Source organism: Lynx canadensis, chromosome D1 (genome assembly GCF_007474595.2).
Source record: "Lynx canadensis isolate LIC74 chromosome D1, mLynCan4.pri.v2, whole genome shotgun sequence".
NCBI lineage: Eukaryota > Metazoa > Chordata > Mammalia > Carnivora > Felidae > Lynx > Lynx canadensis.
The window spans coordinates 70988955-71274224 of record NC_044312.2 but is presented as its reverse complement, the minus strand read 5'-3'; the positions used below and the strand labels follow the sequence as shown (position 1 = coordinate 71274224).

The following is a 285270-nucleotide window of genomic DNA, read 5'->3' as shown; positions in this document are numbered from 1 at the left end:
CATCCGTGGACTGTGTTTTGCTGATGAGAGAACCAGCCATAACTTCCTCCAGTGCAGTGGTGACGAATGGCTAAGATATGACTACTGTAGTGGCCAACTTCATGGCTACCTCACTTTGCAGGCTCAGGACTTTCCCTCTGGCTGCCATGTGTGCCCTGAGCCCTCAAAGCCAATGTTCATTCCTCACTCGGAAATCTTTCGTGGTTACAAACCACAGGCCGGTAGTGTGTGACAAGAATCAGGGTCTGTACCCAGAAGGTGCTAGAGTGGCTTCCAGCCATTTCAAGTTTTACTTTAAAGGTCAGTCTGTCTGCAAATAGATGAATTTAACAGAGTAGAGAGCCCAGAAATAAACCCACGATTATAGGGTTAATTAATCTATGACGAAGCAAGTATATGCAATGGGAAAAAATCGTCTCTTCAACAAAAGGTTTTGGGAAAACTGGACAGCTGCATGCAGAAGAATGATCCTGGAGCACTTTCTTACACCATACACAAAAATAAACTCAAAATGGAATAAAGACCTACATGTGAGACCTGAAACCATAAAAATTCTTCAAGGGAGCACAGGTAGTAGTTTCTCTGACATCAGCCATAGAAACAGTTTTCTAGATATGACTCCTCAGGCAAGGGAAACCAAAACAAAAACAAACTATTAGGACTACATCAAAGGAAAAAGCTCTGCACAGTGAAGGAAACAATCCACTAAGACAACCTAGTAAATGGGAGAAGATATTTGCAGATGATACATCCATTAAAGGATTAGTATCCAAAATATAGAAAGAACTTATACAGCTCACCACCAAAAAGCAAAGAATGCAATTAAAAAATGAGCCAAAGACATGAAAAGAGAGGTCTCCCAAGAAGACATATACATGACAAACAGACACATGAAAATATGCCCAACATCACTAATCACCAGTGAAATACAAATCAAAACCACACTGAGATACCACCTCACACCTGTCATTATGGCTAAAATCACAAACCCAAGAAACAAGAGATTTGTTAGTGATATTGTCGCAAAAAAGGAACCCTCATGCTCTGTTGGTGGGAATGCAAAATGTCACTGTGGAAAACAGTATGGAGGGTCTTCAAAACATCCAAAAATATAATTACCTTATGATCGAGTAATTCCCCTACTCAGTATTTATCCAAGGAATGCGAAGCATTAATTTGAAAAGACAAGTTCACCCCTGTTTATTGCAGCATTATTACAATAGCCAAATATAGAGGCAACCCAGTGTCCACTGATAGATGAATGGATAAAGAAGATGTGGTATAGGGGCACCTGGGTGGCTCAGTTGGTTGAGTGTCCGACTTTGGCTCAGGTCACGATCTCGCAGTTCATGGGTTCGAGCCCCGCATTGGGCTGTGTGCTGACAGCTCAGAGCCTGGAGCCTGCCTCAGATTTTGTGTCTCCCTCTCTCTCTGCCCCTCCCCTGCTCATGTTTTTTCTGTTTCAGTCTCTCAAAAATAAATAAATGTTAAAAAAGAGTTTAAAAAAAAAAGATGTGGTATATAGATACAGTGGAATATGACTCAGCCATAAAAAAGAATGAAATCTTGCCATTTACAACATGAATGGATCTAGATGGTATAATGCTAAATGGAAAAAAATCCTTCAGAGAAAGATAAATACCATACACTTTCACTCATGTGTGTAATTTAAGAATCAAAGCAAACAAAGAAAAAGGGGCAAACCAAAACATAGACTCTAAAATATAGAGAACAAACTCGTGCTTGCCAGAGGGGAGGTGGGTGGAGAGATGAGTGAATAGGTTCTTACTGTGATGAGTAATGAATAGAGTTGTTGAATCACGATAGATAGATAGATAGATAGATAGATAGATAGATAGATAGATGTATATGTATATCCCTGAAACTAATATGTAATATGTAAACTGTATGTTAATTATACTAGAATTTAAAAAATAATACAGTTGGTTTAAAATAAAATAAAATAAAATAGCCATTTGTCCATTTGACCTTTGATATCATGATCTTATTTCATAGCTTTATACCTGGAAATCAGGGTACATTAGAAACAATCTAGTTTGGAAAAACAATTTTACAGCAAGCTGATAAACTCTACCTGTAACATTTATTTCCATTCTTCTGAATCAGATTCCTGCACTTTGTTATTTAAAGTGTTTTAAAAAATCATTTATCAGGGTGTGCCAGAGTCTTGTACCTGGTTGAAAATTCTTATGTGAGTTTTCATGCATTTAAAAGGATTACACCGAATGGGTTGCTCCTTTAATTCTACACAGCTTGGGTATGATACAGACTCAGCAATGACACCAAAACCACAACAACAACGGCAGGAGCAGTAGCAACAACACCACAAATTCATTCTCTTTAACCTGGGGAAAAGTCAGAGCTGTCAAATTTCCTGGAGAATCTCCACTGAAAATGGATTGCACTGGGTTCTCCAAGGAGGGAGCATGGAAGTAGCCGCTCTGTCCTAACAATAAGTGAAAAGCTGAAGAGACTGAGGGGAAAAGAACAACCCCTGCAGGATGCTTAAGAGAGGTGAACACATAGCAAACCTTTGCCCTCAAGATTGGAGAGGCAGATTGAATGCAGGGAGTAATGTCTTACCAGAGCAAACGCTCAACAAGGGCAAATCTCAGTGCTTGGAGCTAGTGCTGGGGTAGGTCACCAGCAAGCTTCTGGAGGCTCAGTGTGGGCAACTCTGAGAGTTAAAAACTCCAGGGACAGACACTCATTCATAGGAAACTCCCACAAATGTGCATTTTACCCCTAGGAACTTGACCAGGTTCTCAACAGTACATGTGAGAGAAAAATCCACTGGTGGGATTTACCTCCTGGAGCTGTACCAGTTCTCAAAATGAATAACAGAAAAATCACCTAGTGTTGTTCCTAGAGAGGGAGGGGAAAGGAACCAACCACTTTTTTAACATACCAGAGCTGCTTCTTCAGAAGGCCTGCCCTCAGGAGAAACCAGTTAACCAGAGACTAATGTGCTGAAATATCATCATCCCTAACTGACCAGGGGGAAGGGAAATACCCAGCTCTAATCAGCTCTAGCCTTCCAACAGCCAGAAGAGCCTAAGGGATGACATCAGTGGATTTTAGAATACACAGGGAATGAGAGAGACATTTATGGCAGAATGAAGGAATGGGATGTTGTGTTCATGCGATCTTCCTGGACTCTCACAGTGGGAAAATAAGAAAACCCAGCTGACTTTGCTGCAGAGTGGAGTCAACTTGCACCAAGGGCTGCTCTCCCAACCCTAAGGCACCTTCTTTGCTCTGGGCACCAGGGGAGGTTCCTTCCAGGTTCCAGAGACCACGTTTAGGGTGTCCTCAGCTGCCAGGGAAAGAACTGAGTGTGGTGGAGGAGGACCAGGTCACTCTGAGAGGTGGATGGACTCAGCTGGTGACGTCAAGAAATTATTCTGGCCGGGTTCTTCTTCGCTCATTAAAATTCTCCCTTGGCTCAGACTCACACGATACAGAATGGCTCTCCTCTCCCTGGCTGAAAACACTGTTCCATGGAGAAGAGGGATAGAAATAGGAACCTTTCCACTGTACCAGAAAGCTCCTTGCAGAGGTGACTCCTTTAGGGCACTGTTCAGGAACCATAAGGTGCAGTTAAGTGAATTTCCTTTCTAACCAGAGTTGTCTGGGGTTGGTAAGAGCGTGGCTTTGGAATCTTATTGCAACTGGGGTTGAGTCTTGGCTCTGTCACTCCCTGTTGTCCTTGAGCAGGTGATACTCCCCTGGAACCAGTGTTTCTCACCACATTAAATGGGAATATGTAATAACTACCTAGCAGGAGTAAAGATAAAGATAAAAATAAAGATAAAGATAAAGATAAATGTTAAAGACCAGGCACGTTGCTTGGCACAGAGCAGATACTTAAAAGTTGTGGCTATTGCTGTTTTGTTGTTGTTGTTGTTGTTGTTGTTGTTGTTGCTAAAGCTTATCTAACTGCATCAGCTCAATATGTTAAATTAAAGGAAATCAGTACATACTCTGCCTTCTTAAGAGGAAGTCACTGTATCTTTAATTCTCAAAATAAAACCACTGCCAAAGCCACAGTAGAAGGAATCTGCTTTCCGGAAACCTGTCAGATGCATGCCTGGCCATGTTGCAGGCTCACTGTCCAGCAGGATTAATGACCATTTACCTTAAACACCTGGCACATTGCCTGGCATGGGAGAGGCACTCAAGAGTAGGGGCTGTTATTATCATTATAACAAAAACTTACCCTTGGAAGTGACAAATTGTACCAACTTGAATCGAAAACTAGGTAAAATGCATTGCACACTCCTCTCCCTTCTTAAATACAGTAAAGGGAACGTAATTTAAATCCTTTCTTGAGGATTCACTGATACCATCGTAAAAAACGTCACTTAATGTGTTGACCTGAATACAGTGCTGTCCTCAAGGGAATAACACATGTAGGGCTGATAACCCCAAACTAGATATCATGCTGTTGGTTCTTTTTGATGTCTAACAACTATATACTTTTATGTTTATTTTATTTTATTTCTTCCCATCGGGTTGTCAAGGATCTCTTCTAGCTGATGTCATTGTAACTGTCTTTAGCAACATTCTCTCCACTTGCCTTTTCATTGGGTATGTGGTGAAACAAACAACAAAACAGAAACTATAAAAGCCAAGGTTGGTATAATGGTATAGAAACAAACAGCCAATAGGCATTAACTGAAACCCTGGAAATCCCAGTCAAGAACTATAAAAGGGGTCTTTGTGGTCAACTACTCAATTAATCTGTACTCAAGAGAACAGAAACAAAACTTGTTGGAATTATGTGTAAATACAGAGCAAAGAGATCCTGAGTAAGCACTTAAGAAATCATGGTCAGAAAGTCATGTTTTGTGTTGTTTTTGTTTTTTTTTACATTTTGGCAGGTGTTTTCTTCCCACAATTCTGTGTGTGTATGTGTGTGTGTGTTAAAACACACATAAAATAAAATTTACCACATTAACCATTTTGAAGTGTACAGGTCGGTGGTGAATACATTCATGATATTGTGCTACCATCACCCCCATCCATCTCCATAACTCCTTTTCATCCTGTATAACTGAAACTCTGTACCTATGAAAGAATAACTCTCCATGAGCCCTTCCCCCCAGTCCTAGCAATTACCATTCTACTTTCTGTCTCTATTTCTTATAGTATTTTTAGCACCTCATCTAAATAGAATCATACAGTATTTGTGGGTTTTTTTACTGGCTCCTTTCACTTAGCATAATGTCTTCAAGTTTCATCCATGTTGTAGCACGTGTCAATTTCCTTCCTTTTTAAGGCCGAATAATGTTTCACTATATGGATATACAACATTTTGCTTCTTTCATTAATCAGTGGACACTTGAGTTGTATCCATTTTTTTCAATCTATTATGAATACTACTACTATATGTATGAATGTAAATATCTCTTTGAGACCCTGTTTTTAGTTTTTTGGGGTATATACCCAGAAGCAGAATTGCTGGATCATGTGGTAATTCTATTTCTAAATTTTTTGAGGAACTATCACATTATTTTCCACAATGGCTATACCTTTTTACATTCTGGCTATATAGTGGCTATATAGCGGCTGTGCAGTCATTTACGGTTCATGTCGTGCACAAAAAGTGCACAAGAGTTCCAATTGCTCCACATTCTTGCCAACATTTATTATTTATTTATGTATTTTTTTTAGTATCCATTGTAATAGGTGAGAGGTGGTATCTCATTGTGTTTTTGATTTGTATTTCCTCAGTGGTTAACTATGTTGAGCATCTTTTCATGTGCTTACTGGCCGTTTGTGTATCTTCTTTCGAGAAATGTCTTTTCAAGTTCTTTGACCACATTGGAATCAGGATATTTGTGTTTTGTTTTTTCTTTTAGAATTCTCTATAATTTCTGCATTTAATTCTTTATCAGATATATGATTTATAAATATTTTATTCCATTATATAAATTGCCATTTTGCTGTGTTGGTAGTTTCTATTGATGTACAAATTTAAAATTTTTTCATCACGTTAAACTTGGCCATTTTGAATTTTTACCTATGTCATTTGTGTCATATTAAAAAAATAGTGGCTGAATCCAATGTCATGAAGTTTTTGTTTTCTTATAAGAATTTGTTGTCTTATGGAGATATATTGCTTTATGTGTTACTCTTATGCCTTTGATCCATTTTAAGTTAGTTTTTGTATATAATATTAGGTAAAGGTCCAATTTAATTCTTTTTCATATGGGCATCCAGTTTTCCCAGAACCATTTGTTGAGAAGACTGTCCTTTCCCCCACTGAATGGTCGTTACACCCTTATCAGAAATCATTTGATCATACATACACAAGGGTATATTTCAGGGCTCTCTGTTCTAAATCATTGATCTATATGTTTGTCCATATGCTAGCACCAAAGATTTGATTACAGTAGCTTTGTAGAAATGTTTTTAAGTGATTTTTATTGATGTATAACTGACATATCATTAGTTTCAGGTGTACAACATAAAGATTTAAATATTTGTATATATTGCAAAATGATTACAATGAGTCTAGCTAACATCTATCACAATACATAGTTACAAATATTTTTCTTGTGACAAGAACTTTTGATATCTACTCTCTCAGCAACTTTTGAACATGCAGTACAGTATTATTAACTATAGTCACGATGCTGTATATTATATCCATGTGACTGATTTATTTCATAACTGGAAGCTTGTACTTTTTGACTCCCTCACCCATTCTGCCCCCTCCATCTCCATTTCTGGCACCCACCAATATGTTCTCTGTATCTATGAGCTGTCTTATTTCACTTAGCATAATGACCACAAGAATCTTCCGTATTGTCACAGATGGCAGTATTTCATTTCATTTTATGACTGAAATATATATAAATATGCATATATATACATATGCAAATATATATGCCATTTTTACCTTATTCATTCATTGATCAACAGACATTAAAGTTGTTTCCATATACTTATTGGCTATGCTGTAATAAACATAGGGATGTAGATATCTTTTCAAGCTAGTGTTTTCATTTCCTTTGTACTCAGAAGTGGAATTACTGGATCATACAGTATTTCTATTTTTAATTTTTTGAAGAACCTCTATACTATTTCCCATAGTGGCTGCACAAATTTACATTCCCACCACAGTGCACAGGGGTTCCCTTTCTCCACATCTTCACCAACACTTGTTATTTCCTGCCTTTTTGATACTAGACATTCTGATTGGTTTGAGGTGATATCTCCTTATGGTTTTGATTTGCATTTTTCTGATGATGAGTGATATTGAACCTCTTTTATGTACCTGTTGGTCATCTGTATGTCTTCTTTAGGAAAATGTCTATTCAGATCTTCTGCCTATTTTTTAATCGAATTGTTCTTTTATGTGTTGTATGAGTTCTTTATATATTTTAGATATTAGCCCCTTAGATATTTTCTCCCATTCAGTAGGCTGCCTTAACATTTTGGAGATAGTGTCCTGTGCTGTGCAGATGCTTTTTATTTTGATATGGTCGCACACTGATTTTTGCTTTTGTTGCCTGTGCTTTCGGTATTGGATCCAAAAAGTAATCACCAAGACTGATGTCAAGGAGTCTACTACTGCCTGTATTTTCTTCTAGAAGTGTTATGGTTTCCAGGCATTACATTCAAGTATTCCCATTTTGAGTTAATTTTTGTGTAAGGTATAAGACAGTGGTCCAGTTTCATTCTTCTGCATGTAAACAGCCAGTTTTTCTAACAATATTTATTAAAGAGACCATACTTTCTCCATTGTATATTTTTGGCTCCTTAGTCATAAACTAATTGAACATATATGCATGGATTTATTTCTGAGCTTTCTATTCTGTTCCATTGATCTATGTGTCTGTTTTGATACCAATACCTTAGTGTTTTCATTACTATAGCTTTGTGGCATAGTTGGATATCAGGGAACATGATGCCTCCAGTTTTGTTCTTGCTCAAAATTACTTCGGCTATTTGGAGTCTTTCATGGTTCCATACAAATTTTAGAATTGTTTGTTCTATTTCTGTGGAAAAATGACACTGGAATTTTGATAAGAATTGCATATAATCCACAGCTTCCTTTGGATAATATGGACATTTTAACAATATTAATTTTTCCAGGCCATAGGCATGGAATATGTTTCTATTTATTTGTACCTTCTTCAATTTATTTCATTAGCATCCTATAGTTTTTAGAGTACAGATCTTTCACCTCCTTGGTTAAATTTGTTCCTACGTGTTTTATTCTTTTGGATGCAATTATAAACATTGTTTTATTAATTTCTCTTTTTGAGAAATTATTACTGTTATTAGTGTAGAGAAATGCAACAGATTTTTGTATATAGATTTTGCATCCAGCAACTTTACTGAATTCATTTATTAGTTCTAAAAAATTTTTGGTGGAGTCCTTAGCATTTTCTATATTTAATAATATCCAGTCACCTGCAGATGGTCAGTTTTAGTTTTTTCTTTCCAATATAGATGCTTTTTATTTCTTTTTGTTGTCTGAGTGCTCTGGCTAGAACTTCCAATACTATGTTGAATAAAAGTGGTAAGAGTGGGCATCCTACTCTTAGAGGAAAAGCTTTTAGCTTCTCACCATTGAGTATAACGTTAGCTATGGTCTTGTCATATATGGCCTTTATTATTTAGAGAAATATTCTCTCTGTACCCACTTTGTTGAGAGTTTTTATCATAAATTGATGTTGAATTTTGTAAAATGATTTTTCTGCATATATTAGGCTGATCATATTATCTTTATCTTTCGTTTTGTTAATGTGGTATATCAAAGCGATTGATTTGCTGAACCATCCTTGCATCTCTGGAATAAAGCTTACTTGATCATGATATGTGATTCTTTTAATGTATTGTTGAATTTGGCTTGCTAATACTTCATTGAGCATTTTTACATCTATGTTCATCAGGAATATTGGCCTGTAATTTTTTTTTTCTTGTAGTACCCTTCTCTGGTTTTGGTATCCGGGTAAAACTAGGCCTCATAAAGTGAGTTTGGAAGTATTCCCTCAGCTTCAATTTTTTTGGAAAAGTTTGAGATGGACTGGTGTTGATTATTTTTTGAATATTTGGTAGAATGCAATTGCCAGTGTAGCTGTCTAGTCCTGGGCTTCTGTTTGTTGGGAGATTTTCGATTATTGATCCAATCTCCTTTTCACCAATTAATCTGTTCAGATTTTCTGCTTCTTCCTCATTCAGTCTTCGTAGGTTGTAATTTTCTAGGAATTTGTCCATTTCTTCTAGGTTGTCCTATTTTGGTATAAAATTGTTCATGGTAGTCTCCCTACGGTCCTTTGTATTTCTGTGATATCAGTTGTAATATCATCAATTTCATTTCAGATTTTATTTACTTGAGTTCTCTTTCTCCTTGGTGGATCTAGCTACAAGTTTGTTGATTTTGTTTGTCTTTTCAAAGAACCTGCTCTTAGTTTTATTCATCTTTTTACTTGTTTTTTGTTTTGTTTTGTTTTGTTTTGTTTTTAGGCCCTCTTTCATTTATTTCTACTCTGATCTCTGCTATGTCCTTCCTTCTACTAACTTTGGGCTTTGTTTGTTCTTTTTCTAGTTTCATGAGGTGTAATGACAATTTACTTGAGTTTTTCTTGTTTCTTGATTCAGGCATTTATCACTATGACCTTCCTTCTTAGAACTGCTTTTGCTGCATCCCATACATTTTGATATGTTGTGTTGTGATATTCATTTGTATTAATGTATTTTATGATTTCTCTTTGGATTTTTGCCTTTGACCCATTGGTTGTTCAGTAGCATGTTGTTTAATCACCACATATTTGTGAATATTTCAGTTTTCTTCTGGTAATTGATTTCTAGTTTCGTACCATTGTGTTCAGAAAAGATACTGATATGATTAGAATTATGGTTAGAATCTTCTTACATTTGTTAAGACTTATACTGTGACCTAACATAGGACTCATCCTAGAGAATGTTCCATGTGCACTTGAGAAGAATGTGTATTCCATTGCTTCTGTTGCTTTCACATGGAATGTTCTGTATATATCTGTCAAATCCATTTGGTCCATGTTACTTAAGGCCTATGTTTCCTTACTGATTTTCTGTGTGGTTTATATACTCATTGATATAAGTGGGACATTAAAGGGATATTGGTCTATAGTGGGGTTTTTTTGTTTGTTTTATGTTATGTGTTTTGTTTTTGTCTTGTTTTTGTTTTTTGTTTTTTGTAGTATCTTTGCCTGGCTTTGGTATCAGGGTCCTTCCTCTTCAATTTTCTGGAAAAATTTTGATAAAGATTGGTTTTTGTTTCCTTTAATTGTTTGGTCATATTCACCAGTGAAACAGTCAGATACAGGGTTTTTCTTTGGGGGAGATTTTTGATTACTGATTCAAATTCTTACTAGTTGTAGATATATTCAAATTTTCTATGTTTTCATGATTTAGTCTTAGTAGGCTTTGTATTTCTAGGAATTGTCCATTTCACCATTGGTTATTCAATTTGTTAGTGTATAATTATTCATAGTACTCCCTTATTGTCCTTTTTTATTTATCCAGAATTTGTAGTAATATCCCCACTTATGTTCCTACTTTAGGAATTTGAGGCTTGTTGTTGTTATAGTTGTTGTTGTAGTCCATCTACCTAAAACATTGTCGATTCTGTTGATGTTTTAGTAGAGCCAGTTTTGGTCTCATTTATTTTCTCTATTGTGTATATCCTCCATGTCACTTATCTCTGCTCTAACATGTATTCTTCTTCCTTCTGCTAACTTTGAGTTTACCTTGTTCTTCTTTTTCTGGTTTCTTACATTGTAAAGGTAGGTTGTTGATTTGAGGTCCTTCTTGATTTTTATTTTATTTACTTATTTATTTATTGGGGGGGGTGAGTAGGGGAGGGACAGAGAGAGAAAGAAAGAGAATCCCAAGCAGGCTCCACACTGACAGCACAGAGCCTGACACAGGGCTCAAACCCACTAACTGTGAGATCATGACCTGAGCTGAAGTTGGACACTCAACCAACTGAGCCACCCAGGTGCCCTCTTCCTGATTTTTAATATAAGCATTTAAGACTATAAATTTCCCCTTAACACCTCCTTAATACTACATACCATAAGCTTCAGTATGTTGAGTTTTCAATTTCGTTCATGTGTAAGTATTTTCTAATTTTCCTTGTGATTTCTTTTTTAATTTATTGGTTGTTTAAAAATGTGCTTAATTTGTACACATTCTGAATTTTCCCAATTTTCTTGCTGTTACTGATTTCTAACTTCATCCTGTTTGAACTGAAGAAGATACTTTTTATTAGATCTATCTTTTAAAATCTATTGAGACTTAATTGGTGGCCTAACATACGGTCTATCCTGGAAAATGTTGCATGTACACTTGAGAAGAATGTCTATATTGTTGTTCTTGCATAGAATGTTCTGTAGATGTTTGTTAGATCAGGCTGGTTTATTATGTTGTTAAATTCTCTATTTCCTTACTTATGTTTTGTCCGGTTTTCTATCCATTCTTCTCAGTGGGGAATTGAAGTCTCCAACAATTATCATGGAACTGTCTATTTCTACCATTAATTCTGTCAGGTTTTGCTTCTATATTTTGCAAGTCTAATATTATGTGTATAAATAATTATTATATCTTCTTGCTGCACTAAGCCTTTTATTACCATATAATGTCTTTCTTTGTCTGATAACTTTTTAACTTTAAAGTCTATTTTATCTGATAATAGCGTACCCACCCCTGCTCCCTCTTGGCTAGTATTTGCATGGAATATCTTTTTCTGTCCTTTCACTTTTAACACATTTGTGTCTTTGGTCTAAAGTGAGTCTCCTGGGGGCACCTGGGTGGCTCAGTCAGGTAAGCCTCTGACTTTGGCTCGGGTCATGATCTCACAGTTCATGAGTTCGATCCCAACATTGGACTCTGTGCTGACAGTTCAGAGCCTAGAACCTGCTTTGGATTCTGTGTCTCACTCTCTTTCTGCCCCTCCCTGACTCATGCACTGTCTCTCTCTCTCTCTCTCTCTCTGTCTCTCTTTCTCTCTCTCTCTCTCTCTTTCTCAAAAATAAATAAACATTTAAAGAATTTTAATATTTAAAAAAAATTTAAATTAAAAAAAAATTAAGTGAGTCCTATAGCTAGCATATCGATTAATCATATGTTTTTATCCATTCTGCTAATCTCAGCTTTTCATTGGAGAATTCAGTTCATTTACATTTAATATATAAGTATGATAAGAACAGACTTACATCTGTTATTTTGCTATTTGTTTTCTATATGCCTTATAGCTTTTCTCTCCCTCATTTCCTGCATTACTGTCTTCTTTTGTGTGTAGTTGATTTTTGTTATATATATTTAAATACCTTTCTCATTTCCTTTTTTTTATTCTGTAGCTATTTTCTCTGTGATTACTATAGGAATTATATTTAATATCCTAAAGTTGTAATACCCTAATTTGAATTCATACAAGTTAAACCAATAACATACCAAAACTCAGCTCCTTTACATTTCCACCCCACCTCTTGTAGTTGTTGCTGTCACAAAATTTTATCTTTATACACTGAGCATCCCAAAATATGAACTAATAATTCTTTTAAATGCATTATTCTCTTAAATTATATAGAAAATAAAATAGGGAATTACAAACCAAATGTATTAGCTTTTAGGCTAATCATTTTTAATTTATTAATCTCACAATATATAGCAAACAAAAAGTCCATTACAAACCACTATTATAATAAAACTAGCTTTTAGAATTGCTCATGTATTTATCTTCATTGAGATCTTATTTCTCCTTGTACTTTCTAGACTGTCTGGTGTCCTTGTATTTCACCTTGTTGGAAATCCTTGACCTTTTCTTATCAGGCAGATCTAGTGGTAACAGATTCCCTCAGCTTTTGTGTATCTAGGAATGTCTTAATATAAACCTTATTTTTTAACAAGACTTTTTCCAGAAATAGGATTCTTTTTTTAAATTTTTTTTTAATGTTTATTTTTGAAGGAGAGAGAGACAGAGTGTGAGTGGGGGAGGGGCAGAGAGCGAGGGAGGCACAATCTGAAGCAGGCTCCAGGCTCTGAGCTGTCAGCACAGAGCCCAACTCGGGGCTCGAACTCACAAACCACGAGATCATGACCTGAGCCGAAGTCAGACTCTTAACCGACTGAGCCACCCAGGTGCCCCAGATATAGGATTCTTGATTGACAATTGTTTTCTTTTATTATTTTTTGTATATTGCCCCACTGCCTTCTGATAAGAAATATGCTATCTTATCCAGGACTCCTTGTTTACAGTAATTTGCTTCCCTCTTGTTACTTTCTAGATTCTTCCTGGTCTTTGGCTTTTTAAAGTTTGATTATGATGTGTTAGGTGTAGGTTTCTTTGAGTTCACCTTGCTTGGATTTGCCGAATTTCTTAGCTATTTATATTTATGTCTTTCATCAAATTTAGGTGGCTTTGGCTATTATTTCTTCCAATATTCTGCCTTTTTTTCTCTTTCTTCTTCTGGGATTCCCAAAATGTATATGTTGGTCCATTTGATGGTTTCCAACAGGTCCTTTAGGCTCTGTTTCTCAGATTAATAATTTCCATTGTCTTATTTTCAACTTCACTGATTTTGTTTTCTTCTGTCTGATCAAATCTTTTTATCACACTAGCAAATTTTTCATTTCAATTATTATACTTCTCAGTTCCAGAATCACTTTTTTTGTTTGTTTCTTTTTAGGTTTTCTCTTTATTGGTATTTCCATTTTGCTTACACATCATTTTCTTATCTTTTCCCACATATTCCTTTCATGTTTTTTGAGCATATTTAAGATAGTGGTTTTGGGGCGCCTGGGTGGCGCAGTCGGTTAAGCGTCCGACTTCAGCCAGGTCACGATCTCGCGGTCCGTGAGTTCGAGCCCCGCGTCAGGCTCCGGGCTGATGGCTCGGAGCCTGGAGCCTGTTTCCGATTCTGTGTCTCCCTCTCACTCTGCCCCTCCCCCGTTCATGCTCTGTCTCTCTCTGTCCCAAAAATAAATAAACATTGAAAAAAAAAAATTAAAAAAAAAAAAAGATAGTGGTTTTAAATCTTTGACTACTATATCTGCCATTCAAATATTTTTTCTTGGAGAATTTCTATTTATTTAATCTTTTTCCTTGAAATGGACCATACTTTTCTGTTTCTTTGTTATTCTCCTCGGTTTTTTTTTTTTCTTCTTTTGTAACATTGGAATTTGAATCTAATGTTTTGATAACTCTGAAAAATCAGATTCTTCTCCTTCCTTAGGGTTTGCTGGGGTTGTTTAAACAATATTTGTTTTGGTCGTTACTGTTCTTATAGGCTATTGCTATGCTGTGGATCAATCTGAGGTGTAAACATAAGGTCTTCTAAGAACCTTTTCCTTTACGTACATGGTCACCTTCTAATTTCCCCTATAAATGCAGTTGTTTTTGAATGTCCTGGTGTTTGATAAGTTTTTTTCCCCATGAGAAAGAGAAAAATGAATGAGGAAGAAAATGGGTTCTGGCCCTTTAAGTCCCCTAGTAGTCACTTTCCGCAAATGGGGAGGGGCTTACAACAATGGAAGGAGGTGCAACAACAAAGCCCCAGACCTCCTCCTTATCTGAACCTCTGTGATTCTTTCATGAGGCACAGTCATGGCAAAGACCAAGTTCATGACATGGGAAGGGCTCAGAAATCCAGGCCGCAATTCTTATGAGGAGTGTGTCCCTGGATAATTGGCCTCCAAGTACATGAATAAAAATTGTGTTTCTATTTCCAGGCAAATATCCTTGTAGCTGCTGTGCGATCAATCAACTTTCAGATATTAGATCTTGTATTGACTTCTCTAATACCGAGTCAGCTTTTGGCATCAAGGACCCAGAAGACCATAAAAGTCCTTTGGAAGCCCCTCAGCCCTAGGCCAGTTGTCCTCAGCACCCCATTAAGCAGTAGTTAAACACATGTAAGCAATCAATGCCAAACTTCTCTTCAGTACCAATAAGCACCATCCACGGAAATTTCCAGTTAAAATGAAAATGTGAAAAATAGGCTCCCCAAGGAGTCATGGGATGACTAGGCTCCCCAAGGGATGAGTAGAGATCGTGGGCTAGAGTGGTTTCTCCCTTTCATTGCTTTACCTGTGGCATACCTAGGAATTACTTGTTTTTGTTTGTTTGTTTTGTTTTTTGCCTTACAACTTCAGGAGTTTTCACTGGCCAAAATACTGCCATGAAATCCTTTCTGTTTTTGTCTTTTGTTTTGTTTTGTTTTGTTTTGTTTTGTTTTGTTTTGTTTTGTAGGAATAGGGATACCAGGTTCCTGAAGGAGATGAGGCAGAATAGGGAGAGGTTGTTGAGAAAATTTATTCCTACTTCTGTCATGTATGTTTAGCATTAAATGTTTAGATTAGCCCTCTTCCATTTTATTTTTATTCTCTGAAGTCCTACTAGGTGTGGGGTAAAAGTAGATCATATCTAGTCAGTAGATCAAGTATAGATCATATTAGTAAAGTCGTTCTACTGATTTAGCCTCTTTATATGTTTAGAAAGTAGTAACATATAGCTAAAATGGCTGTGAGGCTCATTCCAGCCTTACATTTTAACTTATTAAAATGGGGAGAGGGATGAAGGAGGTGGATATAGAAGAATAGGGGTGCCTGGGCGGCTCAGTCAGTTAAGCGTCCAACTCCTGATTTCAGCTCATGTCATGATCTCATGGGTCATGAGTTCCAGCACTGCATCAGGCTCAACACTCACAGGGAGGAGCCTTCTTGGGATTACCTCTCTCCCTCTCTGCCCCTACCCAGTGCTCTCTCTCTCTCTCTCTCTCTCTCTCTCTCTCAAAATAAATAAATAAACTTTTAAAAAATTTTAGAACAAATAACAAATAAGGACAAGTAACAAATAAGGACGTTGTGTGATGGCAATGAGATTTACTTGGAGTTTAGTTGAAAGACGCTGATGATTATTATTTTATTTTATTTTTGCAGAGAAGTCTAGCCTAATTTCCTAATAAGTTCTTCCAGAAAAACCAGTTGGTTTTTTAATGTTTATTTATTTTGAGGGAGAGAGAGAGAGGGAGAGAGAATTCCAAGCATGCTCCACACTGTCAGCACAGAGTCGACTCCGGGCTTGATCTCACGAACCATGACATCATGACCTGAGCTGAAATCAAGAGTTGGACACTTAACCAAGTGAGCCACACAGGCGCCCCCAGAAGAGCCAAGTGTTAAAGAAGCCATCTTTCAGTCAAATATTAATGGGACTTGTTTTCTTGTGAGTCTTGTTTTCTCCCTATGTTCGTGAGAAATTATATTCCTTCACATTGCTTCATCCATTCTCCCAGTAGGCATTCTTATTCACATCTGTGACAGTCCCTGGTCAGTTTTAGAAATAAAAGCTCCTGTAGGTATTTTAAATAGAATGGAGTTTCACACAGGGAACTAAAGTATTAAAAATTATGTTTGTGGGGCGCCTGAGTGGCTCGGTTGAGTGTCCGACTTCGGTTCAGGTCATGATCTCACGGATCATGAGTTCAAGCCCCGTGTCCGACTCTGTGCTGACAGCTCAGAGCCGGGAGACTGCTTCAGATTCTGTGTCTCCCTCTCTCTCTGCTCCTCTCCTGCTCACATTCTGTCTCTCTGTCTCAAAAATAAATAAACCTTTTTTAAAAATTTAAATAATGTTTGTATTTCTGCCTTCCAATTGCACATAAGACATCTAACTGGGCAAAATTTGCCTTTAGACAGCAGCTTTAAAAAAGTGTGGGAACAGTTATGACTTAGTTTTCCAAATAACTAGGAGGGTTGAAGGGATCCTGAGTGTGCTGATACCATTTCTATCTTAACTTCCAAGTGCTTTGAATATTTCCAGTGTGCCAAAGCTAAGACTTAAACCAAAGAATGAATGTCTAATAATGGAACTTCATCTATCAGTAAGAGAAATTATTTTTTCTCTTAGCATTGGGAGAGCTCTTCAGGTATTAACACATAAATGATTTCTACAAATTTTACATTTGGCCTGCAGTTACTTTATGGTTATGATTATCCAGTAGAAGGCAAAGCCCTCATTTAACCTTTCATTTCTTACTGCCTAGGAATGCAGTATATTCTCCTGTATAATTTTACCTCTGAGATTATGAATTAGGCTGTCCCATCTCAGACCCTCAGTCTCCTTCATTCTGATAAAACACACTCATAAGTGCACATACTGGAATGTACAAAGGGCCCAAATGAGTGCTGACTGCCTCACTCAGTGCGGGAAGAGCATTGTGGGGTGGGCACCCAGGGCTAGGGCCACAGCTGCCCAAGAACTGGCAGGAGGCCATGACACATTCACCTGCTGTTACCCCTCAGGATGAATCCTGAAGCATGTTTGTTTCATAGCTAGCTGAAAGGGACTCTTAAAATTTTTGTTATTGAATCTTTATTTTTAATTCATTTTTCTTTTTCTTCAGTTCCAGTTATTTTACCAGAATAAAGTCAAGTCAGGCACTCTGAGTTGATTTTCCAGAGTATGCAGCGTCTTCTTTCAATATGTGACTTCAAGTTGCCTTTTATTTCACAATGGTTCTCTTCAATGATTATTTTGTAGCATTCAGTCTGTTCTGTTCAGTAGCTTTGGTTTTCTTCTCAGGAATTTACGCGCAAATGCACACACACACACGCACACACACACACAGACACTTTGCTGAGGTTCTGTGTCACTTTCTCCGAAATCCTTTTTCATTTCTTTCATACTTTTAATTTAAAATTTTCCTCCTTTCTATCTTCTGTTTCTCTTTATGCAATGCCCATGGTATTTATTAGTTAATATATTGCTTCTAGTTTAGTTTCCATTTCTATGATGTTGTTTCTTTTATTTCTAACACTTTCCTTGGTTTTCTAAGCTCCATTTCAAATCTTCATGTTTTCTTTTCTCTGATAATTTTTTATTCCAATTTATTTTGATTCCAATTTAAGCTGTTCTTTTATAACTGCTATTATTTTCTTAATTTCCTTTAGCTTGTTTATTTAAAATATTAGAATACAGTTTTCATTCACTTTATCCTGTCTTTCTGGTATGTTTGCTTGAAAGAATGTTATTCTGCTTCTAATTTTCCTTTTTTCTGATAGTAGTTTTTTTTAAGATTTTGTTTTTAAGTAATCTCTACCCCCAATGTGGGGCTTGCACTCAGCCCCGAGATCCAGAGGGTGCACACTCTACCAACTGAGCCAGTCAGGTACCCCTTTTTTATTTGTCCTGGTTCCCACTGATAATTTTTGATGAGTTTGACTGCTTTTCTTTCCTATTGCTCATATTTCAGTGAGACCAGTTATTTGTACTAGAAGGGAGCCAGTGTAATTTTCCTGGCTTCAAGATTCTAGAGCTCCCTCTTCTGGCACTTATTTGAATTGTTTAAAAATACTGTACTTTGTGAGCTGTGCTGTCCCCTTTACTCGTTTCTTTGCCCCTATTGTTCCTGCTCAATATGGGGATTCTGTCCGAGAAGTGATAGGGTCCAAAATCAAGATCACCCCAGTACTCTCTGACTTAATGAGGTCCCCTTGCACTCACTTACAAACTGTAGTCTACACAGCTCCTCCTTTTGGTTTGGACTGATATTCTCTGGGGGACTATATCTGAAATGCATATAGAGACAAAAGATTTCTAGTAATATCCAAATCATACATAATGAAAAGAAATTCACCCAATAGAAAATGTTCAAGGGTTACAAACAGCCAATATATAGAGAAGAAAACCTGAATGTCAACTAAATATACGAAAAGGTGCTTTATCTCACTAGTTATTAGAAATGCTAATTAAAACATGAAAATGGGGACTTTCAACTGATTCAGCATTAAGAACATTTACAAGTTAATATAATAACTACCAAAAAAAGAATCAAATTGTGGCTCCTGTTAGAGAACAACCATCACCTCATAGGTATTCTGAGAAAAGAAAGAGAAAAAAATGTGATAAAAGAATATTACATCCCTAGTTCTTACTCTGTGATCTCTGGGTATTTGCTTACACTTCCCACATCCTAGAATATTCTCTATCTACTTCTTTATCTAACTAGTTCCTACTCATTTCTCAGGTCTTACCCTAATTGTCATCTTTCAGGAAAACATCTGATTCCCCTTTAGCCTAAGATAAATGTTCCTGTTGTGTCTGTCCTTGGTATTTTATACTTTCTCTGACATAGCATTTTCCAGTCATTGCTGTGATACTGTTTTATGTGCACCTTGGCTAGGTTATAGTGCTGAGTTATTCAATCAAACTTTAATTGACGTATTACTATAAAGGTAGTTTATAGATGGGGTTAGCATCTACAGTCAGTTGACCTTATGTAAAGATTATCTCCCACAGTCATGGTGGGTCTGTTCCAAGTAGTTGAAAGGCCTTAAGAGCAGAAACAAACCTTTCCTGTGGCATAAGAAATTCCATCTGTGAAATGCATTGTCACCTCCTGCTTGAGAGATTCCAGCCTTTCTCTGCTAACTGCCTACCCTAGGAAATTTGAACTTGACTAGCCAGCCCCACATTTTCATATGCCAATTCTTTGCACTAAATTCCTCAATTGCTCTCTTGAAATATATGTATATGTATATACACATAAATACATATTTACATATGTACATATACAGACATATACACATTTTCAGATATATATCTCTTCTGCTTCTATTTCTCTGGTGGAACACTGCCTGATAAAATTATTCTACCAGATTATATAATGATCCGTTTTCTTTCACATCAAACTGTAAGCACCATTAGAGCAGGAATGGTGTCTGTTTTGTTTGCCTTTGTATATCTAGGGCCTAGAATATAGTATATGCTCAAAAAACTATTGAATTAATGAATTTCCTCCTGAGATTGAGGCCCAATATAAAAATCCTCAAACAGCTGTAGGGAAACATCCTCAGTGCACTTTTTGATTAGAGAAGGAAGGGGCTAAGAGACTTCTAGATGCATTTAGGAAATACTGATGAATGCCAAATAATAATAATTCACTACTTGGAGAGACCCTTTTGGTAAATCACTGGAGTATTTATCCAATTTTCAAAGTTGTAGCAAACATTGAAAGAAAGAAAGATGATTCTAGACGGCAGTCATTTCTGTACTAAAAAAGAAGGTGCAGCCAAACACTACTAGTATAATTCACTGGCAATAAACTTTGAGATTTAAAGGAAATTTAACTACTAATATAGCTAGTAGCCCATAATCATATAGTCTAAGAGTTTTATTCCATTTTTAATTCAAAGGAAACAAGAAAATAGACTTTCATCTGATTCAGCACAAGAGATACAAGAATAACTTAATATGATAGCAGCAAAAATGGATCAGAATCTTGGCTTCTATTAAAGAACAGACATTCCCTTGTACATACTCCCACAAAAGAAAGCTAGAAAGAAAACCTGATGATACGAGAGAATGACATCAAAACTTTTTTAAAATGCTAAAGATTGAAATTTAAATTAAAAAAAAAAAACTTTTGACTGCATCCTAAACCTTTGTCTTCAAAAAAACAAAACAAAACAAAACAAAACAAAACACACAAAAACAAAAAAAGTCTGAAGGCTTATGACACTAGCATCATCCATGCATTGATAAAGACATGCATTCCCAGGCCCTACCCTATGCCAACTGAATCTGAATCTCCAGTGTTCAGACCTGAGCATTGAATAGTTACTATCCTCCTCAGACGATTCTGATGCACTCTGACTTTAAACTGTCAGTCTTCACAATAGATCTTCCCTTTCCTTCACCTCACTGATCAAGATCAGCTTCTTTCTGGAAGCATTCTGTAATTCATTTTATATTAACAAAATTTCTGTGCCTCCTTTTATCTCCTAACTCCTTATTTATTATGACATTTAATCAATGCATTACAGAATCATGAAATTGAATTGGTAGAATAATTGAGAAGGAATATTTTAGTTTTCTCCGTACCGTATCTTTAGATCTTGCTTTGTTATATTAGTGTAAGTATTCTCTTACACAGAACAGACATAGTAATATTCATGTGCAAATCTGTATGTAGCCCACATCCCTGGCATGAAAGATCCAAGGACACATATTTTTGGAGAGTGTCACAGCTCACTTGGATCGAATCATGACTAAGTATTTTCCTACCAATAAACTCGACACCTAATTCTTGACCCAAAGCTTGACACAGATTTTAATGAACAGTAAAAAGGTAAGAACAACGATCTAGGTTCAATCCCATCTGTAACGCTGAAGTGATTTTAGAAAAGTTTTTCCATCTTCCTAGATTGACTCATCGGTGAAGATACAGTATCTCTTATGCAAAAATAGTAAAAAGAATAACTAATAATAAATGGATGCTGTGCTAAATGGAAGGTAAAAGGTAAAACAAAATAAATTGCTTCTCATTCATTAAAGAAATGTTGATGATCATACAAGCACAACAGATTTTAGCCACAATGGGGACCTGCCGTAAGCATTACACCTGCACACTTATGGTTCTAGTAAAAACATATTCAAAGTTAGACCCCAGGAAAAACAAGAAAATACGGATATCCGTGATTAAAAAATCAATAATACCATTATATTATGAACTAAGAATTGGGAAATAGGAGCATATATTCCTTTTCTACATTCCCTGAACTTTTAAATTTCTTACTTTGAGTTTAGGCCTTATAATATACTTTCAAAATGCAGCTAAAGAGTACAGATTCATTATGAAAAATCAGAATTACTTCCCAAGTTTTTTTTCAAAACAGTATTATTTACCTGAGGGGCACTAGTAAGCATCTGAAGTGTGTTTGTCCTCCCTGGATGATCATGTTGGTGCACAACAGCTGTCACAGACGGAGCCACCGATTCCAGTGAGTTTAAGGACAGGCAGCCAGGGCTTCCATCTGGAACAGTAAAACTCTTGAAGAAAATGTAAGCCATGTGACCAAGTTTGATTCCACCATAAGAATCTGAAGAACCATAAATACAAGAATAAAACAGCTTTAATTTCCCACAATAATGCTAAGTGTTCCCACAGCCAACATGATTACTTACCTCATTTTTCAACTGGCCTCAGAAATAAAATACATTAGCATAAACTACACACATTAATAGAGGGAACTGTGTTAGTTATGACCCCCACAGTCGTTTACTTTACCTGACATTACAGGATTCTCACACTAGTCTACTGGTGTATTACTTGGGCTAAGGATAAAATCACTCTGATTTTCTAGACACGTATCAGCTAGGAGTTAGGTTAGGTGACCAGGGTACAGATAGGTGGTGGGAAAAGGGAGCAATAAAGAATGAAATTTCTCCCATATTATCTGTGACTCAGATGGATATAGGTAATTAGGAACTTAACTTTATCAAGACAAGCATCTCAGTATAGATTTGATGTTTTCATGTTACAGTGTGCTTCATGATAGGAAAGTTTTTTGTTTAAAAATGTGATTAACAATGACTTTGAAGCAATTTTCATGAAATAAAACAGAAAACATACTAACTATACTCCCAAACATATGTCAACCAAATATAAGGAAGGTAAGCCACTGTCCTCAATGAGCTTATACTAAATCCTAAGAGATTCGATTTACAGTGCATCCAAGGCTCCTGCTTTGTCTTCTGAGCTCCCAGAGCATGCATTCATTTGGTAGAAAGTCCATGCTGAAGTCCTCCATGACACATATTTTGCCTGACATTAAGGGCAGAGAGCTGAAGGATGCTGTCTTTGCCCTCTAACAGTCTGGGCTTATGTCACTAATGTGGTTCATACCATCATGTTATGGCTGCTTATAATTGTGTCTTAAGCACCCAGGCCTTATTTACATTTGTTCACTGGCTAGCACGGTATTCAATTTTAATTGGAGCAAAAAGTTGAAAAGGTAATTTCTTAACCAAAATATAGTCAGGGGAATAAAGAGAAAAGCAAGATCAGATGAAAGAGAATCAGAATTGTTGAATTAAATGATTTCCTGACTGCCTGTCATGTGTCAAACATCCTTCCAGGGAATTTATATGTGTTCCTTTGTTTAATCCTCACCCCAATCCTGTGAGGCAGGAAGGAATCTAACCTTACTAAGCCTTACAGAGGTTGATGCCTTTCTCCTTGTCAACCCATCCTCCCCTCTGCAGCCAGGTGACCCAGTCTGGTTACTCACTGGCTCAACAGCCTTCCATGCTCTCCATTGCCCTTGGAATTATGTCCAAAACCCTCAAATGACTTTAAGGAGCTACAAGACCTGGTGCATTCCCATGTCTCTAGCCTCATTTCTTGCCACTCTTTCTCCTGCTCTCTCCTGCTCTCTCAGTTTTGTTATAATAAGTTTCCTTCAGTTCCTTGAGCACACACCATGCTCTTTTTCATATCCTGGCCTTCCCATAGGCTGTTCTTTCCACCTAGAATGCTTTTTCTTCCTCTATTCTCAAAAAAAAATGTTGAATGGATGAATGGATGAAGGGATATTAAAGTGTAAGATCTTGCTCAGGGAAAAGATTAGGAGTAGGGAAGGGATTAGGGAATTAATCACAAAACAATGATAATAGATGAGTTGTTTGAGGTTTAAGCCAATCACAAGATGTAGCACAAACCCAGATCTTGGTTCCCTCTCTTCCTCATTTCTTGCTCTTCCTTAAAGCCTCAGCATTAGTGCCACTTTCTCTAGGAAGCTTTTTAACCCCAAAGGTACTTAAATCCTCTTATTATCTGCCCTGTAGCTCCATGCACGTCCTTTCTATAATGCTTGTCACACCTGACTGAAGCACCTTGAGAGCAAAACCCCATCCCTTTCTTGGTTTCTTCTCCATCCCCAGCACATAGCATTGTAACCAGCACACTCTGTAAATGTTTACATAACATTACCAATAAAACAAAGCAAGAATCCTTGGGAAATTAGCTGATTCCAGGGCAGGTGAAGGAAAAATACAAGATGGGTCTGGAACATATTTATTGTAGTGCCAGAAAGTAAGGAAGCACTCAAGTATCCAAACTGTGGGGTGGACATAGTGACCATCACCTAACAAACAGAGTAGAGAAAGGGAAAAATAAAAACTTTAGTAACAGGAGAAACCTGACAGACACTGCCTTCATCAATCAAGATTAACATTGCTAGTAATACATCTTGACATCATGAACTCCCTGACTGGATCAACGAGATAGGCACCTCTCATCTGGGATATTCTTTCCCAAGATCCATAACCTGTAACCTTGAGAAAACATCAGATAACCTAAATCGGGGGGCAGTTTAAGAAATATATGATCACTGCATTCAAAAATGTCAAAGTCATGAAAAAGCTAGGAAAGACTAAGAATCCGTTAAAAGAATCAGAGGAGACCATGGTGATGCGATAACTAAAAGCAATATGGGAGTAATGTCAGCAATATGGTGGCCTAAGCCATTTTTCCTCTTTATCCTCCTTTTTAATCAATGAATTAGTCATCCATATATGAACAGATTTGCCTTGATTGGTCTTTTGGGTCTGAGAACCTTACTCCAAGGGGCCTGGGAGGAATCTCACCCACCAGTGCACTTGGTAAGAGACAGACAAGCCTCCATAACAAGCTGCAGAACAGGTAGAGCCAGCGAAAGTGCCTAGACCCCCTTAGCTGCCCTCAGTCAAAAACCAGGTAAGTGCTGACAGGACAGTCACTCACACCTGAGTGACAACTTATAGAAGTCCAGATTATGTGCAGGAGACTCAAGCATACCGTTGGAAAAAGAAGAAAAGAAAAAATATGAACTTGGTTGCAATGGAGGCAGTAAGAGACAATTTCCTGTCACTTTTCCTCTTCCCTAAGGAAACACTGAACAAAGTTAATTTATCTGGCAATGGTGACCTGCCCACAGGGAAAAGGAAAGTGCCAAGTGAGTCCCTGGCTGCCCCAGCTGGGCAGAATGTGGCTGGAAAAACCCATTTTGTCTCCGTCAGCACTGGGAGTACTAAAATGGGAGCTCTAAGACTTAGGAAGGAGAGTTATTGGGAAAGAGGCAGATACGAAGTTCAAACCACCTCGAAGGGATTGTGCTCAACAAGAAGTCCATCCACTATCCTCTGGGAGTACCACCACCAAGGATCTCCCCGATAGGCTACTAGGCACCCCTCAATGCACTACCACTAAATTCACACCTCTGGGCACTCTGATGCAGGCGCCCTGTTAATGCTTTCAGGTGTGCTTGCCAGAGCTCTCTAGAGACAAAAAGCACCCTCAGAAAATAGTGGTTGGCAGGCAGGGAAGAAACACAAACTTGAGCAATAGCACCACCTTCTGGACAACAAAAGAAGTTTCCAGTAACCAGCCTGGTGAATTTTAAGAACCAGAGAAAATATAAGAAGCTTAAAAATTCTGCCAGACTACTGGTGGGAATGCAAACTGGTGCTGCTACTCTGGAGAACAGTATGGAGGTTCCTCAAAAAATTAAAAATAGAGCTACCCTGTAACCCAGCAATATGTCTATACAATGGATTTACAATGGAATATTACTCAGCAATCAGAAAGAATGAAATCTTGCCTTTTGCAATGTGGATGGAACTAGAATGTATTATGCCAAGCAAAGTAAGTCAGTCAAAGAAAGGCAAATACCATATGACTTCACTCATATGTAGAATTTAAGAAACACAACACATGAACATAGGGGAAGGGAAGGAAAAATAATAACAGAGAGGGAGGCAAACCATAAGAGACTCTTAAATACAGAGAGTAAACTGAGGGTTGCTGGAGGGATGTTGGGTGGAGAGATGGGCTAAATGGGTGATAGACGTTAAGGAAAGCACCTGTTGGGATGGGTGCTGTGTGTTATATGTAAGTGATGAATTACTAAATTCTACTCCTGAAATCATTATTACACTATATGTTAACTAACTTGGATTTAAATAAAATTTTAAAAATAAACAAATAAACATTTAAAAAATTCTGCTGTAGAACAGAGCAAAAAGAGTGCAGCAGGTTCAGCTTCACAAGCACAGAGGAAAAACCCAGATAATACCAATGCCATAGAATGTAATACCCCATCTGCTGAAGGCATTGAGCACAGAGTTAAGCAGATCTCCTTTACTTCAAATAAGGAATATGAAAAAATCAAGGAAATATGTCAACACAAAAAGAAAATGACAAGTCTCTGGCAACTGAGCTCAAAGGCACGGGATATTGTGATATAATTGATAAGGAACCTAAATAGCAGTTGTGAAGATTCAGTGAGTTGTAGGAAAACTGAGAAAGGCAAGTCAATAACATCAGGAATAAAATGAACAAAATGAGTTATTTTCCAAAAAGATTGAAATCATAGAAAAGCACCAAACAGAAATTCTGGAGCTGAAGAAGTCAATGAATGAGATGAAGAATGCAATAGAGAGCCTCTGTAGCAGGGCAGACCAGATGGTAGAACAAATATGTGCCTTGGAGGATAGGAATTTTGAAATAACACAGTGAAAAAAAATGAAATAACAGAGATTTTAAAAGGGAAGGAAAACCTATATGTAGAACTATGGGAATCCATCAAAAGACAAATATCAGAATAACCGAGGTTCCAGAGGGAGATAGATGGGGGAAGAGAATTTATTGAAAGAAAGAACAGACAGTTTCCCAAATGTGGGGAAAGGCTTGAACATCAAGTCCAGAAAGCTAATAAATCACCCTATTATCATAATGAAAAAATACCTCCTCCAAGACACATTATACTGAAACTGTCAAAAATCAAAGAAAGAATCCTAAATGCAGCTGGGGGCTGGAGGAAGGGGGAGGGTGGGCAGGGAACAATGTAACTTACAAAGAAACCCCCATTAGGCAATCAGTGGATTTCTCAGCAGAAACTCTATAGGCAGAGAGAGTGGAATGACATATTCAAAGTGTAGAAGGATAAAATTTGCCAGTCAAGAATATATTATCTGACAAAGTTATTCTTCAGATATGAAGGAGAAATAAAGGCTTTCCAAGACGAACAAAAGCTGAGGGAGTTCATCACCAGTGCTTGCAAGAAATGCTGAAAGGAGTTCTCAAAGCTGAAATGAGAAGATAGTAATCAACATGAAAACACAGGAAAGTACACACCACACTAATATAGATAAAAATGTATTTTAACCACTCAACTGTAGTATAAAGTTTAAAGGAAAACAGTAGTAAAAATAACTATAGTGCTATAAATTTTTAATGAATAAACAACATAAAAAGAGGTAAATTGTGACATCAGTAATATAAAAGGGAAAAAGTAAAGGTTGGGCCCTTTATGGGTGACCAAAGAATAGTTGCCATCAGCCTAAAATGAACTGTGTTATCTATATAAGGTGTGTTACATAAGCCCCATGGTAAACACAAAGCAAAAACCTAGAGCAGATTCACAAAAGACAAAGAAGGGGGAAACAGACCATACCAACATGGAAAATAACCACTTTACAAAGGTGGGCAGAAACAGAGAGAAAAAGCAACAATGGAAATAAAAAAAAAACCCAGAAACTAATTAATTAGATGGTAGTCCTTAATATCAATAATTACTCTAAATGTATATGGATTAAATTCAGCAACCAAAGGCACAGAGTAGATGATGGATTAAAAAAACAACAACTATCGGCTGCCTACAAGAGACTTGCTTGGACCTTAAGGACACATATAGAATCAAAGTCAAGGGATGGAAAAAGGTATTCCATGCAAATGAAAACCAAAAGGAAGAAGTGTTAGCTGTACTGATATCACACAAAATAGACCTTAAGTCAAAAATGGTAACAAGCAACAAGGAAGGTCATTATATAATGATAAACAGATCAGTCCATTAAGAAGATAAAACAGTCATAAAAATATATACACCTAAAATCAGAGCATATAAATATACTAAGCAAATACTAATAGATATGAAAGGAGAAATAGACAATACAATAATAGTAGAGGACTTCAATACCCCAGCTTCAACAGTGGATAGATCATCCAAGCAGATCATCAACAAGGAAGAGATAGACTTGAACAAACATTAGACCAAATGGACCTAACAGACATCTATAGAACATTCCATCTAACAGCAGCAGAATACAGGGCTCATAATTAAACCCCTGCATATATGGTCAGCTAATATTTGATAAGGGAGCCAAGAACATCCAATGGGGAAAAGATAGTCTCTTGAACAAAAGGTGTTGAGAAAACTGGGTAACCACATGCAGAAAAATGATACTGGACCCCTCTCTTACACCACTAACAAACATTAACTCCAAATGGAAAAAAGACTTAAACATAAGACCTGGTCATAAAACTCCTAGGAAAAAACAGGGAAGAAGCTCCTCCACGTTAGTCTTGGCAAGGTATGTCACTAAAGCACAAACAACAAAAACAAAAATCAACAAATAGGATTGCATCAAATTAAAAACCTTCTATACTGTAAAAAAACAATTAACAACAACAAAAAAGCCCTACAGAATGAGAGACAATGTTTACAAGTCATGTATCAGATAAGGGGTTAATGTACCAGGGTGCCAGGGTGGCTCATTTGGGTGAGCGTCCGACTTCAGCTCAGGTCGTAATCTTGCAGTTTGTGAGTTCAAGCCCCACAATGGGCTCACTACTGTCACCACAGAGCCTGCTCTGCATCCTCTGTCCCCCTCTTTCTGTCCTTCCCCTGCTTGCACTCTCTCAAAAAAAATAAATTAAAAAAATAAAATAAATGCACAAAGAACTCAGACAATGCAATAACAACAAAAAATGCAATTAAAAAATGGACAGAGAATTAAATAGACACTTTTCAAAAAAAAGACATTCACATGGCCAACGTGTATATGAGAAGGTGCTCGACATCACTAATCATAAGGGAAATAAATGCATTAAGACCACAATCATCTTTCACCACACACCTGTAAGAATAGTTATCATAAAGAAGACAAGAGGTAACAAGTGTTGGTGAAGATGTGGAGAAAAGGGAGCCCTTGTGTACTGTCAGTGGAAATGTAAACTGGTCCAGCCACTGTGGAATACAGCCTGAAGGTCCTTCAAAAAGTTAAAAATAGCATTACCATATAATCTAGCATTCTGGGTATACAGCCAAAAGAAATGAAAACCTGTTATCGAAGAGATATGTGCATTTCCATGTTTATTGTGGTGCTGTTTACAATAGCCAAGATATGGACACAACCTAGGTTCCCATCAATGAGATGAATGGATAAAGAAACTGCAGTATATATATATACTGCAGAATACTATGCACCTGTGAGAAAAAAGGAAATTCTGCAGTTTTTGATAACATGGAATGATCTTGAAGATGTTGTGCTAAGAGAGATGAGTCACACAGAGAAAGACAAATCCTGTATGATATCCTTTTCATGTGGAATATAAAATAAAATAAAATAAAATAAAATAAAATAAAATAAAATTAAATTAAAAAGTTGGAATGGTGGTTGCCAAAGGCTGGGGAATAGAGGAATGGGAGAGACATTGATTAAGGGTACATGCTTGAGACTAGTAGATAAATAAGTCCTGGAGACCTAATACACAGCACAGAGGTTACAAACAACAAAATAGTATTATCAACCTTAAACTTACCAAGAGACTCAATCTTAATTGTTTTCACCACTAGAAGGAATGATAATAATATAATAGGATAGAAGTGTTAGCTAACAGTGCAATGGCAATCATATTGCAATATAAATGGATCAAACCAATGGGCTGTACACCTTAAACTTATACTGTATTATGTGTCATTTATATCTCAATTTTTAAGTAAATGAATGAATAAATGGATGAATGCAACCTGGTATCCCAGAACAGAAAAAAAGGATATTAGTGGAAAAACTAGTAAAGTTTGAGTAAATGCTATAGTTTAGTTAATTTTAGTATATCAATATTTTATTAATTTAATTTAAAAATATTTTAATGTTTTTGTTTATTTTTGAGAGAGAGAGAGCACAAGCAGGAGAGGGCAGAGAGAGAGGGAGACATAGAATCAGAAGCAGGCTCCAGACTCTGAGCTGTCAGCACAGAGCCCACTGTGGGACTCGAACTCGTGAACTGCGAGATCATGACATGAGCCGAAGTCAGACTCCTCTTCATAACCAACTGAGCCACCCAGGCACCCCTATTTCTTAACTTTAATAAATGGATAGTGGTTTTGAAGCATGTTAATGCCAGAACAAGCTGGGATAGGGTAGATAGGAACTCTCTGTACTATCTCTGTAACTCTTGTAAAACTAAATTTATTTCAAGATAAAAAGTTAAAAAACAAAAATCCAGACTTGACAGCAGTGCCCATTTAGGGGGAGTCTAGTGGGAGGAGCAAAGAGGCTTGCCTGATTTGGGGTTCATGAAATCTTGGCTTTCTAGCAGTGCATATATAATGCTAATGTCTTCTGCGTGGAATTTTCGATTTTGTGAAAGGATTTCAGATCCTTAAACTCATCTAACCTTCTCCATCAAGAGGAAGGATAGACAAGGAAGGTTCTTACTATGTAGGGGACTGAAATGAGCTTCTCCCAGAACTTTAAGATAAAATGAGTAATCTCACATTTAATGCTTGGGATTCAGCATCTGTAGGGACCAAGGTGTGGACTCTGATGGAAACTGATCTGGAAGAAGACTCTGACATCATTAATTAACACACCACGGAAAGAATCTGACAGAACTGGTAGCCAAGTCTAGAAAATGAATACCAAAATACTATGAATTTGTCAGCATGTTTTCAGGAGGATTCAGGAGAATGGAGGCCCTTAGCTGTTTGCAAGCCCAAATGGTAGGTACAGAGGAATTATCTCTCAGCCCTGCCGGGCTCTTGAACCCTCATACCTATGGGGACTCCTAGCAAAAACTGATGCACTCTTCTTGGGGATTGTATTACAGAGCACTCATTGCTTAAAGGCAGCAAATCCCACTTGCCTCTTGAAGACAATAAGCTCTATAGTGAAAAGACCAGAGGGTGACTCCTTGATATCCATTTCCCCTTCTCTTGGTAATCGCCCTAAGTAGGAAAACCCACTTTTCTATTTAATATATAATATCCTCTAACAAAGTATCAGGTTACATAATTTTTCTTTATTTTTTTATTGAAGTAAAATTAACATACAATGTTATATTAGTTTCAGATGTACATCATAATGATTTGACTTGGGTACATAATTTTATTTCATCCAACATGTACTGAACATCTACCAGTACATGCCAGGCGCAAGCTAGGTGCAAGTGACAATACAACCACCAGGATCACACATAGTCCAATGTGGAAATAGCACATCATACAGATTTAATCTGATACAAGTGTTGATAGTGTTTTATTTGAGATATGAACAAGTGCTTTAAGATACAGAAGAGAGAGGGATTCCTTCTTTTGGAGGGAGAAGTGGAAAGAGTTGAAGGCTCATTCAATCTGAGCCTTAAAATCTAAGAGAGAAGATGAAGAAGGACATTTTGGGGAAAGTTTCCGTATGTGAAATGGCACAGAAATAAAAACAGAGTGGGCCTGCCTTAGTTGTAACTCACAGTTCCAGGAAATGGGAAGCCAGTGATGTCTTGTTCCCAATTTTAGGGGAGCTTTTCTGCTCTGAGATTCAATCTTAAGGTGCTCCAAAAAAACATCTCTGAGTTCTACTCACATACCCTCCTCTTGGATTATTCCCCCAGTGTGCACATACGCTGCTAATTTAGGATTTTACTGTTTCCAGTAGTACACTGTGCCCAGAAACATTTCTTTTGCTGGCCTAGTGCGTGGGGCCCAGTCCACCCCTGGGTGCTCACACACCATCCTGGTTTTTTCTGTCCTTTGGCCTTGACCAGGACAGCCCAGTCCATCCTGTTTTTTGGGGTTCCATCAGAGGAGTGGCTACAGTCCAATACTCTTTTCTCCCAGAAGTATCTTCCTTGTGTACTCCAGCTGATACGGTCTCATGAACATGAACTCAAACACACTGGGTAAGGGAAGAGTGATATTGCTGTGGTATCTGAGCTGCAGATACTGTGAGTGGCCACGTGCACATATTTGTCTCCTCTGCTGGGCTATATACAACTTGGAAAAGAAACATGGGATTCACTTTGTTTATGGTGAAAATAAATCTCCACTGAATAAATGAATTTAAGGATGCATAAATAAATAAGATAACCCTGTGAACATCCTTCTAGATAGAAATGTTTAGTAACATGAAAAAGTTCCCTGGTAGATGATTCTCTTCAGTCAAGGGTTCTGGATCCCTGGAAGGCACCCGTGAAAGCTGCTATCAGGTACCTTGATCTTAGGTTCTCCCTTACCCTGGCTGAGGAATACCTGATCTCAGAGCTAGACTTTGAAAAAGTAATGGGGCACCTGGGTGGCTCAGTCAGTTAAGCGCTGGCCTTCAGTCATGTCATAACCTCATAGTTTATGGGTTTGAGCCCTGCATGGGACTCTGTGCTAACGGCTCAGAGCCTGGAACCTGCTTCAGATTCTGTGTCTCCCTCTCTCTCTGCCCCTCCCCCACTTTCTCTCTGTCTCTGTGTCTCTCTCTCTCTTTCCCTTTCTCTCTCTGTCTCTCTCAAAAATAAATAACACATTAAAAAAAAGAGTAAGAACTTCTCTCTTAAACTGAATGGGAGCAAGACTATATGGAATACTTTGAGAGACTAGGACAGAGCAAGTGTCTGGGAGAGGGAGTGAGAAGAGGGAAGGAAGAAGTTTGTAGGAAGACAGGGAAGAGGGAAACTCTCCATCACCTGCCCTGGGGCCCTTCCTAACTGAAAATTCCACCCTGGAGCCTGCAATATTTTCTGCAGGGTTCTTGGCTGTGCTTCCCTGACCAGGAATGGTTAGTTACAAGAAAGACTTGAAGCCTGTGTCTCTGAAGTCAATGGTTGCTATGGCTGCTGCAACCACAAGTTCATATGGGCAGCTGCCATATGGGCAGCTCATTTCTGCTCCTGAGTCCCATTAGAGTCTGACTCTGGATAAGAGGCTATTTACAGCAAATGATTCACTTAGAACCAAGCAATGGCGGCTTCTGCCATTGTCTGACAGACCAGCCCCAGGGCAGCCCAAAATCACAGGGATTATTTAATCTGTACAATCCATTAGGGCTGTCAATAGGAGGGGACAGTAAATATTGTGGAAAGCAGTTAAGGGATGTGGCTTGACTTCATCTTCAGCATCAGCCCTAGGACAGGGAGGAGTCACCTGGGGGACAGTGATAGAAGATAAGGAGGGAGGGGCAGGGCAATGCAGATCTGGGTGGCCCACATGCCTGCCCCTCAGGAACTTCTAATAGGCTGACTCTCAACCTTGAACCTCATTGGAATCTCCTGGGACTTTACAAAATCCTGATACTCAGGTTCCATCACCTCCACACTCTGATTAAATTGGTCTGGCTTGTGGCCTGGGTTTTAGGGTTAGGAAGCTTTCTCTTCCTCCAGGAGGAGGCTGAAAGAGAATGGAAAGATTTTATCATTTCATAGTGGAGAGCTGGAAGGACGTCTACAGGGCACAGCTTCTTGGGTGAAGCAATGGGCCAAGAAGGAAAGGCCACCTGCCTGGATTAAGATTATTACAAATAGAGGACCATAACTTTTATCTCATGAGTTTCCAGACCAATTGATTTTCTCATTTACCATCATTCTTCCACTTATAGTCATGTGGCCTTAGGCAAGTCTCATTTTCCTCACCTGTAAAATGGGTGTTCTCACCTTTTCTCCTTATTTCCTGTTATCACCATGAAGATCAGAGTTCATGAAGATGTTGTAAGTCTAGGGGAAGAGGGTAAAGAAATAGCAGAGATGTGTCTTAAGGTTTGGGACCTGAGAGGAGGTTGTCTAAATGACAGTGGTGGGGTAGAAGTTGATAAAAAACAGATTTTCAAAAACCCTCCATGCTGTATTTTCTTGCCCAAGGGTCTACTGTGCAGTTTTGTCAGAGTGTCATGAGGTCCCGGGTCTGGCTACCTCTCCCTAGATGGGGTCAAATCCTGCCTCATTTGTTCCCTAAGGAGCCAGTGGTCAGGAATCTTCTACTGCTTTTACCTCTGCCCCAGAGGCCACCTAGTCCAGAGCTGGTAGGTACATCTCTGGTTAATGGTCAATAATCATTACTGTATGGATGAGTGCATGGAATTAGAAACACATATGGAATCATGACTAAAAGGAAGGAGAGTTATAGGACTAATAATGAGAAGGATTGTGGAAGTAAAAACTCGATTTTTGCCTTGGAGGAGAGATGAGTTTTTTTGTTTTGTTTTGTTTTGTTTTGTTTTTTTATATTTGAGAGCAAGAGCATGAGCAGGGGAAGGCAGAGAGAGGGGGACAGAGTATCCAAGTGGTTTCTGTGCTGACAGCAGCAAGCCTGATGTGGGGCTTGAACTCAGAAACTGCAAGATCATCATCTGAGCCTAAATTGGATGCTCAACCCACAGAGCCACCCAGGTACCCCAGAGAGGAGTACCTTGCTCCTCTGGGGGAGGAGCAAGAAAGTGTGCTGTCAGAGAAAAGTGGAGTAATTAAAAATGCAAATCCCTTGAGCCCTTTGAAATGAAAAATCCCATTGAAGAGATAAAACATTTGACTCCTAAGAATTCTGGTTCCTAGTTAGCTTCCTTTTTTTTTCTATCAGTTTTTGAACTTCTGTACTATATAGCAAATATCTCTTTATCCATGTGTGTGTAAACGGTGAGCTCAATGAGCAGAGGGAAATAGATCTTAACCATTATTGTATCCCATTGCTGAATACAAAATAAAGGCTCCATAATTAATGAATAAATTTATCTGTTGATTTTCTTTCTAGGTGACGTGGATACCCGGGAAAAGCATGCTCGTTCAAAAAGTGGGTAAGACAGAGCAATGAATAAAAGAGGGAACGATGCAGGTAGAGGAGCGTGTCGATGCCAAAAGAAAAATTACCAGTTTCATGATTTGAAGAGAAAGAGAAGGAACAAACACAATCTGTTTTTCTTTTCTCCCTCATCGTCCTTATCTACATACTGGCATATTTAATAGTGCTATAATCAAATCATCTACATAATTGGATATTTTGTTTTTTCAAAATGCTATTTTGAACAGCTCCTTACCTATCTGATATTCTTCATAGTTATTTTTTTCTGTTAACTGCAGAATATTCCATCCAGTTAATGTACTACGACTTACCTGTTTGTACTTTTTCTGTTGTTGGACATTTAGGTGAATGCATCTCTGCTATTATAGAAAATGCCACAATGAAGAGCCTCACATCTAGGGATTGTCCTCCTCAACAATCAGCTCCTTCACCTAAATTACAATGAATGAAAATTACTGGGTCAAAGGGTGTGAACAGTTTTATGGTTCTTAATATATACCCTCAAGTTCCTGTTTTATATCAGCTGTCAGAAAGGGATGAGCACATCAACTTATTGCACATTCTGCCAGTATTACTGTTACATCTTCTTTGCCAAGTTAATAGATGGAAAAATATATCTTGTTGTTTGAGTTTTGTTATGGCCTGAATATTTTCCCACTTGCTCACTATCAGCATTTCATTCTGTTCAGGTCATTTGCCATTAAGGGGGCATTTATGATACTTATATATGTTAGAATAAACTTTTATATTTTATACATAATAATCCCTTTCCCTAACACTCAACACAAATATTTTTCCTGCCGTTTTTAATTTCACTGTGATTAATTGGTTCTTGTACAAAAGTTATGTATTGACCTTTCCCTTTATGAGTTCTTTCGAAAATTCACGTTTAGACACTATATCTAAATGAACATATAAAAAACTTTCAATGTTACTTTGTAAAACATATGACCATTAAGTTATTTAATACATTTGTAATTTTTAAATATACATTTTGAATATAACTTGATGTTTCCCCAAACTGGTAATCAAGTGGCAGTTTTAGAGTCTATATGTGAGAGACTTGGGGAGCAATCTTGTTCAGAGGGAGGACAGGCTTCTTGTTCTGATGCTGTCTTGCAGCATTACAGCAAGTATATTGTTTTTCAAGTTATTATTCAAGTATAACTAACATATAGTGTTATATTAGTTTCAGTTATGCAATATGATTCAACAATTCTATACATTTCTCAGTGCTCATGAAGATAAATGTACTCTTTAATCCCTTTTATCTATTTCAACAACCCCCCCAACTTCCTCCCCCTCTGATAGCCCCTAGTTTGTTCTCTATATTTATTTAAGAGTCTGTTTTTTTTATGTTGCTGTTGTTTGTGTGTTTCTTTCTTTCTTTGTTCATTTGTTTTGTTTCTTAAATTCCACACGTGAGTGAAATCCTGTGATATTTGTCTTACTCAGACTGACTTATTTCACTTAGGATTATACCCTCCAAATCTATCCATGTTATTGCAAATGGCAAAATTTCATGGTTTTTATGGCTGAATAATAGTCCATTGTGTATATATACCTCATCTTCTTTATCCATTCATCTATCGATGGACACGTGGGTTGCTTCCCTATCTTGGCTATTGTAAATAATGCTTCAGTAAATACAGAGGTGCATGTATCTTTTCGAATTAGTGTTTTCATATCCTTTGGGTAAACACCCAGTAGTGGAATTACTGGATTATATGGTATTTCTATTTTTAATTTTTTTAGAAACTTCCATACAGTTTTCCACAATGGCTACATCATTTTGCATTCCCCCAATAGTGGGAAAGTTTCTTTTTCTCCCTGTTATTTCTTGTGTTTTTTATTTTAGCCATTCTGACAGGTGTAAAGTGGTATCTCATTATGGTTTCAATTTGCATTTCCCAATGATCAATGATGTTGAGCATCTTTTTCATGTGTCTGTTAGCCATCTGGATGTCTTTGGAAATTTTTCTGTTTAGGTCCTCTGCCCAATTTTAATTGGATTATTTGTGGTTTTGGTGTTGAGTTGTAGAAGTTCTTTTTATATGTTTGATATTAGCACCTTGTCAGATATATCATTTGTAAACATCTTCTCCCTTTGGGTTGTCATTTTGTTTTCTTGATGGTTTCTTTCACTGTGCAAAAGTTTTTTATTTTGATGTAGTCCCAATAGTTTAATTTTGCTTTTGTTTCCCTTGCAGAGAGACATATCTAGAAAAATGTTTCCATGGCCAGTATCAAAGAAATTACTACTGCGGCACCTGGGTGGCTCAGTAGATTAAGCATCTGACTCTTGGTTTCAGCTCAGGTCATGATCTCCCAGTTTGTGAGTTTGAGGCCTGCATCGGGCTCTGTGCTGACAGAGCTTGAGATTCTCTGTCTCCCTCTCTCTTTGCCCCTCCCCAACTCACACATGCACTCTCTCTCTCTCTCTCTCTCAAAAATAAACATTTTTTTTAGAAAGGAAATTTTTTTATTATTTATTCTTTTTTAATTTACATTCAAGTTAGTTAGCATATAGTATAATAATGATTTCAGGAGTAGAATCCAGTGATTCATCCCCTACATATAACACCCAGTGCTCATCCCAACAAGTGTCCTCCTTAATGCCCCTTGCCTATTTAGCCCATCCACCAACCCACAACGCCTCCAACGACCCTCAGTTTGTTTTCTGTATGTAAGAGTCTCTTATGTTTTGTCCCCCCTTCCTGTTTTTATATTATTTTTGCTTCCCTTCCCTTATGTTCATCTGTTTTGTATCTTAAATTCCACAAATGAGTGAAGTCATATGATATTTGTCTTTCTCTGATTAATTTTGCTGAGCATAATACACTCTAGTTCCATCCACATTATTGCAAATGGCAAGATTTCATTCTTCTTGATTGCTGAGTAATACTCCATTGTTTGTGTGTATATATATATATATATATCTATATATATACCACATCTTCTTTATCCATTCATCTGTCGGTAGACATTTAGGATCTTTCCATACTTTGGCTATTGTCAATAGCACTGCTATAAACATTAGGGTGCATGTGCCCCTTCAAAACAGTACACCCACATCCTTTGGATAGATACCTAGTAGTACAATTGTTGGGTCGAAGGGTATTTCTATTTTTAATTTTTTGAGGAACCTCCATACTGTTTACCAGAGTGGCTGCACCAGTTTGCATTCCCACTAGCAGTGCAAGAGAGTTCCTCTTTCTCCGCATCCTCACCAACATCTGTCATTGCTTGAGTTGTTAATTTTAGCCATTCTGACAGGTGTGAGGTGGTATCTCACTGTGGTTTTGATTTGTATTTCCTTGATGATGAGTGATGTGGAGCGTTTTTTCATGTGTCCATTAGCCATCTGAGTGTCTTCTTTGGAAAATGTCTATTCATGTCTTTTTCCCATTTCTTCACTGGACTGTTTGTTTTTTGGGTGTTGACTTTGGTAAGTTCTTTATAGATTTTGGATACTAACCCTTTATCTGATATGTCATTTGCAAATATCTTCTCCCATTCTGTCGGTTGCCTTTTAGTTTTGCTGATTGTTTCCTTCACTGTGTAGAAGTTTTTTTATCTTGGTGAGGTCCCAATAGTTCATTTTTGCGTTTCCCTTGCCTCCAGAGACATGTTGAGTAAGAAGTTGCGGCAGCCGAGGTCAAAGAGGTTTTTGCCTGCTTTCTCCTCTAAGATTTCTATGGCTTCCTATCTTACATTTCAGTCTTTCATCCATTTTGAGTTGACTTTTGTATATGGTGTAAGAAGGTGATCCAGGTTCATTCTTGTGCATGTTTCTGTCCAGTTTTCCCAGCACCACTTGCTAAAGAGACTGTCTTCATTCCATTGGATATTCTTTCCTGCTTTGCCAAAGATTAGTTGGCCATATGTTTGTGGGTCAATTTCTGAGTTCTCTATTCTGTTCCATTGATCTAAGTGTCTGTTTTTGTATCAGTACCATACTGTCTTGATGATTACAGCTTTGTAATACAGCTTGAAGTCTGGAATTGTGATGCCTCCAGCTTTGGTTTTCTTTTTCAGGATTGCTTTGGTTATTCGGGATCTTTTCTGGCTCCACACAAATTTTAGGATTGTTTGTTTTAGCTCTGTGAAGAATGCTGGTGTTATTTTGATAGAGATTGTATTGAATCTGTAGATTGCTTTGCTTAGTATCAACATTTTAACAATATTTGTTCTTCCAATCCATGAGCATGGAATATTTTTCCATTTTTTGTGTCTTCTTTGATTTCTTTCATACACTTTCTATAGTTTTCAATGTATAGATTTTTCACCTCTTTGGTTAGGTTTATTCCTAGGTATTTTATGGTTTTTGGTGCAGTTGTAAATGGGATCGATTCCTTGATTTCTCTTTCTGTTGCTTTGTTATTGGTGTATAGAAATGCAACTGATTTCTGTGCATTGATTTTATATCCTACGACTTTGCTGAATTCCTGGATCAGTTTTAGCAGGTTTTTGGTGGAATCTTTTGGGTTTTCCATGTAGAGTATCATGTTGTCTGTGAAGAGTGAAAGTTTGACTTCCTCCTTGCCAATTTGGATGCCTTTTATTTCTTTGTGTTGTCTGATTGCTGATGCTGGGACTTCCACTGTCATGTTGAATAACAGTGGCAAGAGTGGACATCCCTGATGTGTTTCTGACCTTGGGGAGAAAGCTCTCAGTTTTTCCCCGTTGAGGATGATATTAGTGGTGGGTCTTTCATATATGGCTTTTATGATCTTGAGGTATGATTCTTCTATCCCTACTTTCTATCCCCCTTCTATCCCATCCTTTCTTTTTATCAAGAAAGGATGCTGTATTTTGTCAAATGCTTTCTCTGCATCTATTGAGAGGATCATGTGGTTCTTGTCCTTTCTTTCATTGATGTGATGAATCACATTAATTGTTTTGTGGATATTGAACCAGCCCTGCATCCCAGGTATAAATCCCACTTGGTCATGGTGAATAATTCTTTTAATGTATTGTTGGATCTCGTTGGCTACTGTCTTGTTGAGGTTTTTTTCATCCATGTTCATCAGGGAAATTGGTCTGTAGTTCTCCTTTTTAGTGGGGTCTTTGTCTGGTTTTGGAATCAAGGTAATGCTGGCCTCATAGAATGAGTTTGGAAGTTTTCCATATGTTTTTTTTTTTTTTTTTTTTAGAACAGCTTCAAAAGAATAGGTGCTAACTCTTCTTAAAATATTTGATAAAATTCCCCTGGAAAGCCATCGGCCCTGGACTCTTGTTTTTTGGGAGATCTTGATTACTATTTCAATTTCTTTATTGGTTATGGGTCTGTTCAAATTTTCTATTTCTTCTTGTTTCAGTTTTGGTAGTTTATATATTTCTAGGAATTTGTCCATTTCTTCCCGATTGCCCAATTTATTGGCATATAATTGCTCATAATATTCTCTTATTATTGTTTGTATTTCTGCAGTGTTCATTCTTGATTTCTTTCATTGATCTCTTTCATTCTTGATTTTACTTATTTGTGTCCTTTCCTTTTTCTTTTTGATCACACTGGCTAGGGGCTTATCAATTTTGTTAATTCTTTCATCAAAAAAAAGAAATTACTACCTATATGTTCTTCTAGGAATTTCATGGTTTCAGGTTTCACACATAGGTCTTCAATCCATTTTTAGTTTATTTTGTGTATGATGAAAAAAAAGTGGTCCCATTTCATTCTTTTGCATGTAGCTAGTTTTCCCAGCACCATTTGTTGAAGAGATTGTCTTTTTTCCCACTGCATATTCTTGCCTCCTTTGTCACAGATTAATTGACCATCAGAGTATGGGTTTATTTCTGGGCTCTCTATTCTGTTGATCCATGTGTCTATTTTTTTTAAGTTTATTTATTTACTTCGAGTATGTGTGTGCACATGCACATACACAAGAGTTGGGGAGGGGCAGACAGAGAGGGAGACAGAGAATCCTAAGCAGGCTTATCACTGTTAGCATAGACCCTGATGTGGGGCTCTGACAAACCTGTTAAGATCATGACCTGAGCTAAAGCCAAGAGTTGGATGCTCAGGCACCCCCCACCATGTGTCTATTTTTGTGCCAGTGCCATACTGTTTTGATTACTACAACTTTGTAGTATATCTTGAAACCTGGGATTGTGTTACCTCCAGCTTTGTTTTTCTTTTTCAAGATTGCTTTGGCTTTTTGGGGTCTTTTGTGGTTCTATACAAATTTTAGGATTATTCTGTGAAAAATACTGTTGATATTTTGAGTGGGATTGCATTAAATCTTTAGATTGCTTTGGGCAGTATGGGCATTTTAACAATATTGGTTCCCCCAGTCCATTAGCATGGAATATCTTTCCGTTTGTTTCATCTTCATTTCCTGTCATCAAATGTTTTATAGCTTTCAGAGTACAGACCTTTCACCTCCTTAATTAAGTTTATTCCTAGGTATTTTATTCTTTTTGGTGCAAGTGTAAATGAACTGACAGCCTTATGGGTTTTCCCTTGTATGTAACTATTTTCTTTTCTCTTGTTGCTTTTAAAATTCTTTCTTTATCACCACTTTTTGTCATTTCAATGATTATGTCCCTTGGTGTGGACTTCCTTGAGTTGATTTTGTTGAGGGCCTTCTGTGCCTTCTGGATCTGGATATCTGTTTCCTTCCACAGATTAGGGAAGTTTTCAGCATTATTCCTTCAGATAAATTTTCTGACCCTTTTCCTCTCTCTTCTCCTTCTGGGATCCCTATAATGTGAATGTTATTATGCTTGATGATGTCATTGAGTTACCTTAAACCATTCTCTTTTTTTTAATTTTTCTTTTTTTCTTTTTTTGTCCATTGTGGCTGCTTTTCCATAGTCTATCTTCCACTGATTTGTTCTTCTGCCTCCTCTCATTTACTATTGATTACCGCTAGTATTTTTTTAACTTCAGTTATTGATTTCTTCATCTTGGATTGGTTCCTTTTTATAATTTCTCTTTGTTGAATGTCTCACTGAGATTTTCCACTCTTTTCTCAAGTCCAGTGAGTATCTTTATAACCATTACTTTGAATTCTTTATCAAGTATATTGCTTATCTCCATTTCATTTAGCTATTTTGCTGTGGTTTAGTTCTGTTCTTTCATTTGGGATGTATTCCTCTGTCTCCTCATTTTGTCTAATTCATTGTTTGTTTCTATGTATTAGGAAAGCCAGTGTGTCTCCTGATTTTGAAAGTGGTGTCCTTATGAAGAAGAGGTCCTAGAGTGCAATGCCCCCTGCTCATCAAAACCAGGTACTTCAGGGATGTTTCCTGTGTGTGTTACATATGCCCTTCTGTTGTATCTGAGCCTCATTCACCTTCAGTCCAGCTTGCTGTAAGGCCCAGTTTGCCTGTGGTGGGCAGGGTTTTTGTCCCTGTGTTGTTAATGGGCTAGTCTGGAGCCTTTATTTTTGCAGTCATGGCCAATCCTAAAAGTTACTTACAAAAGGAGATTCTATAAATTATTTTATAATTTATTCTAAAATAACCTGACGGGATTAACTGTATAGATATTTTTAACTTTTTTTAATGTTTATTTTTGAGAGAGAGAGAGAGAGAGAGAGAGAGAGACAGAGCACGAGAAGGGGAGGGGCAGAAAGAGAGACAAAGAATCTGAAGCAGGCTCCAGGCTCCGAGCTGTCGGCGCAGAGCCTGACACAGGGCTCGAACCCACAAACCGCAAGATCGTGACCTGAGCCAAAGTCGGACGCTTAACTGACTGAGCCACCCAGGCGCCCCAACTATATATATTTTAACAAATTTTGTACTCTTTGGAAATTTAATACCATTACCACTGAAACATACACACACACACAACCTGACAAAAACAAAATAACTTGTTTAACTTTGATTTTAAATAAATTCTAGGCAATCAGCAGATTCATAGCTGAGAGATTATTACAAAGTTCTGAAATTGAGTAAAATATCAAGTGGGCAAAATACATTTTTTCAAAGTTTCATTTTCCCTAAGATAATAGTTACTGAAAAAGTATATTTCAGAGCTTAGGTTAAAATACTGCTTTTGGATCAACCTATGTGTGAGCAAGACAGTATTTTTCTAAGCCTGGCCCTTCCTCTTATCTTGGCAGGATTTGAAGATCTCTAATTAACTGGAGTGTTCCAAACCACACAGAGATTATAGTTTTGGAAGGGTAGAGCCAAGAGCCTTCTATCAAAGGGCCTATTCAGAAAGAAAGCAGAAAGAAAATGACATCGTTGCTAGTCTGCTGTATATTAAGATATTATCAGAGAGAACTGTGGTACTTGTCCTTGGGGAGCCATGAAATCCAGGATCCAGGTAGCAGGGTACCCACATGGGAATGCTTAGGAATCCAGCAGTGTATTAGGGAAAAATCCAGTTTTCCTTGTGTGTCTCCTTTAGTCTCACACTACACCACACTCACAACACTTCTGACACCACGTGTGAGAGTCCCCCCCCCCCCGCCCCAAACTGTTGTCTGCAACACCAGCTGGGTGTTCTACAATTAAACCAATTCTGACACTATTTACCTGAAGATCATGTCAGATCCCATAGGTTAAGGGCCCAGTCTCACAAGAGTGCTCCCGTCTTCACTTCAGATGCTCATCACAAGCAACAGATCCCCCAGTTACCCACAATTTCTCTCTGACTTGGCCACAAATCAGAGTCTCCTCATGATCCTCTCCTCAGGTTCAATTAATTTGCTAGTGTGGCTGACAGAATTCAGGGAAACATATTTACCAGTTTATTTAAAAAGATGGTAAAGGGTGCAGATGAACAGCCAGATGAAAAGATATGTGTAGGGCGTAGGGCAAGGAAACAACAATGGCCTCCCCTGAGGCAGTTGTCATGCTAGACAATGCTGATTCTCCTCAGAACCCAATTCCACCTCCCCTCTTTGCTTGCAGATCTCTAACTAGACAAAGGTCCCAGCAGGACTCTAAAGGTGAGGTAAAAAGTGTGACCCATGAGGAGGTGCACTAAACTCCAAAAGAACTATCTGAGTTTTCTAATTTATACAAGCAGAAATCTGGGGAATGTGTGTGGGAATGGGTATTAAGAGTACGAGGTAAGGGTAGAAGGAGCATAAAATTGGAGCAGGCTAAATGTATTGATACGGGCTCACTAAGCAGAAATTCTGCACTAAACGTTGCAGTTCAGGTAGTTTTTTTTTTTTTTTTAAGGCTCTAATAATTTGTTTAGTTGGCTGAAACGTAAACCAAAAGATGGTCTATCATGAGTGAGCTGGAAATATTTGACCTCCCTTGCTTTAATGGTAGAGTAAGGGATTCCAGAAGTTTGAGATTGGAATGTTTGAGGGAATTGGTCATTTAAGACCTACCCACTCACAGTGGGAGGGTCCAGATGATGTAACTTTCACCAACACTGTGAGAAATTAATTCATGAGGGGAGCCCTAGCATCCTTGAAGAGCTTTGTGGTCACTCTTTTCTGTAGGCCAGATGTTTACAGTGGGAACGGCAGCCACTCAATTGGGAAACCGAAATGCAGCAGGAGTAATTGGATCCCAGGGTGGCAGGAGCCAAGTGATGGCACTCACAACCAAAAGCAAGGTGCATGTGGTTACCATAACAGACAACAGGGTCAAAGCAGCAATCAAAGTATTCTGACTTACGCAGACCTATGGCATTGCCTAGTTTATCAAAGGATTCCTAAAAGTGAGATAGTTCGGAAGCCTACTAAACTCTTACTTGATCTGTATAATCAGAGAAGTTTTAGATCAAGTTAATACAAATCTAACTTAAATAAAGAAAAGAGAGTCGTGGACCCGCAATCAGTTCTCAGAGTTGAGACAGTTTAGAGACCAAGAAACTCCTTTGAATGAAGGTCCTTGATAAAGGACCATAGTATACCATCAAAAATTTATACCGCTAATCTTTTTCCCAGAGGTCCTCAAAGAGACCTACAGGTTTTTACCAGCATAACTGTACATTGAAGAAAAGGAAATAATCTGATCTTTTAGAGACTACTGGATGCTGACTCCAAACGGACACTAACTCCAGGGGACCTGGAACATCACTGTGGCCATGAAGTCAGAATATATGCTTGTGTAGGTCAGGTGATCAATGGAGTTTTAGCTCAGGTCCATTTCACTGTGGGTCCAGTGGGTCTCCGAACCCATTCTGTGGTTATTTCCCCATTTCCAGAATTTATCATTGGAATAGACCTACTGAGAACTTGCAAAATCCTCACATTTGTTTCCCGAACTGTGGAGTAAGGGCTTCTGTGATGGGAGAGACCAACTGAAAGTCATCAGAACGGCCTCTACCTAGGAAAATAGTGAATTGAATGCAATACCGCAACTTTGGAGGAATCATAGAGATTGGTGCCACCGTCAAGGACTTGAAAGATACAAGATTGGTGATTGTCACACATCCCTATTTAATTTTCCTGTTTGAACTGTTCAGAAGAAAGATGGATCTTGGAGACTGACAGTGGATTGTGGTAAGCTTGACCAGCTGGTGACTCCGACTGCTCTTGCTGCACCATCTTTTCATGCTCTCAGGCATCGGCACTCCTGGTTCTTGGGCCTGTGGACTCAGACTTACACATCGGCTCCCCAGTTCCTCAGGACTTCAGACCTGGACTAAATTATACCACCAGCTTTCCTGGTTCTCCAGTTTGCAGAGAGCAGATCATGAGTCTTCTCAGCCTCCATCATCATGTAAGTCAATTCCTATAATACATCTGCTCTTATAATTACACATCTGTACATTTTTACCTCTATCTCTAAATCGAAATCCTACAGGTCCTGTTTCCCTGGAGAACCCTGACTAATGAGTTTACTAATTCAACGTTTGGAAACCTACACCAAGATAATTATCTCAAACATAGAGAACCAGTGTGAAGGAAGATGTTCATTATACTATCTGTATAGCTTTACCACAGGGAAATTTGGGAAGTTTGATTGTAAACTTAATCGTATGATTGTGTTATAAAGATGTCAACGCAGAGGCACCTGGGTGGCTCAGAAGGTTAAGCCTCTGACTCTAGGTTTCAGCTCAGGTCTTGGTCTCATGGTTTGTGGGTTCGAGCCCCGCCTCTGGCTCCACACTGACAGTATAGAGCCTGCCTGGGATTCTGTCTCCCTCCCTCTGTCTCTCTCTCTCTGCCCCTCCTCTGCTTGTGCTCTCTCTCCCTCTCAAACATAAATAGGGGCACCTGGGTGGCTCAGTTGGCTAAGCATCCAACTCTTGATTTCCACTCAGGTCATGATCTCACAGTTTGTGAGATTGAGCCCTGCATCGGGCTTCACGCTCAACAGTGTGGAGCCTGCTTGGAATTCTCTCTCCCTCTCTCTTTCTCTGTCCCTTCCCTGCTCACACTTTCTCTCTCTCTCACAGAATAAATAAACATTTAAATAAAATAAGTAAATAAACTTTAAAATGAATGAATGAATAAATAAATAAAAATAAAGATATCAACACATAAATACGATGTCCCCAAACTAAAACTTTAGACCTTATGTTCTGTGAATTGTTAAATTCAGACATTCCCAATTTGTCTCGACTTAAAAATTAACATTTTTGCAGTTTCACCATAAACTTTTTATTAAAATATATTAGCAAATAGTCTTCTCTATTTTCTGCCATATTTGCTAACACATCTGGTTCCCTAGGACAACAGATGTGTTCCAAAGAAAACATAGGTCTTTCAGAACCAGACTGATTGTAATGAAAGTCAAAATGTCAGAAGATAAATTGCCCAAAGATACATGTGGGATATGTGGGGGAGACTTTCAGTTTTGTAGCAGAAAATTATGTGTTTACTCACTTATTTCAAAGTAAATCATAAAATTTCCTAAATAATTAAGTAGATTAAAAGAGACATTTTGCACCAGCAGAAAATGTCTCCACTCAGTTTATTCTGTGTTCATAAATCTGCTTAACCAAATAAACACATTTGCTTAAATTGGAACTCAAAAATCTGTGAAATGACTTCGGATTGGAGAGCCTCATATTATCAGCCCTGAGTTAAACTCACTGTCACTCAGTTGAGGCAGCCTGAGCAAATGGACAGAGGACAGGAACCAGCACACTGCTTTCATGTTCCTGCCACCAACTGCATATGTGACCTTGAGTGAATCTGTCCACTCAGGGCCTCAGCTTCTACATGTGTAAAATGTAGCTTGAATTGGATTGAATGCTTCTTAATGCTCCTTCCAATTCTGAAATTTTCTAGAGTTGCTGTAAGCTTTGTGCCATGTAGACCCTATACTACTTTCCGATAGCAGGTCACTCTCTGCCTTCCCAAAATGTTGCCAAGGGATGCAAGGATATGTCACTGTGGCGTGAGGCATAATCAAGAAACTTCCTGCTCTATCTCCCGGATAGGATGAATGAGAGACACTCAAACAAGGCCGTAAAGGAGGAAGGAGCACTATGCTCTTCAGACCAGTGTCAGTAGGGCTTATTCCTGCTTCTCTGAAACAGATCTGCCTTTGTGTCTGGGCCTTTGCTTCTCTGAGAACAAGTTCAGTGCAGATGGTACGATGCCTTGCTGTAGGTAAATGCTTCCCAAGTGTTTGCCTGATGAACCAACCTAGAGACAAAACATGTCTTCTGTTGGAGCCTGAAAAATGGCTTGCATCGCTCTACCCAGAGGGCCCTCTAGGGAGGAGTCTTGACAGAGGAGACTTTCCCAGCTGCCAATCATCTATCATGGATTTAGGGCCCATGGTGCCCTAACCATGTATAAGGATATTGGGATTCAGGAGAATAAAACAGGAATCCTACCTTCCAAAAATCAAAGGATTAATGAAAAAGAGAAGGTACTGAGAGGTGAAAGCTGATCAGAATGATAAGGAGTATAAAGGCTAGAGTAGTTCAGAGTGTAGGTCACTGTGGTCCAGAGCATTTCAAGACTCCTCAGTGAAGGTAGTCTGGAGTAGGCCTGGGGTGGGATGATTTGGGATAGGCAGAAAATAAGAAGCCAAGTATTCCTATGTGAAGTCTTACTGGTCCTCCATCTCCTGTAGGCCCAGAAAATTGCCCATTCCCTCTGTCATACTTGAAATGCTGGTCTTCAAACCCCAGACAAATAAACCTTCTGTCCCACCAGCCACCTACAAATGTCTCTTCTGAAGAACAGAAGATTTTTCTGGAAGAAAATGAGCTGAATAGGATGGCCCAAGATGCAGTGTGATGGACCAGGTTGGTCACTGAGAAGTAGATATGTTCCACACATGACATGGAAGAATTAGGTTACGTTCTATAATGATTAAAATTAGTTTTGGCTCAAAGGCAAAAGCCTATGACTCTCCTCTTGTCTCCGCTGGGAGCACAGATTTATAAAATCTGGGAGAGAGGGGCCAGGCAAACCCACTGCAGAAGCAGGCCAGTGCTGTAAGGTTTCTTATCTTTAATGTCATTGTCAAAGAATTAGGGCTCCCAAAGCGTGTTTTCTAGATAACTGAAGTCAATCCTTCAGATTCCAGCAGTTTTTTCTTTGTGTTGTAGAAACTTAGCCAAATCTTCCAATAATACGTTACACATTTCCTCTGCACTTTTAAGAATATTCTTAAAATGACAAATCTTCTTTGATGAGCATCTTCAATTTCATCTGCTGTTTACTTTGTCTCTTAGAAGTTACTGTTTTTAGGGGCACCTCGGTGGCTCAGTCAGTTAAGCGTCTGACTTCATCTCAGGCCAAGATCTCACAGTTTGTGAGTTTGAGCCCCGCATCGGGCTCTGTACTGACAGCTTGGAGCCTGGAGCCTGCTTCCGATTCTGTCATCCCCTCTCTCTCTGCCCCTCCCCTGCTTGTGCTCTGTCTCTCTATGTCTCTCAAAAAATAAATAAATGTAAAACAAAAATTAAAAAAAAAAAAGAAGTTACTGTTTTTGGAAACACAATATAAGAATCTTTATCAAAGCATTTGCAAAGCAAAAGTAAGAAGGCTTCAAATTGGGGCTGAAGTGGCTCTGAGTGATATTCATAAACTTTAAAGAATGGATTTTTGTTACATCTGTTTTCCTTTTCCTTTCTACCTGCCACTCAGTGTCCCACAGAAGACCAGTAGCCTGAGAAGAATTTCAGTAAAACTTGCTTTTGGTCATTATTCTAGGGAAGTTAAGTCCCTGGGAATAAGCTAGTTCTATGCCCCAGACTTCAATTTCTGACCCCCCCCCCCAACACTGATCACATTTCCTGTGATATATATGCTTATAGAACTGTTCTTTACTTCAGAAAACTGTTTGTAATGGTGTGTCTATTTGTGATTATTTGACTAATGTTTGCATCTTCTAAAAGACTGTAAATCCCAGGAAGGTGGGGCCCATGACTGGTTTTGTTCACCATTACATCCCTAGAAACTAATCTAGTAAGTGCCGAATAATTTTGTGATGAATGACAGAAGGAACATGTAGCAAGTCCAGAGCCCCGATTTCTGGTTGTGTTGGTGCTGTCTTGTGTGATCTTGGATAGAGAATTGTACATCCTCTGAGTCTCAGATACCACATTTGGAAGAGGGTCTTTAACAAATGGTCATAAAGGGTTCATCCACTCTAGACTTCTAATCTTTTTAAATACAAGAAAGGATAGAAGATGTCAAGATTAGAGGATAATCCAGTATGGAGCTGGAGGAGAGGCAGTGACAGGGGTGGCCAGGTGAGTTTCCCTAGAACATGGCAGAAATGACTCTTTGGAGAAATGTGATCTCTCTGTGGCCATCTGGCCTTTGGGAAAATTATGAAGGGAAGAAGTTTCTCATTCCTGTTCCTACCTCCCATTTTGTCATCAAAATTATCGTTTGGGTGCTCTACTTCCCATGGTCAGGACTAGGGTGAGACAACGGAAGCATTTACTTTGGAAGCAAAATTTAAGGAAGCACCAAAAAGCTCAGTAATCAAGAAAATATTTTAATGTAACACTTCAAAATCTAAATTAGTGCAAAAATCCATGATGAACAAGATATCAAAATTTGGGGGCACCTGTTGGTTCAGTCAGTAGAGCATGTGACTCTTGATCTCAGGTTCATGAGTTTCAGCTCAACATTGGCATAGAACTTACATTAAAAAAAGAAAAAAAGACCCCATGTCGGGCTCTGTGCTGACAGCTCAGAGCCTGGAGCCTGCTTCTGATTCTGTGTCTTCCTCTCTCTATGTTTACACTGTCTCTCTGTCTCTCTCTCTCAAAAATAAATAAACATTAAAAAAAAATTTTTTTTAAGATATCAGGGGTGCCTTGGTGGCTCAGTTGGTTAAGTGTTGGAGTCTTGATCTTGGCTCAGGTCATGATCTCACAGTTTGTGGGACTGAGCCCCACATAGGGCTCTGTACTAATGATGTAGAGACTGCTTGGGATTCTCTCTCTCCCTCTTTCTCTGCCCCTCCCCCACACTCTTTCTCTCTCTCTCAAAATAAATAAATAAACTTTAAAAAAAGATATCAAGATTTTAAAAGTCACGATCAGTATTGTGTTTTTCTTTTGCCTCAGGTTCCAATATGGCTCACCTCAACACTTCATCTGATTCTCATTTCCTCTCATTCTGATGAAACACAGGTGTGAGTGCACATAATGGAATGTGCAAGAGAAATGCATTTGTGTTGGCTGCAACACTGTCCACTGGGGGGGAATGTCAGGTGAGCACCCAGGGCTCAGGCCAGAGTTACAGCCATCCAAGAACTAGCAGGAAACCACTCATCTGCCCCTGCCCCTCAGAATGAGCCCTTGGAGGGACTGTTCCCAAAGGCCAAGAAAGAGGCTCTTGTACCAGCACAGCAATACTGTCCTCTCTTGAGACCGTTGCTGTTCTGTACACACAAATGTCAGAGCCATATACAGGGTTTTCACATTTCCCCAGGTATCCATTCCACTCTGCAGACTGTAGACGGGATCCTGGCCATGAAGCAGTAAAATCCTTTACTTCCTGTCCCGCCAAACATCCCTGTCATAATAAAATCCACAGACAAACTTTACTGATCATTTTCTATCACTCTAGGAGCAAATGCGGGGAGAGGGAACAAAGTGAGCTATTTTTCTTAGCTGAGCAGTGAGAAAACATGATAAGTGGTGACAAGAAAAGATCTGTGTTTTGAGGGACATTTAATGATTCGTGAGGACCACCCCCTCTACCACCACTATCCCCCAAGGGGTGGTGTGGGTGAAGAAGGAGGCAGCTCATTAGTGCTGTTAGTCTGTCAGACTGCTGTCAGGACTGCAGTGACTATGGGGGCAGGGGGGGTGCGGAGAATGCCAAAGAAGGGACAGTTCTTACTTTAAACGAATGGGAAGGTATTTTTGAAATGAAGATCAATACTTTATTGTAAAAAATGATGGGAAGGGACCATTCTTTAACTGAATACCAATACTGCCTAATAGTCGTGGCCAGCTCAGACCCTGCAAACCTGATGATGTTGGGGAAAGCAGGCAGGGCTGACGTCCAATGATCCTGCAGGTGATATGCCACTGCTCCTGGTGCCTTGGCATCCCTGTACCCCATCTGCAGTCCCAACATCCATATTTAGTCATCTTCATTGGCCTTTGGTAAGACATTGAGGACTAAGTTTAGTGATGATCTCTTATTTTATCCATTTTTACTAGAAGATTCTTTTTTTTTTATGTTTATTTTTGAGAGAGAGAGACAGAGCATGAATGGGGAAAGGGCAGAAAGAGAGGGAGACACAGAATCTGAAGCAGGCTCCAGGATCCAGGCTCTGAGCTGTCAGCACAGATCCTGATATGTGGCTCAAACCTATGAACTGTGAGATCATGACCTGAACCAAAATTGGACGCTTAACTGACTGAGCCACCCAGGTGCCCCAGAAGGTTCTTAATTAATAAGAATTTTAAGGAATCATGGGGCACCTAGACACTCAGGTTGAGTGTCTGATTCTTGATATTGGCTCAGGTCATGATCTAGTGGGCATGAGATCAAGCCCCTTGTCATGCTCCAAGCTGACAGCGCAGAGCCTGCTTGGGATTCTCTCTTTACCTCTCTATCCACCCTTACCCTGCTCATGATTGCTCTCAAAATAAATAAATAAACATTACAAAATAATTGTAAGGAATCTCTAAAGATAATAATATATCAGGCATTTGTAATAGACATTTGGTAGATATTCTGTGGCTGGAGATCCTATGAAACACCTTGTTTTAATAGGTAGATATTCCATACCTGGAGATCCTGTGCAATACATCTTCCAAATCTGGGGATATCCACATACCAAATGGTGAGCTTAAAACAGTTGAACAGCCAAACTCTAAGGTTACCTAACTGACTGGCTTCGTCTCCACTGTATTTGCATTAGAAATACAGAAATGAGAAACTGAAAATATTCTCAGATGATACAGCTTGCTTCATATATGGGGACCTGTCCTTTTGATATTCTCTCATTGGAATATTTTTCCCCAGATTTCTCTCAGCCTTGCCTCTGTGGTAAGCAGAATAATTATCCCTCCACCCCATATGTCCACTTCTTAATGCCTACAATCTGTGAATATGTTAGATTTCATGGCAAGGAGAAATAAGGTTGCAGGTGGAATTAAGGTTGCTAAACAGGTGATTCTGTGATGGAGAGATTACCTGTATTATCTACATAGGCCCAATGTAATCAACAAAGGTCTTTATAAGTAGAAGAGGAAAGCAGAAAAGATAGGTCCAGTGTGAGAAGGACAGTCTGATGTTGCCAGCTTTGAAGATGGAGGAATGGGGACACAAATCAAGGAATGTGGACAGCTGGAAAAGGCAAAAAAACTGATTCTCTCTTAGAACCTGTAGAAGGAATGCAGCCATAGCAACACCTAGCATTTAGCCTAGGAAGACCTATTTTGGACTTCTGAGCTCAAAAACTGTATAAGTTTGTGTGTGTGTGTGTGTGTGTGTGTGTGTGTGTGTGTGTGTGTGTGTTTTAAGCCACTGTTTGTGGTAGTTTTTACAGCAGCAATAGAAAACTAATACATCTCCTTATCATTTCATCTAAGTTCAAATGTCATCTTCTTAAAGAGACATTTCTTAATATCTCACACCTGCTAAAGTATCTCACTACACACTTATTTTCATTTGATTATAATTATCTAAAGATTTTTTTTTTTTTTTTTTTTTTTGAGGGAGACAGAGACAGAGCACCAGCAGGAGAGGGGCAGAGAGAGGGAGACACAGAATCCGAAGCAGGATCCAGGCTCTGAGCTGTCAGCACAGAGCTCGATTGCGGGGCTCGAACTCACAACTGTGAGATTATTATGACCTGAGCCTAAGTGGGCCCTTAACGACTGAGCCACCCAGGCACCTCTGATTATAATTATCTAAAATTATTTTCTGTTTATTCCTCTTCGTTTTCACAAGAATGTAAATTCTAGGAGGGTGAGGACTTTGTTGCTCTTTTCACCTACGTATCTCCATTGCTTATGATACCACTACATGATAGACATACAATAAATATTTGTTGCATGAATGCGCTTTAAGCTAACGACCGTAACACTCTTCCCACTGCTGAATCACAACTAGAAGACACCTGTTAGAAGAGTCCCATGCCTGGGTAGGTCCTATGTTGCAAGAAACTGCTCAATAGAAAGCAGGAGTAGAAACATACCAAATGGGAATTAACAAATAAGCAATCAGTTGCTTAAATTTAGCTAATCTAGAAAGCTTGAAGACTAAGTACCATCCATGGGCAACTGCAGCCTAATGAGTCCTCTGCCAAGAAGTAACCAGTTTGGGAAGACCAGAAAGGGGTGAAAAAATACATGATTAATTCAGGTTACCTACATATTCCGTAATCACAATCCTTAGATCACACACACAAAAATGCCTCATAATGACCAAGGGACAAATGAGTAAAACAGGGCAGATTATTTTCTTTGTATGTTGATGAGGCAGTTCTCAAGTGGAAATTTTTAAGATTATCAGGTTTAGCTCAAAACTGAATTCGGATAATCTTTGAAATTTTGTCACTCTTAAATAGTTTGTTCAAAAGTTCCTTATTTAATAATTCCTAAAAAGACTCCCTCAGAAAGGGCTGGCAGCAGCCCAGTGGGGAAGGCTGTCTCCTTCGCCCTGCCCTGGGGTCAACACCCTGGAAAAGGCCTTCAGGAGATCGCCTAAGAGCCACGCCCAGATCCAAAGGCTCGCACCGGCCTCTGCACTGTAGACTCTGAGCGGTACAGAGCTGGGAGTAAATGTCGGGAGCGGCCAGAGGACTCTACGCTCAGCCAGCCAATGGCCAGGGAACGGGGGCGGGACCTCGGGATGTCCGGCCAATAGGAGCACGGCGGGGCAGAAGGGCGACCCCACTCCACGGCGGTGGGGGTTCGTAGCCCCAGCCCCCGGCCCGGGCAATGTGGGGCCCTCCGGGTGCCGAGGCGTGCGTGGCGGCGCTCGGAGGCGTGCTCTTTTTGCTGTTCTTCGCGTTTGGGATCCGCCAGCTGCTGAAGCAGAGGCGGCCCACTGGCTTCCCTCCCGGGCCGTCGGGGCTGCCATTTATCGGCAACATCTACTCGCTGGCCGCCTCAGGCGAGCTGCCCCACGTCTACATGAGAAAGCAGAGCCAGGTGTACGGCGAGGTACAGCCCGATGGGCTACGGGCAGGGAGGGCCCGGGTCTACCTCCGGGGTGGACCTGACGGCGGCTCCCGGGCCCGAGCTGTCGTCCCCAACCCTATGTGCAAGTGACTTGAAAGGAAACCCCGCCCAGCCAGAGTCCCCACCCTTCCAAAGCCCAGCGGAATCCAGCTGGGCCAGGCCCCCAGCAAGGGCGCGGAGGTCGTGCTCCCACGCCTGCGCGGTGGAGCTCCGGCCTCTTCTCGCCTCGCCTCTTCTCTTCTCTTCTCTTCTCTTCTCTTCTCTTCTCTTCTCTTCTCTTCTCTTCTCTTCTCTTCTCTTCTCTTCTCTTCTCTTCTCTTCTCTTCTCTTCTCTTCTCTTCTCTTCTCTTCTCTCGCGGGAGTTAGGCGTGTATTCGGTTCTACCCACGGATTCTTGCGAAAATGAGGCTTTCGAAGTGTAGGTCCTGGTTAATGTTTTTAATAGGAAGTTCCTGAATGTTTGCATCCGAGGATGCCTGGTCTAGGCGTCTGCTGGGGGGGGGAGGGGGGGTGCTGTAAGAAAGCGCAGGTGAAGGCCCTTGGCCAAGATGCGCTCTCGAAAATTCATTGTGAAAGCGAATGAATTTATGACTAAAAATCGATGCGGAGGCCTACAGCGCAGAGCAGTGTCGCCCTGACCAGCCAGGAGCATCTTCTTAGAAAACACTGAGCGAGGTGCCCTCTGGTAAACTCACGACCCACCGCAGGGCCAACTTCCGGCCTCTCCCACTAACCACTTACAGTGTCTCCCACTGTCTAGAGAAGGAAAGTTTGGCACAGAAATGCTGAGTGACTTGCAGACAGCAGCTAGGCCCCTCCATGCAGGGGACAAGGCTGGGAATCAAGCTTGTGATTGGAAAGATGTCTTGACCCCAGAAGGAGACAGAAGTTTCCAGAGCATCGGCCCTGGCCGAGCTCACCTGTTATGTTTCGAATCCGTCCATTCCTATGCAGCAGGAAGCTAGGCTGTGTGCCAGGTGCTGGAGATGTGGTGAGGAAGGCAGACACGGCCCGATTTCAGGGAGTTCGAGCCCACTGAGAGAGCAAATCTAGATATCGACCACAAATTGTGAATGCTTAGAAGGAAAAGTAGAGCATTGCTGTTTGGCAATTGTGGTATTTCAGGTTGGGGCTTAAAACCTTATCTGAACCAGTGTTTACAAGAATTACCCTGGATTTTGGTACCTCGGTAACCGTTAACGTTGTTAAAGGGTAAGTGGACTTAGGTAAAGCAGATGTATGTAGTTCTTACATTTTTTTTGTCAGCCTTCCGGTTCTCCAGGAGTTGAGTGTATTTCTGTGATTTCCACTGAGTGTATATGAGCTCTGGTATGTGGGTACAAAGCATCATGAATTCTTTTTTTTTTTTTTAACTATTTATTTAGAGAGAAGGAAAGAATCCCAAGCACACTCCACACTGTCAGTGCAGAGACCATTGAGATCATGATCTGAACCAAAACCAAGAGTCAGACACTCAACCAACTGAGCCAGCCAGGCACCCCTATTCTAGAGAAATCATAAGATGTGAAAGGAGGCATGAGCCTAGCAGTTGTGTCCTCTTTTGTCAGATAAAACTGGACTTTTTCCTCTCTGAATGTTAATTTTTCCTCTTGTGTAATGAGAATAATGACTAGAAACAGTTAACTGCTTCTCAAATGTTCTTGGTTATAAATTGCAGAACAATTTATTAGGTCTACAACATAAAAAGTATATTTAAGCTAATTATGTGAAACACTGTCTTGCAGAATAGGAAGTTGTTTTTCATATATAAATATTTGAACTGATAGGATCATTGTATTTACAATGAACATTCTTTTCCAGAAGGGGGTAACCTGAGTTTCCTATCAAAATAGATTACAAATTATACAAGACTTCATTTTGGGATAAGTAGATCTGGTTCAATGGATTTAAGAATTTGGCATGAGTAATTCGTTTTATTGCTGTTACGACTGTTTGAGGTGACCATGGTTCTTTACAAAGAGGGCAATTTACTGGAGGTGGTAAAATCAAGTAGTGCTATTAAGTACAGGAAGAACAGAGGAAGAGAGGAGAAAAAATGAAAAGGATGTATGCATTGAAGAGTAGATAACTGTTTGCCTGACTCTGCCCTTACACTTAAGTTGAAAACTACCTAACATATTGAAAACCACACCTAACATACTAATTCTTTCAGCTATAACAACATTTGATCCTTTTTTTTTTAAGTTTATTTATTTGTTTTGAGAGAGACAGAGACAGTGCGAGTGGGGGAGGGGCAGAGAGGTGGGGGACAGAGAATCCCAAGCAGGCTCCGTACTGTCAGCACAGAGCCTGACTCGGCTCCACCTCACAGAACTGTGAGATCATGACCTGAGCTGAAACCAAGAGTCAGACGCTTAACTGACTGAGCCACCCAGGTGCCCCTGATCCTTTTTTTTTAAATTGTAGTTGACACACAATGTTAAATTTTAGGCATAAAGTGTAGTGATTTAGCAATTCTGTGCCCTCTGCTAGTCTCACCACAATGTGACTACCATCTGTTACCATGCATTGCTATTCTAGTACCATATTCCCTATGCTGTACCTTTTATTCTCATGACTTACTCATTCCATAACTGGCAGCTTGTACCTCCCACTCACCTTCACGCATTTTGTCCATCCCCTCATCCCCTCATCCCCTCCCCTCTGGCAACCACCAGTTCTATGTATTTATGGGTCTGTTCCTGCTTTTGTCTTTGTTTTTAGATTCTACATGTAAGCAAAATCGTATATGTCTTTCTTAGCATAATAGCCTCTGTGTCCATTCATGTTGTCCCAGATGGCAAGATCTCATCTTTCTTATGGTTGAGTAATAATAATGTGTACATTATATCACGTATTGATACTTTCATATATTGATGGACATTTAGGTTGTTTCCGTATCTTGGCCATCGTAAATACTGCTGTCATGAACATAGCAGTGCATATATCTTTTTGAAACAGTGTTTTCAATTTCTTTGGACAAATACCCAATAGTGGAATTACTGAATTGCATGCTATTTCTAATTCCGATTTTTTGAGGAACCTTCATACTGTTTTCCACAGTAGCTGCACCAATTTACATTCCCATTAACAGTGTACAGGGGTTCCTTTTTCTCCACGTCCTTACCAATATTTGTTATTTCTTGTCTTTTTGATACTAGCCATTCTGACAGGTATAAGGTGATATCTCATTGTGGTTTTGATATGCCATTTTCCTGATGATTAGTGATGTTGAGCATCTTTTCATGTGTCTTATGACATGTGTGTCTTATGTGGAAAAATGCCTATTTGAGTCCTCTGCCCATTTTTAATTGGATTATTTGTTTTACTGGTGTTGAGTTGTATAATTTCTTTATCTGTTTTGGATAGCAAACCCTTATGGGATATACAATTTGCAGATACCTTCTCCCATTCAGTAGGTTGCCTTTTCAGTTTTCTTTTTTTTAAATGGTTTCCTTTGCTATTTACAAGTTTTTATTTTTTGATGTAATCCCAATAGTTTATTTTTGCTTTTGTTTCCCTTGCCTGAGGAACATATCTATAAATAAATTGCTAAGGGAAATAACCAAGTGAATACTCCCTATGTTCTCTTCTAGGATTTTTATGATTGTAGGACTCACATTCAGGCCTTTAATCTAGTTTGAGTTTATTTTTGTACATGGTGTGAGAAAGTGGTCCAGTTTCATTCTTTGCATGTATTGGTCCGGTTTTCCCAACACCGTTTGTCTTTTTTCCCATTGAATGTGCTTGCCTCCTTTGTTGTAGATTAATTTTATATTAATGGGTTTATTTCTAGGCTCTCTTTACTGTTCCATTAATCTGTGTGTCTGGGTTTTTTTGCAGGATCATAGTATTTTGATCATTATATCTTTGTAGTATATCTTGAAATCTGGGATTGTGACACCTCCAACTTTGTTTTTGTTTTTCAAGATTGCTTTGCCTATTTGGGGTCTTCTATAGTCCCTTACAAATTTTAGGATTATTTTTTCTAGTATTTCTAGTTCTGTGAAAAATGCTGTTGGTATTTTGATAGGGATTGCATTAAATCTTTAGATTGCTTTGGATGGTATGGACATTTAAACAGTATTGGTTCTTCCAGTCCATTAGCATGGAATATCTTTTCATTTGTTTGTGTCATCTTCAGTTTTTTTTATAAGTGTTTTATAGATTTCAGAGTACAAGTTTTTCACCTCCTAGGTATTTTATTATTTTGGGTGCTATTATAAATGGAATTGTTTTATTAATTTCTTTTCCTGTTACTTCATTATTATGTATAGCAATGCAACAGATTTCTGTATATTGATTTTGTATCCTACAGCTTTACTTATGCATCTATTACTTCTAATAGTGTTTTGGTGGGGTCTTTAGATTTTCTATGTATAGTATCATGTCATCAACAAATAGTTTTTCTTTTTCCTCTCAATTTTGGTAACTTTTATTATTTTTCTTGTTTGATTATTCTGGATAGGACCCCAGTACTATGTTGAATAAAAGTGGTGACAGTGGACATCCTCGTCTTGTTCCTGATCTTAGGGAAAAAACTCTTAATTTTTCACCATTGTGTATGATGTTAGCTGTGGGTTTGTTATATATGGACTCTATTATATTGATATATGTTCCCTCTAGTTGAGAGTTTTCATTATGAACAGATGTTGAGTTTTTTCAGATGCTTTTTCTGCATCTGTTGAGATGATCATCTCATTTTTATCCTTTATTTTGTTAATGTGGTGTATCGCATTGATTGAGTTTCGAATATTGAAACAGCCTCACATCCCCAGAATAAATACCACTTGATCATTTTAATTAATTTTTAAATTTGGCTTACTAATATTTTGTTGAAGATATTTGGTTCTGTGTTCATCGAGGATATTCGCCTGTAGTTTGGGGTTTTGTGTGAGTGATTGTGTGTGTGTGTGTTTGTAGTGCTTTGCTGTTACTATCAGGGTAATGTTGACCTTGTAGAATGTATTTGGAAGTTTTCTCTCCTCTTCTTTTTGGAACAGTTTGAGGAGAATAAGTGTTAACTCTTATTTAAGTATTTGGTAGAATTCACTTGTGATGCCATCAGGTCCTAACTTGTTTGTTGGGAGTTTTTTGATTAGTCATTCAGTGTCATTATTAGTCTATTATTAGTCAAAATCAGTCTATTCAGATTTTCTTTTTGTTTTGGAAGATTATATGCTTCTAGAAATCTATTTCCTCTAGGTCGTCCAATTTGACATATAATTTTTCATAGTAGTCTCATAATCCTTTGTGTTTCTTTGAAGTTAGTTGTTACTTTCCTCTTTCATTACTGATTTTGTTTATTTGGGTCATCTTTTTTTCTTCATGAGTCTGGCTAAAGGCTTATCAGTTTTATTGATCTTCTCAAAGAACCAGCTTTTGTTCATTGATCTGTTCTGTTGTTTTTTTTAAGTTTCTGTTTCACTTTTTTCTGCTCTGATCTTTATTATTTACTTCCTTCTACTGGTTTTGGTTTTTATTACTTATTTTTCCAGCTCATTTTGGTGTAAGATTAGGTTTTTTATTTGAGATTTGTCTTGCTTCTTGAGTAGGCCTATACTACTATAATCTTCACTCTTAGAACAGCTTTTACTGCATTTCAAAGATTTTGGCCCATTGTGTTTTCATTTTCATTGGTCTCTATGTATTTTTTTTATTTCCTTTTGATTTCTTGGTTGACCCATTTATTGTTTGGTAGCATGTTATTTAACCTCCATGTATTTGTGTTTAGGATCCTCCTATTCCACCATCTTCCTCAGAAGTCAAACCTACTTTGAACAGATAGATTGGTTATCTCCATTTCATTTAGTTCTTTTTCTCACATTTTGTCTTATTCTTTCATTTGGATCATACTCTCCTGTCGTTTCATTTTGCTTGACTTTCTGCGTTTGTTTTTATGAATTAAATGAATAGATACTGCTCCTAAACATGGGTGGCGTGGTCGTGCCTGGTGATTTTGGCTGGATGGCCGGAGCTGTGGCTGGTGTGGGCTGGAGGTCCTGGGCACTCTGCTGGAATGACTGGAGCTGCAGTGGGCGTGGGCCTGAATAGTCCAGGGGGTCTTCACACAGAGGGCTCCCTGGCAGGACAGCTGGAACTGAAGAGGTTGTAAGCCGATGGGCTCCTGGGGCTCTCCACACAGAGAACACCCTGGCAGGACAGCTGAAGGTGAAGTAGGTGAAAGCAGGGATGGATGGGTGTCCCAGGGGGATCCCAGGGCCCTGTGAGCAGGGGGTGCCCTGGCAGGGTGGCTAGAGCCAAGGCAGACATGCACAAGGAGGTCCTTGGGCCCTCTGCATCAGGGGTACCCTGGCAAGTCATCTGGAGCTGAAGTGGTGTGGGCCTGGAGTATTCCAGGGTGCTTTGCACCTGTCACATTGGTGAGACAGCTGACTAGGGGTATCTTGGTGTGTGCTGTGCTGGGGCCTCCTTATTGGGATGGCTTGGGCTGGTGTGGGCTAGGGGCCCAGTGCTCACTGAGGCTGCAGGCTGGCTATGGTGCCCAGCGCCTGCTCCTTTCTATGCTGTCAAGGTGGAGAAGAAATGTAAACCATGGCACTTGCCATTCCTGATTGGGCAGATTTCCAGCAGCTCCCCTGTCATTTGGCAGGGTTATAGGGCTAGTTTATTTATATTCTAGTTGCCCTTTTAAACCATGGGTTGTTGTTTTTTTTTTGGTCTGTGCCCCAGACAGGCAAGTCTGCTCTCAGCCCCTTAGTGCTGTCCCTCCCCACCAAAATTCACAGCATTGGGGGTGGGGATTCCCTTTGTTATTGTGTCTCCATCTCTCTTGTCATTCTTTATGTGGTCGTCTTTTGTTGTATAGAAGCTGTTTCGGGATGGGGGGTGGGGGTGGCGCCTGGGTAGCTCAGTTGGTTGGGCATCCAGCTCTTGATTTCAGCTCAGGTCATGATCCTAGGGTTATGGTCTCTGCACTGAGCATGGAGCCTGCTTGAGATTTTCTCTCTTTCTCTCTCCTTCTGCCCCTCTCTCCCATGTGCGCGCGCTCTCTCTCTCTCTCTCTCTCTCTCTCTCTCTCATTCTCACTAAAATTAAAAAAAAGAAAAAGCTACTCAGTTCTTCAGGAGAAATTGCTTTATAAATAGGTGTAGATTTGCTGTGGTTTTGGAGGAGGGGAGTTCCAGGTCTTCCTATATCTTTGTCTTGGACCCTCCCTGGCAATATTTGATCTTAGTTGTGAAACACCCTAAAGGTCTCTCATTGCATTACTGGTATTTTGCAATTCTGATGAAGTCTTACCATTAGTACAAGTTGTTAAATACTGTACCTTTTTTGAAAGTAGGAGGAGACTATTATCTCTTACACTTCTGAGAGGCTGTGCAAGTTGTTTATAGGGCTTATTTGTAAATAGAATCTTATTTTTCCACTCTCTTCTTAATTTGGAGATGTGTGCTCACAGAAAAAGCCTGGACTTGAAAACTGCATGTGAGAAATGACAGTCTCCTCAAGTGACACTTACTTTTATGTAATCTGTGAATTCAGTTCTTTTTTTATAAATCTTGAAGGGAAAATAACCAGTACTGGGGTCTCATACATTCATTTTAAAGGTAATTTTAAATGGAAATATACCACATCAAGAAGTATCATTTCCTTGGAGATTCACTCTGAATGTGTAAGCTTCTGCAGTGACTTTACTCTTAATCCAAATTTTGAGAAGCATTTCTTAGCTAGCAAAGGTAGTAAAAGTATTTTTTACAGATTATTTTCAAGTAATGAATGTAAGGACCATAAAACAATCCCTTACTTTAAGACAAGTAGATTTGGCAGCTTATTGACATATTTACACAGAAAGCATTTATTGAGACTTTCATGCAAGGCACTGTGTGAGATTCTTTGGAAGGTTCAGAAGATGAAAGATGAAATCCCTGATTCTGTGGAGTTTATAATTTAGGAGGCAGTCAGGAGACAAGAACATTCCAGGTTTCTGGTTCAAGGTAGTATTAAGTAAGTGCCACGGAGGTATCTCAGCTTGTGCTGTGGTGGTTCAGAGGAGAAAGAGAGGGAGAGTGCACCAAGAAAGGCTTCAGTGGGGGTGTTCCCTAACGACTTGGTATGGTTTGAACGGTATGGCAGTGATGGGAGGCATCTCAAATGAGAAGACAACCCAAGCAGATGTGGAAAAGTGTGTGGCAATCATGTTTCATCATGACACTTTCACATACCTCTCCTCCTAGTCCTTCACCCATGATATTGTATAAGTGTGCGTAAATGTATGTCTCTACCGCCAGTCATTAATTCAACATATATTTAACAATTGCCAGCATCTGCTCTGTACTGTCCTGGGGTGAAGATAATAGTAGCAAACACAACTGGTTTTTTTTTTTTTTTAATTTTAATTTTAATTAAAAAAATTTTTTTTAGTTTTAAATATTTATTTGAAAATTTATACTTTGAAATGAAAATGATGTGCAACTTAATTGTGTCATCCATAGGGTGGTTATGAAATTTTTTTTTAATTTTTTTTCAATATATGAAATTTATTGTCAAATTGGTTTCCATACAACACCCAGTGCTCATCCCAACAGATGCCCTCCTCAATGCCCATCACCCACTTTCCCCTCTCCCCCAGTCCTCCATCAACCCTCAGGTTGTTCTCAGTATTTTAGAGTCCCTTATGGTTTGCCTCCTTCCCTCTCTGTAACTTTCCCCCCCCCTTCCCTTCCCCCCAGTCTTCTGTTAAGTTTCTCAGGATCCACATATGAGTGAAAACATATGGTATCTGTCTTTCTCTGTATGGCTTATTTCACTTAGCATAACACTCTCCAGTTCCATCTACGTTGCTACAAAGGGCCATACTTCATTCTTTCTCGTTGCCATGTAGTACTCCATTGTGTATATAACCCACAATTTCTTTATCCATTCATCAGTTGATGGACATTTAGGCTCTTTCCATAATTTGGCTATTGTTGAGAGTGCAAACACAACTGTTAAAAATCCCTGCCCTAGTGTAGCTTACATTCTCCTGGGGGCTGAGCGGAGGGGGGGAGATGGGCAATATAAATACAATAAGTGAAGTAAATAATATGCTGGAGTACAGAGTATGAAATAAACTAAATTAAGGCAAGAGAGAGGAAGAATGCTAAGGGATGAAATTTTAACTGGGTTAGAGCAGGCCTCACTGCAAAAAAGAAGGCCTTTGAGCAAAAGCTTAAATTATAAGAATAATCAGGGAAAGAACATTCCAGGCCAAGAGAACACCTACAAAGGCCATGAAGTGGGAGTATGCCATGTCAAGAATCACCTATTATGAGACAAGTTGAGAGGCTGTTATGATAACATAGGGAGAAAATGAAGATGGCTTAGAGTGTCAGTGATGGAAGGGTAAGAAATTATCATACACTGTTTACATTCTGAAAATAAAAAACAACATGGCTACTAAGAAGTGATGTGGGGCTGGAAAGAAAAATAAGAGTCTACCTGGGCAGCTCACGGGCAGTTTGGGTCCTGAAGAGCTGGAAGGGTGGATGGAGTGGTCATTAACTGAGACAGTGAAAAATTGTGGGCAGAGAGGTTTGTAGGAAAGGGAAGAAACTCAAAGTTCATAGACTAACTTCTAGATGAGAAGGAAAGTGTTTCACAAACCTTTATCAAAAATCCTTGAAAACAGCATATAACAGAATAGTTCAAATAACAGTTCAAATAACAAATTCCCCAGTTTTACCCTCAAATACGGGACCACATTTTTGAGGAAAAGTGGATTTTGTAACAGTCTTCTCAAGCCATGGCTCCTCCTTGGTTTTTATAATCCATAGTGTCCACACCTGATAGATAGCTGTACCCTGCACTATGACCCTCATGTTTGTTCTCCCTCCCTGTTAAGACACTTTTCAATCCCAGGGTTTTCTACCATCCTGTGAAATCACCAGTCTGCTTTTTTTCCTATTTTCTAATGCCATTCTTTCATGCTGTGATACTGTGATTTATAATAAGAAATATATATTTGGTCTTTGTCCCTTTCCTGGAATATACTTCCTAAAGTCCTTGGAATTTCCTAAGTGATTAAGGTGTCTTTTGTTATTCTTAACAAGCCCCTTTCAACCACATGGGAGTTTATGCTAATGAAGTAATTTTTTGGAAAGACCCTAAAATGGGAGTTTATTACCAGGAGAAACAAGCCTGATTAGAGGGTTGGAACTTTCAGTCAGGCCTCCACTACCTCTGGGGAAGGCAGAGGGCCTAGAAGTTGATTCCATCACCAATAGCCCATGTTAATCGCGTCTAGGTAATAAGGCCTCCATAAAAATGCCTGAATTACAGGGTTCAGAGTGCTTCCATGTTGGTGAACAGGTGGAGGTGAGCAGAAGATGGATAGCATGCCTGGGGAGAGCATGGAAGCTCCACTCCCCTTACCCCATACCTTGCCCTATGTGTGTCTTCCACGTGGCTGTTATGTCCTTCTATAATAGGCCGAGTTATGTCCTTCTATAATAAACCATTCATCTAGTAAGTAAAATATTTTCCTGAGTTCTGTGAGCCACTCTAGCATATTAATCAAACCCAAGGAGGAGGTTGTGGGAGCCTCTGACTTAATAGCCTTTTGGTCAGAAGCACAGGACTTGGGATGGGCAGCTGAAGTGGAGACGGGCAGTAGTCTTGTGGGACTGAGCCCTTAACTTGTGGAATCTGTCACTATCTCCAGGTGGATAGTGTCAGAATTGGGTTAAATTCTAGGACACTCGGCTGGTGTCCCAGAATTGCTGAGGTGTGGAAAACCCTCACGTCTGGTTGTCACAGTGTTATAGGAGAGTATTGGGAATAGAGGAGGCACACAGGAGGTGTTTTTTCCTTTATAGCTGTTAAAATTACACTGCTGGGAAATGACTTCAAGATCATTCCATTACTGCTTTGGGAGCCGAAAGAGTCCCACCTTTTGCTCAGCTGGTAGCCGTTCCCTTTGCGCTGAAACTCTCACACTGCCACTTTTGACTGATACCGCTGCTTGTCACACACAGTCCATGCTACTTCCCCAGGGTTCTGGTGTTCCTGCTGCTCAGTTGGCAGAACCTATCCTGTGCCAAAGACTCTGTTGCTCAGTTGGTTGCTTCTGTTACAATTTGGAGATTATTTGGAGGTTTCATCACTTTTTTTTTTCCCAGTAATTACTTCCGCTGAACGTATGTTCTCTGCTAAACCTCCTGGGTTTTTGTTTGTTTGTTTGTTTGTTTGTTTTGTTTTTTACGAAGTCGTGTGAACCATGGTTAAATCTGCTGTACTTATTTGCACAGAGATGAGGCTTGACTAAGTATTTTGGTTCTAAAATGCTCTCAGCCAAGCCCTGAGAGGATGAAGATAAGCAATCTTTGCACCCCACTGATAAAGTAGCATTGCTCCCTTGCTGGACTAGTCTCTTATTGTGGACTAGCTAGACTACAGAGGTGTTTCATTGTACATGAACCTGAGGTGAAGCACCTGAGGAACTCCAGCAAGGAAAGGATGGATATTCTGTCTTGCCTTCCCCTTAGCTGAGCGGCATCCACCTGTGCCTATGTGGTAAAGGCCTTTTCTCCAAGGTCACATTCCCTGAGAGGCCCTCCTTGTTGACTTCATGGAATTCAGGGACCCAAATACAAATGAGCCCAGTTATTATATGTTCATATTTCAAAGTTATCTCTCAAGTAATCCCGTCCCCTACCTAAGCTTGGAGTAATAAATAATATGTAGATGGTGTTGCTTCCTCATTTATCTTGGAAATAAAAAGAGATCCCTAGATATCATTGAATGTATTAAGTTGGAATGAATCTTAAAAGAGCATCTAAATCAAGTATCATGTTTTCTCGGGCAACCCTGAAGCCCAAAAAGGTTAAGCGTTCTGCCCAGGGTCCTACATTTGTTTAATGACAAAGCTTAAACTAGAACCCAGGCTTCAGGAGCCCAGTACTCTTTTCATTACACCATTTATAAGATTATGTCTCCAGGCACTGACTCGGTAATGAAATCATAGTGTTTGATACGCCTTGTAGAGAGAAGGCATTCAAACCATTGTCAGTTGAGTAAAATATCCTTCCGTTTTCAGGGAAGTAACAAATGCTGGGAGAGCTGGACTTAGCACATGTGGATTTCCATGGTTATATTGGTCATGCATTTTGCCATTTACATGTTGTTGTTCTCTTCTTCTTAAAGATCTTCAGTTTAGATCTTGGAGGAATATCAACTGTGGTTTTAAATGGCTATGATGTAGTAAAAGAATGCCTTGTTCATCAAAGTGAGATTTTTGCAGACAGACCATGCCTTCCTTTATTCATGAAGATGACAAAAATGGGAGGTATGTGTATTTTCAGTTGTTTAGTGATTTACTATTTTAAATTACATTCCTTATTCTATGTAAATTTAGTACATAGAGTTTGGATTCTGTTGTACTGAAAAACAGGAAATAATTAATTTAGGCTATAGAACTTGGTATTTGAAGACCTTTCCGGTCTGACAGCCATATTTTAGACCAATTCATGCTAATTCTATTGTAGTAATCCAGTCTGTAATATTATGAATAATGTTTTAAAGAATTAACATTTAATAATAGCTTCAAGTTTTGTCAAACATGTTAGGAATACACATATGTGCATGCATACTTGAATCAAAAGTATTTTTTAAAGCCTGTCTTGAATACTTGATGACATTTTTACTGTCATTTTGCTTGTAGAATATGAAGCAGCCTTTCTTAACTACATATGTAGTTAATGACACGTAAATGAAGAATTGTGGGATTTATGTAAAGGACTAGCTTCTGTTTGATTTAGTGTTGATCAGTGTTGGGTGATTCCATATTCAACAAGAGAGAAAGGCTGAAAGTTAATAGATTGGTGAGCAGAAAGCCTAAACTAGAATGTTGAAGTCAGATACAGTGGTTTTAATACTTAATAGTCTAAGAGTTATACAATAATGGTGTCCAATATTCTCTAGTTTAATGAGAGCTTCACACTTAATTTCAAAGAAAAATGTAACAATATTTTGCTTACATAGACTAAAAATAAAGACATTGAAAAGAAAATAAAAATTAACCATATATTAAATCACAAAACAAAAAAACTAATGCAAAGAAAATACCAGTTGTAAAGGACAAATTCTCAGGCCAGAGTATAATGATATTTGAAAGCAATAAAATAAATAAAACACAAATTTCCAGCCTCTTAAATACTCTTCTCAATAATAATTAGGTCAAAGAAGAAATTATACCACAATTATAATAGGAGACCTTTAAGGAAATTGTGAAAATGAAAGATGATGTTAGCAGAGCAGTATTTGGGATGAAGTATAATACTATATATTTTTCAAAGCTATAGATTTATAGTTTGGACTGTTTTTATTATAAAGAAAGTTAAAATAAGCATTCAACTTGATGTTTCCAAAAAACAGGAAGACAAACAGAAGTAGAAAATTATGTGTTATTTTAAGATACATATGCACTGAATTTGAAACTGGGAAATGAGAGCCACCATTAGCCCACTCTTTGAGTGAAAGTTGCCCGGTAGGTGGGCTCAGCCTATGCTTGGCCAGTGTAGAGTTATAACAAGGCTCCTCTGAACCTTCTTGTACATGTGTCCCATACGCATACATCTCTCTAGGGCTTGCTCTCATCCCAGTGCCTTTGCACTAGCTGTTCCCTCTAGAGCAGTGATCTTTCCCTGGATATCTGCTTGGCTCACTCTCTCGTGTCCTATATCTTTACTTATGTCACTTTCTCAGTGAGGCTTTCCCTGACCACCCTCTGTCTCCATCTTTGCTGTATAATTTGTTTGTTTGCCTCTCCTCACTAGTATGTAAGGTCCAGAGGAGTAGGGATCTCTGCCTCTTCCATTTACTGCTAGGTCTGTTACCTAGCACACTGCCTGGAACACAGTAGGTCTCTATAAATACATGTTGAATGAGTATTTGTTGAATGAATAGTCATCTGGAAACATAGAAAAGACAACTATGGGAACGTAAGATTATTACATAGCACTTCAGACCCCTTATGTACGGTTAATGTTATTATAAGCTCCAAATTCAAAAACTGTTGCTGAAATGTAAATTTCATAGGTACCTCCTGTACAGGAGAATGTGACATTTTTTGTATTAGGTACATGTATGTACCAGTTATGAATGAAATTTTAAATAAAGCACATGTTACATAAATGTATATGCTAAAGATGTTTTCCTCTTGATAGGCAACTTATTTTTTTTTAACTTTTTGCAAATCACCTTTTAAATTCAAGTATAATTAACTACAGTTATTTTGTAACTACAGTGTTATATTAGTTTCAGGTGTACAATATAGTGATTCAACAATTCTGTACATTACTCAGTGCTCATCATCATAAGTGTACTCTTAATCCCCTTCACCTATTTCACCCATCCCTCCCACCCACCTCCCCTCTGGCATCCACCAGTTTGTTCTCCATATTTTAGAGTCTGTTTTATTGTCTCTTTTTTCTTTGTTTTGTTTCTTAAATTCTACATATGAGTGAAATCATATGGTATTTGTCTTTCTCAGACTGACTTATTTTACTTTCATAATACCCTCTAGATCCATCCATGTTGCAAATGGCAAGATTTCATTCTTTTTTTTTTATGCTTGATTATATTCCCTTGTATATATACCACATCTTCTTTATCCATTCATCCATCAGTGGACACGTGGGTTACTTCCATATCTTGGCTATTGTAAATACTACAGTAAATGTAGGGGTGCATCTTGATAGTTAAGTTAAAGGGAATATATTCCCTAGTAGCGACATGAGAAGAGCAGATTATACTGTGAAGACTGAAATTTTGAGGCAAGCAATATCAACATTGGAAGTTTGAGTTTCATGTTTGCCCTCTGTCCCTCTGTCTTCATTTGGGCTGCTTTAATAAAAACACCATGTAGACTTAGTATCATAAACAACAAACATTTATTCTCACAGGTCTGGAGGCTGGGAAATCCAAGATCAAGGTGCCAGGAGATCTGGTGTCTGGGAAGAGCCTGCTTCCTGACTTGTAGACAGATGCCTTCTCCCTGTATTCTCGCATAGCTGAGAACAATCATCTCTTCTTGTGTTTCTTGTAAGGGCACTAATCCAGTTCATGAGGCTCCACCCTCATGACCTCATCAGCTCCCCAAAGGCCCAACCTCCTAATACCATCACACTGGGGGTTAGGCTTCAACATATGGATTCTGTGGGGACACAAACATTCAGTTCTTGGTATCCTCCTTTAGGCTTGAGTATTTCCACCACATTGATGCCTCATTCAGCTTTCCTTGGCCTCTTCAAGAGTTACCTTGTGTAACATATGCTTTTAACAGGAGGATGTCTGTATTCTAAAACCTAGACTCTTAATGCAGAAGATTCCTAATCCTTGAAGGATGATTTTCAGCTGTTTGTTTAGTCCAAGATAAAATTTTGCCCATGGAACATGCAGTCATTTGTCGTTTATAGATGAGGGGTATAGTAATAGTTAGAGAATACAGGTCTAGTTCACCCAGGATGAATTACATAAGACTGTCCAGTTTCATGTGGTGGGAGAATTACAGGTCTTTTCTGCCTGTCCCCAGATAAAAAGTAGACAAGCTTTATCTGTTGACAGTATTCTGTGGCTAATGAGTAGCAGAGAACAGGGCTTAAAACCACTAGGTTTATAGAAAGAGAATTGGAGAAGAATGACTGACCACCCTTTTTTACTCCATAGCGTTTTCAGGTGTTAGATACAGGAATGTTGGGATGATCAAATTTTTTAATACTTTTGTTTTTTTCAGGCTTACTTAATTCCAGATATGGTCGAGGATGGATTGATCACAGAAGATTAGCTGTAAATAGCTTTCGCTATTTTGGATATGGTCAAAAGTCTTTTGAATCTAAAATCTTAGAAGAAACCAAATTTTTTATTGATGTTATTGAAACATACAAAGGTAGACCTTTTGACTTGAAACAATTAATAACAAATGCTGTTTCAAACATAACCAATCTGATCATTTTTGGAGAACGATTCACTTATGAAGACACTGATTTTCAGCACATGATTGAGTTATTCAGTGAAAATGTGGAACTGGCTGCCAGTGCCTCCGTCTTCCTGTATAATGCCTTTCCATGGATTGGCATCTTACCTTTTGGAAAACATCAACAGCTATTTAGAAATGCAGCTGTGGTCTATGATTTTCTCTCCAGGCTTATTGAAAAAGCTTCCATCAACAGAAAGCCTCAGTTACCTCAGCATTTCGTTGATGCTTATTTGGATGAGATGGATCAAGGTAAAAATGACCCATCATCTACTTTCTCCAGAGAAAATCTTATTTTTTCCGTGGGTGAACTCATCATTGCTGGAACCGAAACTACAACCAATGTACTACGGTGGGCAATTCTTTTCATGGCCCTTTATCCTAACATTCAAGGTGAGGATTCTGTTGACCATATAGGGCTGTCCTTACATTTAGTACTCACACATGTCTTAGAGTCTTTGGCTGTGTACAAAGCATTTTATTTGGGAATTTCTCCTGTACTAGCCGAGAAGAAAAATATTTAATAGTTGTAAAGAGTTTCACACATCTGTTCTCCCAAGTCATGTAAAAACCTCAGATAGGTCTTATTACACCTATTTTGTAAATGAGGGAAAAGTCTAAATGGCTGCCTTGCCCAAGTTCAGCCACTAGAAGTGGCAGAGCTGGGACCTGAATGCCAGTTTCTTCAAGTCAGATTTTATGTTTCACTATTTCCCTGGCTGAGAGTGATGTTATTCCAATTGTAGGGTTGTTTAATTTTTATTTGTCTTACTTTCGATTGTTAATTTTTTATTACTTTCAGTGTGTTTTTCACAACAAAGTTACTCAGAGCATTGGTTTCTGGTAGCACACAATATATGGCATATAGTCAAATAGAACTCCCAGATGATGAAAAATCTGAACCTGGTTGTCCCCATACCCTGTTGACTTATTATAGGTTATCCTTTGTTATGTCCCAAAGAGAAATTACTTTGGCTATAATTCTAAGAATTGCATAATAACTTGAACACTTTTCCTCTGACAGGACAAGTTCAGAAAGAGATCGATTTAATTATGGGACCCACTGGGAAGCCTTCTTGGGATGACAAATGCAAAATGCCTTATACCGAGGCAGTTTTGCATGAAGTTTTAAGATTCTGTAATATAGTGCCATTAGGGATTTTCCACGCAACCTCTGAAGATGCAGTCGTACGCGGTTATTCCATTCCTAAAGGCACGACAGTAATTACCAATCTTTATTCTGTACACTTTGATGAAAAGTACTGGAGAAACCCAGAAATATTCTATCCTGAGCGTTTTCTGGACAGCAGTGGCTATTTTGCCAAGAAAGAAGCTTTGGTTCCTTTTTCCTTGGGTAAGAGAACTTTCACTGGGGCATAACTTCAGGACAGAGTGTAATGACGGTTGCTCATGTATGACATCTTAATCTGAAGCATTCCATTGTAGAATTAAAGATTCCAACACCAGAAACACAACATTAATTCTTACAGGAGAGAATGGTTTAATTAGAAGTCATTTACACCTGTTTCTACTCAACGCTTAATTTTGTAACTAGAAAGAAACTGTTGAGAAGCTCTGACTTCTTCTGAAACTTTTTTGCTTGTGGATTTTGGCTTGTAAGCAAAACTTACAGAGCTAGAAGTCCGTAACAGGTAGCTTGAGAAACTGAGACCCAGGGGAAGAAATGACACCATAATTTGAAGTAAAATGAAAACACAGCTCTCTTGGCTCCTAGTTTATTATACCTCATCTCCAAAAATACGGCTTCTGCTGTGAAAAAATACACAGATCACAAGATCCATGGAAAATGGACTGAAAACTCTTCCTTTAATTGGGGAAGGGTCAGCATTCAGTCATTTGAAATGAAATGAGTTTCTCCTGGATCTAGAGAACAAAATGTCATACCTCAAATTCAGTCTTTCATGGTGTATCTTGGGCTGTGTTGCAACATGAAAGGGAAGTGTGGAAGGGGATTCATAAGCTTACAGAAGTCCATGATCTGACAAAAGAAGGTAAAGAAATGGGCTCTGAGAACTGAAGTGCCAATTTTTATTCTTTTTAATAAACATAACTTTCTTTAAATTCCAGATTTCCTTAACGGTACCCACATATTAGATACAAATTTTGGTAAATATTGTGGATTTTTTTTAATGTTTATTTATTTTTGAGAGAGAGCGAGAGAGAGAGAGAGACAGAACATGAGCAGGGGAGGGGCAGAGATAGACGGAGACACAGAATCTGAAGCAGGCTCCAGGCTCCGAGCTGTCAGCACAGAGCCCGGCGAGGGGCTCGAACTCACTGAGCTGAAGTGGGACACTTAACCAACTGAGCCACCCAGGCACCCCAATATTGTGGAGTTTTAAAAAAATATGTTTTGTTGTTTTGTTTTGCTTTGTTTTGTTTTTAGGGAGAAGACACTGTCTTGGAGAACAGCTGGCTCGGATGGAAATGTTCCTGTTTTTTACAACATTGCTTCAGAGGTTTCACCTGCATTTTCCACATGAACTGGTTCCAGATCTGAAGCCCAGATTAGGCATGACATTGCAACCCCAGCCCTACCTCATCTGTGCAGAAAGGCGCTGAAAGTGCGTGGATGTTTTCTGGGAAAAGGCTATCTGGTTGCCTTTTACCTCTGAACCTTGTTTATCTAATCAGTGTGCGCGTTTGGACAAAAATCACAGCATCATAAAGCCAAATGAACACAGGTGTGTCTTTGAAAACAGTACTAAAGCAATAATAAGCATTAGCTATGTTTTTTTTAAGCTTTTATGACTTCTAAGGCAGAATTATCTGTGGAGGAAAACAAAGGTGCAAATGACAGGTGTTGCTTAAGTAAGAAGGGCTGTGGATGCCCTAAGCAGAGCCTGACTTTTCAGCCTCTTGTTGAACACCACGTACTTCTCATCCTTTCTTAATTCCATCTTGCTCTGGTCCTGGGGTCCCTGTTTCCAAATGCCAGTACCAGCCCCCTTCTGATCAGGTATCATCATTAATGGGTAGTGTGGTATGCGTCCAGTTTAATAGAGGACTGAAGGAGAAATTAGAACCCAAATAAAGGAGTTTGGAGTACAGAGGTATTTTAGACATGGTGGCAGATAATAGAAGAAATATCTAAATATTTTAGAACCTGCCAATGCTTTCAAGTCTTGCTCCCTACTATACCTTCATAAGAATTGTGTCATCTCTTTATAAATGAGGGTCCCTGTGACCCCTGAGTATTCATCCTCATAGCCTCAGTTCCACAGAAGGAAATTGCAATAATGTAATTACAATAAAAATGACCCCCAGAAAGTGATTATTAATTCTTCACAGGCACAGACATTTTTCCTAGTACCACTCTTTTCCTAAACCAGGCACAGGTCCTAAAGATTGAATCATTTTACTTGTAGAGGTCTCTAGTCATTTCCTTGGATTATTGTATTTTCCTGAAGATAATACTATATAAATCCAAAAAAAAAAACATGCTTTAGAGTCAGGGTAAATGTATACATTGGGACACTTCAGAGTGATGGGCTTCTGTTAATAATGATGCCAGGAAAATGTGTGAACTGTGACTGTCCTGATCAAACTGCTCTATGTATCTACCTGTATATAGTTTTTTAACAAGATTTCTTCCAAGATTATACATCAAGGGTTTCTGCTCGTATAACTTGGCTCATGAGTACTTGCAGCCTTGTTTGTATATATACAACAATGACTTCTGTTAAGAATATGAATTTAGGGGTGCCTCAGTGGCTCAGTTGGTTAAGTGTCTGACTCTTGATCTCAGCTCAGGTATTGATCTCAGGGTCGTGAGACTGAGCCCTACATTGCTCTGTGCTGGGCGTGGAGCCTACTTAAAAGAAAAAAAAGAGAGAATATGAATTTAACCTTAGTAACTTCATCTGTTGAATATTTCCAAGTGTGATGAATCAGGAGTCTTTGCCTTTCTGGCTTATTAAGATGTTTCTGGTTGCAGGAGGGAAAAAGTCCTGGGTAGATACACTTCAATGGGACATTTGGAGGTAGTATGGCAGTTTTAGGGTGAGTATGTCCTACATGCTCCATACTACAAAGATCTGCTTGCTCACATCCCTCGATTTGGCTTCCCAGATGGCATCAGCTTTATCTTAAGGCAGACTCGTGGAAGTACATGTGCTTTGTTCTCCTCCTTGTAGAGACATGGGAACTTTTCAGATATTCCCCCAGAACTGTTCTTTGTGTCCCATTGGTCCTAACTAAGTTACATGCCCATCTTTTAAAACTCTGTCTTTTGAGTGGGATTATGGTTCACTTAGGCCTGACTTCTAGAGCCCGTGATGGAGTTGGCTTCTCCCAAAGTACATGTGCTACCCTGGGGAAGTATAGTTACCTAAACAGAAATAAGGAGAATTATGAAGAGAAGAGGAACTCCTGACTAGCAGACCAATTACAATGTCCACTTCACTGCCCGCTGACCACTTGCTAGGCCCAGCAGGTATCCTACCTGCCTCCCTGCCTCTAGACAAATGTGTTCATTCAAGTTGCTTTTTGATCTTTCTCTTCCTTTGATGAGCAAATCTCTCATCCCTGGGCCTCCTGCTTACTGTCATATCTCCTCTGAATGCCTGAGGTGAACTTCTGAGACTGGAGATTCTGGAGGGTTGGTGGTCTTAGCAAAGAAATTTACTGAACTGGAATGGATTGTAATCAAAACTAAGGAGGCTTTTTTTTTTGCTCCTGAATGCTACCACTAAACCTACAGAGAATGAAGAACATACTATTTATTTTCTTTACTTTGTACCCATTTCTTATGTTACATTTTTTCTTACTGAGGTCAGTGCGAACTTGACAAAATCATTTAAAAATGTAGATTTATAGCTTGTTAAATGTAAAAGAGCTTTCATCTCATTGTGCTCATTTTATAGCCAAAGAAATAGGAGTTCAGAGGGAAAAGGATTCCTGTAGTTCATAGCAGACACATGTCTTTCATCCCTATGCTTTTTACTCCTAATGATTTATACTGTGCTTTACAGTTTATAAGGTTGTTTTTCAATATACTGTCAACTCTTGACTATTTGGAGCCAATTAACTGTGGTAAAAAATAAAATGCTGCCGTTTTTGAAAACTATAAATTAACATGAATTAGTAGTCCATAATGGAAAATATTTATTTTGGGAAACCATGTAGTAATAGACTATGGATCTTCTGCAGTGGAAATGCCTTCTCTGATCAATCAGTGGTGAGCTCCTACCTAGAATGTTGGAAATCTAACTTCCAATTCAAAATGGCAACTGAGCATTCTTCTCCTCAAATACCACTGAAATAACTCTAAGGATAGAAAAAGGGATAAAGGCATTGAGAATGGGGATGGAGGACCATATTAGTGAATTATATACTTTGAAGTTCTAAAAGATAGAAGGCAAGTGGAACAATACTGAAAGCACTACAGACAAGACCACGCATAGTCAAAAGCTGAGGTAGAGGTGGGAGCTCATTCTTCAAAGGACAGCTAAGGAGAAAATCAGATAAGGAGAGGAGCTCATGAGGACAACAAGAGTGGAAAGAAATCAAGCTTATGCCCTGTTCTCACCCCACTTTCTCTTCCTGTTTGTGCAGCTGTAGAACTTGTTCCCAGTGCTGAAAGAGAAGTCTAAACAAATTGAGTACTGTGCCTGGGAGATGATGGTGTTCCTACATAGGGATTGGTGCCCTAGATTGGCAGCCCCCTAGTTTGGTCTGATTTTGAACCTAAAGTTCTACATCAACTAAAACTATTAATCAGGTGTGAGGGCAAGTTTCAGTCAACCAAGTAATTAGGGGGAAATGTCAGCAAAAGGGCTAGCATTACAAAGATGGAATAAGTGTGACAGAATAATACCTAAACATTTTATACTCTGTGTAGAAACAATGTATCTAACAAAAATAAGTAAAAGGAGAGAAGGTAGAATGTAGAATAAGCTCCCTATATAATAAGAATCAAAGGACATAATTTAAAACTGACAAATCAAGTAGTAGAATTTTAAGTATACCTAAAAGTCCAAAAGTAAAGGATAGTAATATTGCCTAAAATTGGGTAGTGGGAGATATGGAGGAAGAAGAGATACAAGCTAATGCTATACATAAAGGAGAAGCAGATACTGTCCAAAGAAATAAGGTGCAAAAATGCTACATAAAGGTAGAAGTATAAAGAAAACCACCAAATCAAAAACACAAAAAGTGTCAGAACTAAAATTAATTTTTTAGTAAAGAGCAAATAATATGAGAGAACTAAACTAAGTCTCTACATACAGTCACACTAAGGAAATGTAAAGAGGCTTTTATCTCACTTATTAAAATAAAAAGGTGTTCAGATTGGATCCTAGACAAAACCTAATGCTATATTAGGTATATGCTATACACAAGAGACATCTAAAACAGATTAAGGTCAAAAATAAAAGGTTGGGCAATGCATACCAGGCAAATGGAAATAAAAAGAAAGCAGAATTCATGATCTTAGTGAAACAAGGTAGAATTCAAGGCAGAAAGCATAAGCAAGACAAAGAAATTCATTTTATAATCCTGAAGACTAATTCTCAAGGAAGTTATGATAGTTATGAATAAATATTGCACCTAATAATGGCATCTTTCATAAAGCAAAAATGACAAGAGATACACGGAGAAATATGTAGAAGTACCTTAATACTAGGAGACGAATGAATTCACTTCCGTCGGCCTAAGACAAATTGAGTGGACCAAAAAACCAAACAACAACAAAACACAAAACAAATGAAGATAACAAAGACCCATACTACATGATCAGTCAGGTAGATCTGACAAATATACATCAAATTCTATACCTGATAATAGAATATGCCATCTTTCTAGTATTCATGAAAATTGACCATATCAGTGGATGAAAAGTGAACTTTGATAAATTCCAGAAGTATAAATAATACAGATTTCATTCTCTAAAAATACAATAAGATTGGGTATTCATAACAAAATAATGAAACCAGAAAATGAAATTGTCCTTATGTTGTGGAATTTTTTAAAAAATCAAAAATAATCTTTGGGCAAAGGGGAACTACAAACCAAAATTGCAGAATTTCTAGAAAACAATTAAAACTCTGAATATTTACATCTATGGAATATAGCTAGAGTAGTCCTCAGAAGAAAAGTCATAGCCCTAAATACTTCAATGAAAAATGAAATGTCGAAAAAGAATTAAATATAGGTTTTTTTTAATTAGAAAAATAACCAAAGGAAAGCATAAGAAAAGAATTATAAATTCCTGACAGCCAGGAATTAATGAGTTAGACAATAAAGAAACAGAACTAATAAGATGTATTTGTTTTAAATCAATACATTGGATCAAGAGTCAGCAAATTACACCCTACAGTCAAAATGTGGCCCATCATCTGTTTTGTATGGCCCTACAAGCTAAGAATGGTTTTTACATTTTTAAATGGTTGAAAAAATTTATTTTTTTTACCAGTGTATACTCATCAAACAAAAACAAGAAGAGAGAGAAAAGTGAATTTTGAATGTCATGCTTTTAGGGCATAGTGGAGTGTGGATTATTTTAACCAAATTAGGTGGCAAAACATTAATAATAAATTATTATAGACTACCACTGTAGCTCTGCCAAAATAATGCAGAATGTTCTGGCATTATCAGACTGAGCACTTGTCACAGTATCCCTCACACAGGAAAGCAGTGGTCAGGAAAAGTAGGTATTTTTTAATGATATCTATCATGCTCACAATTTCCTCCCAAGAAATGAAAATGAAGTTGCAACCAAAGTTTCTGAGTGGCTCATTTGTTATCCAGGCAGGAAAAGTCATTTGCTACTTGTGAATTAGTTGTGTTTAAATGAAGCAGCCAAAGAAATGTGTCCAGAAAATAAACTTGCTTAAGACTAACAGTCTTTCATTGAGAACAGTTGCTCAGAGTTAAGGACATTGGAGCAATGTTGATAGTCAATTAAAAACAATGCAGATGATTTTGAGTGATTTTCCTTGGTTCTTGATGAGTAAACAGATGTTACCCATACTGTTGAGTTGCTGTTTATTCAAGAAGTCAACACCAAGTTTGACTGAAAATTTAGCCTCTGTGAACAGTCTCCATTAAACAACTACAGAAGAGGATATTTTCAAAGAAGATGAGAAAACACTATTTCAGTACAACTTGAGATGGAATCAGCTAAGATGTGTTATCACTGACAGTAAAGGTAGATGTGGGACAGAACAAGGCGTGGACAAGTTATGATTCATCAGCAGGTACTTTGCACAAAATACTTGAATCTGTCATGTGTTACAGAACTGGTGAGGTCAGCACTGAACTTCACTTATTCTCATGGACTTAACCATCATTAGTTTTGAGAATTTTTGTCAGAAATAGAGGCGGAATATCCTGACTTACTCTCCCAAGCCACGGTTCAATGACTTAGCAGTGATAACGTTTTATTGCAATTTTTTTTAGCTTGGGACCAAAATTCAATTTTTTCTGAATGAAAGCAACCATCCTTAACCATTGTTATTACATACTGAATGGCTTTGGGCGTTAGCTTTTTTTTTTTTTTTTTATGTTTATTTTTGAGAGAGAAAGAGGAAAGAGACAGAATGTGAGTGGGGGAAGGGCAGAGAGAGAGGGGGACAGAGAATCCGAAGCAGGCTCCAGGCTCTGAGCTGTCAGCACAGAATCCGACGTGGAGCTCGAACCCATGAACTGTGAGATCATGACCTGAGCCGAAGTGGGACCCTTAACCGACGGAGCCACCCAGGTGCCCCTGGACATTAACTTTTACAGCAGATCATTCTTGATGAGTTTAACCTAAAATTGAAAGGCCAAACAGTGCTTATATGGGAAGCATACTGAGGCGAAGTTGACTAGAATTTAAATTTTTAAAAAACATAAGAGAAAATACATTCACAGTACTGTACTATAAAAAATCTGCATATAAGTGGACCTGCACAGTTCAAATCTGTGTTGTTCAAGAGGCAATTGTAATATTAAGCCACTTTATATACTGGTTGTGCCGTAAAAAGTTCAAGTGAGAAATAAGCCCTCCGTTCCCACACATCTTTCCAGCACATGTTTCGTGAGCTCACACTAAAGTTTCAGCAGCACTTTTTCAGATCTGAATGCCAGTGCAAAGGAAATTTCCATATTTCAAAATTTATTTAACTGTGTGACCAAAGAGCTTCCATCTAACCTTCAATTGCAAGTGATTAGTCTGTAAAGTAATGACATGCTAAAAAAGCAAATATTGAAGAATTTAATAGAATTCTATAAATGTCTTCCCAGTAATTAATATACTCAATTAGGTGCTCAGGCTTACGCCAGTCAGAGTGGCCAAAATGAACAAATCAGGAGACTATAGATGCTGGAGAGGATGTGGAGAAACGGGAACCCTCTTGCACTGTTGGTGGGAATGCAAACTGGTGCAGCCACTCTGGAAAACAGTGTGGAGGTTCCTCAAAAAATTAAAAATAGACCTACCCTATGACCCAGCAGTAGCACTGCTAGGAATTTACCCAAGGGATACAGGAGTACTGATGCATAGGAGCACTTGTACCCCAATGTTTATAGCAGCACTCTTAACAATAGCCAAATTATGGAAAGAGCCTAAATGTCCATCAACTGATGAATGGATAAAGAAATTGTGGTTTATATACACAATGGAGTACTATGTGGCAATGAGAAAGAATGAAATATGGCCCTTTGTAGCAACGTGGATGGAACTGGAAAGTGTTATGCTAAGTGAAATAAGCCATACAGAGAAAGACAGATACCATATGGTTTCACTCGTATGTGGATCCTGAGAAACTTAACAGAAACCCATGGGGGAGGGGAAGGAAAAAAAGAAAAGGTTAGAGTGGGAGAGAGCCAAAGCATAAGAGACTCTTAAAAACTGAGAACAATCTGAGGGTTGATGGGGATGGGAGGGAGGGTAGGGTAGGTGATGGGTATTGAGGAGGGCACCTGTTGGGATGAGCACTGGGTGTTGTATGGAAACCAATTTGACAAAAAACTTCATATATTGAAAAAAATAAAAAATAAAAAAATAAAATTAGGTGCTCAGGGATTGATGTCAGTATTGGCAGTATCCATCTTTGTGAAAAGGCACTGTCAAATATGAAATATATAAATCTCATTACAGATCAGCATTAACAGATGAACATTTGTAATGTTTTGATAATAGGAAACATGAAGTTTGAACCCCAGTTAAGCAAAATTTTATCTCCTGGAAAAGAATTTCCTTTTTCTCATTAGTGGATCAGTATTATTTTTTAAGTACTTATATTTTGAATGTCGTCAATAAAAATTTTGTAAAAATTTTCACTCCTGTTTTACAAATATCTACCTAATGTTCTTGGCCTGCAAAGTGGAAAATATTTACTATACACCACTATATGAAAAAGTTTGCTGACTCGAATTAGACAAACAAACTAAGCACTAGCTAAATTGATTAATCCAGGGAAAGGGGGACATAGCATAAGTACTCAAAATATGAAATGACAAGGGAGAGTAATCACAGAAACAGAATTTTAATAATCATAAGAAATTGATTTACATAACAATGCAAAGAAGTTTGAAGAGCTGAATGAAATCGATAAACTGAAAATAGAATTTACTGACATTCACCCTAAAAGAAACAGGTTCAACAGATCAGTTTTCATCAAAGAAAAAGTTGCCAAAAGCGTAGCCCTCAGAGAAACTATTTGAGCTGATACACTAATAATGAAGTAGAAGAAAAGGAAATTAGGAAAACAATCCCATTTACAATTGCACCAAAAATAATAAAATACCTAGTGATAAATTTAACCAAGGAGGTGAAAGACTCTGAAAACTATAGGACATTGATGAAAGAAATTGAAGACACAAACACATGGAAAGATATTCCATGCTCATGGATTGGAAGAACAAATAATGTTAAAATGCCCATATTACCCAAGGCAATCTACAGATTCAATGCAACCCCTATCAAAATACCAACAGCATTTTTAACAGAACTAGACCAAATAATCCTCAAATTTGTATGAAACCTCCAAAGACCCTGAATAGCCAAAGCAATCTTGGAAAACAAAAACAAAGCTGGAGGCATCACAATCCCAGATTTCAAGATATACTAGAGATTACCACATGTAATCAAAACAGTATGGTACTGGCACAAAAATAGACACATGGATCAATGGAACAAAACAGAGCCCAGAAATAAACCCACCCTTTTATGGTCAATTAATCTACAACAAAGGAGGCAAGAGTATGCAATGGGAAAAAGACAGTCTCTTCAATAAATGGTGTTGGGAAGACTGAATGCAAAAGAATGAAACTGGACTACTTCCTCACACCACATACAAAAACTCAAAATGGATTAAAGACCTAAATGTGAGATGCGAAATTATAAAAATCCTAGAAGACAGCACAGACAGTAATGTCTCTGACATTGGCCATAGAAACATTTTTTTTAGATACACTTCCTCAGGCAAGGGAAACAGGCAAAAAATAAACTCCTGGGACTACATCAAAATAAAAACTTCCGCACAGCAAACAGCAAAACAAAAACACAACCTGCCAAATGGGAAAAGATATTTGCAAGTGATCTATCCGATAAGGAGCTATTACCCCCAATATATAAAGAATTTATACAACTCAACACCAAAAGAATGCAAAGAATCCAATTTAAAAATGGGCAGAAGACATGAAAAGACATTTCTCCAAAGAAGACACACATGGCCAGCAGATACGTGAAAAAATGCCGAACATCACTAATCACCAGAGAAATACAAATCAAAACCACACTGAGATACTACCTCACACTTGTCAGAATGGCTAAAACCAAAACACAAGAAACAACAAATGTTAGCAAGATTGTCGAGAAAAAGGAACAGTTGTGCACGGTTGGTGGGAATGCAAATTGGTGCAACCACTCTGGAAAACAGTATAAAGGTTACTCAAAACATTAAAGATATAATTACCATATGATACAGTAATTCCACTACTTAATATTTACCCAAAGCATATGAAGACACTTCCTGTGGAAAGGAATGTGGCAGCATCTATCAAATAATAGATGTGTTCACCTTTTGACCAAACAATTCCAACTTTTAGGGAAAGATTTTTTTTTTTAATTTTTTAAGTGTTTACTTATTATTGAAAGAGACAGAGCATGAGCATGGGAGGGGCAGAGAGAGGGAGGAGACACAGAATCCAAAGCAGGCTCTAGGCTCTGAGCTGTCAGCACAGAGCCCGATGTGGGGCACGAACCCACAAACTGCGAGATCCTGACCTGAGCCAAAGTCGGACGCCTAGCCAACTCAGCCACCCAGGTTCCCCATTTAGGGAAAGATTTTAATGAGAATATTCACAGTTAATTTCATCAGGAAGACAATTAAGTGGGGATCTGTTTGCTGGAACTTTGTCATTTTTTTCCTTAATAGCTGTTTCATTATTGTCTGAATAAAGACACAAAAGATCAATAAAGATTATCAACCATTAAGATGATGAAATTCAAGAAGAATAAACATGATTTCTTGCATTTAAGTTCAAATAACTCCTTTTAGTAAAGGATAAATAATCTCTCCTGCAGATCCACTTGAACACCTACAAAGGGAAGTGCCAGGTTATTCACTCATGCGTTATTTATGACAGCAAAACAAGCCACTGCAACCATACATTTCTATCAATGAAGGAATGTTGGAATAAACTACGGTATATACTACAATAGAATATACCACAGCTACATTAAAAATGAGGATGTCTTCTGTGTAGTAATATGGAGAGGTCTTTAGGACAAATCATGTTAAAACAACAAAAAATGAAAAACCAGTATACACAATGTGGTAGCTAACCTCCAAAATTACCCCTGATGATCCCCATCTAGTATATTCAATTTTGTGAATCCAGTCTGGTGTGTGTGACCAATAGAATATGGAAGTCATAATGTGTGACCTCTAAGGCTTGTCTAAAGGCACTGCAACTTTTTCACCTGGGTCTCTGAGCTCTCATTCTGGGAGAATCTGGCCACCATGTTTTGATGACACTCCAGCAGTCCTGTGGAGAGGTCCACACTCAGAGAAACTGAGGTCTCTCACCAATTGCCAGGATCAACTTGTCCACCATGTGAGTGAGCCACCTTGGAAATAGATCCTTCTCAAACTTGCAGATGACTACAGACCCAACTGTCATCTGATTGTGATCTTATGAGAGATCCTGACCAAGAACTGCTCAGCCAGCCATTTCTTTTTTTTTTTTTTAATTTTTTTTCTTTTTTTTTTTTATTTTTTTTTTTTTTTAAATTTTTTTTTTTCAACGTTTATTTATTTTTGGGACAGAGAGAGACAGAGCATGAACGGGGGAGGGGCAGAGAGAGAGGGAGACACAGAATCGGAAACAGGCTCCAGGCTCTGAGCCATCAGCCCAGAGCCCGACGCGGGGCTCGAACTCACGGACCGCGAGATCGTGACCTGGCTGAAGTCGGACGCTTAACCGACTGCACCACCCAGGCGCCCCTTTAATTTTTTTTTCAACGTTTATTTATTTTTGGGACAGAGAGAGACAGAGCATGAACGGGGGAGGGGCAGAGAGAGAGGGAGACACAGAATCGGAAACAGGCTCCAGGCTCCGAGCCATCAGCCCAGAGCCTGACGCGGGGCTCGAACACACGGACCGCGAGATCGTGACCTGGCTGAAGTCGGACGCTTAACCGACTGCGCCACCCAGGCGCCCCCAGCCAGCCATTTCTAAATTGTCTACTCACAAAAATGACGATGATTATTACCAGCATATTTTGGGGTGATTTCTTAGAGAGCATTAGCTAATGAATACAAAGAACAATGTATAAAATATGTTCCCTTTTTGTATGAGGTGGGGAATTTGTTGTGTGTGTGTGTGTGTGTGTGTGTGTGTATGCACTTGTATTTGACTAAAAAGCATTAGATAGGTTAATACAAAACTAATGAAAATGGTCATTTCTAGGAAACTCAGAGAAAAGGATAGATGTGGATGGGGTAGAAGTATGTTCATCTTTTATTAATTAAAATTTTGATTATGTATCAATAATTGTATTTATTATATATAATATAAAAAACATATATACCTAATATATATAGATGGATATAATTGAAACCACAGAAAGCAAAGATATTTTTTAAAGTTTATTTATTTTGAGGAGCACCTGGATGACTCTGTTGGTTAAGTGTCTGACTTCGGCTCAGGTCATGATTTCATGGTTCAGGAGTTTGAGCACTTTGTCAGGCTCTGTGCTGGAGCCTGCTTCAGATTCTGTGTCACCCTCTCTCCCTTCCCTCTCTTTCTTGCACTTGTCTGTCTGTCTGTCTGTCTCTCTCTCTCTCAAAAACAAACAAGCATTAAAAAGATAAACAAAAAATAAAAGTTTATTTTGAGAGAGAGCGCGTCTGTGCATATAAGCAGGGAAGGGGTGGAAAGAAAGAAAGAGTGAATCCCAAGCAGACTCCGATCTGTCAGCACAGAGCCTAACTTGGGGCTCAAACTCATAAACTGTGAGATCATGACCTCAGCTGAAACCAAGAGTCAGATGCTTAACAGACTGAACCACCCAGGTGCCCCCAAAGATATTTTTGAAAATTAAAATTGATCTTTTTTTTATAAAGTGCTAATACCCAGATAAAGTGGAAGCTCCAAGGACAAAAACTAGGCATGGGTATTTTTAAAGGTCCCGAGTGATTTTAATGTACAGCTTGTTTATATAGAAACACTGTTCTAAGAGGAGCTCTTTTTCAACTTCCCAAAACTGACAGGAACAGTAATGGAAAATTTAAATAGTGCTATAACTAATAAAGAACTTGAATTCATATTTTTTTTAATATCTACAAAGAAAATTCTAGGTCTACATGAATTTACCAATGAATTCTAATGACAATCTTATACAAATACTTCTAGAGAATAGGAAAAGAGGACACGCTACCCAACTGATTTTTTTTTTTCATGCTAGGATAATTTTGATACCAAACGCATGTCTATTTAAAGAAAGAGAAATGATAAGGCAATCTCACCCATGAACATAGATGCATATATATATATATATATATATTCTACACATGACCAATGTTCTTACAAGGACACCAGATTTGATTAGGGCCTCCATAATAATCTCATTTAACTTAATTGCCACTTTACAGGCCTTGTCTCCAATTAAGTCACATTCTGAGATACTGGGGGTTACAGCTTCAACATACGGATTTGGGGGTATACATATACAATTAAGCTTTTAACAACAAGATAGTGAAGAATTGTGGGGCCAAGATCCAAACAAAAGAGGAAACCTGGAGAAGTGAGCTTAGACTGTGTCCTGCTTATTTTCTCCTAGAGTTGTGAACCAATCTGGGGGAGACCACTCACAGGCTGAGAAGGTAAGCACGGTTTTTGGTGGATTCACAGAGCTAGAGTCCCAAAACTTGGGAGAATATGCCTAACAAGGGCCCCTAAAAAGCTGTGTTTTCAGTGTAAGTGAAAAAATGGGCTTCACTGAAGTTGAAGCCCGGCTTTGAATTGCCCAGCTTAGTCCCTGATTGGATTAAGGTGATTTAAGATTACTAGTACTAATGTCCCAGCATCCTGCCAGAGGCAAACAAATCCTCCCCAAAGGAAAATAAAAATTCTAGGCCTCAAATATTTCAATTTTTTCATTTACATTGTTGGCACTAAATGATAACTAGCATGTAAGGAGACAAAATATTGACTGAAACCAAAAGAAACAACAGACAACAGAAAGAGACCTTTAACAGATCCAGGTAATAGAATTACCAACTGCAAACTTAACAGTAAACATGCTTAATATGCCTGTAGTGGACACTCTTAGTGCTCTACCATAATTGTATTTTCTAGGTGGATTCATTTCAATTATGCCCCCACCCCTACCCCTAGTGTCAGCTGCTCTTACTCTCCCAGAACTGTCCTCAATTGATGGGGTCATCTATCCTGGAATTCCCTAGGAGGTTAGCCTAAACCCCCCATCCCCATACGTTATATACACACACCACTTGCCTCAAAGAGGACAACTGTGTGATGCTATTGGTGCCTCAGGGCACCATCCTGTGGGATCAGGCCGAGGACTTCAGCCACATCAGTGTCTTCAGCTTTTTCCCCATCGTAGCCTCTGCCCCTCATAAATTTCAGCTGAGAGCATTTCCTCAATAAATAAGTTACACAAGAGTCCCTAGCTGAAGGCTCTGCTTCTTGGAAACCTAACATAATGTTTAAAATGGAAAAATTCATTAGAGAATTAAAACCCTAAAATGGAAATTCTAAAACTGAACAAAAAAAATTAGCTAAATTATAAGAACGAGAAAGATTTTGTAGCAGACCAAAATGTAGCGAAGAAGTGGCCTAGAATTAAACATGGAGAGATAAAGGGGTGGAAAATTTTAAATGTGTAAGAGACATGGGGAATATAATAGCATCTAACATTTGGGTACCTGAAAACCCAGAGGGGAAAAAGAAAGAATGGGACAGAGTATTTGAAGATCTAATTTTCCAAAACTTAAAAGATTTCAAGCCAGAGGTTCAAGAAGCCCTAAGAATACCATACAGTGAAAATAGAAAGAAAATCACTTCAAAGCAACAACAATAAAACTGATAGCTAACTTTATAAAAGAAACAGTGCCAATGCAGAAGACAAAAGCATGATACCCTTTATGCTGCAAGAAAATACTTCATCTAGAATATTACACTCAGCCTTGATAACCCTCACTCCAAAAGGTGAAAGACATTTCACACAAAGAGAAGGCAGGTGAATGATTGTCTTCAGCAGGAAGATGAGGGGATTGAGATGGGGAAGAGGCATGAGAGAGCTTCTGAGGGGACAGCAATGTTTGCTGCATAATGGTGTTCATAGTATTTTATTTTGCTGCGAATATTGCTGTATACGTCTATGTATATTTCACGAAAACATTAAAAATTTTACCCATTGTACTCATTTTTAAAAATATTTCACTTATAAATACCTTCTAAAGCAGATGAGCCTGTATACTGAATAAACAATGCTGGATATTTTTCAAATGTGTTATGTAGTAATGACTAATGAGAGGTTTGCAATGTTGTGATTTATAAGAAATATATCTTTGGCCATATCTACAACCAAAATATATTTCTCATATATATCTGGTCTACAGCTTCCAAAACCCTTGGAATTTCCTGAGCGATAAGAGCAATGAGAGCATCTTTTGTTATAATGTTTGGTCCCTTGCCGTCAATATCTAAATAAATGCTTCAGAGCCATAAAGGTGAAATGGGTGTCTTGTTATTCATAACAAGCCCTCTTCCACCACAGCTGGGTTTATGTTAATGAGGTGACTTTGGGGAGGCGCCTAAGTGTGAGGACTTGTTGTCAGGGGAACCAATCAGGATCAAAAGGTTGGAAGTTTCAGTCCCACCCCCTGATTTCCGGGGAGGGGAAAGGAGTTGGAGGTTGAATCAATCACCAAAAGGAAATGATTTAATTCATCATGCCTGTGTTATAAGGCCTCCATAAAAACCCAAAAGGAAGTGGTTTGGAGAACTTCCAGGTTGGTGAACCAGAATGTTTCCATGTACCATTGTGCTGGGTCCGAAGCTCCATAATGACAGAAGGTCCAGTGTTGAGGAACTTGCCCTTTGTATCTCTTCATCGGCTGTTGGTTTGTATCCTTTAGTATTCTCTGTAATAAACTAGTAATTTTGAGAAAATGGGTTTTTTTTTAAGTTCTGTGAACAACTCTAGCAAATTAATGGAACCCAAGGAGGGGGTTGTGGGACCCTCCAATCCGTAGTCAGTGGGTCGGTCAGCGATGGGTGTCTGAAGCAGAGGACAGTCTTGTGGGACTGAGTCCTTCACTTGTGGAATGTGATACTATTTCTGGGTAAATTGTGTCAGAATTGAGTTGAATTGTAGGACACGCAGCTGGTGTTGCACAATTACTTGGTAGTGGTGTGGGGAAACCACATTCCCCCATTGGAATTCTAGAACAATTAAGTTTAATTTCAAAATAAAACAGCACTTAGGGGCGCCTGGGTGGCTCAGTCGGTTAAGCGTCCGACTTCAGCTCAGGTCATGATCTCGTGGCTCGTGAGTTCAAGCCCAGCGTTGGGTTCTGTGCTGACAGCTGGGAGCCTGGAGCCTGCTTTGGATTCTGTGTCTCCTTCTCTCTCTGCTCCTCCTCCACTCACTGTCTCAAAAATCAATAAAACATTAAAGAAATTTTTTAAAGTAAAACAGCACTTAAAAAACTGAGATTTCTTATAAAAATCTGTATTTTTAGCCTTTTCTTGAAAAATGAAGATCTGTCAATGCTGGGCTGGCATCTTGAGTGGTAAAAAACTAGAGCTTAGTTGTGGCTTTCTAAATGAGTATACATATCTATTGCACCAAGCCCAAATTATTAATTTACAGTTTCTATCCAGTCTTGTAGGTATTTAAATATGTGGCCCCACTTAAAACATTTGAAGAAAGCTCTCATTTGTGTTCTAGTGTGAATCTTTGCTTCTAAAGACTAAATATTCTAGGTTCTTTACATAATTTGGTCCTTATTCTCTCTGGACCTCTTCAATGTACCAATGTTTACTTTAAAGCATATCATCTGGCTATTTCAGAATGGGGTGGATGCACTTTTTTTTTAATTTTTTTTTTTTTAGGAATGCAATTTGAGACCTCCTTTTGCCTATTCTTAAACCAGAAAAACATACTTAGAGGTAATTAACAACAGCTCTCAGTGCTTTTAGTAGTAGAGGTCTTATTAAACCAGCCCTTCAATTATCCTTTCTAAAAGGAGTTATTTGAACTTAAATGCAAGGAATCCTGTTTATTCTTCTTGAATTTCATCATCTTCATGGTTGATTTTCCTATCTTTATTGATCTTCTGTGTCTTCATTCAGGCAGATAATAGTGAAACAGCTATTAAGGGAAAATCAAGGCAAAGAAATCTTCAGCAAACAGATCCCCACTTAATTTCTTCTTCTTGATGAAATTAACTGAATATTCTCATTAAAAATCGGCAACCCCCTCCCCCCATACGAGAATTTTGACTACGTGAAGCCTTTTCAAGAGATTAAAGTGAGTCTAAGATCCTAAACTTGGGGACCACTTCCAAACTGAAATGGTAATAGCAGAATTTGAAGCTGTTCTATAAAAATGCAGTAGAAATTTGTACACTGATAGCATATGACAATAATGCTAAACATGCAATTTGAAAAATTTTAATCCTGTTTCTCAGTTCTTTGGGATTTTCTCAATTACATTGCTTGTAAATAATGACAGTTTTGTGTCTTTCCAAATTAGCATGGTTTTTATTTCTTCCTAAGGTTAGAAGCTCTAGTATAATATTGATGAAAAGTGGGGATAGTGATCATTCTTGTCTGTTTAAAGGAATGACCCTAACATTTCATCATTTATGTGACATTTGTTGTAGTTTCTTTTTTCCATGACCCTAGAACTTAAGTTTGTTTCTATTCTAGGTTTGTCTTATTCCTCCCTCCTTATTCCTTTCTTCCATCCTTTCTTCCTTCGTTCATTCTTTTCTCCCTTAAATGATAAAAAGATGAATTATTTCCTCTATTGATACTTTTTTCTTTTTTTAATTGGCTAATGTGTTTCATTACGCTATTTTTTTTAATGAAATCTAATTGACGTACAATATTATATTTGCTTCAAGCGTACCACATTGTGATTCAACATTGCAGTATATTGGGAGTGCTTATCACAGTGTTGACCATCTGTACCACACAATGCTATATTACATTATTAACCACAGTATTCCCCGTGCTATACTTCATATCTATGTGCATTATGTATTTCATAACTGCAAGTTTGTACCTAGTGATCCCCTTCACCTCTTTCAGCCTCCCTCCAACCCTCTCCTCTGGCAACCACCAGTTTATTATGTGTATTTATGAATCTTTTTTATTTTTGTTCATTTGTTTTTGTTTTTAAATTCCATGTATAAGGGAGATTATATGGTGTTTTTCTTTCTCTGACTTACTTCACTTAGCTTAAGATCCTCAAGGTCCATCTGTGTTGTCACAAATGGCAAGATTTCTTTCTTTTTCACGGTTGAATACTATTGTGTTGGACATAGATGCCACGTTTTCTTTATTCATTCATCTATCAATGGACACTTAGGTTGCTTCCATGACTTGACTATAGCAGATACTGCTGCAGTGAACATGAGGGTGTGTATACCTTTTTGAGTTTGTGTTTTTTGTTTCCTTGGGATAAATACCCAGAAGTGGAATTGCTGGATTATGTGGTAGTTCTATTTTATTCAGGGGGTAGCTTTCCTACTGTCAGTCACAGTGGCTATGCCAATTTACTTTCCCACCAACCGCACACATGAGTTCCCTTTTCTCCTCCCTCTTGCCAACACTTGTTAGAACACTTACAAATACAAAAGACAGGAATAACAGGCATGAGGTGATCACTCGTGTGGTTTTGATTTGCACTTCCTTGACTAGTGACTTTGAGCACCCTTTCATGTACCTCTTGCCCATCTTTATGTCCTGGAAAAATGTCTACTCAGATCCTTTGCCCATTTTTTAAATCAGATTGGGTTTTGTTTTTGTCATGTTTGTTTTTTGCTGTTGAGGCGTACGAGTACTTAATGTATTTCAGATATTAACTAACCTCTTATCAGGTATGTCCTTCTACAGATATCTTCTCCCATTGAGTTGCTTGACTTTTGTTGATGGCTTTCTTCACTGTGCAGAAGCTTTTTAGTTTGACGTAGTTTGATTTGTCTGTTTTTGTTTTTTTTGCTTGTGGTGACCTACTAAAAAATTAGTGGTGACCTACAAAAAAAAAAGGGTGCCAATCCATGTCGAGGTAACTGCCTGTGTTTTCTTCTCTGGGTTTTATGGTTTCAGGTCTCACATATAGGTCTTTAATCCATTTTGAGTTTAGTTTATATTTGGTGTGGCAAACTGGTGCAGTTTCATTCTTTTGCTGGTAGCTGTCCAGTTTTCCCAACACTACCAAAAAGACTATCTTTTCTGCACTTACATTCTTGGCTTCTTTCTCATAAATTGACCATACATGTGTGGATTTATTTCTGGGTTCTCTTCTGTTCTTTAGGTCTACATGTCTGTTTTTAGCTTATTACTATTGTGTTTTGATAACTATAACTTTACAATAAAGGTTGAAATCAGGAAGCATGTCTTCAGCTTTTTTTTTTTTTTCTTATGATTTCTTTGGCTATTCAGGGTGTCTTGTGCTTCTATACAAATTTCATGTCAATTCTATTCAGTCTTAAAAATGCCACTGGGATTTGGATAGAGATTGCATTGAGTCAATTTTAACAATATTCTTTCAACCATGAGCACTCAATTTTTATGCATTCCATTTTCTTTATCCATGTGTTACCTTTTTAGTGTGTACGTTCACCTTCTTAGCTGAATTTATTCTTATGTATTTTCTCCTTGAAATTGTAAATGTTTTTTTTTCTGATATTTCATTCATTTATAGAAATGCAAGAGTTTTTTCATTTTGTACCCATCAGCTTTACTGAACTTGTTTATTCTAAGTTTTTTGGGTGAAGTCTTTAGGGTTTTCTATATGTATACAGTATCATGTCATCTGCAAGTAGAGACCGTTTTACTTCTTCCTTTCAAACTGGAAGATTTATTTCTTCTCTGAGTGCTCTGGCTACGATTTCCAATACTAAGTTGAATAAAAATGGTGAGGGTAGGCAGCTGTGTCTTTTTATTTTAGAATGTTAACTGTGGGCTTGTCATATATGGTCTTTATTATGTTTCTTCCACTACCTGCTTTGTTGAGAGATTTTATAAACAGATGGTTAACTTTGTCAAATGCTTGTTCTGCTCTATGGATCACGATTTTTATCCTTTTGTTAATGTGGTATATCTATATTCTGTCCTTTTTCTAAGTTAAGCTAGATCCTTAGCTCAACTTATCAGTCTTTTTTTCTAATATAAACATCTAATGTCCTAAGTTTCTCTTCAAGTGCCATTTTCACTACATCTTCATTTTTGGAAAGTAGTACAGATACTTTAATTATTCATTTCTACTTACATTTAACTGGCCATTATCATTTCTTTAGTTCTTCCTAGAGTTACTTGGAGCAATTTCTTTAATCTGTCAGGCATACATAGAAATAGTGGCGCCTGGGTGGCATCCACTCTTGATTTTGACTCAGGGCATGATTTCACACTAGTGGGATTGAGCCCCACGAAGCCTCCAAGATCAGTGTAATTGGTATTCTCCTTCTCCCTCCATCTGCCCCTCTCCTGCTCTTTTTGTCTCTCTCTATATAATATATATATTATATATAATTTTTTTTTTTTTAATAAAGGGGCACCTGGGTTATCAGTTAAGCATCCAACTCTTGATTTCAGCTCAGGTCATGATCTTGTGTTTCACAGGTTCAAGTCCTGCCTCGGGCTCTGCATTGGTAGTGTGGAGCCTGCTTGGGATTCTCTCTCTCCCTCTTTCCCCGCCTCCCCTGCTCATGTTCTCTCTACAAAATAAATAAAATAATTGAAGACTAATTGTCTTGTGGTCAGAGAACATGGCTGTAGGGTACATATGCTTTGAAACTTATTGGGACTTGCTTTATAGACAAGTATGTGGTCAACTTTTATAAATGTTCGTTGGATGTTAAAAATTGTCTTATCTGTTGGGTTTTATGTTCTGTATATGTCTAATACTGCCCATTGTGCTGTTCTATATTTTTATTAACTTTTGGTCTATTTAACTTATGGTGTTAAATCTCCCATCAAGGTTGGAGAAATACCAATTTTTCTCTGTCATTCAACCAACATTTCATGCATGGTTATTTCATATATTTTTAAAGTTTTTTTTGTTTTGTTTTGTTTTTTAATGTTTATTTTTGAGAGAGAGCATGAGGGAGAGGGGCAGAGACAAAGAGTGAGACACAGAATCTGAAACAGGCTCCAGGCTCTGAGCTGTCAGCACAGAGCCTGACGCAGGGCTTGAACTTGGGAACCGGGAGGTCATAACCTAGGCCAAAGTCAGACACTTAACCGACTGAGCCACCCAGGAGCCCGTATACAGTTTTGATCACGCAATGCATCATCTGCAGTCATTGGGTAGTCTAAATCTATTCATTTCTCCTATTCTCACTCATGGTCATTTCCCTGTGTTTGGTGACTTGTATCAAAGTTCTCCAAAGAAAGAGAACCAATAGGGTGTGTGTGTGTGCCAGTAAATGACATGGACAGCTGCCCAAAGCAGAAATAGAAAGTCACTGTCGTCTGCTTACCATCCTATCCAATTAATCTCGAGCAAACTGATTCTACATGTTGAATCTCCAGTCTACTTACCTCTCTGTTGTCCTGTAATCTCTTCATGTCCAGATTGGGGAGATCTCTCCGTGTCTAATCTTATTCTTCCATTTGACATAGTATGTTATTTGATCTTCATAAAAATGTAAATCTTGGGGCACCTGAGGGGCTCAAGCATCTGATTCTTGACTTCAGCTCAGGTCATGATCTCATGGTGCGGGAGTTCAAGCTTTGCTTTGGGCTCGGCACTGACAGTATGGACATTCTGCTTAGGCTTCTCTCTCTTTCTCTCTGCCCTTCCCCTGCTCGATCTCTCAAAATAAATAAATTTTATTTTTAAAAAATGTAAATCTAATCATGTCCCTCTTCAAGATTAAAACTTTTCTAGTTGTTCCTCAAAGAAAAATACTTAAATGGCATGTCATGCTTTGCCACGCCCTTCATTAGTCACTCTCTCTCTACTATTCCCTTGCAGTCACTCTAAACCTCCTTTGGCCCCCTCCAGTGTGAGGATAGTTCTTGTCTTGGCCTCTACACATAGTGTTGTTTTCTTTCCACAAGCAATTATCTCCAAGGTAAATCACTTTTTCCTCTGGGAAGCTGTTCATCCCCGCTCCACAGGCCAATCGCCATCCCCACCCACCCTCTAGAGCTGTTCAGATTAGTTTGGCAACTATAATAAGGAAACCAGAGTTGGCTTTATTCATCTCTTTTGTGAAGTTTGTTCCTATGAGATGCAATCTAGAGAGAAGAAATTTTTGAGTTCAGCAGTGCTAGAGTTTACAGGATTCTTATAAGAACAGAAAACGTCAACAGCACCAACAAAGTAAGAATAGCAGGAAACAGCCTTCAAATCAGGAAATAACTTTAAAATTTTTTTTTTATGGAGAAAGAATGTATCACTAAGCACATAAATATATTACAGCACTACAAGATTTCTAAGACCAGTGAGTTTAAAACAATAGTAAATTCATGATGAAAGTTAAAATAAAAGTCTGATTCAGTAGTAACCAAAATAGGATATGTAATATGGCTTGTGGCAATTTTTCAAGTAAGATTTCATTTAATAGCATAGCACTGTACTTAATATAGTCACATTCATTTCTTACAATTTATGAATTTGTTTTAGGTTTCTTTGGGCTATTTTAACATGTCAATTATTTAGCAAAGATTAAATAATTTAAAAGTTATTTAAAAAGGAGTTCTCAGTAATAGTATTTTTAATAAGACATTCCTTTTGAGAAAATATATACATTAACCCCAATACAAAATTTTAATAAAATAGAAAGGAAATCTGAGTTTCATTAAGCACGTAAGCACATGTGATTTTATACACATGGGCTTTGCAATAGCAGAAGTATACCTAGGATGCAAAAGGTGCACTAGAGAAATAAAAGCACAGGATATATACATTGTAAGTACAAACTCAATAAATTAGTTAAAATTTTATTACTTAGTAATGTGCGACCAGGTTACAAATCATGTGGCAGTGGTAGCAAAAGTGGCAGGAAGGAACTGAGCACTCAACATGTCTAATAAATAAAGCTTGGTGATTCATTAAATATTATACAAGATCAAAACTTCCAACACTTCTATAGATCTTTAATATCTTTGAGATACGCCAAATATTCCAGGTAGGTAAGAAACTGCCTGACATCATACGTAAATAAATCATCCTGGGAAATTAATGTTTTTACCGTCTACAAAAGTTACATGGATCCAAAATATGGTCTCCAAGAATAAAAAAACAAAGTAGTCTACCATCTTGCTATCTGTACCCTAGGAGTTCATGAATATTGTAAATAACCATTTTTTTTGCAATTAAGTCTTCCCACCATTTACTTTCTTAAAAATTAGACTTGCAGTCGGGCTCTCGAAGTACTAAGTAGTCATAGGTCACTTCTGTCATGTAGTCTCGAGGCAGGAGGAAATGAACAAAGATTAGCATCAGTTTTACGGTGACTAAACATGACACCTAAGATCTGGATCTAGAGATAAGCACATATTCTGATTATTCACTGTGCCTTTTAGAACTCCTACCAGTGCTTTTGTTCTTTATCTTCGATAGGATTAGCTTCCTCTGATTTTTGCAGTAAGGCAAAAGACCTCTCCTTTTCCTCCACTTTAATTAGTCTCAAATTATGAGATCTGAGAGAAAATGCTCACTTCACAAAAAGTTAACATCTTTAGGGCCATTCTTTTCTTCTGACAAGTCTGTTTATATTAACTAAATATTGAAAAATACTAATCCTGAGCAAGAGTACTAAGAACAGTTTTGACTAAACAATTCCTTCATTTTTAAACCTGAACAGCTTTAAAAATTCAACCACGGAATGAAGTCAGTGAGACTGGAATTAAGACTTCTGCTGTCCACGGCAAACCTGAATACTCGGAGCAGAAATAGAACACACATAGAAGGTAACACACGACGGTGAAAAGCATCAAACTGATGCGCCTGGATTTTGTCGTGTTTGACAAACGTCATTCAGTCTTTCATGGATAAAGGTAGCTGGGAGAACGGCATTGGCCAGTGTACTGCATTAAACGGATCCCTCAGAAAGGCAAACACGGGGTTCTTTTTTAGGCAGGCACAGACTTCCCCCCCGACACACACATTCAAAGACCTAAAAGACACATGTGGAAAATGTTTTCATGAAAGCAAAAAGTTCTGGCCATCTTGGAAACTGAGGTCCCGTGAATTTTTAGTTCTAGCTACCCCTCATGGAAGTAAGAGCTTACTACCTGGCAAAGCGTTATTATGACAAAGCAGATACCAGTGGAGGCATCGAGGAAGAGCTTCGCAACACGAGCGACGGAAGCCCCGCTCTACGAACACTCGTCCGGTCCGTGTCCGTGTGCCGCAAGTGCACAGGACCGGGGAGCTGCCAGCGCAGTGAGGGTCCTCTCGCGGTCCTCAGGCCCGTCCACCTGGGAGCGGTCGGCTGCGAGTCCGCATGGTCAGTGCCAGGCGAGGACTTCTGACCCTGGGCATGGCCCTCGGGACTTCTTCAAGATGTCTTTTCTTTTATTCAAACTGTCTCTCCTCCTCTTCATCTGCTTCTTCAATGACCTGAATGTCATCTGCTTGAGGTAAGGAAGAATTCTCCACCTGCAGTTTATTCCCATCAGCTTTACATTTCTCTTCTTCCTCGATGATTTCCTTCCATATCTTGTGGTTTTCGGTGAGGTGGTGCATTAGCTGACAAAATATTCGCCGTCTGCCTTTCCTCCTTCGTGGTTCTGTGAAGTTTAAAACAGACAGATTCTAATCCTAGTAATACAATTCATTCATTCACTAAATACCTGAGTGCCTATTACTTTCCAGGCATTTCTCTAGGGCACTGGGGTTGTAGTAATATGCAGTAAGATAATCTCTGCACCGTGGAGCTCATATTCTAATGGAAAGATCTAGAAAAGCAAATGAAGAAGCAAAACACAAGATGGGGTTAAATATGAACAGATGAAAATGAAGCAGAGAAAAGGATTAGGGAAGACTGGGTGGGGTGAGAGGGGAGGACAGTACTAAAATTTCAAGTGATAAAAAAATGCAGTTAAACGATGTTTTTTTAGGACTTAGGTACTGAATTAAACACAATTATTACAGCTTCAATGAGTAGAAATAATTTTTGGAAGCCAGTCATTTGCCCGAGATGATGCTCACATGGTGGTGGCAGAAAACCACTCTTCACTATACTGATCCTGAAGACAACTGGGGATGTGGGGGGCTAGTTCTTCGTAATTATGCTCTCTGTGCTCAGCTATAGCATGCTTGGAATGCCGGATATAATTTCATTTAAATTCGACTTTAAAGAGCAAATAATGGATTTCATTTACAGCCAGAAAGGCAGCAGGTGTCCAAGGACTGGCCCCTCGAGCCCACTTACCTCACACAGTCAGATATGGTGACAGCCCTACTGTGCTGCACAGGTAGAACCTCCTGAAGCGAACTGGCTGGAGGACAATACCCAGAGAGATGCTACTTCAACCAAGACCGTGTATCGTGGCATCAGCACGGCACCCAGGAGTTACTCAAGAGACTATTCAATCTGAACATTGAGCTACTAGTTACTCCAGACAGAACTACAGAATCTGTATCTTAAAGATCCAAATTTAGTGTTATTAACTGCAAATATCCATTTGAGAATTTATAATATCCCTCCATTCTTACTAGGATTTAAGTTGTCTTCTATTTCTTCATCATCTGTATCTAATTCTTCGCCATCTTCTTCATCATAACAACTTTCGGCATCTTCATCCTCTTCTGCTTCTATCCACTCACCCGGCAGCAAGCCGGCAGCATCGTAGGAGTTACACAGAGGCCCCACTATGTGGGTGATGAAAGATTCTTGGAGTTTTGCTAGTTGAGGTGAAGAACGATCCATGAAGGGACTGATGGGCAAACCAAGATTAGCTTCTTCATCTCCCTGATCATTTAAAAAAGAAAAGTACATTTGTAACTACTGAAAGAATAACCACTGAGCTTTGCTGTTAAAATTATCTTGCTTTTTAGTTTTTATTCATTTATTTTGAGAGAGGGCATGTGTGAATAAGGGAGGGCCAGAGAGGGGATCTCAGGCAGGCTCCACATTGTCCGTACAGAGCCCAACGTGGGGCTCCATCTCCCTGTTCGTGGGATCATGCATGGGAGCCGAAATCAAGAGTCAGACACTTAACCAACTAAGCCACCTAGGCACCCCTGTCTTAAGGTTTCTAAATATGCATAGTCTACATCAAAATAAGTTTTACAAGGAAGTGTCTAATTACTGTCATTTTAACTATAAGAATTCCTCCAATATTTGAGAAATTCTAAGTGAGACTATTTTCACACTTCACCAGTTTACAGGAAAAATGTACATTAAAAAAAGAACAACGAATCTAACAACCTGCAAAATTCTATGTCACGTATAGATTCCCCTTCTCCTAAGGGGAGATGGTATCATGGAAACTTTGTACGTCCAATGTGTAGAGTTGAATTTTGTAAGTGCCTTTCAACACCCTGCTCTTTTCTAATAGCAGATCCTTTTAATGAATCTGAATCAGAAAACCTAGCATGTAAAACAGAAAGAGAGGAGAGAAGGAGCACTCCCGTGCCTGCCCTCTGATACCCTCCCACTGTGCCCTCCAGGGCTTCAGACAGCACAATTGGAGCTCAGACAGATGTGGTTTCAAAGCCTGCTTTTGCCACCAACAACCTGTGTGGTGTTGAGCAAGCTCTATGCCCATTTCATGTGTAAAATCTGAATAATCTACTTTAAAGGTTGCTCTGAGGATGAAAAGCAATATTATATCAAGTATTTAGCACAGTACTGAGCATTCCCCAAAGGATACGATGAACATTTTCATTCCTAGGATTTGAACTGGTGGGGAATGAATAATCTCTAGAATGTATAAACTGTGTAGGCAACAGTGTCCATGTGATGAGCCAGCATTGTCCTAGGGAAACAACCAGAGACTGTCCTAGTGATTGCCCCATGATTAGAAATCTATGATTTTATCTTCTGTGAGGAAGAAAACCATTGTTTGCCAAAAAGAAAGCTCAGTTGGGTTTACCCACAGGATTCTACAGTTTCCTAAATTTTGCTTTTTTTTTTTTTTTTTTTAATGAGTTTGGTTTTTTTTAAGCCCATGGCACTTAAATGGATATAGGAGTATAAAGACAGGATAACAAGATAACAAAAAAATAAAAAGTTGGTCAAGGTTAGAATTTTGCATCTGTACCCAAAAGATGTTTAACAGCCTAACCAGATTGAGAAAGAAATTTAATAGTGTTGATGCAGGTTGACTAGGACTTTCATTATAGATTAGCACATTTCACCTTCATGATAACTCCATGTGGTAGGGTGGCAGATGACCTTTTGTTCTAAAGACGAATAATGAAACTTAGATTAAATAAAATTGTCTGAAATAATATGTTTAGTAATAAACCTGGAATTACAAAAGCTGACATTTATTGATCATTTGGGTGTCAGGAACTGTTCTAAGAACTTTATTAATTCATCTAATCCTCACAGCAATCTTATGAGGTGATCCCATCAAATATTCCTATTTTATCAATGGAGAAACTAAGGCGCAGAGAGGTTAAGTAATTTATCCTAGATCACATTGCTGGTTAAAAAAAAAAAAAAAAAAAGAACCTGGGATTCAACCTCCCAGCATGGATTCTAACTTTGTGTAATGAGAATTCTGTATACTTTAAAAATAATCACATTATAGGGGCAGCTAGGTGGTTCAGTCAGTTGAGCATCTGGCTCTTGATTTTGGCTCGGGTCATGATCCTGCAGTTGGTGAGTTTGGGCCCTGTGTCGGACTCCATGCTGGTGGTGTGGGGCTTGCTTGGGATTCTCTCCCTACCTCTCTCTCTCTCTCTCTCTCTTTGACCTTCCCCTGCTTGCTCTCTCAAAATTAAAAAAAAAAAACTTCAAAAAAAGGTATATTATAAATTGGGTCTAAACGAACTTCAACCTTCTCTACTTATTAACTTCCTTCATCTGATTTTGAAATACATAGCTCCGCTCCCTTTTGCCCAGATCCTTTCTGTTTGCCTTTAAATATTCCACACTCTTCCACTCTGAGAAGGCAAATTTGAGGCCTGAGCTCCAATCTCCTAGTGTGGCTACTTCTCCAACCCTTTCCTTGCTGCTCACTCAATATCTCAGTGATTGGCTTTGCTGCATGTTGGGCATACAAGTGCATTCGGGTACAGTATTATTTTAAAGGCAAGATTTTAAAACCTACAAGAGCATGTTTATATCTTTGAATCCTTAAAACCACGAAATAACTCCTTTATCTCCATTTCTAGCCCTCAAATGTCTTACCCTCTGCCAGGACTTTTATCCAGTTGATGTTTCTAAGGCAGTCTTTCTGCAGCAGAATTGGAAATGGATTGATATTCTTTAATATGTCATCTAAGTATACCCTGAATCAATTAAAAACATTTGCATCTGGAAATAAATGATCCTAGGTTGCAGGCACTCAGGGTTTTGAAAGCAATCTTGGAATCATAATGCAGTGTAGCCTTACCTCTTGACTCAAGGGACATTCGACCCATGTCAGATAGGCAATAAGATATTTTTTGTTTTAAGTTTTAGCAGCAAGAGCAAAACAGAGCTGAGAAAACACTAAGACCAGAGCAAATTAAACAACTTCTAACCATTTTTGGTCAAGGCAAACAGACTTCAAACACTCGATGTAGCTTACCCAAATCCCAAAGACTAGCATCTTCGGATGGCGGCTCTCAAAAATCCCTCCAATCTCACGTTTCAACCTACCTGCTCATAAAATTCATTGACGATGCCTTCTGTCCATTTCAAATGCAAGTCCCGAACTTTCGCTGGGCCGTTTATATCTGCCAGTTTGATACACACCTGGCATACCAAGAGGCGATCATTTTCATTGCTCCATTCTATACCGTTACTGTTTACATCATTGGCCTGTGTTGGAAAAACAATTATTTTAGCTTTTGAGGGCACAGGAGTTGGGTTTTTGCCCCCAAAAGTATCTTAAAACTATGTCCTGTCTAAATTATAGGAAGGAATATGGGTTAATGGTAGAATGACACTTTGAAGTGTTGTTCTAATTTTGTTTCTAAGGAAGCAGAACATCATAAAAACAGAAACTGTGGTTTCAATATGTATGATTACCACAAAATTATAACGTGTATATATTACATATGTAATTAATATATAATTTAATATATAATATACACTATAATTTTACAGAACCCTTAAGATCTAAAGAGAAGTTGGCTTTAGCTGTGAAAGGAAAATATGGTATAGTTGAAAGAAGACAAGTTTTAAAAGTTGATCTCAATGGTTTCAAATCCTGACTCGATTTATTCATTGTGTGATACTGGAAAAATGACTTCATCTCCCTGAATCTAAATTTCTTCATCTATAAAATAGGAATAGTACCAATCCAGCCATATTGCCATGAGGATTAATAAATGAAAAATGCCTAGATCACAGTATATGCTAACACTGTTATTTAAATAAATGGTAATTATCATCACTAAGTAGGCAATTTACTATGCCTTCCAAAAACTCAAATTTTCTCTTGTAAAAAATAAAGTACATGGCCCAGATCAGTGGTTATTGAACGTTAGCAGTGTCTTAGGCACCAAACCCTTTTGTCAAAGTCACTATAGAAAACACTTAAAAGGAGAGCTGTTTTGATTGAACCCATGTAGGAGATCTAGAGCCCCACTCATGTGACATTTTCCTGAGAGACTACAGAATAGAAACCTCTGAGGAACACAGATTCAAAAGCACTGGGCTAGCTGATCTTGGACCTGTAAAAACAAACATCTGTTACTCTGACTTAAGCACTTAAATGGATTTTTATTATTAAATAAAAGTTAACAGAGCTATACAACTATAAAATAATTTTAAAGGCATATAAATTTTTTTATTTTTCTAAGTATTAATATCATGACAGCCACATACAGGGTCTCCACCCGGTGGGTTAAATCTAGTATTCCTTTGTTACCAGTTCCTCTACCTTGAGGGTGCACCTTTCCTTTAGGTCACAAATGTCATCAAGGGAATAACAGCTTCCTGCCAGCCAAAGAGAGCGCATCCTTCCCTCAAGAATCTGTAAAGCTGTGTAAATCTCTGAGTCTGTAAAGCATTTTCCACCCCTGACGTCTCAGGGGTAGAACACATGCCAGTGACTAGCACTATCACATGAGGGCAGTGATTCTCAATTCCCTATTGAATGCGAATTCTTAACAGCAGGGACTTTCACCCGTTCCTTCCTTACTCTGTGCTGGACGACCGCGCACAGTGGGCAACCCCAGCCGTTCTTCAATGAGCGCATTATACTCCAGTGGAAGAGTGGACAGTCCTCTCCCACACCAGCCAGCTAAACACTAATGTGAAGAGGGGATGAACAGGTGCAGTGAGGTAAGTATAACTGGCTGAGAAGCCCATCTTCAATTTCGTAAAATACCTTAGTTGGCACTGTGCACAACTTTCTCCACTCTGCCCCTAAAAGCTTTTTGCATCGTTAATTGGCTTATCACCATGTGAAGGAAAGTTATAAGTCTATGTGTCAGAAAAGAAATGTAGCAAGTGACAGTCTTTTTAGGACATGTTATAATAAATGTTATTTAAAAAATATTGGCATATATTGTCTTGCATATGGTCTCATTATGACTTTATGAGTAGTATTAACTCTAACTTAGCATTAAAAAACACTTATCAGTAATACTGACAATAAAGATTTCCATCTTTGAAGCCAGACATTAATATGTACACAAACCTTGGCATTGAATTCAGCAAGGAAATCAAAATGCTTTTTAAGATCTGTGGCAAGGATTGCTTCAATGACTAAAAAACGAAAGCGCTTGAATTCCACGTGATCAAGATTAAGAAGGAAGTTGTACTCTGGGCGAGAAAGATATAGATTCCAAGCTGATGCGGCATGATGATTTTCTAGAACAGATCTGTCGTTGTACAAAACTGCCTGAAAAGTAATAAGGAAAATGAGTCCGACATCTCAGAGATAGTAATCTTTAATAATAAACAGAGTTAGGTTGGAAGAGTATAAACAATGAGTAACTACTATATGCCAAGCATTTTAATAGCTGTGAAGAAGGGTTGTGATAATTTTCTAAATGAGTTTACTGAAGTACAGAAAGGGGAAGATACCCCTTTCCAGCATGCACATCTAGTAGGTGAAAGGGTAATTCGTCTCCAAAGTTCATCTTTGCAGACACCATGCTGCCCTCAAGAGACGTAAAGTTGATATCTGAGGTCCACTTCATTAAATCAGTAAAGCTTCTGTTAGGAAAGTCATTAAAGAGACACAGCAGATTTAAGGACACATTTCTCTTCTTCAGCTAGCACGGAGTCATTGTGGTGAGGACCAAAGAAGAGGCAGGAGCAGTGTCCCGGGTGAGTCGCAGTCCCGCATGCCTGGGAAGGACACAGCCTGTACTCCCATCCTGACACTGTCCCTGGGAGTAAGCGAGAAGCAGGACACAGGTAAAAGCACAAATCCTCTGGTTCAAGTGGAATGGGACCCTTCACTGTTCATCCACCTCATTTCAGTGGAAGTCCCTCAGTACTCTAGAACTTTAGAATACAGATTTTAAAAAATGGTGACTTATAGATTTGTCAGAGCCTCTTCTACCTCTAAAAATTGAGCAATTAAAAAGGTTATTAAATAAGCACAGTAATTATTTTAAAAACTTTCACAGCCAGTGCTAAAGGCTAGGGATAAACATAAAAACCTGTCTCCTGGTTTTCATAAAGCTTCTTGTTAATGAGAAAGAAGGACAGATAAAAATAGAATGCAATCTACATTAAGATATATATTCTGGGAGCTTAAATAGGTTTACATGTTATTTGTGAAAATTAGCTATAGTCTAAATGTAAGCATAGATACTTAACACCATTTGATTTTTTTTTTTTTTTACAGCATTTTATGAAAGCAGTGATGATTTAAACTTTGTAATGGGCCATATAAAGTCTGTAAACAATCTAAATGTCCACTGATGGATGAACAAAAATGTGGTGTGTGTATATATGTGTGTCGATATGTGTGTGTGTGTGTATGTAATGGAATATTTATCCAGCCATGAGAAAGAAGAAAATCCTGACATTTGAGACAACATGGATGGACCTTGAGAGCACTATGCTAAGTGAGGTAAGTCAAAAAAGACAAATACTGTTTGATATCTCTCGTATGTGGAATCTAAAAAAGCTGAACTCATGGAAACGCAGAAGGGTAGTTGCCAGGGGGTGGGGGGAGTAGAAAGATGTTGGTCAAAGGGTACAAACGTCCAGTTACAGCACAAAGTTCTGGGGCTCTAATGTACAGCATTGCGATTATAGTTATTAGTACTGGTATTATATACTTAAAAGTTGGTACTTACCACAAAAAAGATGTGATATTAGGTGACATGATAATCACATTACAACATGTGTATCAAATGAACACAATGTATACCTTAAACTTTCACAATGTTACATATCAATTATGTCAATAAAAAGGCATCTTATAGTAACCTTATTACAACTTGTAAACATCATTAATCCCAAAGAGAAATAATAAGCTTCAAAGATTCCCTAAGGGGTCAATTTGTATTTCATAGTGATTTAACCAATTCATATTCAAATCTGATCAGGATGGATAAACTATTAGAACAGCTTTGTCTGTTCAGGAAAAAGTAATACGACTTCCAGCTCAATAAAGCACAACATGTAACAAGTGCCCTGGAGAGCTAGCTGACTTAATAAACTCTTGGCTCGCAAGATAAGTAAAAGAAATAATGAAGTTCAGAATTCTTTCACCATTCAAATTACCCTTTGAAATTACCAAAGAAGTATAAAAGAGGGGTAAAAAATCTGAATCAGTATTAAAATCTAGATGTTATCACCGTACTGGAAACCTCAAAGACAAGATGAAAGTGGGAATGGATTGAGAAGAGGCCAAGTAAGTTATCACATGAGAAGGAAAAACCCACCTGGAGAGCAAGCGGAAGGAGTCCTCTGCTGGACCCCAAGAAACCCACTACCTCACAGATGAGCAGAGGCAAGAAACCATCATGGAGCCGTAAGTAGGAGGCAAATGTCCATTCCGCTTGAGGAAGAATACTGGGTGAGAACGTACAACAATAAGCCAAGCTTAAACTTAATGAGAAAAACACTCCAGGAAGAACAGATAGTGAAGCCTCAGCTGGCTTTTACCGAGGGCTCTACGACAACCAGAGAAAGCAGACCAGGCCCTGGCTAACTTGGAGCTGCAGTAAATGACATCATGTGACTTTGTGCTAAAGCATCCTGATGCCTGCTGTCTCTGGCTATGGATCCCCTTCCTTCACCCCACAGGCGATGACATCTCTAATTTGGCAGAGCAAATCCGCTGATCATAAACTTCCTTTTTCACCTTCTTTCTGAGTTGGAAAGATTTGCAACAGGGTTTAATACAAACTGATAGAATTAATCTTAACAAATAAACACCTTTCAATAAGTGAACAAAGAGAGAAAACCCATCAGACATGTGAAAGATTTCGATCAAACAGAGGAAGAGGCTGACAAATGTGAACCAATGTCCCCTTTTGACGAGATCGGGTGCGTTCAGGGTGGTATGGCCCTAGCAAGTGTCCTCTTTTGAAACACAAACAGGAGGAAACTTTTAAAAATGTCTAGGTCATAGTCATGAGATTAAAGAGGGTACTTTTGAAAGGTGAAAAATCTTGGATTAAGAAAAATTGTTTCCACTTAAAAAAAGTTCTTAAAAAAAATCCAGTAGAGGTAGTAAATCAGGTGTGGCAGAAAACAAAGGAGCTAGTTTTAAAAAAAGAAAAGGTACTTCTCTCTAAAGAAATAGTCATAAGGGGCGCCTGGGTGGCGCAGTCGGTTAAGCGTCCGACTTCAGCCAGGTCACGATCTCGCGGTCCTTGAGTTCGAGCCCCGCGTCGGGCTCTGGGCGGATGGCTCGGAGCCTGGAGCCTGTTTCCGACTCTGTGTCTCCCTCTCTCTCTGCCCCTCCCCCGTTCATGCTCTGTCTCTCTCTGTCCCAAAAATAAATAAACGTTGAAAAAAAAAAAATGAAAAAAAAAAAAAAAAAAAAAAAGTCATGATAAATAGCTGTCATTTTGGGATCCCTTTACCCCAAAGATCTGGGGTTCTAAAATTTCTGGCAATCCTGTATCTTTTGAGATCCTTTGCCTTCCCTGTCACCTTTGTTTTGCTAAGACACTTTTTTAAGTAACTTTCTAAGGATGAACAGGTACATGCCTTATTTAATCTTGTTTAAAAAATCTTCGTATGTCGGAGATTCTCTTTATTTTGCTCTTAATGCTCGGCTGTAGCTTAGCTTGATACAGAAATCTCGAAAATAACCAGAAATCAGAAAACCTGAAAATCATCTTTACAGCAGCACTTCCCATTTCCTCCGCTGTGTTAGTTCTTTCCCAGCACTTACAACCTCATCATCTCTCTGCCACCCAGACACGCTCTATTATCTTGTTTTTCTTGCTTTACCAGAATGTAAGTTGTACAGAGGCAGAACTTTTTTTTTTTGCCTGCTTTGTTCAATAATAATGCCTAGAATAGCACCTCTCTCACAGTGGGCACCTGATGTTTGTTGTACAAATAAATGAATTCCCTTAGAATTTTGAAAACTTTATTCCAGTACTCTTGAGCATCCACTGTTGCTGAAATACAATGCCAGCTGGATTTTTGTTCTTTTATAAGTGTGCTGTTATCATTCTCTCAGGAATTCCTTTTGTAAAGAAAACCTTTGTTACTCTGAAATTTTACCACGGCACCCCATGTACAGGTTTTTCGTGTTCTTTCCCCCCATTCAGCCTCCCTGACACATGGAGAACCCCTTCAATCCAACGACCTGTCTCTTTCTGCAACTCCCCATGGTCAGTTCTTGACCTGGTCCACTGTGCCCCATTTTTCCCCCATCCCTACATTTTCCACCTCTTTATCTTTTCAGCCTGCATTCTGGGAGACATTACCTGGAGTTTACTTCCAGGGCTTGTGTTGCATTTTTAAAAATTTTGCAGTAATATTTTTAGTTTCTAAGAGATCTAACTTGTTCTCTGATGCTTCCTTTCTCATAGCTTCTTGTTCTTAGGGATGCAGTATTTCTCAAATTCTGAGAATACCTTTTAAAAAACTTAAGGGTTTTTCTATTCCCTGGATTTTTTCCCCTGTATTTGGTTACTCTGTCCATTTTAGCCTTTTCTTTCCAAGCTACTGGTTAATGGTTCATGTCTACTAATCCTTAGTTATCTGTTGATATTTAAAAAACAAGAATTCTAGGTTCGCTTGTGTATGTTTTGTTGTCGAGTCGCCTCTTTAATTGGGAAGGATGAGTAAGAAGTCTGTGAATGTGGACGGGGTCTGTTACTCAGCAGGTTTTGCCTTAGAGCTATGAGACCAGGTGCCAGCTGTTAGGTTTCCAGAATGAGAATGTGGAGTACTAATACTTACACTAGTAATTCTTATTCTCTCCTGGAAGTTTCCTTCAATGTCTGAGAAAGGAGTTTTCTGCCTGGAGGTAAATGCAGGATTGCAGTAGCTTTACTTAAAGATGTAGAGTGTACGTGTATAGGGGTTGGGGGCCCACAGGCACACGTTCATGTATGTGTGTGTGTGTGTGTGTGCGCGCGCAGAGCAAGCTGGGGCAAATGGCATCAGAAGTCTCTGTAGGGTTCCACTTTGGCTGTAGCCCCCTCTAGTATGCTTTTATCTCTCAATATTTTTCATTTCCCAGAAATGAAAACTTCTGGAAAATTCTTTCATCTTCTGATAATACCCTTCCCCACCTATTCTTTTCTCTGTTGTAATGAGGAGTCAGATGCATGTGTGTTTAGTCAGTATCTTGGTCCATACTTTGAGGGGACAAAACATTTATGACTGTCTTGGAATTACAAATCTCAACTTAAAATTTTGTTTCCAGAGTGCCTGGGTGATTCAGTCAGTTAGGCATCCAAGCTCAGGTCATGATCTCATGGTTAGGGAGCTCGATCCCCACATCAGGCTCTCTGCTGTCAGCGCAGAGCCCGCTTCAGATCCTCTGTCCCCCTCCTCTCTGCCCCTCTCCTGCTCACAGTCTCTCTCAAAAGTAAAAACATTAAAAATTATTTAAGAAATTGTTTCCTTTTACCCCAAATATCATCAAGATATTCTGAAACTCTAATCTCAAGCGCTAATTTCCATCTTTCAGCCAGCTTTTCATCTGGAAACAGCTCAGAAATCTCTTAGAATTTTAATACTGACATCTCCCCAGGATAACCCTGGCTAAATGTTTCACCTTCTTTCATGGCAAGGACTTAAAATAATCCTCCTGTGTCTTTCCAGCATACTTTCCTTACCATGAGAACGAAGAAGGTTTGATCCAGTTGATGGTATTGCACACTGCCACTGGAGCTACAACATTTTTCACTAATCATGGCCTAATTAGACCCACTGAGCTTCCCAAGACGAAAGAACCTACTTTATTACCTAATAAACACGCCGCACACTTTCACAGAAGAGTCCTTATCTCACATGTGCTAGCTGAACAAGGTCTCGTGCATCTCATTACTTTAGGAAGAACAGAATATATTTCAGACAAGCTAGCGGTCCTGCAGAGCAAAGAAATCAGGCATCCTTCAACATTCAACAAATATTTACTAAACGACTTTTATGTGTTAGGTACTATTCTAGGTATTAGGGACTAAAAGACAGAAATCCCTGGTCTCATGAAGACATATTCCACTGAGGAGAGACAGGCAATAAACCAAATACACAGCATGCTGAATGAGCACTGCTGCTGAGAGAAATAAAGCAGGGAAGGAACCTCATGAGTGTCAGAAAGGGGCTTTTGAAATTTTCAATGGAAGGAGGTGACAGAGTGAGCTGTACAGATGTGTGGGGCAAGACACTCCCGGCAGGGAGGGCAGAAAGTGCAAAGGCTCTCAGAAGGGAGTGTGCAGTGTGCCTAGGATACAGGAGAAAATAGCAAGGAGGCCAAGGAGGCTGGACCTGGGTGAATAAAGACGGAAAAATTAGTAGGAGCTAAATCACATATGACCTTCTGAGCCATTACAATGACTTTTACTAGGAGTGGAGTGAAAGCCCCTGGAGGTTTTGGAACAGAAAGTGATGTAACTCACATTTAAACAGTGTTACTCTGGCTCCTAGGAGTTGAGAACAGACTGAAAGGGAGTCAGACATAAGCAAGGAGACTGGTTGGAAGGCTATCCTTTTCCAGTAACTGAATTCCCTATCAATTTCCTTTCTATTCTGACACCTCCCATCACTTCATCATTTGGCCATCCTTAGCGATGAGAAGTTAGAAATAACGTGTGTTACTCATACTATATCCAGACTTCATATTTTTATTTTGATTAGGACAACCATTTTGAGCATATAACTTGTATAAATTATATTCATGCATTACTGGTTTATCTGCATGGGAGAGAAATAACACTGAGATTCTCTCACTTGCCATATCCTTTGGAGGAGAGGTAATAAGTAAGTCTGACTCACCTATACTCAAAGCTAATGAAAGACGTCAAGCCAAGAGTGAACAGCAAGTAATTTCCATCTACATGATATCTGATTCGGGAGCCTCTCAAACATATGAAATAGTAGAAAACTTCTCGTATGTGATCTCTTTGCCTTTAATCAGATTCGGTACATATTTTGAGGTTCAGGGACACAAGGGTGACTTATCTAAGGTCACACAGCTAGTAACTTGGTAATAAGAAGTCAAACTCAGGTCTCTTGATCTCAAGACCAGTGCTTTCTGCATTGTGCCACCTGTGCCCAGCTCTTTGACTCACGACGGGACCAGGGTTGTCAAAGATGATGAGGCGTGAGGCAAGAGACAATGCACAGGCTTCCTGTGGGACTGGTACAGCAAATGAGGAAATATGTGCTCCTTAGTTCATAATTCTTAGAGTGCAAATAATTATATCTCGATGGAAATTCTTTTTTTTTTAATTTTTTTAAACATTTATTCATTTTTGAAAGGCAGAGAGAGACAGAGCGCGGATGGGGGAGGGGCAGAGAGAGAGGGAGACACAGAAACAGAAGCAGGCTCCAGGCTCTGAGCTGTCAGCACAGAGCCCGACATGGGGCTCCAACTCACAGACCACGAGATCATGACCTGAGCTGAAGTCGGCCACTTAACCGACTGAGCCACCCAGGTGCCCCTCGATGAAAATTCTTTAAAAAGTTATCTGTGGAAAACATGAGCTATTAATAAAGTCCCATTGGAGAAGTGAGTTTCGTAACATTTTTAACCCTCTCTCTCTTGTCTCTGAGTCCTATTCTTGTTCTGTCTAGAGAATCTATCTCCTATATTTTAAAGAGTGAGAGTGTGTGAAAGAGAAGTGACAAAGAGGATGACTACTGAAGACGAAAAAAATCAGAAGTGAGGTTTATACATAGAGCAGTGAAGTGAAGACGTAAGAAATTCAGCCAACTGACGATTTGTTCTTTGTAAGGCACGCAGTTACAAGCATGAAGATGACATTTCAGGAATCGCCAGCCTAAACAAACACCCACGACCACTTAAAACCAAGGATTTAGTCCCAAGTCCTAATGTTAGGTAAAGCTACTGCCATTACAGTATCCATTTGTTGGCAACTCCTACGTTCTGTGAAAATTTTGACCATAAAGGAATCTTGCACCTCATCAGCTGTATTGGATACAAAAACAATGTGGTACTAGAAAAGAGATTTAGAGTCTGAGTATTAAGGGCAAAAGAGGAAAACAACAAAAATGATAGTTCTTCATCATTAGGTTTTTAGCCATAGAAAGGAAGAAGGAAGAGTAAGTTTTCCATCTAGTCAGCCTCATCAATTTGACCAAAGGGAAAAATATTGACAAGAATTCCAGAATTTCATAAAACAGTCACTCTTTCCTGAACATTTTATTTTCCAGTGGAAGACGGTAATGGCTTCTTAATTCTTGAGCACACGTCATGTCAATCATGCCAATGTCATGTGTTAAAATCCGATTAATTACAATGTACATGGAATGGCTCTCTGACTGGAGTGAAGGATGGTTTAACAAAAGGATCGACAACATGGTTGTAACATTTGAGAATTGCTTTTTAAACTTTCTAAGAAAATATTTCCTACCTGAGGGGCATTTGTAGCCACTAGAAATGCATTTGTCCGCCCTGGGTGATCGTAATCATGCATGGCAGCTGCCACGTAGAGAGCCATCAATTCCAGTGCAGGAATGTTTGCAGAAAGGCACCCATAGCTCTCATCTGGAATAGAGCAGCTCCTCGAAGAAATGTAGGCAATTTGCCCAGGGTTCATTCTACCATCCGAATCTGAGGAACAAGCAAAATACACCAGCATTACACTTACAATGAGACTCACTTACAATGAGACTAAGGACAGGATTCCCCATTGGAAATAAGATTATTTAGCTTACTTATTGACTAATCAAAGAAAGAAACTCTATTTATAAACAAGGACTTACAACAGTCTTTTATTTCCAACATACATGCTACTAGAGACAAACAATATTAAACGTGATGCTGAAGTCACTTGCTTTATGAGACATTCTGAGATCTTTATGATGCTCTCTTACTTAGGCTAATAAAAATTTTTTAAACCTCCAGTTTCTAAACATTTGTTATTTAAGGGCTAGAGATAATGGCCAGGGCATAGGAAGTAACAGGAAAAAAGCAATCTGGAGAATAAAATTTCATGAAAACAGTATGGAGATTTAGGAATTTAATATATTAACAAACTAAGCTTCTCAATATAGATGCATTTCAAATCTTATCCAGAAAGATTACATTTCATTTGTAGCCCAGACTACAACTCTTCCCCTTCTCTTTTTCCTTCCATGAAGCCCCTTACAAGATGATGGCAAGAAAAATTATGGAAAATGAAAACACATCAAAAACTGAGGAATGTCTCATTTAACATAATTCTCTTTTTATCCTCCAGTTAGAACCAATATTTTCACTATCAGCGCTATGCTTTCTTCAGTGTCTTAATATCTTACACTATTGATTTCTTAAATTGTTTTTGTATTTTAGTGCCTTTATCTATTTAAATGGTCATTCTCTACTTTTGCTAAAATAATCTTAAAGTACAAAAAAGAAAAAATAAGCCATATTTAGACTAGACAGCAAATAAAACCACAAAGATATTAAAGAGATACAAAATTTCATTCATTGTCTTCATCAGTGGAAACTAGGAATAATGTCCTGGCCTGTCAAAGTCCAAAATGCTCTTTTTTTTTTTTTCCTTAAGTTCATTTATTTGAGAGAGAAAGAATGAGCGAGCGAGCTGGGGAGGGGCAGAGAGGAGACAGAGAATCCCAAGCAGACTCCATACTGTCAATACAGAGCCCACCCAACGTGGGGCTCAAACTCACAAACTGCGAGATCATGACCTGAGCCGAAACCAAGAGTCAGTCGCTTTAACCGACTGAGCCACCCAGGCGCCCCTAAAACAATCTTGATCATAATTTATCTCACTCAAAATATTTGCCATCACATGAATTTAACATAACTTTAATACACACTAGTGATAATTATAAAGATACCTCATTTTTATGCTGTTTATATATTTAAATTGAGGTTTAGAATCACCCCCACTAGAACTTTTAAAAAGACAGTTAAATGTATGGATAAAGATATATTTAAATACTCAAATTTCTTTTTAATTAAAAACACTTTTAATGTTTATTTTTATTTTTGAGAGAGACAGAGACAGAGTGTGAGTGGAGGTGGGGGGGGGAGGGGTGGGCAGAGAGAGAGGAAGACAGAATCCAAAGCAGGCTCCAGTCTCTGAGCTGTCAGCACAGAGCCCAACACGGGGCTTGAACTCACAAACTGCAAGATCACGACCTGAGCCAAAGGTGGACATGTGACCGACTGAGCCATCTGGGTGCCCCTAAACATTCAAATTTCTAATAAGATTTTAGTTATAAATATCAGCCAATAATTTGAATTAGTTTATGTACATTATATGCATTCTGGATTTCCTATAGAATTATAAATGTATATATATAAAATAGCAAAAATAGCAAAAGACATCCTTTTAAACTCAGTAATTACTTAGAATTGATACATTAGGATCTTAATATATTGATGTTTCTTTGTTGTTTGGTTAAACGTGAAAGTAATAGTGTGAAAAATAAAATGGCTGGCAAGGACAATTAAACGTAACTATTACAGATTCCACTTGTTTACTTTCTTTCAGAAAATGGTGATTCTTTTAATTTGCTGATTAATCTAAAAGGAGGCCTCAGCAAAAGACAACCAGACTGGAAAAAACTCTTGACAGCTTTTTCCCCCCTTTTTGTAACATAAGTGCCTGGATTAAGCTTTGATCTCCAAAGCATCCATTTCAAAGAGGCATCTACTATAAAAATGGCTATCTCAAAGAAATACCCTGTCAGCCACCTGTCTAGATAAAAAGCCAGGCCACTTCTAGAAATCTTGATTTCAATAACTGATCATCTGGGTTGCTGGTTTTCTCTCTACCCATGCTTTAAGTTCCTGCTTTTATGTTTTAAATTCACCAATAAAGAGTGAGCCAGTGAAACCGCCAACCTTGACCCCAATAAAAAGCAGAACCCCAGGTGTATCCACTTGCATGCATGCTTGTGCACATGCTCTCTCCCCCTGTGACCTTGCTATGTGGTCCCAGCTATGCTGTGTAATTTTTAATTCTTATAATAAACCTTTATTTTTTCAAAGTTGCGTGGTGGTTATTGCTAAAGGGCATCTTGCAGTCATAATAACCACAAAGGCTGGTCCAGCCACAGCCCTGGTTATTGACAGGCTGAGACCAACACACAACAAAGAGGTAAAACTATCTCTACTTATAAGTGACATGAAGTTATATATAGAAAAATCCTAAGAAATCCACTAAAAAGCTATTAGAATTAATAAAGATGATCAAGGTTGCAAGATCTAAAAAATCATTTTATGCAAAAAGATCAACTGTATTTACATATGCTAGCAATGAATAATCAAAAACTAAGCCCAAGAAAACCATTCTATTTACACTGGCATCAAAAAGAATAAAATACTAAGGAATAAACTTAACAAAAGTACAAAACTAGTATTCTGGAAACTAAAAAATACTGTTAAAAGAAATTACAGAAGACTTAAATAAGTGGAAAAAATACCCATGCTCATGGACCAGAAGACTTAGTATTGTTAAAGTGGCAATACTCCCCCAAAATGATCTACAGATTCCACACGATCCCTATCAAAATCCTAGCTATTTATAGAAATTCACAAGCTGAATTTAAATTCATATGGAAATACAAGAGATCCAGAATAGCCAAAACAATCTTGAACAAGAAGAACAAAGTTGGAGTACTTAAACTTACAATTTCAAAGCTTACTAACAAAGCTCTAGTAATGAAGATAACGTAGTACCAGCATAAGGACAGACATACAAATCGATAAAATAAAACTGAGAATCCAGAAATAAACCCTCATATTTATGGCCAACTGATTTTGTAGAAGGGTGTCAAGACCTTGTTGAGAGTTATCTATGTGCCATGTATGATGCTAGATTCTTTCATACATGTCGTTTCATTTAATGCTCATAATTTTTTAAGGTAGAAACTCATTTAATAACATTTAAGGGCCGACTATGTGGAGAATATATAAAGAACTCTTTTCAACAAATGGTTCTGGGACAACTGGATATCCATGTGCAGAAGAATGTTAGATCTCTTCCTTTATCCATCCCCCCAAATTAGTTCCAATGGGTCATAGACCTAAACTTAATGGCTGTAACTAAGAAACTCTTAGAAGAAAACGTAGGGTAAATCTTCATGATCTTAGGTGAGGCAAAACCCTTCTTAGACATGATACCAGAAGCATGAGCAACTAAAGAAAAATTAGATAAATTAAACATCAAAATTAAAACTTTTTGTACTTCAATAGACACTATCAAGAAAGTAAAAAGACAGCTCACAGAATGGCAGAAAATAGGGGCAAATCAATCTGATAAGGGACTTATATTCAAAATATACAAAGAACTCTTACAGCTCAGTAATAAAAAGACAAATGACCAAATTTAAAAATGGATGACATGAATAGACATTTCTTCACAGAAGATATACACATAGTAAGGCATTCAACATTAGTAGCCATTAAGTAAATGCAATGAAAACCACAATGAAATACCACTTCAGAGTCACTAGAACGGCTATCAAAAAGATAATAACTGGGGTGCCTGGGTGGCTCAGTTGGTTGAGCATCTGGTTTCGGCTCAGGTCATGATCTCACGGTTTGTGAGTTCGAGCCCCACATCAGGCTCTGTGCTGATAGCTTGGAGCCTGGAGCCTGTTTTGGATTCTGTGTCTCCCTCTCTCTCTGCTCCTCCCCTCCTTGTGCTCTCTCTCTCTCAAAAATAAATAAACAGGGGCGCCTGGGTGGCTCAGTCGGTTGAGCGTCCGACTTTGGCTCAGGTCATGATCTCACAGTCCGTGAGTTTGAGCCCCACGTCGGGCTCTGTGCTGACAGCTCAGAGCCTGGAGCCTGTTTCAGATTCTGTGTCTCCATCTCTCTCTGAACCTCCCCCGTTCATGCTCTGTCTCAAAAATCAATAAAGGTTAAAAAAAATTTTTTTAATAAATAAAAAAATTTTTTTAAAAAGAGAATAACAAGTGACAAAAAAAAGGAATCTTCATACATTGTTGATGAGAATATAAATAGTGTAGCCCTCTTAGAAAACAGTTTGGCAGATGCTCAAACTGTTAACCACAGAATCACCTTATGACCCAGCAATTCCACAGCTAGGTGTATGCCCAAGAGAAATGAAAACATATATCCACACAAAAACTAGTACATGAATACTCATAGCAGTATTCATAACAGCCCCAAAGTAGAAAGAACCCAAATGTCCATCAACATTGGGTGGTAGGAGAATGAGAAAGAAAGAAAAAACTTGTTTATTAACAAGTATGTAAAATAAATACATGGCAATGAGGAAAAATAAATACATGGCAATGAGGAAAAATACATGTGGCTATTATAGACTTCACTTCTGTGACTGGTCACATAGCTATAGTTCAGAGTTATCATTTTCTTATTCCACTACCCATTCCGTTTTCCCTTTGTCCTCAGCTAGCATCTCTACTGATCATGGTTCTTTGCCTAGTGGAATGACCTATATTTTCAAGGCTCTGCACTATTGTGATCCTACGATACTGGATTAGTAGTTTTTCATTATCTTTTGTCATTGGACATAGGAGTACCAAGAAGACCAAAAAAATCCCCTAGGTTACTGATATACATCCTCTCACATACAGTAGGAACCTTATCTCCTCTTGATAATAAGGATCCGACAAAATCAATCACCCAACCTGGTACAGAATCTTTATAAGTTAGGTTGACTTATTCAAAAGATGATCATATCTGGAGTAACTGTGGCAACTGGAATCACCACCTGATGAAATTTAGAATAATCTACCATCATTTCCCAAGATCCATTCATCTTGTGTAAAAGTCAAAATACCAAGACGAATGGCAACATGATGGAAATCACAAATTCTGCACCTATCAAGTATTTCATAATGGCACTAATTTCTGGATGCAATCCATCCAGTAATATGGTGTTGCTTTGGTTCACTACTTTGTTAGAATGAGGCAATTTCAGGGGATTCCATTTGACCCTTTTTACCATGATGGTGCTCTCTGCAAAGACTGAGGAATTAATGGAGGGGTTCTGCCCAGTTGCTCAGTATGTTTATTTGAACTATGCATTCAGATGGGTGGGTTCAGAGAACTGATACTTATGAGGTGGGCCCAGGCCAAAAGTCCTTTTATCACCTAAATTCCATAAGCCCCTATGGTGATTGGTGGACCAGTGTGACATTTTATTACTCCAGGAATTAGTGCTGCAATGTTCTCATTACCTTGGCAAAAGGGGACAACTTCCAACACTCAGTTAGGTGTGGGGAAGATGATCACATGATCAACCCCTCTCAACATCCTGTTACTGTAAGCCTTTGAGTCCCTTCCTCAGAGAGAGACGTGAAGAGGCTATAGTGCTGTCCCTTCTTCAGAGACATGAGCCATGGAATGGCAAGTGGCTTCTAGACACTGGAGGAAGCAAGGAAAGAGACTCTAGGAAGAACACAATCTTGCTGACACTCTGGGTTGGCCCAGCTGGATCTATTTTGGACTTCTGACCTCCAGAACTGTAACATAGTAAATCTGTGCTGTTTTAAGCCACTAAGTCTGTGGCATTACAGCAGCAATAGGAAACTAATACAGACTTTTGTGCCTGGAAGTGGTATATTGTTGTAACAAAAACCTAAAAATGTGAAAGCTTTGGAATTGGATGATGGAGAGAGGCTGGAAGAATTTTGAGCACATTTTGAAACCAATAAAAGCTATTAATCAACATATTCAAGAAGCTCACTGAACTCCAAGCAGAATGACTACAAAGAAAATCACCTGAGTACATAATAGTCAAAAATGCTAAAAGCCAACAGCAAAGAGAAAACGGACATATTAATTTTCAGGAGAGATAAGACTGAAGGCCAATTCGTCAATAGAAACTATAGAAGTCAGAAATGGATGGAATGGTATCTTCAAATGTGCTAAGATATGAAAATATTCTTCTAAGAAAATCAATACATCCACAAACACAAAAGCTAAAGAAAATGACTATTAGAAAGAACAAAGAGCACTAAAAAAGAGTAAATATGGAATGGCAGAAAAATAATGGCAGTACTTTGGACTCAACTACCAAAGACTATAAAGCAATGGCCAAATCTATGACATTTACACTGATTAGTATGGAAATAGTTCTCAAGCATTTGTAACTAAGCAAATTCTGTCCTGGTATGTATGTATGTATGTATGTATGTATGTATGTATGTATGTGTGTGTGTATCTCACTGGAGTAACTCTCCCCTCTTTTACAAGCTAGAGTAAGAGAACCATGTTATAATTCATTACATTTGTATAATTAATTATATTTATGATGAGGAGAATTAGCTTTTTTGGAGGGCAAAACTTAAATGTTATGAAAGGTTTTTAATATCATTTAAATGTTTATATGAAGCTTTTAAGTATGTCTGCTTTCATTGTGAATGTTATACATTTTAAACTTACATGATATACCTAAAACAAACAAAAGAATTGAAAGAAAAGTGCAAAGAAATGGATTATCATAATATTTGGGATAGCAAGCACCAGGATGGGTCACAGGAAAGAAACATGGTAAGATCCAACAGTATTGGACCTTAACCTAGCTCTTAAGGTGAGTCATGTTTCCTAATTTGCATGTATTATGCATCAAAATTTACATAGTCCTTTTTATGTACCAAAGGTTACTTTTTGAAAATTTTAAAAGAATAGAGGTAATGAAATGAGATTGCTTGATTTATTATTTCTAGACAAATAATTAAAAGGAAGATTTCTAGAAGGAAGTACCTGTTTCGTTTCCTGTTGCATGATCATTGTGGATCTGCTGTAAACCAGGAATTGGCCGGGTTGTCAGATACCAAACTGCATGTAGGACGTCTGTGGCATGTATACGATTGTGATCTAAAGTCACCAAAATATTTTATAAAAATGATCATTCTGTTGAGTTTAACATAGGACATTTTAAAAAATACAATAATTTTCTATTTTACTATATCCTCATAAGTAAAATGTATGGCTTAGAATAATTTCCCACAATTATATTTTTCTTTTCCTTCCTTCCTTCCTTCCTTCCTTCCTTCCTTCCTTCCTTCCTTCCTTCCTTCCTTCCTTCCAGTAGGCTCACTCTCCAACAGGGGGCTTGAACTCACGACCCTGAGATCAAGAGTTGCATGCTCAGGGCGCCTGGGTGGCTCAGTCAGTCGGTTGAGTGTCCGACTTCAGCTCAGGTCATGATCTCACGGTTCATGGGTTTGAGCCCCGTGTCAGTCTCTGTGCTGACAGCTCAGAGCCTGGAGCCTGCTTTGGATTCTGTTCTCTCTCTGCCTCTCCCTCACTCGTGCACTGTCGCACTTTGTCTCTCAAAAATAAATAAATGTAAAAAAAAAAAAAAAAAGTTGCATGCTCTACTGACTGAGCCAGCCAGGCACCCTTGTTTTCATCCTATTTTTTCAAGTCTCTTGATGTGTTAAAAAGTTCTCTTTTAAAAACTTTCACATATACTATGAAAACATAGTAAGACAGTCAAAGAGAAGGCAAGTAACAAGGGCCAATTGAAAGGCATTGGAAAATTTACTTACAGTTGGTATTTTGTAGCTTTAAAAATCTTATGTAAATAGTGTCTGGATTATGGACACCCATGTTTGCACACAAAAGTTTTGGCACACAGATAACAGTTACAAATTCTGGATACTTGAACTCCTCACCCCCCACTCCTCCAACACATGTACATCAAAAAAAAAAAAAAAAAAAAAAAAAAAGATGAGCTATATATAACTATACCTCTCAGGCCTACTATAAGGATTAAGTGTTAAATGGTATATATGAAAACATCCAGAACAGTGTCTGAGACATAGTACATAATCAAGAAAACATTGGTTCACTGAAATATCACTATCTGAAAGGGCAAGGCCTGCAACTGAAAGCCAGCTTTCCAATTTCTAGTTTTATGATCTTGGGAATGATTCTTCTGAGTTTTTACTTCTCACCTATGAAGGTAGAGAATACAAACTTTCCAGCAAAGACTAAATGATATAATCTTCATGAAAAATTCATAAATCATTGAATAATGGATATTCAATAAAAGTTCAACATTTCAACAAATATTTAATGAGTACCATGTAGAATCAGCAGGTGATACTACTAACATTCAGCCTACTGCTAGGACATGATGTCAATCTGCAAGGAACTTAATTATTAATACAGCCAACACCTTTTATTGACCATTTACTATGTGCCAGGAATTCTGAAACACGCTTTACACGGCTTATCTTATCATTAACTATGGGGTAGGAACTATTGTTATTTCCACTTACAAATTTGGGAACTAAAGTTTAGAAAAGTTAGATCCAGAGACACTTTTTTTTTTTAATGTTTTATTTTTGAGAGAGAGAGAGAGAGAGAGAGAGAGCGAGCGCAAGTGGGGGAGGAACAGAGAGACGAGAATGGAGGATCAGAAGCAGGTTGTGCGCTGATAGCTAGCCTGATGTGGGGCCTGCACTAATAAACCATGAGGTCATGACCTGAGCTGAAGCTGGACACTCAGCTGACTGAGCCACCCAGTGCCCCAGAGACTCTTTTCTTAACTAATGTATCCTAATGGGAGCTGATAGTGAAGACTCTACTGCCTCTTTCTTTCCATTCCCCTTCCTGTGAAGTTCATTTTAAAGTATCACTTTATTCTATTTATAAAATTCACTTTTTGAAATGCATATTTTGTAAGTGGAAATTATGGTACATAGAAGCCACATTATCATCCCAATTAATGAGTTATGCCAACTTAAGAAAAATCTGCTCTCTGTTTATAGTAGTGATTTCCCAAAATGTGTCCATATGAAGGAAAATTGTAGAATGTATCAACATATAAACTGTATCTTTTCCTAATATAAAATTCAAATTATATTTTACCATAAATCAAAGAGCCATTAGAAATTATTCCATAAGTCAGGAGACAGTTAAATATAGAAATTTTATGGATAAATTTTAAATATTTTAAAGTCAAGATTTTTCTGAAACTCTTGACTTACTTAATTACCAAATATTTTAAAAGACAAGGAACCCAGATGAATACTTATTAACACAGAAAGTTGTACACCAGGTAATAATTAAGGGAAAAACCCATTATAAATATGTCTGTATTATGATTAACTTTATGAAAAATAAGAAAAAATCTTGAAGAATATATACCAAAATAACAGTAGTTAACTCTAGGTAGTAGCATACAGATTACTTTTTAAATCCCTATTTAAAATATTTTCAAATATGTAATTTAAAAAGTGTTTAAGAGAGTATCTGAAGGGAAAAATAATAGTTTCAAAACCAGCATTATTTGAATTTAAATAATGAGATATGTTAATACTTACAAGGAATGTCTCGGTAGCCATTTTCTAATGCATGAAAATAGTTCATGAACTGTAGAGTGGGAATTTTAAATATTTCCAATAAACCAGTGTCTTGAAATAAGGTATACATAACCTAAATGTCAATTAAAATAAAATTCACTTTAAAAATCAGGATTTCTATTTGCAGTTGAGTAGACTATGTTTTTGTGATTTGCATTTGGGGATGTTACCATGTATATGTCTTTAAGTTAATAATTTATTAAAAACTTTCCTACAATAAATTCTTCTCAAAACATTAAAAAGGAAGACATAACCCTGAAGCCCTTGAAAACCAAAGAAAACTATCACATGTCTCAGCTTTAAAATTTTTCTATTCTTCCCTTTAGTTTTTTTATTTACAATTTATTAAAGGGCACATGCATTCTATTCTACTCTAGTCCTTAACAGAAGTCCAAACAATATATTTATTACATTTTTGTCCCTAAAGACTTCAGTGAGGTGAAACTGTATGCCCGCCACATAAATTATCCTTATGTTTGTACATTTCATAAATATGATACCTGGAAGATAATGAGAGTGATATTTTGAGAAGGTTAATCTGATGCTGTTGTATGAACCCCTCAGGGGAACCTTGAGTCTGGGTGGTAACAAGGAACTATTTTTCCATGGCTCTAGCATGAAACGAACCATTTGGCCTTTGGGAAAGTACGGGGAGGCAGGTGACAGAAATGAAGCCTAAGTTTCAGTGGTTAGAACTAGCTCACATTTTATGTCCTCTTCAACCTCAGGCTTCAGTATAAAGTAAATCTTTATTCTGTAGTAAAATTAAACCCCATTAATACAGGCCAAAAAACTACTTTTCATTTATTCAATTAAAATTTATTTTAATATTTTAAATTTATATTTAATATTTTCATTTATTCAAATAAAATTATACATAATTATTTTTATATATGGGTTTATACACACACACATATATGTATATATATCTTCTCAAATTTTTTACTGAAAACTTCATTTGTGAGAAAAATAATTAAGTGAACAATGTTGAAGTTGTGTCTAAACCAACATTATACATTTTTAGAGTTCGTGTTTTATAAAGATCCAAGGAAAAATTAATTTATGATAAAAAAGTAGAGATTTTAAACAAACCTGACTAAGGATCCTTCCTGATTTCTCTCCCATTTTTTCAACAACTTCAAATATTTGAAAATTCCAGTTGTTCATCTTCTCTATTAAGGAATCATAATCTTCTATTAAAATCAGGTCCAGTGATGCTTCCTGTTCAATCTGTACATATAGGGGGGAAAAACACAAACCAACTCAACCTCACCTTTTAAAAAATATTGTTAAATCCACATCCAAATGAGAACACTTAAAATTGAACATTAAAAAATGGCCAATATTATTTTCTACAGAAGTTATTCTCAAACATAATCTGTACTTCCTAGTTCTTCTCTTTGTAAAATGCTATCAGAAAAATGTAAAAATGTCTTCTAGGCATAAGAAGACTTATTAATCTTCACAGTACTTTTACAAATAAAAATACTGTATTTCCAAAACACTATACAAATCTAAAGTCCATTATTTTTTTTAGAAGTTATACATATCAAAGAATAATAGAGACTCCTATCCTTATACTGGCATTTATTACCAGTTTAACTAGTAAGGAATGGATGGTTTTTTCCCCCTAAAAATCTTAAATTTTGAACTTAAAAACAAAAACAAAAAACTGCTATTATAAGCAGATTTTGTTTTTTAATGCTTTATGCACAAGTTCCCCACACTTTAACATACACAATTTAAGAAAATATCAGTATAGAAAGTAATATATCTATTGTATCACTAAGTAAAATGTGTTCATTTTAAAATGAACGCACTTTGTTGTTCTCAGATGATGAGTTCAGAAGCACAGCTGACCCTTAAACAGCACGAGTTTGAACGACGCAGGTCCACTGCACATGGAGTTTTCACAGGACAGCACTATAAATAGTCTGTACTCACGGTACTGTTGGTACAGTAAATACAGCATTTCCTCTTATGATTTTTAATACCATTTCCTTTACTCTAGCTTTACTGTAAGAATGCAGGATACAATACATGCAACATACAAGATATGCGTGAACTGACATATATGTGTTTATGCGATCAGTGAGACTTCTGATCAACTGCAGATTACTAGTAGTTAAGTTCTGTAGGAGTCAAAAGTTATATGTGAATTTTTGACTGTGTGTGGGAGGGTCAGCACTCCTAATACCAGCACTATTCAAGGGTCAACTGTAACTATTATTTTTAACCCAAAGTATTCTTTAATATGGTATGACTTTTCAGCAAAAAAAAATAAAAATAAAAATACTATTAAAAATCTTGTTCTGAGCAAAAATAATGACACTAGTACTAAACCAATATTATATTTCACCTTAACATAATCATATGGAAAGTTTATCTTTTACATTTGGTTGCTGTTCATTCTGTGCCTCTTCTGTTAGGTGAGTATCACCTTCCAAAAATAATTTTCTGCAGTCTGTGTTCTCTGTTTCCACTTCATGTTGCACTTCTGTGAGGCTGAATGATTGTTTTGAGGAAATGGTGTTGTCTTCATCACCTTTCAAGAAATACATATAGTAGTAAGAAGAATAAAACTTGCACTATATGCATAGTTTTATAAGGAAAATTATTTATAAAAAATCTTCACATAAAGTGAACCATACTGGCATTCAGGTTAAATTAATGGCACCATTAAGTTGTATCTTGCTGGATTATTTGGCCCAGGTACCTTGTGGTCTGACAACACAGACATTTCACCTGATATATCTATTCATGGATGAAAGAAATGGGGGTGGGGGTGGGGATATTCTTTATCAAAGTGAGAAACAGGAAAATTCTGTCTTTAGCAATTTGACGTATGCAATTTGCAACATGTGAAATTGTTTGAATTTTAGCTATGAAAACGCTAAATTCATAATTATAAATGAATGAAATCAAGGCACATCTAAAAAGGAAAACATAGTATCATTTATTGTGAATTATTTCTACCAATGTGATTAATAATATTTTTTTCCCCAAGTCTCATGGAAAAGAGAAGCAGCACTGGTAGGTAAATAGTATTCATTCACATGTAAAAAAAATCATATTCATTCTATTTGTAATCTTAGAAACAGGAAGCTTCCCCCAAACCCATCAACAATAGAAGAAATAAATGGTAGTATATTCACACAACTGAACAATAGGTAGCGAAGAGAATGAACCACAGCCATATGCAACAATATGGATGATTCTTAAAAATGTGTGGAATGAAGGAAGCCAGACACAAGGTACATACTCTGTGATTCTGTTTATAAAAAGCTCAAAAACATATGAAAGGCAAGAAAAATGTTATCTTTAGAGGGTATACCTGGGAGGGGCCTGAGGGGAAATTCTGAGGTGCTGGTACTATTTCGTTCATTGGTTTATTAATCGGGGTGATAATACAGTGTATGAATATTAATTCAGTTATAAAGTTATGATGTGATTACTTTTCAATATGTAGGGTTTTTTCCTAAGTAAAAGGGTTTTTAAGAGTACTTATTGGAACTGAGTTTCAGAAGAACTAGAACTTGATAATGGCAAGCTTTTTCCCCTGTAAAATATGGATAACAATATCTATCTTACTGGAAGTTACATATAATAAATGGTCAATAAACGTTAGTGATAATCTGAACTTAATACACTGAATATACTAAAAAATCATTAACTAATGGTGACCAGGAAATATTATTCTTTGGAAAATATTACTTTTTCCCAATGAAAAACATTTAAGAAATAAAATTTAGAATATTCAACTATTCTTGGTAGGTCAAGGCAGTACTACTATAATAATATTCTAAAATTACCGTCCATCTAAAAATTGTTGACATCTAAGGTATATTACCTACTTACATTTTAATGACCCAAACTCCTAGTAACTATATCTTACACAGAACAGTAATAAAAACAGTTGAAATAAATGTAATAAGTTCTTTTCCAAAGATGTCTACAACACTCTCTCTTATACCCCTTGCACTCTTCTCAAATGTATTCCTGTAGCTCTTCCATCAAGAGGGAGCATTTATTTCCTAATCCCCTGGAATCTGGACAGGCCGCATGACTGCTCTGATGAACAGAAAATGGCATTAAGTAACACTTTAGGTGTGTTTGGGGTTGAGCCATTAACTTGATTGGCAGCTCCTCCTCTCTTCGAATCCAGCAAACATGTTGGAAGAAGCCCATACAGGGGTCATATTTAGATGGACTAGTCAATAGTCAACAGACATGTGAGTAATCCAATCCCATCTTGGAAATTCAGCCCAATCATTACCTCAGATGACTGTCACCCTTACCAATATCTGAGTGCAATCACATGAGAGTCCTCAAGTGAGAATGTCCCAGCTGAGACCAGTCAATCCAAACAACTGTATATATATAGTATAATAACATACTATAAAATCCACCCATCATAAGTGTATAATTCAACAATTTTAGTAAATTTACAGAGTTGTGCAACGTTTATGACAATCTGGTTTTAGGACATTATCATCACCCCCAGAAAGTACCCTCCTGTTTATTTATAGTTGATCCTTATTTTCATTCTAGGCAATCACTCCTCTGATTATTGTCTCTATAAATTCACCTTTTCTAGAATTTTATGTAAATAGAATCATACAATATGTAATCCTTTGAGCCTGGCTTCTCTCACTTAAAATGATGTTTTGATTTTATACGTGTAGTGGCATGTTACCAGAAGTTTGTTCCTTTAATTACTAAGTAACATTACATTGAATGGATATACCACATGATATGTATCCATTCGTAACTTGATGGATGTCTGGGTCATTCCAACATTTGCAGCATCATCAATGATATCATGACACTCCCAGTCTTGTCTTTGAGTGCTCATATGTTTACTCATGGATAAATTCTTAGACATGGTATTACTGGGTGACATGGTAAATTTATGTGTAACTTTTAAAGAAACTGTCAAAATGTTTTCCAGAGTGGTATACCATTTTATATTCCCATCAGCAATGCACAAAGGTTCCAATTTCTCTGCATCCTTGCTAACAATTGCTATTGTCTTTTTGTTGTTGTTGTTGTAATTTTTTTAAATGTTTATTTATTATTGGGAGACAGAGAGAGACAGAGTGTGAGCAGGGGAGGGGCAGAGAGAGAGAGAGGGAGACACAGAATCCCAGGCAGACTCCAGGCTCTGAGCTGTCAGCACAGAGCCCGACGTGGGCCTCGAACCCATAGGCCATGAGATCATGACCTGGGCCGAAGTCGGGTGCTTAACCAACTGAGCCACCCAGGCGCCCCACTATTGTCTTGTCTTTTTAATTATACCTATTCTAGTTTGAGTGTAGTGGTATCTTATTGTAGTATTAATTTGCATTTCCTTAGTGACTATTGATGTTCATCATCTTTTCATGTGTTCATTACCCATTTATTTATATCCTTCACCAAATGACTCAGACCAAAATATCTGACATCTCTTGCCCATTTTTTGAGTTGACTTAATATTGAATTATAAATGTTCTTTATGTATTATGGATGTAAGACCTTTATCAGATATATAATTTCCAAATATTTTCTCTCAATCTATGGTTTGTCTTTTCATTTTCTTATTGTTGTCTTTTGAAGTGTAAAAGTTTTTAATTTTGCTGAAGCCTAACTTGTCATCTTTTTTCTTTCATGGATTGTGCTTTTGGCATTGTATCCAAGAATGTTTTACTCAACTCAAGGTCACAAAGATTATGTCCAATTTGTTCTTCTGCAATTTGCAAGGTTTTAACTCTTACACTTAGGTCTATGATCTATTTTGAGTTACTGTCTGTGTATATAATAAGGTAAGGGCCCAAATTCTTTCTTTGACAAATGAATACCCAATTGTCTTGGCCCCAATTGGTGAAAAAACTATGCTTTCTCTTTTGAATGGTCTTGACTTCTATATCAAAATCAACCGACCATAAATGCAAGAATCTATTTTTGGACTTATAGTTCTGTTCCACTGAACTACGGGCTCATCTTTTGATACTTCACTATCTTAATTACAGTGGCTCTATAATAAATTATGAAATCAGGGAGCATCAGTCCTCCAAATTTGTTCTATTTCCAAATTGTTTTGGCTATTGTTGGTCATTGTCTTTCCATGTAAAATTTATGACCAACTTGTCAATTTCTACAAAAAAAAAAAAAGCCTGCTAGAATTTGTTAAGTATTGCACTGAATTTCTAGATGAATTTGGGAGAATAGCCCTATTGACAATACTGGGTTTTCCAGTCTTTAAATAAGAAATGCCTCTCAATGTATTTAGATTTTCTCTTTTTTAATTTTAATTTTTTTTTTTTTTTTTTTTTTTTTTTTTTTTTTTGTGAGAGAGAGCACACATGCACCAGCAGGGGAAGAGCAGAGGGAGAGAGAGAATACTCAGCAGGCTTCATGCCCAGTGCAGAGCCTGACATGGGGCTTGATCTCACCACTGTGAGATCATGATCTGAGTCTAAATCAAGAGTTGGACACCTAACTGGCTGAACCACTCAGGCACCCCATAGATTTTTCTCTATTATCAACAATGTTTTATGTTTTTCAGTTTATAAATCTCTTGTTAAATTTATTCTAATTACTTCATTCTTTTTGATACTATTACAAGTGAAAATGTTTTCATAATTTCAATCTATGATGGCTCATTGCTAGTACACAGAAATACAATTTTGTACAACACTGATATTGTATCTTATCTCTGCTAAACTGATTTATTGGTTCTTGTGTGTGTGTGTGTGTGTGTGTGTGTGTGTGTATTCTTTGGGATTTTCTATATAAAGGATTATATGCTCTACGAATATGAGACAGTTTTATTTATTTATTTCCATTCAGGATTCCTTTATTTTTCTTTCCATTTTTTTGGCTAGAACCATCAGTACCATGTTGAAATGCTGAAAGCAAAAAATCTTATCTTATTCTTGATCTTAAGGAGAAAACATCAGTCCTTTTCCATTAAGGTGTGTGTTTTTCAAAGATGCCCTTTATCATGTTGAAGAACTTCCCTGCTATAACTAGTTTGAGTGTTTTTATCATGAAAGAGTGTTAGATTTTATCAAATGTTTTTTCTGCACATATTTGGATTATCATGCATTTTTCTCCCCTTTTATTCTATTAATGTGGTATATTACATTGATTGATTTTCAACTGTTAAACTGCCCTTGCATTCCTAGGATAAATACCACTTAGTCATAGTGTGACCATTTCATATGTTGCTGGATTCCGTTTGCCATTATTTTGTTAAGGGTTTTTGTGTTTATACACATAAGAGATACTGGTCTGTAGTCTTTTTTGTTTTTGGTTTGTGATACCTGTGTCTGGTTATGACATCAGGATATCACTAGTCCTTCAGAATGAGTTGGGAAGTTTTCCCCTCCTACTTTTTGGAAGACTTTGTAAAGGATTGCTCTTCTCTCTCTGTGTGTGTGTGTGTGTGTGTGTGTGCGCGCGCGCGCACGTGTGTGTGTGGGGGGGGGGTGGGTGTGTGTGTTTTAAACAATCTCAGAACCAAAAATTACTGAACTGTACACTTTGATTTTTTTAATGCTTACTTATATTTGAGAGAGAGAGCATGTGCGCATGCGCAAGCAGGGAGGGGCAGAGAGAGAAGAGACACAGAATCTAAAGCAGGCTCCAGGTTCTGAGCTGTCAGCACAGAGCCCAACGTGGGGCTTGAACCCACAAACTGTGAGATCATGACCTGAGCCAAAGTCGGATGCTTAACCGACTGAGCCACCCAGGCGCCCTTGAATTGTACACTTTAAAAGGGTGAAGTTTATAGTACATAAGGGGATCAGTACGAGCCTATAATCCCTAAGGGGGCCTATCTGTTGCTGATTTATTTTTATTCTTAGGGTGCGGTGCTGGAGAGTTTTCCAAGTTATCCCTACCACGGTAGGCCATCACTTCCAATATCTAGCTCTCTAGTCCCATGGAGGTACCAAAAGGATTGCTCATTCTATTAGTCACTGGACCCTCTGGAAGGAGCAAATACCTTTTTCATAGCCCCATTCTCTAGGCTTACTTCATGAATTTCTATCCTCCTCCAGATCTTGTACTGGTAATTGTGAGGAGCTTGTTAGTTTTCAATGGCTTTAAGCACATTTTTGTTGTTAATAATTTGTCCAGCTTTTCTAGCTACTTTCAAGGGGAATGACGGTCTGAGTTACCTAGTTAACTATTACTGTATGCTTGAGTCATCAACATTTAAAATTATAAAACCACCATAATTTTATCACCAACAGTATTTCTTGTTTGAGGATATAAAATGTTTCAGAATGATATAATAAACTATATTTTAAAACAACTCCTCTCTATGTCATAAAAACTCTTTTGGGCTTAGAGTTCAACATTATCATAATTAATTACTCTATTTATGAACTCTACCCATAAACTGAAAAGACTGCATTCATTTGTATAGCACACTTTAGTCCTTTTTTTTTTTTTTAAGATTTTATTTTTAAGTAATCTCTACACCCAACGTGGGGCTCAAACTCACAACCCTGAGATCAAGAGTCGCATGCTCTTCCGACTGAGCCAGCCAGGCACGTCCCCAGCACATTTTAGTCTTCAAAACACTTTTACCCTCTGTTATTTATAACTTGTTCCTAGTAACTTCTCTACTTATCTTGTAAGTATATAAAAATGTTATAATCTTCATTTTAAAGATGGATAAACTGAAGTTAAACTCACATTTATTCATTTCTAAAACAATCTAAGAAACTGTTCTGAAATTCAGACACACAGGACCTTTGCAATCTCACCTGACTTTCCACTGTGGCAGTCTATACCAGATTCGGATTCAGATGTTGAAACATATTTCAATATTTGATGTCCACAGCTTAAAGAATAAAATAGATAAATATACATTCATAAATGAGACAAAACTTTTTACCTAAATACAATTTTGAAATCTGTTTAACTTTTAACCAGGAACCCCATTGCAAAATATCATACAAGTCCAATCTCTCTATAAACTTAATAGGCTTTATCCTGGAAGGTATCTTGTGTCCCCGAAGAAACTAACATATTTTGAAAGTCACCACTGAGGTCTGACGTAAACACTTATCACTGATAAAAAACTGAGCAGAAATGAAAACAAACACCGTATGAACTGGGTACTAAGGTAGTATATACTAAAAGAATTCTCATAATTTACTGGTATCTTGAGATGGATAGAATACTACTATATATCACTTTTGATAGAGATTACTTAATTCAAAAATGAACAATTGCACTAAAATGAGGAAAAGTTTCTTAAAAAGAAAAACTACTTGATAAATAGGGAAGATACAGTCTTAATCCATCAACTAGTTATAACATAAAACTAGAAAACTAGGAATACTTTATTAAAATAACCTATATTTTGAGACAGAAATAATCAACATTTAGGAAACTTACCTGTTACATAAACTGCTATCAGAATTTCTAACATGCTGATAAAAATCTGGTGAATTGGGTGCACTGCCCAGAGATCGGTGTAAAATAACACTTGGCTTAGTAAGAGAACTGGCAGTGGCAGGAAATTCTACAGGTGATCGATTCATTAGAGAGCCAGTGGAGACTGGTCCATGGCTGGGAGAATTCACAGGACTCAGGCTGGGGAAAGCACCTGAAAAATTCAAAAGAGAAGAAAGAGATCAATAAATATGTAGGCGTGTGTTTGTGTTTATTGTCTATGTGTATTTATAAAGAGCATTTTCCTTTTTTATTTAAAAAAAAAATTTTTTTTTAATATTTATTTATTTTTGAGAGACAGAGTTGAGACAAAGTGAGACTGGGGGAGGGGCAGAGAGAGAGGGAGACACAGGATTGGAAACAGGCTCCAGGCTCTGTGCTGACAGCTCAGAGCCTGACGCGGAGCTCGAACCCACAGACTATGAGATCATGACCTGAGCCGAAGTCGGACGCTCAACCGACTGAACCACCCAGGCGCCCCTGCATTTTCCTTTTTTTAAAGAAAGCAAAGTATTTGCAATTAAATAATAAACCAGATTTTCACGTGGAGCTATCTTCAAGACATTCCAGGCATTTAAGCAGAATATAGACCATGTTTGTCATCATGAATGAGTGTGAAATAAACACCTGTGGCAGGATGGCACAGATATTGAGAGTGTAACTAAGATGTACACAAAGTGTGGCGCAGATTTTCCTAATTCACATTGGTGTTTATCTTTCACATGTTGAATCCCCACCAGCTTGATCATCCACATGAAGAAAGCATGGTTACCAGATTTTACTGAAGAACCAAAGTTCTTAACAGCATTAAGCAAGTTGAGCAAAGACAAAATTATATGTTAACACAACTGCAGATCTCTTTTAAAAATATGCCCAAATCTTTCCAGCTCATTCATTCGACAAATATTTGAGAGCCTACTATATGGTGGAAGATGTGTTGGATTTCACAATGAGGAAGAAGTTACCATCCCTGCTACTCTACAAACCTAGAGACTAGTGGTGAGTACAAACAAGTGCTAAGTGCTAAAATAAGGGGGAAAAAAAAACCCAGAGTACTTCAGAAATCCATCTCTAATGCTACTGATCTGCTCCAAAAATCTTCACTGAGTGCCTTGAACTAAGGTGAAATGGGTATATCTGGAGAGAGGTAGGCAGATTTAAAACTTCATTTGGAAATAAAGATCCAAGTAAAGTGTGAATCAGAGAGCACAGCACATAACGGTTATTCAGGACCTACAACAGTTTCACCATAGCGGTATAAACACTTGCAGATGTGTGTGATGGTTAATTTTATGTGTCAACTTGGCTTGGCTATGGTGTTCAGCTGTGTGGTCAAGCACCAGGCTAGTTGTCGCTGTGAAAGTATTCTTCAGAGGTGACTAACACTTTAATCAGTAAACTGAGTAAAGCAGATCACCCTCCCTAATGTGTATGGGCTTCAGCCAATTGGTTGAAGGCCTTAAAAGAAAAGACTGAGGTCCTCCAAAGAGGAAAGAGGTTTGCCTCAAGACTGCCTTCAGATTCAGGACTGCAGTATCAACTCGTGCGAGAATTTCTAGCTGGACAGCCTGCCCTGTAAATCTCAAACCTGCCAACCCTCACAGTCTTGCAAGCCAATTCCTTAAAATAAACCTATCTCTCCATCTCTCTCTCTCTCTCTATGTAAATACACACACACATCCTATTAGTTCTGTTTCTCTGGAGAACCCTAATACGATGTGTTGTTTTATTTAATCTTAATAACTTTGTGAGTTAAGTAGTATTTTCATCTTCATATGTCGGAGGAGAGGAGAGGGGACTCCAAAAAAGTAAAAAAACTTGATTTAACAGTTAAAAAAGTCAAAAAACTGTGTTAACAGTTAACACTCTGAGATCAGACTCTTTTCCCAGGGCTGCCACTGCTACTCTATCAGACTCATTTCTTTAGAGGTTCCTATAATTTCATACAATGTTAGGGCTGAATGGGATTTTTTTTTTTTTTTTTAAATCTGGTCAACTTAATGTCTCAGAAGAGGAAACTGAGGACAAGGTGTGTCTTGCTCGTCATAATCACTGGTTACTAACTGGAAACAAAGGTTCCAATTTTTAGCCTTCTTTTCTCTAATTATACTAGTGAGTATCCAAAATCCTGACAAGTGGGCTAAGAAGAATAAAGGGTATAAAATCTTAGTGTAGATACTGGATATACAGACAAACCTAGAAATCCTTAAAAAATGCTTTCTATAATATAGATCCACCATTTTATTTTAAACCCTCTTTATTGTGAAATATAACACACACATAGAAAAGTTACAATGGGACTACTCATCACTCAAGCTAAGACATAAAATATGGCCAGAGCTCAACCACCCTGCCTTCTAACTCCCCTGCCTCTCTTTAAAGGAAATCATTATTTTGACTTTTATGGTACTGTTTTTCTTGCCTTTCTTTATATTTATACCATGTATGTACGCATTTTTTGACAATGTGGATTACTTTTGCCCCTTTTGTGAACTTTGTAAACTGAATTAGACAATAAATATAAATGCTTCTATGCCTTGCTTACATTTTAAAATAATATTTCCAGGCAGTTACTTGTTATTGTGGTTGATTTTCAATGCCATATCAAACTGTATGCATGAATACAGCACAATTTTATTTCTCTATTCAAGTACTGAATGGCCAAATTGTCTTCCAAAGTGGCTGTAGCATTTCACTTTCCCATCAGTGTATCAGAGTTTCCACTTCTGAACGTTTTTACCACTTGTTTTTATCTGTCTTTGTAATTACAGACATCACAATAGTATGAAGTCACAGGTCACTGTGGTTTTGATTTACATTTTCCGTTATGATTAATACTGGATATCTTTTCATGTGGTATGGGCCATTTGTACATCTTCTCTGGAGAAACATCTATTCAGATTTTTGCCCATTTTTTAAGAAGGTAATTTGTCTTTTTATTATTGAATTACAGACATCTTTGTATATTCTGGATAAAAGGCCACTATCAAATACATGATTTGCAAATATTTCCTCCCATCCTGTGTCTTATCACTTTCTTTAGGTCTCTGTAGAAATACAAATGTTTTCAATTTTAATGAATTCCAATTATCAGGTTTTTTCACTCATGAACTGTGCTTTCGGTGTCATATCTTAGAATGCTTCGAAACCCAAAGTCACAAACTTTTTTTTTGTTTTCTTCCACTAGTTTTAGGCTTTCACTCCTACCGTTGAGTCTATGATGCATTTTGGTTAATTTTTGAGTATGACAAAAGGTAGAATTCCAAATTCATTCTTGCTCCTGTCTATTTCCAGGATTTGCTAAAAACACAATTTCTTCCCCATTGAATCATCTTGGCACCCTTGTTGAAAATCAGTTGACCATGTAAGGATTTATTTCTGGACTCTCAATTCTATCCCACTGAGCTGGAATATCCTTATGCCAATACCAGTCTTGATTACTACAGCTTGGTAGTAAGTTTTAAAATTTGCCAGTGTGAGTCCTCCAATTTCTTCTTTTTTATTAAAACTGTTTTAGCTATGCTGGGTCCCTTGAATTTCCATATGAATTTTATGATCAGCTTGTCAATTTCTGCAAAGAAGCTAGCTCAGATCTTGATAAAGATGGCAAGAAATCTAGAACAATTTGGAGAGAAATGCCATCATAACAATATTACATTTTCTGATCCATGAACAAAGGAATATTTCTTTTATTTATTTTGACTTCTTTAATTTCTTTCAACAATGTTTTACAGTTTTCAGTGTACAGGTCTTACACTCTTGTTAAATTTGTTGCAAAGTATTTTACTCTTTATATTGCTAACTGTATATAGAATTATTTTAATTTCATTTTGCATTGTTCATTGCTAGTATACAGAAATACAACTGATTTCTGCCTAGAGATCTTGTATCCTGACACACTGATAAACTTCTTTATTGGCTGTAATAGATCTTAATGAATTTCTTCAGATTTCATAAATACATGACATTATACGCAAATATAATTTTACCTCTTCCTTTTATTCCTTCTTAGCTAATTGCAGTGGCTAGAACCTCCAATCCAATATTGAGTAGAAGTAGCAATTTTAACTATTAACATCATTTTATATTTTCATTTTATAATTTCTAGTTCTATTTTCTCTTTGATGAGATACTATTGTCATACTCAATACTCTTGAAATGGTTTCTGCTACGACTTTAAACATATTTATAATAGGAGATTTAAAGTCATTGTGTGCTAAGTCCAAATTCCAAGCCCCGTCAGGCAAATTTTCTGTTGGCTGTTTTGCTTTGTGTGCATGGCAAAAATTTGCTTGTGTATTTCATTTTTTTTGTTGTTGAAAACTGGACATTATATTTTAACAGTTCTGGCATCAGATCCCTCCCACTTCCAAGGTTTGTTATGTTGCTGATTTATGTTTGTTTTCTTGTTTCTGATTGTTGAATGACTTTCCTGGACTAATTATGTAGATTCCGTTTTCTCTGAGGTGTGTAGCCACTGAGTTCTTTGCTGGGTTTTTTTTTTCCTTTAAGCTCTTGATTTATATTTTAAGCTTGACTTCCTGCAAGTCACCCATGGGTCAGTATAATTTTGTGGTCAGCGAATGATGTGTCAGAACATTTCTTTAAATGTTTTGCCTACACGTCATCTGTAGGAGGGAATGTTTGAAAAGATACACCTTCAAGCTTCAGTTTACGAAACGGCCTTAGATTTCACATCTCACTTGTGAGAGCTTCTAGGTCAGCTACAGATAAGTGACTAGGGCCTTCTCCTTTCCCAGATCTTTCCTATGCACATGCACATCCTGGCACAGGATCCTGAGATCTTCAGGAATCTGTCAGACACTTTCAAATTCCCTATGGTCATCTAGTAGTATCCAGATTTCCTTTTAAATTCTCAGGCAGCTCTTGTTTACCATAAGTGAAATAACAGCCTTAGGTGGTCACAATGTTGGCTGGCATAGGGTTTGTTTTTTAGAAAGCTGAGCTCCGAGTCAAATCAAATACCCACAACACTTCAGGAACAGAGATTTTCCAAGGAGCTTTAAGTTTATATTAAGTTTGGGCAAAGTATTTACTGTCCTCTTGGGGGAGTTTCAAAAGAGGTCAGATCTTTCTGATGGCTGCAATGCTATTGGCTTTTAGCAATAGTGCCACTGAGGGAGAAAGCTGGGAAGGGATAGTTCCCAAATAAAATGCCACAGAACCCATCGTCTTACAGTCTGTCTTGTACAGAGGACTTCTAGTTTTTTCTCAGGCTTGTGTTAATTTCCAGAGTTCTGAAATGGCTCAGTTTCTTTTTTTTTTTTTTTAATGTTTATTCATTTTTGAGAGACAGAGAGTACGAGCAGGGGAGGTGCAGAGCAAGAGGGGGACAGAGGATCGAAAGTGGGCTCTGCATCAACAGCACAGAGCCCAATGCGGAGCTCGAACTCACGAACCGTGAGATCATGACCTGAGCCGAAGCTGGACGTTTGAACGACTAAGCCACCCAGGTACCCCTGAGTTTCACTTTTTTCACCCCTATTTTTGTTATTTTAGCAGGAGAGTGAGTTTACAGAAACATTCTCTCTGCCATTCCTGAATCAGTCTCTATATGTGATATTAATACTTTGAAACTCATTGAGACTTGTTTCATAGTCTGACAAATGGTCTACTGTTATCAATCTTGTGTGTATTCTTTGAAAAAATATTCATCCTGGCTGAATGTAGTGTTTTACAGTCAGGTCAGTTAATTCATATTGTTCTAATCTTTCTTATATCTATACTAACGTTTTGGTCTGCTTATTCTACTAGTTAATGAGAATGGTGAGTTAAAATCTCCAAATATGAATATAAATTTGTCTATTTCCCCCCTTTAGTTCTGTCATTTTTTGGTTCATGTATATTATTGCTATGAGATCAGAAGTAACTGTGTCCTTATATAAAGAGTGGGTGTCTTGTAAAGAACATATGCTTGAGTCTTGTGTTGTTAACTGTCTGACAATCTTTGTCTTTTAACTGGAGTGTATTTTCACTTTTTGTTGAAAACTGAATATTTTTAAAATATACTTAACAACTTTAGCAGATCCCTCCCCCCCCCCCACAAAATGTATACTCAATGTAATGTAGTCTGTTTAATCCATTATCTTGCTATTTATTTTTCAGTTGTTCCTTCTTTTTCTCTTTTATTTTCTCTTTTCTTGGATTCTTCTGGGTTATTCAAGTTTTTTAAAAAATCATGCCACTGTTACCTCCTATGATTGTTTTTTACTTATACCTTTTTTTTAAATTCTTTTAATTGTCACTCTGTATATTACAATGTGCGTCTTTAAAGTATTAGTTTCTCTCAAACTTAAAACTTTTTACTACTTTTCAATCATTGCTAGTACATTACAAATCCATTTACCCTTCTCCCACCCTTTATATGCCATTGTTATGATACATTTGACTCCTTCATATATTATGCATGCAACAAGGAAGTGATTATTGTCGTTGTTATTTCTAAGTTACATCCAAGTTAGTTAGCATATAGTGCAACAATATTTTCAGTAGATTCCAGTGATTGATCCCTTATGTATAACACCCAGCACTCATCCCAACAAGTTCCCTCCTTAATGCCCCTTACCCATTTAGCCCATCCCCCCACTCACAGTTTGTTTTCTGTATTTAAGAGTCTCTTATGTTTTGTCTCCGTTTTTATATTCTTTTGCTTCCTTTCCCTTATATTCATCTGTTTTGTATCTTAAATTCTTCATATAAGTGAAATCATCTGATATTTGTCTTTCTCTGACTGACTTGTTTCACTTAGCGTAATACCCTCTACTTCATGGTGTTGCAAATGGCAAGATTTCATTCTTTTTGATTGTCGAGTAATATTCCATTGTGTATGTATGCATGTAATGTGTATATATATGCATATGTATATGTATATACACCACATATTTTTTATGCATTCATCTGTCAATGGACATCTGGGCCCTTTCCACACTTTGACTATTGTTGACAGTGCTGCTATAAACATTGGGGTGCATGTGCCCCTCAAAACAGCACAACTGTATCCCTTGGATATACACCTAGTAGTGCAATTGCTGGGTCCATTATTATTGTTTTTAATCAACATTCACTTATATTCACTCAATTTAGGCTTATTAGAGCTTTTTATTCATTCCTATCATTCTGTGCTTCAATCTGGATCATTTTCCTCCTACCTAAACTACTATCTTTGCTGGATCTTAGTAGTGCAGGCCTATCAGCAATAAATTCTATCAGCCTTTGTTTGTATGAAAAAATATTATTTCAATTTAATTTTTAAAATGTATTTTCATTGGGGTGCATGGGTGGCTCAGTTGGTTAAGGGTCCAACTTGAGTTTAGGTCATGATCTTGTGGTTCATGAATTTGAGCCCCGTGCTGGGCTCTGTGCTAACAACTCGGACCCTGGAGCCTGCTTCAGATTCTGTGTGTGTGTGTGTCTCTCTCTCTGCCCTTCCCCAGCTCACACTCTGTCCCTCTCTCTCTCTCTCAAAAATAAATAGACATTAAAAAATTTTTTAAAGATATTTTCATTGATAAAGAATTCCAGGTTGGCATTTTTCTGTTTTTTTTTTTTTTCAATACTTTTAATATGCCATTCTATGTCTTTGAGTTCATACTTGGTATTATAGAATCACTGAATATTACTGTTGTTCCCTGAAAAATAACCTTTTTTACTTGGTTGCTTTTGAAATTTTTCTTGTTGTATAATTCAGGGGTTTGCCTGAAATCCCTATGATTTTCTCTATCTTCTTGGGGTTCACCAAGTTTCAGGAATTTGCTAATTCCCTTACTATTGTGGAAAATTATTCTGCCCTATTGTTTCTCTCCTCCCCTTTTGAGTCTTCATTTACACAGAACCATAATTGTGCCTTAAATGACTCTTAAATGTTGTTCTGTTACTTAGGCTCATAAACGTTAAAGGCTCTCATGTCTTCTGTTATGTAATACCTTTCTTTATCTCTGATAAGTTTCTCTGCTTAGAAATCTGCTCTGGCCGAAATTTATATAGCTTATACCTGCTTTCTTTTGATTAGTGTTAACGTGGTGTATTTTTCTCCATCCATTTACTTTGAATTTTTATGTGTCTTTACATTTAAAGTGGGTTTCTTATAGATAATATATATTTAGGTCATGTTTTTTGATCTACTTTAACAATAGACGTCTTTTTTTATATGTATTTATTTTTGAGAGAGAGAGAGAGTGAGCGGGGGAGGTGCACAGAAAGAAAGAGGGAGGCAGAGGATCCAAAGCAGGCTCTGTGCTGACAGCCCCCAGTGCGGGGCTCCAACCCATCAACCATGAGATCATGACCTGAGCTGAAGTCAGACACTTAACCGACTGAGCCATGCAGGTGCCCCCAACAATATAGGTCTTTTAATTAGTACATTTAGACCACTGGTGTTCAGAATGATTACTGATACAGTTGGATTAACATCTATCATATCTATTACTGTTTTCTATTTGTTGTCCTTGTTCTTTGTTCCTATTTTTGTTTTCTACTCTTCTTCTGTTTTTGTGGTTTTGAGAATTTTTATCATTCTACTTTCTTTCTTTTCTTAGAATATCAGTTATACTTCTTTTTCAACTTTTTTTAATGGTTGCCCTAGAGTTTGCAATATACATTTTACATCTAACCCAAGTTCACTTCCAAATAACATTACACCACTTCACAGATACCTTATGAGTACCTTATGATAATAAAATAACCCCAATTCCTCTGTCCCTTGTATCATTGCTGTCATTCATTTATATATATGCATATATATACACATACATAAAATACACATATGCACATATAATTGAATACATTGTTGCTATCATTATTCTAAACTACTATCTGTTAGATCGAATAAAAAGAAAAATAAAAGCTTTTAATTTTACCTTCACTTATGCCTTCTTCAGTGCTCTTCCTTTCTTTATGTAGATCTGAGTTTCTGACCTACACTACTATTCTTCTCTTTAGAGAACTTCTTTTAACATTTCTTGTATATCAGGTCTAGTGGCAACAAGTTCCCTCAACTTTTGTCTGAAAAAGTCTTTACTTTCCTTCACTTTTGGAGGATAATTTCAAAGGGTACAGAATTCTAGGTTGGGGTTCTTTTGTTTTTTTTCCTCACAATACTTTAAATGTTTCATTCTACTCACATGGTTTCTGAGGAGAAGTTTCATGTCATTATTATTTTGTTCTTTTATATGTAAGATTTTTTTTTCCCTTTTGGCTTCTTTAATGATTTTTTTTTATCTTTAAATTTCTGTAATTTGAAAACAATATGCCTAGGTATTGTTCTTTTGGTATTTATCCTGTTTGGTGTTCTGTGAGCTTCCTGGATCTATGGTTTGGTGTGATACTAATTTGAGACGATTCTTGGTCATTATTGTTTCAAATATTTCTTCTATTCCTTCTCTCTCTTTTTTTTAATTAAAAAAAATTTTTTTGATATGAAATTTATTGTCAAATTGGTTTCCATACAATACCCAGTGCTCATCCCAAAAGGTGCCCTCCTCAATGCCCATCACCCACCCCCCTCTCCCTTCCACCCCCCACCAACCCTCAGTTTATTCTCAGTTTTTAAGAGTCTCTTATGGTTTGGCTCCCTCCCTCTCTTTTTTTTTTCCTTCCCCTCCCCCACAGTCTTCTGTTAAGTTTCTCAGGATCCACATAAGAGTGAAAACATATGGTATCTGTCTTTCTCTGTATGACTTCCTTCTTACTTTCTTCTCTTTCTGGTATTCCTTTTGTATTTGCCCCACAGTCCTTGGGTATTTGATTCTGCTTTTTCAATCTTTGTTCTGTTTTTCAGTTTTGAAGATTTCTCATGCTCAAGCTAAGATAGTCTTTCCTCAGTTGCATCCAGCCTACTGATGAGCCTGTTAAAGGCACTCTTCATTTCTGTTTCAGTGCTTTTTATCAAGAGCATTTATTTTTGTTTTATTATTTTAGGACTTCCACCTCTCTGCTTACACTGCCCATCCATTCTTGCATGTTGTCTACTTAATCAATTAGAACCCTTGGCATACTAATCATAGTTGTTTTAAATTCCCAATCTGGTAATTCCAACCTCCCTATCTGATTCTGATAAATTTCTGTCTATCCAAATTGTGTCTTTTACCTTTTGGTATGCCTTACAATTTTAAGAAGTGCCAGGACATACCTGGTAAAAGAAGCTACCGTAAATAGGTCTTTAATAATGGTGCTGAGGTGTGAGGGGAGAAGTGTTCTATAGTCCTGTGATCAGGTCTCAGTCTTTCAGTGTGAATCTGGATCTGCAACTATTCAGGTTAGTTTAGGTAGTTCTATATTTTGTCCCTGAATTCCTAGTGCCTAACAAAGTACCTGGTATATAGTGGCTGTTTAAAAAGTGTTTATGGGGGCGCCTGGGTGGCGCAGTCGGTTAAGCATCCGACTTCAGCCAGGTCACGATCTCGCGGTCCGTGAGTTCGAGCCCCGCGTCGGGCTCTGGGCTGATGGCTCAGAGCCTGGAGCCTGTTTCCGATTCTGTGTCTCCCTCTCTCTCTGCCCCTCCCCCGTTCATGCTCTGCCTCTCTCTGTCCCAAAAATAAATAAACGTTGAAAAAAAAATTTAAAAAGTGTTTATGAATGAATGAGCAAACAGTCAATTAATGGTCAATCCAAATTGCTTAGTCATGTTAATTTACAACATATAAATGGCATTCAAAACCAGCTCTAAATGTATAATGAGAAAATTCTGTAGTACCATATACTTTGAGACCTCCCACATTTAAATCATAAAGAATGATTTCTTACCAGCTCTTCTTAGACCTATATGGTGAGTTAGGGATACGGAAGATGACCTTTGCTTCGGCATTGTCAGTAGATTTGAACTTAAAGGTCCATTTAGATAGGATCCTTGACTAAAAGGGAAAGATAACAAATTAACAATGTTAAAGCCATGGGAAATTTCCTCTTTTTTTTATTCATGGTCTTCAGTTCAACTAGGAAATACCTGCTTATACAGAATTTAGACATCTATCTAGTTGCTTAAAGGCCTAAAGCAGGAGCCAGCAAATGTTTTCTATAAAGGACCAAGTAGTAAATAAATACTTTTCGCTTCGCAGGCCACAAGGTCTCCACTGCAACTACTTAACTCTGCCATTGTAGCATAAAAGCAGCCACAGATAATAATAAATACAACTGTGTTTCAATATAATTTAATTTGCAAAAACAGCTATGGACCACATTAGGTCCACAGGCTGTAGTTTCCTGAACCCTGGTATAAAGCAGGTTATCAATATCATCTGGAGGACTTCTTAGAACACAGACTGCTAGTTCTACCTCCAGGGTTTCTGATTCAGTAGGTCTGGCGTAGGGCCAGTAATCTGCATTTCTAATAAGTTCACAGATGATGCTGACATTGCTGGGTCCAGGGACCTCACTGAGAATCACTGGCTAACATATACAGTTTTCACTCTCTTCTGTTCCCTCTCTTCACAGGTATCGATTACCCCCTAACTCAGTCATTTCCTATAACTGAAATATTTACTATAGGTTTTAGGGCTCTCATAAAGAAATTAAATGTAGGTTGGCAATCACACAGTACAGCCATGCGATGTATAAAATGCAACTTAAAATAAAATATATTTGAAAGCTTCCCAGTGCCAAGCGTGTAGCAAGGACACCATAAATTTTACCTTCTTTTTCTTCAATATTCACCATTTTCTTTTGTCAGTAAACTCCTGATGAGGGCACGTGGACACAGGCTCCAGGGCAGATCTAGATTCTCTCCCTCTCACTCGGTACTTTTTAGTACAGCCCAAGTTCTCAATAAGCTCTTCCCCAACTGCTTCATCTTTCCTGCACCTCCCTACCCATTACTGCAGGAAGGCCTATTTCTTCTGTGACTTAAAGGTTTTGGTTCATGTCTCCATTACAAATTCATCCACAATGTATTATAATTTCACTGCTTACAGATTCTTTTCCCTCATTAATTTGTGATTCTTTTTAGGGGCTATAAAGACATATCTCTGCATTGACAGTGGAGATAGCACAGTGCCTGATAAACGTGTTCAACAGTTATTTGTGGAATAAGTGAATGCTCTTTTCTTTAGGTTCCTAGTCTCAATTTTTTAGAGAACAGGTCACTTTTGCTCCCCAACTCTGAGTGGATGGACTCTTTTTCTTTTACCAACTCCTGCCTTGAGCCTCTCCTTGGACCTTTTTCTAAAATCTAGTTTCTTCTATATCCCCAAGGGAGAAACAAAATTCTGTACTATAGAAACAGAAGGCATGTAAAATCAGTTAAAACCATTTCACTAAAACTTCCTTGTTGACATTAACAAAAATTATAACAAAAGCACTATTTTGAGTATTTATTATGTACCATTCATTGTTTTATGTTGTTTACATACTTTATCTTTTCTAGTCTCCTATATGACAGACAAGGAAACTGAGGCTTGAAGAGGCTAAGTAATGTCCCCCAATTCATACAGCTAAAATTCACAGTGCCAGAACTAAAATTCAATCTCCAATTTCTTTGACTCTAAATGGAGAAAGCATTTACTCTCTACCTATTTTTAAAAAACGTTTGAGAGAAAAAGAGAGAGCACACGTGCGAGCCAGGGAGAGGCAGAGAGAGAGGGAGACAAAGAATCTGAAGAAGGCTCCATGTCCTTAGTGCAGAGCCCAGCATGGGGCTTGAACTCACGAACCATGAGATCATGACCAGACCTGGAACCAAGAGTCTGACACTCAACTGACTGAGCCATCAGGTGCCCCTCTACCTGTATTTTTAAAAGGTCTTCCCAGGGGTGCCTGGGTGGCTCAGTCGGTTGAGCATCCGACTTCGGCTCAGGTCATGATCTCATGGTTCATGAGTTTGAGCCCTGCATTGGGTTCTGTGCTGACAGCTCAGAGCCTGGAGCCTGCTTCGGATTCTGTGTGTCCTTCTCTCTCTCTGCCCCTCCCCCGCTCATGCTCTGTCTCTCAAAAATAAATATATGTTAAAAAAAATTTTTTTTAATTAAAAGGTCTTCCCACACCTTCCACAAAATAATTCTCATTCTATCTTGGTGTGTTTCTCCATCTGTAAAATTAGAGTTTTAGAAGTAAGGAGTTTTAGGGGCGCCTGGGTGGCGCAGTCGGTTAAGCGTCCGACTTCAGCCAGGTCACGATCTCGCGGTCCGCGAGTTCGAGCCCCGCGTCAGGCTCTGGGCTGATGGCTCAGAGCCTGGAGCCTGTTTCCGATTCTGTGTCTCCCTCTCTCTCTGCCCTTCCCCTGTTCATGCTCCGTCTCTCTCTGTCCCAAAAAAATAAATAAATGTTGAAAAAAAAAATTTTAAAAAAAAAAAAAAAAAGAAGGAGTTTTAAATTAACATCCAGCTGTTGGAGTCTATCATATTTTATTCTCAAGCCAGTAGTAATGATGATTTGTTGATGATGTCACAAAAAGAAACAATATTCAAATAATACCACCCAATAAACTCATGTCCCTGCTAATGCTCAATCATTCTTTGTATTTGAGTACTCTTTGCTTATGCGTGGAGTTGAGGAGATTGAGAAAGGGCAATAACAGTACCGTTCAGGGCAATATTCAACCAAAAATTTGTGTGCTCTACTGAAATTTACATTCCGGTTAATATTCAAAACAAAGATGGGGCGCCTGGGTGGCGCAGTCGGTTAAGCGTCCGACTTCAGCCAGGTCACGATCTCGCGGTCTGTGAGTTCGAGCCCCGCGTCAGGCTCTGGGCTGATGGCTCAGAGCCTGGAGCCTGTTTCCGATTCTGTGTCTCCCTCTCTCTCTGCCCCTCCCCCGTTCATGCTCTGTCTCTCTCTGTCCCCAAAAAAATAAATAAACATTGAAAAAAAAAAATTTAAAAAAATAAAAAAAAATATTCAAAACAAAGATAGGACTTTTTCCTTTTAAAAACAGACCCACTGCACTGTTCCATAGTTTTCTACCTTGATCCAGGGCCTTCTAATAATTGAAGTATACCATACGTTCAGTTAGCTGTTCAGAATTGAGAGGTACAGGTCAAATTACAGGTTTTCACCTACTTCCAGAATTGTCTCATTAATTCCTAGCCTCAAACCAGATAAATATACACTCCAATGAGATTACATAAAACAATCCTGAAGAAAACAGGGGACAAGAAGGATAGGAGTCCCAAAGATTATCAATAGTTGGTAGGAGGATGATTAAAGTCAGACTTAGGAATCATTACAAAAGAATGCCAAAAGTTATGGTCACAGAGTTAAGTGATATGTTAAGAATTGATTTTTAGATAACCCATGCCAATTACCTTGGTAAGATTTATATCAGTGTGTGTGTGTGTGTGTGTGTGAGAGAGAGAGAGAGAGAGAGAGAGAGAGAGAGAGAGAAGCAGCAACTATATAAACTTGTTGGCTGTATGATGTCTATATTTGGAGCTATTCTCTTAAGAAACTGAGTGAGGGGAGACCATTAGCCCTCTTGAATCTCTGTAGTTCAAATAGGGTCCAGGCACTGGTATAAATCTCTAATAAATTATGAGACACAGAATTGAGAAGCTGGTTCCCTAGTACATTATTTAGGAAATATAGTTCCTAACAAGTTATTAGATTTAATTACAGAGAAGTTATGGAGACAAATGATGAATAGGGGACTAGGTTAAAGGCAAATCTCTTTAGTGTAGAGTAACTATAGTTGATAGTCCATGCAGTTTTGGGACATGACTTGCCTATTTTTCCCCAGGGAAAGTCTGTTGAAAGAAAGTGAGCTGTGGGGCACCTGGGTGGCTCAGTCTGTTAAGCGTTTGACTCTTGATTTTGGCTCAGGTCATGATCTCACAGTTTGTGAGATCGAGTCCCACGTTGGGCTCTGCGTTGACAGTGTGGAGCCTGCTTGGGGTCTTCTCTCTCCCCTCTCTGTCTGCCCCTCCTCTGTTCATACGTGCTCAAATAGAAATAAACTTAAATTTTTTTTTTTAAAAAAGGAAGGGAGCTGTGAGGTCTGAATATGTGTTCTGTTTGTCCACAGGGAGGGCTGGGTCCTAGCAGTCAGTCCAAAGATACAAGTTTAGCCATTTTTTAACCATAGCTACTAATACTGGAACTCAGAGATGCATAATCCAATTGTCAGCTAACCCACATTTCCTGGAACTTCCTGACCAGCGAACCTTCATCCTAGGTCTGAAACTTAAGCAGAAGTCACCATCAACCATCACAATATAATACGAACACCTTACTCCTGCAAGATGCTTGTTAGGCAGCTGTTTATCTTCAAGATCCATTTTACTGCAATCCCAAACTCATCACAGTAATCAAGCAGGCCTCAGAAGAGCAGTAATGACTAACACATGGTTGAAAGTGAAAGTGCCATGAAAGGCAAAGAAAAGGTGTTAAGGAGATTCAGAGGTGAAACAGATTGCTTCTCCTTGGAAACTGAGAGAGGAGGGTATCAGGGTGTTATTCTTAAGAGGTCACATCTGAGCCCAATCTTGAACGCTGTAGAAGCATGAGGCCGAGAAGACCTGTTCAAGGTAGAGAGAACAACTGTAGGAGTGAGGTGGGCGGGGGGGGAGCATAGAAGCGGAGGAACAGAGAGAATAGCGAATAGTTAAGCTTGACTGGAATTTCAGATAGAGAAAGACAGACATATTTTGGTTTTGTAAAACAATGGCCCTCTTAATTAAAATCTGAAGTCCTTTAACAGGTGAACTTTAAGAGGTGAAGTCTTGAGGGCAGGTAATGCAGTGGCTGCTCAAACATGACTAGCCCTTCTTCCTGGTGGTTTTCTTCCCTTGGATTCTGTTTATCACAGCTACTGTACAGTTTATAACACTTCACTTTTTTCTCCAGACAAAGCATGAAGAAAAGCAAAATTAAATCCTATATTACTCTGCACTCAAACAAGGTGGGGCTGCAAACTGTAATTCAACTCAATTTTCAAATGTGTTAGACAAAAAACGAAATTATCAGGAAAGTTCAAGGAAGAGTCTAACAGGAGTCACATGCCTGTTGTTTTCACCTAGAGAGCTTTCCAAGTCACTCGTCTGGTCACGTTTTTTACAAGACTGCTCCTATCTTTCACATTGTTTCATTTTTGCAAGTAAGGGTGCAGCTTTGTCATGAGGGAATAACAGGGTTTCAGATCCCAGGCTAGGAAGTTGGGCACTATTCTACAGGCATCGGTTAAGGGTCAAAAAACTTAATGATCAGAAAAACTGTATAATCAAGGTTTCATTTAAGGAAGAATTGTCGTGGAAGGGTAGGAGATGGAACAGGCGGTGAAGGATATTAGAAATGGAAAGGTCAATTAAGAGGAAAATTCAGGAGCGCCTGGAGGGCTCAGTTGGTTAAGCCACCGACTTCAGCTCAGGTCATGATCCTGCAGTTTGTGAGTTCGAGCCCCGCGTCGGGCTCTGTGCTGACAGCTCAGAGCCTGGAGCCTGCTTCGGATTCTGTGTCTCCCTCTCTACCCCTCCCCTGCTCACACTGTGTCTGTCTCTCAATGATAAATAAATGTTTACAAAACAAGAGAGGATAATTCAATAGCCCATGTAAGGAGATATAAAGCATGAAACAGTATAAAGTGATAAAGGAGAAGAGGGAACAGAAAGGAAAAGAGACGCAGAGACAGACCTGACAACAGGTATCTACAGCACAAGGTAAGAGGATGCAAACACCAAGTTTTCTAGCTAAACCCATTTTCTAAAGCAACCACTAAGTGAGAGGGTAGCAGTATTGTGTCAGGAAATGAGGGCAGAAAAACAGTAACATGAAAACGTTACCGGAGAGATGAGACATTTGGTTTTGGTCACAGCTTTAGGGAATGAGAGGTTCAATACTGGAATCATGTTGAAAGCATAGTCAGAGTCATTTAAAATCACAGTCAGAGAAGCTAGCATCAAAATCCAAAGCTGTGTTCAAATCAAGATTCAAAAATGTAGGACATGTGGGGTGCACCTGGGTGGCTCAGTAGGTTAAGCGTCTGACTCTTGATTTCGGTTCAAGTCATGATCTCACAGTTTGTGAGATGGGGCCCTGCACTGGGCTCTGTGCTGACAGCACAGAGCCTGCTTAAGATTCTCTCCCTCCCTCTCTGCACCTTCCCGACTTGCTCTCTCTCTCTCTCAAAATAAATAAATAAACTTTAAAAAAAATCTTTAAATTTAGAAAAAAAATGTAGGATATGTGACCTCAGTTCTAGAGTATTCCAACAAAGTCAAAATGAATGCCTGGTGATTCCGGATTCACATGTCTATTCGGTTTGAGCTACTAAAGCCTAAAGGTTCCTGAACAAAAAATTACCATACATGAAAGATTGATAGCTATGCTCTCTAATATGATTGCCATACATATTACCACCAATTACTTTATTCTCCAAGTTTCTAAATCTTTCATGAGGCACATGGCTTTGTTTTAATGAGTTAAGTAATTACATTGAATCTGCGTACATTTACCTCTTTTATGAACATTTCTCAGAGTTAATTTTCTTTGGACCATGTTTCTATTTTAATATCAATCATCTTAAGTCAGCAGGATAAAAGTGACCTTAACTCACTGTATCACATTTAATTGCAAATGTACTGCTATTACATCAGTGTGATTTTGAAGGATTCAAAAGCAATCATTTTCATCATTCTGTTTCAAGCCAAACAATATTCTCAAGATGATGTTCCCTGTGGTTAAGAAATATGTTGTATTTTCAGTTCCCAATATCACTGACTTCCCCATATCCTGCTTCCATTAAAAAACAACAACAACAACAAAAATAAGACCATTATGTTTAGGTTCTGGGCAAGTGTTGAACCAAAGCTCATTTTCCTTTACCATACTCTGTAATTCAACCCATTCCTGTTTCATGTATCATTTCATTCAATTTTTCCTTTATAAAAAAAGGAGCTCATTTACTTGAATACATTATAGAAAATTCAAATTAATAAATCCTGCAAGAATCTGGAAAATTACAATTATCTGATCCCATTTCCTATATAAACGTTAACACCACTTTTAACTGATAAATCGGTATGATCCAATCCTGCCATCTACTGTTTCAAATGTGTAACTCTACAGCTCAAGATAAACAAAGTGCTCAATACTAACAGTGGTTTAGCAGAAACTTTACACTAATTCCAATTTTGTTTTTTATTTTTTTTTAATGTTCATTTATTTTTGAGAGAGAGAGAGAGACAGAGACAGAGACAGAGCGGCAGAGAGAGAAGGAGACACAGAATCAAAACAGCTCCAGGTTCTGAGCTGTCAGCACAGAGCCTGATGCGGGGCTTGAACTCACGAACCGTGAGATCATGACCTGAGCTGAAGTCGGCTGCGTAACTGACAGCCACCCAGGCGCCCCTAATTCCAATTTTGTTAACACAGTGAGATCACTGACTACATAGAACTTCATAACTCACACATGAGATCACTATGTCTCCTGGCTTTTAAAAGACAAAGCATTGACTCCTTTGTTATGAGGGTAGATGGGTATGTTTACATTCAGAAAATTTCAGCTCCTGCGTTTTCCCACCTTCCTTGAGCTACGGTTACTGATGCCCTTCATGTGTAGGATTAGCACCGTTTAGTTCCAAGTAAATCCTCAAGTGAGTACAGAATATATTAGTAGTCTTAGTCCTCCAGCAGGAACAAGAGTTTTGCTACCTTGTATCTAACATCAGAGATGAGCCCTGGAAATGTGCTCTTCCTTTAACAAGTCAGTAGCTCTGTTGACCTTCCTTTGGATACCATGCACTGGACCTGTGTGATTGCCCCTACAACGGTCACAGATACCGATTTAAAACCTTTCCCGCTTCCCATCCTAAACTGACCCTAGTTTCCTTAAACTGCCTCCCTGATTCATGTTCTTAAGGCCCCAGCATGCCTTGTACCCAATGTACTTAACTTTTCAGAGAAGACACATTAGCTGCTTTTTAAGAATCAGTTTTGCTATTATGCCTTATTACTACCCATGCTGTCCTACATCTAAAATACTTCAACTGTTCCTTTCTGCTTTAGTTATTTCAAACTTCATTCAACAGAAACAAAGTGGATGTATTTGACTCAAATTTCTTTAAAAGACTGGGGATTGTACCTTGAAATGCCAAACTCTTGGTGTGGCCTTTTGCCATTACTGCGTTCCCATCGGGACGACGACTGTTCAATAGGTGGCAGACCGGAAGTTCCAGGGCTCCTCCTCAGCTGGGGAGTTGGTAAGCTATTCCTACTGTGTAGTCCCTGTGGAATAATTTAACGATGATTAAAACTGTCACCCTTAGATATGCTGTGTATGTATTTTTAAAGATGACATGTAAAAATACCAATACACAGTAGATTTTTAGTATGTACAGGAGACACAGGACATTTTATCTTGAAGATATGTCAGATTTACTCCAAATTTTACATTCGATATTATTGTTCTATTTAGTGTTCCTCCCATTAAACAATGGTTTCTGAACTCCCTACAATTTTACTAGATCTTTATTCTTTTGTACATTTTACTCCTAGTTTCATGAGAAATAAATACTTGACAATTTAAAAAGGAGGTATGAAAGATTTGCCCTGAAAAACAATTTCAGAGGACAAGCTTAGGATCAGGCACCATAAGCCCTAGATCCTAAACCCTTTGTATTTTCAATACAATGCTGAAGTATATAGGGTTAACCTGGAGAAACTGAAAGATTCAGAACTACCTTTTCAATTAGCAATTAAATTCAGAACACCATTAGCATTAATAGTTTACCTTAGTTTTTGAAAATATTCTAAATTGATCTAAATGTTCAATTAGCCAAAGTATTCTATTTTTTACCACTGTAAATAGGTGTTTTATTGGGATTTACATAAAACAGGTTTTGCTTCTTCTGAATTTCCCCCATCAGCAGATACTGAAACCATCTCAGAGAGCTAAATATCTCTTATATTTAAGTTTTCCCAAGGATGTTGATTTTGTAAAGGTTCATAGTTACTTAGACTCATAGTGAAAAAGTTCTTTGTGTTACAATCCTTTCTGGCTATAACTTAGGTCCATATAGTCTTTCTTAGTTCTTAACACACATATATAAGACATTTATATTAAATTATCTTTTATAATTCCTTTTTCCTTACTAATTATTTTTTTTTATAAATGCTGTTGTTCTGGGGCGCCTGGGTGGCGCAGTCGGTTAAGCGTCCGACTTCAGCCAGGTCACGATCTCGCGGTCCGTGAGTTCGAGCCCCGCGTCGGGCTCTGGGCTGATGGCTCAGAGCCTGGAGCCTGTTTCCGATTCTGTGTCTCCCTCTCTCTCTGCCCCTCCCCCGTTCATGCTCTGTCTCTCTCTGTCCCAAAAATAAATAAACGTTGAAAAAAAAAAATTAAAAAAAATAAATAAATAAATGCTGTTGTTCTTTTCTGGAGTATCAGGTTTTTCTATTCTTTTTCAAAAACAGAGACCAATTAGATATGAAATTCAAGTAAGAAGTTTAAAGAACACAAAGAAATATGGTTTACTTCCTGGTTCTTACAGGACTTACTCCTATCAGTAGATTCCAGTACCAAAAATAAGCCTGATTAACTAAAATGTTCAGGAAATGAGGCATTTAGGCATCCTGTTTAATTACTATTATTGTTTCAAATGTTTCTAAAATGTACTAGTACACTTTTTTTTTCACACAGTAAGCACAGTAACAAACATAATATTGGTATCAATAAGATTTTTCTGATTAAGATTTTTAAGAATCACTATTTTTAAAAATTGCTCTCTGTTAACTATACTTCAATAAAAAAAGAAAAAAGTTACTATTCTAAACATCAAATGTCAATGGAAAATATAAAGGAATAGCAACATATCAAGTGAAGACTAACTCAAGAATACATAGAGTTATTTTATTGAATTTATTATTATCACTTTTTGATGCTTGTCATTAACCTGTTCCTCATAAGTAGAGTGCTAAAAAGAATGTCATGTAACTATGTACCATTGTTAATTGGATTCTGACGAAGGCAGGTATTTTTTAAAAATAAAAGCATCATATAAGCAAAACAAAATAAAAGCATCACATAGCCACCTGTGATCTGGATTTGCAATCAGTAATTATCAAACTTTTGCCCTAATTGGGCTTGCTTAATTTTTCAACACTTCTACACCCTAATGCTGGGAACACAGTGAAATTAATTATCAAAATCCTTCCAAATCCATATTTAACTTTTTCTAAGCTCCATATACACTATTACAATGAAAATTTAACTGCTTTGAATTTTATCTTCTCTTCATTAGTTTACCTGTAGAATAAAGTAGTTAATCTAGAACAATCTCTAAAATGTTTTTATTTCTAAAGTTTATGATGTTAGCTATCAACAAAGACATTGAAAGCATTCTAAACAATCATAACGTATACCTTAGAATAGTACTTATTATTTCCTAAAGAAAATCGTATTTTGAAGCATTGATATTTAAAGAAAAATTCATCCAATAGCTAATGATGGAAAAATCAACGTCTGTTGGGTTATAGCAATCTCTAGTGGGTAAAGGGGGGGAAAACAGACCCCCAAAAATGTGAAAGTCAATTTAAAATAATGTTATGTAATTCATAGAAATGAATATTATAATGATCAATTCTTTGGGGTTCAACAAGAACAATTTCGGGATCCTAAATAATACAATAAATTAATGACATGATTTGACTACTAGTTTGTTATATAAGCCTGGAATTAAATTTGTGTGGGTTTTTTTTTCTGCTTTTTAAGAAACAATAATGACAATGATAAATAGTTGTAACCAAAAAAGTCATAACTGCTGATTAGAATAATTTAGAATAAAAGCTGAATATTCATTTAGAAATATTTGAGATTTATAACTACCTCTAAAGTCCCAAACAGCTCAATATACTGTACAAAAAAGCTGATCCTTGAAAAAGAAATTGTGTTTTATCTATGCTACAAAGGAGCAGTTTTAATTTGAAAACATCATTAAATGTGGTAAGTATAGGGCTGGCTGATTACTGTATCTTGACCTTGTGAAGTTTTCGATCTCCTTTCTCAGCTGGGTCCTCTACTTCCGAGCAGGGGTAAAATCCAGGAAATGGTGTGAGGGGATTAATCCTTGGCCTACAGGAACCTGAGAAAGCACCCATCAAGGAACTGATACTCCGCAGGGAAGAAATGACTTGTGGGGGAAGGGTTGGATCAATCAGAAGGTCTGACACCATATTGCGAGCCTCATTTAGCACTGAAAGATCAACTCCACTTCCACCTCCAGAATTCTAGAAAAGAAAAAAAAAGGGAAAATTATATATTTGTTACAGAAAAACCTTAACGTTTAAGAAAAACTCTGTTTTAAGTCAATATACACATACGATATACAGCAGTTCTTCCGCTTACCTTACTCCCTCAGGAGACAGTCCAGCCAGCATAGTGACTAGGCCTTGTTGCAAAGACACTGGAGTTTGAAATCTACATTTTAATCCTACTTGTATGATTTTAGGCAAGTTATTCAACATCTGAATTTTTTAGTTTCTTTACCATAAAATGGAGATAGTAACGTCTACCTAAGGTGAACGTGAGAATTAAGACTGATAATACATGCAAAGCACGTAAGGCAGAGTACAGGGCATATATTTAAAGTACAATATGGGAATGCAAGCTGGTGCAGCCACTCTGGAAAACAGTATGGAGGTTCCTCAAAAAATTAAAAATAGAACTGCCCTATGACCCAGCAATTGCACTACTAGGCATTTATCCAAGGGATACAGGTGTGCTGTTTCAAAGGGACCCATGCACCCCCATATTTATAGCAGCACTATCAACAATAGCCAAAGTATGGAAAGAGCCCAGATGTCCATCGATGGATGAATGGATAAAGAAGATGTGGTATAGATATACAATGAAGTATTACTTGGCAATCAAAAAGAATGAAATCTTTCCATATGCAACTACATGGATGGAACTGGAGGGTATTATGCTAAGTGAAATTAGAGAAAGACAAAAATCATATGACTTCACTCATATGAGGACTTTAAGAGACAAAACAGGTGAACATCAGGGAAGGGAAACAAAAATAATATAAAAACAGAGAGGGGGACAAAACAGAAGAGACTCATAAATATGGAGAACAAACTGAGGGTTACTGGAGGAGTTGTGAGAGAGGGGATAGGCTAATGGGAAGGGGCACTAAGGAATCTACTCCTGAAATCATTGTTGCACTATATGCTAACTAATTTGGATGTAAACTTTAAAAAATAAAAAATAAAATTAAAAACAACAACAAAAAACCACAGTATAAATAATGGAGCAAGGGCTTTGTACTGTATACAGTTAGACTCTTATCCTTGAGGCAAGTTGATAGGTTTTTCATTTTTGGATTTTTTATTTTAAGATTATCTTATTCTTTATTGGGTGACATTATGAATTAAGAACTAATTTGTAATGTAACTGTTACATGTAAGCTATTCAGTAAGTGCTGGTCTCCCAATAAATATTAGACTTTTCTTATTCTCCCCCTAAAGAATAAATAAATAAAGTGCAATAAGTAACAGTATAACCACTAATGTTACAGAAAATAAGAAGACAAAAATACAGGAAAAACAGTGTCAGGGTTCAAAGAAGATAGTGATGATTTTGAACTAAACGGTTATCAAAAACTTCATGGAGGAGGTAACATCAGACTTGGCCTTAAAAAATAGATAGGGATGGGGGCGCCTGGGTGGCTCAGTCGGTTAAGCGTCCGGCTTCGGCTCAGGTCATGATCTCGCAGTCTGTGGGTTCGAGCCCCGTGTCAGGCTCTGTGCTGACAGCTCAGAGCCTGGAGCCTGTTTCTGATTCTCTGTCTCCCTCTTCCTCTGACCTTCCCCTGTTCATGCTCGCTCTCTCTCTCTCTCTCTCTGTCTCAAAAATAAATAAATATTAAAAAAAAATAGGGATGATATTTTTAAAATTTAGAATAAATATTTCATTGATGTATACATATGGTATGATTTTTACTTTTTGAAAATACATATATATGGTGTTCAACTCAATTACCCATAGAAATGAGTGCACTGATAGAACAGTGAATTAATGTTACTTTTGGTGTTCTTGTTATATCTTGAACTTACATTTGAGTGTGTCTGCAATTCATAATTATTGAATGCATTTAATGAGTTCACCAAGAAATGGTTTATTAGGCATCCTCACTACATTTTGGAACTAAGAAATGTTATGAAAGTTAGAACAATAATTAAGTAAGATCTTTGCTCTTTGTGGAATTTTTTTTCCTTGTGAAGTATATTTTGTCTTCGTTTTTATTTGAAAACATTTCTATTATTAGGGTACAGTCCAGCTATTTCTAGTATTTATAAATAAATATTTCCCTATACATGTCAAAACAGATAATTAAACATACTTTTGACAAATAGCTTCCCATAAATTTGAATTGCTGAACCAAAGTAAATGAACATGTTAAAATTTGGTCATTACCATAAAACTGCCCTCACATATGTTGGTTAAATCTATACTTCCATAAATTGTATATAACCACATCTATTTTCCCACACCCAAATGAGAAATCTGATGATATCGGAGTTGGATGTTCCTGGTACAGATCATGTGTCATTTCTCTCCAGTTGCTTTCAAGTTCCTTTGTCTTTAGTTTTCAAACATTTCATTATGACACGGCTTGCAATAAAATTACGGGGGGGGGGGGGGGGTCACATTTGGGAGTCACTCAGCTCCTCCAACTTGTAGGATTACGTTTTCTGCAAAATTTGGGGAAGTTTTCAGCCATTATTTTTTTCAAATAATCTTTTAAATTCTCTCCCTCCCTCCCTTCTCTTTCTCTCTTTCTCTCTCCCTCTCTCCCCTTCTTCCTCCCTCCCTCCTCAGGGATGGATTTCGGATCTTTTATTATCCCTTAGGTCACGAAGGCTCTATTCATTTTGTTTCCATCTATTTTTTCTATGTTGTTCAAACTGGATAAATTCTATTGTTCTATCCTCCAGTTCACAGATTCTCTCCTCCGCCATCTCCACTCTGTTACTGAGCCCATTCAGCAAGTTTTGAATTTCCATTAACAGTTTTTTCAGTTCCATAATTTCCATTTCTCTCTTTTTTATAACTTCTACAGGCCAACCTTGGACATGCTGCAGGTTTGGCTCCAGACTGCAACAGAGCTAATATCACAATAAAGTGAGTCAAATGAATTTTCCAGTTTCCTAGTGCATATAAATGTTTACAATGTACTGTAGTCTATTGTGTGTGCAAAGGTATTATGTCTAAGAAAATGTACATACCTTAAAAAACTTTATTGCTAGAAGCACTTGGGTGGCCCAGCTGGTTAAGCGTCTGACTCTTGATTTCAGCTCAGGTCATGATTTCACAAGTCATGAGTTCGAGCCCCACACTGGGCTCTGTGATGACAGGACAGAGCCTGCTTGAGATTGTCTCTCTCCCTCTCTCTCTCTCTGTCCATTCCCCACTCGTGCTCTTTCTCTAAATAAATAAACTTTAAAAATACTTAAAAATACTTTATTGCTAAAAAATGCTAACCATTATCTGAGTTTTCATCAAGACAATCTTTTTGCTGGTGGAGGGTCTTGGCTTTGATATTGATGGCTGCAGATTGATCAGGGTGGTAGCTGCTAAAGGTGGGGTGGTTGTGGCAATTTCTTAAAATAAATGAAGTTTGCTGCATTCAACTGACTCTTCTTTTCACAAATGATTTCTCTGTAGCATGTGATGCTGTGTGACAGCATTTTAAAAAATTTTTAATGTTTATTTATTTTGGGGGAGAGAGAGAGAGAGAGAGAGAGAGAGAGAGAAATAAGCAGGCTCCATGCTTTCAGCACAGAGCCTGATGTGGGGCTCAGACTCACAAACCGTGAAATCATGACCTGAGCAGAAATCAAGAATTGGACACTTAACCAATTGAGCCACCCAGGCACCCCTGTGTGATAGCATTTTACCCACAGAACTCCTTTCAAACTTGGAGTCAACCCTCTCAAAACCTACTGCTGCTTTATCAAGTTTATGTAATGTTCCAAATCCTTTACTGTCATTTCAACAGTCTTCACAATATCCTCACCAGGAGTAGATTCCACCTCAAGGAACCACTTCCTTTGCTCAGTCCTAGGAAGCAACTCCTCATCTGTTGAAGTTTTATCCTGAGATCACAGCAATTGAGTCAAATCTTCAGGCTCCACTTCTAATTTTATTTCTCTTGCTATTTCTACCACGTGTAGTTACTTTCTCCACTGAAGCCTTTTTTTAATTTTTAAAAAATATTTATTTTTGAGAGAGAGACAGAGCACAAGCAGGGTAGGGGCAGAGAGAGAGGGAGACGCAGAATCTGAAGCAGGCCCCAGGCTTTGAGCCATCAGCAGACAGCCTGATGCAGAACTCAAACTCATGAACCAGGAGATCATGACCTGAGCCGAAGTTGGACGCTTAACAGACTGAGCCACCCAGGCTCCCTCCACTGAAATCTTGAATCCCTCAGAGTCATCTATGTGGGTCGGAATCAACCTCTTCCAAATTCTGGTTAATGTTGGTATTTTGACCTCTTCCTATGAGTCATAAATGCTCTTAAGGGCATCGAGAATGGTGAATCCTTTCCAGAAGGTTTTCAATTTTCTTTGCCCAAGTCCAACAGAAAAATCACTATCTATGGCAGCTGTAGCCTTACAAAATGTAGTTCTTAAATAATGAGACTTGAAAAGTCAAAAGTACTCCTTGCTCCATGGGCTACAGAATGGATGTTGTGTTAGCAGACAAGAAAACATCAATCTTGTCGCACATCTCCATCAGAGCTCTTGGGTGATCAGGTGCATTGTCAATGAGCAGTAATCTCTGAATCTTTTTTTTTTTTTTTCCTGAGCAATCTGTCTCAAAACTGGGCTTATGATGTTCGATAAACCATGCTGTACATATATGTGCTTTGCTGTTCCATTTACACAGCAGTGTCGGTTTAACATAATTTCTAAGGACCCTAAGATTTTCAGAATAGTAAATGACCACTGGCTTCAACATCAAGTCACCGTCTGCATTAGTCCCAATGAAAGAGTCCTTCAAAGGACTTGTCCTTTGAAGCTTTGAAGCTAGGCACTGACTTCTCCTCTCTGGCTGTGGAAATCCTACGTGTCATCTTCTTCCAAAAGAAGACTGTTTCACCTACATTGAAAATCTGTTGTTTACTGTAAGCACCTTCAATAATTATCTTAGCTAGATCTTCTGGAAAACCAGCTGAAGCTTCTACATCAGCACTCCCTTGAACTTTTATGTTAGAGAGATGGCTTCCTTCCTTAAACCTCAGGAACCAACCTCTACTACTTTCAGACTTTTCTTCCACAGCTTCCTCACCTCTCTCAGCCTTCACAGAATTAAGGAGAGTTAGGGCCCTGCTCTGGATTAGGCTTTGGCTGACGGGACTATTGCGGCTGGTTTGATCTTCTATCCATACCACGAAAACTTCCTCTGTATCACAGAAGTAAGGCTGTTTCACTTTCTTATCATTCACTGAAGTAGCACTTTGAATTTCCTTCAAGAACTTTTCCTTTGCATTCACAGCTTGAATGGATGATGCAAGAGGCCTAGCTTTTGGCCCATCTCAGCTTTCGATATGCTTTCCTCGCTAAGCTTAATCACTTCTAGCTTTTGACTTAAAGTGAGAGATGTGTGGCACTTTCACTTGAACACTTAGAGGGCACTGCACGGTTATTAACTGACCTAATTTCAGTATTGTTGCATCTCAGGGAATAAGGAGGCCCAGGGGGAGAGAGATGGGGGAATGGACAGTCGGTGGAGCAGTCATGACACACACATTTATCAATTAAGCTCACCACCTTGCATGAGCAGGATTCATGGCACCCCAGAACAATTACAATAGTAACACCAAAGATCACTGATCACAGATTACCATAAAAAGTATAATAATGAAAAAGTTTGAAATATTTTCACAATTACCAAAATGTGTTCGAAAAACATGAAGTGAACAAATGCTGTTGTTAAAATGGCAAAAATAAACTTGCCGATGCAGGGTTGCTACAAACCTTCAGTTTGTAAAAAACACAGTATCTGCAAGGTGCAATAAAGTAAAACACAATAAAAGGAGATGTGTCTGTACTTTTGTTGTTGTTGTTGAGATTTTCTATTTTGTATTTGTAATTGCTTGTTAGGACATTTGTATGATGGCTGCTTTAAAATTTCTTGTCAGATAATTCCAAATCTGATTCAATTTGGTGTGAAGGATTGATTGTCTTTTCTCACTCAAGTTGTGATTTTCCTGGTTCTTGGTGTAACAAGTGATTTTTTTATTTTATCATCAACATTTTGGCTGTTATCCTAGAAGACTGAGTCCTATTTAAATCTTTTGTATTAAGAGGCAGGCTCTTTGCTTCGATAAAGCACACAGGTCCTCGTCTACTTCTTCAGGCTGTGGTTCTAATGACAATTAGTTTTCAGGGCACTCATAGTACTATTTCACACTGCATGACTTTTTTTCCGGTGCCACAAGGGTTTCCACGGGACCCTGCTGGTACCTCTGTTGGTGAGGATATGGGAGGAGGGAAGGAGGAATTTCCTCAGATTGAGCCACCTGGTACTTCCAGGTGGGGGAGGAGAGTCTCTAGGCCACAGAAACAAAGAGCACTTTCCAGACTAGGCACACGCTGTGACGGTAGCCCCCACCCACCCTTTTGCCAGACCCCCTGGCCACTCAGTCTCTCACTGGGTAAGGAGAATCTCATGCCCAGTAGGGAATGAGAATACTTCCCTGGACCTCTTACTGTCAGTGGAGTTCTTGGTCACTTTTCCCTTGCTAGAGCAACCAGACTCACTTGGTATAGTTTGAGGGCTCTCATTTAATCTTAGGGAAGGAACGAGCCTACCTGCATCACATTCTGTTGCTGGGCTGGGGAGTCAGGACCTGCGTCACCTTTTGCTGTTAGGCAGGGGTTTTAGGAAACTCGATCACTATTGTTTTCCTCCATTAGTAGGGTCCCTAACTAGTCTACCCTCCTCTTTCCATTTTTCAGAGTTCTCCTTTGGTTGCCCCTTGTTATTTCTGGAGTTTATAGGGGCGCCCGGGTGGCTCAGTCGGTTGAGCAGCCGACTTCGGCTCAGGTCATGATCTCGCGGTCCATGAGTTCGAGCCCCTCGTCGGGCTCTGTGCTGACAGCTCAGAGCCTGGAGCCTGCTTCAGATTCTGTGTCTCCCTCTCTCTCTGCTCCTCCCCTGTTCATGCTCTGTCTCTGTCTCAAAAAATAAATATATGTTAAAAAAAAATGTATTTCTGGAGTTTATAGTTATACTTAGTGGAGAGGAGAGGGGAGAATTAACCCTGAAGATACACACAGAGCACATAGAGTGATGTGCAGTCCATACAGGTAAAGTACAATAAATATTACTATTAATATGGAAAAGCGAGGAGATAAAAATACAAATAGAGTGGCATCAGAGTTCAAAGAAGATACATAAAATTTTTAATCTGAATGGTTAACAGTAACTTTATGGAAGGGGTAGCATTTGAGCTGAGATGTTAATTTGGTAGGATTTTATTTATAAAGATTAGGGGAAAATATCTTACAACAAAACTAAAAATGTATTAGGGGGAGTTCATTCTTCAAGAAAGAGCACAAATAAAGGTAAAAAAGTGGTAAAATGGCAAAGTACAAGGAACATGAAATTTAAGTACAGGTTTCATTTTTTTTTTTTTTTTTTAAGAGCACTAGAACATAAGGTTGGAGGCCTGTGGGGACCAAATTTTTGAGAACACCAGATTCCAGGCTCACAGATCTGAGCAGCAGAGAATCATGGATTTTGAGCAGGTTAAAGAGGAAGAACAAAGTGGGGAAAGAGAAAAGGAAGTAACAGAGGGCCCTGGAATATTAGAGAGGATGAAAAGACAGTTAACAACTGACAGAAATATGGGAAAACAGCATCCCAGGCCAGGAGACCAGCAAGTGTGAAGACCCGAAAGCACAGGCTGCCTAGCTTCTTTGAAGAATAACAAGAAGGCCAGAGTAACTGGTGCAGAGTGAATAAAGGAGAAATTAGTACAACATGAGGGCAGAGAAGTAAAAGGGAGTAAAATAAGGGATCATGTTATGCAAGGTCATTTAAGTCCATGACAAGGACTTGAACTTTTTTCTGGGTAAGAAGAGTATAGTAAGCAAGAGTGACAATTTTTTTTTAACATTTATTTATTATTGAGAGAGACAGACAGACAGACAGAGCATGAGCAGGGGAGGGGCAGAGGGAGAGGGAGACACAGAATCCGAAGCAGGCTCCAGGCTCCCAGCTGTCAGCACAGAGCCCGACGCGGGGCTCGGAACTCACAAACTGTGAGATCATGACCTGAGCTGAAGTCGGTCGTTCAATCAACTGAGCCACCCAGGCACCCCAAGAGTGACAAATTTTTAAAGCTGAACTTAAATTCCTATTTCCCATTGGCTTATATGTGGCAAACTCTTGTTTTTCCCCAGAGAGCTAAGAATAGATTATGCATTCTAAAGGGCTATTGAAGAGGAGGAGGGGGAGGTAGGCAGACTTGGTGGCTTTGTTTCACCTGCAAATGCTAAAATATTTACTCCCTGGTCCTTTATAGAAAACATTTTGCTAAGTCCTGTCTTATAATTTCAGAGATACTTAGTATTCATTATTATTGAAATTAATATAAGATTAGCTCACATTTTTATTCAATGCTACTATCTCCCAGGCACTTTATTATTATTATTATTATCATCATCATCATCAACATCATCAGCCCTCTGAAAGAAGTGGTATTATTCCCAATTTATAGATGAGAAAATAGGTTCAGAGTGACTTAAGAGGCTTGCCTTATTTTTCAAAAGAAGGCTGTATCAACCCAACTCTTCTGCCTAGAATAACTAGTCTAGAAAAGAAAATGGACTAAACTAGTCCATTTCAAAGCCTCAGAGCACAGCCAAACAGCCAGGGCTTGAAAGAATAAGACCTCAGAGTTAAAAAATTAAAATGAACCCCACTATTCTGTGCTACTTTTTCCCCTCAAGGAAACCGCTGCAGATTCATAACTGGCCAGTGCAGAGAGGAGAAGCAGCAGAGCAGTTAAGAGGCTAGGAAATAAAGTAGAGCTTTCTGTCATCTCAGGAGGCTAGCAGACCAAAACTGGAGTTCAGGGTTATCAAGACAGGCAGAGCTTTAAAGACTAAGCAAGCACTCTGAGAGAAGAAACAAAACCAAGCTTGAATTCAGAGCAGCTTTGCCCCTAAAGGTATTTGCCAATTTGCAAACAGTGGCCAAGAGATGGAGAAACCAAGCAAAATTTCTCAAAAAGATTTCTATTTTGAAAGTAAAACAGAGGGGCGCCTGGGTGGCTCAGTCAGTTGAGCGTCTGACTTCAGCTCAGGTCATGATCTCACAGTCCCTGAGTTCAAGCCTCACATTGGGCACTGTGCTGACAGCTCGGAGCCTGGAGCCTGCTTCGGATTCTGTGTCTCCATCTCTCCCTCTCCCTCTCTCTCTCTTTGCCCTCTCCCACTCACATTTGCTTTCCCCTCCTCAAAAATAAATAAACATTAAAAAAATTTTAATTAAAAAAAAAAAAAGTAAAATAGAGCTTTCAGCAGTCTCAATGCTGGAGGGAACAACAGAAGGAGTTACTAGAAAACACATCAGTAACTAAGCGGTTATAAGATAGGGGCACCTGGGTGGCTCAGCCGGTTGAGCATCTGACTTCAGCTCAGGTCATGATCTCACAGTTTGTGGGTTCGAGCCCCGCATCAGGCTCTGTGCTGACTTCTTGCTCAGAGCCTGGAGGCTGCTTCAGATTCTGTGTCTCCTTCTCTCTCTGCCCCTCCCCCACTCACATTTTGTCTCACTCTGTTTCTCAAAAATAAATAAATGTAAAGAAAATTAAAAAAAAAAAGATAGAAAACCTGAATAGACCTAAAACTATTAAAGAAACTGAATCCATAGTTTAAAATTTGCTCATTAAAAAAAAACTCCAAACTGAGATGGCTTCACCAGAACATTCTTTTAAACATTAAAGGAAGAAAGAATACCAATCTTACCAAACTTTTCTAGATAACAGAGACTGAATATACCACTTTATAAGGCTACTGTAACCTTTATACCAAAAACATGACAAGAACATTATGGAAAACAAGAATTGTGGGGCCAATTCTCTCTCATAAACGTGGATACAAAATTCTAAAACAAAATATTAATAGTATCCAGTGATACATATATACATTTTATATACATTTATACATTTTTTAAATATCTTTATCAAATTTGCTTTATTCTGGGAATATGGAGATGGTTCAACACAGACATAGAATTAAACAATATGATTCACCACATTAAAAGAGTAAATGGAAAAAAATCCAGGAATCATCTCAATAGATGCAGAAAAACCATCTGATAAAAATTCTACACCCATTCATGACTAAAAACAGAAAAAATGTCCTTAGTAAATTAGGATTAGAATGGAACTTCCTTAATCTGATAAAGGGCATCTACAGAAAACATTAGTGATATTTTCATCAAAAGACATCACGATAAACCAGACTGGGAGAAGACATTTTTAAATACATACACTTTAACATACATACTATACATACCTATACATATATGTGTGTGTATATACACATATATACATATATACACAAATATATACGTGTGTGTGTGTGTGTGTGTGTGTGTGTGTGTGTGTGTGTGTGTATGTATTCATGTCTGAAATACACAAAAAATCCTACTGGTCACCAAGTAAAAGGTAAATAATCAGTATTAAAATAGGAAAAAACCTGACCAGAGAATATCTGGGTAGCCAATTAACATAAGATCCTCAACCTGATGAGTCATCAGTGAAATGCAATTATTAAAAGCACAATGATAATACTGCTTCACAGCTACCATAATGATTTAAAACAGACACTACCAAGTGTTGACAACGATGTGGAATAACTGGAACTATCAGAGGCTGATGGCTGGGTAAAATCTGATACAATCTCTTTGGAAAATTACTGAGTACTATCTACTGAAACTCAGCATATGCATGCATACTCGATGAGCTACCAATCTACTCTAAGATATATACCCAACAAAAGACATCAAGAGTGTTCCAGCAGCATTACTTGCAATAGCCACGAAGGGGTTCAGGACAGGCCCTCCCAGAATGTGCCACTTTGGCATGTGGATTATTTTTTACGCTGAAGGCCCTTGAGATCCTGTGGCCCCATGAGAAACTTTTGCCCCTCCCTTAACTAACAGAAGAATCTATATTGGCGGGGGGGGGGGGTTCCGAGAATAAGGGTTATTAGCAGAGATCATCTTTTTTAAGGTTTTAAGGTTTTATTTTTAGGTAATCTTTACACCCAATGTGGGCTCAAACCTATACCCCAAGATCAAGAGTTACATGCTCTACCTGACTAAGCCAGCCAGAAGCCCCCAGCAGAGATCAATTTTATCTGGGTGAACCATCTGTACAGCAGGGCAAACATCTAATTACCAAACATATGCTCTACTTACCGCCCTGTGAATTATATTCCTTTCCTCTGAAGTTCTAGAACCATGCCCCCTTTCTCCTTAGTTGAGAATGACATATATACCTTATTTTGCCTGATTATTTTTGCAATTTCCATGTCTATGTGGACTCCCTATACAGATGCCTATTAAATTTGATTTTCTCCTGTTCATCTGTCTTATGCCAATTTGATTCTTAGCCCAGCTAGAAGGACCTTTGAGGAGGAATTCTTGCTTCCTGACAGCCAAAAATGAAAATTAAAAAGAAAAAGTCCATCTACTATAGGATGAAAAAATTGGAGTATATTCATTCAATGAACTACTAAATAGAATGAAAATGAATTACTGCTATGTGCAATATTAATCTCCTAAATATAATTTTGAAAGAAAGCAAAAAATACATATCATTAATTCCACTCATATAAAATTCAAAGACAGAAAAACTAAGTTGTGATGACAAAAATCAACATTGATATAATGCTTGGCAGAAGTTGATGACCAGGAGGGGAACATAAGGGGGGACTTTGGGGGAGCTGAATTCTTCATCTGAAAGACAATCACATGTATATAATCACTTTGAGAGAATTCATCAAGTTGTACACTTATGACTTACACATTTTTATATATGAATGTTACACTAAAAATTTTTTTAGAGGATGAGAAAGAGGAAGAGGAAGAGAGGGAGGAAAGAGGGAGACAGGTATCTGATATCACATACCAGTCTGTATGACTATTAGCCCATGCTTTTAACCAGGACTGCTTATTTATCTTTAGATTTTACTAATAATTTAAATACTCTATTAATTGAAAACTGAGGATCTTGGTGGATATAACTGATGAGAAAGCCCTTGTGTAGGTCAAAGAACCAGCCCTTTTTAGGTCATAAGTGGCCTTCTTGATTTCATTTGACTGCAATAATTACATTTTTATTCACCAAAATCCAGAAAATATTTCATTCTTATGGGCTGTTGTGGATATTCCATTCACATTTTAAAAATAAAACACATTCAAAGGAATATTCATTTTTTAAAAATTGGTATAGAGACAACTAACTAAATAAATCTAATTAATGGGTAATGTTTCTGTAAATACAAAGAACAGAGATTTGATATTTACTGATATTTATCGATTAGCATGAAAACCATCAGGTTTCAAAACAGTACATTAACCATAATATTATAATTTTTGTAGAATAGAATACATAGATTTTAATACAATGGAAAAATGGGAAAAGATCTGTAAAGATATACATCAAAAGTTAACATAATTAACATAGTTATTGTTTGATGTTTAGAAATGGTTTTTCTTCTTTCTCTTATATTTGTATTTTCAATTCTGATATGAATATATATTACTTGAGTGACCAAAAAAGTTTAAAAGTACATATTGGGGCACCTGGGTGACTCAGTCAGTTGTGTCTGACGTCAGCTCAGGTCACAATCTCACAGTTTGTGAATTCGAGCCCCGCATCAGGCTCTCTGTCAGCATGGAGCCTACTTAAGATCCTCTACCTCCCTCCCTCGCTCTCACATTCTCTCTCAAAAATAAACATTAAAAAAAATTTTTTTTAAAGAAAAAAAGTATATATTACAGGATTTTATTTGTATATATGAAGTTCATCAATAAGCAAAACTAACTACTCAAAGTCAAGATAGACATTATCTTTGGGGATACAGGAAATAACCCCTAATGGTGTATAAGTAAGGCTTCTGGAATGCTGGTAAAGTTCTACTTCTGGATGTTTGTCCTAGTCACATGGGATGTTTACTTTGTCAAACTTCATCAAGCTATGCACTTTTCTTTTACATATACATATATATTTTTTAAGTACACTTCATGCCCAGCACAGAGTCCAGCTCGGGGCTTGAACTCACGGCACAACCCTAGATCAACACCTGAGCTAAGATGAAGAGTAGGATGCTTGACTGACCAGGACACCTAGGTACCCCAGGCTGTGTACTTTTCTGTATGTATAATTCAATTAGAAGTTTATCAAAAACTCTAAGTAGAGTGTTTTCATTTCCCTAACAAAATGCCACTTGTTTTTGCTTTTTCTCATATATGGCCTTAAATCTTTTTTTTTCCCTGCTGTCAATCAGTTGCCCACAATAAGAAAAGAAAAGCTCATCCTTAATATGGAATTAGTAGTTTATTCTGAGCCCAGATTATATGAGTAACATTTAAAAAAATAACTCTTGGGGCGCCTGGGTGGCTCAGTCAGTGGAGTGTCTGACTTTGGCTCAGGTCATGATCTCACGGTTCACAAGTTTGAGTCCCACGTCAGGCTCTGTGCTGACAGCTCAGAGCCTGGAGTCTGCTTCGAATTCTGTGTCTCTTTCTCTCTCTGCCCTCCCCTGCTCATGCTCTCTCTCTCAAAAATAAACAAACATTAAAAATTTTAAAAACTTATATAAGTATGGTTTCTTCTTCTTCCTTACAATTAAAATGTATTAAAAAAACAAACAAACAACTAATACCTAAATGAAAGTTCCATTCATTTTAGTTCAGTTAAAGAAAATCTTATGAAAAAAATTTTTTAAATGTCAAAAGTTCCATTACAGGGGTGCCTGGGTGACTCAGTCAGTTAAGCTTCCCACTTCGGTTCCGGTCATGATTTCACAGTTCATGAGTTCAAGCCCCACGTCATGCTCTATGCTGACAGCTCAGAGCCCAGAGCCTGCTTCAGATTCTGTGTCTCCCTCTCTCTCTGCCCCTGCCCTGCTCACACTCTGTCTCTCTCTCCTTCAAAAATAAGAAAAAATAAAAATAAATAAAAATAAAAAGTTTCGTTAAAGTACACCTAAAACTTTAACATTATGTGTCAACTATACTTCCAACTAAAAAAAAGTTTCCGGGGCACCTGGGTGGCTCAGTTGGTTGAGAGTCCGACTTTGGCTTAGGTCATGATCTCGCTGTTCCTGAGTTTGAGCCCCACATCGGGCTCTGTGCTGGCAGCTTAGAGTCTGGAGCCTGCTTCAGATTCTGTGTCTCCCTCTCTCTCTCTGTCCCTCCCCTGCTCATGCTCTGTATCTCTCTCTTCTCAAAAATAAATAAACATTATTAAAAAAGTTCATTACAGATATTAGTTATTAGTGATATTATTTAAATTTACCTGATAATGAGGTTTATACCATTGCTTTAAGTCCCAGTCCCAAAGAATCATCTGGAAAAAAAAAAAATTTTTAGTTACAAACCAGAATCCAACAAACAAACATATGTAAAGATAAAATGGAACATCTTTAATTACAGATACCTAAAATAGCTTACAGCTTGGGAGGGGAATTGGGAAGGTAATAGTAAAAATGATCTCTAGACAGAATATTCCATAAATTATGTACTCTGTGATTGAGAAATCAAAAGAATAGTCAGAATAAAGTCACTATAATAAGCCATATTAAATAGCAAAATATCTATTACCATAAAAAGGAAAATACAAATCAAAATAACACCTATTTACTAAAAAATACAAGAAAAATGACAAATCATCAGAAACTCTCCCTGTCCCCACCGTCTTCAAAGGATCATCACTCACCATCCTAAACCAGTGTCAATGAGTGGTGCTATTTCCTTACTAATAAGGCACCTGTCAAAATCCATTTTCAAAGCTTATCCTTGGGGTTAGATTAAGTACCAATCGTAGCTGATTATAAAAAGCAACACTCAACCCTTTTGATATGCAGATAATTATGATGGTTTTTCTGTCTCTTTAAAGGCTATCAGTGATAACTTCTTAGTCCCAGACTAATCTTTTCCTGTCCTTTTAATTCCCAGCAGACTTTTCTGGCTGCTTCCCCTTCCAATAGTCCCTATGCTCCAGGAGAAAAAAAATTAGCTTTCATTTAGCAAGCTATAACTGCTACCTATAGTTAATCCTAAATTCCTTTTAAGATTATTTAGTTAACAAATAGGTCTCCTCCTTTTGCCTAAATAGATTATAATTGCAATTTTCTACACAGTTTTGAACCTAGTCTTGAATTTAAACCTAACTTGTAATACAATCACCTGATTTCCATATACTGAACTATTGTTTTTTTTCAAGCCCCCAGTAGGGGGGCTCCAACTCACAACCCAGAGATCAAGAGTTACACACTCTACCAACTGAGCCCGCCAGATGCCCCTATACTGAACTATTTGTATTGTTTTTTGTCATTAGGTCTTCTGTCTCCAGGTTGCAAAAGATCTTAAAAGTATTATCCACTCTATCATTGGTCCAATATTTTATCAGGAGTTGGCAGATTTTCTTCTGTAAAGGGATAGATAGTAAATATTTTAGGCTTTGCAAGCCACCTAAGGTCACTATGACATAATCTTTTTTTGTTTTACAACCCTTTAAAAATGCAAAAACATTCTTAGCTCAAGAGCCACACAAAAACAGGCTCCCTGGCTGTCCGATTTCATAGATGGGCTATAGCTTGCTGAACCTTATTGTATATAATATTCTCCCCTCCTTAATCACTCAAAACATTGTCAGCTGTCATTATCTCCATGTCCTCGTCAACATCCTTGCAGAAGGTCATCTCTTTGCCAGTGAAAAGAAACCTGTTCCTTCCCAAAGAAAATGCAGACATACTATGACCACTTATAAAATTCATGGGCCAGTACCACAAAATGGCTATTGTAGAACTCTATGCAAAACACATCATGAATATTAGTAGGTTCACTAAATTTATGCAGTACTTTATATGGCTCTAAGTGTAATCCTGATATAATTATTTCAGGTTGTGATTTGACCAGGATACATTCCAGGTTCTACAGACATTTAATTAATGCAGTTTAAGATGTTAATAACTTTCTAAAACACTCACATTAAGAATAGCATAACTTAAATCCCCGAGTTTCTTTTATACTTGGTACTGCTAGGCTCCATTTTGTCCATGCTATTCTTATACAATAAAAACCTGCAATACTTTACTTCCATCCTTAATTTGGCCTGTCAACGTTTTCTTTTGAGATTGAGGATGTCAACTAGCCTATTCACCATTCCGCTCATTGTTTGTAAATCTGATGTTTTCTTAAGTACACCAATAAAAGTACAGAATAGATAGGTGTGAGGCCAGAGCCACAGGATGGGTCATCCAAAATAACCCAGGAGATACGCATCAATTCACTAATTTGCATTCTAAATCTACAAACTTGCCCAAGTGTACTGTCATCCAATCCATACTTATACATTTCTTCTACAAGCATGCCATCCAACAGTGCCTATTCCACATGCCAATTCCTCATATTCCCAATTCATCAGTCTAGGTAGAAGCTGATCTCTTGCTAAATCAAGCACATTTGCAGGAGGACAGCTTCTTAAGTGAGTCTTCCTTGCGCCTCACTTCATTCACCTGTATAATTAAATAAATACTATCTTTTTCAATGTTTGTACTCTAATGCCAGAACCGTATTTGTATTCGTGTCACGCATTCTTACTGGTTGTCCTGTCCCTCCCAAGCTGGTGAAAATTTGTTCCCGGGAAACAAAAAACATCTTAAAACTAATAAAATGGGCGTATAGCCCTCCAAACACCACAGTATATAAACAGGCCATCAATCTACTGTACTGAAATTTCACAGAGGGGAAGGGATGACTGGAGGAAAAACAGTGTTTAAAACAGCTCCTTAGGGGAGTGATAATGAAAATAAGGTTGCGAAATACTGAAATAAAGTAGTCTAGCTTCTTGCTTACAATCTGAGAGACCGTTCCAGGCTGCCTACTCAGAAGCCGGTGCTAACATTACTCTATTCTAACGGCTCTTGTAGGTTTTTGTCTGAAAACCTGCATGTTAAGAACTGAAAACAGATACATGAAAGTCACAAACTTCTGGTAGATAGTCTTCTATTTAATTTGAACTAGCATATTAGTGATTTTGAAAAAAAAAAAAACAATTTTTGCATGAGTAGTAGATGTATGATCCAGAAGTTCCTTAGGTATATATTAGAGCAGTCTTGTTCCAAGTGTGGTCCACAGTAAAATAAAGAAATTAGGATACATGTTTAATAATTTTTTATAGCAATTAAACATTGCCAAAACATTTTTAGTGTATTTTACCAAAGCATCAATCCACAACAAATTCAGAGAAAAACCTTTCCAAAGCTTGAACTTTGCTATATGGTTTATTATAAATGCACATAGCTGCACTGTTTGGAGTAGCAAAAAAAACTAGATACAACCCAAATGTCTGTCCATAACAAAAGGGAGAAATTTGTGTATATTCATACAATGCAATACAATGGTGACAATAAATGAAGTACAGCTCCATACTATATAAATAAATCCCAGAAACATACGATTGAATGAGAAAAACAAGTCACAGAAGGATACATACAGTAGTAATTTCACACATGCAAAATATACTGAAATACACTTTTTAAGAATATAAATACATGAGAAACTATAAAGAAATGCAGTATGGGGGAGCCTGGGTGGCTCAGTTAAATGTCTGACTTGGGCTTAGGTCATGATCTCGTGGTTCCTGAGTTCCAGCCCCGCATCAGACCCTCTGCTGTCAGCGCAGAACCCGCTTCAGATCCTGTATCCCTCTCTGTCTTCTCCTTCCCCACTTGCACTCTCTCTCAAAAACAGACAAACATTAAAAAAAAAAAAATCAGTATGGTGATTGTATCTAAGGGAAAAGAGAAGGAAATTAAATCTGGGAGTGGTGTACAAGGCACTTCAAACTTAATGGTAATGTTCAAAATTAATGGTAAAGGAGAATTGATGGTGTTTGTTATTCTTCATCTATACTTTATGCAAATTTTACAAGTTTTTGTTAAGCTTCAATTAAAAAATTAAGAATTTAGATAGGTAAAGAAGTGAAGACGGTGACTAGCAAAAACTCTTGAGAAATCACGCTGGAAATGGCGAGAATGAAATGGAACAACAGTTGGAGAAGAATGTGGGGATAATATTTTGTTATTGTTGTTAACCTGGTAGGCTCTAGAACTTGTCTATACTTGACAGGAATGATCCAGGACAGTAGGAGCACTAATAATACAGGATAAATTGAGACAGATTCAAAGTAATAATACCCTTAATGAAAACATTGCTCAATGTCTCTATAATATTAGGACTTAGATAAAATTTAGGAAATACTAGGAAATAGTAATGGAGTATTCACTATTATTTATCAGATTATGATTTGTGAATCACTAGCCATTTGTCAGTGGTCTGGAATATTTAGAGGGCAAAAGGAATCAATTTAGCTTATAAATACTTCAGAATTGTGAAATATAAGATTAATTCTGATTTCCACACAAATATCATCTTTTTTTAAGGTTATTTATTTTTTAAAGAAAGAGACAGAGACACAGCACAAGTGGGGGAGGGACAGAGAGAGAGGAAGACAGAGCATTAGAAGCAGGCTCCAGGCTCTGTGCTCTCAGCACAGAGCCCAACATGAGGCTCAAACTCACGAGCCATGAGATCACGACCTGAGCCAAAGTCAGAGGCTTAACCAACTGAACCACCCAGGTGCCCCTCATCATTTTCATCTTAATAACTATTATATTCTTCAAAGCTGGGCAGGTGCCCTAGGTCTGTGTTATTCTTTACAAATCATCTTATCTAAAGTATTTTTAGGTCATTCAAATATTCTTTACATCTGTTAAATCTGCATTCTTTTCATTGTTGTTGCATTATACCTCCAATCAAAAAACTAAATGGTTCTAAGTTGGTTTCCTAAAGCTTAATTAAGGTGTTGATAAAAACAGAAACATAAATAACTCAGAATAAATGCTAAGCCTAGATCAAGAACAAGACTCCAATGCAAATGCAATACAAATCTCTGGGTGTGAGAATACCACACAAACCCATAAAAACAAAAATATTACTAGGGCATACAATAGTGAGTATCGAAAAGCTAATTTTGGGGGCTCAGTCGGTTGAGCATCTAACCCTTGATTTCGGCTCAGGTCATGATCTCACAGTTCCTGCGATCGAGCCTAGCTGACAGCATGGAGCTTGCCGGGGAATTTCTCTCTCTCTCTCTCTCTCTCCCCCCCCCTCACCTGAGCACACATGTGCATGCACACGTGCTCTCTCTCTCTCTCTCTCTCAAAATAAATAACCTTTAAAAAAATAAAAGCTAATTTTTTTAAATTATTTTTTAATGGTTATTTATTTTGAGAGAGAGGGAGGGAGAGGGAGCACATGCAAGCAAGGGAGGGGCAGAGAGAGAAGGAGAGACAGCATCTGAAGCAGACTCTGTACCAACAGCAGAGAGCCCAATGCAGGGCTCAAACTCACAAACCATAAGATCATGATCTGAGTCAAAGTCAGACGCTTAACCGACTGAGATACCTAGGCACCCCAAAGCTTATATTTTTTAAAATTTTTTTTTTTTTCAACGTTTATTTATTTTTGGGACAGAGAGAGACAGAGCATGAACGGGGGAGGGGCAGAGAGAGAGGGAGACACAGAATCGGAAACAGGCTCCAGGCTCCGAGCCATCAGCCCAGAGCCCGACGCGGGGCTCGAACTCACAGACCGCGAGATCGTGACCTGGCTGAAGTCGGACGCTCAACCGACTGCGCCACCCAGGCGCCCCAAAGCTTATATTTTTTAGACTTGTAATTCTTTCACTCTATATTCTTCTGCATGGTTTTCACTTTGAAACTTTATCAAATAATGATGATAGGAAGCCGTGGAAACTTTCATGGCCTATACAAACAAAACATAAAAATGTTTTCGGTAGACCAACAGAATTTTTCTAGAAGAAGCACGTAATGCTTTCTTACATGAAACTGAAGATTTTTGTTCCTAAAACAGAAGAGACAAAAACTATAGAGGCACCATTCAGATTCTGTGCTCCTCACTGCAAAAGCATATTAAAAAAAAGATAAACTATTGCCAAGAGATTTGTAAAGCCAGCCACACAGATGATAAACATTATGCTGGAAGAGTGAACAGATTAATTAATTTCCAACATATACTTGCCATATGACACCTTGGGACATCACATAATTGAAAAGGCATATAATGTAAAAAAGTAACTACTGGGGCTCTGTGTGGCTCAGTCAGTTAAGTGTCCAACATCAACTCAAATCATGATCTCATGGACAGTTCGTGGGTTTGAGCCCTGCATTGGGCTCTGTGATGACAGCTCAGAGCCTGGAACCTGCTTTGGATTCTGTCTCCCCTTCTCTCTGCCCCTCCTCCACTTGCACGCTGTGTCTCTCTCTCAAAAATAAACAAACATTAAGAAAAAAATTTTTTAAAAGTAACTACTGTCACATTTGCATACAGTAGATATTTTACTTTATTGCTGGATAAATGCATTCATGTGCTAAGTCTGAATCAGCTCTTGGTGTATATGCAATACACATGAGGAAGGGTCACAGACAAATTTTTATGTGTTTATCACTGAAAATCCATGCTACAAAAGATGATATTTTCCCCTATGTAATGATTATTTTGTGAACTCTGTCAGAAACTGAAAAATGTGTGTTGGAATAAGTTCTAAAAGAATTAGCTATCTGTACAGCAAGGAAAAGTCTTGCTAAACAATGACAATAACTCCTAACTGCAAGTTTATATGCTACTTTATTCACAGAAAACAGCTGGTGATTAAAACACATATGCTGGGGGGCGCCTGGGGGGCGCAGTCGGTTAAGCGTCCGACTTCAGCCAGGTCACGATCTCGCGGTCCGTGAGTTCGAGCCCCGCGTCAGGCTCTGGGCTGATGGCTCGGAGCCTGGAGCCTGTTTCCGATTCTGTGTCTCCCTCTCTCTCTGCCCCTCCCCTGTTCATGCTCTGTCTCTCTCTGTCCCAAAAATAAATAAAAATGTTGAAAAAAAAATTAAAAAAAAAAAAAAAACACATATGCTGGTCATAATTCAATGTTAAAGAAATAGCATAAATGTAAATGCACTCAATTTTTGGGCACAGAGTATACATCTTTTCAGTATGCTATGGAAAATGAGGCAAAAAAAAAAAAAGAAAATGAGGCAAATATAAAAATATTAAAAAACAAAATATAAACACAAATAGTAAATATAACAGAAGTGTTTTTCTCGATGAGTCACATAGAACTTCTATTTCTCAAGCTTTTAAGTATGATAATGCCCATTAACTTAGCAACTGACACAACCCTGAAAATAATCTGCAGTGAGAAATCTCTTCACAATTGGCAGGGTCCATATTGAATATTCAAAACCAACAGCCACAAACACTTGCTGCCTTCCATCACCAATTATGGGTTTGCTTGGATTTTTCTAATTTAAGAGAAATAGAGAAAAGAAAAGAATTTGGTTGGAGATAGGATGAATCTACAACACACAACCTATTTACTCATCAGTGAGCTACAACAGAGATACCCTCAATACTGTAAACAATGTTCACAGATATAAAAATACTGGAATTTTTTAGTTTTTAAAAATTATATGAATCATTTTTATACATTTATCTAAAATTAGTAGGTGCCTACCATGCATAATGATTTTTTTTTTTTTCAACGTTTATTTATTTTTGGGACAGAGAGAGAGAGACAGAGCATGAGCGGGGGAGGGGCAGAGAGAGAGGGAGACACAGAATCGGAAACAGGCTCCAGGCTCTGAGCCATCGGCCCAGAGCCTGACGCGGGGCTCGAACTCACGGACTGCGAGATCGTGACCTGGCTGAAGTCGGACGCTTAACCGACTGCGCCACCCAGGCGCCCCCTACCATGCATAATGAATACACAGTGGATAGTATACAGATATTAAAATTTAAGAAGAATTGGTAGAAACACTCATTCCTCCTGTGTAATAATATATAGCTCTTTTAAAATCTTACTTCCAAGTAAACAGTGTATCAGTATATGTCCTGTATATATGTTGTTCCCAAGTCAGCAAAATTTTAGGCACTAAGCTTTAGTACCAATACCAAAGTAGATCATGTAAATAATTTAAATATAAAAATAAGTAATTTAAATTAGCTAAATTTTGAAGCACAGTAAAAAAAGAAGTTATAGTGGGTATGGTAGGTTTTCAAAATATGGTTCTACTATAAGACATTGTTTAATAATGAAAGCATGAAATTTTAAGTGCTGTTTTAGGAGCTTCCAATATTATATTCATCTGTTTCCTTCTAAGCTCGAATATAGTATCAGAAATCATTATATATTTTCACATACTACAGTAATCTGTTCAAAACTAATTTTAAAAACAGCATTTAAGTAACATATGAGGTGTATACTACTAAAAAATGTTTTTAGTTGATTTGATAAAAGGAACCCAAGACTATGCCTTCATATAAATTCAACTTTGTGGTTAAAAAACTGAATCCTGATAAAAGTTTCTGTTTGAATATGTTTGTAAGTCCAACATGCTTTACAGAGCTCTGCAAAACCACCAACACCACAGTGAAACATCAGCAGTACAACCAGGAGATGTTATCAGGGTCAATTACGTCAATGAGGTTTTATTTCATTGTTCCCTATGTAGCCAAAAAGAAAAACATATATGTGCCTTAAGTCAAACTTACATTACTGTTGTACTTATGTGAAATTTAAAAAGTATTATGGTACAGCTGTGAATTAACTGTTACAATACCTTTTATTCTTTTATTTCTTAGTGACATTTTACTTGAGCTTTGTGTATAAATCTATCCTAATGAAATTGGCTGAATTTCAGTATTCCCAAGTTTTTCTGTATCTATGCTTTCCAACTCAGACCCAATAAAGAACCCATTTAACTCTGTGATTGAGTTTACTGAACATAAGCCAAAAACATACATGGATAGCCAAAGCGTTAAACTAACTAAAACTGTACTAAGTCCAACGTGCAAAGACAGTATCCTTGACCCCTGTATGACAAAGAAGGGCCCCGGTCAGAAAACCTGAGAAGCAGGAAAAGGTGTGTGTGTGTGTGTGTGTGTGTGTGTGTGTGTGTGTGTGTGTGTGTGTAGGGCAGGTGGTGGGAGGCCTAGTATTAGAAACTAATCTCATTCACTACCCCTACTAAGCAATCAAATAATATGATTATGTTCAGGGTAACTTAGACTATATGCTATATCCCAGCACTATGTTAGGCACTTAATACATATTGTCTCCTTTAATCTCTACTAGAATTCTCTGTGGTAAGCCTTTTTTCCCCATTTTACAGATGATACAACAGAGACTAAGAAAGGTTAAGTAACCTGCCCAAAGTCACATGACTAGTAAGTGGCAGAGACAGAAACTAGATTCAACTCTAACTCCAAAGCTTCAAGGATTTTTAACCACGATGCCACATCATCTTAGAATTATCATCATTTACTAAATGCTATTATGTCCTAACAATGTGGTAGGCACTTGGCAGCCATGTGAAATCACAACAATTTTTTGCAAGTAACCCCATTTTCTATATGGAAAAGTTGAGGCTTGGTGATCATACTAATACTTCGGCATTTGCCTCCCAGATTCCTTCTTTGCCCTTCCCTCGACCCTGGGGAGGCTGAACTCCCATGCAGCTGGTTTCTGCTTTGGCTGGGAGCCACCAGCAGGGAACTGGGGTCTTAGAGGAAAGAGAAATCAAAGTCATTTCTTTTCTGCTGCCTACACACCACTGTGTCCCCCCCTCCCCCCATGACTACAGCTCTTACCAGATGGTCTTCCCTTCTGAAAACCCCATTTCCACCCTGTTCCTCCAGCCCCAGGTAACAGCTTTCCATAGTTGCTAGTCTCTAGCTGATGAACCATCCCTTGTCCATTCTTTTAACCCTGCTCATTCTCTCAAAGTAGATTCTTCATTAACATCTTTTTATTTGAACCACCCTGGCATGAATTCTATTTCCGCACCCCTGAATATACAGGGATGTTGTAACTAAGTTCACGTCGGCTAGTAAATCACAGAGCTAGAATCTGTACTCAAATTTTATCTCCCTCCAATTTCATTCCCTTTCCACTATGCTAAAAGGATAATTATTCGTGCTTTTATTAAACCTTTCCAAAAATGAAGAGTATCTACCTACACCTTGTTTTTCTTGATCAAATTACCCTAATATCTGATCCCATCTTCCCTATGCTTCATACAGTTACTACAGATGCACTCTCTTGAGCTCTACCCAATGGCCAGTTTTTCCATAAACATACTCGATCCAATCCAATACTCGATCCAAGGTGCCCACTTGAAGATATTTCACCAGCAACTCTTTCCCTCTCTCCTACAACATCATCTCCTCCCTCTACAAAATCATTCTGATTAGACTACAAACAGGCTGCAATTTCTCACATACAAATACCCTCTCTCAGGATCACTTACAGCCAGCCAATGCCTCATTTCTCTGCTCTCCTTAATAGCAAAATCCCTCAAAAGAGTGAGGCTTACCCGTTGTTTCCAATTGCTCTCCTATAATTCTCTCTTGAGAACACTGATCTAGCTATAGCGGTTTATTTACTGGTCCATGAACATGCCAAGTGAGTCCCAATAAAATTCATTCCCCTTTCCTTTTTCTTAATAAATTCAAAAGTAAATAAATTACATAATACTGTAGTATAAGGTGTGATTTTCTGAAGCTGAACTGATAATTCAGATTTTATAAAGTAGCACCTAAAATACAAGTTTCTTTCTTTTTTTTTCCCCTGTCAGGAGTATAAACTCTGAAACAAAGATATTTTAAGGGACGGGATAAACATAGGTTGAGCAAGCAAAATACAAAAGTACTGAAGTCATGCACTGTTTGAAATACATAGAGCTTTAATCGGTGAAAGTACCGATTACTTAAATCTCTATGTCCTATTGACAAACTAATAAACATTTAAAATTTTTGTCCACTAGCTCTTAGGAGAGAGACCATTTTGCTTTTATCATTTGATGTTCTGAAATGCACTATGACACCTTTTTTAAATTTAAGTTACATAACCGTTCCACAGACCATGGTCTAATTACTGTGGTAAAGAAATTCAAGCACAGAGTACCATTTTTAAAAAATATTTATTTATTTTTGAGAGAGAGCAATTGGGGGAGGGACAGAGAGAGAATGAGATAGAGAATCCAAAACAGGCTCCTGAGAGGTCCTGACATGGGGCTCAAACTCACAAACCATGAGATCATGACCTGAGCTGAAATCAAGAGTCGGACACTTAACTGAGCCACCTAGGCATCCCCAGAGAACCATTTTCTAAGTATAATATGTAATAGCTTCTATTCCACCAGTATTCTTAATCTCTTATTCTCTCTAGATGTTTTCAAAGTTTTACCTACCTACTCCTCTTCCAGACCTCCTATGCCTTTCTGGATACATATTTTGGTGTATGCCTCAGCTGCTTTCTCTGGCCTATGATTGAATAAAATTTTATCTCCCTCCCTGACACAGATTCTATATTCCCACCAAAGAATATATATTCTGGGGATAATATAGTAAAAATAACTGAAAAAATAGGAACTGTAAACCTTTAAAGAAAATAATTTCTATTTTCCCCCTACCATGAATAAATAAAATGTTTTCCTTTTAAGTTACAATACAATTTTTAGTATAATTTAAGCACATAAGGGGATTAACCTAATAATAGCTAATATTTTTTAAAACCTTACTAAAACAGGGATACCTGGCTGGCTCAGTCAGTTGAGCATCCAACTCTCGATTTTGGCTCAGGTCGCGATCCCAGAGTTGTGGAATCAAGCCCTGCATTGGGCTCTGCACTAACAGCACAGAGCCTGCTTGGGATTCTCTCTCTCCCTCTGTCTCTGTGCCCTTCCCCCCCCCCCCACACTTGAATGCACATTCTCTCTCTCTCTCTCTCTCAAAATAAAGAAATAAAAAACTCTTAAAAAACCTTACTAAAACACTTGAATTCAGGATTGCATAAAGGATATCCTAATAAATATTCTAGAATTATAAGCATGGCTTAATGAACAAGATCAAAAGGGGAAAAATGGTTCCTCACCTCAATAACAAAAATATGCTACAAACTTGATTCTGGGTCTGGAAAGAAAATCAGGAGATCAGAAGGTCTCCGGTGATATCAACCTAAGATGGTAGTCTTACAACCAAATCTAAGGACACCCTCATCTCTACATACAATAAGTATGAAGATGCCAGAGCCCAGGCTCTCAGACACTATACTATACTTCTTCCCACCTACTTATGACTCAAGCAGAAGAGTCTGGGTTGCTTTTTTTCCTCTCAATCAACTCGACAGCTCACACAACTAAAAGATCCACAAACTGCAGACATTCAAGTAAAAGAAAGAAACTAGCCGGTCCTAGATAGGCATACCCTCTAACAAAGAAAATACAACATATATTTCTCTTCTGATTGCCCTTTGAAGTTTACCTAGGGACAGATAAATTATAGTTTAAACTTAAGAATGATGAGCCAACCAAAGACACAAGCAGTACTGGTGAAATAGTTACATATATGTATTGAGGAAAAAATTAAAAATAACACAGCAGAGATGCAAAATCTCTGCTGGAAGACCCTTTGCTTGGGAATTCTGCTCTTTGGCCCTTTTGTATCTATGTCTCATGTATGTGTTTACAGAGACACATAACCTTTGTATTCCCAAATAATACAACGGAGAATCCTAATGGTATCTTACCATGGGCAGAGATTATATTTCATCATCAATTTGTAATCTCTGCCTCAAAAGGAGTACTTGAAGAGGACTGGAATAATCTTTTAGGAAAAAACTAGAAATTCCTCTTCAAAGGCTCAACGTTAGGCTTTGCTATTGCTCTGCAGTCTACCCACCCTACCCTGTCTTTGATCACTAAAACTATCAATGCCAGCTATGGGCCACCATTCTGGCTGAAGTTGGACAGAGGGTGGGAAATTCATGTAGGTAATATCTAAATATTGTTTGGGTCATGCATTTGAAAGAGAACAAATGATCGGTCTTTTAGTGTCTTCAGATTTGTCATTGCACTAAAATAAAACCTACTTAAGTAAAACCTACTTAAAAGACGAGAGGCACCATATGCAAACCATATGGTCTGACAAACTGTATGCAACAAAAGAAAATGAAAACGTGTATGTTCACTATGTTAGGCACGCTGTTGGGAGCTTTATATACATTATTACATTCAACCTTCATATTCATTCGGTGAGCAGTATTTTTTAATGTGTAATAAAACTTAGATTAAATAACTTGGATGAATAAGTGACTCGTTTAAAAAATTCCTCTCTCTTCTTCCCCTTATCAATCTAATTCAATCTAGATATTTCTGACTTTCTGTCATCACTATATTTTTACATTTTTATTTTATCAAACCTGGATGACTTTTAACAGCCTCCAATCAATTTTCCTCTCTTAAAATTACATCCACATTATACAATAAAATCAATCTTCAAAGCCATTTGTACCATATTACTATCCTATTATAAATATTGAGAGTATATTTCAGCTAAAGGGAATTCAGAACTCAACAATTCCAATCTTTTCATTCTACAGATAAAGAAAACAAATATCAGAGTAACTAAGTTATTTTCCTTATCTTTCTTACCTCTGTGCCTAACTTCATTCAACAACTACAAAAATCCACCTGTAGGCAGACCTTTGAGTTAAAAAAAAAAAAGGAACTATTTAGTTTTAAGTGAGACAAGCCATCTGCAAAGAAAATACAAACACCTCTCTCTCTCTCTCTCTGATTACCTTTTATAACACTACCAACTCATCTTTCCAACTATACTCACATCTGATTATCTCCCCAAACCAACGTGGAGGAGAGTAGATCTAGAAACAAAAATCTGCTTACCACTTTCTACATCTGACTTAAACCTTATTTTTCTTGGTTTTATTTTCTACTTCCTATTTCTTAATCTCAGTCAATGTATCTGACCTCTGAAACAGAAGAAACACTTAAAGGCCACGGTAAAAGTATTCTTTAAACAATAAAGCTTCTTGGAAGCAACAATTGCAAGCTAATTTAAAAAATTAATAATCCAAAATAGATTATTCAATACGAACAAGCACATTGCCAGTATGGTAAAGATTCAAGATCAGAAACAGAGAACTCTGATTCTGCCAATGGCTACATCTCCAAAGTATAAAGACATTTCATACAAAAATGACTATATTGGAAAGTAGCACAGATATATTTAAGAATATTTCTTTCAGGGCACCTTGGTGGCTCAGTTGGTTAAGCGTCCGACTTCAACTCAGGTCATGATCTCACAGTTCATGAGTTCGAACTCTGTATCAGGCTCTCTTCTGCCAGCACTGAGCCAGCTTTGGATCCTCTGTCCTCCTCTCTCTCTCTACCCCTTCCCTGCTCATGCACGTGTGCGCTCTCTCTCTCTCAAAAATAAATGAACATTTAAAAAAAAATTTTAGAAAGAATATTTTCTTGTTACTTGGGTGAAATCAAACAACTTTACAGGCATAAAATTGTAAATAGTAATTGTTATTATTAATAATTTTTAACAGAGATATATTTACTAGGCCCTATCTGCCTTTATTTTATAACTGAATGTTAAATTTAGGAGATAAGGATATTAAAGAAAATTGTAATTAACCAAAAAAGAAATTTGAAAATCAATGTACAGTAACAAAATTATTCTTTTTGCATTTAAAAAGAAAATTTACTATTTTTATTTGGGATTTTTATTGGTCAGATAGAAATTATTCAAATTGCCAGCAATATCTGTTTGACACTACTGGACATTAGTTGAGTAAATAAGTTTTGTCATGGTAACCGAGCTTAAAATTAAGCAAAGATACTAGCCCCATAGCGACTTGATATGAAAATGAAAATAGAATTTCTAGTCTATATATAAAAAAAAAACCTATCTCCAAGGATCATCATAGTATATCCTAAATTTGCACAACAAAATGTACTTGCATAAGCAAAATGATTTTTAAAAAAAATTTTTTTTAATGTTTATTTATTTTTGAGAGCAACAGAGACAGAATGCAAGTGGGTTAGGGGCAGAGAGAGAGACACAGAATCCGAAGCAGGCTCCAGGCTCTGAGCTGTCAGCACAGAGCCCAACGCAGGGCTCAAACTCATAGACCGTGAGATCATGACCTGAGCCGAAGTCGGACGCTCAACCAACTGAGCCACCCAGGCGCCCCCGCAAAATGACTTTTTAAATAATTTTTAACTAGAGATAAATGTTAACACTACATTTTAAGAAAAACATCAGCATGTTGGAGACCACTAAACACTAATTTTCCATGTATAAAATACTAAACATCGGAGAATTATTTAACATGAATTTTTATTAGAATGTTACAAGGATCAGCTAAAGAAACTGGCAGATCAGAAGCAAGCCTCAATTAACTCCTAGAGATCCTATATAAACTGAGAGCAACTGCCAACTGTTCAGTGTAGAATAAATGTATCTCCCCAAACATCAAACTTTCTGATAGTGCTGCACACGGAGTTACCATTAGTAGCTGCAACTGGCATAAAAAAAGGAAACCAGATAGTTATATTAAGATCTGCCAATGATCAATACAAATTTTAAAAATGTTTGTTTTTAACTTGATAGCCTTTTTTCCCCCTAAATCAACAGCGGCTCATTCATTAGGGGACAAAAGCACACCAACCTAGTGTTTGGCTGAGATTAGTGAGGCTAGCACAGTGACAAACTGTGCTAATTCTTGACAACAAAGCCATTAAAAAATAAACCAACCTAGCTTTTTTGGTATGCTGATGGTTAATGAGGATAGCTAAATAAACCATTAGGCTGGCAACATGTATGTCAGCATAAGCACTGTTTACTAATTCACCAATTATGAATACAAATCAGACACAAATTATGTACCTTCAGTCTCTAGGAGAACAAGGTCTGATTTGTTCCTAACTATGATCCCAACATCTAGCAAAGTGAGTACCTAGCGCATATTATCAGTTGCTTAATAAATAACTTACAGAATGAATTAACCTACAAATGTCACTTGTTACATTTTATAAATCTGAAATTTTGGCTATGGAATCTATCGATACTACTAATAATAGCTAACATTTATAGAACATTATATGCTGTTACCACACTTAAGACCTGTTGTTTTTACAGTTAACTATGGCTGAGAGACATTAAGTAAGTTGCCCAAGTTTACATGGCAAGTTAGTGACAGAGCCAGAATTCAAACTGTGGCCTTTCTAACTACAAAATCCTGAATTTTAATGACAATATTATACTGGAATGTTCGTATTTCATCATTATGCTGAGAATCTCTGCTCATAAGAGTCTCTTTCGCCCTATAGAAAAGACCAGTTTACAAAAATATGAAAATGATGAACTTTCAAATGATAAATACTTGTAATACATCATTTACCTTCCTGGCTTTTAGTACTTGGTCTCCTGCTAAAGGTGAGTTCTTAACCACTTAAAACAACATCTGTTTCTATTAGAGAGTAGGACAACTTTATAAATGTAGTGAAAGAGTGGCCTACAATTTAGAATACCAAGGACTGGGCTTTTTTAAGTTTACTTGAGAGAGAGTTTGTGTGCACAAGCAGGGAAGGAGCAGAGAGAGAGAAAATCCCAAACAGGCTCTGCGCTGTCAGCACGGAGCTCCGTCTTATGAACCATGAGATCGTGACGTGAGCCGAAATCGAGGCTTAACCGAGCCACCTGGGCACCCAAGACTGAACTACTTTTGTTCCAGATGTCAGTATAGAAAAGAATGCACTGCCTTAAATTTATTGTGAAGATAAAATAAGAATGAACTTTATAAAATGTAAAGCATGACAGGGGCGCCTGGGTGGCTCAGTCAGTTAAGCATCCGACTTCGGCTCAGGTCATGATCTCACAGTTTGTGAGTTCAAGCCCCACATTAGGCTCTGTGCTGACAGCTCAGAGCCTGGAGCCTGTTTCAGATTCTGTCTGTCTGTCTGTCTCTCTCTCTGCCCCTCCCCCATTTGTGTGTGCACACACATGCTCTCTCTCTTAAAAACATTAAAAAAAAAAAAAGGTAAAGCATCACCTAATGTTCACAAAATGGTTTATGTGTTGATATGCTTTTGTCTAAAATACACGCTGTCTGGATTGCTCACACTTAGTATAGGTTAGCATGTATTATTGTATAAACAATATTGCTCCTTGGGCTGGATAATTCACCATCTGACCCTTCAGATCCTCTCTCCAAATGGCAATTTTCCCTGGGAGGCCGACCTTCTTGGACTGCATCAAAAGGTTGTTTGTCATCCGGCTTTTCATAGAAGACTACAGGAGACACCAGTGGAGGTGAAAGGGCAGGAGGAAAAGGAGGTGCTCCTTCCTACATGGCACAGGCTGGCAGTGGCTGGATTCTTCCACTAAAAGTTACCGCTTCTGTTGGGGACTCCCTCCCTAGAACCCCTACAGCTATGTCTTGTCACTTTAAGCCTTGGGTGGTGATAAGGGTTGTTTCCCTTAACTCTCTTCACACTTTTACAAACAGTCCTTTGTTAAATAATCCTCATTCCATTTTAGTGTGCCATTTGTTTCTTGCTGGGAACCTGACTGATACACTACCCAGCTAGATTGAAATGTCCCTTGATGATTTAAGACACAGTGACTCCTATTTCTTTTTTATCATTCTTAGTACCAGGCATAAATACCTGCATGTAAGTATACTAAAAAGACATTAGACAGAAAATAATATTGTGGGGCTCCTGGGTGGCTCAGTCGATTGAGTGACTCTTGATTTCGGCTCAGGTCATGATCCCAGGGTAGTGGGATCGAGCCCCACGTTGGGCCTGAGTGTGGAGCCTGCTTAGGATTCTTTCTCTCCCTCCCTCCCCCCCCCCGTCCTCCCTCCCTCTCTCCCCAGCCCACCTCCCCTGCTTGTGTGCACTCTCTCAAAAAGAAAAGAAAAGAAAAGAAAAGAAAAGAAAAGAAAAGAAAAGAAAAGAAAAGAAAAGAAAAGAAAAGAAAAGAAATGAAAAAATTTTAGTTCTACCTTCAATTCTACAAATGACTAGTTCCCACTAAACCTTGGATTCTTAACTGCAAAATAAGGAAATTGGATTACGTTGGATTAAATGGTCATCTAAAGTCTGTTCCAGGAATGATGTAGAATTATTCTTTTTTTCTCTGCTAACAGTTGAAACCCCGGCAATAGAGATTTCTTTTTGTGTTTGGATAAGTTTCTAAGTATCACTTAGAAACAAAGGAATAACTGTTTAGCTCCAGGTTGGCGAACTTCTTATATAAAGGGCCAGAGAGTAAATATTTTTGGCTTTGTAGCCAGGAAACAAAATCAGTACTATATAAGTACTTCTATAATGAGAGAAAAATGTATCGTTTTTATTGACAAAATGCAAAATATAAGAGTATAAATTTTTGTGGTGCCAGTCTGCCAATGAGGAGAATGGAATTATTTTGAGAGGAGAGCATTTCATTCAAATGGGACTCAAAGTTGGTATTCCCTATCATCAGAATCAATGTTCATCTGTTAAACCTCACCTGTAATGTGATTTTACATATTTCATTTTAGAAAAGGTCTTTCCATTCAGATAAATACTGATAAATGGACACCAGTCCACAAGCAAAGGATTCTAACTGAATATATGCATTATTTGAAAGGTATTCATAGAATTATATTAGATTCTTCTTCTAATATGTGCATTTCAGCTTGTCATACATTGTTCCCATTGAAGGTTACTTGAAAGTTCCTTCATTGGGCAGTTAAATGAATTCTGAAATATAAAACATCCTTTATTTGGACTGAGTTCCAAAAACCACTGCTAGAACTGTATTTTGATCTTGGAAATAGACTGCTACAAGTATGTGTGAAAATGTAGATTCCATTTCTTGTTTTAACTTTTTTTTTTTTAATGTTTAGTGGGGCGGAGGGAGGCACAGAGAGAGAGAGGGAGAGCGAGAATCCCAAGCAGGCTCCACACTCAGCACGCAGCCTGACTCAGGGCTCGATCTCAGAACTGCGAGATCACAACCTGAGCCAGTGGGAGATTGAGCCACCCAGGTGCCCTTGTTTTAACTGCTGACATGCAAAGTATACTAAGCAGCTTGACATTATTTTGATTCAAACAACATTCATTCCCATCAAAGTTACTTTTAATTTATTGTAGCATAAATTTGGCACTTAAACATTGTTATTCCTTGTAATTTCAGGTTGGATTTATTAAGAAATATTATCAAGCCTACAGCATAAGCTAATTTCCAAAGTCATTCAGTGTTTAACAATGGTTAAGGGTGGTTCCCTCACTTAGAAAAATTTCAATCTTAACCCTGAGCTCAAAATATACAATAGACAATGGTGGATATATTATAGTGATTATCTTTCCAAGACTGAGCTACATCCTGGTTTGTGAGAGAGTAAAGGGGAGGGAGACCAGGGGTACATAGTCAAAAGTGCCTAGAGAATTCAAATCTAAAGAGATACAAAAACTATGACATTAATAAAAATAACAATTAAGGATGAGGAGTTTAGAATAGCAAGTTTAACAAGGATGTTATTATATACCAAAATCCTTATACATAAAGTAGACAAACTGGAGGTGTGGCTGCTCACTTTCCAAAATACCGTTCATTTTTCCAAAGGACTAACTGCAGAGTTCTTTTAAGTAATGTCATCTATAAAATAATAATAACTAGGTTATTCAGATTAAGTGAGATAATACACATGAAGGCCTTATTTATGACCATAAAGACTGAGACCTCAATAAATGTTAACACTACTTACTAGTATTATTTGATGTCAATAAGGAGTTCAATAATGAACATTAAGACTAAAGTTTTAGAAACTAGCCAGTAAAGCTACATTATCAAATTAAATTATCCAATTATAAAACTGGATTTCCATAAACATCCATGCAAGTCAGAAAAAACAACTAACTCATGAAAAGTGAACTATCCAATGCCAAAAATGCTTTTTTGAAGTTTTTGCCTATCTATTGAGCTAAGTCCATTCTCACAATCCATATTACTCTGTCTAGGTCTTTGTTTATAAGAGCTGCTATGAAGGGAAAAACAAAAAACAAAAAACAAAACTTGTATGTTATTTAATACAATCTAAACAGGAAGTTCCTAAAACACAGGCTTCTACAATCACTCTATTTTCTTCAAAAATAAATATAAAGCAGTAAGATTTTGTTGGTGTGTTATAAACTACTTTTATAACAATTCTTGTTTTCTGACTTCCAAAAGCAAGACACCATGTAGTCATCTAACATCAAGTGAAGATTTAAAAATCTCTAGTGCCTGCTTAAGTCTTCCCAGAAAAGTAAGAATTTTAAGGCTTTATGTACATTTTACTTACTAAAATATTTTAACACCTGAGTTGAAGGAACACTGCAGAAAATGTTATTCATTACCTTTCTAAGGAAAACAAAAATGAATATGAGGGAGACTTTAAATTTGATAGACCATTTCATATTTATGGACTTATTTTTTATTATGCTACAAAAGTTTAAAAACAATTTGGTAGCTGTGATCAGATGGGGAGTTCCTGCTCCCCTATGATACCCTAAAATGGATACTTCTAAGTTTTTTATTCTTTTTTCAATTAAATGATCTTATCTCAATCACTTAAGTATAGAGGCATGAAAGTAACAATTCTGTCTGGTAGAAAATGCTGATGTTATAGGGAGGGGTGCTTAGCCTAACATTTACTTAAGGAAATCAAAGCTATTGGATTCTTAGACAAACATAATTTTCAGCCTAAGGAAATTAGAATTGGCGTCTGAGAATGATATGTCAACTTTAGGCACCCAATAGTTCAATTTATGACCCAAGGATTATCAGAATATCAAATATTACAAAAGAGATTTTTAAATTTTTTTTTCAACGTTTATTTATTTTTGGGACAGAGAGAGACAGAGCATGAACGGGGGAGGGGCAGAGAGAGAGGGAGACACAGAATCGGAAACAGGCTCCAGGCTCCGAGCCATCAGCCCAGAGCCTGACGCGGGGCCCGAACTCACGGACCGCGAGATCGTGACCTGGCTGAAGTCGGACGCTTAACCGACTGCGCCACCCAGGCGCCCCCAAAAGAGATTTTTAAAAAATCCATCACTGAGAGATTCTAATTGTATTTTGACATTAAAATTCAATATTTGTTAAAAATAAAATAAAATTCAATATTTGTTTACATTTCCATCTTATCTCCTAGACCCTTTCTTTGATGGCAACGTTCCTGCCTTACTTATCCTCAGTGACTAACAAAGTACATTGTTCATGGAAGGCACTCAAATGCATACTGAAGAGATAAATGACAAAATAAAAGTCAGCTATCAAAGTGAGCCTAAGAAAACTAGGATAGGCTGAATGTTTATACAAATGTCACCTTCTTCTTAACATGAAATGTATGCAGACTTTGGAAAAGTTTCTTCCAAATACTCTAACACAGATCACTGAATATTCTGAGATTAGGCCGGTTTGGCATCTATTTCAGTACTTGGATTTCTAAAATAAAGCTTTTACAATACTCAGAAAGTCATGCAGCACTTATTTCATTCCACATGTATGAGGGAAAGGCAAATGAACAACAAATGAATTACTATGATAGCTTTTTTCCAAGAGAAAGAAAGCAAGTTTCACTGCTCTGCTGGTGTTGGTAACCATTCACACTCGGGATATATACAAATTTCATTACATCTACACAACAATCATTACATCTACACCATTTTACCATAATAAGCAAGCATTTATTGAAAACTGCTATGTGAGATTTCCTATGACCAGGACAGACACATGGACACAAACCTTCCCATTCCTTCCCTCTCATAGTGGCTTGCTTGAAATCCCCAAATCAATCATGTCTTTGGCCCTCACATAACAGTGATTAGAGCTAGTACCTGGGCTGGCCTCTCTCCCCCACTCCTTTATTCCAGTTTTCCTTAAGAAATGCAGAACTCAAAAAACAAACAAACAAACAAACAAACAAAAAAAGAAATGCAGAACTCGGGGTGCCTGGGTGGCTCAGTTGGTTGAGCCTCCGACTCAGGTCAGGATCTCACAGCTCGTTGAGTTTGAGCCCCGCATCGGGCTGTGTGCTGACAGCTCAGGGCCTGGAGCCTGCTTCTGCTTCTGTGTCTCCCTCTCTCTCTGCCCCTAACCTACTCACATTCTGTCTCTGTCTCTCTCAAAAATAAATAAACATTAAAAAAAAAATTAAAAAAAAAAAAGGTATGCAGAACTCACTTTATCATACTTTTTAAGTTTATTTATTGGGGGGGGGGGCTGGGAGAGGGGCAGAGAGAGGGAGAGCAGCAAAGAGACGGAGAGAGAGAGAATCTCAAGCAGGATCCACACCTAGCATGGAGCCCAACGCAGGGCTCAATCCCACAACCCTGGGATCATGACCTGAACCAAAATTAAGAGCTGGATACCCAACCAACTCAGCCACCCAGGCACCCCTCACTTTGTCATACTTAATATGACCCCACAAGACACAGATATCCCCTGTCTTCTCTTTTCCTTAAATATTTTCTTCTGTGCTACTCCATGCTTTCCTTTCTTCTTCCTTCAACTTGTCCTTTAGTCATAAGATGATTTCAAAATATATATTGAACTATATAAACATGTTCTTCATTTTAAAATCACCTAGTAGAAACTTTTCTATTTCTCCCTCCAAAGAACTAAATTACTTTCCCTTATGTTATTAGCCAGTTGATATTTCCTGTGATCCAGTGCCTCATGGATAAGAAAACAAAAAAGAGGGGGGATACTAGGTTACTGACAAATACACAAATGTTTGTTATATTACCACTTACAAACACCATCATTCCAATTATCTGAGCTACAAACAGTTTATCAGATTAGCTGTAGTCACTGAAAAAGGGTCCCAAGGCCATGGGATAATGAGAGCAATGGGGAAAGTTTAGAATGTGAAAGTCAACAGACCACACTAGAATACTAAATAGTATTTAAAGAAAGAAAGGAGGAGGCAAGCAAAGAAAGAATAGGGTAGGAAAGCAGAAATGACAAAAGCCTCTGAATTGCATAAAGACAGAAATACTTACTGAAGGGTCCAGTGCTAGCCAGAACTAAGGAGAAAATGCAAATAGTGACCATGTCAGCTAGGTGTTTATGATGGTCACAAAGAAAAAGTCTGGGGGTGCGCCTGGGCGGCTCAGTCAGTTAAGCATCTGACTTTGTCTCAGGTCATGATCTCGTGGTTCATGGGTTCAAGCCCCACATTGGGCTCTGTGCTGACAGCTCAGAGTCTAGAGCCTGCTTCAGATTCTGTGTCTCCCTCCCTCTCTGCCCCTCCCTCCCTCTCTCTCAAAAATAAACATAAAAAAAAAAAAAAGAGAAAGTCTGAATATAGTCATGTGTCCCCTCACATTTAAGAAAACATTTCAAAAATTTCACAGAAAATATTAGCCACGATTCCCCAGCATCAAACTCAACGGAAGTAGGAACTTTAAGACAGGTAGGAAAAGCAATTTAAATTGACCAGTGGATCCAAAAAGGCCAAACCCCAAAATTATCTATTGCTTACAAAACCCAAGAGACAACAAAAGGAATTCATTTTTTGGTTTGTTTGGGGTTTTTTTGGCTATCTTAAAGAACAAAAGAAAAAAGTAGGCTTATCTCAGAAGACAGGATAATCCCAATAAAGAGAAAACAAAACTCTTTAACTCCTACATTGTCCCAGTTCTTCTCTGTCAGGGATTGGAAAGGTTGAACACACACTGTAATTCTAGAACTAAAGCCCGAGACAGGTGAGTCCAATGCCCCTGGTCAAGATGAATTAGTTATAGGATACTAAGAACACTGGCTCATGAGGTTATTGGTAACCACTGAAGAATCCAAGAAACAAATGTAATTGGTTTTTAAAAGAGAAGAAAAAGGTGGATTGCATAAAATACAAAAGATGAGGGTAGCAGGTGCCACGTCACAGCTCCTCAGCCCACTTTTAGTCACAGCTATGGTGGGCTGTCCTGGGAAGATTCACCTCAGATTAACAGAATGCCACCTCAAACATAGCTTTGCTCATTTTTCCCCTTTCAATTGCACTACGATGGCCCACTCAGCCTGTGAGCAAGCACAGCCTGGAAATGTGGGCAAATTAACTTCCCCAACCCTCAACCAATGAAGGATAAGACAGAGTCATAAACGTCCCAGTCGCCCATCCTTCTGACAGAAATTCTAGGAGGCATTCTGAACACTTTTCAGAACAGAAGGAGTTAGTTACTACTAGACCTATCCTACAAGAAATGCTAATGGAAGTCCTCCTGGCTGAAATGAAAAGACACTAAACAGTAATTCAAAGTCATATAAGGATGTAAAGAATGGTAAAGGTAGCTACAGTAAGTAAATATGAAAAACAGTAGTACTGTATTTTGGTAACTTCTTTTATCTGTGTATGATTTAAAAGGTAAATGCATAAAACAATTATAGAACTATGTTAATAGGGGAACATAAAGTACCAAGATGTAATTTGGGACAAGAATCATATAAGGAAGAGGAAACAGCTGTAAAGGAGCAGTTTGTGTATACTATTGAAATTATGCTGATATTAATACAAACTTAATTGTAATATAATGTTAATCAAGGAGGGCAAACTAACACAGAGGGTAAATACCACTGAAATAAGCAATTGACACAGGGGAAGGCACTGGGCTAAGATTTAAGAGAGCATCAGTGAGTCCAAGTTTTACCACTTACTAGCACTATCTTGACCTTCCTGGCTTTCAGTTTTCTTATCTATAAAACAAAGGAACGGGCTATCAGAAGTTTCCAAACTTTGTGAGAATCACTTAGGAAATCTTTTAATAAGTACAAATCCCTAGACTCCACACTGAGCTTTAAATCAGAATCACTGGGAGTAGGTACAGGGAAATAGTACTGTTGCATGCTATTCTGAGGTATGGCCAGTTATGGGGACTAAAAAGCTATGCACTAAAAAGCTCAGGTTCCCTTCTAGTTCTAAATTCTATAGTTTGTATACTTGTCCTTTATTCTGCTTTTATGGCAGTTGACACCAACTAAAGAAAAATAAGATGGTATCAGAAATGTACTCAGAACAGCTAGTCTAGATTAGAAGAAACTAATCTACTAGCTCATAAATGCTGTATGCATAGCAATCACAGTATAATGGATAGAGGCACTTCACAAAGGCCCAAAGACTTCACTCTACTATTTACTAACCATGGGACCTTGGGCAAGTCACATAACCTCTGTATACATTATCTTCCTCATCTGTAGGATGCTATTGAGCTAAAATGAGAATACTGTACCAATTCAAGGCTCTTTATTACCAAGAAAAATTAAACATCATAGAGTATATTTGTGTTACAAAGCTAAGGTATTTATACAACAAACTTTAAAGATTTTTCAACAGACGTATGTTAAAACAAGCTTGCAGTGTTTAATTATTCTGTATGTTTCTAAAAATTTAATGAACGACAACCTATGGAGTGCCTGGGTGGCTCAGTCAGTTAAGCACTGACTCTTGATCTTGACTCAGGTCATAATCTCATGATTCATGAGATTGAGCCCCTCATCGGGCTCCATGCTGACACTGTGACCCTGCTTGGGTTCTCTCTCCCTCTCTGTCCCTCGCCCCCCTTTCAAAATAAATAAACATTAAAAAAAAAAAATACCAACTACAACCTATGAGCCATGTGACACAGACTAATTTATTTAACTGTAAGATTAAAATCAATTTGCTGTTTCAAGTTTAAGAAGCCTATAAATTATAAGACTCCAGTTAGGTGGAGTAACAGTGGATATAAAAGTAATCTAAAAAGAAAGCTGAACAAATGAAGAATAAAAATTCTGATCCCAGCAAGAAACACTAGAACTACTACTGAGTCTAACATTGACTCTGGTTGTCTGAAGTATAAATGCTAATATCCAAATTGCTTACAGACAGACAAAACTGTAATTTTAGAAAAAACAACAAGGATCTTATAATGATAAAATCCATTGTCTATATTCTACCTTAAAATTTCCTAATGCAAAATGTAATTAAGGAGGAAAAAAAGATATCCAAAAGTACAGTTACAAAAATCAATGTTTTCTATCCTAGGCAATAATACATATTCATTTGGTTGCTGTTAGTTTCTTTTCCTGGATGAATGCCTACAGACATTCTAAAAGACAGAGTAATGACAAACACGTGTTATGAGAAAACAGAAATACCACAAGCTGAGAAAGGTCAGATATATTACGTCAGAAATGAACTTTACTATATAATGGCACATCTCAAGCATGAACACCGTATTTCAGAAAACAGTGGAGTTGAGGCACACTTGTTACTTGGTTGTTCAAAGGAGGAGGCTAGAACAAAATCTGACTTGGTTGCCAAGTTTCTTATAATTTGTTAACCAAGAATATAACCAGGAGCGCCCAGGTGGCTCAGTTGGTTAAGCATCTGACTTGATTTCAGCTCAGGTCATGAACTCATGGTTTCTGAGTTCAAACTCCACATCGGGCTCTGTGCTAACAGCACAAGGCCTGACTGGGATTCTCTCTCTCCCTATCTCTGCCCCTTCCCCGTTCACATTCCCTATCTCCCTCCCACCCTCTCTCTCAAAAATAAATAAAGATTAAAAAAAAAAAAAAAAAGAATATAACCAAACAGCATGAGAGACAGTTTCTTGGTGATGCACTAACATTGCTGAATCTTTTTTTACTTCTGTTTTCTTCCTTTCCATGTTTCTTTCTCAGTTTGCTTTATTATATTCCCTTGATTTGTAGTACTATAGCATATTCCACAGACCCCCCCCCCCCCAACCAGTGACATCTTTGGGTACTGGTGTATTTAACCAGTAAACTTAAAGCTAAACACATTTTTAATTTCTTCTCTGTAATAGCAATTTCTCATAATTACCCTTTAAATTTTTCTTGCCATGATTACCAGGAGGTTAACTTTAATTATAATGAAAGGAAAGAGACAAAAGAGAAAGAGAAATTGGGTTATTCATCAAACAATTCATTCAGACCTTACCCTGAAGACAAAGGAAGTACCAAAGAAAAACTCCAGTTCTTAGAAAACTAAAAGGCAAATTAATAAATATGTAAACATAATTCTATCACATTTAAAATACATTTCTTCAAACAAAAGTCCTCACTGTAATTGATGCATCATTTTGTTACATTTATAAAATCCAAAATGTTAATAAAAATTAGCTAGGATAAAACAATTTTGGGATGAAAACAAAAGATTTTCTCAACTTTAAGTACATTCTTCCTATCTTCCTCATTCTCCAGCAACTAGATTTTTACATTCTTTTAATAAACACATATGTTCAGGGGTCAGCAAAGTTTTCCTGTAAAGGGCAAGACAGTAATATTTGGGCTTTGTGCCATGCATATTCTCCTTTTTCATTTTTTTAAACAATCCTTTAAAAATGTAAAAACCAGTTTTAGTTCACATGTGCTGGATTTGGCCCACAAGTTGTAGCTTATTAGCTCATTACTATGCACCTGGTATAATCCTAAGAATGTATGAATATTAAATCATTCCAGCAATCCCATGAGGCAGGTGCTATTATTAAATATCTCCAACTTAAATTTTACTTTTAAATTTTTAAAAATTTTATTTGAGAGAAGGCAAGCATACTAGTGGGGGAAGGGCAGAGAGAGAGAGAAGGAGAGAGAGAAGGAGAGGAGAGGAGAGGAGAGGAGAGAGGAGGAGGAGAGAGAGAGAGAGAGAGGAGAGAGAGAGAGAGAGAGAGAAGGAGAGAGAGAGAGGAGAGAAGAGAAGAAGGGGGAGAGAGAGAGTGAGAAGGAGGGGGAGAAGAGAGAGAGAAGGAGGAGGAGGAGGAGGGGGGAGAGAGAGTGAGAAGGAGGGGGAGAAGAGAGAGAGAAGGAGGAGGAGGAGGAGGAGGAGGAGGAGGGGGGAGAGAGAGAGAGACAGAAGGAGGGCAAGAGAGAGACAGACAGAAGGAGGGCGAAAGAGACAGAGAGACAGAAGGAGGGCGAGAGAGAGAGACAGAGAGAGAGAGAAGGAGGCCGAGAGAGAGAGAAGGAGGCCGAGAGAGAAGGAGGGTGAGACAGAGAGACAGAGAGGGCGAGACAGAGAGGGCGAGACAGAGACAGAAGGAGGGCACGCGAGAGAGAGACGGAGGGCGCGCACGAGAGAGACAGAAGGAGGGTGAGTGAGAGAGAGACAGGGTGAGAGAGACAGCGACAGAGAGGGCGAGAGAGAGACAGAGAGAGGGCAAGAGAGAGAGAGGACGAGAGAGAGAGAGGGCGAGAGAGAGAGAGGGCGAGAGAGAGAGAGGGCGAGAGAGAGAGAGGGCGAGAGAGAGAGAGGGCGAGAGAGAGACAGAGGGCGAGAGAGAGACAGAGAGAGGGCGAGAGAGGAAAGAGGAGAGAGAAGAGAAGGTGAGAGAGAAGAGAAGGGGAGAGAGAGAGAAGGGGGGAGAGAGAGAGAGAGAGAAGAAGGGGGTGTCGCTCCTCTCCCGTGTTAATCTTCTCGCTTGTTTCTGGCCTGGGTTCGTCTAGCCGGTTGTTCTAATAGAATGTGGCGCGACTCTCTAGCGAGAGAGAGAGAGAGAGAGAGAAATGAGAATATTCCAAGAAGGCTGGGTGGGGCTGGATCCCACAAGCCTGGGACCACGACCCAAGCCAAAATCAAGAGCTGGACACTCAACCAATTGAGCCACTCAGGTGGCTCAACCATCATCTCCATTTTAAAGCTGGGATAAATGGGGTACAGAAGGATTAAGTCTTTTGTCCAATATCAAAGAGCAAGTAAATGATGAAGCTGAGATTCAAATCTGGGCAATTTGGTTCCAGAATCTAGGCTCTCAACTACTGTTCTATGCTACCTCTATTATGAGGGACCAAAGAGTATCAAAGTCAATTCAGAAACTATCTTGTCAACGAAGATGGGAATTGTGGTACTACCTATTCCCTCTGCTTTTAAAGAGGAAATAAAAAAACATCCCACCTACCAAGAACCAGACAACAATTCAACTTTCAGCAATACCAGATCCAAGGTAACAGAACCTTCCTATTTCTGAAAATAATGCTAAACAACTTAGAAATTATACATATAGTATATAATCAAATATGGGAGCAAATAAAGTCATATTCAAGTATGCAAGAATTCAGAAGGCATAAGATCCACACACTCTTTCTTCACAGGCTGCTTGAGAATATACTTTAGCAAAACAAAAGTATACGAAGCAAGAGAAAAACAGCATGGAAGTTCAAAAGAAAAGTTTGTTTCTAAGGAAGCAGAGGAAGAAGGTAAGAAAGATTTGATTACCCTGAAACAGAAAAGAGGAAGAAAAGGGGAAGAAAGCACTCGTTGGGCAGGGGGTAGTACAGCAGTATAGAAGGTTAGTTCATTTCAGAAAAGGGAACAGCGTGAATAGGAACCATCTCTTAGTTATTCCTGTGACCTTGTATTCCATTTTGTTAAAAAGGACTAAAATTAGCATCTGAGTAAAAATTGCAGTTTTAAAACAATACTGATTTTCTTGAGGCTTTCTAGATGGTTTCTTAAGTTTTCATGCTTTTGTACATGTTTGTTACTTTTACATATGAATGTATCACACGAATCAAATTCCATTAATGTTTAGAATCATGAAAAGCAGCACAGTCTTTGTATTTTTTGAAGAGAAATAATATCAAAGAATGAGAAGATGGGCCTTTGAAAGTTATTTTCCTTTGAAAGAAAATAACAGCCTCTTTGTCATTTAGTTTCTTCACCTGTAGAAGAGAGTTGAACAGGTAGTAACAGAAGTGCAATAAGAGTATGTCTTTCCCAGAGTTAGGTCAAATCTAGACTCTGCTACATAATAGCCATGTGACCCTGGCAAAGTTTTAACTTTGCCTACTATCTGTAAAAATGGAGCTAATACGGTTATCTGCCTCAAAGGGCTAGTAGTATAAGAATTAAGGAAAATAACAGGTGGAAATCACTTATCACGACGCTTGTGGTGGAGTAAGAAGTGTGCAGTAAATGTTAATACTATTAATACTCTGCCAGTATGTTTTAAACTTCTCACATATATCTCCCCCTCCACCCTCCACAAAGTTTAACGTTCTGGCACTACTAACAACAACAATAAAAAAGACTAACGATGAACATATTTAAAAAAGTATTTCATTCAGTAGTACCTAAATATCCAGCAGATATTACAGACAAATTAAATGGATTATATTAAACACCTCTATGGTAATATCCAGCCATTTAATATTTCTGGCTTTTTGCCTATGGCAGTCACAATAACAAGACTAACTCGTGCCCTGATGTTCAAAGGAAACGTTAATTAAAACTTGTAACTAAACTCTTCAGACCAGAGTTGAAAAGAGTTAAAGAATCTCCTAGTCCCCATACTTCGTTGAAATCACCTATAAGCTCTCCACAATTCCAAACTAAAAGAATCACTAACATATGGGTTTCCTCTCAGATCACCAACATATGTGATCTGTGGGTGTTTATTTGAGAGAATTTAACTGCCAATGAGTCCCACAAAATAACAGATTATGTGTAAGCAAAAAAATGTTTTAATTAGAAGAGTGGATTAAAAACTGAACCAAAGGAGATTCTAAAACAAAGCTCGACAATGAAGTTACTTCATTAAACAATACATGACAATATCTCTGAGCCAAAGTAGGCCTGCAAGTTAACCTGCAGGTTATTTAGAAGCCCACAGCCTGACATTCTTTTTTTTTGGGGGGGGGGGGGGGGGATTTAGAGAGAGAGGAGAGACAGAGAGCAGGGGAAGGGGCAGAGAGAGAGAGGGAGACAGAAAGAATCTCAAGTAGGCTCCACGCTGTCAGCAGAGTCCAACGCAGGGCTCAAAACCACGAACCAACTGTGAGATCATGACCTGAGCCCAAGTCGAGTCAGACGCTTAACTAATGGAGCCACCCAGGCACCCCTATAGCCGGGCAATTCTTACAAAGTAAAATCTTAAAAGACACATTCTCTTATATAGAAACACTATTGGTCTACAATTTAAAAAAGAGAAAAGTTTATCAGTGAAAAGTAAGAATCTCACCTGAATTTTGCAGGCTCCATTTTTTCTTTAACATTTTTAAATCAGATGACTCATCTTGATAACGGTTGAAATAGAGTGAGTTTTGAACCAGACTCAGTTCAAATACAGTGTGGCCACTTATCCACAGTGTCAGATTGGTTAAGACAGAACTTAAATCTCTCTACTTCTCAGTTTCTCATCTATATAATTCTACATATTTATAAATTACATATGATATTGTATATTTGGTGTTTGTCTCTTGCATCAGTAAAAAGCTCTATGAGAACAGGGACAGTATCTATCAAGACAACTGTCTTGAATTCTTCAAAGAGTCACTTCATTGGGAGAAAAAGGTGATGGCGAGGATGCAGTTCCAGATGAAATAAAATGAAATAGACACCACGTGCAGTGTATACACCTTGCCTAGTTTGGGGAAAAAATGAGAGCTGTAAAAGAGGTTCTCAGGACATTTGGGAAAATAAAGAATAGAGATTAGTATAGAATCATTATTAATATTCTTAGATGTAATAGAGGAGTTTTATAGTTATGTTGGAGTCCTTACTCTGAGAAATGCATGCTATCTAAAGTATATAGCATAAAGTATCACAATTTCTAATGGCTTCAAATAGATTAGGAAAATTGAGCAAATACCGCAAAATGTGAACAATTACTGAATTCAGGCAGAGCATATACAGATTTTCACTAAACTATTTCTTCTTCTCTGTGTTGAATAAAAAACTGATAGAAAAAGAACAGATTCCGTATTTCCAAAAATTCAAGAATAATTCACTATTGAGCACCAATTTATATTCTTCACCTTATTAATCCACAACAAAGAAAAGGCACGTAACTTTTCAATAGATGCTAAAAATTACTGTCTTGGAAGTGCTAACTTTGTGCAATTAGAAAAAAAGGTAAAATCTGAGATTAGAAAGAAAAATGATCACTGTTACAGATGATCAAACTGTTTACTTGCAAACTCCAAGAAAAACAATCTAGAAGTTAGTTATAAGAACCAGCAAGTTCAACAAGATTGTCATCAATATATAAAATAAACTGCATTTAATTTCAATGTGAGAGGAAATGATATAAGCTTTGAGTCAAAACTATACTTAAAATTTTGAGTAAGGGGATTCCTATGCATATCCTCACACTGAATGCTAACAAATAATTTTCAGTTTTCAGTAAAGTGTGCTCCCACTCAAATGGTTTTTAATACAAGAAAACTTTCTAAAACAGTCAGAATCTCTTTTCTTTTTCCTTGTATAGAGTAATGGTGATGGCCCCATCCATGGCTGATCCCAAGCTCCTGCAAAAAAAGAAATGACATCCCACTCTGGAATATGTCTTAAACTTATATTTTCTAGCTACAAGTCATATCTTTCTTATTAGCCTTTTTCTTTTTCATTTTCTACTTTTATCACTACCACTGGCTCCCTTTTCAGGACCATTTCCCACAGAGTGACCTTATGCAAAAACCTTCATCACTTCATCAAAGTTATTATAACAGGACAAATAGCAGAAAATGCTGAAGTAGAACACCAATCAGGTTCGCCTGCTGGGAGATTCGTACAGCCCAGCTTGGAAAACATGTATTAAAAGTCCTGCCTTGGGGCACCTGGGGGGCTCAGTTGGCTGAGCATAGCATCTGACTCTTAGTTTCGGCTCAGGTCATTATCTCACAGTTCATGAGTTTGAGCCCTGCATTGGGCTCTGTGCTGGCAGTACACAGCCTCCTTGGCATTGCCTATCTCCCTGCCACTCCCACTCTCTCTCTCAAAATAAATAAACTTTAAAAATCAATCATGCCTTAACAATTACCATTACAAGTTACACGTGTTGAATTTGAGAATTCACAAAGATCTCAGAAGATACCAAAACCATTGGTCAACTTCCAAATTTGACGGATTAAGAGGAATAAACTGGAGGGATTAGAAGTAAACTAGAAAAAATAGAGGAAAAGACAAGACGCAGATAAGACATTTTTTAAATTGCACAACTGGAATTTTATTGTCTCTTCTTTCAGACCATCCTAAAAGATACCTTTTCGTAAAAGATAAAACATTTACTCCTAAAATTTCAACTCATCTGACACTACAGAATCCTCATAAATTTCTTGTTGTAACTCTTTCTTGACAAATACTAGTGAAACTTATAACCTAATAAGTAAAAAAGATGTTCATGACATCAGAGGAATCTGAATGCCATTTTTTATATTGTCATTTTGTAAAGAAATGTAGATACTACCGTCCCGAAATAAGCTTAGTATATATCAAATTCCCAAAATGAATTTTTCACAATGTGCATTTAAAAAAATATTAATAAGTGCATCTCAACAATGAGAGTTAAAATAATTGCATTATGTCTTTATGAAACTGCTCAAAACAGAAATCATGTCATTAGGCTAAAGATTGGTATTTTATACACGGCAAAACTGTGGTCTAGAATGTTAAGCCATATTTTAAGTTGTTCTGATGGACTTGGCAAACACAGATGACCCATCCTGGTAAGTTATCTTCAAGAGTGGTATTTTATAAGGTCATTATTTTCCTTTCAATGTTACCTAACCATGAAGAAAAGAACACTTTAAAAAGACCTCTAAAATTGTGTATTAAAAAGGCAGTTCCTCAAAGTATATTTAATTTGATCTGTTCTTCACATTGAACTAGTCCACAGTCATGGTTCTCAACCTTGGCACCCCAGGTAAAAACACAGTTGCTCAAACCCCATCCCCTGATGTGCTGATTGGGCATTAATGATTCCTATTAATAGCTGAAACATTCAGTAAAGTTAGGTACCAGTATGCAATCTAGACATAAGAAAAAAAAAAAGTCACAATTAACTTTCGTAAGCTTTTTCAGTATTTTTCTCTTACTCTTCCCTCTGCTTCTCCAGCTTTTGACATACTGTCTCCCTTGCCTCAACTTGAACACATCAGACACCCTCCAATCTCAGAGGGCCTTTGAGCCTGTTCTCTTGGCACGTGACCTTCTTCTCCAAGGTACTGAATGCCTCCGTCCTATGTTTCCATTAGGTCTTTTTTTGCCCAAATGTCACCTTCCTAGTAAGGTCTTACTCAAAGACTCTGTTTAAACTTCAATTCCCCTGTCCCATTCCTAGAACAAACTCCCTTTTACCCTTCCTTGTTTAATTTTCTCCATAGCACTTACTTATCAACAGCTGACCATTATTTTTCACATTCATTTTCTGTCTCCTTCCAATAACATACAAGCTCCATGAGGGAAGTTTCTATCTGAAAACTAAATTATAGCCTGATAGCTAAACAGCTCCAAATATTAATGTCTTTCTACTAAAAAAAAGTAACATTTAAACAAAAGTACATTTAAAGTAACAAAACATGCTCTGACTTAGTTATGTACCTAAACACCTCAAATAAAGTACATGATCACCATTTCACAGATCTTAAGACATTCTTCCTCTCTGCTCCTCAGTTTCCAAATCAATAAAATTGACTTTATATTATACAGGGGTGTTGCAAAGACAAAGTCAAAGTAAAATATTCTAAAACGTTAAAATATTATACAAACGTAAAACGATGGTAGTAGGGTAAACCCAAGAGTTATTTAGAATGTGGACAAAGTTCTAAACATAAAACACAGAGAGCTGAGACTCAATTATCTAACCTGATTATCTGTTATTGTATATAAATTTAAAATTACGGGCGCCTGGGTGGCTCAGTCGGTTGAGCATCCGACTTTGGCTCAGGTCATGATCTCACGGTCTGTGGGTTCGAGCCCTGCATCGGGCTCTGTGCTGACCGCTCAGAGCCTGGAGCCTGTTTCAGATTCTGTGTCTCCCTCTCTCTCTGACCCTCCCCCGTTCATGCTCTGTCTCAAAAATAAATAAACGTTAAAAAAAATTTTTTTTAATTAGACATATGTGGAATTTAAGAAATAAAAGAACAAACAGATGTTACGGTGGGGGGGGTGAAAAGGGGATTAAGAGTACACTTATGATGATGAGCACTGAGTAATGTACAGAATGTTGAATCACTAAATTGTACACCTAAAACTAATACAAGAGTGTATGTTAATTATACTAGAATTAAAATTTAATAAATAAAAATTAGACATCAACAACTTCAATATGGGCATCTATACCCACTGCATACTTGAGACACTCTAAAAGTACTTCTTCTACAAGGAGAAAAAAGGACAAAGTTATTTAATTTTTGTGGCTTTTTCATGCTTAATCATTCCTGTTTCATCAAAAATTTTTGAGCTACTTAACCTCTCTATGGCTCAGTTTTCTCATTACTAAAATAGGGCTAACAATAATTAGATGCCAAATGATAATAATAGAGTGACAGGGGTCACATCTGACTCCAAATCTGGCTCTAAGGTTTCTGTCCTTTCCATTATACTTTCAGAGCATATTATCCAAGCCAGTTAAAAACGTGAGGGAAATCACATCTTTCAGAAGTAGAAGGCTATGATTAAGTGATAATGTTTGTTATCACAATGTTTGATAGTGTTATCAATACCACCATGCCTTCACAGAACATACTAAAACAATAACTAAAAGTAAAGTTGAAAAAGGGCCTGAAACATCAAAGAACATGTAGAGTATTATTATTTCTCCAACCACGTCTCTCAATCTAAAATTTTTAAATCATTTTATTCCTTTTTCTCTTACCCAATCATTGGTTAAAAGAAAAGAAATCAGATGCAAAAATAAAGAGAATGTAGTGGGTATCTGTCCATTTGGGGCCACCCAACATCTGAACTCCTTTCCTACATTTGAGAAATCCCCAGGACGCCTGGGTGGCTCAGTTGGTTAAGTGTCCAACTTTGCTCAGGTCATGGTCTCACAGTTCACTAGTCTGAGCCCCAGCATCAGGCTCTGTGCTGACAGCTCAGAGCCTGGAGCCTGCTTCGGATTCTGGATCTCCCTCTCTCTCTGCCCCTCCCCCACTCATACTATGTCTCTCTTGCTCTCAAAAACTAAACAAAACATTAAAAAAAAATTTTTTTAAGAAATCCCCTACCTGATGAGTGTGGATGGCCCGCAGAGCTCACTTTCCACTACACAACCTGAAAACACCAGATATTCACTTCATGACCATGTTTGTAGTTCAGCATTAAATGGGAACTTAGAGGGGCGCCTGGGTGGCGCAGTCGGTTAAGCGTCCGACTTCAGCCAGGTCACGATCTCGCGGTCCGGGAGTTCGAGCCCCGCATCGGGCTCTGGGCTGATGGCTCAGAGCCTGGAGCCTGTTTCCAATTCTGTGTCTCCCTCTCTCTCTGCCCCTCCCCCGTTCATGCTCTGTCTCTCTCTGTCCCAAAAATAAATAAACGTTGAAAAAAAAAATTAAAAAAAAAAAAATAAATAAATGGGAACTTAGATTAGCTACTCAAACACTGATCCAGGGCTAGAGGTTGGAAGAATCCATTCCGGGACAAGTGGGAACTGACGGCAGCAATATCAAGACATCAGAGGTAATGGCTGCCATTCATGGGCTGGAGCAATGAAGAATCAAGTGAGTATTCATAGTTTGGTGACTGCCTCGCATGCATTCACCAGACTGTTGTGCTGTGATTTAGGCTGTGGTCTTGTCTGCTATTATTTTTGTTTCCTCCCTTTTTTCCCTTTGTTTGAGCCTAGTTTTCCAGCCTTCCCAGTAATTCTGTGCGTTTCTCAGTATTTTTTCAGTTCTCAAAACAGCCAGAGTTGACTTCTATTATTTGCAACTAAGAACTTCAGTCTACATATACCCGTTTGATAATTTATTCAATCATTTTAGTTATGAATTATGTTACAAAGCACTGATGCAAAACAAAATTTAGGGCTATGATTCTATACTCAAAATTTGTTTTGCACTTACATATAGGTATGGTACTGAAAGTCACATCAACCGACTATTGAATATAAATCACTTATCTCACAGTAGTTTGGTCTTACAAATGTTTCTGTAAAACCTCGTTTGCAAGTTAAAATAAGAAAATTCATCAAGTCTCAGTATTTTATTATGTAGTACATATTTCTACAACCAAGATGGAATAAAATAGAGAAGTGAACAAAAGTGGCAATGCAAAGTAGGACTTGTTTCTGCTAAAGCAAAATCCCTCATTATATAGAAACTTGAGAAACTACAGCTAGCCAAGTTCCACCCAGGACAGAACTTTATTGCTTTTGGTCAGAGGTCAATGGAAAAATAAGCACAATGTGATCTTTGAAATGTTATAAAATGCAAAAAAACAAACAAAACACCAATAAGCTAAAAGTCAGCATATTTAAATTCATTTGAGTCATCAGATTAATGCATTGTTGTAATTTTATTTGAAATTCCTAAAACAACTGCACTATGAACCTGATCAATAAAAGGACTGAGATGCTTTCTTATATATCCACATTGGTCAATAATGCATTCACTGTTGGCATTCTAAAAGAAATGCTAAGGAAAATTATGTCCAAGAAATAAATGTCTGGTCTTGGGGCACGTGGCTGGCTCAATCACTTGGAGCATGCGATTCTGATCTTGGGGTCATTGAGTTCAAGCCCCGTATTGGGTGTAGAGCTAACTTTAAAAAGAAAAACAATGGGGCGCCTGGGTGGCGCAGTCGGTTAAGCGTCCGACTTCAGCCAGGTCACGATCTCGCGGTCCGTGCGTTCGAGCCCCGCGTCGGGCTCTGGGCTGATGGCTCAGAGCCTGGAGCCTGTTTCCGATTCTGTGTCTCCCTCTCTCTCTGCCCCTCCCCCGTTCATGCTCTGTCTCTCTCTGTCCCAAAAATAAATAAATGTTGAAAAAAAAAAAAAAAAAAGAAAAACAAAAGAATGTCTCATCTTGCCCTTATCTGAAACTATATCAGAGGTAATAGGGAAAATTCTCTAACTCAGGGATAAATGGACTACAGAAGATAAATGGACTGGGTTGAGGTAAAGAGGAGGTTGTTTATGGGTATCCTCAATATGGCAGTGAATACGGTCTGAAAGCACACCTCTTCTATAAAAGCTGCCTGAGCTCTGACAAAACATCAATGATATGTACATTTGACAGTTTTACTTTCATTACTTTTAGTTATTCTATAACATCTTGATAGATGAGGCAGCTGTGTAACTCAGTACTTGTACCTCAAAGACCTGCAGGCTTATATAGGAGGGTCAATATCTTGATGTTTATGATAGTCAATAGAATAAAAATGTAAGTATCACGGGAATTCTGCTAGGACACAGAAGAATTTTCTTTTTAAAAAGGACCAGGCACCTGGGTGGCTCTTGTCGGTTGAGCGTCTGACTTCAGCTCAAGTCATGATCTCACAGTTCATGGGTTTGAGCCTTACAATCAGGCTCTGAGCTGTCAGCAAAGAGCCTGCTTTGGATCCTCTGTCCCCCTCTCTCTCTGCCCTGCCCCTGCTCATATTTTCCCTCTCAAAAATGAACATTAAAAAATACCAACAAGACACAAATGAAAAAAGAAAAGAAAAGAAAAAAAAAAAGAAATGAAAAGAAAAGAAAAAAAAAGAAAAGAAAAAAAAAGAAAAGAAAAAAGAAAAGAAAAGAAAGAAAAGAAAAGAAAGAAAAGGAAAAGGAAAAGGACCAAGAACAACTCCATGAAGCAAGAGCACAGACTGGGCTTAAATATCCAACAGATCTAGATTTGAATTCTGTCTACATGATCTTCATCAAGATAACCTTTGCAACATCAGTTTTCTCATCTGTAAAAGGGGAAGATTAATACCTTGCAATACTTTTGTGAGAATTAAATAAGATCATATAAGTAACAGTCCTATCACTGAGTTGCCTAGAATACAATAGGTATTTCAAAAACATGTTACTTTCTCTTCCTTTTCTCAAATTCTCTTAGTTCCTCTCCATAGCCTCTGGCATTCTTTATAACATTAGCACGAACAGTACTGACTAAGCCTCTGTTCTTACAAGGTCTTCAGAGCTGCAGCAAGTAACAATATTTTCATTTAATTCTAAGTGTGATGTTCACAAAAGCCTAGAAACTGACTTAAATAAGCTTTTAGCTTTTAGTTTTCAATATTAGAACTTTGTAACTTTTATCAGCCATAGTTGGTTTGGCCAATCACATGAAATGAAACCACTTATTTAAATTTGTAATTTAAAAAATTTAAATTATAGTCCTGAAATAACTCCAAAATTTAAATTCCTAAACATTTTTTTTGTTTATTATCTTATTTTCCACTGAAGCACATCACTAATAACTAACCTTATTAAAAACATACCTATGTATTATATACTCTACCATAAGGATGTCGACAGAACTTTTTATGTTAGATAAATGAAAGAGACTTGTAGAGCTACCATAAACAGTCCTCACATTCCTTTTCAATGATGCCTCTGAACATGCTCTTTATCACTGTCAAAATGGAATTTCATGAATCCAAAAGAGTATATTTAAGAAGTGTAAACTTGATAATGGCTACTCTGACAGTCTGGAAATGGTGAGCCTTGTAAGGTTAGTAAAATTACACATGAAATAAATAATGTTTATTGTTGTCAGTACAAATAAATTTAAAACTAAAGTTCACAGTCAACAGAAGCAAGCCAAAAAAGATACGGGGGGGGGGGGGGGGGGGGGGGGGGAGGTGGGGGGGGGAATGCAATTTAGAAAACAGGTCTGATTAGTAAATTTTATTCCAGTCATTATTTAATTAAATGTCCCATCTAGCTCTAAACCCTGATTACTAAAAAAATAATGGTACTACCAGCAACCTAGACCAAAACATATATTCACATAATAGATATAAAAGTGGAGAATTCTTGACTTTATCAAAGTAATTCACCAAAGGCATATTTATTTAATGTAACTGGGAAATGAGACATTTTCTTTTGAAAATGAGACTTTTTTTTTTTTTTTAATATAGAGACAATAGCTTAATGGTTAGGAGCAAAAGCGCTACAACCAGACTGACAGCCACTTAACTCACTGTTTAATACTGAGGAAATCAAGTTAAAATTTTCCATTACCTCATATCCTTGGATCCTCTGTTGAGAATAACAGTACTGGTCACCCAGGACTGTTTTGAATACAACAGATACATACAAATCTCTTAAAATGGTCCCATATACATAGTAAATGTCGATATACGTTAGCATCTTATTACAGTTACTATCAATATTATTGATGCTAGACACTCCAACGGTTATACGATGCAATGAAATCATCAAGAAAAGCAATCAGTTGAAAATCTTAATTTACTAAAGAATTGACATTAAGGAAACAGGAAGCATTTACCAGAGTCTAAGAAATGGAGGAAGAAAGAGCACCTTGGTAGACAGAAGGTTTGGACAGGGAGCTAGGCTTTGCCACCTCACAAAAAGACATTATGAATCAATCTTCCAGTTAATCAATGACAGCTAGACCTCATTATAAGAGGAGATAACTGGGGCACCTGGGTGGCTCAGTCAGTTTAGCGTCCAACTCTTGATTTTGGTTCAGGTCATGATCTCATAGTTTGTGGGACTGAGCCCCTCATTGGGCTCTGCGCTGACAGCAAGGAAGCCTTTTTGGGATTCTCTCTTCCTTCCTCTCTCTCTCTCTCTGCCCCTCCCCTATGCATATGCATGGGCATGTGCACACACTCTCTCTCAAAATAAGTGGACATTAAAAAAAAAAAGAGAGAGGCAACCTGGGTGGCTCAGTCGGTTAAGCCTCTGACTCTTGGTTTGGGCTCAGGTCATGATCTTATGGTTTCGTGAGTTCGAACCTGTGTTGGGCTCTGAGCTGGCAGCATGGAGCTTGCTTGGGATTCATTCATTCATTCATTCATTCATTCTCTCTCTCTCTGCCCCTCCCCCATTCATGCTGTCTCTCTCTCAAATAAATAAGTAAACTTTAAAAAAACAAAAGAGGGATAACCAAGATGGGTGGATCCCAAAGTCAGAAAATTCTGAGAAATACTTAAGCTTTCCTTTGACTTCATTTCTTTCCTTCAATAATTACGCAATTCTCTGTTCACAGCAAAACTTCTCAAAGGAGTTCTCTTTGTTCTTTCTACCTTTTGACCTATCTTTTACTTTTCTATCTGGTTTCTATCCCAACCGCTCCACTGACATAACTCCTGCAGGCTACAGAACAACCTTTATCTTGCCAAATCCAGTGGCTGGTTCACAAGCCGCATCTTGGTCAACCTCTCAGTATCATTCAACACAGGTGTGTCCTTACAACATTTCCTTTCTTTGTTTCAATGATTTATCTCTTTCGGCATTCCTCGTAATTTGCAGGGTCCTCCTAGGCTGATTTATAGAGGGAAAAGTAGCCCAAAGCTAAATTCTGGGTCCCCTTTTCTGCTATGGCTACCCACTGTCCCTTGATACACTCATTCAATCCTATGGTTTTAAACACCATTTATAAACTACTGACTCCTAAATTTACATTTCAGTACTGAACTTTCCCCTGAGTTCTGGACTTATATATTCATTCATTCATTCATAAAATATTAAACACATATATTATGCATGAGGCATTATTCTAGGCTACTGGGATACAGAGATAAATAAGATGTCTTTGTATTCTAGAAAAAGAAAGATAATGAGCAGACACACATATATATATAATAAGCAAATACTACAAGCATATACATGATAAACTTATTATATAGATATAATATACATAAATAACAAGGAATGACTGCCGGGGTTTTGGTCAATATATACATACACACATATATGTGTGTGTACAAAATTACCTAATATATATGTATATATTTACATATATTTGATGGTAAGCGGTCATACCTGAACAGAAATTGGCATGAAGTAAGGGAGAAGGCTATGTGAAAATACGGAGGAAGAGCATTCTAAGCAGAAGAAATAGCGAACACCCTAAACTCGGGAATAATTCCAATACCTTGAAGGAAGCAAAGGGTCCTGAAGCAGAGTAAAAAAGCATTTGAATATGAAGTCAGAAAAGCTGAAAGTGACCAGATCTTATAGAGCATTATAGCCGCTGTAAAGCACTTAGTTGTTATGGGGGGAAATGAGAGCATCTGATCGAGAAGGTGACACGTAAGATCTTAGTTTTTGAAAGATCACTCTGGGGGCACCTGGGTGGCTCAGTCAGTTAAGCATCTGACCTCAGCTCAGGTCATGATCTTGCGGTTTGTGGGTTCAAGCCCCACGAAGGGCTCTGTGCTGACAGCTCAGAGCCTGGAGCCTTGCTTCACATTCTGTCTCCCTCTCTCTCTCTGTCCCTCCCCTGTTCACACTCTGTCTCTATCTCTCAAATATAAATAAACATTAAAAAAAATTAAAAAAATAAAATAAAAGATCACTCTGGCTGCAATGTAAGGAACAGGTTACACGAGGACATGATTGGAAGTTGGAAGACCAAAGAAAAAGTCACTGCAATGACAGTCTAGGCAAGAGGAAATAGTGACTTGGCTTAAAGCAACAGTACCAGTAATCAATGTAATCAGACTGGGCACATGTTTTTTTCCTGTCTATCTACCTACCTACCTATTTAGCGAGAGCATCCACTAGCAGGGAAAAGGGGCAGAGGGAGAAACAGAATCCCAAGCAGGCTCCATACTCAGCGTGGAGCCCAACTTGGGGCTTGATCCCATGACCCTGGGATCATAAATTGAGCCAAAAGTCAGACACTCAACCAACTGAGCCACCCAAGTGCCCCTGGGCACAAAATCTTAAAAATAGAGTTGTTAGGAGTTGTTAATGGTCTGAACAGGAGATAAGAGAGAAAGGAATAAAGAATGACTGCTGGGTTTCTGGCCTGCCAAATAGAAGGAGTGTTATTTCCTAGAATGCAGTGGTCATCACTTGGCTCTCACACACCTCAAAAGTAGCATAGCTAAAGGCATGTTCTTGGTTTTCAGCAAAAACCTTATTTCTCTTCTAGTCTTCCCCATCTCAGTTGCTATCACATAATCCTCTTCTATTTCCTTCTAGCACTTGTCTCTATCCAAATTATCTTTTTTTTTTTTTTCAACGTTTATTTATTTTTGGGACAGAGAGAGACAGAGCATGAACGGGGGAGGGGCAGAGAGAGAGGGAGACACAGAATTGGAAACAGGCTCCAGGCTCTGAGCCATGAGCCCAAGGCCTGACGCGGGGCTCGAACTCACGGACCGCAAGATCGTGACCTGGCTGAAGTCAGACGCTTAACCGACTGCGCCACCCAGGCGCCCCCAAATTATCTTTTTTTAATGTTTATTTTTAAAAGAGAGAGACAGAGACAGAGACAGGGTGCAAGCAGGAGAGGGAGACACAGAATCCAAAGCAGGCTCCAGGCTCTGAGCTGTCTGCACAGAGCCCTACACGGGACTTGACCTGAGCCGAAGTCGGATGGTTAACCGACTGAGCCACCCAGGTGCCCCTAAATTATTTACATTTGCTACATTGTAGGTTCTATGAGAGCAAAGACATTGACTCTCTTGTCCACTGCTCTATCTCTGGATCCTATAATATTGCCTGGCACATAGTAGGCACTCAAATATTTGTTGAATGCATATGTACGTGAGTGAAAGAATCCCTCTGCCATCTCCTTTGTAAGTTACTCTCTTCATTTTGGCCAGTTGATATTAGTGTTAGGATGTCCTTGGAACCACAGTAGAGGGGACGGCCATCTTGCCAGCGCAACCCAACGAAACGCCCCTAGTAGCTGCCAGAACGAATTGGAGGTCAACCAATCACCAAGCGACAGCAGGACCTGACACGAAAAAAGGCCCACCCGGACCTAAACCCGGAACCACTGCAGCTTAAAAACCCCACCCCACCACACCTGGGTGTGACTTCCCTGAATCCTCTCTCTCTCTCTCCCTAAATCACGGAACCTCACCCCGAGACCTTAGTTCCCAAATAAAGCCTTTGACTGCTAAAATTTTTTAGCCTCTGACTCCTATCTTTACCCTGCCTTACGCCTGACCCTAACAATTAAAATATTAGAACTCCTCAATTTCTAGAACCTTTTCTCTTCTTGGGAACTTTCACAAGGCATTCTTACCCACCACTTCAATTTCCACCTATTTGCCCATGTGTTGGACATTTTTATCTCCAGCCCCGAGTTCTCTGAGATCCAACCGATTTCAAGATTTTAGCATGGATAATCTCAAAGGTATCTCAAATTCAACAAGAGCTAATAATGAGCTTTGCCACCAAACTTGTCCCCCATCTATCCAGATAGGCAAGCTGGAAATATTCCCATCATTCTTGGTATCTCCTCCCCACCCTCCACCCCTGGTAATCAATCTATCACCAAGTCCAGATGATTTTATCTTCTAACCATCTTTCAAATACCTAATTTTGTTTCTGAAAAGACTTTTGCCATCACCCAAGTTCATCTTTTAGTTGGAATTATTGCTAGAGCTTCCTAATAGTCTCACTCCAAAGCCACTCTGGTACCACACCCACCCCCACCCCCACAGCCAGCAAGCAGCTGTTCATGTTTCCCCTACAAGAGTCTTTTCAAAAAGAAAACCTCAACATCTACTACAGAAAGACTTTTCAATAGCTTCTCACAGTGCTCAGGGAGAAGAACAAAACCTCACCCCCCCCAGGGGCCTTGCTAATCTAGCCCATGCATATCTTTTCAGCCTAATCTCACACCACTCTTCCTTTTTGTTTCTCAGTTCCTAAACATGCTATTACTCACCTGCAACATGACTTGCTTTTATTAAAGGATCTCACAAAATTCATGTTCGCAACAAATATATTCTTTTGGTAAATATATTCTTATTTCACTAATGTCTATTTCCTTCAGAAGATTCCAAGTGTCATGAGAGCAGAGAATGTGTCTAACTTTTTTCACCACTATATCTCCAGAGTCTATCAAAATCTAGGAATTCTTCAGATGTTTGCTACTTGGATTTCCGAGAAGTTATCTTACGGCAGTATGGTACAGTGGCTGCAATGCATTTGCCCATGTAACTTTAGAAAAGTTACTTAGCCTCTTAAAATCTGAAGTACCTCATAGGATTTTGTGAGGCTTAAATGAGATAATGTGCACAGTATGCTTACATAGTTTCTGACAAATAGAAAAAGTTCACTATGTGTTAGCTGCTATTATTAGCTATTTTCATGCATTCAAGTGGCCAGGTGCCATTTAGGATGGTAGTAAAAAGTAATTTATTTTCACCCCTTTTCATAATTATACCTTCAGCTGTATAAAGCAGTAAATATATTTCCATAAATAATTTTTAACATTTTGGAAACTGTATCTGTTCGAAGTTTAACATCAAGTGTCTTCATCCCCAAAAAACTACAGCATAAAATAAACATCCAGTATTATATCATTATCTCCTTCTGTGTCAAAAGCTCACCCCAAAGTATAGCAGCTTAAAACAACAAACATTGTTTGTCTCACAGTTGTGGGTAAATAATGTGAAATTGGCTTAGTTGGGTGCTCCGGCTCAAGTTCTTTAAGGAGGTTATGTCATCAAGCTGTCAGCCAGGCTTCAGCCATCTCAGGACTCAGCTAGGGCTGAAGGATCCCCTTGTAAGTTCTCTCACATGGTTGTTGGCAGACTTTTGCTCTTCACAAATTTCTAACAAGGTTTAATGAGGGCATAAGATGAAAATATCTCCATTATGAGTTCTAGAAAACAATATCATCCTTATACTATTCAATATCCCTTACAAAAAATTGTAATAAATTTGTCCTTGTGTTTCACCTTTGGTGAAAGTTTCTCTCTTAACAAAAATAGCATGTTTCTTTTTACTATACAAAAGTGTTTTGGATTTTTGGGTTTTTTTTTTGTGGTTTTTTTTGGTGCAAAAAGGTTTTTTTTAATAACGCACAGGGACAGGACCTGTGGGCAGAGAGAGCTACAAAAGTGTTTTTTTATTGGAGGTCTCCTTTTACTCTAACAGTTGGTACAGATTTTTTTTTTGCCAAACTATCTCCACCTAGACTTTCCTAGATTTTTCTCCATCTCCTGTCCTTATTCTTTCACCTTTTATCACATAGCCCTTTTCCTTTTATCATTTTACTAATCCTATTATTAATAAATATATTGCTTTCTAACATTCACATACTAATATTTGGTATTACTCAAAGTATAGGCCAATCAACTAACACATAATTTTACTAGATAACTGCCAGAATCAAAATTCATTTACCATGCAACCACCAATAACACATCTATAAATTTAAAATATTTTATTCTTAATATGTATTTTACTATATGTGAATGAAAATATTACAGCCTTTCTAACCTCCACAGAGTATTCTAGAAAGACATCAAAACTACTTAAACTCTAGAATTGTACCATCCCCGAGAGTGGCCACTAGCCATTTGTGGCAATTTAAACTAAAATTAAATAAAACTAAAAAATTCTATTCACACTAGCCATATTTCAAGAGCTCAGTAATAAACATGAATTTCAAAGCTATATAAACCTTGCCTTTCTGTAACTTACATCCACAAACAGAAAAGCAAATTTAAAATCGGACCAAAGTGGGGCACCTGGGTGGCTCAGTTGGTTAAGCATCTGACTTCAGCTCAGGTCATGATCTCATGGTTTGTGAGTTTGAGCCCCCACATTGGGCTCTGTGCTGACAGCTCAGAGCCTGGAGCCTGCTTTGGAGTCTGTGTCTCCCTCTCTCTCTCTACCCCACCCCTGCTTGCACTCTCTTTCTCTGAAAAATGAATAAACGTTAAAAAAAATAGAAAAAAAAATAGGACCAAAGGAAGAATACAATCATGTCGACTTTGCAAACCTGCCAAGACCACTACAAATAGCAACACGCACACACGCGCGCACACACACACACACACACTTACAAACTTTATACAGTCCGCCATTCTAAAAATCTAACCATCCCCTACCCCCCTGGCACTAAGTAGCTAAGAGCATGGCAAAGTAATGAAAAATGATCACAAGGAAGATTAACCAGGCTGCTGAGAAAGCAGTCCTCCTCTTTACCCAATAATCAACCCACCTGCTACAGTCAAAAAAAAAAAAAGGTACATACACACCATCCAGTAGGTTGTGGTTAAACTAGCATTCTCCCACAATGCTTTTGAAATGCAAAACAGCAGTAGAAACAGTCTAAAATCCAAGTCAAATTAATACTACTTGAGATTGCTCCCATCACATATGCAATTTCCTCTACCTATAGTTTTCCTTTAACATCTTCGCCTCATGAAATCTTGCTTATGCAATAGTTTAACCTGTGGTTTAATTCCACCTCCTCCATGATACCTTTCTGAGTTGCTCTAGATTAGTCAGAGTTCCCCAGAGAAACAAAATTAAGAGGAAATAAATAAAGGCATTTATTATAAGGAACTGGTTGAAAAATTAAGGAGGCTGGCAAGTCCCAAGATCTGCAGGGTGAGTCAGCAAACTAGAGACCCAAGAGAGCTAATGGTTTAGTTCCAGTCTGAGTAGGAAGGCCTGAGAACCAGGAGAGTTGATGGTGTAGTTCCTGTCTGTAGACCAGCAAGCTTGAGACCCAGGAAGAGCTGATCTTTCCGTTTGAATCTGCAGGAAAAATGCTGATGTCCCAGTCTGAAGGCAGGCAGGAAATGATTCTCTTTTACTGGGTTGAGGGTCATCCTTTTGTTCAATTCAGGCCTTCAACTGATTGGATGAGGCCCACCCATGCTAGAGAGGCAATTTGCTTTACTCAGTCTATGTATTTAAATGCTAATCTCATCCAAAAACACAGTCATAGAAACACCCAGAATAATGTTTGATCAAGTATCTGGGCACTCCATGGCCCAATCAAGTTGACACATAAAATCAACACCCCAAATGGACTTCAATGATACTCTCAGACCTTAAATCACTTAGCTTATACTCAACAAATACACTTAATATATAATGCTCTGAGTAACAGACACTTGTGTAAAGATTTTAAATCTCTGAGAATATAACTGGTTTAAGGCATAAACTATTTCTTGTACCCTTTGTATTTACCATAGTGTCTTACACAGGACTGGTATTCAAATCTTTTAAATAAATGCTAAATGAAGGAAGTGCCTGAGAGTAAAGAATCTCAATCTCACTCTTCTGTACAACTTTATGAGCTATGTTAAAGGAATCATGGGACAAACTGTAGTATAAAAAGACAATTCAATATTTAAGACATTATATTATATTAAGGCATTATTTAAATCTGACATAAGTAGAAGGACTTGCATTCAATTCTCCTATGCAACCACTTGCAAAGAAAATTAGTTAAGTCAATCCACAGGATTATCACCTATTTTAAAAACACAACTCTAACACACCCACATAAACAACTTTTCCAGTCTCGGGTAAAATTTAAAAACTAATGCACACCAAAAGAAGAAAACAAATACAAATGGTAGGAGTGTGTGCACTATTCTCTAGATAAAGCTGTCCTGGGACTTGGAACAATGACTACATTTTTTTCTGGGCTTCTCAGCTTATAAGAGATCATTTCTATCTACCACACTATTCAGTGACCAGGATGATTTTAAGGGGAATTTTTCCTTCCTTAACATGTTTTCAAATCCTAATCAAATTGTAAACTTGTATATGAATGTGGCCATACTGAGCTCTCCAGCCCCTATCCCAACTCACCATCCCAATGGAGCACACAAACACCATTTTTACCAGCTCGGAATGCTGACACTGACTCAGTACACTCCTGGTCCTCCAGCTCGCATCCTAGGTCAGCCCTGAAGCTTCAGGCCAGTTAGGCCTTACTCACTCTGAGATTCTTAAGAAGTAGAGACGTTAGGGGCACCTGGGTGGTTCAGTGAGTTAAGCGCCTGACTCTTGATCTCAGCTCGGGCCATGATCTCATGGTTTGGGAGTTCAAGCCCCGTGTTAGGCTCTGCAATGATGGTGTAAACAGTGCCCGGGATTCCCTCTCTCCCTCTATTCCTTCCCTGCTTGTGCTTGCTCTCTCAAAACAAGTAAATTTTAAAAAAATTTTTAAAAAGCAGAGACAGTAAAGATTCAATCCACAAATAACTGCAAATGTAATTTTATCCTCTGTACCTTTTATATATTTATTCAGAGCTAAATATGGCTGATGTTTTTAATGAAAATTATACTGCTATTCTTCTTTGCATATCTAAATAGAAGTTTACTCTCAATACAGTATTCTCTGTAGCATCACTAAAAAGAATCCTAGGACATGGAAAATACCTCAGGGATCCTCTCCCAAAATTGTAATTTTTACTTCTTTTTCCGGACATTTATCCTCCATTTTTAATGGAGGCCTAGAATACACTACTTTTTTTTTTTTTCCCCCTATTTAGCATGAAAGAGATAATGGCAATTCTTTGAGCAAATGTCATTATGTTTGTCAGAACTCTGCATTATAAGGGTAGAAAGCCAACTCAAACCACACTAGGGGAAAAAAAAAAAAACGGGGAAGGGGCGCCTGGGTGGCGCAGTCGGTTAAGCGTCCGACTTCAGCCAGGTCACGATCTCGCGGTCCGTGAGTTCGAGCCCCGCATCAGGCTCTGGGCTGATGGCTCGGAGCCTGGAGCCTGTTTCCGATTCTGTGTCTCCCTCTCTCTCTGCCCCTCCCCCGTTCATGCTCTGTGTCTCTCTGTCCCAAAAATAAATAAACGTTGAAAAAAAAATTTAAAAAAAAAAAAAAAAACGGGGAAGAGGAGGAGGAGGAGGAGGGAGGAGAGCAGAGGGAGGGGGAAGGGGGAGTGAAGGAGGGTCGAGGAGGGGGGAGAGAGGAGAAGGGGAGGGGAGGGGAAGGGAGGGGAGGGGAGGGGAGGAGGGAGGAGGGAGGAGGGAGAGGCATTACTGGTTCATGAAGCTGGGCAGGAAATTGGCATCATCCTAAAAGAAGGGCTATAGGAAGAAGGACCTCAAAGAATGGAAGTGATGCTCTCTCAGCCTTCTCTCATTCCCCACACCTCTGGCTCTCATCCATCTCTCATCCCTGATAGTTTCTCCTTAGCTTTATTTCTTAAGCAGAACTTCTCCATATGGATTTGGAAGATGTGTGCCAAAAGCTTCAGGCTCTAAGTCTCACCTGCATTTCCCCAGTGTAAAGAAAGTCCTACTTCTTCTGATGCCCGTATCTCAATCTCTGACTGGATGAGGCCCCGATGGACCCGAGTCACACACCCACTCAGACTTAAACCCACCACCATTGTAGCTTGGGGATTAACCTAGATTGGCCACAATGAGTAATGTGCCCACCCTCTGGGTGGCAATGTGGAACAGGTGAACAAGATTTCTAAAAGGCTGTGGGGGGGGTGGGTGGTAGGAGGTGATATCCTGGGAAACCAAAAACCTCAACCTTCACAGTCAACCAAAAAAATCTATCATTAGGGTGCCTGGGTGGCTTGGTCGGTTAAGCATCCAACTTCTGCTTAAGTCAAGATCCCACAGTTTGTGAGTTCAAGCCCCGTATCAGGCTCTGTGCGGACAGCTTGGAGCCTGGGGCCTGCTTCAGATTCTGTGTCTCCCTTTCTTTCTGCCCCTCCCTGCTCACCTCTGTCTCTCTCTCTCTAAAATAAATAAACATTTTTTTTTTATTTTTTTTAAAGTTTGATGCTCAACTGACTGAGCCACCTAGGCACTCCCACAAAATTTAATTTAAAATGGCCTCAGGTTACTACAGCCCCAAGTTAATGGCAGAAGCAAACACAAGCTTTTTTTTTTCTTTTATTCTTTTTTTTTTAATTTGAGAAAGAGAGAAAGAGACCCCTTGAGCAGGGGAGAGGGACAGAGGGAGAGGGAGGGAGAGAGAGGGAGAGAGGGAGAGAGGGAGAGAGGGAGGAGGGAGAGAGAGAGGGAGGGAGGGAGGGAGGGAGGGAGGGAGAGAGAGAGAGAGAGAGAGAGAGAGAGAGAGAGAATATCCCACATAGGCTCCATACTCAGCGACGAGCCCAAGGCAGGGCTCAATCCCACGACCCTAAGATCATGACCTGAGCCACAATGGGTCAGACTCTCAACCAACTGAGCCACCCATGTGACCCAAACACACATCTTTTATGGAAGAATTGACTTCAATCCACAGTTAGAAGGTGTAAGATGATCAGTAAAGTATCCTCCAGACTGGGAAGGCACTTTGAGACCGAAAAATGTCACAAGCCTCTCCACACCATTTACAGTTTTTTTTTTATATATATATGAAATTTATTGACAAATTGGTTTCCATACAACACCCAGTGCTCATCCCAAAAGGTGCCCTCCTCAATACCCATCACCCACCCTCCCCTCCCTCCCACCCCCCATCAACCCTCAGTTTGTTCTCAGTTTTTAACAGTCTCTTATGCTTTGGCTCTCTCCCACTCTAACCTCTTTTTTTTTTTTCCTTCCCCTCCCCCATGGGTTCCTGTTAAGTTTCTCAGCCGCTCTGGAAAGCAGTGTGGAGGTTCCTCAGAAAATTAAAAATACACCATTTACAGTTTTATCCAAGGTGACTTACTGACAGGATGGAATCTGGCAGGCCAACGACCCAGAATACTCTGCAGCCATCCTCCAACCCCATTCCCCCCACCAAATGTAGACCTTCATCCCCAGCTTTTATAGAGCGAGGGGCATGGGGTTGGGTGAGGTCACAAGGTTGTTGCCTAAAGTGACGCCATCTGTGCACCAGAGGCTCTCCACTGGTTACCTAAAGTGGCACCTCCTGTGTCCACTTAGAGACGCTCAAACAAGCCTTCTCACATTCTGGTCAGGGCACACATAAACCTCCAAGAGGCCTGGGACATGTAGTCATAAGGGAGGCCATTGCAGGAAGGGGTGGGGGGGTGAGGAGGAAAAAGAGTCAACGAGCCAGTGTGGTCAGCACTCCTACACACGCTGACACTGACTGTCAGATGCCATTGATTGTAAGGCACATCCAGATTTCCATGGTTTTAAAATGTGAAAAGAAAAAAATGCACGTTACAAAATCAGTGAGATATGATAAGTGTTCTCTGGAAGGGAAAGATTGGAAACCACTGCTCTACAGTGGCAGCCTTTACATGGGTAACTTCCAAACTCACCTCCTCCAATCCTGAATTCTCCTCTAGACATTTCACTTCAATTTCTCTCTAGCTCACCTCACCACCACCACCACCACCACCCTAACCTCTGCACTTTCTTCATGGTCCTAACATCCAGCCCACACTCAGCGTTCACAGCTCAAGGTTCTAAAAGTATTTACTTTGTAACCCAATAGTTAACACCTGCCAATTATAGTACCTATTGTTCTGCATGAGCAGTTCCTCAACAGAGAATTAGTATCATTTCTGAATGAGATTTAGCTACATTTTGGAATTATTCCTCCCTGTTTAATACATAATAAAATACCACTGATCAAAAACCTTTGTTTTTATAAAGAGCTCTTAAAAGTCATCTTTACAAACAAAAATCTTTAACTTCTTTTGTTAACATTTTACTTGAACGTAATTCCAAACTTAGAAAACAGTTGTGCAAACATAAAATTAGTGCATAGAAGCCCTACATGTCAGAGCTCACTGATTGTTAACATTTTGTCCTATTTGCCTTATCATTTATGCACTCCTGTGTGCACACTCTTTCTCTCTACATACATATTTTTCCCCTGGATTTTTTTTAATTTTTTAAAATATTTTATTTTATTATTGAGAGACAGAGAGACAGAGCATGAGCATGCGAGGGGCAGAGAGAGGGGGAGACACAAAATCCAAAGCAGGCTCCAGGCTCCAAGCTGTCAGCACAGAGCCCGACGCGGGGCTTGAACTCACAAACTGAGAGATCATGACCTGAGCCAAAGTCGGATGCTTAACCGACTGAGCCACCCAGACACTCCTCCCCTGGAAATTTTTGAGAGAATACTGCTTATATCATGCCTTTTATCCTTAAATTCTTTTTTTTTTTTTGTTTGTTTATTTATTTTGAGAGACAGAGGGAGAGAGAGAGGCAGGGAGAGGCAGAGAGACGGGGAGAGAGAGAATCCCAAGCAGGCTCCACACTGTCAGCACAGAGCTAGCTCAATGTGGAACTCAAACCCATGAACTGTGAGATCATGACCTGAGCCAAAACCAAGAGTCAGACACTGACGAAAGCCACCCAGGCACTCCTATCCTTAAATTCTTCAGTGTAAATTTCTTTTTTCTCTTATTTTATAGAGGAAAAGAGCACAAGCAGGGGAGAGGGGCTGGGGTCGGGGGGGAGAGAGAGAGAATACTAAGAATATTAAGCAGGTTCCACACTCAGTGTGGAGACTGATGCAGTGCTCAATCCCACAGCCCTGGGATCATGACCTGAGCAAAATCAACTAATTTTGGACACTCAACTGACTGAGCCACCTAGATGCCCTCTTCAGTATTAATTTCTTAGAATAACAATATTCTCTCAAGTGACTACATTATAGTTATCAACTTCAGAAATACCAACATTGCTAAATACTTGTACAAATCTACTGTTCTGTTTTCAATTTTGTCAACTGATCCAATAATGCCCTTTAGTTTTTTTATAAGATCCAGTCTACAGTCAGGTATTACATTTAGTTATGTCTCCTTAGTCCCCTCTAATCTGATACCTTTCTAAATCTTTTTGCCTTTCATGACGCTGACTTCTTGAAGAATATAACTTTTTTATTTTTAATAAAAATAAGTATATTTTTATTATATTAAATATTATATTTAATAAAAATAATGGTATAGATTTCTCCTTTAGGGTTTATCTGATGTTTTCTCATAATTAGATTCAGGTTATTCATTCCTGGTTGAAATACTAATACTGCTTAGAGAATCACATCAGGAAACACATAGTGTCCATCTACCCCTTACTGTTCTTTAGGGTTTTTAAAGTTTATTTATTTTGATGAAGAAAGAAAGAGCAGCATGAGTGGGGGAGGGGCAGAGAGAGAAGGAGAGAGAGAATCCCAAGCAGACTCCACACTGTCAGCACAGAGCCCTACACGGAGCTCAGTCTCATGAACCGTAAGATCATGACCTGGGCCGCAATCAAGAGTCGGATGCTTAACCTCATCGAGCCACCCAGGAGCCCCTACCCTTTACTGTTGATATTAATCATCATGACGTGATCAAGATGCTGCCTGATTTCTCCTCTGCATAGTTACTATTTTTTCCTTTGCACTCTATGAGGGAACACTTTAAAATCATGTGAATATCCTGTCCTTCGTTAAAAGTTCCCCATGGGTTTAGCACCTGTTGATGCTTCTTGCCTGATCCATTCAGTATTATGACGGCTACAAAATTTAAACCCATTTTATCATTCATTTTTAATTCACACTAACCATTATTTATTTTTAATTTTTTTTTAACATTTATTTATTTTTGAGACAGAGAGAGACAGAGAGTGAACAGGGGAGGGGCAGAGAGAGAGGGAGACACAGAATCTGAAACAGCCTCCAGGCTCTGAGCTGTCAGCACAGAGCCCGACGCGGGGCTCGAACTCACAGACCGTGAGATCATGACCTGAGCCGAAGTCGGACGCTTAACCGATGGAGCCACCCAGGCGCCCCACACTAACCATTATTTAATGACAGATAAAATCTGTCCTGAGAAGTCTAAAAATGTGTATATTGTTATGTGAATTACATGAACTTTAACTTGCATCTAATAACTACATATTAAAATAAATGTTAATTCCAATCACTTCAGCTCACTCATGTCCCGTGTGAGTTGTTTTCTAACGACGCTGAGCACTGTGCTGCCATCTTTGGGATACAATGTACAATCCAACTTTTGCCATGTAAGTACTTACACAGAGATGTTAGAAGATCCTAAGAGAAAATAATGAAAATGGCTGACACTTTAATCATATCCAAAAATATTTCCTGTTCATCATTAAAATTCACCAATCTACTGTCAACTGTTTTTGTTTTCATGCATTAGCCAGAATATAAAGGGGAAAGCACTGGAGCACAGTGGTAAGGCATGTGAACTGCTGCTACTATTTGGAAAGACAATTTGGCAACTGCTTTAAAACTCTTGGGGCGCCTGGGTGGCGCAGTCGGTTAAACGTCCGACTTCAGCTCAGGTCATGATCTCACAGTCCGTGAGTTCGAGCCCCGCGTCGGGCTCTGGGCTGATGGCCCAGAGCCTGGAGCCTGCTTCCGATTCTGTGTCTCCCTCTCTCTCTGCCCCTCCCCCGTTCATGCTCTGTCTCTCTCTGTCTCAAAAATAAATAAACGTTAAAAAAAAAAAATTAAAAAAAAAAACTCTCAAAGGCATATTCCTATGGGTAAACTTATACAAGTACTAAGTGTACAATTACAAGGAAACCAGAAACAACATACATGTTTATCAATACAAACAAGATCAATAAATTACATTTCATTCAAAAAATGGACTGCTATGCAGCCATTATAAAGAATAAGATAGATCTATGAAAGCTACATGTAGTATGTATTGAGAAAAATGTTGCAGAATAGTATTGAACCTGTAGGTGCAAACAAAGGAGGGGAGGATATACTATACATGTAAATTTATACACATACACCCTTACATAAGTTTACATAAACAGAAAATTTCTAGAAGGAAACACAGGAAACAGTTAACAATGTTTATCTCTGGGAAATAAGGCTATGCGGGTCAGGAACTTTTACTTTCCATGTTACATCTCATTCTACCATTTAAGTTGCTAACCACAAGCATGAATTGTTTATAATTTTTAAAATCTGTGACAATTTTCTAAATACCAGTGGTAAAACTGGCTATCACAACTGAAAGTGAAATAAAAATTGTCATCTGCTAAGAATAGCACTAAACTAGATTTTTTCATATTCCAATTCTATTCTCCAATCCAGAAAGGGAAACTAGCAATTGTTATGCACAGGTACATAGTAGGTATTTACCTAATATTTTTTGCATCTATTATCTTTCTCTTAATTATCAGTGGCACATTTCCAGATGGTTGACTTACGGCCTGTGGCCAGGAAACAGAAAGAGAAAAATCACCCACCAACATGACCAGAAGTTAAACTCATAATGAAAAATTTAAATCAGTCTATTCCATCATAAAATCCATATTCAAGGAAATTACCGAGTGAAACAAAGAATACATATTCCAGCCACTATAATATTAATACCATTCTTCAAAGTACATTAATCCAAAATAGAAAATTATTACCAAACTGCACAGTTTGCACATTCTACATAAATGATCATTTCATACTCTGCAACATGAACCAAAAATTACTAATTTCATAGTGTCTATATCTATCAATCTCCATAAACATACATACGTGTATAAAGATGTACATAACACACACATACACGTATATGTACATCTTTATACATGTATACATTATATAACAAATAGATATATAATAGGAGGGAAAGAAAGGGTGGTATGCCCATTACCTCCTCTGATGTTTTCAAAACACTGTTTTACACTTGATATTTCCCTAAAGAGAAGTCAGGAATCAGTCCCAGTTTAATTCTAGAGTCTACAAAATTAATAATCATTTCTTTTCTTATGTGGTATTTCATTATGAAATACCAACCACATACTTTTCCATATGACTCTTTGCTGGTAGCATCAAGGTTCGCAGAGTCAGTAAGAAATTATTCCCAGGGCTACCTGTGACACATAAGTCCCTGACTGTCTTTACACCCATCTCCTTAATTACTCTTCCACTCAATCACTACCCTTAAGCAATATTAATCTCTCATTTTTTTATGTTTACTTATTTATTTTGAGAGAGAGTGAGCAGGGGAAGGGCAGAGAGAGAGGGAGAGAGAGAACCTCGAGCAGGCTCTACACTGTCAGCGCAGAGCCCAACGTGGGGTTTGATCCCACAAACTGTGAGGTCATGACCTGAGCCAAAATCAAGAGTCAGAGATGCCCAACCAACTGCGCTACCCAGGTGCCCCAGGAATACTCATCTTTTTAAGTGATCAAATATACCAGGCTTGTCAGGCCTACAATGCAATTGCACTCTTATTCCCATTGACTGGAAAATCCATCCCCAGGTCTTCGTGAGATGGTCTCCTCATTATTCAAATCTCAGGTCAAATGTCATCTTCTTACAAAGGCCTTCTATAGCTATATAAACTAGAGTAGTCCTTTGAGGTGTGCTCTATCCTATCATCCTGTTTTATTTTCTTCTCAGGACTTATCACTATCTTAAGCTACCCTGCTCTTGTGTGTTATCTTGTCCAATCACTCTTTCCTGGTGTCTCCTTCAACAATGAAATTGTCATGGAACTCCATGACAGCAGGGATCTTCACGGTCATATTCACTGTGGTATCCCCAGCATCTGATGTGCAGTAGGGACTCAATATTTGCTAGATGATTCAGTAAGGGAGAAATCAATCTTGTCATTACATGCTGTCAGATGTCTGAGATATATTCTAATATGGCATGCACAAGATACTAATGTATGTATGTATATATGAAAACTGCAATGATGTCTTTTTTTAAATTTCTTTTTTAATGTTTATTTATTTTTGAGAGAGAGAGAGAGACAGAGCATGAGGCGGGGAGTGGCAGACAGAGAGGGGAGACACAGAATCCGATACAGACTCCAGACTGTGCTGAGCTGTCAGCACAGAGCCCGATGTTGGGCTCAAACCCACGAGCTATGAGATCATGGCCTGAGCCAAGGTCAGATGCTCAACCAACTGAGCCACCCAGGCACCCCTGCAATGGTGTCTTCACAGCTACTTTGAAATCTATGAAAGTGGCCAAAAACTCTAAAAATGAATGACTATTGCTCTTATCTATAAGATTATTACATAAACCTAATACATTGGCGACTTACACAATTTCTAAAATTCAATCACATAATAATCTAAAATTTGCAACACACATCTTTTTGTTTTCTTTGAAAATGGTATATCATTAGTATTTTTCTTTAAACTATATTACACTGCTGGGGCGCCTGGGTGGCTCAGTCGGTTAAGCGTCCGACTTTGGTTCAGGACATGATCTCACGGTTTGTGGGTTCGAGCCCTGCGTCGGGCTTTGTGCTGACAGCTCAGAGCCTGGAGCCGCTTCAGATTCTGTGTCTTTCTCTCTCTCTCTGTCCCTCCCCCACTCACACTCTGTCTCTCTCTGTCTCTCAAAAAGAAACATTAAAAAAAATTTTTTTAGGGGCACCTGGGTGGCTCAGTCGGTTAAGCGGCCGACTTCGGCTCAGGTCATGATCTCACGGTCCGTGAGTTTGAGCCCCGCTTCGGGCCCTGTGCTGACAGCTCAGAGCCTGGAGCCTGTTTCACATTCTGTGTCTCCCTCTCTCTGACCCTCCCCCGTTCATGCTCTGTCTCTCTCTGTCTCAAAAATAAATAAACGTTAAAAAAAAAATTAAAAAAAATTTTTTTAATTGTAAACTACGTTGCATTGCTCACAGTACATTTATTAAAATAGTCATAGTCACATGTGAAAGAAATTTTACTTATCTAATCCTTACGACACCACTAGGAGCCATGGTATTGTTATCACTGCCATTTTACAAAGGAGAAAACTGAGAAAGAGAAAACTTAAGTAATATTACCCAAGGTCCCTCAGTAAAACTGCAAATTTCAATTTACCTTCTTTTTTTTTTTAATTTTTTTTTTTTAACGTTTATTTATTTTTGAGACAGAGAGAGACAGAGCATGAACGGGGGAGGGTCAGAGAGAGGGAGACACAGAATCGGAAACAGGCTCCAGGCTCTGAGCTGTCAGCACAGAGCCCAACGCGGGGCTCGAACTCACGGACCGCGAGACCAGGACCTGAGCCAAAGTCAGCCACTTAACCGACTGAGCCACCCAGGCGCCCCTCAATTTACCTTCTTAACTGAATTATAAATACCATGAAAATGTAATACTTTAGAAAATTAATCAGTTTATTTAACCTGTTAGTTTCAGGTACTGTATGCTAAAGTCTAATTAAAACCGTAGTTCCAATTTTCCTTCTTCAACCAACTCAATTTTTAAAATATTTATTTACACAGGGGTGCCTGGGTGGCTCAGTCAGTTGAGCATCCTACTCGTGACTTCAGCTCAGGTCATGCTCTCACGGTTCAGTTCGGTTTGGTTCGTGGGATGGGGCCCTGTGTTGGGCTCTGTCAGGCTCTGTGATGACAGGGGAGAGACCGCTCAGGATTCTTGCTCTTCCTCTCTCTCTGCCCCTCCCACCCTCTTTCTCAAAATAAATAAACATTAAAAATAACTTGTTTACACAGGCACGAGCCTAGATCAGTATACAAATTTAACTTGTCCTGCCATCATCAAAAAGAAAGCAGGGAGAAGAGGAGAGGAAGGTAAAAAGGGAGGAAGGCACGGAGGAAGGTAGAGAAGAAGGGAGGGAGGTTATTGTTAGCAAGTGTGATGCAAATCGTTTCCAGGACAGTCGCCAAAGTCCTACAGTGCCTGACTCCACACTTCCTCATCTGTGTACAATCACTCCAACAGTCTAACAACAAAGTCACTGAATCCTATTTTGTTCAGAGGTTAATTCAACATATACAAAACAGTGGTTAAACTTTTATTGTCATTAATAAGCTCACATTAAAGATCTGGAAATATGTATTACCCACATTTTTAAAACTTGCATAGTTTTTTCACATTACTATATAAATAATAAAAGATATCTCCAGTAATATGCAACAGGTGTAATTGTAACATATACTTAACATTCATGCTATATCAACATTCAACTAAGGACTATTTTATTTTAGAAGAGCCAAGATGGAGTACCTGGGTAGCTCAGTCAGTCGAGCATCCAACTCTTGATTTTGGCTCAGGTCATAATTCCCAGCGTCATGGGATTGAAGCCCATGTCAGGCTCCAAGCAGAGTGTAGAGCCTGCTTAAAATTCTCTCTCTCTCTGCCACCCCCCCCCCGCCCCTCTAAAATAAAAATAAATTAAAAAAATAAAAGAGCCAATACAATATATACTTTCTCCATTATAAACACACTTTCAATCATAAAGAGTAAATACCCTGTGAATATATATTCAACCAAAAATATAGTTTGACAACTATCATTGGTTTAAAGTTCAAAACCAGGCACTCTTGGGTTTGGGCTCCACATCAGCACTAAAGCATGGAGCCTGCTTGGGATTTCTCTCTCCCTCTCTCTCTGCCCCTCCCAGGCTTGCTCTCTCTCTCCCTCTCAAAAAATAAATAAATAAACATAAAGAAGAAAGAAAGGAAGACTACTTAGCTCAATAGTAAACAGTATTTCCATAATCAGAGATTGTAAACACCAAAAATAGGTTTTTAATTTTTTTTTTTTACTATTTATTTTTGAGAGAGGAGAGAGAGAGAGAGAAAAAGAGAGCGCGCTCACATTCACGCGCACTTGAATGGGGGAGGGGCAGAGAGAGAGAGACAGCATCCCAAGCAGGTTCCAGGCTCTGAGATGTCAGCATAGAACCCGATGCAGAGCTCGAACTCAGAAACCAGAACTCAGAAACCAAACCGAGAGATCATGACCTGAGCTGAAGGCAGACACTCAACTGACTGAGCAACCCAGGCGCCCCCAAAATAGGTTTTTAAATTGTGACATGGCAATAGTAAGAAAATGGAAGAGGGGAAGGATGAGATTCTAAGGGACCTAAACTCTGAATCACAAGAACTGCTGAAACCAACATAGTGAGAGAGAGGCAGATTATTTTAAATTATGTAGATAGACACCATAATAAACAGTGAAAAGAATTACGAGTGATTATATCTGCAGAGCAAGGACAGACTGTAGGGAAGAAAAGGGAGCCAGAAGTTTTCATTTTAAGTTTTTTAATACTATTTGATTTCTAACTGTGTGCATGTATTACTTTGAAAGAAATTAAAAAATCATGACAAAAACTGAACAGAAATTTTATATGAAAACTTTTTGAGCTTTGGAAATGATTTCTGATTATTAGCTGTAAATAAGGGTGTAAGTAATTGGAACCCAAAGGTAACTGCAATGTAGGTAGTATCTATGACTCATTTTAGCCATCTCATTTAGTAAAATGTAAGAAAATGCTAACAGGAAATATAGCTAAACCTATTCAGTCATGCTGCTGGAAGAGAACTAGAATATTAATAAATTCATTTATTTTTGTCATTTAAATACACAAAATAAAATTAGTGGGGAATAAGATTAAGTTCTATATGCTTTACAACATAATATTAAAATTGATTCCTACCGCTTGAGGACAATCAATGAGCTGGGTGTTCATAGAAATGTTATGTACATAATAGGCACTCAGATCTGTTAACTGAATGACCGAAGGAGATTCTCCAAGCAGCGCTGTTGAAAAACAAGGAAAGGCCAATGCCAATTTAAAACTGACCATGGATAATATGCCAGGAGTAACTGATAGCTGACTAGCATGTATTTAACCACTTTTACTTTCAGTCTCATCTCTTCTAGCTCTCCCATTTAACCTTCTGCCCTTTCACTGTGTCAAGTTCCCATAAAATAACTAAACCACAATAAAATACAGAAAAGGAAATAATGACATCAGAATGTCTACAATAGGAGAATAAATCCACTCTTATTAGGAGTTCTTACTAGGCAACAGTATCACTTGAACATTCGAAGCGAGACCACAGAAAGGAAAAACTTCATTTGGAGGGAAAACTCCATCTGGAATTTCAGTAATTTTTTTTTTAATTCACCAAATATTTTAAGAAATAATACCCCCAAAATGAGAAAAACTGGTAAGCCTTTTCTAGGATAGTTTTGAAAGCACTGTACTATGATATTAATCTTAGGCAAAGAATTAGAGTTGTCAGTTCATAAGTAAGTCAACATTAATATTCCTTATTAAATACTTGTTTTTGGCAGCTTACCTTGATAATTTTATTTTTCATTTCACAGCATTATTGTAGTAAAATCAATTTCCTCTTTCTATCTCAGAATTTTAATACAACTCCTAGAGCAAGTGTTTCCAATTCTATTAAAATATTGAACTTCCAAAAACTTAAACTTTATTATCCAGCACAAATAATCACCTATCAAGTTGATTCATATCTAGCTTTACACAAAAACCAAAATGAAATTCTTCTCACATTAATAAATAACCTTACTAAGTATCAGAGTCCACGTATTACCAAACAGACCTATAGAATACCAAAAGAATAAGTAAAGAATCAGTAGGCCAATACTTTTAGTTGAGGTGACAAGGTTTGTTTTTGTTTTTGTTTTTTAAGGTGAGAAGGCCAAAAATAAAAGCTATTCCTTTAAATTAAATTTGTATCTCTGTTGTTGGAGGCACCCAAAATTAAAGAATTTTAGAAAGCAATACATACTATATTTCTCAAGAAAATAACCTCATTGAGGCAGCAATATCACAAGTACTAGAAGGATTAAATGATCTCTTGAAAAAGTTCCCAGCTCTAAAATACTGAGATTTTTATTAACATGGAACATTTTTCTCCTAAAAAGAACTACCTTCTCTAATATTATTCTTTTGTAGGTTTCACTAAATAACGCTTCATGCTTTAAAAACGGAGAAGCTGTTTCAAAGGGAGCCAGACTTTCTAACTAAGTTAACTGGATATGAGACAAACATTGAGTCTTTCATATGAAGAAATAAAACAACGCGATGTGCACAGTATAAATTTTAGTGACTAAACATTGTAACTTGTTGAAAACTTATAAAAGAGTCAAACATTTCCAATTTAATCCTAAAAATAAAATGTAGTTACAAAATGAGAAGTCATTAGTAAATAATTGTTTGAAAATCTAAAGTCTTTCATAATCAACAAAGAGACATACCTTTTCATGTATTTTATATCATTTAGCAGAAGGAAAAGATGCTTCCACGTTAAAGTTAAAATTTCTTTATATAAGAAAGGCTCTCTAGTGAGAATGATTGAACTTGGGGACATATAAAGTACTAGATAAGTCTTAAAAATCACCTTATATTTCCCCTGTATAAAGCTTTTCCCCATATCCTTGGACATGCATGTCAGTACAGGGTGAGCTGACTGTCTTAACCTATCATATGCTGGAAAAGTCAAGGCTGGAAACATCTTAACTTCTACAAAGCCAAAGAATTTTTGCCAGGACTATGTGGATTTGGAAAAAGAGGAATTCCAGTAAATTCCAAGTAACCATTTGTTCCCACAGAGAAATAAAACTGATTTGTTCAGTTTGGAATGGACTTTTCATTTGACAGAACCAACAGAGAATTATAAAGCTTAGCTACTTTAAGCCACAACCCTCACAAACAGCTAAGCAGCAGTCATCATTAGTGTGATTCTCAGACTAGCAGAAAGAACATTTTGAAAATATAAGTTCTAGTATTTCTTAAGATCTACCTATGGGGGCGCCTGGGTGGCTCAGTCAGTTTAGTGTCTGATTTCAGCTCAGGTCATGATCTCACGGTTCGTGAGTTTGAGTCCCACATCGGGCTCACGACTGTCAGCGCAGAGCCCACTTTGGAGCCTCTGTCCCCCACTCTCTCTCTCTCTGTCCCTTCCCCACTCTCTCTCTCGCTCTCTCAAAAATAAACATTAAGGGGCGCCTGGGTGGCGCAGTCGGTTAAGCGTCCGACTTCAGCTCAGGTCACGATCTCACGGTCCGTGGGTTCGAGCCCCGCGTCGGGCTCTGGGCTGATGGCTCAGAGCCTGGAGCCTGTTTCCCATTCTGTGTCTCCCTCTCTCTGACCCTCCCCCGTTCATGCTCTGTCTCTCTCTGTCCCAAAAATAAATAAACGTTGAAAAAAAAATTTTTTTTTTAAAAATAAAAAAAAAAATAAACATTAAAAAAAAAAAAAAGACCTACCCATAAACACTTGGGTCAGTCATTTTCCTCCAGGTGCATCATGCTGCATGGACTTTGAAGTAAGGTAGAACTGATTTTTCATACTAGTTCAATAAATCCCAGCTGCCTAATCCTGCCTACCTTCTCTAGGCTTGTTTCCCCAACTACAGAAGAAGATAACCATAACCCTATTTTGACAACTACTTCATAAGCTTTTTAAGAGAGGAAAAAGAAATGATCATACAGATTAAAAAGTAGCGAACCCCATCTTACACAATTTTTTCAGCAAATGGTGAAAAAAGAAACACTAAGTCTTTGTATGAACCCACCATAATCCTAATACCCACACCTGACATGGACATTATAAGAAAAGAAAATTACAGACCAACACCTCTCATGAACATAGATGAAAATTCTAAAAACAGTAATAATAATTTTGCAAGGTAAATCCGGCAACATATATACAGGATAATATATATGACCAAGTAGGGTTTATTCTAAGAATACAGTGTTGGTTCAACATTCAGAAATAAACCAAAGTAAATCACTACATAAACAAAATAAAAAAGAGAAATCCCAGGATCATCTCAATGTATGCAGAAAAAATATTTTATAACATTTAACACTCATTTGTCATTTAAAAAAACCTCTCAGCAATCTGAGAATAGAAGGTAAATTCCTTAATATGATAAAAAGGTATTGATGACAAAAAGAAACACATACACACACACACACCAGCTACAGTTAATATCAATCATAATGGTAAAATATTGAATACTTTCCCTGAGGTTGGAGAAAAAATGAGACTGTCTACTATCATCATTTCTCTTCACCATTGTATTGGAGGTTCTAGCCACTATAAGACAATAAAAGGGTAGGTATAAAATATAAAGATCAGAAAGAAGTAAAATTGCCTTTACTCACAGCTAACATGATTACATACATAGAAGATGCACAGAAATCTACAAACAAGAAACTACAGTAAATCAGTAAATTTAGTAAGGTTGTCTGAGATATAATTCCACTACTGGGTATTTATCCAAAGAAAATGAAAACACTAATTCAAAAAGATATATGCACCCCTATATTTATTGCAGCATTATTTACAACAGCCAAGATATGGAAGCAATCAAAGTGTCTATCCATTGATGGAGGGATAAAGAAGATGTGAGGGGTACCTGGATGGCTCAGTCGGTTAAGCTTCTGACTCCTGATTTCAGCTCAGGTCATGATCTCACAGTCAGTGGGTTCGAGCCCTTGCATCAGGCTCCACAATGACAGTGGAGCCAGCTTGGGATTCTCTCTCTCTGCCCCTCCCCTGTTCTCTTTCTCTCTCTCAAAATAAACTTAACAACAAAAAAAGAGTCAATATTTATTGGGAGTATACCGAAACTATACCTACACATACACACACATATAATCTAGATATTATTTGTTGCCCTGCAACAAACCTACTAGGTAGGCACTATTTTTTTTTTAGGTACAATTTTTAATTAATAGTTTTAGAGATGAGAAAACTATAATGAATAGATGTTGCTCTTATTAAATTTTAAATGATCTGATCTTGGCCAACATTTGGCTTGCGTAAAATAATTCTCTAAATATACTAACAAAAAGTGTTATGTCAATATCCTACCTGGCTTTCCTACACACTATCTAAATATCACACTCCACCATTCTGTTGTCTTACTCTCCCTTATTTTACTTCATTACACACATTACCATCTGATAACATATATTTACGTGCTTACACGCTTATCTGCTATCCCCTCCCCAAATAGTATATAAGTTCCATGAAGGCAGAGACTGTCCATGTTATTCACTGCTCTATCCCTAGCACCTACACCCAGGCCTGGCATATAATGAACACCTAATATATACTGGTGGATGAAATAACAAATATCCTGTTCTCAATTCTGTACCCTTTTCTATAATATTTATAAAACTAAGAGAAAACAACCTGTTTTACAAATATCAATCTACATAACCTTGATATAGATCTTTAAACTGATTTTGGACAACTACTTCATATAGTCAAAAAGAATCTGGGGTCGCCTGGGTGGCTCAGTCGGTTAAGCATCCAACTCTTGGTTTCAGCTCAGGTCATGATGTCACGGTTTGTGAGTTTGAGCCCCATATCCGGCTCTGAATTACTGGTGCAGAGCCTGCTTTGGATTCTCTCTCTCTCTCTCTCTCTCTCTCTCTCTCTCTCTCTCTGACCCTCCTGCACATGCTCTCTCTAAATAAATACATAGAGAAAGAAAGAAAGAAAGAAAGAAAGAAAGAAAGAAAGAAAGAAAGAAAAGAAAAGAAAGAAAAAAAAGAAAAGAAAAGAAAAGAAAAGAAAAGAAAAGAAAAGAAAAGAAAAGAAAAGAAAGTTTAAAAAACGAATCTGGAAACCTGAGTTTAACATGTTAAACTAAGGCAGATAATGATCTTCCACTTATGTCATGAGCGACATAACCATGCAAATGTAAATCTTTTAGAACTGTATGATTTTGGAGCCAAATAAGCACAGTGTGTGGTGTGGTTTTGTGGAGAAATGCTTGGGACCAGAATTATGAAAACCAATTACTATACTCAGCATTAATGCAGGGCTGGTACAGTGATGACTAAACAACCATTAAAATATGTAGGGATGGACTTATGCCCTTCACTGAATCCTACTGCTTAGGGCAATCTTATGCCTTGATCCCTTTCCTTTGACCACCTGCTCTAGCTTCTATCTCTTCTCTGCATTAACCTCTCTTGCTATTGTCTTTAACTTTTTCTTCTGTGCTATATGCATCTTTTCCCCTCTCTTTAACATACTTAAATGTACACCTATTCTTAGGTGCACACACACACGCCTGCACACATACACACACACAACTTTCCTGTTCCTTGTTTTCCCCTCCAAAATGCTGTTCTTTGACTCCACTGCCACTTTCTTCAAAAATTACATAACCTCTCCTTCCCACTCCCAAATTCATATTCAATCCTGAAAATCATCAATAAGGATATCCATCACCAAATCAAACTGTCTTCCTTAGCTACCTCAATGTATCGTTTAAAACAGAACACCTCCATCTTCAAATTGTCTCCTCTTGACATTCATGATTTCATGCCTCCCAATTTTTGTTGGGTATGAACTTCCAAAGAATTTAGAAGGCCCTCTTTAAGGGAAAAAAATCAGGCTTACAAATACAAAATTAGGGGGGTTCCTGGGTGGCTCAGTTGGTTAAGAGGCCAACTCTTGATTTCGGCTCACGTCATGATTAATGAGCTCAAGCCTCACGTCGGGCTTTGCTCTCACAGCACGGAGCCTACTTTGGATCCTCTGTCTCCTTCTCTCTGCCCCTAGCCCACTCATGCTCTCACTCTTACTCTCTCCCTCAAAAACAAATAAATGTTGGTGGCGCCTGTGATTCAGTCCGTTAAGCGTCTGACTTTGGCTCGGGTCATGATATCATAGGTTCGTTAGTTCAAGCCCCGCATCGGGCTCTGTGCTGACAGCTCAGAGCCTGGAGTCTGCTTCAGATTCTGTGTCTCCCTTTCTCTCTGCCCCTCCCCTGCTCATGCTCTCTCTCTTTCTCTCTCTCAAAAATAAATAAACATTTAAAAAATTAAAATTAAAAATGAATAAATAAACATTAAAAAATTCAAATATAAAATAAGGTGCAAAGGTGAATACTTATCCAGAACGAGGGGGGAAATCATATCACAAACATCAAAAAAATTCGGAAAAAAGAATTCTAGTAATAAATTCCCTGACACAATTCTAGAATACTTCTTCCACATTTTTACTGCATATGTTTTATGATCACCTCTTCACATGACAATGATTTTCTATAAGGAGACTTTAAAAGCTTCCTAAAGACTAAATTGTTATTTACATTTTAGAAGATAGTCTCTTAGGCTCACAAACTGTTACCGGTCCGTATCATATAAAATTTTGGTACTGTTGTCTACATTGGGAAATCCTATAGTCATTTCTTCCATTTACAAACTTTCAAAAGTATTTTCCCCAGACTAGCTTCTGGCTCCGTATATTTTAAATTGTGTTTCTCTTACCCTACCCACATACTTCCAGTGTCACGCACAGTAGAACATGTTCATATAACCTGTGATCTCTGGCCTGGCATCTTTGTGCCAAAATGCTGAATCAGCACAGAACATAACAAGAGTATTTCTAGGGGTACTTGGGTGGTCCAGACAGTTAAGCATCAGACTCTTGCTTTCCACTCAAGTCATGATCTATCTCACTGTTCATGGGATCAAGCCCCACGTTGTCGGGCTCCTTGCCATCAATGTGGAGCCCGCTTAGGAGTCTCTCTCTGCACCCACTCTCTCTTTCAAAATAAATAAATAAACATTATTTAAAGAGTATTTCTAGGTTTCATTCATATAGCAGAGAAGCTGGCAAAAATTTATATATACTTCAAAGTGACAATGAACCAAATAAATAGATGCCACCCAAACTAATTATAACTAAAATTCAATTTTCCCTTAGCTAGATCCCAAAAATGTCTGCAGTCACTTCAGTACTACATGAGGGTAAGTCAAGAATGGAAAGAGACAGCAATCGTAAAGTAACTTACTTTTTTGAAATCCTACAGAAACACATGGCCATGTGAATATCTTTCTCCCAAAGTCTTGGAAAAAAAAACCTGCACAAGTGAGAGACCCTGAAGCTTGTTTAATTAGCTGTATGGTAAGTTCTCCACATGCTACTACTCTAGTTCTGTTTTCTTCACTAGTCTTCTATATCATGCCAACCACTAAATACAGGTACTTCCCATAATCTTTGCCTTTCTTCCCCAAACCTGCACAATATATAGATACTTCCCAAAGTCAATTTGTCCTTAATTTAATTCCATCTATACTCCTTTTTTTCCCCAATCTCATTCATCACCAAGCTTCACCTATGACCTTCCAGGCAAACAGTTCTCTCTAGAATCTAGTGATATAGACTATCAAATCCATAGGCCTGTAGTTTGCATGAACTCCAGGGGCATATAGCAGGCCTTCCATGAAATACATTGAGTAACTTCTAAAATCCACCTTGACCTAATTCTTTCTAAATTCTAAATCTGTAATCTTAAACTGCCTACTAGATAACTAGATATCCACCTAGATAACTTCTGTTATCCCCCCACCAGGGAAACACAAAATCCCATAGTACTTAGAGAAGTCTGAATTTCATTTTCACACTCAATGACACATTTAAAACTCTGAATAAATACTTTTTATAGTAACCTTAAGGAAACTAAGGCACAATGAAATTATAGGCCTTGGTCAAGAAAAATCTAGATTATTTTACTTCTAATAGCTTAAATTTGTCTCTTAAAAACAAGTCAAGTGGCTCAGTCATATAGATCTAATTTTAATAACTTAGGTGGAAATATACTCAGTGTTCCATACAAAGACACCATAAGTAGAAATGCAAAGCCTACTGCTAGTTATCAGATATGAACAAATAAAATACTTTGGAGAAAGAAAATAAATACAGTAAGACTAAATATCAATAGCTAAATAACAATATGCCTGTATACATAAGTCTTAAAGTTTATATACAGAGTGTACTCAGACAATACAGAGTACATATTTAGTCATGTAGTCCTGCTCCACTGAAAGACCTCATTGTAAACACACTACTAAAACAAAAGAGTTCCCAAGCAAACAGAACAAACTGCTGACATAAGTGTAGCACTGACGTAACTGACGTATCTATTTGCCTTCAGTTGCTAGGATTCAGTGTATCCATTTTTCTCCAAGCTTTAAAACATGCAATTCTTTGATGTTATAAAATCAACAGAATGCTTGATATATATAAAACATTTCAAATTCTAATCTCCATTTTCTCAAAAACACTCATGTTTTCCCTCCTGCAAAAAACAAATATAACTGAAAATTTTAATTTCTTTACCAAAAATAACAGCAAAACGCGATTTCAATAAAATGAACTAAAAAGGCAAACTGCATACTTGCAAGGTACTGTCACAATAAAATTCTGAGTGCCACTTTAAAATAATCTCCTATCTATTCGGAAACTTTTTGAATCTCTGTAATCATAAAGGGCATTTTGCAATATTAAAAAAAAAGGACATTATGTAGTGATCTGAGTAATAAGCTCCCAAAGCTGTTCCAATTAGCATCCATTTCACCTTCAGAATTATGATGCTAAGATATGTTCATCGATTAGATGCTAATAAATAAGCTGAATTACATGTGTGTGTTAGGCAAATAAAACAGAAATAGTGGCAACCTCAGGACTGTGTTTTATAATAGCTCCATAACTATCATTCGATCTCAAATTATGGGTCAGTGAGAAAGTTCCCCCAGGGACTTCTATCTGCTCTTGGTACAGCGCTGGTATGATGCATCATATGGGCTTGAAATACCTTTGGTTGACAGGAAAACCAATCAAATTTCCAGGAAAACCTTCAGAAGTCCAACATTTAATAAGAAACAACAGGGGCGCCTGGGTGGCGCAGTCGGTTAAGCGTCCTTCAGCCAGGTCACGATCTCGCGGTCCGTGAGTTCGAGCCCCGCGTCGGGCTCTGGGCTGATGGCTCAGAGCCTGGAGCCTGTTTCCGATTCTGTGTCTCCCTCTCTCTCTGCCCCTCCCCCGTTCATGCTCTGTCTCTCTCTGTCCCAAAAATAAATAAACGTGGAAAAAAAAAAAAATTTAAAAAAAATTAAAAAAAAAAAAAAAAAAAAAAAAACACAGCGTCATTGTTTTCCTAACAGCATTGAACAATGTTGCTTCACATTTCCCACTGGTTTTCATTTAAATATTTTTCAACTTTTATATACTTTCGGATTCAACTTCCACAGTGTATTTCAAGATTCAAATATTTCAAATCAATTCAACATAACTTATTGTAAGTTTATTATAAATTATTTATTCAAATAACATTTAGGAAGTCACAACTTAGTAATTTTTCTGCCTATACAAAATTTTAGATCTTTATTACCGAACAATTAATATTCTTTACAAATCAAAAAAAAAAAGTATTCTTCACAAATCAGAGTTTCATGTTAGTAAAAAAGCACCCTAACTGGCAATTATCTTAATTTTTGTTCCAAGTGTCTGCTTTTTCATTCTCACATCTGTAAGTAAAGCAAGGCTATTTGGGAGATACTTCAGTCAAATTTTACAAAAGCATCATTATCAAAAGGAACAAATATAAGTAATATTTACTTAAAATAATAACCTTGCATCCTGGGAGGTTTTATTTTAAAAATTATTTTTTTAACATTTTATTTATTTTTGAGACAGGGAGAGACAGAGCATGAACAGGGGAGGGTCAGAGAGAGGGAGACACAGAATCTGAAACAGGCTCCAGGCTCTGAGTGATCAGCCCAGAGCCCGACGTGGGGCTCAAACTCACGGACCGAGAGATCATGACCTGAGCCGAAGTCGGCCGCTTAACCGACTGAGCCACCCAGACACCCCTTAAAAATTATTTTAATAAAAGAATGAAACTTTCAGTTAACAAATAACATTGGGGGGCACTTGGGTGGCTCAGTCGGTTAAGCATCAACTCTTGATTTTGGCTCATGTCATGATCTCATAATTCATGAGTTTGAGCTCTGAGTGGGGCTCCACGCTAACAGCTTGGGATTCCCTCTCTCTTTCTCTGCCCCTCCCCACTTGCATGTTCTCTCTCTCTCTCTCTCTCTCTCTCTCAAAATAAATAAATAAATAAATATTTAAAAAACAAAATACAGGGGCACCTGGGTGGCTTAGTCGGTTTAGCATTCAACTTCAGCTCAGGCCATGATCTTGCGGTCCATGGGTTCAAGCCCCACATCGGGCTCTGTGCTGACAGCTCAGAGCCTGGAGCCTGCTTCCGATTCTGTGTCTCCTTCTCTCTCTGCCCCTTTCCCACTCATGCTCTATCTCTCTCTGTCTCTCAAAAATAAATAAATGTTAAGAAAAAAATTAAAAACAAATACAAATATTGGCTTATTTTTTTTTAACTCTAAGATTCAAGTTTTCTTTTTTTTTTTTAAGTAAACTCTAACACACTGGCTTATTTTTAAGTTAAACAGATATTAAGGCATTTTATTATTTATTACTCAAAATGTTTTTTGTTTTTTAAGGAAAGAGAAGAATCATTTGTTTTTTTAAGTTTATATTTTTATTTATTTTAAGAGACAAGGGAGGAGCAGAGAGGGGGAGACAGAATCCCAAGCAGGCTCTGCACTGTCAGCAAACAGCCCAATGCCAGACTCAAACCCACAAACCTTGAGATCATGACCTGAGCCAAAGTCAAGAGTCACACCCAACCAATTGAACCACCCAGGTGCCCCATCAAGTTTTAATCATTAAAAAAACTAGATGTTTTCCTGTCATTTAAAGTTGAAAATACTGTGAGAATGCAAGCTGGTGCAGCCACTCTGGAAAACAGTATGGAGTGTCTTCAAAAAATTAAAAATAAAACTATCCTAGGACCCAGAAATTGCACTACCAGGCATTTATCCAAGGGATACAGGTGTGCTGTTTCAAAGGGACACAAGCACCCCCATGTTTATAGCAGCACTATCAACAATAGCCAAGTATGGAAAGAGCCCAAATGTCCATCGATGGATGAATAGATAAAGAGGATGTGGTATATATATACAATGGAGTATTATTCGGCAATCAAAAATAATGAAATCTTGCCATTTGCAACTATGTGGATGGAACTAGAGGGTATTATGCTAAGTGAAATTGGTCAGTCAGAGAAAGACAAAAATCATACGAATTCACTCATGTGAGGACTTTAAGAGACAAAACAGATGAACATAAGGGAAGGGAAACAAAAATAATATAGAAACAGGGAGGGGGACAAAGCATAAGAGACTCATAAGTATGGAGAACAAACTGAGGGTTGCTGGAGGGGTTGTGGGAGGGGGGATGGGCTTAACAGGAAGGGGCACTAAGGAATCTACTCCTGAAATCATTGTTGCACTATATGCTAACTAATTTGGATGTAAATTTTAAAAAATAAAAAATTAAATTAAATAAATAAATAAAATTGAAAATATGGTTGGGGCACCTGGGTGGCTCAGTCGGTTAAGTGTCCGACTTTGGCTCAGGTCATGATCTTGTGGTTCGTGAGTTCGAGCCTCACATTGGGCTCTGTGCTGATGGCTCAGAGCTTGGAGCCTGCTTTGGATTCTGTGTCCTTCTCTCTCTTCCCCTCCCCCGCTCATGTTCTGTCTCTCTCAAAAAATAAATAAAAACATTAAAAAAATTTTTTTAATTGAAAATATGGTCTCAATTTGAAGTAAATTATTCCCAAGAAACAAAGCGTTCCTTCTATATCTTAGAAACTGACCACTGTTTCAATAATCTCAAATTAATTCCAGGAGCTAAGCAACTTCTAATCACTGATATTATTTTCTTTAAAGTATAGATGCAGCACTAAAAGTTATATAACCTGTATTGGGGAGGTTATAAAATATAGTAGATGCCCACAACCAGCTCTTCTATAAGGACAGGATTAAATATTTATCATTAGCACCTAAGTGTGGAGAATATGAATGATCTGTAGAATTCAAACAGAAGACATGTGTCACTGTCAGATAAGAAGAATGTCTTAAACAAACAAACAAAAACACAACTCAATCAATCAGTGAAAAGATTGGTGGAAGATGTTAGCTATAAATTTCATATGGGTGAAGAATTTCTCTACCTACATCCAACTAAAATAGTCAATCACTTAAATCATGCAGCCTTGAAACAAATATGGATGAAAGGCTAACATCATCCCAGGGTATGGACTTACATCAGCAACGATAACAGGGCTTACGATGCCCACCTGTAGCACACAGGTAGAATCACTCTGGCTACATGCAGCCCTAGGTCTTGTTTCACAGAGAAAAATCTATGATCAGTGAGAAACTTCAAGTTATTGAGGATGGTGACCAAAACCTACTTGAAATTTCAACTTCAGTATGCTTAATATGATAACCCTAAATTTAGGGGAATGTATAACCTCAATTCATGAAAGATGAGAAAAATATTTCCATAGCAGTTAGTTGTTCTTTAAGATGAGAAAGGTTTAAAGTTAAATGAGGACACAATGAGTAGATCAAACACATAGTAGGTCTGAGGAGGATATAGTATATCCATATCCAGTTCTAGGGCAGGTACAGAGGGAGATGTTAGGGAGTGGTAACAGATTAGTACAACTCTTTTCAAACTTTGAAAAACTGTTTTACATTACCTAGCAAAACTGAAGACAGATAAAACCTACAACCTAGATATATAACCTAGCAAGTCCATTCAGGGTAAATACAACAGAAACTGAAACCAAATGAAAGTATGCTTTCTAACCATAATAAAATTAGACTAGAAATCAGTAACAAAAAGATAACAGAAATACTCCAGACACTTAGAAACTAAACAACTTCTCAATAAGCTATGGTTCAAAGAGGAAGTTCCAAGGGAAACTACAAAATAGTTTCAACTGAGTAAAAATTAAATACAACATATCAAAATTTATGGCATGCAGGTAGGATTTTGCTTAGAGGAAAAGGTAAAACATTAAATGCTTATATTAGAAAAGGAGAGGGGCACCTGGGTGGCTGGCTCAGTCCATTGAGCATCCAACTGTCAGTTTTGGCTCAGGTCATGACCTCACAGTTTCATGGGTTCAAGCCACACATCAGGCTCTGCACTGACAGTGCAGAGGCTGCTTGGGATTCTCTCCCTCTCTCCCTGTTTGCATTCTCTCTCTCTCTCTCTCTCTCTCTCTCTCTCTCTCTCTCTCTCATGATAAATAAATAAAAAATAGAAAAAGAGAAAAATCTAAAAATCAATAATCTAAGCTTCCACCTTAACAAACTAGAAAAAGAATGGGGCGCCTGGGTGGCTCAGTTGGTTGAACGTCCAACTTCAGCTCAGGACATGATCTCATGGCTCATGAGTTTGAGTCCCGCATGGGGCTGTGTGCTGACAGCTAGGAGCCTGGAGCCTACTCCAGATTCTGTCCCTCCCCTGCTCATGCTGTCTATCTCTGTCTCTCGAAAATAAACAGTAAAAAAATAAATAAACTAGAAAAAGAACAAAATAAACCTAAAGCAAGCAGAAAAAAAGGTAAACAATGATAAGATCAGACATCAATGAAAGTGATAAGGGAAAAACAATATAGAGAAAATTAATAAAACCAAAGCTGATTCTTTAAAAAGATTTTTTTAGAAAGATAAACCTTAGGCTCCTGGTTGGCCTAGTCAGTAGAGCATGTGAATCTTGATCTTGGGGTTGAAAGTTCAAGTCCCAAACTGGGCATAGAGCCTACTTTTTAAAATTTTAAATGAATGAATGAATGAATGAATGAATAAATAAATGGTGACAATGTTAATAAATGTGATTTAAAAAGGGGGGGGGGGGTGCCTGGGTGGCTCAGTTGGTTAAACGTCCAACTGGAGCACAGCTCAGATCTTCATCTACACACCTGCCTTCCCCACTGTGCTGGACATGAAGCCTACTCAAAAAAAAAAAAAAAAAAAAAAAAAAAGATAAACCTATAATAAGACTGACAGAGCAAAATGAGAGAAAAGACACAACTTATCCACAGCAGGAATGAAAGAAGGATATCACTACGGACCCCACAGAATTTAAACGGGTAACAAAAGACTACTACAAACAACACTTTCCTATAGGCAATGCAGACGAAATGGACCAACTCCTTGAAAACTGCAAACTATCAAAACTCACCAATAACAAAATAGATACCCTGAGCGATCCTATAATTATTAAACTTAATACATAGTTTAAAACTTTTCAAACAGAAAACAAAATTTCTAGTCCCAGATGGCATCTCTGGCAAATTTTTCCAAACATTTCAAAAACAAAAACAAAAAAACAATTCTACATACTCCCTTCAGAAAATAGAAGAGACAGCACTCTCCAACTCACTACCCTGATTATGAAAACCAGACAAAAACAGTACACAAAGAAAACTACAGACCTATATCCCTCATGAACACAGATGTAAAACTTAACAAAATATTACCAAATCAAATCCAGCAATATATGAGTAATAATACACTACAACCAAATGGGACTTACCCCAGCAATGCAAAGCTGGTTCAATATTCAAAAACCAATGAGTGTGGGGCACCTGGGTGGCGCAGTCGGTTAAGCGTCGGACTGCAGCTCAGGTCATGATATCACAGCTTGTGAGACTGAGCCCCATATCAGGCTCTGTGCCGACAGCTCAGAGCCTGGAGCCAGCTTCAAATTCTTTGTCTCCCTCTCTCTCTGCCCCTCCCCTACTCACACTCTGTGTCTCCCTCTCTCTCTCAAAAATAAATAATAAAACATCAAAAAATTGGGGCGCCTGGGTGGCGCAGTCGGTTAAGCGTCCGACTTCAGCCAGGTCACGATCTCGCGGTCCGTGAGTTCGAGCCCCGCGTCGGGCTCTGGGCTGATGGCTCAGAGCCTGGAGCCTGTTTCCGATTCTGTGTCTCCCTCTCTCTCTGCCCCTCGCCCGTTCATGCTCTGTCTCTCTCTGTCCCAAAAATAAATAAACGTTGAAAAAAAAATTAAAAAAAAAAAATGAATGTGATCCACCATATTAACAGTCTAAAGAAAAAAATATGACCATATCACATGATGCAAAAAAAGCATTTCACAACATCTAACTCTCAGCAAGCAATCTAATAACATCTATAAGGTAGAGTCGATACCATATTTAATGGTGAAAGATTGAATGCCTTCCCCCTAGATTTAGAACAAGGAAAAGAAAGATGTTGACTCTTCTTTAGCATAGTACTAGAAATCCTAACCAGTTCAAAAAGGCAAGAAAAAGAAATAAAAGGCACACAGATTAGAAAGGATATTAATATTGTTTACATAGGAAAATCTCAAGGAATGTATAAAAACTACTCCTATAACTAATAAGTGAATTTAACAAGGTCACAGGATACAAATTCAGCACACAAAACAATCATATCTCTTTTTTTTTAATTTTTTTTTAATAATCTCTACACCCAACATAGGACTCAAACTCATGATCCTGAGATCAAGAGTCACATGCTCTTCTGACTAAGCCAACCAGGCACCCCAACAATCATATTTCTACATACTAGCAATCAACAATTAGAAACAAAAATACAAAAAAAACACCATTTATAATAACTCCAAAAAATGAACTATGTAGATGTAAATCTATCAAAAGGTGTACAGGATTTCCATGTTGAGAATTACAAAACACTGATGAATGAAGTCAAAGAAGACCTAAATAAACAGAGAGATAATGCATATTCATGGAATAGAAGACTTGACATAGTGAAAATGTCAATTCCACCAAAACTGATTCTATAGGTTTAATGAAAGTATAATCAAAATCCCAAATTTTTTTGTCAATACAAACAAGCTAAGTCTAAAATTTATATGAGAAGGCAAAGGAACAAAACAATTTTGAAGAAGAAGGCAGTGCAGTATTATCAAAGGGAAAGATACATTGACTAATGGGATAGAATAGAGAACCCAGAAATAGACCCACATAAATATAGCTAAATTGGGGCACCTGGGTGGCTCAGTCAGTTAAGCAGCTGACACTTGGTTTCACTCAGGTCTTGATCTCACAGTTTGTGGATTGGAACCCCAGCATTGGGCTCTGCACTGACAGCATGGAGCCTGCTTGGGACTCTGTCTCCCTCTCTCTCTGTCCCTCCCCTGCTCGCTCTCTCTCTCTCTCTTTCTCTCCCTCTCTCTCTCTCAAAAATAAATAAATAAACATTTTTTAAAAAGTCTTTATGGCACAAAAAAGGACACTCAGATCAATGGAACAGAATAGAAAACCCAGAAATGGACCCACAAACCTATGGCCAACTAATCTTTGACAAAGCAGGAAAGAATATCCAATGGAATAAAGACAGTCTCTTCAGCAAGTTGTGCTGGGAAAACTGGACAGTGACATGCAGAAGAATGAACCTGGACCACTTTCTTACACCATACACAAAAATAAACGCAAAATGTAAGACAGGAAGCCATCGAGGAGAAATCCTCGAGGAGAAATCCTCGAGGAGAAAACAGGCAAAAACCTCTTTGATCTTGGCCACAGCAACTTCTTACTCAACACATCTCTGGAGGCAAGGGAAACAAAAGCAAAAATGAACTATTGATACCTCATGAAAATAAAAAGCTTCTGCACAGTGAAGGAAACAATCAGCGAAACTAAAAGGCAACCGACGGAATGATAGAAGATATTGGCAAACGACATATCAGATAAAGGGTTAGTATCCAAAAATCTATAAATCAAAATCAACACCCAAAAAACACATTATCCAGTGAAGGAATGGGCAAAAGACATGAATAGACACTTCTCCAAAGAAAACATCCAGATGGCCAACCGACACATGAAAAAATGCTCAACTTCACTCATCATCAGGGAAATACAAATCAAAACCACAATGAGATAGCACCTCACACCTGTCAGAATGGCTAAAATGAACAACACAGGCAACAACAGATGTTGGCAAGGATGCAGAGAAAGAGGATCTCTTCTGCGCTGCTGGTGGGAATGCAAACTGGTGCAGCCACTCTGGAAAACAGTATGGAGAGTCTTCAAAAAATTAAAAATAGAACTACTCTAGGACCCAGCAATTGCACCACTAGGTATTTATCCAAGGGACACAGGTATGCTGTTTCAAAGGAACACATGCACCCCCATGTTTATAGCAGGACAATAGCCAAAGTATGGAAAGAGCCCAAATGTCCATCGATGGATGAATGGATAAAGAAGATGAAGTATATATATACAATGGAGTATTACTCGGCAATCAAAAAGAATGAAATCTTGCCATTTGCAACTATGTGGATGGAACTAGAGGGTATTATGCTAAGCGAAATTAGTCAGAGAAAAACAAATATCATATGAATTCACTGATACGAGGACTTTAAGAGACAAAACAGATGAACATAAGGGAAGGGAAATAAAAATAATATAAAAACAGGGAAGGGGACAAAACATAAGAGATTCTTAAATATGGAGAACAAACAGAGGGTTACTGGAGGGGTTGTGGGAGGGGGGATGGGCTAAATGGGTAAGGGGCACTAAGGAATCTACTCCTGAAATCATTGTTGCACTATATGATAACTAACTTGAATGTAAATTTAAAAAAATAAATTAAATTAAAAAATAAAATAAAAAATAGTCTTCACAAATATATATACATATATACATATATATGTACACATATGTATATGTACACATATATATATGTGTGTGTGTGTGTGTGTATATATATATATATAGCTAAATTGATTTTTGACAAAGGCACCAAGGCCATTCAATGGACATCTGTATGTAGAAAAACATGAACCCAAACTTAACTCTTTATACAAAAATCAATTCAAAATAGATCATAGATCTAAAAGTAAAATGTAAAATTATAAATCTTTTAGAAGAAAACATAAGAGAAAATCTTCATGACCTGGAGTCAGGGAAAGAGTTCCTAAACATGACACCTAAAACATGACCCATGAAAAAGGAAAAACTGATAAACTGAACTTCATCAAAACTTAAATCTTTGCTCTCTGAAAAATAGTTCATAGAATGAGAAGTCAAGCTACAGAGGGGAGAAATATTGACAAATTACATATCCAACAAAAGACCTGAACCCTTAAACCCACCTCTCCAAAGATGATATATAATGGGAAAAAGAAAAAAAATATTCAAAATCATTAGCAGCCATTAGAGAAATGCAAATTAAAACTCTGATGAGACACCATTACACATATTCAAGTAATGAAAATGAAAAATGATAACAATACCAAGTGCTGGTGAGGGTGTGGAGCCACTGGAACCTTCATACATTACTGGTGAGACTGAAAAATGGCACAACCACTCTGGAAAACAACTGGCAATTTCTTACAAAGTTAAACATATACTTATCACATGACCTAGCAACCCTACTCTTAGGTATTTATCCTAGAGAAATAAAAACTTATGTTCACACAAAAATCTTTATATGAATGTTGATAGCAGTTCTAGTCATAATCAACATATTTGGAAACAACTCAAATATCCTTCAACAAATGAATGGATAAACAACCTGAGGTACATACAGCCAATGGACTACTACTCAGCAATAAAAAGGAGTACGTTACATACAACATCTTAGAAGACTCTCAAAGGCATCACGCTAAGTGAAAGAAGCCAATCTCAAAAGGTTCCATGCTGTTTCATTCTGACATTCTCAAAAAGGTAAAACTACAACGAAAGAGGGTTAGTGGTTGGCAAGGGTTAGGAAAGGAGAGAAGATATGACTACAAAGACATAGTACAAGAGAATTTTGGGGGGTAAAGGAACTATTTGGCATTCTGATCATTATGATGGATCTGCAAATCTGTATTCATGTCTATAGTATATAAACCATTACCATATAGAACTACATGCCTAAAAAGTCCATTTTATTATGGTAATTTACAATTTTTAATTAAAAAATATAAAAGGTAAGCACCTAAGGTCTGGGGGAAGGAGTAAATGAGACTGTTTGTAATAAAGCACTTTGCATAATGTCAAACACATAGGAAATGCTCATCATATAAGTTATTTCTATTAAGTCCTAACCTGAAAAGGTAAAGATCATGGGCTACCTCATCCTGTACCATGGGCCTCATAACAAAGCCTGGATTACTTCCCCAATCTTCAGAGTGATTTGGCTTTAGAAGAGACTTAAGATAAGAAGAGATAAGCTTCTTCCCTTTTTCAGACGAACTCAGAATGTATTCTCAAATGATAAGACCAAAAAACTATAATATATAATCAAATTTAAGTACCACCTTTCTTATTCTAGGTTCTACTTCTGGTTTTCATTTTATTAGGGTTTATATCAGAAAAAAAGAAAAATAAGACTAGAATCCTATTATGTAAACCCACAAATATATTACCAATGGGTTTTAGACAAGGGTGCAGAGACAATTCAATGGGCAAAGGAAAAGTCTTTGTAACAGTGCTGGAACAACTAGTTATCTACATGGAAAAAAGAAACCTTGACCTTCAATCCATACACAAAAAAATTAATGCAAGTTAGAACACAGGCCATAAAGCTCTCAGAAGAAAACATAAAAGAGTTATCTTTGAGATATTCAAGTAGACAGACAAAAGTTTCTTAGAATATAAAAAAAGTACTGGGGTGCCTGGGTGGCTCAGTTAGTTAAGCATCCGACTCTTGATTTCAGCTCAGGTCATGATCATCACAATGTGTGGGATCAAGCCCCACATCAGGCTCTGTGCTGACAGTGCAGAGCCTGCTTGGGATTCTCTCTCTACCTCTCTCTGCCTCTCTCCTGCTCGTGCTCTCTCTCAAAATAAATAAACAAACTTTGAAAAAAATAAAATAGGGGCACCTGGGTGGCGCAGTTGGTTAAGCGTCCAACTTCAGCCAGGTCACAATCTAGCGGTCCGTGAGTTCGAGCCCCGTGTCAGGCTCTGGGCTGATGGCTCAGAGCCTGGAGCCTGTTTCCGATTCTGTGTCTCCCTCTCTCTCTGCCCCTCCCCCGTTCATGCTCTGTCTCTCTCTGTCCCAAAAATAAATAAACGTTGAAAAAAAAATTTTTTTTAATAACAATAAAAATAAAAAAAATAAAATAAAGTAACACAAAATAAACAGGTAAGAAAGACCTGTCAGCACAAATAAAATTGAGTGTTAAGAGCAGTAACAGATGCACAGTAAGAGGGAAGTGACTCAATTTTGTCAAGACAGAAAGCAATGAAGAAGGTCTAATGTAGCCGCAGTTTTAAAATAATGTACCCTCCATGCAACTCTGTAAAAATTACAGTTGCAGGGGCGCCTGGGTGGCTCATTCGGTTAAGCGTCCAACTTCAGCTCAGGTCATGATCTCACGGTCTGTGAGTTCGAGCCCCGCGTCGGGCTCTGTGCTGACCACTCAGAGCCTGGAGCCTGTTTCAGATTCTGTGTTTCCCTCTCTCTTTGCCCCTCCCCTGTTCACGCTCTGTCTCTCTCTGTCTCAAAAATAAATAAACGTTAAAAAAAAATTACAGTTGCAAAAACAAGGGAATGTAAGACTTAAAATATTGTTATGTAAAAGAAGTTGAGATTAGAAATGACTTTTTCTATTTTCATGATGAAAAGCAGTATCTTTTCCTCAATCCTAGGTTTCTATGAGGAGCAATCTTCCCTAATAACTCTGGCCTCTCTCTATTCTCTCACCGTTTTTTGTTTTTTTTTTTTTCCTAGAAGGGGAATAGGGACTTACATGATTGGGAAATTTAGACTAAAGAGTTATGTAAGGATAACTATATCCATGTATGTACTGTTGGGAGCCTACCTGCTACCTGGAAAGAGTACTCCAGTGCTCCTCCATGGTTAGGCTTCTCTACAAATAGGAAGGACATTCCTGGCCCTGTCCTGCCTGTGACCAGGTACGTCTATTTAACTCTGGGGTTCAGTATTAAAAAAAAAAAATTTGCCTGAAAAGTAAGGCAAGTCCTCCAGTATAAGCTTTATCAGGAATAAAGGTGGTATTCTGATAACTTATCTGTCATTCTTTTCTTAATTTGTTCAGAATTTGGGCAGGGAATATGGGTGCTATTTATTGAGCCCCTCTCAGACATTATAATATTACAATGTCCTTCTGTCTAATTTAAAATAAAATCTTCACTTTATCTTACAGTAAACTTCTGGGTGTTGTATCCTTACATGATTTTTCTTCATAGCCCTCATAGCTCCTGGCAGAATGCCTTAGCAGTGTCTGCTGAAGGAACGAATTTTCAGATATTAAAGCTAATTCTATATGGTGCTTATTTTTACAAGAGAAGAAAACAATAAATGACATATAATGATACATATTGGCATATACTAATGTGTATGTAGGCACTTCTGCCCTTAAGAAAATTATTTCCCCGTATACTTGTAAAAATTCACACCCATACATATTTTTGTCCACTTTAAACCATTACCATTTACACAGTGGAAGATCTTCACAGAACTTCATCTAAACGCAGTACAGCACAGTGCCTAAGGCTGACTGGAGTGAGAAACGGGGTTAGGGGAGCTGCTCTACATACATCATTTCTCTTCCTTCTGTTCTCTTATCTTGTTTCCCTCTTACCATCCCTGGGGTGGGGCTGCATAGCTGTCAACATGGTTAGTAGTGAACTATGAAGCAACAGTTATGGGTGAAGTTCCAATATACCTCAAACTCCAAAATGACAAACTGGAACAAAAAATTATAGGGGATAGTAAGTTAGGGTTGCAATAACGGACAAATTCTTTATCTTGCAGACCAAAGGTTCTTAACCTTGACGTCCGAAACTTCAAAACATAAGAAACCCCCAATAAACCCTTTCAATCCATTTTTAAATCATTGTTAGTATCTTTTCTTTGTTGTCCTAATACTGGCAATTGCTAACAGAATTTCCCCCATATAGTCCCTTATACAAGACTTTTCTACTTAATACAGGTTGCAAGAGAATTGCGGGTGTAATAAAAAGGTATTGTTTGAAAGATCTAAATTTATTAGCCTTACCATTGATTTTAGAGTAATTTGGCATAAACTGCGAAGGAATTTGAGGATGAAAATTTTAACTATTAGTAACAAAACAACACCAACAATTAACCTATTGAGAGTTTGCCAGATACCAGACACTGTTCCGGAAATTTTCCAGGCTATTAATTCATTTAATTCTCTAACAACACCTCACATCAGTGAGACAGATGTTATTATTACCCCTAGTTTTACAAAGTTTGTTAAATAACATGCCCAACATCCTTAAGTGGCAGAAATGCTATTTAAACCCAAGCAGTCTGAGGGGCGCCTGGGTGGCTCAGTCGGTTAAGCGTCCGACTTCGGCTCAGGTCACAATCTCGCGGTCCGTGAGTTCGAGCCCCGCGTCGGGCTCTGTGCTGACAGCTCAGAGCCTGGAGCCTGCTTCAGATTCTGTGTCTCCCTCTCTCTCTGGCCCTCCCCCGTTCATGCTCTGTCTCTCTCTGTCTCAAAAATAAATAAACGTTAAAAAAAATTTTAAAAAAAATAAACTCAAGCAGTCTGGCTTTGACATTGTGCAACAGAATTTCCTATTAATGAGAATACCAAAGATTGGAATTCATCTCCACCTACAGTTCTTCCTTTACTCAAGGGTAACATGGAACTATGATAAAAAATGACAGTAAGAGTAAATACAGTCATAGATAACCACTGTGAACTCACAAATGTACTAATGAGAAACACAAAATATAAATGTTGGAGCCTTGTTCTCAGGGAGCTTACATCCTAGGGAGCACACGCATACATAAGAAAACAACAAGCTGTTACCCGAGAAAGCCAAGCTTTTTGTCACTTCTCCCAAGTCAGCAACTTTCCATTCTCTATGGTAGCTACTGATACTAATGATACTACTAACCTTTCACACACCCAGACCTGAAATGCCTTCATACTGAGAGTCTCACTTTCCGAATTTTTCCTTCCAGGGTAAATGCTATTGTTTTCTACTGATTCAGTCCTAGCTCATTCATTCTCCCGTCGCAAATTAGGCACTGCTGGTAATGTTTTATAACATCACGGTTGCTTAGTTTTACCTATGTATCTGTTATCAGCATTTCTTCTTGATTTCAGTTCTTTGTGCCTGAACCATATGTATTTTTGGTGAGACAAATTCCCAATTTTTGCTGGTCTCAAATGATTTTAATTTGTTCTCTTCCCAGAAAGTTTTGCTGGACATTGATTTCTAGTTTGACAGTTGTTTTCCCTCAGCACACGAAGGATGACACTCTACTGCTTTCTGGGACCACTGCTGCTATTAATAAGTCACCTTTCAGTATAATTGTCACTCATCTTTTTTTGTAGTTGATGTCTCTTTTCTCCCTGACTCCTTTTACTACTTCTCTTTTTTGTGTGTTCTGAATTTTGCAATGATACATCTGGGGTGGATTTCTTTTTATTTTGCTTAAATTCAGAGGGCTTTCTGGCTATCAATTGTATTTTTCATCAGAGCTATAGAATTCAACTTTACACCCATTATCTCCTCAAATATGCCTGTTTTCCATTTTCTTATAGCCTTTCAGAACTTCATTTAAATCCATGTTAAATTTTTTTTCTCCTCATTCTCCAAGTTGCTCTATTTCTCTTAACTTCCAACTCTTTTTTTCTCTGCAGAGTGTTTCTCTGTAGAACTTTCTATTTTATTTCGTTAAACATATTAACATTTCCTATACCTAGTAGATGACATTTCTGACCTCTGAAGACTTTCGGGGTGTGATTTTTTTTTTTTTTTTTTGCTGTATACTTTTTTTCTGCATGTTCATACTCATTGTGCCTTGTTTCCTTGCATGTTTTATGGATATTTTTTAAAATGTTTTTTAAACTTTTTTTTTAACATTTATTTTTGAGACAAAGAGAGACAGAGCACAGGTGGGGGAGGGGCAGAGAGAGAGGGAGACACAGATTCGGAAGCAGGCTCCAGGCTCTGAGCCTTCAGCACAGAACCTGACGTGGGGCTCGAACTCATGAACTGTGAGATCATGACCTAAGCTGAAGTCGGACACTTAACTGACTGAGCCACCCAGGCGCCCCTATGGATCTTTGATGAATGCAGTGCTCAATTTTTATCTGTGGGAATTAATTTGAGGAATTTGAATTTACTCCTAACAATCACCTGGGACCACTTTACATTTTTCACTTGTGTTTTCTCAGTCTGCATATATAGCATTAATTTCAGTAAAAAATCTAACTAAGTACTTTATTATTCCAATTATAATTCTGGAAAGGGCAAAAGTATGGAACACAGTAAAAAGATTAGTGACTGCCAGGGGTGGGGAGTGGGGAAGGAATAAATACGTGGGCAGAGGATATTTAGGGCAGTGAAAGTACTTTTTATTTTCCGTAATGATGCATACTTATCATTATACATTTGTCTAAACCCATAGATTGTATGTACAACACCAAGAGTGAAACCTAGTGGAAAGTATGGACTTGGAGTGATTACGACGTGTCAATGTAGGTAGGCCCTCAGTTGTACCAAATCTTGTGGGAGATGTTAATAATGGAACAGACTATACCAGGTTGAGGGCAAAGTGTATATGGGAAATTTCTGTACGTTCCCCTCAATTTTCCAGTGAACTTTAAACTCCTCTAAAAAAAAAATCAAGTCTTAAAAATAATAATGACAACTTAATTAAGCCTTAGTTTTCAAATTTTTTAATTAAATGAGAACAATAAAGATTACACACCCACAAACACAAACTGTTAGAATAAACAAATTCAGGAAAGCTGCAGAACACAAAATCAACACATATAAATCAGCTATACTCTACACACTGACAATGAGCAATTCAAAAATAAAATTAAGAAACAAGTCCACTTACAATAGCAGCAAAATAGATACTTAGGAAAAAACTTAACCAAAGAGGAAAAAGTCTCATACACTGAAAACTATAAAACACTGCTCAAAGAAATTAAAACACAAATAAATAGAAAAACTAATAAATACAAAGATATCCCATGTTAACGGATGGTAAGATGTAATATGGTTAACATAACACTATTCAAAGCAATCTGTGAATTCAAAGCAAAGCCTATGAAAATTCCAACAATGATTATGCTGAGTGAAATAAATTAGTCACAAGAAGGTAAATACTGTAGGATTCCACTTCTGTGAGGTATCCACCAGAAAACTATCAGAATAAATGACTTCAATAAAGTTGTAGTATACAAAATAACATACAGAAATCTGTAATGTTTCCATACAATAATGAAGTAGCAGAAAAAGATACTAACAAAACAATTCCACTTACAATAGCACCAAAAAGAATACAATACCTAGGAATAAACTTAATCAAAAAACTGAAAGATCAGTACTCTGAAAACTATAAAACACTGATGAGAGAAAGTAAAGATAAAACAAATGGAAAGATATTCCATGTTCATGGACTCGAAGACTGAATACTGCTAAAATGTCCATACTGCCCAAAGCAATCTATAAAACCAATGCAATTCCTATCAAAATATCAATAGCATGTTTCACAGAACTAGAACAAATTCTAGAATTTATATGGAACCACAAAAGACCCCAAATAGCCAAAGCAATCTTGAGAAAGAAAAACAAAGTTGTAGGTATCACAATCCCAAATTTCAAGATATCCTACAAAGATACAATGATCAAAACAGTACGGTACTGGCACAAAAAGAGACACATAGATCAATAGAACAGTACAGAGAACCCAGAAATAAATCCACATTTGTCACCTAATCCATAACAGAGGAGGCCAGACAGTCCCTTCACTAAATGGTGCTGGGAAAACTAGACAGCTACATGCAGAAGAATGAAACTGGACCACTTTCTTACACCACATACAAAACTAAACTCAAAATGGATTAAAGACCTAAATGTGAGACCTGAAATATAAAACTCCTATAAGAAAATATAGCCAGTCATCTCTTTGACATCAGCCTTAGCAACATTTTTCTACACATGTCCCCTCAGGCAAGGGAAACAAAAGTAAAAATAAACAATTGAGACTACACCAAAATAAAAAGCTTTTGCAGAGCAAAGGAAGCAATCAAGAAAACAAAAAGGTGGGCACCTGGGTAGCTCAGTCGGTTAAGCATCCGATTTCAGCTCAGGTCATGATCTCGAGGTTTGTGAGTTCAAGCCCCACGTTGAGCTCTGTGCTAGCAGCTCAGAGCCTGGAGCCTGCTTCGGATTCTGTGACTCCCTCTCTCTTTGCCCCTCCCCTGCTCACGCTCTGTCTCTGTCTCTCAAAAAATAAACATTAAAAAAAAGAAAAAAAAGTTTAAAAGGAAACAAAAAGGCAACCTACAAATGGGAGAAGATATCTGCAAATGATATATCTGATAAGGGGTTAATATCCAAAATATATAAAGAATTTTTAAAACTCAACATCAAAAACACACATAATCTGATTTAAAAATGGGCAGAGGACCTGAATAGACATTCCAAGGAAGACATACAGATGGCTAACAAACACACGAAAAGATGCTCAGCATCTCTAATCATCACGTAAATGAAAATCAAAACCATAAGGAGAAACCACCTTACACCTACTGGAATGGCTAGTATCAAAAAGACAAGAAATAACAACTGTTGGGAAAATGTGGAGAAAAAGGAACCCTTACACACTGCTGCTAGAAATATAAACTGGTACAGCCACTGTGGAAAATAGTATGGAGGCTCCTCAAAAAATTGAAAATAGAAATACCTTAAGACTCAGTAATTCCACTACTGGGTATTTACCCAAAGAAAATGAAAACACTAATTCAAAAAGATATATTTTTTTTAAAGATTTATGCACCCCTATGTTTAGTGCAGCATTATTTACAATAGCCAAGATATGGAAGCAACCTAGGTGTCCATGAATAGATGAAGGGATAAAGAAAATGTGGTACGGGTATACAATGGAATATGACTCAGACATAAAAAAGGATGACAACATGGTTGGGCCTAGAAGGTATTATGCTAAGCGAAATAAGTTGGAGAAAGACATATATAATTTCACTTACATGTGTAATCTAAAGAACAAAACAAATGAACAAACAAAAAGGGAAGAAACAGACCCATAAATACAGAGAACTGCTAGCTGCCAGAGGGGAGGGGGAAACAGGATAGGTAAAATAGGTAAAGGGGAATGGAAGGTACATGCTTCCAGTTATGGAATGAATAAATCATAGGGATGAAAGGTACAGTATAGGAAATACAGTCAATGGTATTGTAACAGTGTTATACAGTGATAGATGGTGCCTGTGCTTCTGGTGAGCACTGCATAACATACAGTTACCCAACCACTATGTTGTTTGTACACCTGAAACTAATGTAACACTGCATGTCAACTATTCTTCAATTGAAAAAAAAAAAAAAACTGGGGGAGGGGGGAGGGGAGGGAGGGTACCTGTCAGGTTCAGTTGATAGATCATGCAACTCTTGATCTCATGGCCTTGAGTTCAAGCCCCACACTGGGCATAGAGCTTACATTAAAAAAAAAAAAAAAAAAAAAAAGTACAAGGGCCCTCTTGTTATATGTTACTATATTTTATTCCTCCTCAATTCCCTTGAGCCAAAGTCAACATAGGCATCCCGTATCCACAGCCATATTTATTTCTCATTTACCCTTTCACTGGGGGAGTAACACTTTGGGTCTCACCTAGATTCCTGAGTTTGGACAGACTCTAGATTTTATCTCTTAAGCCTGGCCATATCTAACAGAAGCAAATGTTCAAAGTCTCTAAGGATGGTGAGAAACTCTTCCAGTGAAAGCTGGTTTTACTGTCTGCTTCCCTCTCAGAATTCCTACTGAAGGACAGAAGAATATGCCATCCCCAAATATGCCACTTTGGCATACTGAGTACTTTGAATTAGCATAGAAAATACAGTCAATAATACTGTAATAACTTTGTGTGGTGACAGATAACCACACTCATCATAGTATTTCATCAGGTATATTACTGTCAAACCACTATGCTGTTTACCTGAAACTAATATAATACTGTATGTCAACTACACTCAATAAAAAATAGAAATTTAAAAATAAATAAAAATAAAGGTACTTGAGAAGCAGCTAGTGCAAGATGGACAGTCTAACCCTCCTTTGTCTCCCCCACCCTCAAAGCAGGAGATAAATCTCCAGTGCGAAAGGTACCTCTCCCAATGCCAGGAGAGTAGAAAGCATCCTTATCACCAGAGATGGGAAATTAGAGCCAAGAAGGCTGTATAAACAAAAACTTGTTACTTCTTCATCAATTTACTACCCCAAGCCCAAACCTCTTTGTCTTGTCAATTCCTCACACATGTATTGTTTCTTTGTCTAAAAGGTATAAAAGATTCCTTCTTTGGTCACTTCTTTGAGTTTCATATTTGTATGGGACTCCCGCATATGCAGTTAAATTTGTTTTCTACCGGTAATCTGTTTTACGTCAATTTAATTATTAGACCAGGCAAAGAACCTAGAAGGGAAATGTTTTCTACCCTACACTACCTTCAGTTCTTTTTTGGGATCTGAGATTTTCTTACTCAGTGATTCCTTTCAAAAAGTATTCCATAAAATGTTTAAACCTGTAGTTTAGTTGTTTCAGCTGGGAGAGTTCTTAGGGGTTTGTTTACACTGGTAAATGGCACTCAGCATATTATGGTATTTTCTATGTACTAGCTAAGTGATTTAGAGCTAGTTAATTTGCCTTTCTGCTTTAGTGTCTAGCTGCAAAACAGGATCCCAATAATTATTTCACAGGGTTGTTAAGACTAGCACATAGTAAGTACTTGGTAATTACTACATCTTATGATAATCCCTCTTTTCTGATCCTGGGTTACATTACTTTATTGCCTATATTATTTTTACCACTGATATTGACATTTCTGATAAAGGACTTAAACCTCTTTTTTAGTTATTAGCATTGATTGGTCACTCAAAGTGAACAGTTTGCCTGATTTGACTATGTTTTGTGTGACTTTTCAATCTCTTAGTTGAAAAGAAGTTATTTATCTCCATACACACTTAGAGTAAGGTAGAAATCACACCAGAATAACTCTTTTTTTAAGTTTATTCATTTTGAGAGAGAGAGACAGAGCACATGAGAGACAGAGAGGGACAGAGAGAATCCCAAGCAGGCTCCCTACAGCCAGTGCAGAGCCTGACACGGAGTTTGAACCCACAAACCATGAGATCATGACCTGAGCTGAAACCAAGGGTTGGCTGCTTAACCGACTGATTCACCCAGGTGCCCCTACACGGAGTAACTTTAACACAGAGAACAAACTGAAGGTTGATGGCAGGGGAAAGGGGAAAATGGGTGATGGGCATTGAGAAGGGCACTTGTTGGAATGAGCACTGGGTGTTGTATGTAAGCGATAAATCACGGGAATCTACCCCCAAAACCAAGAGCTCACTGTATACACTGTATGTTAGCCAACTTGACAACAAATTATATTAAAAAACTAAAATAAAATAAATTTTAAAAAATTATTTTTAAAGTCATAGGGAAATTTTTTCATAGGAGTGAAATTTTTTTAAATTCATTTTTGACTTATTTTATATCAAGAAGAAACGTTCTTTGAAAATTAAAGGTCAGGGGTGCCTGGGTGGCGCAGTCGGTTAAGTGCCCGACTTCAGCCAGGTCACGATCTCCCGGTCCGTGAGTTCGAGCCCCGCGTCAGGCTCTGGGCTGATGGCTCAGAGCCTGGAGCCTGTTTCCGATTCTGTGTCTCCCTCTCTCTCTGCCCCTCCCCCGTTCATGCTCTGTCTCTCTCTGTCCCAAAAATAAATAAACGTTGAAAAAAAAAAATTTAAAAAAAAAAAAAGAAAAAAAGAAAATTAAAGGTCAATTGTTAATTACTTCTTGAAGGCTTTCCAATACTCAGAGAGAGTTAGTTGTTCCTTCCATACTGTTCCCATAGTACCTTGTTTATACCTCTGCTATGTCACTTTCCACACTGAATTGTAATTATTTACTCACATTTTCTCTCTGCATTAGAGTTTGAGCTCCTTGGAATACAGACCCTGTGCTTAGTATCTCCGGAGCCTAGCATATATAAAAGGCAATTTGCAAATATATACTAACTCTGATCAAATTAGTTTTCCACTACTTTCCTACATTAACTCTTTAGACATTTGAAATATCCTTTCTCTCATGTATACCTTTTGTTGTTCCTTTGATAAGTAATTCTATCTAATCTGAAAAGTTCTATTCTCCACCTATGTTCTCATGAATATGAAATGCAAAACGCAAACTGCAAACTATGAGGCAGAAACTGACAAATCTATCAGCAAAGTGAGATTTTTTTATTTTTTAATGTTTTATTTTACTTTTTTATTATTATTTTTTAATGTTTGTTTTTGACAGAGAGAGACAGAGACACAGACAGAGCATGAGCGGGGGAGGGGCAGAAGAGAGAGGGAGACACAGAATTTGAAGCAGGCTCCAGGCTCTGAGCTGTCAGCACAGAGCCCGACGCAGGGCTGGAACTTATTGATGGGGAGATCATGACCTGAGCCAAAGTTGGAGGCTCAACTGACTGAGCCATCTAGGCACCTCAAGCTTTTGTTTCTTAAGTTTATGCATTTTTTTTTTTTTTATTTTGAAAGAGACAGAGCACAAGCAGAGAAGGAACAGAGAGGAGAGAGAATCCTAAGAAGGCTCCATGCTGTCAGCACAGAGCCCACAGAGGTGAGGGTCGGGGGGAGGGGTGTCACCACGGCTCGATCTCATGAACTGAGATCAGGAACTGAGGCAAAATCAACAGTAGGAAGCTCAGCTGACTGAACCACCCAGATGTCCCAGTAAAGTGAGATTTTTCATATTCTCTCCAGTTACAAATGGGTCAAGAAGATTTTTTTAAAAAGTCAATAAGGACACAGAAAACATGACAAGAACATTTTACAACAATTTACCTACCAGACAGCCAACATTGTACCTAAAAATTGAAATATATATATTATTTTCAAGCACACAGAACAGTAATGAAAACTGATCATATGTTAGGCCACATCTTTTGCCCACAAGGCAATTAAATCAGAAAACAACCATAAAATAACTAGAAAACCTGCATGATTAGAAATTTTTATTATTTCAAAGCAACTTGTTAGTCAAAAGGGAAATCAAAATGAAAATGAGAAAATGCTTAGGGCTGAACAATAACACTGCTACACATCAAACCTTGTGAGAGTCAACTAGAGCAATATTTAGAGAAATGTATAATCTGAAATGAATACACTAAAAAGTCTCAAAATTAACGGGCTTAACATCTCAATTACAAAGTTAGAAAAAGAACAAGAGGGGCGCCTGGGTGGCACAGTCGGTTAAGCGTCCGACTTCAGCCAGGTCACGATCTTGCGGTCCGTGAGTTCGAGCCCCGTGTCAGGCTCTGGGCTGATGGCTCAGAGCCTGGAGCCTGTTTCCGATTCTGTGTCTCTCTCTCTCTGCCCCTCCCCCGTTCATGCTCTGTCTCTCTCTGTCCCAAAAAATAAATAAACGTTGAAAAAAAATTAAAAAAAAAAGAACAAGAAAATAAGCTCAAAGAGGGGTGCCTAGGTGGCTCAGTCAGTTAAGCATCTGACTTTAGCTCAGGTCATGATCTTGCAGTCTATGGGTTCCAGCCCTGAGTCAGGCTCTGAGCTGTCTTCCTTCGGATTCTGTGTCTTCCCGTCTCTCTCTGCCCCTCCCCTGCCTGCGCTCTGTCTCTCTGTCTCTCTCTCAAAAATAAATAAACATTAAAAAAAATTTTAAGAAAAGAAACTCAAAGAAAGAAAAAAATAACAATAAAAGAGCTGGTATAAATAAAATAGAAAATAAGTACCAATCCAAAGAGTTGGTTTTTTAAAAAGATTAAAAAGCAAATAGAGGCAGGTCACCTGGTGGCTCAGCTCGTTGCATCCAACTTCAGCTCAGGTCATGATCTCACGGTTTGTGAGTTCAAGTCCCACATCAGGCTCTGTTCTGACAGCTCAGAGCCTGGAGCCTGCTTCAGATTCTGTGTCTCCCTCTCTCTCTGCCCCTCTCATGGCTCACACTCTGTCTCTCACTCTCTCCTTCAAAAATAAATGAACATTAAAGAAAAAAACTTTTAATAAAAAAAAAAGGAAATAGAGGCACCTGTATGACTCAGTTGGTTAAGGGTTCCCCTGTTGATTTTGGCTCAGGTCATGATCTCACAGATGGTAGGTTCAAGCCCCACAATGGGCTCTGCACTGACAAAGCACAGCTTGCTTGGGATTCTCTCTCTCCCTCCCACTCTGCTTCTCATCCACTTGTGCACATGTGCATGAGTGCGCTCTCTCTCTCAAAAAAAAATAAACTTAAAAAAAAAAAAAGCAAATGAACTTCTAGCAAGGCCAATTAAGAAACAAAGAAAAGACATACAAATGATATTAGAAATGAAAGAGAGGGAGCCTGGGTGGCTCAGTCGTTTAAGTCTCATTTGGCTCAAGTCATGATCTCCTGGTTTGTGGGTTCAAGCCCCATATTGAGCTTTCTGCTGTCAGCACAGGGCCCGCTTCAGATCTTCTATCTGGCCTCTCACTGGCCCTCTCCTGCTTACATGCATGCATGCACTCTCTCTCTCTCAAAAATAAATAAACATTTTTAAAAAATGAAAAAGAGGACATTAATGCAGATGCTGAACAGACTAACCAGATAATAAAAAGATATTATGAACCAAGAAAATAAATTTGAAAAGTTACATTAAATAAATTCCTAGAAAAATATCACTTAAAAATTTCAATCAAAAGCAAATTCTTCTCTAAACTGTTCAAAAGATTTATTGCAATGCTGATCCCAACAGGATTTTTGTGAAACTTGACAAACTTATTCTGAAATTTATATTCAAAAGCAAAGTCCAAAAAACCCCAACATACTCTTTAAGAACTTTTTAAAGAGATTTACCACATATTATCTTATTATAAAGCTATTACAATTAAGACAGTGTGGTATAAACACAGAGTGCATAAACTAACCAATTAAACTTAATAAAGAGCCTGGGTGGTTCAATTGGTTATGTGTCCAAATTTGGCTCAGCTCATGATCTCGCTGTCCGTGAGTTCCAGCCCTGCATCGGACTCTGTGCTGACAGCTCAGAGCCTGGAGCCTGCTTCAGATTCTGTGTCTCCCTCTCTCTCTGCCCCTTCCCCATTCATGCTCTGTCTCTCTCTCAAAAATAAACATTAAAAATAAATTTAAAATAAATAAAAATAAAAAAATAAAGAGCCCAGATACAGATTCATACAGATACTGAATCTTCAGACATATATCTTGATATATGGCAGAGGTAGCAATGCTGATAAATGGAGAATAAATTTTTCAATAAATTGTGTTCAGATAATATCCACTGGATAAAAAAATGAGATTGGATCATATGAAGCAATTCTTTATGGGTAAAAAGTTTTGAAAGGCAAAACTTTAAAATGTTAAAAAGAAACATAGAAATCTATATTATAACTTCCAATAGGGAAGGGTTTCATAAACAAGACACAAAGAGTCTTAGCATTAGAGCATTATCAGGCGCCTGGGTGGCTCAGTCATTTAAGCATCCAATTCTTGATTTTGGCTCAGTCATGATCTCACAGTTTGTGAGTTTGAGCCACAAATCAGGCTTTGCACTGACAGCACAGAGCTTGCTTGGGATTCTCTCTCTCCCTCTCTCTCTGCCCCTCCCCTGCTCTCTCTCTCTCTCTCTCTCTCAAAGTAAAGAAATTTTAAAAAAATAAAATAAAATAAATATAAAGAAATTAATTAAAAAAAAAGAACTTCAGTTATCAAAAGACACCATAAAAACTGAAAGAAGATATTTGCAAGTCAAACAATTAATAAGGGATTAATGTCCTATGTCCAGAATACATAAAGAACTCATGATTTATTAAGAAAAAATAAACCAGCAAAATAAAAGAGCAAAAGATATAAACAGGTAAGCCCTGAATAAGAAATGTAGTCCACGGGTGCCTGGGTGGCTCTGGGTTAATTAAGCATCTGACTTCAGCTGAGGTCATGATCTCACAGTTCATGGGTTCGAGCCCTGTGTTGGGCTCTGTGCTGGCAGTTCAGAGCCTGGAGCCTACTTCAGGTTCTGTGTCTCCCTCTCTCTCTGCCCCTTCCCCCACTCGTGCTCTGTCTCTCTCTCTTTCTCAAAAATAAATAAACATTAAAAAAACAAAAAACAAAAATAATTTTTAAAAATGTAGTCCATAAATATAAAAAGTACTCGGCCTTATTAGTAATTAGGAAAATACAAATTAAAATCTCACAGAAATACCACTTCACACCCTCTAAACTAACAAAAATAAAGTCAATAAATAGGAGTCATTGGTTTCAGGGAATTCTAGCAAAAGTATAAAGGGTATACCCATTTTGAAAAACAATTCAACTTGCCATAGTGTCTTAGTTTTCTACCGCCACCTGTATGGGTTGAACTGTGTTCTCCCAAAAAAGTTGAAATCCTAACCCTCAGTATCTCATAAGGTGACTTTATTTGGAAATAAGGTCTGCACATAGGTCCTTAGGGTTAGGCCCTAATCATGTATGACTGGGTTCCTTACAAAAAGGGGAAATTGGGACACAAAGACAGGCACAGAGAGAAAATGAAGCAACACAGATAAAGTGCCATGTGAAAGATGAAGGTCAAGATAGGGGGGATGCATCTACAATCCCAAAACTGCCTAACAATGCCAGCAAGCCACCAGAAGCTGCGAGGCAGCCTCTCCCTCTGAGCTCTTGCAAAGGAACCAACCTTGATCTTGGATTTCTAGGCTCCAGAACTGAAACAATGGATTTGTGGCTCAAGCCACCCAGTTTGCGGTACTTTGTTTCAGCAACCTATACAAACTGTTGCAAAGTAATACATTCCTGTAACAACTAAAACCTCAATGGTATAAAACAACACAAATTTATTATGTCACAGCTCTATGGGTCAGGCTGGTCTGACTGAGCTAAAATCAAGGTGTTGGCAGGGCTTCATTTCATTCAGGGAACTCTAAGGAAAAGTCCATTTCCTTGTCTTTTCCAGCTTTGAGAGGCTGCCTGCTCTCCTTGACTGCTGACCTTCTTCTCCTATTTCAAAGCCAAAGGTGGATTAAGCGAGTCTTCCTCACCCTGTATTACTCCAACCGTACAGCCACTGTCACATCTCTTCGGTCACTGTGATCTCTTCTGCCTCCCTCTTCCACTTTTTTAAGGACCCTTGCAATTCCATGGAACCACTCAGACAATCCTGGCTGATCTTCCCATTTCAAGGCCCTTAACTTAATCTCACCTGCAAAGTCCCCTTTGCCACATAAAGTAACAAATTCACAAATTCCAGGAGTTAGAACAGGCACATGTTCAGGGTTCCATTATTCTGCCTAGTAAAATTGAATAGGAGCCTATCTTGCAACTTAGCAATTCTTCCTCTAGATGCACATATGCACCAGAAGACGTTTATAAGAATTTTCATAGCAGCATTGTATATAATAGCAAAAACTGAAAACTACCCAAGGGTCCACAAACAGTGGAATGGATAAGTAAATTTTACTATGCCCATATGATATTAAAATACTATAAAGCACTCAAAAATTAACTACAACTATCCAAATCAACGTGGATGCATCTCAGAAATCATCAGAAAAAAAAAGTTATAAAAAAAAAAGTTATAGAAGAATTCATACAGCATGATTCTATTTACTTAAAGTTCAGATGTAGGCAATACAACATATTATTTACTTAGGAATACATTCATGGGGATTATAATAGTAAAGCTAAGTAAGGGAATTAATACTGTGTGTGTGTGTGTGTGTGTATATATATATATACATATGTGTGTATATACATATATATGTATATATGTATATATATATTCTCATATATATATATGTGTGTATATATATATATATATATATATATATACATATACACATATATATATATGAGAATAGATGTGTTGCCTCTGAGGCAGGGAAAAGGAGATACAAAATAGGTTACACGGGGAACTTCGAAGAAAATGAGGGGTGAGTACATGACTTTTGTTTGTTTTATTTTCTTCTTTAAACCATACCAAAATATACATATGTATAGTCTTTCACGTATGGCATTTCTCATTTACAAATTTAAGTGCTGAGTAAATAAATGTAAGAAACCCTGGATGCAAGTTGTCTGAAATCTAGGGAACAAGTAGTCAATGTCCTCTAAGGGATGGAGGAGGGATAAAGATCTTTATCTTATAAAGATAAAGATACCTGCTAGGTATCAATATTGGAGGGAAAATTCTAGGTTGCAAAAGAAAAAGACAGCGGGAAACACACTCCTGTGCCCAAGTTTTAGGAACAAGCTTCCAACAATCACTTAAACAAACACAGATCAACTTGTATATAATAAGGTGAACAATGTTACAAACTGTCAGAAAGACTCAGACAGAACTCAGCTCTCTTAAAGTTTTGCTTGGCTAACATAGGAGTTCAGTTTGTTTTGTTTAAACTGAGAGCCCTCAGGCAAAGTAGGCAATAGTCAGTTCACTACCATTCTTCTCACCCTCCCCTCCTTTCTCAACATGTAACATAAATGCATTATGTGGCTGGCCTCTGAAGGCACCTGAGTTTGAGACCAGCTGCATCCTACAAGTCACCCTGAAACAACCACATCAGGTATCAAGTGTGTCTTCAAGGTCAACACAGAGGCTTTGCTATCTCTCACTCCTATCTCTCTCCCACCACTCCCCACCCCACCCACCTCTTTTAACCAAGGACGTCTTTTATCACATAATTGGAGACAGCTGGCAAAACTATGCATTCAGGCACTCTTTATGGAAAATATAGAGGGATTAGCAGTCCAGACCTAGACTCAAGTCCTTGTGTCCCAATATTTCACAGCATAACCTGGAGACGATATTATCTCCCTGGAGTTGAATTTCTTTCCTTTCTATAAAATGATATTTCAGGGTTACGTGGGTGGCTCAGTCAGTTAAGTGTCTGACTCTTGATTTGGGCTCACAGTTGGTGAGATTTTGCCTGGAATCAGGCTCAGCACTGACAGCACGAAGCCTGCTTGGGATTCTCACTCTCCCTCTCTCTCTGCCCCTCCCCCACTCTTGTGCAGGCTCATACTCTCAAAATAAACTTGAAAAAAATGATATTTCAATTAGATAAATTCTAAATCTCTTCTATCTTCTATAGCTATACAAATATACTCATGTTCAAATAAACTTGTTCAGCAAGTATAGTCTGTTTTGTTTTGGCTAGGGGTATAGGAAAGAAGTAAAATGTGCTAGGGAAATGGGCTGACACAGTAATTGGGAATAAGGAAGGAGAATAAGAAGGGCCTGCCTGAGGAGGATAAAAAGTCAGAGGACAATGAAAACAAACTTCATACGGGTTTACTCATGGTTGACCCTATTTACCTTTCACTCAGTGTGGAAAAACATAAACTATGGAGATGTTATTATTTCATACGATATAATGAAAATATTCTATCTCAGGTCATGACTGCTTCGCGTGATTTATTTTTATACATGGCCATCTCTGCTATAATGGAGCTTTGTCCTCTGCTTATACATTAATTTGAGTATCACTAGTCTACAGCCATACCACCCTGAACGCGCCCGATCTCGTCTGATCTCGGAAGCTAAGCAGGGTCGGGCCTGGTTAGTACTTGGATGGGAGTATCACTGTACTTTCTAAAGATTCTTAATCCTATCTGTTCCTTAAAGGAAATTTTAACCAGTGTGAATGATAGAAGCAGAACAAGAAAGTCCACAAGTCAATAACAATAAGCAGTCCTCAAACAGCTAGAGCCAAGGATGGATGTGAGGAAGGGGTGTTCGTTCAGTAAGTCCCACGTGGCTTTTTAAAAAACAAAACAAACAAAAGGCTAAAAGCAGATTATAAAGGACTTTGTAGGCAAGGGTCAAGAGCATGAACTCTATCCTGTGAACAATAAAAAAGTCTAAGAGATTTTTAAGAGTGAGTGATTTGATTAAATCTGTGATTTTTGAAAGATAATTCTTATGGCAGAGGACATATTTACAAAATAGAGCATAAAATCATTACATAGGTTGATATTTTACTACAAAAATATTAACATGAAATGAGAATAAAACGCTCACTCATTAAAACCATAAAGTAAATTTCACAAATACTACAGTATGAGTAAAGAAATTCATAGTGGAGTTTGCCTTGCAAATTCCTTAAGGGGGTAAATAATCACTTAAACTTTAAAGTCTTTTTTAAAGGCCTACCTACTACATGTGTATATCTCTTTCATATAAAATTAACACTTTAAATAATATTTATGGGCTTTAAGGCCACAGAATTTTTAAATATTTACCTAACCATTTAGAAAGCACTTAGCATTTTAGGTATAGAAAAATATCTCACACAGTAACTTACACCTTTCAAAACCTCCGATTTAGCTAGTCTATCACACACCAAATCATCTGGTTGAGAAGCTGAAAACTACATTGTAGAATAAACAATTAAAATGGCATAGATATGTAGTTTGTTATGCTCTGGTCAATGCCTCTATGTAGACAACTGATTTTTTTTTTTTCTTTTAGCTTCCTATTAGTTTCAGCTGACTGCTGGCAAATGCACCACAAACCGAGTGCTTCTTTCCATTAACCCAAGAGAGGACACAGTCAGCAGTAACTAGATTTAAACTTTAAATCTCTAAATGCTTTGCTAAAAACAACAAAAACCCTTAGCTAAGAAATGACACATACACAGCATTTACATCAAGTACTACCAGTCTAATTACGAAAATCAAGTGTCTTGCAAACATATGCCATTAATTTTCAACATCGTACCTAATATCCCAAAAGTTAAAAATTATTTTAAATAAACTCTGACACAATTAAAAGCATTTATATGAGTTTTCAATTGTTTTTCAAAGATGTTCATAAAAACATTTAAGTTCTTGAAGAAATCAAAGTATAATTTTGTTATCAATCCAAAAATGAATCCACATACACTTTTTTAAAGTGCTCTATTCAAAAAGTAGAATATCTGTTCATCTTTTCCAATTAGAAAACATAGCTTATTAGTATCAACATTCAACATTTAAGTAAAACTTAAAGAACTACTAATTTGTGACGTTTTAGTTATACTTTTATTTATACCTTACTAAAAGAAATGGATTCTAGAACTGAACGGTACTATAGAATTAATCTACTGGGATCCCCTAACTTGACAGGATACTGAGACTCACTCACTTACTTGTCCAAGATCACACAGTAGAGCCACGACTTAACCCTTGACTCTCTGCCTATGAATTCAGGACATTTCCCCCTGTATCAAGTTCTACTCAAAATCTTTTTTGCCTTCCTTCACTTTCTGAAACAAAAAGGCGACTTCACAATTGTCACATACAAAGTTCACCACTTTGAAAATCAGAAAAATCTCTTGGTCTTTTAGTTCCGTGAAAGTGCTAATTTCTCCTTAACTTCTTTAACCTAATAAACATGCAAACAAAAGCCACAGACCCACTGTTAGACTTCAGGAATTTAGCATAAGTAAAAATGAATGTTAATTATAATCTTTGCGAAGTTAAAAATATCTAGTAATTTGTAGTAATGCCAAAATAGTACTACTTTATGACACTGAATGTTAAATAGCCACGTATAAACCCTTGAGCTAACATCATATATTGAAGACCCCAAAAATGGTTTCTACTCATGTGAATACGGGTTTTCTGAAATAAGAAAATATGCCCTTTTTAAAAGTGAAATTGTGTTTTCCTCTAATACAAATAGTAAAGGAAGCAACCTAGCAATAACAACACCACTGCACCTAGCTGAAGGCTGAAAAAGGTTACTGTTGGTAAAAGAGGACCAGACTAGGATTAAGATGACCAGAGATCTTCAATTTACAAGAAAACAGCCATAACTGGCTATACCAACAGATTACAATTAAAATACATTACAGTGCAATACTGTTAAGTACAGGAAAATTGTTTACAAACGTGATGAGACTGCTAAAACACTTTTCTGGTATGAAAAAATGCAACCTATTCACATATAGTCAAGCCAACTGCCATTCCAGCCTGTGAAAAGAGCCGAAATGACTTTGCTCTGCAGCTTTTCTCCCAACAGTGTTTCTCCTGACACACATCTTTCTAAGCATTGTCTAGACAGCATCGCTGGCTGTAAACTTAGAAAACAAAAGGCATAACACTTTTTGAACAATTCTTTCTAGCATGTGGCCCAGTAAGTACAGACCACAAAAGCGGCCTCTGAGAGAACGCTTTTCAAGAAAGCAAAGTGTGGTCTCATTGGAACCTTTCAGATCAGTGTTAAACATAAAATCAATGTGGTAGCTTGAAGACTATTAAAAAGAGAGCATCGGACGTAGTAAGAACAAGAAACTTCTGTTTCAAATACACTGGGTCCCAGTGTAAAACATAGCACTGGTCAAAAAGCCTGAAAACCAATGGTGTAGACTCCTACTCTCCTACTTAAAACCTCTACACTCCTCTTTCTAGCTGCTTAGAAAACAGCATTGAAAACTGAAACGTGTAGGTTCAAGTCCCAGCACCGCCACTTACTGGATGTGGGAAGTAGTTGGGTAACTTCTATAAGCCTCAATTTACTCATCTCTAAATTGAGGTTGTCATCCACCATACAGAGCTTTTGTGAGGATTTGAGAAAATATATGTAATATTTTGCACCTAGCAAATGTTCAATGAATAACAACTATATTTGCTGATTTCTTGGTGACATAGGACAAGATTTCTCCAAACTACATAAAGAGCAACTTTTCCCTGAGGGTGATTTCAATTCCTTTAAAAAAACAAAACAAAACAAACAAAAAAGCCATGTAAACCTAGAGGGGGGGAAATGGAAATACTTCTGGCATCTTTCCAGACATTACTAAGTTTAAAGGTTAAATTGTTACAACACTCTCCTAATTATGCAACAAATACCCATGGACAGGAGTTAGCCTGTAAAAGATTATGATGGCCTATACTACTGAAACTGGGAGAGGTGGGGAAGAATCCCTTAAAAATTATTCCCAACAATCTTTTCATCTACACTAACAAGCCTCAGTTCCACAGCTCATCCCTGTTCATTATAGGATCTCGAATTCGTCCTCTCGATTATCAAGAATGAAACCGCACTGATTAAAATTTATACACACACACGCGCGCGCGCCCACACACACCCACACACACACGTGTATTCAATCTAATTGCTATATGTGATCACTGGAGAGATACCATCATTATACCAGCAACAAACAGCACCAAAAAGACATAACTCAGTGTGTGCCAAAGTGGCGAGTCGTCGATCTATTAAACCGCAAATAACTCACCTCATTCCTCTGAGAACTCTGAGAACAAAGTCTTTAAAAGTTGCAATACGATCAGTCTGCGATTTCATTTCTATTCCAAGATAAAAGGTACTTCTGCACGTTTACAAAGCTTCCTGTAATTTAGCATTTCTTTCCAGAACAAACCTGACCCCCACCCCCACCCCCACCCCGCAAACCCTGGAAGCTAACGTGCTTTCGAGAACGCTAATTCAAGTTGGGAATCGAAGCGATAAAACCGCATTCGCTTCCTTCCCAAGCCGTGCTTTCTGGTACCATACCTGTTCGCGGGAAATGCAAGGCAACGAAGGTCTCCTGAACATCTTGGAACTGCCGGAGTAACCGGCCGAAGTTTCTCCGAACGACACGCAGCTGGACCTCCTGCGGGGTCTGATCACAGGCACTTTGTCCTCGGCGGTACTGGCCAAGCGAGGGTGATGAGGGGCTTCCCTGATCTGGAAGAAGTGATCCAAGCCCAGGGCCAGCAGGCAGCCGGCGTCCCCGACCAGGCAGGCGAGCAGCGGCCTGAGGGCGGCGGGCAGCGACCCGAGCCCGGTGAAGGAGACCCACCAGACGAAGCTGGAGAAGAGCAGCACCAGGATGCCGTGCCGGAGCCCGGCCGGGTGCGCGAGCGTCAGCAAGCCCACGCAGCTCAGCGCCGAGAACAACCTGCCCGCCACCGCGGGGGGCGTGTGCTGGGCCGCGGCGGGGGGCCCCCAAGCCCAAGTCCACGCCTGCCACGCCAAGAAGTCCCCCAGGTAACAGCAGGCTGGCAGCGCCAGCAGCCACCAGGCGCCGCCGCCGCCGCCGCTCCGGCCCGGCCCGGGGCCCCGCTTGCTCCGGGTCAGGAAGCAGGTGAGGAAGAAGAAGGCACAGGCGATGCTGAACAGGGGGCTGAGGCTGTGCGAGCACACGCTCAGCACGGTCCGCAGCCGGGCGGCCCCGGCAGCCCAGCTCCCGGGCCCCGAGCCGAGCAGCAGGGCGAGGACAAAGGCGGCCAGGGCGCCCAGCGAGAGGCGCGCCCGGGCGGAGGGGGAGCCGCGGCGCGGCTGCTGGGGGGAGGCCGGCGGCGGCAGCAGCAGCTCCACGTTGCAGAAGCGGCAGAGGTGGAAGAAGAAGCCACGCGGAGGGTCCTGCCGCAGGGGGCTCACGCAGCTCTTCACGTAGCCGTTCCTCAGACTCTCGGGGGGCGGGCCGGCCCCGTCCGGCGCCTGCGGGCACCGCATGGCTTTGGCGTCTCGCTCGTCCCTCCTCATGGCCGGGACCCGGGCTGGCCGCGGGGCTCGGCACGCCCCTCTCGGACCGCGGCGGCCGCTCGCGCTCCCTCAGCACCCCCGGCCCCGCGCTCCGGGCGCCCCCCCGGCTCGGCAGCGCGTCAGGGTTGCGCCCGCCGCCGCGGCCCGGGGTCCCCGCCGCGCGGGCGTTGGAGCGGCGGGGTCCGCGACATGCTGGCGGAGGAGAGGGGCGGAAGGGGCTGCTCCCGGGACCGCTGCGGCCGCCCCCTCCGCGTCCCTCGGGCACCGCTCGGGACTGGAGACTCGGCGTCGCCTCCCAGCTCCCGCGGGCTGCAACAGTTACCTCCCGGCCGCAGCCTGGTCCGTTGGGCGCGCGAGCGGCGGCGGGCGGGCTGGCGCTCCTCCCCCGTGCCTGCCCCGGGCCGGCGCGCGCCCCGCCCGCCGCTCGCGCGCGCCCGCGCCCCGTCCAGTCGCTGTCGCGGACGCGAGCCGGGGATCCCGCGGACTGAGCGCGCCGGGACCCGGGAGAGCGCAGCCGGGGCCACCCGGAAACCGACCCGGGCTGGCAGAGGCGGGCGGGGTCTTCTCCGGGTGGGAGGGGGCAAGCCCGCTATCCTGGGACCCCAGGCGCGCGGGTTCCCTTTGGGGCTAAGTCACAGACACGCACCCAGGCTCCGACAGGTCACCACTGGGGTTTGGGGGAAAGAGGGCGTTTGCGGTCCCCAAGGGCAGTGCCTACTTGGGAAACCGAGTTGTGAGGGGTTGGGGGGAGCCGGACCCGCCTCTCACCTCATCCAGGTTCAGGGTGGGCCCCTTGGACTGCCCGAACTGTGCCACCGGGTAAGGTCCAGCCACCGCCAGGGGCATGGTGAAGGATCCCTGACCGTGTGGCTGGGTCTGCTCTCAACAGCAACGTGGAATCTTGAACCACTCAGTAGGCCCGGAATATTCACGGTGGTCTTAGGAAGGAGCGTGCACTTGGAGTGCTCCCCCAGAGCATCCATCTGAGTAGATACTATTGAGCTTGTCTTCCTCAAGAACCGTCTTCACGGGCAAGGAACTAACGTCCCGTCCTCCGCTTCCTACCCTTGCCATACATACTCATTAGTTCATATCTGAATCTCCCTAAACAAGCGTAGAAAATCTGCTGTCACACAGCTTTTTCCACACTGGAGCCTTTTTCACTGTAACGGCGTGTTCTAGAGAGGAGGGATGGGAGGATTCGGAGTCCTCTCCAAGACCAGTGCCCAGTTTGGATCGGTTGGCCACAAAAGAAGCCAAATAAGATGCTATCTGTGAATTACTGGTGAAACTAGCAACATGGAAACACTGACTTGAAAGTGACAAGAACTTTGCTGTACCAAAGGGACTGCTCTGGAATCTAACCAATCATAACTGCCTTGGAGAGTGAACTGTGTTTCCCTCCGCCGAAACTCTCCCTTCAACCTCATGACAGGCCTGCATTTCTCAAAGAGCTAATTCCACATTTTTCCAGGGAGATGAGAAACCTTACTGTGTGGTAAATCCCACAAACAGGCCCATTTTTCACCAATTAATCTCTGCCCACAGCCATGACCTAAAACAGACCATTTTCGTATATGGCCATAGTTCACATACATAGCAAAAATCCCGAGAAATTAGCACAAGCATTTGACCCAGAGGAAAAAAAGACCAGAATTTCCCTTTCCATTTCTGTCCCTTGAACAAAAGAAGAAATATTTAATAGAGTTTTCAAATCGATTACTCAAATGCTTTCCTTAAAAGACCAAAATCCATGGTGTCTCTTTTTTCCACCATCACAATGGAAATTTTTGTTTTTAAGTATCCTCACAACACAGCGCAACAAATACCTTTTTTAAATGAAATGCACAGAACTCATCACTACCAAAGTAGGAAACTGAGTGGATGCATTTGAGCTTTTACAGAAGAGCATGGCAAAGCTACCAATGGCATCCCTGAAATGCCCATTATAAATTCTCGTAAGAAATAATAAACCGATTTGAAAATTAGAACAAATTCAGATTAAAGATGTTGTTTTAAAACCTTGGGTAGTAATCTGAGGTGGGATAGGCGTGGAAATATTAATGGCCTAGAAATCCTTTTCATAGTTTGTAATCCTGGCCCAGCCATTCATGCCCTGGCAGTAAGCAAGTCACATAACATTTCCAGTCCAGTCCTCATTCTTCTCAATTGTAAAATTGCCAAAAGTTCATTTTGAAGACCTTTCACAAGTTCCTTCCGGTCTTGGGGCGCCTGGGTGGCTCAGTCAGTTGAGCCCCAGACTTCAGCTCAGGTCATGATCTCACGGTTCGTGGATTCTAGCCCTGCGTCGTTGGTCTCTGGGCTGACAGCTCGGAGCCTGGAGCCTGTTTCAGATTCTGTGTCTCCCTCTTTCTGCCCCTCCCCCACTCTTTAAAATAAACAAACAAACAAACAAAAAAGTCCCTTCCAGTCTCAAAAAGTTTAATATCCGTATGACAAAAATATATAGGCATCGTTAGGATCCATGTTCCAGATTGCCAAGAGCAACCTTTAAATTATTTGTACCATCAAACTAAAGCAAACTCTCAGTGTTGACAGATCAAAATAAAAGGCTTTGTATCAAAGAACTATTATCTGGCAAATAAAATTCAAAATACTCTTCATAGTTTCCAGTTCTTTCACCTTTTTTCAGCTGTCTACCCAAGTCTTTATAAGGCTGACAGCCCAAGTCTTTCAATAACCTATATTTGGCCTGCATACCTCTAAACACCAACCCAGCACCTGACAGGATTCTAAAATAAAATGTAAGGACGTAACCAAAGACCATCAGTTTACTTAACTAAAATTATGCACAAAAAGAATGAGCTTGCTATGTTTATAGCAACTCCCTTCTCTGTTTACAGTCCATGTCAAAGATTATTAGTAAGGCACATTTCTTAGAGTTCAGATTATTTAATTATTCTTTTGCCAGATATAAACAACCAATAGAATTACTTAGCTCTTGTCTTTAGGTTCAGGAATGTATGACCGTTATCTGTTGTGAAAAAAAGAAAAAAAAAGACCTAAAGTCAACGTCACAACATACCTTTGACTTTTCTCAGTACTCTACCCCACCCTTATTTTACCTAACTTTGCCTGTGCTCACATCTAGACCCCATGATCTCCTCCACCAGAATCATTCTCCCAGTTTGATGATCCTATGACATGGGATCCTAGTGCTTACCACCCAGCTCCCCAGCTGTCCTGGTGCAATGCAACCCCATATGTATTCCTCTATTCTAAATGGGGTCCTTGCTCTCAAGTTCCAGACACCCAGTTTTCCCAGGTTCCCCAGTTTGTAGGATGAGAATTTCGTTCTCCATTTTAGGTACCGACACCAGTAAGTTGATAGTGCCTCCAATTAACTATGGGAAAGCTAAAACCCTGTTTAGGTCTTTCCAATCTCAGAGCCAAAAACTCGGTTCCTAAACACTAGTCCACTATTCTAGTGGCTAAGTATCCCCCTTGACAGACCTTCTAGATGCTGTTGCTTACCCACTTGTCTAACCTTATAGGCAGCACGACTTTTACTTCCTCAATTCTCCCGTATACCATTTAATCTCTCTCCCATATTGAATGTATGTCCCATCACTGGGCTCAGCCCAGCGATTAGAACACTACCTCTTCATCTGGGACCCCTGGTGCTCACCATTGCTGCACTGGAAATTGCCTTCTCTATGAATTACCTTGTTCTCTCCTTAACCTTCATCTTCAGAGAAGCAAAATAACAATTGAGCCTCCTGTTAGGTCTCAGCTCCTCCTCCCCATCTGTCCTATCTTCTGATAAAGTGCAACTACCTGGCCTTATAACTTGTGCTTTCAACCTTTTTTAAGAAGGTAGGATTATTTTCTAACTTTAAAATCCAGATGTAAAGAAAATCCATTTCTAGGGCAGTATTTCCAGAAATTCCCTTCTAAAATTAAATATTTTTTAATGGATCTTAGTAGCTACATCTATTGGTGACTCTTATAATAATTCTCACGGAATGTAAGTAGGAAGGGGTAGTAAAGAGGTCGGATGAGGAATAAGACTGGGTCCAGTCATTATCACTGTCCCATGGTCAGTGACTCCTCACAATGATTATGGAGCAGCCTTTAAAGATTTGCTAATAGCAGTTGAAAAGCGGGAAATGATTGGTTGCCAGTTCTTTAAGAGCTTTTTAGTACTGTTCCCATTCTGCATTGTTGCCTCTCAACCAGGGGTTTTAAAATGTTTTTCAAAAGAAACATTATGGGGTGTCTAGGTGGCTCAGTCGGTTAAGCGTCCAACTCTTGGTTTCAGCTCAGGTCATGATTTCACAGTTGGTGAGATTGAGCCCCGCATTGGGCTCTATACTGACAACGTGGATCCTGCGTGGGATTCTCTCTCTCCCTCTCTCTCTCTGCCCCTTCCCTGCTCCCTCTCTCCCTCTGTCTCTCAAAAAAATAAATATAAACATTAAAAAATACATTAAAAAGAAAAAATATTATGCAAACAAACTGACGGTTACCAGCGGGGAGCTGTGGCGGGGTTGGGGGGGAGCTGGCAGGGGGAGATGGGTTAAATAGACGATGGGTATGAAGGAATGCACTTATTGTGATGAGCACCGGCTGTTGTATGGAAGTAACGAATCACTACATTGTACACCTGAAAGTAATATTACACTGTATGTTAATTAACTGGAATTTAAACAAAACTTTAAAAAAAAGAAATAGTATGCAAATAAAAGCAGAATGCTTTTACTGTAGTGGAGGTATCCCCTGGAACCTGTCAACACCAACCAAGCAGTTCTGACACCTATTTTCTGACCTGAAACCCCTCTTTAGAACCCTTGGGCAAAAAAAGGAAGGGAGGAAGGGAAGGAAGGAAGTGAGAAAGTAAAGAAGGGAGGGAGGGAGAAAGGAAGGAACAGGAGGAAGGGAGAAATTTTTTTTTTTTAAGTATATTTATTTTGAGAGAGACAGAGCATGTGGGAGGGGCAAAGAGGGAGGGAGAGAGAATCCTAAGCAGGCTCACACTGATATTGCAGGGAGTCCAACACAGGGCTCAAACTTGAGAACTGCAAGATCATGACCGGAGCCAAAATCAGGAGTTGGGCACTCAACTGACTGAGCCACCCAGGCACCCCAGAAAGATTTCCAACCTCTAAAAAATAGACCACAAAAAATGGATTTAGGGACGCTTGAGTGGTTTAGTCAGTTGGGTGTCTGACTCTCAATTTTGGCTCAGGTCATGATCCTACGGTTCAGGCTCCACGCTAACAGTGTAGAGCCTGCACCAGATTCTCTCCTTCCCTTTCTCTCTCTCTCAAAATAAATGGATCAGCTTTAGAAAAATGGATTTGAATTTGATTTGGGAAAATGCTTAGAACTGAGTGCTCTTTCTAAAATGCATTTTTTCTGAATTCAGTAATAAAAACAGCGCGACTTTCTCAGAGATCATGATATAAAGCAGTCTGACTAATTTTAAATATCAAAGAAACTTGTAAGAATAGCCAGTAAATTAACCAGTTTGAGATTTCAAATTCCTAAAACTAGAGCCATTCCTTAAGATACCTGAAAACCTTAAAAGATTTTGAAAGAATGAAAGAATTAGCATTTACAAATATACATTTGAAAATCAAATAGACTGGCTTTTCTCTGGTACAGAAAGGATCCCTGTGTTCAATGTGCAATGGCGACTCTATTGTCTACGTGTGTTACCAAAACCCATTTTCCTTCCAGCTGACATTCCCAGGTCTGGACCTCCCTTTGACTCACTCTTTAGTTTTAGTTCATCTCGACAAGACCACTCTATGCAGAGCACTCTGCTAGATAAAAATTATAAAATTCTTTAGAAGTTTCCTCAAGCTGTAGCTTTATGTCTATGCACATACTGTGAAGGAGCACAAGAGAATATGTGATAGAAACGGTCGAGAACAGTGATTCAGAACTATTAAAGAAGAAGAGAATCATTCTTTTCCAGAGTCTCCCCACTGTATGGTTGTCTCCTCTTCTTTTCACGACCTGTTTCTCCTCTACCAGTTCCAGTGGTCTCCCCAGACTCTATCTGCCTAGCTATCTTCCTATCTCACTCCCCTCCCCCTGCCTTGTCTCTTTCATCTTTATATTTAATTCCCTCACTACTTTTACTTCCTCAGTTCTCCTATGTACATTTAAGCCCTCTCCCTTATTGAATGCATTCATTCATTCAACATTTATTAAGTGCCTGGCATTGTGCTGGGCATTGTGCTAGCTGACAAGGACCCAGTGATGACAGGTATAGTTCCTCCCTTTAAGGGTTCAGAGTGCAAGCTAAGAAAAGTAAAAAGACTACTAGAGTTCAGTGTAATAGACACTGTGATGTAGAAGTAAGTAAGCTCAGTGTACTATGGGAGTTCAGAGAGACGCCTAACCCAGACTGGAGTGGGAATATTGGGTAGGGAATAATGCTGTTGGGCAGTCAGAGAAAGACATTTATTTCTAGGCTTGGTATTGAAAGTTGAGTAGCAGTAACCTACATAAAGTAGGAAGAAATATAATCTGGGCAAAGGAAGCAAGAAAGTGCAAAACTGGAGGAACACAACCGTAGTGCATTTGGGAAATCTCAAGTATCCTGTGGCTGGAGTGTAAGGTATGCAGGGACAAAGAACAAAAATGAGGAGGCCAGAGAGATGGTGTGTTTCTCATAGGGAATTGGACTTGATTGTTTCTATTTGTTATATAAAAGTTTCCATGTCTGTTATCATATGTGTTTATTTACATGGCTACCTCTTCAATACACTCTTCAAACACAAGAATTCTGTCCTATTCAATCTTATCTCAATCTCCATGCCATGAGTAGCAGAGTTCTTCATTAAGACCCAAAAACAATTTTTCTTAAGTAACATGTACAGGCTTGAACTCACGTCCTGGAGACCAAGAGTCGCTTGCTCCACTGACTGACCAGCCAGGTGTCCCAATACTCAAAATGTTTTGAAGTATATTTGTATTTTTAAAAAATTAATAAATCAGATTTTTTAGTTGTATGCCCTTGAATGTTTTTTATTGGTCGATGAATTTAAATCGAAACTCTTAATATATGATTTAATACAAAAAATGTTCCGTATTGTTATTGAAAAATGTTTTTCTTAACCTCCATTTTTTACCGACTCAGTAAAAGAACCTTTTCTATCCTAGGTTTATAGAAAGCATTATACATATGTTTATGTTTGGTTTAATTTCCAGTAAAATAAGTGTTTAAGATGGCGCGGGTGAATTTTTGTTTTTAATTCAAGTGATGATACCTGGATGCCTTTTGCTATGAAAGAATACATTCTACTACTTCAAGAATTTCCCTTTCTCTATTTCTAGTTTTCAGAGCAACAGTTGTATCTATGACACAAACCCACCATACTTTTACAAAAAAAAAAACAAAACAAAACTGATAAAGGTATTAATTATATAGCTATTTATCTGAAACTTCCTGGATTTTGTGTGTTAAGCCTAAAACCTGAACCTTGAACAATAAACAGCAATGCAAACCCCTTCCAAGTTTTCCTGTTCCCTCCTTAGACAAGCGGTAGTTTCTTCAGCTCCAGCTATCCCAGCAGATCTGAAGGATCACAGCCACTACGGTGGCAGCCTACCGTTGACACTGAACTTGTGGTTAATTGTGGAGTTCTGCCACAAAACCACCTCACTACCACAAGCTGGATTTTTGCCCAGGACAGTGACAAACTGCCAGGCCAAGCAATATACAGGAGCAGCAGGAGCAAACCGCCTTTTACCCCAGACAGCAGTCGTTTCTGGACTCCAAATGGAGGCGGCAGTGGGCACACCGAAGAAAAATGCAGAAGTATGCTTTCTGCACTAAACCTACTGAAAGTGTCCTTTTGTTGTTTTGCAGCTCAAAACGATTCATCCAAATCATTAGCATCACCAATAAATGTGAGACTATTCATTAGTAAATTTTCTTAAATGGGCATCGAGATGGGAAATAAAACTCTAATCCTATTACTCTTAACTACTAAGTGAGCCGCCTACATATGATCATTGCAATTAAGAGCAAATAATGTGTCTTTGTGTGTGTTACTAAGCTGCACGCAGCAGCAGGCCGCTCTGGAAACTTTATTTGACAGTCCGGGCAACATGCTGTGAGGGAAGGAAACTGGCCCGTCAGATCTAGTTACCACTTTGTAGCTGCATGACGTTGGAGGTTACTTAACGTCTCACATTGCCTACTTCACCTACAAAATGGGGATAACAGGGTCTCTGCCATCGGGTCGCTGTTATGGACTCAATTAAATTAATATGTAAAATAACTAACAATTACTAGATGCTCAGTAAATTTATGTTTCTTACATCCTACCGTGTTCTTTACCTTTTCGCCATCTTCTCGGGTCTTTTCGAGATTCCCTCGGTTCTGGGTTGTTCCAAGGATATCCTCAGATTACATATATCATCTGTTTAACTCATTTTCAAGGCTTTCTCTCAGGGCTATTTTGTTCAACTAAAGTCTAAAGTCTTTGTCTTCCTAACTATGCAATCAAATAGATAAATTAGCAACTCTCTTTCATCAGAAGACAGATGCTACACCGGGTTTAATGTTCCATTCTAATTATGTACTATAAATGTAAAAAATGTAAAACATTGGGGCGCTTGGGTGGCTCAGTTGATTGAGCAACCAACTTCGGCTCAGGTCATGATCTCATGGTCCGTGAGTTTGAGCCCCACGTCGGGCTCTGTGCTGACAGCTCAGAACCTGGAGCCTGCTTCGAGTTCTCTGTCTCCCTCTCTTTCTGCTCCTCCCCTGCTTGCTCTCTCTCTCTCTCTCTCTCTCTCTCTCTCAAAAAATAAACATTAAAAATTTTGAAAAAAAATTTTAATACATTAATGTTTAAAGGACTGACTGCATATTATCGTCATAATTTTGTGGGCCTTTTATCTTAGATTTCATTCTGCTGAAAGATTTTGATTTAAGGCCCATATGTGGTAACAGGGAGAAACAGAAAAAAAAAAATCAAACATCAACAACCGATTCCATCCGCAATAGCATTAAACTTAGTGAAGACAAGAAAATATTTATGTTTGTAAAAGTTTATTCATTCATTCAGCATGTGCCGGGCCTTGCCCTAGATACTAAAAATACAAATATGAATAAGATATAGTGCTTGGCCTCAGTTTGGTAGAGGAGAAAATATGTAAACAAGTGCAGCACAGTATGAAATGTCCTAATATAGCTCTTACCAATTACAGTGGTGGGACAGAGAGGAATTCATAGATAAAGACATGCTAGCTCCTGTATTGAATAGGGGTCCCTCGGTAGACAAGGAGAAAACTGAGCATGCCAGACAGAGAGCAGTATGTCCAAAGACATGAAAGCACGAAGCAGCATGAACATTTCTATAACCAGGTTGGTACGATTTGGGTTGGTTGGAGGATGACCATAGAGAAATGATACCAGATAGATGGGTAGAAGGGCTTCCAAATCCTGGGAAGCCCTATAGGCCATCCTAAAGAGCTGGGATTTATTCTGTGAGTGAGAAGCAACCATTAAAGGTTTTAAAGCAAGGAACAGACATATCATTTTTTTTTCTTTTGCAGACCTATTTTAATTGTGCGTTTCAAATCTCAGTGCTGGAACTTCATGAAGAATAGTTTGGAAGAATGTGAGACCAAATCTAGAAAATAATTTAGGAAACCATTATAACAGGCTAAATTAAAGTTCTGGAAGGCAATGGCAGTAAATTTGGAAAGGAAGGACTGAATGAATAAATAGCAACCACAGAACTTTCTGATCAATTCCACAGGCAGAAAAGGGGAATGCAGAGAGGTTTTCCTAGGTCTAAGCTAGGTGACTACAGTATCGTGAAGCCATTAACCAGGATAAGAAGTCCTAGAGGAATAATTAAAATAAAGATGATGGATTTCATTCTGAAGAGGTTGAATCCAAGTGGAGACCCTCCTTGGCAGTTAGATGTATGAGTCTGAAGCTCAGAGAGCAGTCTGGACGAAAGAAATAGTTTGGAAGCCTGTGGTATATAGGCAGAAGCAGAAGCCCCGGAGGAAAATGGGCTATCCCCCAGGAGAATACACAGTGTGAAGTATACAGTGTGAGAAGAGAAGAGATTCTGTGTCTGTCCTCTGAGGAATACCAACTTATGAGGGACATGAGAGCAAAAGAATTTCTCAAAAGGATGACTAAAAAGGAACTGGCAAAGTTAGAAAGATAATCAAGCAGAATGGTGTTACTTACTAAAATAAGGATGGGGAGCACCTGGATGGCTCAGTCAGTTGAGTGCCTGACTCTTGATTTTGGCTCAGGTCATAATCCCAGGGTCGTGGGATGGAGCCCTATATCAGCCTCCGTGCTGAGCATGGAACCTGCTTGAGATTCTCTCTCTCCCTCTCACCCTCTGCCCCCTCCCATGCTCACTCTCTCCCTCTCTCCCTCTCTCTTATTTTCATTAATTAATTAATTAAAATAAGGATAGGACATTTAAAGCAGAGGGACTGGGGAGCCAGGGTGGCTCAGTCAGTTGAGCGTCTGACTTCTGCTCAGGTCATGATCTCGTAGTACATGAGTTTGAGCTCCACGTCAGGCTCTGTACTGACAGCTCAGAGCCTGGAGCCTGCTTGGATTTCTGTGTCTCCCTCTCTCTCTGCTCTTCCCCTGCTTATGCTCTATCTCTCTCTCTTTAAAAAATATATAAACATTAAAACAATTTTTTGAAGAAGAGGGACAAAAGATGTTGAATGCCACATTTTAAAAAGACAAAGACAGGAAAATATCCATAGGAAGTCATTGCCAACCTTATGTGGAATAGTTGCCAAGGTAGGGGCAGAAGGCAGATTGCAGTGGATTGAAAAATGAATTAATATTTATGTTAACATTAGGAAAAGTTTCATTCTAGAAAGTTTAACCAGGAAAAAGCTTTGCCTTTAGTTTCATCATTATTTTTGTTAGTTTGAGCTAAAAATCATAATTTAATTTTTTGTCATTTGTTTAATGTTTATTTATTTTTGAGAGAGAGAGAGAGACAGAGTGCAAGGAGGAGAGGGGCAGAGAGAGAGGGAGACACGGAATCTGAAGCAGGCTCCAGGTTCTGAGCTGTCAGCACAGAGCCCGATGTAGAGCTCAAACTCATGTACCACAAGATCACGACCTGAGCCAAAGTTGGACGCTTAACTGGCTGAGCCACCCAGGTGCCCCCCAAAAAGCATAATTTAAATAGCTTTCCTGATACAATATAAAGACCACACACACACACACACACACACGCACACACACTTTTCTACTGTATAAAAATAATAGCACTTCCCTTAATGGTGTATCTACAGTCTTCCCTACATCTTTTTTTTTTTAAGTAATCTTTACACCCAACATGAGGCTTGAACTTACAACCCTGTGATCAAGAGTCTCACATTCTACTGACTGAGCCAGCCAAGTGCCCCCTTCCCTATATCTTTATAAATAGGTATTATAAACTAGCATTTATTTTGTGGTCATAGTGGTGTCCTACAAATAAATGAATAAAAAATAAGTGAGATCATGGATTTTATGTAATACAGAAGCTAATAAATGTTTAACATACCTATGAGAGTTTTTTTTTAACTAAGTAGTTATTATTTAGCTTAGATGAATACTGCAATCTTAGTCTGATTCTTTTTTTCTTTGCATCTCTTTGAAGTTGGTGAGAAATCATTTTTTTTAGAAGACACATTTGGTAAGATCATTTAAATGCCCTTGTTCAACATTCTTAACTTAAAATCACAATATTTTCAGCAGCTCTGCAAATAATAAACAAGCCACTAGATCTAATGAAAAACAAAAGGTAGGTTTGTACAGTTAGAAAATTTTTTAAAAAACATGTGGTCAGATAATTCAGACAAAAGCAAGCATATTTAACATCCATTTCCTGCTAAACAACCAGGACTCAGTGCAGTGTTCCAGTTGACCTACCATCAGTCTTCACTCCAATTTTGTTTGGACTGTTCCCAGTGACAACTCTCAAGCATGGTTTGGTGCTTTAGTAACTATATTAAATGTAAGTGCAAACTGTGAAAACTAACAAGAACCCTCATATAAATTCAAGATTTTAATACTGTCTATGGGGATGGGGTGTGTAATCATATTTGGAAGGATGACTAACACTTGTCCACTCTAATATGGACAAGACTTTAAATAAACCAAAACTATGGGTTTTTTTTTAACCAATAAGCCCCATGGGTATGGCTGATATTATTCCTTGGTAACCTCTCCTTTTTACAGGTGAAAAGGTTTACATCAGATTTCCTCTCATTATGACCTTTCAAATGTTGTCTGGACCAGCAACCCACTCTCTTTAAACAAATACCAACCAACCAGGAAACCATGAGGTTTTATTGTGCTATAAAATAGACCAGACATTTCCAAGCCTTCATAGGAATGAACCTGACTAAATCATTACTAAAAATAGTTTCAAAATAAACTGTAGGCTCCAAGTTTCTCTAACAATCAAAATTCCTTCATCCTTCATCAACCTCGTTCTCAAGCTCTTTACTCTGGCCACATATTCATAAGAACCAAGCGGTGGTAGAGGCAGGAAAAACTTCCCTTCTTCCCTTCTAGGTTCTTTGGCTGCCCAATAAGTAAGTTGATATAAGACAGATTAACAAGAGAAAAATAAATTTTGTACATAAAACAGCCCCATAAAAATATGAGATGCAAAAGACTGCCAGGTAACTGAAGCTTATACAACATCTTAAACTAAGGAAACCAAAGGAGAAGAAGGCAGTTCGCAGGAAGGCAGAGAAGATGTTTAGAAAACAAAAGTTGCCTTGTTATGCAGATAAATGTATCAGGTAAAAAGGTGTCTCTGGTAATAGCTCTCTTCCTTTTCCAATGTAAATTTTGGCAGTTGAGGCGAAGGTAAAGAGTTTTTCCTGAATCTTCTGGGTTTTGATTGTCTTTAGCTCCAAACAATCCTATGCCGGAGTATTTTGGGATGGCAAAAACTACTCCCATTTAGGATTCACTTCTATTCGATTACTGGGATATAAGAATTGAGAAAAATGTGAGCTTTATTCCCTGAATACATTTGCATTTGTCAAAATTCTGTTTCCAGTTTTTCTGTACACTACCAGACCCTAAATCATGAGCTACTTCTTCCAGTATATGGCGGGCATACAGTGAATTTTGCAAAGAATTAAACCAGATCTTCAGCTTAAAAAAGTAGATCACCACTGATTCCAAATATTTATTAATTTAAACCCTATTTCAATTCCCTCAAAGGAATACACGTTGTATGCGTGTATGTATGTTGCACATGTGTATGTGTTTGGGATGGAACCTATAGGAAATATGTACGAACCCCCCTCCTCAACAACGGAGTCCCAAACCTTTACACACTTAACCTACTAGTTGTTCTTCCCCTCTCCGTTTTGAGGGCTTATTTTTTGCAACAAGCATGCGCCAAGAACAAAGGGAGGAGGAACTGAAAGTTCCTCCTGAGGGAATGTACATTTGTTCCAATCAGACTACTTTTTGCCTTACATGGGCATAGGCAATGTCCGGGTAAGGCTGTGACCTCTGTAGTACTCAGCCAATGAGGGACAAGGGGAGGGACTTGCATGCTAGGGAATAAATTGTCTGCTGTAACTGCCCTGAGTGTGCCTGTCCATCAGACACCTGCTCTTGCAAGAACATTGGTTAAAGCCTCATTTGTGCTCTGAGTCTCCACACCCCTCCTTTGATTGGGTCGGTGGGCTTGTTTCTTATGGTTGTCAACAGCCAGTGGGGAACACAACATATACGAATAATTATAATGCAAAATGGAATACACAAAGAGATAGCCAGATTGTAATGGGGATCAAGAAACATGACATGAGATAGGTGGGATTTAAAGCCCGCCTTAAGGGGCTTGGGTGTCCCAGTCAGTTAAACATCTAACTATTGACTTTGGCTCAGGCCGTAATCTCACAGTTTGTGAGTTTGAGCCCCATGTCAGGCTCAGCCCAGACAATGTGGAGACTGATTGGAATTTGCTCTCTGTCTCTTCCCCGCCTCTCAAAATAAATAAATAAATAAACTTAAAAAAGAAAAGTCCACCTTAAAGGTTGTGTAGGATTAGAGATGAGAGAGGAGACAATAAAAGATGAAAGGAAAGGTAAAAGAAAAAAGAGACATTGCAAGGAAGAAAAAAGTGAAGAAAGTTTCCATGGACCACTATGTACCAGAACATAAAGTTGAAGAATGGTAAAAATGTCTAAATTATGAAGCATCCTCTAATCCTCTATCTCTATTCCTCACAACAATATTAAGGTAGTAATAATATTCATTTTACATATAGGTAAATTGAGGCATGGGGAAATGAAGTATTTTGGCAAAGATTCCCAATCTAGTAATTGATAGAACAAGGATTCAAATCCAGGCAGTGTGACTCCAAACTTCTATGTGCTTCCCATTGTATGGGTAATTATTACACTTTGGTACCCAAAAATCACCTAAACAACTTTTACCCAGTTGGTAAAAATGCAGATTGTTGAACCTCAACAGTTCTGATTTAGTAAATCCAAGATGGAACTGAGGAATCTGCATTTCTACCAAACACCTCAAATGATCCTGGGGCAGAGGTCCAGGAGCCACACTATCCTGAGGTATACCACAGCAGTATTGAGCAGGACCTAGAATGGCCTTGAACATATTTAAATGATTAGTGTTATGGACTGAACTGTGCCCTCTCCCTGCCAAAAAAATTCACATGATGAGGCCCTAACTCCCAATGAAACTGTATTTGGAGATGGGGCCTTTAAAAAGTTAAGGTTAAGCAAGGTCATAAGGGTGGGGCCCTGATCCTTCCGGACTAGTGTCCTGGTAAGAAGGAAGAGACACCTGGGGTGTGCCTGAATAGAGAAAAGGCCATGTAGGGACACAGCAAGAAGATAGCCATTTGCAACCCAAGGAGAGGGGCCTCAAGAGAAACAAATCCTGCCAGTACCTTGATCTTGGACTTCCAGTCTCCAGAACTGTGAAAGCATAAATTTCTGTTGTTTAAGCCACCGGGTCTGTAGTATTTTGTTACTGTAGCCCTAGTAGACTAGTACAATGAGTTAAATTAACTTCCTGTTTCTCTTAAACTACGTGTATCTGTCACATATCAGACACTGTGCCAAAGAAGATCTTTAATTATCATCACTCTCATAAAAGCTCACTTCTATATGGCATTTTATGATTTACAAAGCCTTTTCACATGCTCTGTTACACTTGAACTTTGCAACAAGCTTTGAGGTAGGCAAGATTCAATTAGGCAAACAGCACTTACCTGGGGTTTCTTATGAGATGTAAGGCTGAGTTCAGGTCTCAAAACCCAAATCTTAAGCTGTTTTTGCTATACCACACACATACACACACACATGCGTGTGCGCATCATAAAG

At 38.3% G+C, this 285270-nt stretch overlaps 2 protein-coding genes across 2 annotated transcripts; one reads left to right on the top strand and one right to left on the bottom strand.

Moving 5' to 3' along the window:
* The first annotated feature begins 53929 nt into the window (after positions 1 to 53929).
* On the top strand, positions 53930 to 73893 carry LOC115525248 (vitamin D 25-hydroxylase). Its single transcript, XM_030332351.1, has 5 exons — positions 53930 to 54154; positions 66317 to 66458; positions 69906 to 70538; positions 71170 to 71499; positions 72553 to 73893. Exons 1-5 carry the CDS (start codon positions 53930 to 53932, stop codon positions 72726 to 72728), a joined length of 1506 nt encoding a protein of 501 aa, XP_030188211.1. The 3' UTR covers positions 72729 to 73893.
* Positions 73894 to 94785: 20892 nt separating this feature from the next.
* Positions 94786 to 270005, bottom strand: PDE3B (phosphodiesterase 3B). The gene is made up of 16 exons (XM_030332778.1): positions 268942 to 270005; positions 166807 to 166857; positions 152234 to 152482; positions 149340 to 149482; positions 141080 to 141186; positions 130262 to 130472; positions 129625 to 129701; positions 123262 to 123413; positions 121961 to 122098; positions 120830 to 120941; positions 118257 to 118370; positions 110956 to 111155; positions 102618 to 102821; positions 100628 to 100789; positions 97528 to 97783; positions 94786 to 96599 (listed from the first exon to the last, which is right to left on the bottom strand). The coding sequence occupies exons 1-16, from the start codon at positions 269914 to 269916 to the stop codon at positions 96385 to 96387; spliced, it is 3366 nt and encodes a 1121-aa protein (XP_030188638.1). The 5' UTR covers positions 269917 to 270005; the 3' UTR covers positions 94786 to 96384.
* Positions 270006 to 285270: the final 15265 nt, after the last annotated feature.

What these genes read in the sequence shown, in the direction of transcription:
- LOC115525248 (XM_030332351.1), top strand. Translation starts at nt 53,930, where the DNA reads ATGTGGGGCCCTCCGGGTGCCGAGGCGTGCGTGGCGGCGCTCGGAGGC. An exon ending in GAAGATGACAAAAATGGGAG is followed by an intron (nt 66,459 to 69,905) that starts GTATGTGTATTT and finishes TGTTTTTTTCAG; the next exon opens with GCTTACTTAATTCCAGATAT. An exon ending in TTTGGTTCCTTTTTCCTTGG is followed by an intron (nt 71,500 to 72,552) that starts GTAAGAGAACTT and finishes TTTTGTTTTTAG; the next exon opens with GGAGAAGACACTGTCTTGGA.
- PDE3B (XM_030332778.1), bottom strand. Translation starts at nt 269,916, where the DNA reads ATGAGGAGGGACGAGCGAGACGCCAAAGCCATGCGGTGCCCGCAGGCG. An exon ending in GAGATCGAAAACTTCACAAG is followed by an intron (nt 149,483 to 152,233) that starts GTCAAGATACAG and finishes ATTATTCCACAG; the next exon opens with GGACTACACAGTAGGAATAG. An exon ending in TATAGGTCTAAGAAGAGCTG is followed by an intron (nt 130,473 to 141,079) that starts GTAAGAAATCAT and finishes TGAATTTTTCAG; the next exon opens with GTGCTTTCCCCAGCCTGAGT.